Source organism: Oxyura jamaicensis, chromosome 8, assembly GCF_011077185.1.
Source record: "Oxyura jamaicensis isolate SHBP4307 breed ruddy duck chromosome 8, BPBGC_Ojam_1.0, whole genome shotgun sequence".
In the NCBI taxonomy this organism is placed as follows: domain Eukaryota; kingdom Metazoa; phylum Chordata; class Aves; order Anseriformes; family Anatidae; genus Oxyura; species Oxyura jamaicensis.
In genome coordinates this window covers 10,359,089-10,636,008 of record NC_048900.1, presented here as the reverse complement: position 1 = coordinate 10,636,008, position 276,920 = coordinate 10,359,089, and the positions used below count along the sequence as shown (strand labels likewise).

Below are 276,920 nucleotides of genomic sequence, written 5' to 3'. Positions count from 1 at the left end.
GCTCCTCATTCAGGGCATCCTACACTGGGAAAGTCATAAAATCATAGAATCGTGCAGGTTGGAAAAGACATTAAAGATCAAACACAACCATCACCCTGGCCTACCAAGTCCCACCACTGATCCATATCCATTAGTACCACAAAATACCCCACAAACCTACAAAATAACCTGCTAGCTTATGCCCTGGTCTGTCCTGACAGCACCAAGAGTGAACTGTGCTCGGTTTGCCCCCATGTGAGCCCCCCCGGCCCAGCATGATCGTGGGGCACAGCCACTGGGAAGAACGCTATGGCAGCTGGGATGCAGGCTTTCGTTTCAGAAAAAAAACGCAATTTATCAAGGCTCCTGTGCTTTGGTCTCTCCGACAGAGAAACTGCTGAACTGGCGGAGCGCGGACCGGTGGCTGCTGGAGAAGTGCATCAGCGGCAGCCAGGGCATGTGGCGCTTCCGAGCCTCCACGCAGGGAACGGCAGGTGGGCACGGGGTGCTGCCCGGACCCTCCGCAGCCCACTGCGGGCGTGCTGCCCTGCAAGGCACCGGCACAGAGCCGGGGGAGTGGGTGAGCACCAGTGGGGCGCGAGATCCTGCTCTGGAAGATGAGGCATCAGCAGACCCCAGCTTGCACAGCCCTAGATCTTCTCCATGATTTCATCTCACTCCATCCAGGGCATCTTCCCTCAGCTTTCTCTTAAATCACGGGGCTGCTTCATTTGTCAGCAGGGCTCTCAGAGTAATACCAAGCCCTTCACGTCAGTCTCTTGTCTGATCCATAGGGGAAGAACTGACCAACTTCTGGCTCAGCATCGAAAGGCTTCTGGGGCTTGACGAGTCGGATGCAGCACAGCAGGAGCTCTACCTGTCCCTGCTCCACAGGCTGAAAGCCACCCACCTGCGCGAAGGCTCCAGAGTCCTCACCCTCTGCGGCACCCTCACTGGTAAGGACAGGAGCTGGTGACAAATGATGCCCTTCTAGGAAGGTGGCCTGATCCTGGCTGCGCCCAGGTGGAGATGGGATGCCAACAGCAGCTGTGCTTGGCTGGGCATCTCCCTGACACCACCAGGTCTGGATGGAGCTGCCCCCTCATCATCATCCTCTTCATCATTTCAGGGTCATCGCGCAAAGTCAGGCACGTCGGGTCCATCGGCACCCGCAGGGAGATGCTAGTCAAGATGCAGCAACGGGCCCTGTTTATAATTCAGAGTTACTGGCTCCCTAAATTCTTCATCCAGTGCAAGATGGGCATGGAAGAAGAGAAGTCGTGTTGGCCTCTGCTGCAGGACTATCGGGAGCGGTTGGCGCGGGGCACCACGCAGGAGCCCCTGGGCGTTTCGGACGATCTCTTCACAATGCACATTACAAAGAGCCAGGACTCGTCAGGGCCCTACTGCAGCAAGAAGGCCAAGGAGGAGATCTGGGCTCTTGTCAAGGAGGGAAGAGACACCCAAGAAGCAAAGACAAGCTTTCAGACACAACCAGAGAGGCAGCCAGGGCCAGCTGGGAGCGTGAAGGGATCGCAGCCGGGTAAGGAGGCTTTGGGACTGGGTCCTGCAAACGCCGCCTTTGGGGGCAAAGGAGGAGCAACCTCTCCCAAAAGACCTAGACCCAAGGCAGAGCTGGCCATCCATCTGGAGGACCTCTGTGAAGATAAAGTCCTCTCTAGCCTGCGTTCCTCTGCACCTCTCTCCAAGCTGCCGACCCCAAAAAGGTCGTCCAAGACCCTTTGCTTCCTCCCCTGGGCCCTCAGTGCAGACAGCTGTGCAGGACGGCCCTTCAGGGACTTCTTGAAGCGCCAGGGCCAGACCATGGAGACTCGTCTCCTGGACCTGTGGCACGACCTGGAAGAATTTCTGCCTGTGGTGCTGGACCCCAGCAGAGAAAACAGTTTCTTCCTGCGCCATTTGATCGTGGACAGGATATGCAAGACCTACCTGGAGGAGAGCGCCGTCCAGCAGCTTCCCCTGGAGGCGAGGACTCTGCAGGGCCTGCGGGACCACCTGGCTTCTGGAGAGTTCACCCCCTGGATATTCAGAGCCCAGAAAGAGATCTGCAAGGTACAGGGCAGCAGCGGTCGGGCGGGGAGGTACCGCTGGCCTTCACAGCCTGGGCTGGTGTGAGGACTGAGGGCATGGTTAGAAAGAGAGGTATTTGGAAAATGAAGGTGAAGAGAGACCAGGGGGGGCAGAACTTAAGGTCACGAGTCAGCTTGTGCTGGAAGCAGTGACCGAGACGTACCAGGCCAGCAGAGAGGAGCCTCCCCAGGGGTTTGCCGTGCCGAGGAGAGAGCAGTCATTTAGCAGCTGGTGACCTCGGCTAGATTCACGTGCCACAGGGATCAAGGGACAGCGGCCAGCCCTTTGCATCTGAGTCACTGCTTCCAGCACAACAGGATTAAAGCACATTTTTAAAGCACATTTACAACCCAAGCACTTCTGGGCAATGTCTGAGCAGCAAAGCTGTCCTGGGCATCTCAGTGGGGTGTAACCTGCCCGTGGGGGTGCCAGCTTCTGGTGGGGATCATGAGCACCAGATGATGCAGCCCACCTCTGCTCCTCCCCAGGTCCTCTGCAACTTCTATAAGAAATTTCTGGCTGATGACGACAAGACCTTCCTCCAGTTTATGGTAAGGGGGATGCACAGGGGCCATGCGCATCCTCAAGGGGTGTGCAAGCTCCAGTGGGGATGGGAAAAGGTGGTGAGAGGGAGGAGAGAAGCCCAGCATTAGCTGCAGTGGTCCAGCAGCAGCCCACAGGTCAGCCTTTGAGCCACAACCCAGCCCAGAAGCAGGAAGAGATTTAAAAGCAATTGTCCAGGGCAGGCACGGGTGAAGCCAGCAGCAAGTTGTGCAAAACACTTCTGGGAATTAATTCTCCCCCTTTTTTCCTGGTTCACAACAAATACTGCTGTTAATCTGACTCATGGGCAGCCACAAATGTGTACGTCCCTGTTCCAGCATGAGCGGTGCCTGACCAGCGTGCTGGGGAAGAGGGCGTGCAGCCTTTTGGCCTCTGATTCAACCGCACTCAAGTTTTCCATGTGTTTCTTTCCACTGTGTAAAGCTGTGCTTTAAGAAAGCAGAGGCACACAAGCACTCATATTCCCAGCAGCAGAAATCCCATGTTTCTCAATGCCTTCCACCAGGAAGCCTTGCAGAGAGAAACCTCAGCGCACCCTGCCTGTTTGGGTCCCTTGCACAACATACACAGGCAATTTTGCTTACCACAACTAATTTATTCAGTCTGACCACTTGGATTTTCCCCAGATTGCAACGTAAATTCATCAGCTGGTCCCAGAAATGATTAGGACAGGCTGCCAGGGGCAGTGCCCCAAAGACCTGGCTCACAGAGATGTCACCACCGCAGTCAGCAAGAGCCGAGCTCTTACGGAGCAGTAGGTTGGCAGCTGTCAGCTCCTGACCCTGCTCATTAAATGCTCTTGGTTGTAAGTTAATTAGATGCCCAGGTTTCTAAGCATCCCTTATCGAGGAAATTACCTCTCAGAGCACATGCCTGGTCCAGGAGAGCAATTAGCACTTCAGCAGGTGCCGTGGCCATGCTCTCCGCAGGCACCATCCCCTAAGCCAAACTCATCCCAGCCCTCACAGCACCAGCGTCAGAGGAGCTGCTCAGGGGCTTGATGGGGTTATTTTTGGTGCTTGCTCTCAGCAGCATGCAACTCGGTCAGCAGACAGCCTGTCTGGCCCTGCTGCTCGGCCAGTCGTGCAAGCTGGTGGGGAGCCAAAACCTGCAGGAGGGTCTCAGTGGGATAGTGGGAGGCACTCCTGGGACACCGGCCAGAGCCAGTCCCAGGACAGCAGCCAGCAGAAAACACACATGAGCTTACCTGTCTGCCCGTGACACCTCCAGAGCTGTTTTTGGCCCTCCTAGCTGGATGTTGACCCCTTTAGGAAAGCTGCTGCCTTTGGCTGGCAAGCCATTGCCTGGGTGAGCTGAGGGACCTGCTGCACTGCCCCAGCTCCGGCCGCAGAGCCAGCTTTAGGAACAGCATGGACAGGTCCCAAGCTGATGCTGAGCTTTGTGCTCACACAGATTTCTTCCCGAGACCTAACTTGGATAGGCTTGTACCCCCAGAAATGTGCAGCTGGCCTGCTGGGTGCAGCTCCTCCGATGGGGTGTAAGGGATGGTTTGTCTTCTTCTTGCTGCAGCCTCCGCAGAGCAGTGTCCCAGCACCCAAGGTGCAAGGACACGCTGTCAGTAAAGAGCAATGTTTCCTCCTGTCTGAGCGGATAAACGAATCCTTGAAGCTGAGCCAGGCCTTGCATGGCACGAGGAACTTGGAAGGCCTCTCCTCCGAGCACTGGCGAGCCTGGGCCACTCGGCACCTCCAGCAAGGGGGCTCCATCCAGGCAGAGACGGATCTCGTGAGCACGGCCGGTAAGAAATGCAGCATCCCGGGGAGAGCATGGGAATGGGACAGAGAAGGGGAAAGGCAAGGCAAGGAGCAGTCAAACACAGCACTTGGTACGTGCTGAGGGGCTGACGCAGCCTGAAGGAACGAACCCCGGATCTGTTCCCTCTTCTCTACCAGATGCAGACTCCCAGAAGATGACATCAAATGAGCCGGCCGCTCAGAAAGCCCCTCTGGCTGTGGATAGCCCAAGCAAGGATGATGAGATTTTGTCTCCCAAAAGCCCACCGCTTGGTGAGTCCAGTCCGAGCAGACCAGAAGCAGGGCAGGCTCCCAGGCAGCACTTCCTTAGGGTACCAGCCAAGCAGGGACCTGTTTGCATCCCAGCATCAGGAAAACATCTCCAGAAGGAGAGAGAGGTGTCACCCCATGTGAAAGGCATGCCTTTTGGGGTGTGAATCCAGGCTGGGAGCACTTCTCTGAAGCAGATGCTGAGGAGATCAAACCATGCGAGGGCAAAGGGCTTCTACAGCATCCGGTGTCCCCAAGCTGGGCTCACCATGCAGGGTGGATCTGGAGGCAGCCTGGGCTTCTCCAGGGTCCCCTGCCCAAAGGACAGCTGTGAGCAGGCTCTAGTGGTCAGCCGAGGATGGAGCCAACACTGTTCTGTCCCCACAGCTGCTGAGCCTGAGAACAAAAAAAAGAGGACTACTCCCAGGAGAAAAACCAAACCAAGTGCCACAAAGGTCACCTCTGTCGTGGTAGAGAAGCCAACTAAAAGACCCAGGTCTGGCACCTTGCATCACAAGGCTTTTATTTATTTTATTATTAGTTTTGCTATTTACAGTCTTTAAGGAAACAGGGCTTTTCCCACTGCTTTCCCATAGTGTCACTTCTCCTGGATTTGTCATTGGGCTCACTCAGATATAAACATGGGTGGCCCATGGGTCTGACGTGTAGAGTGACCTAGACAGAAGGAAAGAAATATCTTTTTTTCTCTCCCAACCCCATAATCTGAATTTATTCCTCACGTCTTGTGCACTTTGACCTCGGTCACTCCCTAGCACACCACCTGCACTACAGCTAGGCAGCTCTCAGACCCCAAACCAGTGCTTAACATCATCGTGACCAAGCTTAAATCTGTCCTCACTGACCATGAGGATGTCCATGTGCAGTCCCACCCTCCTGGGAGTACTCCAGACAAGAGCCCTGAGAGCTCCACATCAGGACATAAACGTTAACCAGGACGTGACTAGGAGCAGCTCTTATTATTTATTCTGAAAGTCGGTCTCAGGAACCACATTTAGACAACAAACATATTTGACCCAGTCCACCAACCTTCAAATAAGGGCTTGCTAACCCTGTAAAGGATCCAAATCCCAGTCTGCTCCCAGCTGTGTTTTTTCCAAAATTCTGCTGAATCTCTTCAATGATAGCTAGGGGAGCACAACCTCCTCCTCCTCCCACCAGTCCTTCCGGGTGTCCCATCCTTACCTGCCTCCCTCCCCTGGCATCTGCAGAGCTGTCCCGCTCCATTTGCAGGTTCTGAGGTCTCCAGCAGAGACCTTAAATCCTGCCTCCTCCTCATCTCCTTAGAAAAAGCCTCCTCTTCAGGCTGAGACCTAGTCCTATCCTGGCCTATCTGCTTCATAACCCCCTGGCACCACTGGCCCATGTGTTTCCAGCTCTTTAGGTGCCTCTGGTTGGAGAAGCAGGCTATTTTACAGGTAGGAGGCAGCACAGAGGTCACATCTCTTGGTGTTTCTCCTCCACTGCAGGCACTTTGTGAAGGTGCTGCACAACCCTGCCCACCTGCACTACTTCAGGCAGTTCCTCGAGGAGCGCAAGGCTGATGAACCTTTGCATTTCTGGATGGCCATGGAGAAGCTAGTCACAGAGCCCAATGCCAAGACGAAGAGCGCCCTCATTAGCAGCATCGTCAGAAATTATTTCCATGGTGACATCCCAGCTGGTAGGCACCCTCCCACCCTGCACTTTACTCCAGCCATGATAAAGGCTTCTTTTCCCTGACCTGGCTGCAGATCTTAGATCCTCTTGCAGGGACTTGCCAATCCTCCTTTCCCTGCCCAGCGTTTGTTGAGGTCTTCCACTGCCACGTATTTCTAGGAAGGTGCTCTACTTCTGTGGCAGGATCTCCTGGCCAAGACCTGCAACCTGCAGTTCCTGCAGTGGCAGAAATAGCCCTTCCCTACCTCATCTCCTTCAGATGCTCTTGTAGGCCCAGCTTCACTCCCAAAATACACAATTAGCACAGCATAGAAAGGAGAAGACATGAGTACCAGATTCTGGGGCAGGCAGAGGTGGGACAGGGTGCCACTTGCAGATGCGAGGGTAGGAAGGGCTGTCATGGTGGCTCAGGGATGGCTTCTAGCAGCAGACAGTGACCACTTGTCTCTTCCAGAGGAACAGCTGGACTGCCACTCTTCTATCATCAAAGAAATCAGGGAGGCTGAAGTAGTCACACCCTTCATGTTGATGACAGCACAGGTCTTTGTCCAGAAAGCAATGGAAAAACGATGGTGAGAAGTGGGCTCAGGCTGGCTTCTAGCTCCAGTAGTTATGCAGCCATCCTTGGGAGCGCCAGGTGACAGAGAGCAACTGCTACAAACCTGCTGCCCTATGAGCTGACAACACGTACATCCAAATCCCTGCCAGACCCTCACCCCAGCAAAACTGCCACTGTGGCTACTGAGGCGCCTCCAGCCCCCATCCCTTTTTCTCCAGCCTCCTCCAGGACCAGGAGTCCTGGGGGACCCCAGCCACAGGGCCATCCCCTCTCAGTTGCTCCCCATCCCAGCCACCAAACCACTGCCCTGCTCATGCATCTGATGCTCTCTGATCTCCCACCTGGCAGGTTTAAGGAGTACCAGGACCTGTTTCCCCCGAGTGACACACCCAAGTCTAACCTTCGTTTGCGGCACGGGATGGGGAACTTCACAACAGACAGCCTGGTAAGGAAAGAGCCTCCCTGCTGGCAGGCTGGGGTGTTGTCTAGGAAAGAAAGAGGGGAGATGCTGTGGGTCAAGAGGTGCTTAAATAAATGGGACGAAGGGGGTCAGAATCGGGACACTCCTGGAGGGTTGCAAAAAGCAAACAAGATAAAGCCTTGCTCTTACAAGGTCTGGAGTGCTGCTCCATGCACAATTCACCAGATTTAGTCAGGAGCAGCTAAGCAATTCACACTACCACCCCAGGAAAACACAGAAATGCAAAAAAAAAGAAAAAAAAAAAGAAAAAAGAAAAAAGGAAAGATGATGAGTCTCATGGCCAGGTCTGGGCTCTGGTGCTCCAGCAGATATCTGTCTGGGAGCAAACCCCACAGCCAGGGGCTGGCTCCCCAGGGCTGTGCCACCAGCTGAGCTGGGCTGTGCCACATCTCTGCAGAGGTGGGCCTGGTTCGCCATCCACGACATCGTCAAGAGCATCTGCAAGTTCCATCGGGAGATGAACAACGACAAGTGCCGCATGGAGTTCGAGGGCTTTCTGCGAAAGGAAAGAGAAAATGAGGAGGAAAGTAAGGCTGGAGTCCTGCCACTCGCTCCTCTCTCCCCAAGACTGTCCCAGGTTTAGGGGAGGTACATGGAGGAAGCCTGTGGCTCCTCAACAAGCCCCATGTGCTGAACACCAGGTGGTCTCTGCTGGAGGTATTTAGCTGGTGATGCAGGTGTTTCAGGATGCCAAATACTGTGTGCAGAAATCTTGGGTGATGAGGCACAGAACTCTGCACAAGCAACACAGACATATACATACCCCTGCCATAGCTGGTTTTCTGGTGCCAAGTCCCCACCTGCTGCCCCTTGGTTCTCTGCTAAGCCCATGTAATAATTATGGCGAATCACTCTCAAAGCAGCAATGTAAAGACAACAGTTTGCAGGCCTTCTTCAACAACAGGAGGCACTAAAAGGAGCTAAGGTGAGATAGGCCAAAAATACACAAAAGGGAGTGATTTTCCATGCATCAGGGAGCTGACCTACAAATGGCAGAGCTGGATCAGGTTCAGGAGGGGACTGGAAAAGCAAGTAGAAATCATTGAAATTGATGGGTATACAGGCAGCCCACCTAGATCAGGAAATCCCTGGGAATGAAAGCGTCTGGAAGTTGGGGAATATTTTATATTTGGGAAATAACAGATATTTTACCTTTCTTTCTCCCTTGTAATCCACTTGTGGCCTCTGTCAGAGACAGGATAATGGCTAGGCAGACTTTGATATAACCTACTGTGTCCATCCCCTATGAAAACAATGAACAAAAGCACTCCATGAGTGCAAGGAGGAGGACAGATGAATGGAGGAGGTCACTGAGCTAAGGGAAAAGCACACTGAGCGGGTCTGAACTCCCTGGGGAGCCCTACAGGCTGCAGGAAGGCTGTAGTCCACATAGGCTGAAAGGCCCTCAGGCAAATTCCTGGTACACAAGAAAAGCACAGGTGAGGGGAGGTAGCCAGGTATAGCTCAGCATCAGATGCCCAGCCGGTCTAAAACCAGCACTGGGGGAAGCAGGACCCAAACATCTCGTCCCCTCTCCCAGACCTGCCCGCCACTTCGATGCACAGCAGCAGCACTGCGAGCATGTTACGCTCCCACGCCATCTCCCGCAGCTCCCTGCAGGACAAGGACATGGCTCTGGTGAAACGCCAGCTCTTTAACAACCAGCTCATTACCGTCAACTTCCTCGTCGATGACCTCCGCTTTTATCTGGAGATCGACAAGTAAGCGCCCTTTCCATGAGCACTCGGGTGCCACCAGTCTGCCTTGGCTCAGGCCCAGGCTCTCCCTGAGGGTGGCGCCCATCCCTTGGTAAGGGACAAAGCCTTCCCTGGTAAGGGGCAAAGCCACCCACAGCTTCTTCATACACCGGGGGCTCTTCTGCCACCCCAAAACACCCTCAGCACCTCTGTGCCAGGCTGGGATCTGGACACCACGCTGCAGCATGAGATGACCAAAGCTTGTTCACTGTCTACAGCGAGCCTGCTGGTGGTTACCCACCCTGTTTGGCTGTCCCACATCTCCTAGATGTCTTTGTTGTTGGCCCAGTAAATATGTAGCCAAGCAGGAACATGCCTGCCTAGTATCAAGGCACTTGTCTCAGAGCAAGACCTGCAGGCGTGCTTTTGCAGGTTTTCCAGGCTGGCTGATTCGGCCGAAGCTTTGGCAGCCCGTGACATGCGCTCAGAAAAGGAAGTCGCCTTTCTCAAAAGGAAAGCTGCCATCATCAGCAAGCTCTTCCTGAACTCCGACATCCCCCCCAAACTGCGGGTAAGGTGCTGGCACCCACCCAGGACGCCTGGAGGGGCTGCCGGCTGTTCATTCCTCAAGACCATCACATTGCAGTCGTGAGGAAAGAAACCAGACAGGGGTTGGGTCTGCTCCAGCCAAGCATGCTCTGAACCTTCAGGACATGGTCTGGAGCTTGCAGGAGCTCTGTGTGTGCTCCATGGGAGCTGATTTGTCAACAGACCCATGCTAGACCAATCCCCTTCTTGCTGGAGAGGCAATGGGACTGAAGCATGAGGATGGGTGTTACACTCCAAATCAGTCCTTTCAGTCTCCACAGGTCAAAGTCACCATTATCCCTCCACAATGCACCCACCTCTTCCTCTAGAGTAGCTGTGACTCTGCCCATCTTCCCTTTGGAAAGCACAGTGTTTTTTCCAAAAAATCCAGGGGGGATCCTGCCCCTATGTTCAGGGCAGTCAGCCTGGACTTCAGTAGCATCTCTTCTTAGAGACGTTTGGAATGCCATGGGGGTTAGTGAGAGGGATGTGCCACCAGGAGTGCTACAAACCTACAAACTGCTGTGGCTAAGCGTGGTCTCTCCTGTGGCCAGGTGAACATCTCTGAAGATGACAGAGACCTAATCTGGAGTCTGTCTTCCAAGGGGTTGCTGAACCGCCTCCTCTACCACAGGGCCAAGGTCACCCTCCTCCCCATCCTGATACACTTCTGGAAGAGGTACCCGTCCCCTCCCTCTGAGGCAACGGAGGCTGTGCGGGTGCCAGCCTCTTTCTCCAGCCACCTGGCTCCTCTGGAATGAAGTCAATGCAGACGAGACCCTCCCCAGGATCTCAGCTGTAGACATCTGCTTGGGGGTTTGCCGTCCCTGACTCCAGCCTTTCTCATACAGGTTCTGCAACTGGAAGGTGATGAAGAGCTTTCGGGTCTCCACGGTGGAGCAGGAGTCAGCCTCCTTGCCCAGTATAAAAGCCTGTTCCGAAGTATCTGACATCTACAATCCAAGTAAGACGAGTGCTTGTCCCCCCAGCTCCATGTTTGCCCTGTCTCATTGTCCCAACAGCCAGCTGACCAAGGCTGTGGCTACACCAGCACCCCACCGCATGCTCTGCTATTCCACTTAGCTTCGAGGACTATGTGGGGCAGACCTCGTTAAAACCATTCCTTCTCCTCAAAATCAGTCAAAATCACCCAGTGGGTTTTTAGAAATTTCTTTGGGGATTAGAGAAGTGGGGGCAGACAGTTCATAAGCAAAGAGCTGTTGCATAAGCCTTGGTTTTTGAAGGAAACAAGTTAAAAATACCCCATACACATGCTTAAACAGAAATTAAAGCAACTAATCTTTGGGTTACAAGTCAGATGTGAGCAGGAAAAAGAAAAGAGACTGGCCAGAACTGTGCAGGCAAACAGCAGGCTTAGTGGCATTATAAGGAGGATGCCTTGAACACTGGGATTGGAGAAGAGGTTTCATGAGGATGCAAGGTGACACTCACTAGTATATCTCTAGGGAAAAGAATTCTTTTCCCCTCATCCACTTATTTAGTTTCAATATACTAAACACTAAACTGTGAAAAACACAAAGAAAGCGCTGTTAAGTGCTGTCACTCTGCCTGACAGCCTGGCTCCTTGTCTGAATATTCATTTGGAAATTGTCTAATTGATTTTTGATTAGAGGGGAAACCAAAATAGGCACGTACTAATCTTGCTTTGACGGCCGAGTGGGTGTCAGCAACGCAGCGTTCTGCTCCCGGTAATTTATCACTGTCAAGTTCTGGTTAAAATCAGCACGGCTGGAGGTTTTTTGCTGTGAACAGGCAGGTGCTTGAGCTACGGCTCAGCAGCCACGCTGGAGTTGCAGACCCTGTGCTGGTGCTTTCCTCTCTCGCTGCACCTTCCCAGCCACATCTGCTAGCTCAGACCTCAGGTTTTGTACCTCATTGCAGAGCCTTGCTGTGGTCTCCCTGCCCAGGCACACAGCGAGCTGTGTTGACCCAGGAGGGAGGCTAAGGCAAGTCAGAATTCATATTATTCCTGAGACAACTTCCCCACTGACCATCCAGGCTAGTGAACAGTTACCCCTGCCTTCCACACCGTGCTCCCAGGGCCTTCTCAAACACAGCTGCAAAACCTTGTTGCTGCTGACCTCCCAAAGACAGGGACTAAACCTAACCCATCACAGGCACATTCTCAGCTAGCAGCAAGCCAGAAGCAGCATGTTGCACAGGAGCTGCCTGCTGTGTCAGCTGGGGCAAGTGTTTGCCAAGGTCTCCATGAAAATGAAGGGGACACACTGACATTGACCCTACAGAGAATGCCCCCAGGACAACTCTTGTCCAAAGCCAAAGCTCCCTGTAGCACCTGCCTCTGCAGGGATGAATATCACAGGGAGAGATGTGCCATCTCAGCTCTGTGTCATTTCTCCTGCCCTACCCTCCATTCGGCCCGGTGGGGTAGGGATGGACACTGGCACACCCTGGTGCAGGGCAGAAGCTGTCCCAGCTCCAGCTGCTGACGAGGAGTAAAGCAAACCAACACACAACCCCCAGAGAGCTGCTGCTTCTGACTACGCTCATGCCTCTGCCACCTGCTCGGGACATTTTCTGCACCTTATCGCACTTCCATCAACAAACTTTATCTAATGATTTGCTTTGCTGACCTTCAGAGCTTGCTTTTCTGCTGGGAAAAATTGGGTGTGCTGCCTTAAAATTGCTAGGCAAGATACCTGCAATCCCCAGGAGAGCCCTCCTGTCATCCACCTCTCGCTTTTGCCATATTTTGGGGATTACTTTGCCGTGCAGACAGAGGGTGCCGGGCTGGCCGCCTGTCGCCAGGCGTCACTGTGGCACTGCCCTCAGGCTCTGCACAAGCCCAGTGGGACTCCAAGGGGACATTTCTCCCTTACCAGGCAATCACGTTGTCATCGTGTTCACGCTCTTGGGAGGGATCCGCATCCTGCTGCCACAGTCCCAGAAGAAAAACGAGCTGCAAAATGAGCTGCTGGAGGAGCAGAGGGGTGAGCTGGTGCCACGAGTCTTCCTGCCCCCAAGGGCAGCTCCAGCCGCAGGGGTGAGAGCCCAGCCTTAGGGCTCCCCACTCCAGCCACAATGGGGAGTTTGTGCCTGTTGCTTTTCTCAGGTTCAAAGAAGAACCATGAGAAATATCTCCCACCCAGCAAGCCTGTAGGGCTACCTGCAGGGCAAGTAGGTGGCCGCAGGGGCAGCCCAGCCCCCAGTCCCCAGTTGCACCAAGGATGGGGTCCCAGAGCAAGGAGGCATTTCCCTCCGTCACTGCCCTCCCCGAGCTTGTGCCCCAGGTGCCAGCAGCTCCACCTCAAAGCAGCAGCTGCTGCCCCTGGGTGGGCTGTTTCCAGCCCCAGCTCTCTGCAGTCTCTCCCAGTAACACACACACAGTCTCCAATTGCTGGATGTCCCCGTGCCCTAAGCACAGCCCCGTTCACACCATTCACCCACACATCCAGCAGCAGCAGCCACTGATGCAGAGCTTCTCCCCTCTGCACAGGCTCAGAGGGAAGGACAGATGTCACAGCACCCTGTCCACACTGAGCAGCACAGGGAGGTGCTCCAAGGAAGCTGAGCAGCCAGGATACACCACGTAGGCTGCACTTAATCTGCAGTAAGACCAACATAAATAATAATAATAATAATAATAATAAAAATCAACTGACAGTATCCTCCAGCGTGCCTGATAACACAGCACCAGTGGTGGCTTTCAGGGACATGCCACAAGGTGCATTGCCTCCTTCCCCTCATTTATCTTTAAAAAAGGCATTGCCCATGGCTGAGACCCAGTAGCTAAATAAATCACATCGGGTGTCCAGCAGGACAACACTCTGGTGCCTTCCCCAAGAAATGTGGGAGGTACATTTTGCTGGAGGGGCTCAGCTGTCCCCAAGGTGGTGAGGTGGTGCCTGTCTTGCCAGAGTCTGTCCCTCCCCTCCCCCCCAAAGTCAGCTCATGCCTGATTTGGGATTTTGTCTTTTTTTTCATTATTATTTTAATCAATATCCTGTGCACCTATCTTTCCCAAGCACTAACCAAACGTTACTGAACACCTTTACTTTCCTGCCTGACGGGAAGGAAGAGTAGCTTTGCTGAGCCACCAGGAAGCTGCAAAATTCCCCAGCGTACTTTGGACATGATTTCATTGAAAGGACCTTCAGCACGCCTTGCGTCTCGCAGCTCCCACCCCTGCAAGCTCTGCCATGTAACTTGAAAGCTATTTTTAGCTATGCTTTAACCCTCAGATCCTAGAAGGCTGCATCCTGGCAACAGCACAGGTGTATTTAAGGCAGGAGATAACATTTCCTATTTGTCCATTATGATTATCAACGCTTGGCTTCTGCAGAATCAAACAAGCCAACCCAAAGTCCAACATTTCTGTAAGAGAGGAACTTCTTGTAACCAGCTGCAAAACCAGCCAGCTCCTCAAAACTTGATTCTGCACCTTGGTTTTGCCCCAAGCCTCCAGCCCCAAAGCTAGCTGTGTTTCCACATGCCTCGCACTAGCACTTCAGCCCTAAAGGCACTGTCCCTGCAGTGTGAGCCCAGCTGAACCCCGTCCCCAGAAGGATTCATGGATGTGGGCCCTCTGGTTTAGGCATCCTGGAGTGCTCTCTGCTTCCAGGGAGGGCTCTTCACAGCCTTTCAGAGCCACCAAGCCACAGCCCTTTGGTACCATGGCAGGGTGATGCAAGAGGGCACAAAGGCTGCAGCACGCTGGAGATGTGGAATTTTTATAAGGCACTGTAGGAGCCCAGCCCATGGCCTCACCTCACCGAGGGCTGAGCCCCAGGCACGCATCTCTAGGCATCCTCCTGCTTCCTGGCCACGAGAAAGATGGGGAGATGAAAGAAACAGAGCAAGGAAGATGGGGAAAAAGTCAAAGCAGTGGCAAGAGGAACCAGCATGGGCCAGGGCACATTTCCAGGACACACACACACACACAAAGTGCACAGCAGCCTGCAGTCAGGTTCATACACAGCCCTGCTTGATGGTTTGCAACTGCATAAAAATATAAGCACACACAGCTAAAGGGATGCAGAGCTCCACAATGCATTCTGACAGCCACTTGCTTGTCAACGAGACAGATCAAACACATCCACTCTGAGTTCTGCACACACGTAGGCACTGATGCTCAGCTCTGCACATCTGCTCATCCATGAGATCCTCACCCTCACTCTGCAGGAGTAAAACAGCAAAAAAAATCCACTCTTCATCCCATTTCACACCGGACTGTACACTTCCAAGGAGAGGAAGCCCTCAGCACCCAGCAGAGCTCTGGACTGCCTTCCTCTCTCAGGTAGAGGTGGGGACCTCATTCATAAATGTGTAGGAAACATTTTTCCAAATTTATTCCCAGTTTGGTTCTTCATAGGTTAATAGAAACAACAATAATCAGTTTTCAAAAAACACTAAAAATCCTTTCAACAGCTAGAAAACATTTCCAGCAACGTATAATCATCGTGCAGCCCCGTGAGAACTGCTGGCAGAGAAACAAACGAGCCCTTGGGCCATCAGGATGCCACAAGGCTCCAGAAATGGGTTTGTGCTGCTCAGCCCCAGTAGCAGAGCTCTGGGCTGCTGTGTATGAACAGCAGGGCCGGGCACCAACAGCATCCCTGCTTCTGGCTGCTGTGTTCAAGAAGTGGAAGAAGGGAATTCATGTCTTGATAGGGGTACCCGGGTGGCTCATAAGTGCTATCTGTAGAGCTTCCTGCTAGGGAAACTCCTTCATCAGAGTCCCTGGTTGGCAATACCTGGCCTCTTCTCCTGCCTCTTGCATGGATTGGAAATATGGGGCCTGTCCCACATCTCCTTGCTCTCTGTACAAATCAGGGAGATGGGGACAGGGAGTCACAGGGGACCTGGGCTGGCACTCAGCCTGGCTCCTCGCCCAAGTCCATGGTCCTTACACCAACCACTTCTTCTGAAGCACCTTTCATTTCTCCATGCTCTGTACCTGCATGTGCTCTTTCCCATCTCTTTACCCACTTTCTTCAACTCTTTTTTTAGCTGAAGAAACAGGAAATAAAAGTAGGCAGAGCAAGTGGGGATCAGACATGGGACGTGAGGCAACAGCCTCCTACAGAGGAGGGTCCTGAATGTCTACGAAGTGGCTGTAGTTGGGATGCCGGCGTAAACAGTTGTAGACGTAAATGGTCAGTGCTGGAAAATGCTTCAGGAAATACTCAGCATAGTCCCCTGTTATTTCATCGATCCTGAAACAGAACAAAAACAAAGTTTGTAGAGCACGCCCAGGGGGTCCAGGATGCCCTGGTTTCTCCCTTGCACAGAAAAAGCCATTCCAGAGGCTGATAAAGCAGGAAGATTTCCTACAAATCCTTGAGCTGTAGCTTTTCCCTTCCCCACGTTCCGGGCTCCATCTTTTTGCCACTTCTCCAGCACCTCTAGTGCCTAGTCCCACCTGCACCTTCACAGAAAAGCTGTGCTGGCCACCCGCCTCAGTGAAACCACAGCTCGGGGTTAACACCACCATGTCCCAGGGACCACCAACCACAGAGGTAAGATGCCCGTGATCGCAGAGGGTTGGAGAGTCAGGACCTCCTTAGCAGGACCTCCTGACCCATTCAGAGCACCTCAGCACAGTAACCAACAGCAGCGAGGTAGACAAGGAGGCTTCTCAAAGGTGAGATATAAAGATACCGTCCCTCATCACAGAACGGGTGACACAAGTCTGGGAGTCAGATTTTGTTTCAAAACCTGAAGTCTAGTCCCGTGAGCGAACTTCACTCTTACCCTCAGGAGGGGCGTTCTGAGGACTGATCAGACTGCTAGCTGCCAGGACGTAAGCTCCCACACCACTGCTGGAGGAGACAGCCCATCTAACAAATTGTGTTTTGATGGACTTCTCCCACATCCTGGCTACATCCTCCCTTCTGAAGAGCATTTTGCTCTCCAAGTGACCAACTCTCACAGATTGCTAGGTGTCCCCAACAACACAGCTGTGGCAGGCAAAAAGATGCAAACATCTACCTTTTATTGGGGTGTTCATCCAGGTTTCTCATGAACCTCAGAAGGTCTGTGACACTGTTTTTATAATGGATTTTATTTCCATAACTGGATTTTTCCATGTTATGCAGAACCTCTGGATGAATCTGAAAAAAGCTGACAGGTTATTCCCTACCTTTCCCCACCATGGAAGCAGCACACACACCTCCACCTATCACAACTGCTGCCTTCCTGCAGAGGCATCATCTTGCGTGGATAAATCTTGTGACACTTCAAAGTAGGTTTGCCAGCATGAGCAGAAGACTTCACTCCGCAGGACACGCACCGTGCAGACCCCTGACTCTGCAAAGGGCTTCCTCTCCTGCCTTGCCAATGCAGGACGTTATATTAGGACTGCCAGCATGGCATGGCAGATTTCCGTGCACGTCTAGAGGACGGGACCATTGAGGGACACTCGGGCTGCCCTGCTGAACCATGCCTGCCAGATCTCACACTATGCACAAGGCCTTTCCAGGATGCTACCTGCAAAACCAGGCCCGATTTCACTGCTTTTGAGCCAAAGCAAGCGCTTTTGCCAGAAACTTGCGGAAACAAGGGCCAGAGGTTCCTGTCTTAGGGGTCACCAATAAGTACCCTCGAAGGTTTGCCCTTAAACCACCATCCCCAGCTACGAGGATGGATGCCTTACGTTTGTATAGGAGTGCATTGCATGAACACCACCACTTATTTTGATCTGGGAAGTCAAAGGATCTGTGCAGACACTGCACCTCTATATTCTGTGGTTGTATCTGCATGGGGCTAGTTTCTCCTTCTTGTGGATGTTAGGCAGAGCCTGTGAAATGCTCAGGGAAAGCTTCTGCTGGATAGCTAGCACAAGCTTCACATCGATCCAAAGAGAAAAGGCTTACCTTCTCAGTCCAGCATGGGTAAGGACTCCTAGCATTAAGAGCTTTAAAAGGATCTTTATTCCTTTGGAGGTCCTTGATTTTATTCCAGATACTCTTCAGGAATTTGAACCTGCTGTGGAATAAGAAGCTTCATTAGCTGCATCAGAACATCTCTGTCTCCAGCACCACAGGCAAATCCCATACCAAGAATGTTCCTTTACTCCCAGGACTTACGTCTGTTTGCTCCAGAAATAGGGGTGTTTGCTCAGACCATCCCATCCCTGCTCATCATGATAGTCCAGGCGCTCTATAAGGTCCAGAGCTTCCTCGTAATCTGGGGAATCTGCATCCAAATCCTCAATACTGACTTCACAAAGGGGTTTCCTACCCCCTGCTAAAACATACAGCACGAGCCTGCTGAGATCCTGCAAGGAAACACATCACTGCTAACCCCCAAGACACATGAAGCTTCTTACCAAAGGGAAGAAGTGGGAGCAATGTTTCTAAATGACAGAACGCACATGTAGACACGCACCTACAGGCGTGCACGAGTACACAAACACAGACGGGAACCCTGAAGCTGCGTGCACAAGGACTGAGGGGTCAGGCACTGCAATCCTGCTCCCGAGGTATCTGGGGAGGTCCCAGCACCAGCCACAGCCTTGCATCCTAATTATGTGGGGTTTGCTCTTCTATGGGCTTGCCCAAAAAACAGTGAGTCTTCTAGCTGAGGATGCACAAAGGCTTCCCCTAGGATTCACAGTGAAAGAAGATATCAGAAGTAGCCAAAATTTGAAAGCATATATCGATTTGGAGTTATCATTACCTCTAAGTCTGAGCTTATAAGTTTCTTTTTGTCTTCAATCAACTCTCTGTTGTTATCAAAATCCGCCAAGTAAATTTTGCCAGCTAAATCTGAGGAAATAAGAGAAGATATCAACAAGTGATGGCAGAGAACCTTAATGCAAGTTTGTCACCGCGTTCTGGATGGGGCCCTTCTTTAGAAAACATCTCTGGAAAGACTTGCTGTGAGTTGAGCTACCCGCAAAGCCCTGGCAAGCCAGGCATATCTAATGAGGCATGTCAAGCTGATCTATTCACTCCCCCAGGACTGTCTGGCAGCACACCTGTACCTACCCAAAGAGAACAAATGCCACAGACATCCCGTTCTGCATAAAGATACCTGCACTGGTGTTTCATACCTGACCTGGGGCAGGGGGTGTTAGAGAGCTATGAGGAACCTTCTCTAAACCATAGGCAACAGGAAAGCAAAACAAAAGACAAAATAACCTATCAAGAAGTTCCTGGGATGCAGAGCTTGGTGAGCAAATCCAAGGGAGTGCAGCTCTTTCACTGCCTGAAAGATCATCTTCAGGATGCCCTTGTAATCCTTTTCATCTTCTGGATCCTGCAGATGTTCTTCAAGGTTTTTCTCCCAGAGAGGGAAGCACAAGTACATGTAGCCTCTTTCCTTCTCAAACTGGAAGAGCTTCAGTAGATGTTCGCAGTCACCACACTGGTCAAGGAATTCCTTCTCTTTGCTCCCCTCTGCACTGAGGAGTATTCTTACTGCCACTTCTGTCCCACCGTGGAGCCCCAGGTAGATGCCACCCCGGGACGTGCTCTGAATTCTCTGACGGATATACTGAAATACCTTTAGTTTGCCAATCATGGGCCGATATGTTTCATGAAGGCTTTGCAGCTGGCTACTCCAGCGTTTGCTCTTTGGCTCCCAGTTTTCGTAGCTTGCTGGGACATACTTGGCATTGTACTTGCGAAGAAGACGTTGCATTTTATTAGCATAGTTCCTATTTGCAATAGGAATTAATTCCCCAACGTCAGTCCTTGCTCCTTTTTCACACAACATCTCTGCAATGTCGTAATCATTTTTTTCCACAGCCACCATCAGCGCTGTTTTGCCACCCTCATCTGCATCATCGATATTTATTTCATCCTTGTCCAAGAAGGCTTTCACCAAACACGGGTTCTGCATTTCAACAGCGAGGATGAGGGCAGTTTTCCCACTTTCATCTTTGCATCTGACATTAACACCACAGTCCAACAGGAAATGGACTATAGATACTTTCACATATATAGATACTTTTACAGCCTTAGATACTTTCTTATCATCGACCTTGAGGGCATGGATCAAGGCATTTCTGTCTTCATTGTCACAAATGTTCAGATCAGCCCCCATCTCTTGGACGAGAGTTCTTACAATGGAGAAGCAGCCATTCCTACAGGCATCCATCAGCGCGGTCCTACCCCCTTTGTTCAGTTTCTTCTTCTCGTCGCTGGTTACCCTCCTCATATTCACGTCTGCCCCTTTGCTATGCAGGTAGCTCAGGGCTTCCTCGTTCCCGTACCAAGCAGCCTCCATGAAAGCTGTGAAGCCATTGTTGTCACAATCATTGACATCAACCCCATAACCAAAAAGGAGCTCCAGGATTTCCACGCTGCCCACAATCGCTGCCACAATAAAGGCGGTGGCACCGTTGTCCTTCCTGGCGTGTGGACACGCGCCCCTGTCCAGCAGGAGCTGGACCATGTCCTTGTCCCCAGCCTGCACGGCGCTCTGCAGCGGTGTCCATCCGCTGCCCACTTTGGAGTTCACGTCTGCCCCTTCCTCCAGCAGCTCCAGCACCTTTTCTCTTTCAGAGTTTCTCACGGCAGCGTTTAGCTCGGAGGCGAGGCCATCTGCAGCCTCCACGCTGGGCGAGGTGGCTGTGCCTTGCGCCCTGGGGCAGGCTCGCTGTGGGTCACCTGGTATGTCGGTGGTGTTTTCAGGAGGAGAACACAGCAGGCAGGCAGAAACCGGCATTTGCATACGCGACATGCAGAACCGTGCTTAACGTATCTAAACAAATCAGAAAAGGGGCAGAGCAGCTTTAACCAAGAAGCATAAATTCACAGTCCTGTAACCCTTGGGAAAGGCAGACATCTTATTTTCGCATAGTTTCGTCTCCCCTCCTCCCCCAAACCACAAAGCAGCAAACGAATACCGTATTTCGCTGATTTAGTTACTCCTGAGAAACGCAGTGCATCTAACCCTCGTGCCTTTTGCTGCATGCAGACAAACAAACCATTGCTTTCAGAGGACACAAAGCACCCCGCTCTCTCCTTGAAGCTGGGGGGCCCACGAGGCAGAGCTGGGTGTAGGCAGGAGCAAAGGAGAAGGCACGGCCACTCTTCGGAGCACAGCAGAGGGCACCAGGCTGGAAAAGCAGCACAATATCCCCCCAGCACGGCCAGGGGCTGCAGACAGCAGGGGGGACACGGATGCTCTCACCTACCACGGAGCAACGCCGGCACAGAGAACCTGCAAGAACTGGAGAGGGAAAGGGGTGGAGGCGAAGGTGTCCGAGGCGGAGGTTTACATTTGTTCTGCCCCTTTCTCTGCTTCTACTTCCTCCACCGAGAGGCAGAGCTGCAGGCACCCTGCCCAAGGAAGCAGGGAGGGCTGGCCCGTCGCACTGGCCTGCAGCCAGACGCAGCTGCGCACTGGCTGACAAGCAAAGTCACACAGCCCTGCCGGCTGTCAGCCAGGGCCACCAGCCCCAGGCAGGAGGGGACAGGGACTCCTTCTCAGCTGCAAGCCCAGCAGCAGCTTAAAGCAACTCCAAAGCCAGGGAGCAGCTTTTCCCAGCAGCATCACAAGCATAATTTCTCCTCCCACCGAACAGAGTGGTGCCTGGGAGCATTTGATCCGCTTGTGGGGAGGGCTGGGGTGTCTGGGGACATTTCAGCACAGGAGAGAGGTTGCAAACCCCCTCTCATTTCAGGAGCAGAAAGCACAGAGATGTTAAATGCACCAGTACTGGTCTTTGATTGAAGCTTTTTCACACCTTTTGGTAAATCCGTCCTTGTGGCCAAACCAGCCCAGCCCCTGGATCTCACCCATGCAGTCACCGAGCCCCAGCTCTGTACCCGAGCTGTGCTGGAAGCAGGCAGCTGCCCCCTCTCACCCCGGCATCACCTTTTGTGTTTTCCTCCTCTCCTATAACAGCCCCCAAGATAGCCTGCCAGAGACCGAGCTTCTTCACCCCAGGGAACACTGAATTTTAGGTGACTATGGACAACTGTCGTGGTCCTGTTGTTCGCAGGCTGTAGGCCAGCAGATGGGCGCATTGCAAGGATTGTGAGGTCCAGCGATGACACCGCCCTCTCCAACCAGAGCAGAGTTTGGGCTCTTGTCCAGAAACTTTGTTGTGTTCCCAGTGGGCCAGTGTTTTTTGTTGCCAAAGATCATCATTTTGGATGTCCTTCATGTAGCTGCAGTGGTAATTTAAGGCTCAGAAGCATCTTCTGAAGCCACCTTCAGCTCGTAGCAGGGCTGTGTTGCAGTCCTCTGACCCGTGCAACCTGTGATTAAAAACCCAGGTGACAATACATAACACCAACGCCACCTAATTAGAAAAAAAAAGCTCCCTTCAGGAAGCTGATTTAAAGTTGCTCCCCATCTTATGGTGGAAGGATAGAAGGCAGCCAGTTCTGACAGACACACCATCAGAAATGGCTCCCAAAAAATAAATCTGTAAATACGACTGCAGGGAAGGCAGAACAGACTCGGGATGCCTTCCAGACAAACAAACAGCTTTGTGGTGACCACACTGCAAACGCTGTGCAGCACGACAGTACTTAGGGTAGCATCAGGATAATGAAAATAAGAAGCCAAATTGAGGACAGGAAAGCTTCTCGCTTGAAGGACGACCATGATCAGCCAAGGAACAGGAGAAGTGATGGCCATCAAGTTCAGATGAGCTGCTGCTCATGCCTGTTGTGGTTTACCTTCTCCTTCTGGTCTCAGGGAAGAAGGACATTACAAAAGTCACACCACCACAGCAGGCTGCGTCCCTGTACCCTGCAGCCCAGCACTACAGGGCTTTTCCCACCCTTTGCTGCAGCTGGGCCAGCACAAAGCCAAAAGTGAAGTGCTTGCAACCAGCAGGCAGAATTGTTCTGCATCTGTACACCAGCAAAGCAGGGCTTCCCCAGAGCAAAGCATGGTTTTCCCCCCCCAGGTTCCCCCCCCCCCCCCCCCCCCTTTTTTTTCCTCATTTTTCCCCAGCAAAGCTGGGTTTCCCCATCTCTCCTCCCAGATCCAAACTGCTTTTGCACAGTAATAAGTTTAAGCGCATTTGGGCAATTTTTGGAGGATAGAAAGCTCTCTGGAGCTTTTTAAAGCATAGGATCTTTTGCAGAGTGCTTGCTTGCCCCCTGCAAGACAGGGGCTCAGGAGATGATCCTCCTCATCCTCTGTGCTGATGAATGTTCACCCATGTCACTACCCTCCCTTGAGGCAGCATCCACGCACTGGCTACCGCCCACAAAACCATGAGCTGAAACATGACAATAAAAACCGCCTGCCAAAGTTGAAATAATTTTTAAATGGAACTATGAATAGCAGCATGGGGTTTTTTTGTTCATGTTCCTTGTGCTTGTTTCGTTATTATATTTCTAAATGGGAACATCCCGGGGTTTATATGCTTGGCCATGCTGCTGGGGCTTGCTGGAACACAGCCCTGGAAAATAGCCTGCAGAAGGATGCGACCCAAGCCCTGGTGGGGGCAGCTAGGAACACAGGAGCATTGGCCAAGATTCATTTTGCAGTGGAGCATTATTACACTTCCCACCTGCAGTTGCTGGACTTTTGGGCTGCTGCTCAACCCTCACCAGCACATCCACCAGCAAGAGCGGACTTGAGAAGATGTAAGGGCAACATCCAGGCATGCAGAGACCCCACCAGGCAGGGCATCATCCCCAGTACCTGGCAAGAAGAGCAGAGCAGCTCCTCAAAAGGCATCCAAGCTCACCCAAAACTGGTCACAGCAGCAGCTATGCAACTACCTGAGCTTAAATGCATTTTCCCAGCTGGAGGTGGTTCCCAGCGGTGCTTCTCCCAGCTGTTTCTCATCCCGTGCCCTTCCCCGCAGGCTGTGCCCAGGTTACAGCACATCAGAGCTGGCGTGGAGCACAGGGCTGCAGAGCCCAGCTGTGTGCTCAGCACCCCTGCAATGCCAGGAAGCAGCAACATTGCCTTTCACTTTGTATCATGAGGCACTGTGGGGGCAGGAATCCTTGCACGCAGCAGGGCAGGGTTGGAAACCTTGGCATTTAGTTGTGCATGTATGGGGAAGGGAGGTGAGCCGTAAGGAAACCCATCACATGGGATTTCTGGAGCTTTAGGAGGAAGCAGCAGGCTGAGAAGTCTGAGTGCGGTGCAGCTGCTCCCTCCCCATCAGCTGGCGCAGAGGCTGGCAAAGCGCTGCGACGCAGCCTGCAGTATGTGCGGTACCTCAGTGCATCCCCTCTGCCGGTGAGCTTCCTTAAAAAAAAAATAAAAATCAAGCAGCATTTTATAGCATTTATTTGCAGACTGTCTTTTAAAAAAATACATCCTGGATGAACACATGCAATGACACATCAGTTGGCCCCCATGTGTGCACACAGAGAGCATCTGCACACCAACACGTGCCACCTGCCCAAATACAAGCCTTCACAGGGTCCCCCACATATGGAGCTGCACAGGGAGAACACAAGGGTGCAAACAAGCATGGGGCATGGTGCTGCTCAGGGAAATACCTCTTGAAACCCTCAGAGCAAGCCATGCCTCAGGCACACTTGTGATTGCTTTCCATGCAATAAATCCCCACGCAGCCCAGCTCATGGAAACTCGGCCCCGCAGCCAGTATGGGCCGTGCCTGGGGGGCAGCGCCAGCACTGCTTTGGGTCCCCACATCTGAACTCTTCCCTTCTGCTTCCAAACTCACTGCCTCCACCCTGGGAAACTTCGGCTGTGGTTTATGGGAGACTTCAGCTACTGGTTCTCAAGGCGGGTCTGTGGTTTGTTTGTTCGTTTCCCAAGGCTTTAAAGGTTTTGTTATATTAGCACGGGGGGTTGACAGCAATCGCAGAGGACATGCTGGACGCAAGCAGGGCTTCTCTGGTTTTGTCAATGGAGTTTTCTCTCTGTGAAAAGAAAAGAGCTGCAAATGAGATGCTCCAGTGCCAGCTGTAAAGGTCTCAGTGCTACCACCAAGACCAGAATGCAGGGTGGGCCATTTGGGCACACAGGGCACCAGGAGTGGACACAGCCCCAGCTTTCCTCCTAAAGAAATCTCAAAAATATTTTAATTCTTGGCTAAGTATTTTCATCACCTTTTTGTTTGGGCAATTTGAATATTTTTGAATGTTAAATCATGTTTAAATTAATATCAAGGTGTGCAAGATTTATTTATTTATTATTTAATTTTTTAGTCAGACCCTGCAGTTAAAAAGAATGGAATTTTGTTTCTGCCTGATTCAGTGCTGCTTCGGTGCTCTCACTGAGTCATTCTCACTGGATAATTTAAATACATCCTGGCTACCTTTCACCTCATTTCTTCCTTCTCAAATTAAAAAATGGGCAGTTTAATCTGTCTTTCCTCCATTTAGGTGGGTGGCAACTGTAGGACACAGGTCTGGGAAGAGCTGGCGTATTTTTGCACAGCTGGGCTGGTTTTCACCTGGGGCAGCAGCACCTCCGAGCTACACCGCCCAAAAGCATCCCAGATCTGGGAGGCAGCAAGCAGTGCACTGGGGGTAGGATGGTTTCTGACACTCCCTCTAATGCCAGGTGCTTCCCCCTGGAATATAATTCACTCATCAGTGGAATTAATGCTAAATCTAATGTTATTTATGACAGCGAGCCAAAACATCCTTCACATGAACCCTCCTGTGCTTAAAAGTCAACTGTGTCCTACTGATATTAAGTGGGTATTGTGAACTGCAGTCCTGAAATGGACCCCTCAGGAAAGGGTGAGCAATATAAACAGCACTAAATACGTTGGCAATTAATATATTCATAACTTAACTATTGCTTTCAATCTTTTGGTGAACTGCTTATTTCTCTCCAATGAGCCAAATGCTAAGAGGTGTTACTCAGGTTTCCCCCTTGCCTTTCTGTGTTTCTCATACTGCAAGTTCTAAAGTGACCGTAAATGTGCCTCAAGCCATGCACCGCCAGCAGCTTTCCTTACGTTGTGTGCTTTGTAACCCCCCGCAATCAGAATGCAGAAATAAATTAAAAGCCCACAATCAAACGTGGTGTCACAGCATTGTCCTCTGTACAATTTATTTTGTCATGACAATGTTATATTAGTAACAAAATGGACCTTTGTGCATCATTTACCTCAGTAACACAGCGAAGGTGGTTCCAGTTGTAAAAATAAATAATAAATAGCAAAACATCTTAAATGGCCCTGTAAATGCAGTCGGGACCCACCAAGACTCAGAGGTAGAATTGGGAAGAGGAGTCAGAAAAACATCCCCAAACTGGTCCGTGGGAGTCCTTGGCTGCAGACCAGTTTGCCAGCCAAAGAAACACGAGACCCAACTGCAAATCAGGGGAAAACCCCATTTTTTTTTTATCTTCCACGTGTTTAAAAACTAAGTTTTCAACACTCAAAGTGCCTGTTCTACATCGCTATTCTCTGCCTAGGACAAGCTGCTAGCCCACGTGCCGAGATGCCGGTCACAAAGCTCTATTTAAGGGGAAAAAATAAAAATAAAAGGAAACAGCATGAACTGCAAAGCATCCTTTTATGGCCATCAATGGTCCTCCGTGCTCTCAGGAAACCTCAGAACCTGCTAGCAGCCCGCCAGTCGCAGCTCTCCCCGCTGCTATTTGCTGGTCATGCTACAAAATCCATTTTTCTTTCTTGAAATTATTATACAGAAGCCGTGGGAGGCATGCTAAGTGCGGCAATATCTAAAATAAATTAATTTACAAGCTCCTCGGAGCAAGGGATGTGTGCATGCTTCGAGTGGTGCTCTTCTCATAAATACGTATCGTAATAACAATGCTAAAATAAATAATAACGATAATAAAAAGTTATGCGTGTGACCTAAGATCGGGTGCAACCTGCAGGTCAAACAGCTTAAGCGAGGGATAACAACGTCACCGCGAGGCCTGTGCTGTCCCCTGGCCTCGCAACTCAAGGCCCGCCGCTCGCAGTCCCCATGGGCGGCCGCGGTGGCGGCGGTGGGGTGGAAGGCCTCTCTTCATGGCAGCTTCAGCAGAAGCGCTTGAGGTGCCGGGCACCCTGCCGAAATGGCAGGGCTTCCCCTCCCGGCCTCCCTCCCGAAGGCGGATTTGGGTGCGGGCACGGGTCAGGTGTGCAAGCGCTTGCTGGTGCCGCGGCTGGCGGCCTGCTTGGTCATGTCCTGGTAGGAGGCGGACTTGAGGAAGCGGGGGTAGGAGTCCTTCTCCATCAGCGTGCGGGTCTTCGCCTGGGCTTCGTTGAAGCAAGCGGAGGTGGCCCCCGAGAGGTTCTTCCTGGTGATCTCCCTGGTTTCGTGGTCAATGTTCACCTGCAGGGAAGGAGAGCCCACAAACGTTAGCTTGGCGTTAACCTTCCTCCCACACAATCTTCTCCAAGCGAGGGTGAAGACACTCCCAGACCTTTATATCCTTTCATTTTGGGGTGCCACATGAGGTTAGAAAGCTCCCGTGAATCAGGGCAAATCTTCCCATCAAGCTGAGAGGGCGCTTAACAAACCCCCCAGGGATATTTTACCCCTTCCCCTTTCTGTTCAGCGCCACATTGCAGAGGCAGAAATGGCTCTCACCTCCCTGGGCGCCTCGCTTTGGACAAACTCCTCAAAGATCCTGTTGGCCTTGGAGGCCAGCTTGGTTTTTGACCGGGTCTTTTTGAAGTCCTCACAGGCCAGCCAGAAGTCCAGGTTCTCCTCGCTGAACTCTGTCTTGAGGAAGGTGTGGAAGGCGGTCACCCCATCTGGACAGAGGAGACAGAAGTGGTGAGTGGGGACAAAGGAGATGAAAGGGATGAAGGAGATGAAGGGGACGAAGGCACTCAGGAGGTAATGGGGCTCCTGGATGCGACACTGCCTAACCAGCCTCTCCCTGGGAGACCAGGCTGTGGCATCTGTGGGTTTCCTTTCCCTCCGGACAAATTCCACCCTGTGAGCCTCTGCTAATTGGCCTCGAGACTCCAATAAAATCCTTTCCCATAGACAAGTTTTATTTATCTGACCTTTCTGTAATGAGTCTTCAGAGTGTTTTCTCTACAGCTTCGGAAAAGAGCTAATTCTACGGATGGAGAAATCCATGGAGGTATGAGTACGCCTTCAGGAACTGAGCAGCAAAGGCTTTGTTTTTATTTCTCAGCTGAGATTTAGGGGGAATGAGTTGCTGTGGAGCATGGAAGAGTGCCTGCAGCAGGAGAGCCATGTCTCTATTGCGTTACAAAGCTGCAGATGCTTGCTAACCTTCACAGCGAGTGATAAAAGCTGGAAAAAATATGCCTAGCCCCGGACTAGCACTGTGGAAGGACTATCTGTTGCTGTGAAATAGTTTTAAGGTAGACAACTGCTTTTGTATTCAGATTTGGTTCCCTTCCTTGGCACCAACAACACCGTACAGGAACCCTGTGCATCACCAGGTGTACAGTGAATTTTGGAGGGGAAAATGGACGCGTGCAGTTCAGTAAAGAAGCCAGATGCTTTCTCCCAGTGTAAGAGCCATCCCCAGAGGAACAGGACAGGCAGACAGAGGGCAGCAATGTTTTCCGAGCAAATAAAGCCTGCGTGAAGGTGGCTGCACCAGCAGCAGGCGTGCTGGGGATGGCGTGGTGACCCCACCAGAAGGTATGCACCACCAACTCACCATGCCCACCGTGCTGCTCTTGGCCCAAGAAGCTGTGAGACAGCGCTCGTGCCCCCCAGAAAGCACCCAGCCAGGAGGAAAGGGTGAAGTCCAGCTGAGTGTCAGCTCTGCCAGGGCAGAGGGCACCTCCTGAATTTCTAACATATCTAATTTGAGGAGGAGACCAGGTTTCCTCTCACACTGACTCCAGGCATATGTCCTACGTGCTCTCATCAAGGGGAGAAAAGAAAAAATCCTACTCACTTTTACTCTTCAGGAGCTGATCGAAGGATTCCCTCCACTCGAGCACCTCTCGTGAGGAGTCTCTGGAAAAGACAAAGGACGTGAGGCTTGCCGTCTTGCCGGCGAAGGACGGGAGCGCTTCGTTAAAGCAGTTCATGATGAGACAGTGCAAGAAGGGAGGCAGCGGCACCCGGCAGGACACCACAGCATCCATTACCTGTGGGCCCTCTTTCCTTTTTCTTTTTCCCTTTCTTTTTCCTTCCCCGACGTCTCCCCAGACCTCAGCTCCATAGAGCAGCTTTGGCCAGGCAGTCTTTAGAGGATGCTCAGATGAGCCTTTTTCCTGGTGCCAGCCCAGCAGAGCCTCTCAGCACGAAGACGCCTTGCCTCCAGCAGCAAGATTTAGTGTTTTGTTTCCAGTGCTGTCCGCATTCCCCAGGAGACCCAGACACTGGTTTGAGAAACCAGTGCCTGCAGGAGCCTCTGGCTTTTGCTGCTTGATGCTGAGTCCCTGCTCCACCTAATGCCAGAGCATCAGCCCCTGGTCTGGCTTTATAACTGGTGGAGCTGGGACACGATCCGCCCCGCTGCCTGCCGGGGTGGGACCGTGGGGACGAGCAGCGCTGCATCCTCCCTGCTGCGCAGATGGGCAGAGCATCCCCCGGGAGAGCCCCCAGCTTGCCTTACCTCTGCCTGGAGCCCAGCTGCAGCTTGCCAGCTGCCCCGATCCGGTGTGCCAGCTCTGGTTTGTGGAGCAGGATGCCCAGGCGGCTCTTGAGTTCCTTGGCTCTGGCAGGGAGGAAGGGGAAAGGTGAGAATGTGGGGACGTGGGACCGCCACCACCGTCCCCTCTTGCTCCTTCACCTCCTTTCTCGCCTTCTGCCCTGTGCAATAAAACAATCCCCAAATAGCTTTTTCCTCTCCCTGGCAACCAGGCTCAGCAGTGCATTAAGCCAGGGGAAGGCATCGTCCTGCTCGCCTCCCAGGTAGCTCCAGGTACGTGCATGGGGCAGAGCTGCAGCCCTGGTGCCCCCCTCCCTGAGGCTCCTCAGCCCCCTCAGGAGCATAAACCAACAAACCCGGCTCCTTCTCCGCCCTCCCAGCCACGCAACGCTGCTCTCAGCACACCGGGAAAATGACAGCAGTCGCTTTCAGCTCAGCAGAGGGGGAGCATCTCCCTGCTGTGCTGCTGCTGCAGCTGCTCCCCTGTTTTGGGGGTGCTACTGGCCCTGCTGCCGTGCCATGGAGGTGGTGGTGGCACCGTCCACCTACCCCATGCCTCTGAGAGCCAGAGAAAGTGGTGGCAGCACAGCTCCTGTGCCACCTCGGAGCCAGACACATACCCACCGGGCATCTCTGTGGCAACAAGGCGGGAGCTGCTGCTTCCCCAGCTCCTCTCCCCTGGGTGCCCCTGAGGCAGCACGCGGCCCCGCTGCTATTTGTGTGCCATAGCTCCTGCAGGCATCCCAAGGCACCCGGACAAAAATAAGCCTTTAAATGTCAAGGCAGTGGCGTGGGGCTTCGTAGCCATGTTTGGCAGGATGTCACTTAGCGCTGACAAAAATAGTGCCGCTGCCAACCTGGAGCGAGCTCTGCGAAGGCAGCAAAACAAACCACGTGCGTCTGCACACAGCGACACGGGGCAGCCCTGCCCAGCCTCCGTCCCCTCTGCACGTTTTAGCTTCTGCGTCCCCTCCAGGGGAGCCTCACGTCACGCTGCCTTCCCTGGCTGCGTGTTTCTCTGCAGGCTGCACCCAGATCTCTATCAAAACACCACCACAGGTGAAGGCTGGCCCGGCTGCTCCGACGTTAGGATTATCATTTCCAGCTCATCGTCTGCTTCCCAGCCCTGCGGCATGGCAAAGCCCCTTACCTTTCCAGGCAAGTGATGGGAAGCGCAGCTACCCCTCGGCACATGCTGAGAGCTGGGCACCGAGGCATCCAGCAGCTCATCGGCTCCCTGGGGCAGCACCTGCGCCGCCGCCGCTGCTGCCGTGTGCTGGAGAAGCGGCGAGGAGCTGCGTTTATATGGGGTGGGAGGGCTGGGAGGGTACCCAGCACCACGCCGGCCTCCAGCCAACCAAAAGCTGCTCCGGCAGCCAGCGCAGAAGATAACGGCTTGGGTAGGTGCTCAGGGAGGGGGGCGGGAGGCTCGTCCTTGAGCATCGCAGTCAGAACTGCTTCCTCGATAAGAGGAAAAAACAGGCTCGCTTCCACCGACGTGCAGAGCCTGCTGAGTAACCGCGGGCACGCAGCCGGGGACGGCGAAGGGGGGACAAGGCGATTAGTCAGCGCAATCCCGACGGCTGGTGACTTCAAACCCTCCGCACCGCGTGGCCAAGGCTGGCATCACCGCAGCAGGAGGGTCCCCCAGGGCTGGCAGCGGGGATGAGGGCCCCGGCACGCTCTGCAGACCCCGCTGCAGCTCCCCAGGCACCCCGCTGCAGCCGAGCAGAGGGGAGCGATGTTCCTGCCACGTCTGCGGCTGGGTAAACGCGGGCTGACGTTTGCTGGTGTGTCTTCGTCATAAATATTCTGCTGGGGCTGCGGTGGGAGGAGGGGAGGGGGAGCACATCAGTGAAAGACTGAGTAAAGTGTGGGGAAACACCTGATGAAGGGGCATCCTACCGGGAACCAGAGGTGGAAAGAGTAGAAAGAGACTAAAAGCAGGAGAGAGGATGGAAACAATGGAAAATCCTCATCCCTTTCCTTCCTCCCCGCTCATCCCTGGCTATCACCAGCCCAGGTGATAAAACCTTTTTAAACCTAAAGGAAAAGATTCCACCAAAGGCTGCATCTTGGCACCAAGGTTGCTCAGCCAGAGGATGCACAAAGCTCTAGGAAATTGCGCCCAGGCAATGCGGTCGTGGGATCGCGCTGTTCCAGCAGAGCCCTCCCGGTCAAGGCCAGGTTTTTTCAGTCTCACAGTTTTTTCGCTCTCCTCTTTAAGGGGTGAGGGAGGTTTGAGGATGGGCAACTCTCCAGCACAGGATATGGTCGGTGCAATATTTTCTAATGCAGAGCTCTTTGTTCAGATTATGCAATAGCCTCTGAGCCTAGCTACGTATGTGTACTCAGATGTCTTTATTCTGCTCTGTATCTAATTTAATTACGTGCTTCCTGTCTCATTTAGCTTAGTGGCCTCCCGCGGCTCCAGCCCGGTGTCTGCGTTATCAGCCCTTGTTTTGGAACACCAAAACCCGGCCGTGTCGCAACGCCAGGGCCATGCTCCTTTCCTGTACGCATGCCACGGCACCGCCGGCACGAAGCCCACCGCCCACCCATGGACCAGCCCGGCCCCTCGCATCGCCAGCACCGTCCTCGTGGGGTTTGGTCTCTCCGGGGAGGTCCTGGCAGCCCCAGATGGGTGCACCGGGGCCCAGGGTGCTCGGGAGAAGGTGGGACGTGCAGGTGCTGGAGGCTCCGGCAATGGGAGAGCCGCATCCGCAGCCCTGGAGCTTGCAGGGATGGAGCTGCTGGCTTCACAGGTGGAAGCAAAGCACAAAAGCTCGTCACCTCTGATATTTCTGGGTTAGGGATGCAAAAAAAATAAAGTCTTTATCCCCAGCACCATGTAAAAAGGGCCCCCAGAGCCCTGTGAAGCTCCACGAGCTGCTGCGGGGATTTCTGGTGCCCTCCTTTCAGCGCGGCAGGAGTTAGTTTGGGGAGGAAACACTCACGGGAGGAGCAGGAGCCCAGCTGCCTTTTGGTGCAGGCTGCATCGAGCTCAGCTCTGCTTTAAGAGCCTCTCCCCACCCCCATTTACCTGCAGAGGTATTTTTCCAGAACAGACACGAAAGAAGGAAGAGGAGCCACGGTAAACTGGGAGCAGGTCTTGGGCGTGGGAGACCGGGAGCAGAGGGGAAGGAGAGAGGCAGAAAAGGAACTGCAGATTTATACAGCGTGATGGGATAAAGGGGAGGATGCAGCAAGAGATGGGAAGGGAGGCAGGGGGGCAGGAGAGGAAGAGCGTGCATCCCTCGCCCCCCGACAGGGAGCCCCTGCCCCGATCCCGGGGCGCTGGATGGATTCCCGGCAAAACAGCACGCTACCCTCGCATGGAGCACCAGAGGAAATAGCTGCTCTGGAAATCTGTAGCAGTGCGGAAAGAGATGATTGAAATTAAAAGTAATAATAATAATACATTAGAATTACAAATGAGGTTTTCAAGGGGCAGCTGTTACCCACTCTGCTCACATGCTTGCTTTTTGAAGCGCCAGAGCACATCTGCGCAGGGAGAGGTATCTGACAGCAGGTATTTTTAATTTTCTCTTTCCGTTCCCAGCACCTGCTCTTTAAAGCCACTGAAGAGCAAGGAAAAAAAATAAAAAAGGCAATAGCTAAATATATCCCGAGAGGAGAGACAGAGCAGCACTAATGGCAGATTCTCCCCTTGGATGCATGCAAATTGTTTTGGCTCAGAGACAGGCTTAGAGGGAAAGAAGCTGCAGATAAAAAGGAAAAACAATAAAAGAAGAGAATTAGGGCAAAAAAAAAAAGGGGGGGGGGAGGGGGGGAATAGGAATAAGACAGAGGTACTGATAAATTTCACTGCAGCAGTTCCCAGAAGCTCATTTAGGTTTCTTTTTTTAAAAGCAGAAGCAATCCTGCGGGGCCTGGGTACCAAATGCTCACCTTTGGCAAGGAGGAGGACACTGGGGCCAGGTCCCTGCCTGCTCCCACTTGCCAGACCTCTGGGATGCTCTGTGTGCCCCCAGCCCTTCCCATGTAAGCCTTTCATCAGGGGGAAAGGCTTCCCTTGGCTCCAGACCTGCTGAACCTCTTCTCACTCATCCCTCCCCAGTTTATCCCCCAGGACCGCTCAAGCTGGGAGCTCCCTTTTTGGGGAGCACCTGCTCTGCATCCTTTCCCTGGGGCTGGAGTTTTTTTTTCATGCTTGGCAATGAGGCAGAGCAACCTGGAGGATAGCAGGATGCGTCCCCTGTCCCCTCTCTGCGGGCAGGGAGAGCAGCATTTGGTTTTCCTTCCTCCCTCGAGTGAGGCTGAACAGTGACCGACCGCTGCGGTGCGAGCCCTTTCTGGCCGGGAAGGGCCTGCAGGTGGATGGGTGCTTTTGGCAGGGATCCGGTTCAGGGCAGCAGGCAATTTGTCTGCTGCTTACGCCACCCATCCGTGCTGCCTTCCTCCCGGAGCCGAGGGATCCGTCACCGCTCTCCAGGCTGCCTTCCCCCTGGAGCTCCTGCATCCTTTCATCCTCAGCAGTTGTTTTAGGAGGCAGCCCTCCGTCCCCGGGTACAACCCATGCCCAATCCCCTCCCCACGAAGGAACACGAGCTCGACCCGCAGCTCTCCCGGACACGCAGGCACAAGGCAGGTGCTTCTCAGGCTGTTTATTTGTGTCCTCGTGGTCTCTATACAGTGAAGGTGAGCGACATTTTACAACGCGGTGACGTGACTCAGGGGGGTGTCATCGCCGGTTCGGCAGCTGGTGTGGCTGAGGAGCTTCTCCAGCCTCGTTAGGGGAAGGCGAGCCTAGCGAATGAGCAGCTAATGAGGAAGGGAAGGCAAAGTGAAGCCGAGCCCATGCCCTCCCCGAGGGAAGGAATCAGACTGAACCACCTGCGCGTCCTGCCCAAACTGCTCCTGTTATCTTGTGGCACCAGCAGCACCCAGACACCGCGGAGGCAGCTACAGCATCAGGACTTTAAATATTTTTTAAATAAATAAAATAAAAACATGGCATTGGGCACTTCTTCCAAGAGCTGGTCTTTTACCCAGGTACCTGGTGGCTCAGTTCTGACTTCACCCCGTGCGCTAACTCCCTCCTACCTCTCTTCTGAGCCACCCACGACCACGTTTCTCAGGGAACAAAGACATCTTGAGCTGCACCTTACTCAGGACCAATTATCAGATCGGGTCCTCGAGGCCCCTTCCTGCCATCCCACAGGAAATGGAGGTGCCAGAGAGCTTGAAGAAACTCAGTGCGTCTCATTCATTTTGCTTGTAGAGGAAGGGGATGAGAGGTTATGCGAGGATGAGATACATCGGTCGTGGAGTTTAAAGAAGGGGGATCCACCCCAGGGCGTGCTTGTACCCTGCTCTTTCATCACCAGTATCCCATAGAGGGCTGCATACACCCCAAAAAGCCTCCTTCCCCCCAGTCCTTTTCAGCTGGTGGCTGTGGGCATCCGTGGAGCAACGTGAAGACATTTCTTAGGGCAACACCATTATCTACGCTGCAAACGCAGAGCCGAGTGGCTCCTGTCATGCTGTAGATCCAGGCAGGGCCAGGCACTGCAGGGCGGTGCTGTACCTCCAGACACAGGAGCTGCTCCTCCCATCAGAACAGGCTAAGAACAGCCCGGAGCAGAGCAGCGAGGAGATCCTGCCCGCCAGCACCAGCCTGGGTACTGCTGGCCAGCTGGAGCTGCAAACTGGGAGCTGTGGGGCCACTGGGAACAAGTGACTGACACTGTGCCTGGTTCCCTGCCTCCCTGGTATGCCAGGTCCCTCCAGAAGCAGGCACTGCCTTTGCTTCTGTGCCTTTTTTGCCCAAAATGTTCTGTTTTTTTCAGTACTAAGCTCACCCCCTTCTGCCACCTCCCGTGCACTCAGCTCCCTGAACTCCACTTGAGTTTACCGGAGCATCAAATCCCAGATGCAGCCTTCCAGTAAAACCAAGAGGAGGCACAGAGCAAAACGACTGACTTCACTAAGCAAATACAAGGCGCACACCTTTATTTACTCTATTTTTTTTTAATCAGGAAGCTAAGAGGAAGCACAGCTGCGACCCTGCCGAGGCAGCTCCGATTCCATGCCCCAGCGTGCAGCGCGGAGCACAGCTGCCGTCTCACCTAGCCAGCCCCTGCCGCAAACACAGCACATGGAGCACGAACAGAGGACAAAGACACAACACTGGGGACAAGCCGAGCCTCTGAAAAGCCCAGGGGGTGCACGGTAGAGAAAAGCACTCTCTGGTCTGGCAACGACATGTACATTAATCCCGGCTCTGTGATAAAACGCTTCCGTGCCAGAGAAAACACAGTACCAAGGAACAAGACAACTGCAGCAGCCCCAGGAAGGAAAGGTGGTGCATAAATTAGGTGAAGCGTTTTCTCCTTATATAATGGGCAAGGAATAGCTACTAGGAGCAACAGTAGGAGGTATGTAGGAGGGAGATGGCAAGACAGGAGTCTGGGGAAGGAAAAGGAAAAGAAGGGCGGACAGACACCTGGGGACAGAGGGCATGCAGCCAGGAGGGCAGGGGAGGCTGTGAGAGCCCAGGGCTCAAGCAGTGCTGGTGGAGGGGAAGGCTGGCATGGACAGGAGTGCTTCAGGGAGGTGAAGATGAGGAAGAGGAGGGACATCCACAGGGACAGGACTGAGAAGAAGAAGGGGGTTTGGAGGGAGAAGGAGGAGGCCCACGGTGGGGGGGAGTTTGCAGGGACAAGTGAGAGGCACTCCAGGACTGGCATGAGGTATGCTTTGCTATTGCTCTGAATGCTGTAAACATTTTGGTTTTGTGTCTATCAGTGAACATTCAGTTCAGTTTGATACATGTGCTCTTATGGGTAATTGGAAGCCTAGCAGAGTTGTACATCTCCTATTACTAGTCAAACTTACACAAGAGGCAAACACAACACCGCTAAAATCTCATTTTATGTCATTTATGCCTAATTCTCCTATTTTAACATGCACATCTATGTCTCAGAATAGCTTCTCTAGTAGGAGACACTAAGTAACGTATACGTGAATTCACATGCACTCTCACCACCCACACCCACGCGCACACACACCTCCTTCCCTCCTGTGCTTAGGCCAGCAGGACTTTGCCCCTCACGCTTTCCCAGCGTGGACCCATCAGTACATTAACAAGTACCGCAAAACACGGAAATAAACCCAAACCTGGCCAAAGCACCTGCTTTGGGTTCCACATCTGCTTCTGGACTGAACGACGCCTGAAGTTTATGGAGTAGGGAAAAGCAATTTGCAAAATTCTTCTTCCCTTTTGCTGTCAAAGGACTTAAGAGCTGGCTGGGCACACGCCAGCAAAGACACAGAATAAAAAGAGCTGAGTGAAACATTTTTTATTTCCTCTCTAATACGATGGCACTCTCTGACATTACTTGAAGTGGGAGCACGTTTTTGGAGGTGTGTGCTTGTGGAGAGGGAAAATGGGGTTTGTAAGTTCTGAATATCCCTTTCACATCAGTAAGGGATGAATCAAAGATAGGGTATTTGTCCTCGATGGGGATTAGTCATCACTCAGTGCTCTCCAAAGCTTTGGCTTTGTCATTATTTCCTTCATCAGCCCCTGGTTTAAGAGGAAGAGGTATAAGTTGCCTATTTTAATTCACTTCAGCCTGACATTTGACATAAAAGAAGCAATTGGTGCCAATCTCTTATTAAAATAATAATGATAAATTACTTTAAATAACTAGACCGCTTTCCTGCGAGAGAGACAAACTGTAAGAGCAGGAACAAAAATAACTGTGATAGATTCATGTGCTTCAGACAATACCTTTGCTCCACGGTATGCTCTAGGACATTTCCTGTCGAGGATTTTATCTGGCATCAATTTAAGGGGCAACGCACTCATCCTACACCAGCCGGCAGGAATACAGTTCCTGTCAGCAGTGCCACCTCTGGATGTGCCTGCTCAAAGCCATTCCCCAGACAGAAGGAGGAAAGAGAGGAGCTTGGTCTTTAGAGTTTTTGGCCGCTTTGGAGTTTTTTGATGAATTCTGGCACAAAAGAAAAGGATGCCAACACCGACTCTGGAGGAGCCTGTCGGGAGATGTTACCTACTGGGCTTTCTGGAGTCACACTCTGAACAGGACCAGCCTTTGTAGCCATCAGGGAAGCCTGGGAATTGTCCTCACTTCTGATTTTCCTGTCCTTGTCCTCATTCCTAGACAAAAACCTCTCATTCTGCTGTTTCCTCATCTCCTGGTCGTCCCTATGACCCTCTCAGCAATGGGTGCCTGCAGGGCGTGTGCTGAAAAGCCTTCGCTGGGATGTGTCAGCTGGCACTAGAGGTCAGCATCATCCAAGCCCACTCAGAAGATGTACCAGTGGCTTTAAGAGAAACACCCTAGGGCAGTTAAGATGTCCATCTTCCTCCTCTTTAAAAGCAGTAAGTACATTAAAAGTGGAATTACAGCAAAATCTGGAGCCCACCTTTCTTTCCCTGCAGACATTGCTCGTTGCTCCCCCTTTCAAACAGGCAGCAAGTAAGTTTGCACGAAGCTGCCACGGTGAAATTTGCACAGTGATGTTCAGGCTTTGGGGCTCTGTCCCCCAGCATTATGAACCTCATGCATCTCATCAACAGTTTCAAAAGTCGAGGGGCTGTGCTGCCAAGCCCGAGCGTGGCCGCAGGATGCCACATCTCCCACCACGCTCACGTTACCTGGCGGGGCAGAGGACTCCCAGAAACACTGGTCTGGGACCCCAGAGCACGCTGTTCCTTCTGTCCTTAGTGAAAGTTAACTTGAGATGATCTTAGCCTACAAAACTACAGGAGAATTCTAGAGTTGACCAGCCAGGTACTGAAAACCAGGTTTTCCTGTTGAACAGAAATTTTGCTTTTGTACTGTATTTAGAATGTGTCTTAGAGACCACAGGAACACACCTCCAGAACAAAACAAACACACTCATCATCCCTATCATAATCCCACGCCTATCCATCCTAACATCCTGCACAGCAGCCTTACAAAAAGCCTCAAAACCTGCTAATGTAGGGACAGTAACTTCTAATACCCAAGCAGACTTTTCGTATCTTGTTCCAAACATTATGCATAGCTTCAGAATTCAGACTACCCAGCTTACACCAGATTACATTTACACCTTTATCACCAGCTATCTGATTTATCAAACCTACCCACCACAATAAACCAGAACGTAGGTTTACCAACCTCTGATCTGTGGATGACTCCATGGAGAGAAGGAAAAGATCCATGAGGCCCCTTTCCAGACCTTCCTAAAACTAAGAAAACAGACCTCTGGTCTGTAGACTTAAACCCACAGACAACCCACTTCCCCTCTAGAAAACATCGCAAGAATCTGACAGCTGATAAACTGGGAAAGCGATGCTGCAGAAATTCAGATGGAAGGAATTACTGCACAGCACAGAGGTGGTGTTACACAACTGACATCTGCGCAGAGCCCTCTCCTGCAGCTGGTATCCAGGCTGTGGGAATAGGGCCAAAGCACACTTTGCACGCCACTTCACGCCCGGACACTCGTCCTGCTCACTGCATGCTTCCCTGCACCCTGTTTTTAAGCAAGCACCATGCAGCAGGGTCTGTGTCTTCAGTATTTCTTTACATTGCACTGAACCCACAGTGGACAATCGGTAGGTAACAACAACAGTCAATAATCAGTAAATAACAAAAATAAGGTTGTGTTTTCACATTACCTCTCCCTGCCATGCGCTGGTGAAGTACTACGATGAGAAACGATACCTGACACGGCAGATGGATCTTGTGCTTTTCTTACACCTCAGCATGGGGCAGATGGGACATTCATTCTCCCAACTCTTTCCCGACGGCTGGCAGTTCGTTCCCGAGACGCCACTGAGGTCGTTAAAGTCTGTGGTGGCCAAAAGCCTCTCTGTGTGAAGTTTTGGTATGGTGCCTAGCACAATGAAGCCTAACAGTGACTGGGGTCCTGAGGCTGAACTATAGTACACATAAATAATATCACTGAAAAACAAACATTTGCACTAGAAGACCAGGTCTAGCAAGAGCTTTTGGGGTTACCTCCCTCATGAGAAAAACTCAGCTCCTTGACAGTCACGCAAAAATAGCATCTAGTCTCCACCCCTGGAAGAAAAGCAGTCAAGGGCACGGAGGGGCTGTGACAGGTCAGCTGCTGTGGTATCACAAGGTCTGCAACCAAAATGGGAAGGTGAGCTGAGTTTGCTGATGGTTTCCACTCTGGGAAGCAGCAAGAATCGTGTGCCTTTGTCTTCTCACTCCCACCCTATCTGCCTCCTCATGGCCTCAGGATCCAGACCCCAGCAGCCAGCGTAGGGGACGGTGCTTTGGATCGTACTTGGCTACACAAGTTTCAGAGCTGCCCTTAGGGCCCTTCCAAACACAGGGACAGGTGAGAGCCAGTGAGGTGTCTGGAAGGATGGGAAGGTGCAGAGACATTATTTACAGACAAACCAATGCAGTAATTTTAAAGGAAACCTGCCTTCCCAACAGATGACCCCATGACTAGAGAGGATAGGGTTTTGTGCTAGAGAGAGGCAACAACTGCAAGATGCTACTGCTAACCAAAAAAGCACAGAAATTCAAAAAGTCCTAATTCCACATTCAGATCACGCTCTGGAAGCCTCCTCTTCCTCTCCTCCCTCGTTTCTTATCCCCACTGCTTTTAACACCAAGAAAGTTTCACATTTAGACATGGGTTGCTGCTGTTGTAGGAAGCACATGGTTTCTGAGGGCCCCATCGCTGTTCTAGCTGAGCCTCCTCTGGGTTTGAGATAGCAGGTCTGTGTAAATTTTGGATCTCAGGAACCTGGGATAAGAGTCTTTTTCCATCAGGCTGTGCACCTTCCCCTGAGCTTGGTCAAAGCAAGAGAGGGAGGGCTCCTGCATGTTTCTTCTTGTCAGCTCCCGAGTCTGGAAGTCTATGTTCACCTAGGAAAAGCAGCAGAAGAGAGGTTGGTACTGAGTGACTGCTTGCTTGCTTAAAATGGCACGTTTCATCTCAGTGACAGGACCAAGCACCTACTCTTAGCCATGCCTAAACAGTCCCCCTAACTCTGTGGGGTTTCGTAATCCAGAGTTATAAATCCTGTCCCAAACTTGGAGAAGTTGAACTAGATTTATAATGATCTGAGCACTTCTGAAATCAAGTCACTTTTATTCAGGCTCTCAAGCATGGTTTTTCACAGCAAATCTTCTAAAAATGCTGACTTGGCTTAACATACCTCTTCTCCCGTTGATCAAGTTTCCTCTATCCCCTTTTTCTTCACTACACGCCCAATAGAAGGGTAAGTGAACTTTTAGCTGGGTTTAAACTATCAGTATATTCTTATTAAATGTTTTTAAACTATGCTGTTATAGAATAAATTGTTTGATTTTTCCCATAACAGCTTGATGTTACCGTATCTTCAGCAGGGACTTGAAAAAACAAACAGCCCTCATGTTATGACTGCAGCATGTTTGCAAAGCCAACAATACGCGTTTTCCTGTTCTCTCTCCCTAGCAGTTAGTGTTTGTTAGGGTTATTGTTTGAAACCTGTCTGTTAAGATGTTATTTGTCATTATTACCCCGGCGTCCAAACTTAAAGCTGTCTAGAAAGTAAAGCTGTCTGCCCTAACCCAGACGACAGCAATATAGATTAGCGCTCCATGTCACTTAAAGGTCATTTCACATTCTAGCATGACAACAGGAACAAATTTTAGGGAAGACTCCATCCAACCTGCACTTGTATTTCTAATGTAACTTCAGTCCTGCAGTCCTGAAAATCTCACCCAGCTTTTATGAATATCAGCACAAGGCGTTCACTGAGGGCGCTGGGGATTGAAGTGCACCCTGAGATGCCCACACCACTTGGTGCTTGACAGTAGCTTACCATAATAGCCTTGCTAGCCCGAAGATGAAGTGGAGGCAGCCCTCTTAGAGGGATCCCCTTGCAGGCACCTTTATCATGACAAGCACCCGAGCTATCGAGCAAGAGAAGTGCTGTGGGAGAGCAGGTGCAGCAAGCACTCTCCTGGTTGCACTATTAATACAGTAGCGCAGCACAACATCACGACACAGGATCTGACAGTCACATCTGCCTGTCAGTACTTTAAAGAGGACTTAACAATTCCAGGCTTCAGGTTGCGACTGCGTTTTTTGTTCACCTCTGAGTTATTGCTCGCATCTTTCAGGAGCTCTAATTGAGTTTGGAGTTAGTCAGCAGATAAACACTCTTCCCTGGAGAGTCAACAAGTTAGTCATTCGTGGGATGCTCTTAGACAAAATGTCCTGGGAGAAATGAGCCCAGTAGCCTGTTTGGGGACTGATAGTAAATGAGCTTCAATGTGAAAAACTCCTAGGAAGCTGGTGGAGGTTAGGAAATGTGGGTTGCAGTTGCCAGTGAACTCACTGGCTATGACTAATTTGGTATCATCAGAGTAGTTACCCTCAGCAGGGGATGAGTCACTGCAAGCAGAGGCAGCAGCAGCGGGCAGGATGGTGTTCCCGTAACAGGAAGCATTCTCCTCGCCATCACCTCCGGGAGGGAAGGAAGGAAGAGCTCCCTGACCCCCCGTGCAGGGGAGCTGGGCCTGTTCCCCGCACCAGAGGGATGCTCTGCCTGCCCGAGGTGCTGGCCTACCAACCTCTCGAGGAGCCTGCACATCGATGAACTCCTCAAAGATCCGCTGGGCCTTGGAGGCCAGCTTGGCCGCCGAGCGGGTCTTCTTGAAGTCCTCGCAGGCGAGCCAGAACTCGAGGTTCTCCTCGCTGAACTCTGTCTTCAGGAAAGCACGGAAAGCGGCCAGCCCATCTGCAAGGGAATGAGGGGAGTTACAATGGAAGAAGAAAGAGGGCAGGGAGCACTATAACAGGCATCCCCCCATCTGTCTACTAGAGGCCATTCAATTTTTCTCCCAGGCTATGTGACAGCACAGTCCGTGATCCCAGGACTTATTCATAACTTACACTGTTGCATCAGCTGCAGTCTCATGAGCTGCCATGAGACCAAACATTCTTTGCTGCTATTTTGAAAAATATTTTTTGCCAGCTAACAGGAAAAGGTTTTCTTTGGGACTGGGATAGCTAACCTTTGAAAAATTCCTCTTGAAATCATCAGGCTCCAATGATACCGTCTCTTTGCTGCACCGTCTTGTGCGTATTAATGTCCCACTTTGTAACGTCCTACCCGTCATTAAGAAAAGCCTTTAATAAAACATAGCGCCTGTGGACTTGTCTCCTATGCTCTCTGTCACTTTGCTTTACTGCCTTGTGACATATTTTTAGTTATTACTTATACAGAGGAAGGATCTTGGAGAGCCTAACTGTTATAGCTACAATAAAGGGGAAAAGGAGAGGACACAGCATAATTACTACTTGTCTAGTCAGTGGTAAAAGTGTTCTTATCACTTGCTAATGCTTAGCAATTGTGACATTTCAGCAATGTAATCTGAGTCAGCCGGGACAGATTAGAAATATGGAAAGATTTATTAGGCAATGTGTGCTCTTAAACCCCTGCCTGGGTGTATTTATGGACACAGCTATTGTTTTTTATTTCCTTTCCCTGAACGGCACAAGCAGAGTTGAAATAGCTGAAGGTCTTACACATGCCCTTTCTCCTTTCTTGAGCCTAGGGATAAATTTGGCTCCTAATTTTACTTCTTCCAGTAACATGTTTCTAACTTTTCCCACTCTCTTTCTATAGGGTCTCGGTGTTTGTAGCTCATAACTGGAAACCTCCCCAGTCGGCTTTAGCTACTTACTTCCAAGTAAGCACCTAAAAATACTGACAGAACTGGGAATGCGCTCAGCAAGGTCAGACTCGATGAAAGAATGAGCAAGTGCACAGCAAAGATGGACAAAAGGTTTGTAGGACTTGAACTCCTCCTGCAGTGCTGTGAAGTGTGGGCTCCACCTGCCCCTTTCTGCTATGGGAGATGTTGGCAGCGCTGCCTTCCCTCCTCCCTGCCATGGCCAGGAGCACAGGAGAAGGAAGGAGCCTGAGGGGTGATATCTGCTGCTTGGGGCACGTCATCTTCAAGGCAGGCAGTGGCTGGCCAGGTCAAAGGACCCATCACAAACTCCCCAACAGCTTTGTCTTTGTTTTCTTGCCTACACCAGAGGCAAGAAACAGCAATGTAACTCCCCTTTTTCTCCCGATCTTATATCTGCTCCTCACTTGTATCAGATGATGGCTGAGGATAGGGAAGTATTTTTCAGTTCTAGGTCCTGAGCCTCAGCCCTAAGAATTTGCCCCATATGTTGAACAGCAGCTAACAATCCTGCTTCTGGCTGCACATAAGCCAATGGAGATGTCTGGCTGCCCTGACTCTCAAAGGGAGTGGCCAAGTAGGACCAAACTCCAGGCTAATACTCTCCACTTTAGGCTTCTCAAAGCTCCTTCACTGACGGGCTTGGCAATGCTAACTGCTCCATCAGCACTCTGCGTTGCAAAGAGCTGTCGTGGCACAGCAATCTGCAGCTAAAAGAGGAATGTTTCCATCTCAGCTACCCTAGTTTCTTTCTGTCAGCCCCAAGAGGGCAAGGAATGAAAGAATGGCAGCATCACACCAACTTGTCCTGGTGCCCCTAGGTTAATGCACTTGTAGATAGAGATGATTGGGGTTTGGGGCTGTTACTGTGGGCAAAGCCAGGGCTCTTGCCCAAGAGCACCACAGAGCAGCTAACAGTGCAAATTGTGGGTTCAGGCCTGGGGGAATAAGGCAACATTAGCCCTCGAGAAGTCTGCAGAACAGAGCTCCAGAGGCATCTCCAGGAGCCGAGTGCCTGTCAGGATCATGCTGCCCCGGCTGCTGGGAGCATCTGCATGGGTAGATAAACATGGCACAAGAGAGGAATGTTTTAGGGCTCGTTTCCTTCAGGAAACAGGAATCCAGGAGACACAAGGATGTTTCAAAGCCTACATCCCCTCCCTATTCAATGTCAACAAAATTCATACGGATTTTGTGGATGACTTGAGAAGAGAGCAAGGAGCCCTTACGAGAAGAAACGGAGAGGACATCACAGCAGATTGACAATTTCAGAAAGAAGAAAGTATGGAAGGGAAAATGCAGCAGTTCCCTGAGATGTATGCCATTTGGTATATCACTGGCTCGTAGGATGTTTGGTGTTTATTGTTCAGGCACCCAAATACACTGTTATGACAACACAAGCTCAGCTGCGTGTCCCTGCGGAGATCTTGCTTCCCTGTCCTCATCTTCCCCCATCGCCTTTCCTCTCCAACAGCCCCAGAGCCCCAGCACTGACAGAGGATCACTTGCCAAAAATAGCAGCTGTGCATGGCAAATATAATATCTGCAGAATGTAATATCTGCTAAAACAAGTGGACTTTGTGATTGATGAGATGAGAAAGGCCTTTGCTTTAGCCCTGCCCCGGAGAGCAGGCACGGCAGCTGGGACCAGGAGGTTTCCACATGCTCTGCCTCCCACTCTCATGTCCATCAGCTCCTTTTTATCTCGAAGTAAGTTTAGACAGATGATATATAAATAATAGTATTTGGCTGTTCTCCACTTTTTTTATATATATGTTTCTGTCATCTCCTCCTCACAGCCTCAGGGGAGCTGGAAAGGATCAAGCCAGACCAGCGAGGACCTTGCAGAGGAGGCCCAGGACGCAGGAGAGGTCATCCTCAACCTGAGGCTGCCTCGCTCTCCACAGATTTGCCCTTAGCCTTTGACTCTCTGCCAGCATTTACAGCTGGGGCTGGCAGTCAGAGTTCAGCCTCAGAGATGGAAGCCCAGATGACCGCACAGCAGTAAATCGCTGCCAGGCTGCACACAAGTTTATTGTGGAACAAGAACAGATCTAATGGAAAGGGCAGGAGGGCAATGAGGTGGGGAACTTGCACCACCTGAGCTGGAATGTGACCTGGACATTGACATTAATGTCCTGTACATGAAGACTACCAAGGAAGCATCCCTTGTGAACGACAGGCATTTCAAAGCTCATCCCACCCAACTGTACAGATTTTTTTTTTTTAATTTTCTTTCCCCCGAGCAGGGATCAACCAGCCCCAGATTGCAGTACAACATGAATAGGAGTGCATCACCAGCAGGGTCAGCCTCTTGAAATAGCCTAGAAGATGCATGGAGCACCTGAGACGTGCAAGTCCCATGGGATGTTTTGCAGAAAAAGCACAGAGATGAAAAGGTGGATTAGAATTCGTCGTGATGGTAGTGAAGCACTGGAACAGGCTGCCCAGAGAAGCTGTGGATGTCCCATCCCTGGAAGTTAGATACTACTGTGGGCAACCTGGTCTAGTGAAAGACGTCCCTGTCCATGGAAGGAGGCCAGGAGTAGATGGCCTTTAAAGATCTCTCACAACCCAAGCCATTCTCTGATTCTATGGCATCTTCAGAGATCTCATGGGATATCCCCAAAACACACAGCTGAAAGGCATGGCTGCTCAAGAAACAGACACAGTGGTGTAAGTGTACGTCCCTTCAATACAGCTGTTGGATACTTACTCAGGAATTTGACTCAAAAGAGTGGTGAGTCTTGCTTGAAGCCAACCCATTATATTACTTTCAACAGGGCAGATAGGATGACGGCAAAGAAATAGAGCTCTTCTACCTGGGTGCCAGGAGTCAGAAAGAGGAGCAGAAGAACATTTGCTTTACAGTTTTGCAGTGTAAATACAAGCCTTAAAAGGACCAGGCTCTGCTCTCTAGAGCAGCTAAAATTAAATTTGTGATTTAGATGGGAACTACCAGGCAGATCAACAACTACATGAGGCCTCAGATGTTCCTGAAACCCCACTCAGATGTTATCCTTTGGGCTGTGGAGAATGGTTTCTTTGCAGAAAGAAAAGGCGTGGAGGAAGGGACTTAACTGGCTTGCACAAAATACAGTACAAGTCTTAACTAAATCAGGTGTCAGCAACATGAGGAAGAGCTGAGATTAATAGCTTAAATCATTCAGGCAGACAGTTTAATAACCAAGGATCTAGCCACTGTCAGAGTAAGAAAGCTATCAACAATCATTTATTTAATGCATGCATTTCACACCATCAGGGCCATCAGCACGTCATGTAGGAAATAAAGAGAGAGTCCTTATGGCTGGTAGATGGATGGATTAGCTCTGTGCAATATTTTGGGTCCAGGGCTGAAGAGACAAGGCCACAATGTTCTGCATAGCATATGTACATGCTCTCACTGCTGCTTAGCATTGCTTTGGTGAATGTTAGCTGCCTGTCACTAGCACAATGCTAATGCTAATGCTGTTCTGGCTTAGAAAGAACTGGGAGTAGGAAGGGATATTCCTATGCTGTGTGGGAAGAGCAGCAATGTATAGACAACAGGAGGAGGAGGAAGACAATAAAATTTGGGCAGAAGAGCATAGAGATGACCAAAAAAAAATGTAGATGGCAAAAAAAGTCATCCTTGAGATAAAAATGGAAATTCGGCGCAAAGGTTTTCCATGTCAGATGCTTTGCTGAAAACTGACTAAGGGCTGAGGACAGACTGTCCTGCCGGATTCTGGACAAATGACAAGCCATGTGTCCAGCCCCGCAAGGGATGCAGAATGAGACATGCCATTGCTTGTATTTCCCTCCAGCAGCCTGTCAAAAGGAATCTCCATCTGGCTGACCAGACTGTACCTCCTGGGCACGGGTACAGCAGGGGGATTACTCCTCCGTTACTCACACACATACACACACTCTGCGGACCACATAAAGCTCCGGTTCCCTGGGAGCCATCACTAACCCAACACTGGCACAAAATGGAAAAAGATGCCAAAATCTAGCATGTTAAAACCTCTGCTTTTGGCCCCTTAGCACCCAGGGAAGCATGCTACATACAGCCCTGACTCTCACTTTCTCAAAACCCAGCTGCAAAGCAAGATCAAGCTCCTCTCCTGCTGCCTGCCATGCTCACAAGCCCTGACCCAAGGGAACACTGCTGTGCTTGGAGATACGTTTCTTGCAATGAGCTCAGACAAGGCTCCCACTCTAAAAAGAAAGGGGATTGACTGGCTGACCCTACGGTTTCAAGTTGACTTGCTTCACCCATTAGCAAGAACAAGTCAGATATCATTGCACTGACCTACTTGTCTGGGGCTGCCAAGGAAGCTGAGCTGTGCTGTATCCTACAGTTTGGCTCTGCTGCTCTAACAGGGCAAGGCTGAGGGATGCTGAAGTCCCAATGGAAAAGGAAGGCGAGGGTGTGACTGGGAGAGCCTGAGTTGCATTGCCTTCCCTACCTGCAATCTCTTGCCAATGTCAATACAATTATTTTTTTTAAAGTGCTGGGGACTAAACAATCTGAATCGGACCACTCTCTTTACAGAAAAGAGCACTGCCCAGCCTGGGAATCTCTGGAAACATGGAGTTGCTTCAAGACCCAGGGCTTTTCAATACTCCATTCAAGCTGCTGCCATAATGTAGCATGCCAGGATCAAACAATGTCTACAGAGTTCATTCAGTAAAACAATGGGGGAATAGTGGAAGGGGCACCCACAGGCCATCACACTTAAGGAATATTTGACAAAAATAAGCATAACATTCTCCATAGAGTTTATGTAATGTGTAATACCTGTTCAAACCACTTCCACTTGAAGACCTTTTGGAGATTCAGGAAAATAGGAAGTGAAAGAGTAAAAGTTGTCTGTCTCTCACACAGCTGTTTTACCCAGCTCCCAAGTCCTATTGGCGCACTGATTTTCCTGAAAGAACGGGATGATTGGAAAGAACCCCAAACCGCTGTAACGTCTGACTGTGAAGGAAAGCACCACTCAAGTCCCTAAAATCAGCACCACAATCTCCCTTCCAAAATAGACAAACTGTCCATCTAGTGAAGAAAGAATTTATGACAGATGTGTCAAGCAGAAGCGGTCTACCTGCTAATGCTAGAAACCACAGGGGAAATTCTCCATGAGCCCAGCTGGTGCTTAGCCCATGCCCTGAAGCATGAATTGGAATTTTCCCTGCCTAGTATTTTTCACCTGGGCAGTCATAGTGAAATTAGACTGATACAGTTCTGTCCTTCTCCTGGCACTAGAAATAGGATATTAGCTGGCAGCTGTACTATAGATAGATGTGGGCAGGACAGGCACTGCTTTTCTTACTCTGAAATTTTGGTCAGATACAGCACAAGAATCCCCTACCCCCCTCCAACATCAGCTCATGCTTACTAGCATGTTTCTAATATCATAAATGCAGCTGGCTTATTTTCATAACAGATCTTTAACAATTCTGTGTTTTGGATGCAAGTATACATAAACAAAAACAACGATTTTACAATTCCTTCCAAGCACATATGATGCATATCTTCTCTCCTTTAAACCAACGTAACTAAAATAACACTTCTGTTTAAACAGAGCTTTCTGTATGTGCATCATTATAACCAAATGCAGGCTTTGTCTGCAGACTAGCGATTCCAGAAGCTTCAGGTCGGAGCTGATGTGATATATTCTTTTAGAAAGTGGTTTATTAAACAACAATTTTTTGCCACTGATCACCAGGCAATGTCAACATGACTGCTGAGAAGAAAAAAGAAGCTCAATTTAAATTTTAAAAATCACCTTCTGTTGCTATTAGGAACTAAATATTTTTCACTAGGTGTCAAAAAGTTCCCAGAATTACTTCCCATTCTAGAGACAGAAAAGATTCTGGTATTTCATTTATCACTTTATAAGGCTAATTTTCTAATATTATATTCTTATGGATGCTGTTGGATGAAGTAGTCGAACTAAGGTTTGATTTAGCATTCCCAGCACTCAGCTGAAGAGGGAACACTCTGTATATAACTTCAGTACAGAGACTCTGACTTCGCTGGCTTTTGTAACCAAAGCACTTTTGTTATAGTCTGTATCTAAGTAAGAAAATTCTGACCTTAATACTGTTGAGGCAGGAACAAGGGCTTGATTTTAAAGACAGAACTGTACCACTGATGTGAATATCCTGTCCTCTCCCACTTCCCATCCTCCAGGCACGCATGTCTCTTTTGTGCATTTTTCCCTTCTTGTTTTGAATTTTGACAAAAGAAAATGTTCCCTCTTAGCCATACCCAGCTACATCATTTTTTTTTTTTTTCTACCGGCTGCAAGAGCAATGATCTCAACAAGATACTGCTGCTAAAAATAATATATTACTTTTTTCTGCCTTGGACAGCCAGCTTGTTTAAAGTTGTCACGTAATTCTCTGCCAAAACTGTTGTCATCTTAGCAGAAATCCAGAAGAATTGCACTTTTTTGAAAACAATATGATTCTACACTGATATTTTAAAACGCAAGTCCCACAAAACCTGAACCACTAAGTCAGACATTTCCATGTTGCAATAAAATAGTTCACCACCCACACTGACGTCTGCCCAACCTCGATTTGCTCGTTTTATTCTCGAATACAAACACCTTAATGAGCCTATGCTGTGAACTTCGCAGCCTTGTTTACAATTTGTCAGCGTGAATGTGCTGGTGAAGCAGAATAATGGAGTAATATATTCTGAACAGAACTGATATGATTGATCTATTGAATGGAGTGAGGTGTGCTGATTATATGTTTGCATAACGTTTCTTGATGTGAAACTTTCAGGTTTAGTTCGGTAACTATAAATTAGATCCAGCTAAGTGCTACCATGCATGATTTCTCCAGGAAGGACTGCTACAGAGCGAGGTGTTTAAGGTTACTGAGCTACATACTCGATTATCCCCTAAAATCAATGAGAGTAATCAGTCAAAAAATCAGGAGATGGCTCTGAGAATTTCAGCTATGTTGACTTGAATTCGAATATTCCGCAAGGCGACCGCATCAATAGGGATGGGACGTGATGGTCTTCTCACCACTTAGGTGAAGATAAAATATTAATACCCCTGCAGTGGAGTGCTAACGAGCAGTGGCAGTGAGTGGGGTCTCAGGGAAAGCCCTCCACTGCTTCCTACGGTACCCTGCTGTGCCTAGCAGTCCTGGCACAGGCTGCACCTCGATGCTGTGCAGCTGCAAAGCAGCTGGAGGCAGAGGGAAACGAGATGGTTTCCCTGGACCTGGCTCCCCAGATCCTGGGGAGCTTTAGTGAGCTGAGAACCCAGCACTGCAGAAAGGCTGAACCCGGGTGTACCTGCCAAGGAAGGTACGCACATCACAGCCTTGGAGTCCTGCCGCCAGAGGAACTGGAGAAAGCTAGAGCTGGGGCTGCTGGCTTTATCAGCTGTGACTGCACAGCCAGTCAGGAGCAAATTCAGGAAGGGAACCCACGGAAACGCACTCCCTCACCTTCTCACCAGAGGAGAAGTCCTGCCCATGAGTTACTGTGACTGCTTATTAGGGGGAAGTAAGCAAGTACCCAAGGGACCACCCCTGTGCCATCAGTGCATACTTTGTTTGCCTCAGCTATGAACAGTATTTGGGGTACGGGGGGGGGGGCATGGGGAGGGGGAAGAGTTTGGTAGAAGGATTGATAGAATTTGATCTCTACTCACATTTATGGGATAAAAGGACATCGAAGGAGTCTGCCCATCTTGTTGCTTCTTCTGTTGACAGTCTTCTGAAAGAAAGGAAGAGGCAAATTACAGACAACCCATGGCTGCTAGTCCCCTCCAGAGCTGCTTGACAAGGACACCAAAGAAGGCTGGAATTCTCACCAAACTTTGGCTATCTACAGTGTAGAGGTCTCCAAGTGAGCAAGTCACCCTGGGTTCCCTTCAGAGTCAGCAGGGAGATGCCATGGGACTTGCAGGGTTCTCTTCATCTCCTCTTCAGGTAGGTGGCTAAAATAAGCCAGATGAATCACGCCCAAAAAGGGACCGATTTTTCCTCATTGACTCTAAGCAGAGGCCCAGGGAACAAGTTCAGATGTAGACATTTACATTGTAAATGTCAAAAGTTAAGTGAAATGAAACCCACACCTGCAGCAGCATTTGTTTCTCTCTCCTGACTTCAAGGGGAAGGTTAGACTCTTAGCTCAGATGTAAGCAGTAACCTATGATCAGATGAATTCCATCCCACTTGTCTTAAATCAGGGCTCTGGATTGTCTGAAGTACCTACTTTAAGTGCTGTGCAAACTGATTCAGGACATTTTGGTAGTGTTTAATAACAAGACTTCGCTGAGGAGGACTGTGACCTGAAATAGCTGCTCACCTCGTGTACAAAGTCAGCTGCTCAGACTTTGGTTTGCGATGACAGAGGGATATGTTATGTTCTCAAACATGTGCAGGCACATCCCATGTACAGCAGCTGGGACAGTGTGCATGTCCTGTCTTAGAAAAGAGCTTGTATCAATGATGCAGGCATTTTCCAATATCGTTCCTGCTCTGTCAGGCTTTGTATTTTCCTCCCTTCCTTGTGGCTGAAAAGAACTATGCAAAGCTCATACAGCGAAAGGTGGGTAGTACTAGAGGGGGTGGTGGGCAGGGAGGGGAAGGACAGAAGTGGGGATGGGGTGGGATGCTGCAGCTATACTCACTTCAAAGCCCGGTTGGGCTTGTCCGGAAGAATAGCTGTGAAATCATTATATGAGTCTGATTTGTGAGACAGGCAGCCCAGGCGAGTCCTCATCCCTCTGTTCCTGTGGTCGATATGGGGGAGCAGGGGTGTGAGCAGGGGAAAACCAAAGAAGACGATTAAAAGTCTAGCCAGTGTGGCAAAACAGAAACAAGAAGAAAAAAAGAAAAAAAAACTCCTCGGCAGCTCTGCACCTAATCAGACCTGTGTCCCTGGCTCCCTCATCTGCAGAAGGGACTCTGAAGCATCTCCAGTAAGATGCTAAGCAGATGCTAAGGATGGACACAGCACCAGAGCAGCTGAAAGCTCGCCCACACCAGTCGCTCAGCTGGTCTGACTGGCATAAAGGTTCAAAAGGCTGCACTTTGGGACAGTTTCTTGTAAAGACCTGCAATCGGCAGGAGTGGGAATCCAGCAAAGGGGAGAAATACCAGTTGCCACAACCCAGCCGCACCAGAACAGCACAAATACCAGTGCTTGAGGGCAGGAGGGGCTGGAGAAGAGAGGGAGCAAGGCACCTGCAAGGTGAGTCTGCGCTGCAGAGCCACGAGACCCCAGCCAGGATCCTGGGCAGTTCCTTTAGACTCAGCGTTACATAAGCTGGCTAAAGCTGCCTCTACTGTGACAGGTTTACCCATGCAGAAAATGGCCTTATTGCTTTTCCCTCTGAATTTCAAAGCGGTCCCAGAGCCTTCGGTGCTCCGCAGGCCCCTGGCCTCCTCACCAGCCCCTTCCCAGGACGGCCACCGCAGCATCGCTCGTTAGGTAACGCCGGGATGGGGAGGACGGGGAAGGAGAGGGAACACAAAGGGAGAGGGAGATGTCACACACACGTTGCACTGGGCTGGCATTGCCTCCTCTCAAAAACATATAGATGCCGATTAGCGGTTTGACACGGTGTCCAGCAGGGCACAGCCTGTTACTTGCGTCTCCAGCCTAAGGGCATCGCTTCTGCTACATTTCCCCCATGTCGAATGAGGCCACTCTCTCCTCCTGACCACGGGAGGACAATTCAGCGACTCAGTCTGCACTTCTCAGCTGCTGCACCCAGTTCTGAGCCAGAGGAAGCCCTTTGCTGAGCCCTGCTGCCAAACAGAAGCCACACACTTTCTGTGGCTGCAGAGGGAAGCACAGGATTTTTCCCTTTCCATATGCAGCACACTTCAGCACCGGCAACCGAGCCAATCTGTAGCATGCCTGTTTCCCCCCTTTCTCCTCCCGCCCTTCAGAGAGTTTCTATTATTGCACATTTTAATGTAATCTTAAAGCAAATTAAATGTTAATTAAATGCAAGGAGTGTCTCCCTGGCACAGCGCAGGCAACTCACGGAATTTATCGAGCACAAAAACCTGGAGATTTTTAGTGGCAGGAGTTGTTGCACAGCCTCAAAATACAGACCCATGACTGGTGGGCTCAGGATGCTGCACTGCCTAAACTTCCAACATCAGTGCAGATACCCTGTGTGCAAAGTGCCGCATCCCTAGCTGAGCTTGCTGGACCTGCTGACTCAAACTGACACCGAGCCTGCTATCGGATCTTTCTGGTACCTTTCTGATACCTCCTGCCCCCAACCTTTATCCTCCCTCAGCTGTTTGTTCGAGCAAGCTCACGAATTTCTCAGCAAGAGGTGTGACACGCATTACCGCAATGCTGCTCAGATTTCTCTCTGATGCCTGAGATCAAGGGACTGCAGCAGGGAATCACAGCGTACGGGAGACAGAGATGCTGCGCCACAAGCAGGGAACTTGTCTCTCACGGAACACCAATCTCTGGGTCATGGCTTCCAAGACAGGACACAGGAGAAAGAGAGGGAAAATCTGGGTCTGCGGGAGGTGGAGAGGCAAGGGAAGGAGGGAAGAGGGGATGGTACAGCGAGCCGAAAGGCTCACTGGACGAGGTAGACAGCGACAGGATGGGCAGGGGTGAGGAATGCAGCGTGTCTTTTCAGTTACCTCCGTGGGATCAGTAAGGCAGCCATTCAGGCATCCAGTTATAGTTAACCCTTTAACTGGCTGGCTTGGAGAGCAGTCAGGGCTGTTTGCAGGAGATAGGAGTGCGGGAAGGAGGGATTTACTGTTTCATGTCCTGGCACTTAAAAATATACCAAAGAATCCTCTGCAAAAAAAAAGGCCAGTTGTTCTCAACCCATTTGATCCTTGCTTCCTAGCGTGGAAGGTCGATTTTTCAATGGAAGACGTTCAGAGTTGAGAGATGATCACAGAGAAGAGACAGCATTTCCGTCTAAAACCAGGACAGCAGGTTAAGTCCAGCTTCAGGTCTAAAGTGACTTGAGTTTGGCGTCACAGCTCACCACGGAGCAGCAGGACTTGGCATTATCACGCTCATCATTCAACACCTCTGAAGGTCTCTCCTCAACAGGCAGAGCTTCCGGACTGACCTCGCTAAGAAGACCAAACTACCTCTTGTCCCTGTCCCTCCGGGTCATGGCTGATGTTACCGGCCATCACGGAAAAGCTGGCACTGCAAATAAAATAAGAGGAGCACTTCACGCGTCTGCTGGTCCTTGCACCATCACAGGCTCAAGCACTCACACAAAAACAACTCAAAACATATCTTCCATGCGGTGGCAGCCTGTGGGAAGCCACAAAGGGGACGCACGGTCTGCAGCGGGGAGGGATGAACGGACAGAGGGGTGGCAGGGTCCCTGGGAGCCTTGGCACACAGCCCACTGGTTAAACAAATCTCGCATCGGAGAGCGAAGGCGAGGTCCACAACAGCCAGGAAACCGATGGGACAGAGAGCAGGACCGAACTGCCTGGATAGTGAGCAAAGTGCAAAGGTTTCCTGTTTGCCAGGACAAGGCCGAGCTCCAGATAACCTCCATGTCCTCTTGCCCAGAGGGAACTGAGGAAGTGGCAAAGGAGCTGATGAGAGCAGAGACTGTGTGCAGAGGAGCCAGGACCCCGTTCTGCTTGGGCCTGAGGAGATCCCAAAGCTCGGGCTGCCCAACACAACATCCCTCTTAAAACCTGATTACATTAAAAACGCACAAAGCCTCTCCCCAACTAAATTAATGGAACCGGGATTGCACCACATGCCAGTGAGTGCGTTTTCTTAATCCCTGCCCTGACCGGCTGCTTTGATGCGCTTTAGCTGAAATCAATCCTTAGTAATTCCTTAAGCCCCTTTAAATTTCCTCGTTAACAGTCTCACCCACATGCGGGGCCGCAGCACAGGATCTCCCGGAGCCCCTCAGCCCCCCTTTTCCCACCATCACTCCGAAGTGACAGCTGGAAGCGGAGCTGGGTGCCCGCTGGGTGCCCTCTCTCTCCCTCGCCGTCCCCTCGAGCAGCATGCTTTTTGGGGTCCTGTTATGAAACAGCTTTCTGCTCGCCCCCGCTCCCACCCGCTCGCCAGCCCACACAACACAACCTGCAGAGCTGAGCGGCACCGAACTTCCCTGTGCTCCCAAAGTCTGCCTGACTTCAGGGATGCCGAGACCTACATTTCCCACAGAGACAACCGCACGGCTAGGCTGGCATACCCACGGATATTTCCTGTGATTGCAAATAAAGGCGGTCAATTACTGCTTTATAAATATAGCCTGTAGCATGTGGTAAAGGCATCCCAGTGGGGGTCCGTGGTGCCAGGTTTTTCTGCCCCACGCTCCATCACTTGCCCTACCTCCCCCTCCTATGAAAGGACCCTGGGTCAAGGAGAATTGCTGGTCTCATCATGGATGTGCTTTGGGGTTTCTCCTTAGGAGACAAAGGAAGGGGGTGCAATTATGGCAATCAAATTATCAACCCCCCCAGGAGATCACCTGAGCAAAGATAAAGCAGCCATCCCAATGGAAAAAATTAGCAGCAAAAAAAAAATAAAAAAATAAAAATAAAAAAAATAAAATAAAAAATAAAAAAAAAAAAAAAAAAAACAAGCCCCAAGGGGCTTCACGAGATTAAGTCCCTCCATTCACATGCAGAGGAAGCCAGATAAACCCGAACACGGAGGCACTGCAGACAGACAGACACTGAGAAAAGATACTCACTGCCGTTGACCTGTCCTCTCTGCCGGTGGGTCTCTGCCAACGCTGTGGTCACAGAGGCTCTGGGGAGAGAACAGAGCAGTCTCTTCAGAGACAACCCCCAGCACGGGGTGAAAGTCACACTCCGACACACCTCCCCTCCCCAGCTCTCCCCGGGCAGCAGCAGCAGCAGGGCTGGGGCACAGCTCCGTGCCACATCCAGCCAGGGCTAAAAAAGCAGCCTCACCCAGCAGGCTGGGGCTCGGCTCTGCTGCGGAGCCGGCTCGCTGGCGGCACTGCCGAGGAGCCCACCTGATCGGCACGTTTCGCTGCATCCCTCCTCGCCCGCCGCCCCGCTAACCTGGCCGAGGACCTCCCCAGCCCGTCGAGATGGGCGACAGCTCGGCACGGGTGGCGGGTGCCAAGCGCCGGCTGGGAGCATCTGGGGGCGGGCGGGGGGATGCCTGCGAACGCTCTCGCCGTTGTCACCCTCGGTATGTTGGAAGAAAGCAGCCGCCTGCGTCGGTTTAATCAGCTCCTCTGAGGTTTAGGGGAGGTGACTGCCCTCGGATCGCAGATCATCAGGAGTTACTACGGACAGAAGGGACTGGGGAGTTTAATTAAAGAGCCCCGGTGTCAGCAGGGTCAAATTAAATTGTTAACGGGCAAGGGAGAGCCGTGTTGCAGGGCATGGGAAAAACAGAAACCCACCTGGCTCGTCAGGGATGCTACTGACCCCTCATTTCTTCTGATGTGCGCAGCCCCGCTGGTTCCCTGCCTTCATCTGGACCTCCTGTGGTTTGCTCACCCCACAGCACAAGCTCCCATTCCCTCTCCTCTCCTGCACCCACACCTCCATCCTCAACCAGCAGAGGATGTATACGGGGTCCTCAGTGCACCCCAGTGGGGCTTCCACGGGAACCTAGCCCCCAGCACACGTGGTGGGGCAGCAGCACGACCCCAAATCTGTGCTTGGCTCAGCCACCAGAACCCCAACACAGGTGCCCTGCAGGCTGTGCAAGCATTCAGGTGCACCCCTAGCTCACCAGGGGCACAAGCCTCTGCTCTTTTTGATCCTGCTGGAGTTGGCCACTGCCTGGGACAGGGGCATCAAGGGAAAAAAAAAAAAGTGTCTGCAGTTACACCAGTCATTATTTTTTTTCGTCACTCTCCTGTCTTTTTCCTAGAAACCTGTAGTCACCCACCCCTCCTCTGCTAAAGCGGTGCTGGGCCTGACATCCTTGTGCTACTAACAGGAAACATGTCTTGAGATAACACATTATCACCAGCAACATCCCTGGGGAAAGAGTCCTGCAGAACTTACCATGAAAACACGGGGATAGTAGTGCTGCAGGAATGATCCCAGCTCTCCGACTCAGATCCCCTCCTTCACAACTCAACCTGGCAAGGAAACAGTCGCCTTGCTCTCACCTCCCATCTCAAAGCCCAGGTCATCCTGACTTGGGTTAATCACATCTCTGGTTACGAAGAGACAAGCGTTCAAAAATAAAAAAAATAAAAATGCAGCGGCTGATACAATCTCCTCTCAGCCAAGGTCAAAGGTTGAGGTCCATCCTATGCCTCTGGTACAACAGGCTGGTTTGTTCAAGTTAAATAACAATCAGCTTCAGCCCTTGCCCCAAACCCAAGCCAAATTTAATACAACATCACCAAGGGTTCAACTCCGAGCACGTCATTTCTCTTTTAATGCCCTTCCACACTCCCAGGTTCTCTCTGGGCAACTGCAGGATGTCACAAGTGACACTGGCTGCAGCACCTCCAGGACATTAGTGGGGTGGAAGAGGCCAAGGAACGAGGGCTCCTGCTTGTTGTCCTCCTACACCAGTTTTACATGTTGCTGTCTCACAGCCACCACCAGTACGGGCAGAGACCCCAGCTCCTATTTCTCCAGGCTGTCAGCACCCCCTTTTCCTGAGCTCAGTGAGGTCCTGGAGCATCCCACAAACAGCTCTGCAAAACACCATTTTTATTTTACTTTCCTGGGCTGGGATGGAGTTAATAGAGAACAAAGTGAGTGAGTTGTGTTGACACAGGCACGATGGGAAATGTAATTAAATTGCAGATAAAGAGAAATGTATTTTACAGGGTAATATTTTAGAAAGCTTCTGTGAGATAGAAGAGGTTTATAGCAAATTCCTCCTAAAATGGCCCTCATGTTTCTGACTACTCTGTACCTTCTATTTAAAACCTTTTAATAAAATAACTCATTTTGATATTAGGTTTGAATCCCATCCAAAATTTTAAATCTCTAAAAAATATCTTAAAGCAATTTCCTCGTGACCTGCTAACAGCAAACACAAACACATGCAGCACTGGAACCATTGCCTGTCACTGGACAGGGTGGAAGGGAATTTGCCAGCCTGTTCCCTGGACAATAACATCACCTCCAGGGTCCTTTTCACCCTACTATTTTAAATGCCTCCCTGTCTATTACATGTATTTTGTTCATGCCCCTACTGATCATTTGAGCAGTTTTTACCCCAAAACTTCTTCCTGACCAAACACCTTCACTGGTTTCACTTGGTCACAGCTTCTGCCACCCAACTGCTAGAGCTGCATGGCCTGAAGACATCCGTTCCTTCCAGCACAGCTGCCCAAACATCTGAGATACCCAGCCAGCCCAGCTGGTAGTTGCATGGTTTCTGCCCCTCCAGGGAGGAGAACACTCCCCAGGGCTGGTAGCTGACCTCCCTTTCTCACTTTGGGGCTACAACACCAGAGAGCAGCTACGCTGACTACCTTATTTGCTTGGCTGACATCTCCGATGGGCTTGCCTTGAATAAACTCCTTCACCTTGACATTTAAGCAGACTACTCTCTATCTTCTCACTCTTGTTCTGTTTCCTCGGGGGGCTGTGTGCCTCTCTGGGATTCCATTATTTTATGCTTAACTAGCTGTCATGCTGGGCCTGTCGCTTCCACTCCTCGTTTCTGACTTCAAGGCCTTGTCATCTTTACAGCGATCCACGCCACAAGGCATTGAACTTCTTTGGGACTGTGTTTGCTCTTACTTTGTGACCTTCCCTGGTCCTGTGCCAGCATCTCTCTTTCCTGGCACTGTGAGGCAAGGAGCTTGTTTTAGGGTGTGCTTCATGGCTTGCGAGTCCAAGTGGTTTTAGCCTGGCATCGAGAATGTGTTTCTTCAGACTGCTGTGACATTTAATAGCTACATCCCCACAGCTGAGTTCATTTTTTGGTTGGTTTACACAAGATTCTGTTGCTTCTGTGACCTCTCTGGAAATAGCTCTGTGATGAAGGATCTGTGACTGACCAAGTATGTGGGGTAGCCGCTTCCCTGCGGCAGTCACTGCCTCAGGTGATCTGCATGCTGCAGAGCCTGCCCTCGGCTCAACCATAAGCCTCAGCCTTGGTCGACTTCTGCTGCATCCCAAGGGAGCTTTGGTTTTGTTTGGCTTTTTTTTGTGTATGTCTTTTTTTTTTTTTTTTTTGGTTTGTTTTGCTGGAGGACTGGAAGGAACAACTGCTCTTGCCATGGAGTGAAAATCCTACAAAGCTACTTGTGAGATGAAGCATTGCTTGGTCTCCTCTGACACCCAGGAATTCCAAATTTGTCCAAAAGCCAGGCTGGCACCTACGTGGGCCCAAGCCCAAGGTAATTCAAATCAGTAATTAATTTGCCTCCAGAGCGTGCTGCTTCCACCACTGTTTACAATGAAAGCTGTTAATGTTAAAAGTAGTTCGTAACTGAGAGCTAACACACAATGCTCTGCTCACTGTGTTAGGCTGCCTGCCTGTTTTAGGATCCAGGGTAAAACACGCTTGGTCCAATACAAGGTGATTGGCTGGGCAAAAGAGAACTACAGCTCATCTCAACAGCTTCCTAAACAGCAAAACTAATCACAGACTATCTTACTTATTAAAAGAACCACAAGAGCAGCTTCCCCTTCCAAAAAGAAGCTCCCGTAGGAAGCTTTCCCATCAGGAAACACACAAAGAGGAAAATTTTAAGGGGTTATATTTTCTGTTCACCTTAAGCCTCAAATCATTCTCCACATCAGCCCTGGCAGGCAGGAACTCCTGAAAGGTCAAACAAGGAGAGCTTGAGTTTCAGGGGCAGGTGAGGAATCCATGCAGCTGATATCCTGGATAGAAGGGGGTATTGACAAAAGAAGCCACTTCTCATGCAGTAACGAGGCAGGGCAAGAGATAGGAGACACCCACTGAGTTGAATTCCCCTTGAAAATAAAAGGCTGTTTAAAAATAAAAACGAGTTACATAAAGTGTGCTCCGTTGTTCTGTCTCCGGCTTAGCTCGAGAGAATGGCAGCTCTCTCAATTCTCCCCCGTGCCAATGATAAAAGTGTCTCCTGGACATGTGTGCAGCGCTCGGGCGTTGCGATGGCTGCAGCAGAGCAGATGCCTCCAGTGTGAGATGGCTCCGGGCCCCAGCCGGCGTGCTCCAACTCCCTCCTCGATTCCTTCAGGCAGGTGGGATGCAAAACCAACAGCTTAGCAGTGTGGGAGGCCCCAGACTGAGAGGGGCACTGTGCAAGACAGAAATCAAAGAATTTCCCCTTTAACGCACTTTATTGCAATTCCATAATTGTTCTCAGAGGAAACACTCCCGTGCCCAGGAGCAGTTACACGTTAAGAAACGCGTTGGTGCCTCGGCGTGTGCTTTGGAGAGGATCCTGTTAAGTGTGGAGCAGGGAGGCAGAAAGGATTGGACCTGACAGAGCTGCTCTGTGCAGCCTTGGAGTCCTCCCAGCTTTCAGCATCGCTGCTGCTGTCAATATGGCAGCGTCTGTAACGCAGTCGGTGTGTACGGCTAGGGATCTGAGACAGATCCACCCCGACAGACAGAACTCTGCAACGATCCCCTCCTGCAGATACTCCATCCCTGGAAGGTTTTGACTGAGGGCTGACACTTGAACACAGGCCAGGGAGAGAGCCCTACTGACAGACGGGGTTCATTTTCTGCTGAGAGATCACTCAAGGTGCTTGCAAGCAGCCTGCATTTTGTGAGCTGAATGCTCTGCCAAACCAGTCGTTTACTGAATGGTAGAAATCATCCCTGAGATCTGCGGGCTGCAGTCACAAATCCATTTATGATGGACAAGGTCTGTGATTCTTTGCTCTTATCGCTGCTATTTCAAAGACTCAGGCTTACAGGGCATCCAGGTCCCAGAGCAAGGATTTACTGGGGTTATCAGCCACTACACGGAGAGGCAACGTGGCACTGGGAGGTCACTGCAGCAAAACACCTGAGCACGTGCTCGACTTGAACCATGTGAGCAGCTGAATGAACACTTGCATGATGAAACACAAACAGAGTAAACTGCCTGGGTGAGCTGGGATTCCTCTCTCATCTCTGGAGGCTGCTGCTCCAGCCTTAATTAAAACATAAATGAAGCGAGTTAGACGGGCTCATCCTCTTCTCCAGCAGATGGTGGTTCTTTCATAAGAATGTCTGCTGCATCCAGCACAAATCTCTCCCCGGGAGGCTGGCTGGCAATCATCGCTTGTGTCCTGACAGCCCGGATAGAGATGCACAGCGGAGTGCTGCCAGTGCCTGTGCTGGTCAGGCCCTAAGGGCTGGGCAACGTCTCCAGAGCTGCATGGAAGGACTGCAGGGCAGGAGGCCAGACTTGTGCTGCCAGAGCAGACAGTGCCAGATTTCTGCTTCCGAGGAGCTTTGGGCTGCAGAAACAAGTAAGCCTCGGAGCAGGGCGGCACCACAGGACAGCACGGACAAGCAGAGCACAGCCCCTTACGGTCAGAGCTGAGGTACCACCCCGACAATGAGCAGGGTCCCCAGATGGAGGAAAACAACTAGTGATGCCCAGGACTGGGTGCAGCGATAATCAGGCACAGAGACAAGATGCTAGCACGATGGGGCCTGTGTGTTTCTTAGCTGCACTGAGTGACCAGCTCATTACCGGAGAAGAGAGGGCCCTTGCTGCTACAGTGACCTCCACGAGTTACAGCAGACCCACAGTCAGGGCTGCAGGAAAATGAGCCCACTTACATTAACCCCAGCTCTTCCCCCACCTGCAAACACTCCTGCCATCTGCAAGCTTTTGCTCCAGCCTTTGCTCAGCGCAGTTCTCTCTCCTCCAACACATTTTCCTTTCGCTCCAATTAGTCTTATTTTTAACTAGCTCAGCCCCAGTGTTCAGCCCTGGTGTCAGTCACAATGTCACGGATACCCTGTGTGCAAACATTCGGAGGAAAAACAATCCACCATTTTAAAACGCCAACAATCGCAAAGGAGAAAAAAAAAAAAAAAAAATCAAGCCATCTTGCAGCTACAGGCACCGGCACAGACTAACATTTTCCCCCAGCATCAAAGGCCCACCGCTAATCCAATTGATCACCCCCAGAACCAGCCCTGCTCCTCGTATCAGCCCAGCCAGGGGTGGGCTGGGGGTTAACGTAAGAAGTGCACCGCTCTTTTTCCCCGCCTGCGTCCCTTTGACCATTCACAAGACGCCACAGGAAGATTAGCACACCAGCAGAAGGGATGAAGTGACATTAACAGGGGTGACATCTGAGCAGCACCCTTCCCTTCCCGCTTTGCCTGTGGAGCCATCCATCCCCACAGAAAACTGGGGCAGGAACAAGTACAATCCCCCCTCCCAGACACTTGTGAGAGCCGCCAGGCCTTGCATCACCTCCCGAGGGAGCTGTGCTAAGGTACTCCTAGCTCTTACCTGTCCTGCAGCTGGCAGCAGGGTGGTGGCTACGTGGCTTTTGGTGCTTGAGGGACACGGCTGGAGGGGGCCCTGCGGAACAGCAGTGCAGACTTTGCCTGCAGACTGCCTCTGCATCGGGGAGGCTGAAGGAGCCAGCCTGGCCATGGTTATCTGTGGAGGAGCAGCAGCACTTTGCCACTTTCCTGGCTCCCCAGCCCTGTATCTCGTGAAAAGAATGAGAGCTGGGGGGGTGGGTTATGAAAGAGAGGGAAGGGGGAGAAGGGAGAGCGCTCTCACAGATGCACACAGCCAAGCAGACAGAGGCTCGCATAGGATGGCACTGCCTGACTTGCTCTCATTATTGCCGCAGGCTGGCTGCTGCCCGTGGAGAGCTCGCCAGCATCCGCTGCTGGCTGGGGCATGGTAGAGAGAAGGGACAGGGAAGAGATTAGGTCCTCATGGACCAGCAGAGCAAGAAAAACTACCAGTTTGCTACTGGGGCCTTTGTTGTCTTTGTTTGCTTTTACCTGGGAGGGAAAGGGTCCTACTTGAGAGAAGGAAATGATTGTGCTGATAGAGAGTTCAGTTTTATCTTAACTACTCCTTTCCTCCCTTGGAAGTCAAAAACCTTCAACCCCAGTCCTCCTCAACTGTGTTGAGGAATGCAGAATGAGGACTAATCTGACCCAAAGCTGATACAGACAGCATTGCATCTAGACAGCCAGAAAGCGGGCTGCACGTACCCAAAGCACCTACATTTAAATCTTAGCCTCTGCCTATCATTCCCATTACCCAGATCATGCTAATACAGGTCCAAAGGCATGGCAGGGGTGCTGGAGGCTGTGCAGAGCTTCCTGCAGTCCCTGACACTGCTGATCTGCTCCAATGACAATCCCAAAAAGCCAGGAATTCACAGATCTAGCCCTAATCATCCCTGAAGGGGATTCCACATATATTATAGCACGCTTTTCAAAAGCATCATGTGCTCAGAAGTGCAGGCCAGCTTGCAAGGAAGAAAAAGCTTTGTGCCTAATGCCTCTGTCAGCTTTTGAAAAATCCCATGTCTCCTCCCTTCTTCTGTCCTAGTGCCTTACCACTCTGAGGTTTTACTTGGGGTGCTCAATTTGGCCAGAATTAAACTAAAAGAGAGGCCAGATGGTTAAGGTATTATGGCCTCCCCTGAAAACTCCCAGTCACCTGTTTATCATAGCTCCTTACTGTAAGGTTTTCAGAAAAGACACAGAGATCTAGCCACACGGCTGACTGCTAACAAAATCAATAGGCGTGATGCACTGAATTATGAGCACAGAAAGTCTCCAACACCCTCCGCAGCAGTTAACCTGAGAGCACACCGTGCAGCCCGCTCCGTCTCTAAGCGACTATATATATGTATTCAGCAGAACACCTTTAGGACTCACCTGGGATCACACATGTCTACAGCAGAGTGGGACAGGACCAGGCCCTACTAGGTGAAATCCAGCACCCAAGCAATGTGTGTTGGGCTGGCCTCAGGACTCTGGTGTCCAGCTCCAGGAAACGGCTCCCTCGTGGCGTTGTGCTGCCAGGTGTCAGAACGTATTTCAAGTCACAGCATGCCACCTACCCTGAAATAGAAAAGGTCTCGCTGAGGATCCATACCTATGGAGGGCCTCTCCTGCCTGTAGCAGCAGGTGCACTGGCCTGGGGGTGATTGTTTTAGGACCCACAACTATGTCTCCCTACTTCCCCTGCAATGGAAGTAAGAAGCTGAGATCTGATACTATGCCAAAACCCTGACCACTGCCCCACCACAGACAGACCCCAGCAGCAGCGGGGGCTGGATCCCTTTAGGCTGGCTGAAGAAGGAAGTCATATCACTGGAGAACAGATTCCTGCGCACCCCCTGCAGTCCTGCACATCTATATTACTTCAGTAATAAATCCAACCAGAGTCTCAGCAGATGTAAATCACTTTTCTTACACCCCAGGGCTGGGAGATTTCTTAGTGACATCCGTTCTCTACAGGGCTGTTTTTTTTTTTTTCTACAGACAACTGCAGCACCATCTCCCAGTGCATTTTTAGTGGGGGGAAAAAGCTATCTTTGTGTAGGGAAAAAAAAAAAAAAAAAAGACAACCACACAACCACATCTGTATTTTCTGGGTAGTGAGCAACCATCTGCCGTATGCTCCAAAGCATGTAGCCAACCTTCCAGTCTCCAGGACACGCAGGAAGCCTCACAGCCTGCCAGGAAGGCAGACCCTCTGGCACCCTCACAGCCATACAGCTGGGGTCTGACTTTCCCCGGGGGAAAGGACAAAGGACCTCGGATGGTGTTTGCAGTGAGGTGTCCAGGACTTTGCAGGGTTGTGCCACTCGCAGGGGGACACTCGGCACCGTCGGTCATCACCACCGTGAAGGCGTCGTACGGGCAGGGACCGCTTCTCCCGGTTGAGCCAGGACTCCAGCTGCATGTGAAAAATCAGATGGCTTGTTTTGTATGCATGTGAAAGCCTAAACTTAGCAGGCAAGATGTTAATTCGTAGGGAAAATAGGCCATATTTATGTAACTGTGAAAAGCTGCAGTGAAGGTTACAGATCCAATGAGAGAGGAGCATACGTACAGCGCTAACGACAAACACCGCTACTCACGCTGCTTTGTCAAGAGCTCCAGCAACTGCATATTCATCACCCTACACCCCAGAGAACCAGCTCTGAGGCCTTGCAGGCTAAGAATAGAAGTCTCGTTGTGTTTTCTCCTCCGTGGCCCAGGTTTTGTCCAGGATTAGAGGCACCGGGGTGTGGAAGGCCAGCTGAACAAGCACTGCAAATGGCAGCGTCGGTGTATGCCTGCGCGCAGTGCAGAGCTCGCGGCTCAGCAGGGGTGGGTAAGGCTGAATAAAGGGCGAATTCATTCACAGCCATGCAGGATGGCATTAGTGCCGGGCCTCTGCTCACAGAGACATCCCCTGTGGTGGATGGGGCATTCACAAAACACGAGTCCCTTGTGCATAAACAAAACCCAAGCATCTTTCAAAGAAGGCGGCTGGAGAAATGCCATTACTGACATTAGCAGCTCCTGGATGTAAAGTCTGATGGCTTGGATCCACCACAGAAACCCCGGTTCCTGCAGGGGCCAGACAGCTTCACTGATCGTCCACCCACCTACAACAGTTCTCTCCCCTTATACACACACACTGCCCTACTTGAATCGTGTCATGGAGTGACATGGAAATATTAACAGAGCTAGTCATTCAGGTGTTTTTCAGATGCCCCACACCCTGAAAGGTCTTTTAGCTCCAGATACTGCTACAGGGCAGCACTGGCATCGGTGGGAAACTGCATAATAGTGCTATTTCTATGGCTTTGAGTTTGTGACGCTGGGTCTCCGGTAAAGCTAGAGTGAATAACAGACCTTGAAAATGTAAGGAAATGTAAATTTGCTCACATCGGGAAACCAAGACAAAAAACATTGAATTTTAACTGCTTGTGTAGCCACTTGGCCGTGATCTTGGGGCCATGTTCCTGGACACCTACCTGAAAGTAGCAGGGAATGATTTTCAGAGAGGTTGGTGAGCCAGGGTTTTCACTGTCTTTAAGCAGAGTCCAAGCCAGGGGCAGTACTGAACAAAGGCATCAACACCAAAGGCATCAGACCCTCTGGAGAAGGTCTTTCTAGCTAGAACATCACATAACAGAGAGCTCTTTTGGGAAAGGACTCTCAAAATAACCTCTGTCTCTTCTAGTGTAAATGCCCCTGGGAGCAATACTCTTTGTAAAGAGTTTCTGGAGAAAGTCTTAAAAAAAAAAAAAAAAAAAAAAACCCTCCCATTAATTCTGCATTTACTCTTGCTGCACTGTTAACACACAGAGCCCAGAGGAGAGCCATCATCTTCCAATACTCTTTCCTAATCACAGCTGAGAAGGATATAACAATGTTCCTGCTGCTCTCTCATTTCCTCTGGCTGTAGTTCATTGCTCCTTCAAACTAACCCACTGCGAGCAGCAACTCTGCAAAATGCATTTTGGAGTCATCATCTGGCTTTGTGGTGCACGACAACAGGAGACTCGCCATCTGTTGCTGTTTGTTTAGCCCTTTTGTTAGTGAGCTAACATCTGGGCAAACTGCTGAGCCCCTCTTTAAGAAGCGGTGTGCCTGGAGAGGAGACATGCATGCCTTTGCCCTCTGTGAAAGATGGTGTGATCTGGGTACCATTTGTTTCTTGGGCCTCTTGTTCTTTGCCAAGCCAGCCCCCTCCAGTGCCCAGAGTGTTGCATTTAGATGTTCTCATGACGCTGGCTAAGATCAATCAGCACAGTCCAGCCATTTGACCCTGAGAACTGGCTTGCGTGCCTGGAAAGCCACATGTTAGCTCCAACTAAGCACATACAAATTAATTCCTCTGTCAGATGTCTAGCACGGCAGCCCAGCAAAACCCAGAACCACGCTGTGAGGCAACAGAAAGTCCCTTTTAAGTAGCCATGAGTTCGGAAGATCTGTCTCCTATGGGACTAGGAAGGCAGGCGATGCAGCCTCAGACCCAACACCAGCAGTGAGATGTGGCTGGATCTGGTGCTTGAGGTTGGCTCTTACCTATTCCCTCCCCTGCCACCTAACCCATCACTCACATCACCACTGCTAGCTGTATAGTCTTCAGAAACACTGCCTCAGAGATCAGGGATGGTGTAATCCTCGGTAGCCTTCTGCTTCCCCTTAAAGAGGTTCAACAGTGTCCAATGACCTAGCTTCAAGGCAGCCCAGCTCCCTAAAACTGGGGGAGGAAATTGTGAAGCTGTTGGAAAAGCCATAAAACAGAGCTATGCAAGATAAAACAGTTACAGGATTCTTACAGCAGCGAAAGCCAGGGGCTCAAAGAGTCAAGAGGAAACACAAACCTTGAAAATTCTATAGGAAATAATCACACAGGTGAAAAACAGCAATGGGATCAGCCTGTTCCACTAGGGATCTGCTACAAGGAGTACCCAGACCCTTCCACCCCTGGCAATGCCTACTTGGCCAGCAAAGACTCTGTGGCTGGCTTACGGAGAAGAGGGTGGACGCATACTAATGCTGAGTGTAGCAGATTACGTGTTAAGGCCATAAAGCTGTATTTATTAGCCAGGTTGCGCACATCCTGCCTGCAGTCTCTCTATGCATGACTAAAGATGCCCGAACAAGGTGACCCGGAGAGACTGGGTTGTATTTCAGGAATTTACACCTAGCACGTCTGCCTTTGCAAAGACACTGCCTGACACTATTTGAAGCCACGCATGCAATAGCCCTCTTGGAAAACATCGACATCTGCTAAACAAGACAACAGAGTGGCCAAAACTAACTGCCAAAGCACAAGAGCATAACAGGTCATGAACTCTGAACTCTGCAGAGGCCAGGCATCAAGCTTTGGGAGAGCAGCACGTGACACCAGAGAGGGAACCCAATTTCCCCAGTCAGCACTCTCGCATCAGCCTGCCTTCCCCGCTCTCAAGCAGGAGAAAACAGCTCTGTTTCAGTGGGAATCATTCAACACCCAAGTCATGAGGCAGCAGGCAAGCAGTTTTGCTCTTGCCAGCCCAGAAGCACAGATCGAGGAATTACAGCAGCACGCACGTTCTCTTCAAGGGCACAGCTCCAGCCCCCGATTCAGGTACTGCAGCCGAAACCACATCACGCTGAGCGGAACGGAGAGATTGCAACACGTGTTTTGCTGTCTGCATTTCTGTTTACACCCCAGCACGATATTTGCTTTTTCACAACAGGACAAGTTTGTTGACTCATGTTTAGCTTCTGACCCAGTATAAACACCAGCAGTTTCTACTGTCAGAACAGCCGCTCTTCTGGTGCTGCCTATAGAGCTGATTTTCTCCCCTCTAAGTGAAGCAACCTGCTTTTATCTTTGCTGTATGGCATCCTAGTTTCTCCATTTGTCAAGGTTTGAACCCCAGCTGTATTCCTCTCCCAATAACCTACAGATTCTGCAGCTACCAAATCTGCATTAGCTTCACATAATCAGTACATGAAGCTCCATTCTCTATTTACCACCCAAGACTGAAATAAATGTTTCTGGGACAATCACCTGAAATACATGATTTTAGCATCATCCAACCATTTTGTACCCGCTTTCATTTAGACTCAGCATTAGGTATGACTATGCCAAAAAGACCTAGCATATTGTCACGAACTGCCTCTCCCATAGCAAGAAGACCTTTTACTTTACTTTACTTGTCCAACACCTTCCAGACTGCTTTTGTTTCTTTTTTTTTTTTCCCTTCTGCAAAGGATAATTAAACTGATCTGTAATTACCTTGGCCCTCTATTATTTCTAGAGACTGCACGACCTTTTTGGCACGCGGGTGCTCCTCGCCTATCCAGCATAATTTGTCAGAAAGACCATAAATGATTCTGAAATCACTCCAGCTAGCTCTTTAATGAAATTCCTGACACCCAGACAGCCTGAGACCACCCAGTTTCCCAAGAACACCCTTGAATGTATTTTTTCTCTATGCTAGGATCTCACTATTAGTTGTTACTACCAACAGTGCTAGTCTCTCGCTTCCTTCTCTTGAGCTTTTTTTTTTTTTAAAAAATAAGATTAAAAAAAAAAAAAAAAAAAAAAAAAAAAAAGGCATTAACCATTTTGGCCTTCTGAACATGTTTTTTTTTTTTCAACAGGCCTTTCTGTTCCTGTGATTATCCCCCATGTACATTAGTAATATGAGGAGGACCAAGGAAAGTGCTGATCTGCTCATTTGCAGTGCTCACCGGCACTACTGAAAGGACGGGTTGTCAGCCATAACAAGTATTTTTTATATTAAGGGATCATGACAAAGCAAAAAGCATTTGTCCTGCAGGCTTAGAGATATAAACTAATCCCACTGCTACAAAGGGAGAATTGTGGTTATTCATTTATTAGAGGTTCCTGCCACCGAAGGCACACTTCCTTGGCTCGAGAGGCAAGCTCTGAGCTAGGCAGCCTTAAAGAAGCCAAGCTGTAAGGCTGAAATAGAAACCCAGGAAAAAAAAAAAAAAAAGTAAGCCTCATTTGGCCATGCAAGCCATGTAGCACAGTCCAACACACTATCTACCAAAGGAGCTGAGAAATTACAGGGAAAAAAAGAAATCGCTAACAACTATTAAGATGAATCAATAGAGAGAAATAGGATTCAAAAGCAGCTGCAACATCAAAGCTTTGCAACAGAAACTCTCCCTTCAGCCAGTGGCAAATAAAAGGAACCGCCTGTCGTCTGTTCTCAGTGAACACCAGAAAATGAGCAGCAGCGTGCTATACTGGTACTGCCAAGGAAAAAACTTAAGCACACAAAACAGCTAATACAATATGCATATGGATGTAAAGGGGAAGTGAACATATATATATATAGTCTAGGCAGGGAAACCTTAAGGCTTCCTGAAAGCAAGAATATTTGAATAAGAAAATAAAGAACAGGAAATATTCTTAGAGATGCACTTCAGTAAGATCTCAGCCTTAACAATTCAATGACGGTGCTGATACAGCCCTCAGCAGACTTTGGTGAGACTTCTCATCCCTGATTTGTCTTATGCTCCAGGTCTACTTAATAAATAAATGAACACTATACACAGATTTTCATGTAAATCCCATTTTCTGTCTTTGAATTTGTTAAAACGCAAACAAATTTCTGTAACTGCGTGTTAACTGATGTCAGTTCTCCATAACAAGATATAAAATAACACTGAAGATTACATAAACACATATGGTACACCTCCAACTTTTAGTTCCCATTACCGTGAAAAGCTAAGAAAAATGGCAACTCACTTTATGATTTCAAAGGGATCGCTGTCTAGGAAAACACACAAAAATCTGTGTCACTTGACTCTAGAGAACTGCTCCATTACTTCCTAATGCCGCATGACAGGTTGTGATTATTTGGACACTTTGCAGGATTTTAAAAGCTTTCCAAGCAGGAGCCACAAGATGGCAGCATGAATTAGCTGCATGTGACTTTATTTCAGAGCTGCAGAGTCAGTTTAAGCAGTCCTCATTCCTGTATTCCCCAACCTCAGTCACTTACCCTGCTCCTCAGCTGTGCTGCAGCAGCTGCTTAGGGCCATGCAGTGTGCTGGATCCAAAAACTGGTCCGCGTTGAAATAATTAAGTACTGCCAACCATGCAGCCCTCAAACGCTTTTATGAGCGCTGTCAAAGAAGCAGTGAGGAGCAGAAAGAGGGACGGGAATGACCTTGATGTAAAGAAAAAGGTCTGCAGAATCACAACGTAGATTTATAGAGAAGGCTGTTCAGGGAGCATTAGTTAAAAAAAATAAATAAATCACAGAAAATACCTTTCATAAAGCATCATTTCAGCTGAACGTCATCCTGACTGAGAAGTACCTCTTCGTATACTAATTATTTCGTCAACATACTTATTTAACTGGTGAGTCTATGTTTAATGGGTGCTTATATTCATTATTTATCTCATTTTCCACAAATGAAATTAGTAACAGCATGCCAGAGACTTTCTTCACATGGCTTCCTACAACTGCATTAATACCAGCAAGCTATCGCACAATGCACCTGGGGGCTGAATTTGGCCCTGTGTATTTCTGCAGGAACTGTGCTAAAAATCACACCCTCCCATTAGAAGAATCTTCCCCCCCATGCCCCCCCAAGCCTCCAAACATAGTATGAAAGATTTGCTGGATCTGTCTTTAGCAAAAACATGAAGAGAGAAGTCATGGCTTTATATCCTTTCACTTTAAATTCTTGGTTTCTTGGGATTTTTATAAGATATCCTAAACATCTGACTCAAGCTCTTATGTTCTATAATTCCTTTTTTTAAGCTTTTACATGAATATGGCATAATACTTTTTATTTAAACTCTAGCCTTTTTCCCCTGCAAAACATGTATCAGAGGTTAGAGATGAGTTAGATTTCTACATTAGAAAGATGTTGGAATTACTGGGCTGCTATCTCTGGGACAATACACTGTGTGACCTTGAGCTAGTCAGCCTGTCATCCACCCACCTCTCCCATTTGTTCTTGGATACGTTTGCACAGAGCTGTGAAAAATAGCATTCCACAATTACCAAGGGCTGTATTAACAATGAGAAATATTACACCCATTTTGCTCCCAACACGGTTGTTTTGCCACTCACAGGGAAGCGATGCTGTTTAAAAGGATTAGAGTTGCATGGTACCACCCTACTCAGAGCCCTGGAACTGTAATTGCTGTCAAATTAGTTCTGTTCATGCCACCAAAAAAAACACACATCACATTTAAGGCTTTTCTTCCACAAAACCGTACTGGATGTCTTTTTCTTTATACAGAGATAAACATCGAACGACAGGAATAACAGAACAGATGTCAACTGAGGATTCTGCATTTTAAGGGACACCTTCAGAGAGCTGAAGCCTTCATCAACAATTCTCTTCAAATTGCTAAGCAAACAAGTAAAATTTGCCAGAATGACAGCATTTTAAAATCTATCACTCTCTAAGAAGAGTAGAATATAACAAAAATCCAATAGTACACTATGCTTGTTGTTCTACAGACAACCACACATGCCCCTCGTACTAACTGTTCCCAGAAATGTTTTTATATCGTTCAGTTCAGCATACACCTGCTACTTGGGGAAGTGTCAAGTGTTGCCCAAAGCTAGCTGATTTCTTCTTCAGGTACTTTGTGGTAGTTTTTATTTAATTTTTAGTGACTGAAGTACATGGCTAATACTAGTTTTTGCAACAACAAAGAATTTCCTAGTAGACTTACACAGTAAAGGGCAGAAAGTGAAGGTCGATAAATACAACGAGAAATGCGTATGGGGAAAAGTAATTCCAAACAACCTAGAACAGGATGCACTTTTGGCCATTCCAGCTGTAGATGGGTGTATGGGAAGTCACTGCTGGTAGAACAGGTGGTACGCAGTGATTTCCACAGGAAGAGATAAAACGGCCTAAAAACCTGCAGCTTGAAGTTGACGTGATCAGAAACAGAGGATATGAGTTTGTGAAACGATGAACAAGGTGGAGAATATAAAAGGAACTTGAATATTCATTTCTTCTAATAACCTAACCGGGAAGGTACCCGATGAAATGATCAGGTGACAGATTAACATTAAGCAAGAGGAAACACTTTTTAGAATATCACAGTTTAATACAAGAACTCCACTGCAGAAATAAAAATACATTTAAAATATAACCAACTTCACGGGAGAACAGTACAGAACACCTTTCTTCAACTCTAATTTAGTATTACAGTAAAACCAACGGCCACCAAAACATAACAAGAAAGCTGGAACTGTCTTGGTGTTATTAGGGGCAAAAGTGATCCAGGCTGAATGTATCTGCCATGGAGTTCCTTGCTGTAAAACTGTGGCTGGCACAGCTGGTGACTGCATGTAAGCAACATTTTTTAATTACATAAAACAATGCTTTGAAAAAAGAACAAACTAAAACACAAGCCTAAAATAAGAGCCTAAATATTTAGAGGTGCAGTCATGTGAAGCTTACACCAGGGATTTCCATCTGGTAGCATTTATATGCCTGTCAGTTGTCCGTGCCTTTTCAGCTGCTGTTAACACATGGGCCAGGGAGCATACCAAGCATCATCACGAGATTGCTGTCTATGTACACTGACACCAGGAGACAAATGTGGTCAAAATTTGTCATTGTGTAAGCAGCTAATATAAAAAAGTGGGGGAAAATAGAAAGCCTTATATTTGGTAGAATAAGCTCTCCTTATCCTTTCATTCTTACTTGCTCTGAGACTTGCTCTGAGGCTGCCTGTATTCACCAGATGCTGGACATCAGTGTTTATTTCACTGTCACCCCATGTCATTCCTGGCACATCCCTCCTGGTGAGGGACATACCTGTGAAATAGAGCCATGAGTGGAGTTACGCCTCCCTATGGTTGTTGAAGATTTGCCATGCAGCACATGTACAAAGGACCAACATATGGGTCTAGCATGTGATCGGCCTCCAGGAATAGTTTTGAACACCCCAAAAATGGCCTCTTGCTTGCATGAGGCTGTCTCCTTACATCAGGTCTTAGCTAAGGTCCCCAGGCTCTCAAAGACAAGAAGACAAAGCATATATATACGGACTTCTGCCAGACTCAGAGTACAGGAGAGTGGTGGTACAGAGCAGTAGCTCCCCCCTTCTCCCACGGGCTAAAATTGTGGGTTAAAATCCAGCTGCAGACAGCTGAAACAACTCAAGAATTTCTGCTGACCTGTTATAAAGACAGATAATATTTTCTTAAAGTAGCAGTCTGTTTTCCACAGAATGGAAATTAATCAGCATTCTTAACCTCTGTGTGTCTGCAAAACTGCTGTGAAGTTATTTTCTCTGTAATTTAGCTAACTCTAGACCAACAGATACCAGCACAATATAGGATTAAGCTCCAGCTTCAGTTCTCAAAATGGTTCTTGTCTTTATGACAGTTTGTGCAAAGCCCTTGCAGCCAAACTCACCCAAGCTATCTGGGATTGTTGAAATCAAACAGATCTTTCCCCAACTCTGAAATCTTCTGGGTAGGCTTGGAGGCTTTTCAACAAAAGGCACGCTTTGCCTGCTGAGAATGCCATCAGCATGCAACATTTCAGTTCTGGAAAAAAAACTGAAAATAAGTTCCCAAAGTGTTTTTAAATGTTAAGAAGAAGGGCAGTATAAACTTACTAGGTTTTTCTAGTCAAAACTATTGACACATGCCAAAGGTTGAAAATGCAGAACCAGTTCCTTCACATGTGGGAAACAAACTGCCTCTCAGCTTTACCAGTGTTTTCTTCTGATCTAACAGAAGGAAGCTGGGAGGGCAGGTCATGTTAAAGGAGTAGAGAGATCTTGTATACAACTCCTGGTTCTACAAGAATGCTCCTTGTACAATCCGATCACCAAACCTAACATTCAGATCTCATGTGTACTGGTCATTAAGTTCTCTGGGATACAGAATACCCTGTCAGGAAACACACCCGACCACCACACACACACGAGGTTGAAGAAAGAGCAGAAGAGTCATCATAACACATGGAAATTACTATCCCAATTCCTACAGTAATGATTTTTTGTTAATTATTTTATGCATATGCATACCGTAGCGTGGGAAGCTGCTGTGTATGGTAGGGGCATTTCTGGTGACAGCCAGCAGTCTCATTAGTATCCCCAGTACAGGGAGAAGTTTGCATACACTAATTGTGTTACTTCTCGCTCTGTGGAAAAAAAAAATTAGTACAGAGACAGCCTCAAGCACTTTGGACTCTCAGTAAATAGCTGAACAGATTTACACCTCTGCTACACTGGGAAGGAAAAAAATAAAAATTTAAAAAATTTAAAAAAATGAAGCCAAGCAGCAATATAGATTCACCAACCTCTTCTTACACATCTCACCCCTAACAGAGAGTTTACATTAATATTAACTCTTAGTGGATGAGTCCAGAACTTTTTACCTTCTGACAGCAACATTTCTCCATAGCTTCATCTCAGTCATACAGAAGAAAGGAGGGCAGAAGCAACAAAGGCTCTGTGAAAGCCTGCAGCTCGTGGTTATGCCACAGCTTATTTTCACCAGGTGTCTCTGATGAAAACACAATTCACGATTTACATTGTGCTGAAATGAAGGTATGTCTTTAACAACTTCTTCCAGGCCAGCAGCTTTTCCGGCAAACTTATCGGCCTGCAATATGATCAGCCCTTATTTCCATGTATTTCTTTGTAATGTCTGTCTACTCTTGCTTCTACCAAAATATGCAGCTAAGTATGCCAACTAGATTGTGGTTTAGAAGTGATTATCTGTAGATCAGGCTTCCACAAACCCCAGCGAAGCCTTAAACGGCACTCTATAAAAACAAAACAAGTAACGTCTTCTCTGTGGTAACATTCACATGACCACTCGTGAATTCATACAGTTGTGTTGCAAGCAACCTTCATTCACCACTCCAAGCACAGATGGTTTGCATCCATTTGGGATCCATCTTTTCAGTGACCTCATCGCGGCAGGACTGCAGCAGCTCAGATGACAGGTTTTGCAGCATTTTTTCATTGTGGCTAATCATAACTGTATAACACACAACTGCAATGAGGCCTTAATATAGCAGTGGGTAAATAAACATCACACAAAACAGTTTGCACTTAAGAAGGATGCTTTGGAGACAGCTTGCTCACACATTTTAAAAAGTGCTCTCAACAACAACATTCCAAGCAGTGTTACAGTTCTGCCTAAGCCTCTCAAAGCATGTTACACTTTGAACACTTGATAATAATCCTAATTTAAAGAACTGGGACTCTTCAGATGTAAACAACATTTGCCTTTGCAGTTACTTACAAAATGATACAGTACCCCCTATTTCACAATTAGAAAAAAACCTTTAACATGCTATGTTTACAGTTACTATAAATAATAGCCTGGGGGAGTGAAGAACTTCTCAGAAAAACTGGTTTTCTGTGCTTTCGTGTCCTCAGAGAAGCCTCTGATAATCCCTGCTTTAGAAACACTGACGACTCTCAAGCAACTTCAATTTAAGTCTTATTCTCACTACCAGTAAAGCTAAATAGCAAAATCCGTCATCCTCTAGAGATGCAATCCACATACAACACAGCCTTGTTCTGGCTGTATTCCTTACCATCACTTACAAGTTAAGGGAATGGTATCTCGGGTAAAACTCTTGCAAGGCAGTGCTTGAACACTTTGTTTTAACTTAGGTATTTCCATTTTATTCCGATCAAAGATTTGCAGATTTGCTCTTCAGCCAAAAACTATGTATTCTGGAACCACATATGCAGATAATAGACACATGCTTTTGGCCTGATACCAGGTAAATTCTCGTGCAAGTCACTTACTATGTTTAACCCCTAACCCTCTTGCATTAAAATCAGTCTCATAAATCCTATACAACAAGGTAGCTTCTCTGAACTGCAGGTCCACCTGAACTGAACTTTACCTGCAGGCCCACCAGCACTGCACCATCTAAAATCTCTCCAAACCAGTTATTCCCTGCTATCATTTAATTCACCCATTGCATGGGATTTACTAGTTTTTCATAATCAAAAGCTTCCTGATTCCATTTTAACACCATTCTGGAGCACTCATCAACCTAGCATTTTCCAAAGTCTCTCTGCTAAAAGTCACACTTTGAAATCTCTCTAGTTTCTCTGAACACAGGTTAGAGAAATAAATCTAAATTATCCCAGTCTTCATGAAAACCATCCTAAATCTCTCTCTTCTAGAAGACCATAGCTTCTCCAAGTTCTTACTCTATATTTATTTTAACACTTGGTCACTTGCATCCCACCCAATTAAAAAATGCTTTTAACATGGATCTGCTTTTCAAGCCATCAAGTCACCAAACTTCTTGAGCCAGCATTAGTACACAAATTGGTGTTTCACATGTAATTCCACCCAAAATCCTGCATTCACCTCTGAGTGCCTGTGGACAGTACTTTCAGCCTGTACAGAGAAAACTAAAAAAAAATAATGAAAAAAAGGCAACCTTAAGGAAAAGAGCCACCTCCCCTACTGTTTCTTATCAACAGGACAGTCCAGTTATTAGAGAACACCAGAAGTCCACCCCACGAAATGTTGTCCCACAGCGTGCAGACTGTATTAGCTTTCGCCCCGCCAATTCTGTTTTATCCAACCTACACACAGAGATAAAAACACCTGCTGGCAGTGTCACCTGCAAGGGGCTTGCAGCTGCATCACTCACGGCTGTAGCAGCAGGTTTGCAGGAGGCTGCAGAACTCACAAGGCACTGGCAGTCCTGCTGTCACGGATTTCTTGTCACCTCCTGGATGGGTCAGAGGTCTTAGAGAAGAACTGGTGGTTCTTTATTCTTGTTAGCAAAAGCCCAAAGCCAAGCTCAGTCAAAATCATATTGCCAGATAAACTTTATTTAGAAAGGATACAAACTTCAGAACTAGAGTTCTGAAAGTGACAGGACCACAGGCCCCAAAGACAGATCAACTCCTGTTCGATGAGCGTTATAAGGACAACTGTTGCAATTGCTATGCATGCTCTTCTCCCCATCTTTGAATAGGGAACACTGCCAAATATGAACTCCCTATGGCGAGTTCTGGATGATCTTGTACCCTCCAGCGTAAGACAAATTGCTGGCTGCATTGAAGTCTCGTTATTAAGTACCCAGAGCTTCTCCCAGCACAGCACTACGCTGTTGTAACAGTTCTCAGCTAACAGGGATTCAGTGATTATCGGGAATACAGGAACATCTTCTGGTACACTATCTCTTCCAGATGTGAGGAAAAATAGTTTACAAAGGACACGTAAAAAGCGGGGAGTGGAAAAAGAAATCCCACCTTCAGTGTAACACCTCAAAGGCAAGAGTCTCAATATCGTATACTGAAATTATGTTTTTTTGATTTCGCTTTCGTACTTCTCCTTCCCATTACCAACCCAAAGGGGAATTCCTATCAGAACTCTCATGTCTGTTCCCCATTCAATTCTGAAACTGCCATGGCACAGCGGGGTTGTATTCCCCTGACCCTCCCATAACAGCTGATGTTTTTTGAGCTGCCCTCTAGTATTAGAAGTTGGAACCATCTCTACTTAAACAGCTCAGCTCACATCACAGGCTATAAATCAGTTTTTCTTTGCCTCTGTTTCTGCAACAGGCCAGGAAACCTGGATGTGATATGGCTCTAATTCTTCTGGAGTGACATAGTCTGGAGCGTTGGCCATCAGGTCCCGTCCCCTGAATGATTTAGGAAAAGCGATGACATCCCGGATACTTGGAGCACCAACAATGAGAGAGATCAGCCTGTCAAGTCCTAGAAGCAGAAAACAAACTGATGAACCACTTGAATTACAGTGCTGTATTACTTCCTCCAATTCAGAAAATCAGAAAAACAGAGCATTGGGACATTAAGAATAAAACTGAAGCAAATAAAAATAATCTCAACCAGTAATAGTTAACCTAGATAGCAGAAGTGCCAAGCAAAACAAAGCTTCTCAATGTTACAAAAATATTCTGTGACACACCATGGATTGCAAGACAGGGGCAGTACCTTTGCAGAGAGAGAATAACAATGCCAGGGCCACTAAGTGACAGGAACACCATCAGTGCTCTGTTTAATTGCTCAGACAAAGCTCTTGCTCAATCAGTTCTGAAGAACTAAACTAGGAGGATTTGAGAAAAAAAAAACAAGAGCCTCTGGGTGCTACTCTTTCATTGCTCATTTTTAAAACAAAATCCTGAAAGATTCTAAGAAAACAATCTGACATTCCTGTAATGCCATATACAGCACTGTAATGACTTCTGAAGAAGCCATTCCTCAACACCTAGGTCAGTGCTGCCATCTCCTCATACCCCTCTGACTCCAGAGTTTTATCTGCTTCCTATCATGGCACGGGTATCCATCAGATCCATGCTGAGCCAGATCAGGGAGCTACCTTGACAGCATTTGCTTAGAGCCAGTTTAGCTCTCTGAATTAGTGAATGAAACAGAGACAGATGGCAAGTGAGACTGAAGCAAAGGCCGAGGTTGTGGCAGTGACCCAGGGCATGAAACAGTACCGTGCTGTCCCAGCCCTCTGGGCATGCAGTCAGAGAACATGCTCTGGCTGCACAGGAAGGAGAATAAAGATGACCTAATGCTAGTGAGCATGCTGTTTGTAGTACAGCAGATAAAAACTGTCCTTAGAGATACCAACACGATTTTGTCCTTGCATAATAACTAAAACACGTATGATACTGGAGAGGAACACTGAAACATTCTGCATTGGAGTTGAGTGCTCTGTTTCTTCCATAAAGCAGCTACATAAAAACAGAAACACTATAGAAGCCCACAAAGTGTTACCATGTTGATGTTGGTACTTGGCACCACCAAAACAGCCATCCCTGCCAGGAGGAGGCAAAGCTTGTGCTAACAAACTTGTTCTTGGGCTTGTTTGTGAGATCTAATACGGCAGAAGAAACGCCCAAGACACCTACATTGTGGATGACTACAGAGCACTCACCTAAAGCAATTCCTCCATGGGGAGGAGCTCCAAACTCCAGAGCCTCAAGCAGATGAGAAAGCACCTCTGAGTCCTCCTGCAAAGTTACATAAGAAATGTCACTGAACAGACAACACTTCCTGCTAGCAACATAAGATAAAAGTACAATGGAATCATCCGTCTCTCAGGACTAGGAGTTATGTTTCTACAGAATCTGAAATATATTTAAATGAAGTACTCATTTAAAACTTCAAGAGGATGTTGGAGACATCTATAGGCATTACCTTTAGCACTTTCTCCAGCACAAAACGTTGTTGTTCTGCATTATGAATTCTGATGGAGCCACCTCCAATTTCATTGCCATTCAGCACAAGGTCATAGTGCTGGCTACGGACCTGGGAAAAGAAATGAACGAGCACCTTAGCAAAGCTGGGCCAGAACTGCATTTAGTACCAACCAGCACAGACACAACAATGATGCTGTGAATGCAGACATGACATACTACAACACTGCTTTCTCAGTGGAGCCTCATACATTCACAGACACATAATAAGAGGTTCAAAACACTAAAGAGGATAAAGCTTTCTACTGAATTCCTCCGGGGGTGACAGATTTCTAGCTTTGGAATAACAGGTACAGAGATTGCAACAAAAGCCCAAGAGAAAACTCCCATTCATTTCCTTTGGCTTTGGACGAAGTCCTACTAGCACACACGGAGCAAGGCAGACTGCACGTCTCCCCAGTGCTCCTCTCCTAGTTCCAGCCCCAGCAGGACTCCTGCTCTGCAATACTCAACAAGGCACAAATAGGAAAGATATCACATGGACACATCTACAGCTTTTGTGGCTTTCTCACTGCCTTTTGAAGAGCAGATTGGAATTCGGGCTCCATGCTGTAACGTGACAGCAAGCCCACACACGAGAAGGTCCCAGTTCAAGTAGCAGTCCTACCAGAAGTACAGACTGCAGCTGACAGAGGTGCATGCTACCTCAGTGTGGTGTATAGCTTAACAGAAACTGGTCCAGTACAAGTCCTTCTGTAAAGTTAGTCAAAACCTGAAGCAATGTTGGATGGGTCAGAATTCAAGATTCCTCACCTCAAGCAACTGTTTCCAACGCACCCTTTCTGACAGAGGGCATACCTGGTATTTGCTATTCAGAATAATCTGGAAGCAATCTTTTCCAAACAGACAAGTATAATATGCAGTCGATTCCACAAAATATCCCTTTTTATAGTAAAAGGACTGCTGCTTGCCTAGTTTTCCACAAAACACAGCTGTAAAAGTGCCGACATGGCAGTTACCTTTGTGGGGTCAGAATAGAGGAGGCTGGTGTCTGCAGGATGAGGGGCAGTGAAGGGGTGATGAGCAGATTCCAGTTCAGCAGGGTTCTCTTCCTTGGGGAGGAAAAGTGGGAAATCTACCACCCACAGAAAGTGAAAAGCTGTAGGATCACGGAGTGTCATTCCAGCCGCCTCCAGGAGGTCAGCACTCTCCAACCGCAGGCTTCCTAATGCAGAGCACTGCAAAAAAGAAAGGAGCTAATGAGAAAGGGCAATTTACTGCCAAGGAAGTTGCTCATACATCAGCCATACATCGTACATGAGCTTTTCATAGCTGCAGCATCACAGACAGCATTAGTTGTACTGTGGTGCTGCCTTAAAAACATTTTTGCCTTGTCTCCTAAAAGACATCACCTTCCTGCTGAGGCAGGCTTTGACAAAAAAAAAAAAAAGGCCAAATAAGGAGTTAGAAAGTACATTTTCTTCCACATGTTCCATCCTCACAGAGCTCTCCTAGACTGACACCTCAGGCTCTACACACGTGGATTAACTGGGGAAGCAGATCTCACTTAACAGGCAGAGAAATGAAGGCACAGAAAGTAGTTACACAGCTTTGGCAATCATGCAAAGTATGACACATGCAGTGCTTGGAAGGCAACACCTACTGGCAGGAATATAGAGAAGGCTTGCGACAGAATCTCCTCTCCCTGCTGCTAATAAACAGCCATGCTTCGCTCCTGTCACCTCATTATGGGAGACAGTTACCTAGCTGACCTGGTTTTTGCAACCAATTTGTTCCTGTTTTATATTCCAGCCTTCATTTCAGTTGCAAGTTCTTCCCAGAAGTTGACTGGTGGAAATGAAAGTAATAGGTACATTTCACGTATTATTTGTTGTTGCTACATCTTCAAATCCAGAGAAACAAAGAATTAGACGATGACCCTATTGTAATGGTCAGAGGAATTAGGCTAAGGACAGGTAACCTCAAAGCTGTCAGTGACATTCAACTCGCACAGACACCCAGAAATGCTTCCTACCACTCGCTTGTGTTCTCCAGCTGCCAGCAGTACCACATCATCCACCTGCACGTTCAGCGCTTGTATGAGCTCTGATTGCTGCTCCTTGCCAAGAAGCTTTGTAAGCAGAGACTTCAAGCTTCCATCAGGCCTGCAGATAACGTCCATGACCTCCTAATGCAAGATCAATAAAAGAATATGTTCAGTTCAGTGCTGCTGTCTCTTCTCTGGAACCATGACACGTTCCAGCACTGCCTCTCAGCAAATAGCCTTATTAAAAACAGCTCTTCTGCCTTCCTCTACCTGCATGTGGTTTTATACACAGCTCACCATTTGCTGCTGCCAATGCTTCAGCAGTGTTTCTGTCTCACCTGGTTGAATTGGGATTTTGCAGACTCCTTTAATGACTCCAGATCTTTATTTTTAAGGTACCTCTGGGGAAAGAGCAAGAAAAGATGCATCAAACAGCAGCAAAATCTATGGAAAGCCAAGCCAGGATTCAAATCTATTGACCGAGCTGTTTCCAAAGCTCTCAAGTTCTTTTGTTTCTAGCGCAATATTTGTATGATGGCTGTGGAATAAGAGGGCCTGCAGCACTAGACTGCAGCTGAGTGTCTTCTCCAAATTGCCCCTCTAGGCAGCAGTTGTTCTCCCTGCTTACAGACCAGATGTAGCTAGTCAGTAGTGTCAGATCATGCCAACTAACTGCCTCCAGCATGTGGGTTACAGAGCAGGAACAAGGTTACAACACCACACTGCTGATGGTGAAGGCAAAACTCAGAGTAGGCTGATCCTCATATGCAGAGAAATGCAGTAGATATGAAAATCTCCATCAAGTTCTTGATTTTTTTTAAGCTACTTTAAGGTAGAGAGGCTCCAGATTCCACTTGTTTTGCAAATGCACACCTTTAGTGCCCTCTCGTGGGAAGCCAGGAACTAGTGCTTTCTGCCAAAATTAAAAGAATCCCCAAAGGAAGTCCTATTCCCCAAATAAAACTAGGTGTCTAGTGCACGCTTTTTCCCCTTACTGCTTATGCTGCAAAGATGCTCACAGCCAGAATTAAATCTGCTTCCCTGCCCAGATATGTCAAATATGGTTCTCAATCTACTGTTAGCCTTGGATTTGGTTGGTGACAATCTCATTACGAGGCATGAGCAGTGCCCACAAACACAACAGAAGCAAACAAGATGGAATTTTCTCTCATTAGCCCAGAAGAGAGCAGTGCCACACCTGGCTCTATTTCAATCTCTTCTCTCAGGGCACAATTTATTATTATGATGTTACCCTTGACATAAGCAAGCCAAATCCCCAGGAGGCTTCCCTGTCCTCAAGGATCCTCGCAGCCTTGCAGCTCTGTTCTCCTCCCAGCCGTCATGAGGACAATATATTACAAAATCCATTTTTCCCATCGCCTGATCACCTCCATTCCCCTGCTTCTAACAACCCTCAGCCCAACCTGACGTCACACACAACAAATCCCAAGTTCCCTGAAGGACACCACTCCCCCAGTCATAGCAGGGAACATTTCCATACCAACAAAGGAATTCAAATTGGTATTTTATTTCATAAACATACGCATTATGTAAAAGCATCACTTACCACTCCCTGAGGGATACAAATAGCTTTGACAGTGCCATGCGGGTAACTGAGTGCGTTCTGCACAAATTGAATGTCCGATCTTCGTAAAATATCACTGATATCCACTATCTGAGCAAGGAGAAAACACAGGAAAAAGCGGTGGTGGGAAGAATATGAAAAGAACATGAAGCAAAAATCCTACTCCTGGGTCTTACTGCCTTCAGAAACCATTCCCTGAGACACAGCTTCCTTACGCAAAGAAATTGAAAGGTTTACAGAAAGAAATGAATGGGGCCCAACATGAATAACCATTAGAAGACAGAGGACTACAGAGACAAATATGCAAGGAAGCCAGAAAAAAAAACAGGAGACGTTATCTTCAAAATAAAGTGTTCTAAAAATATGCATTTTCCCACAAACAAGCCAACCCTTTTCTTCTCTAAGAGATCATGACCTATGCAAAGCAGTGATGATGGGAAAGACACCTTGGGTATGTTACATAATTAAGAATTCCAGTTAACCATGTATATGTGATTTGATCAAAGATTATTCTTAAAACACTAACGGAGAAATAGAAAAGCTGCAAGTTTCCAACAGGCAAGGCTCACCTTCATCCCAAAACGGGTGTCTGGTTTATCACTCCCATAGTCAGCCAGTGCCTCCTCATAGGTCATGGAAGGGAAAGGAGTTGTAATGGCACCCCTTTGCTGAGGCCAGGAATATTGCAGGAGGCCCTCTATCAGCCTCTGGATCCCAGCCTGATCCACAAATGACATCTCTATATCTATCTTAAAATAGGAAATAAGAGAGATTCCACATTAGATACAGTTTTTGTCTTTGCACTGCTACTTGAAGAAGCTTTTAAGCCAGAATAAAAGGAAACAAAATATTAAATCATAGCATGACTACATTAGACTGGGGGTATGTTTATGATCTGCCTACAGCCTGCTGACTCAGGCAACGACCTCCTCAGAGTACTAAATGAGGTAATGATGCCAAGGACGGAGAGAGAAGCCTTGAATGGACCGAGCTAACTCTGCCTGGGCTCTCAAGGCTGATGAACAGGATGCCCAGCTCTGCAGGACAGCAGCAGACATGCATCATCAAGTACAATCACTGCTGCAACTCAATCCCAGATCTACTGACTGGTACCTCAGTCAGCCAAGGACCATAACTACCCTGTGCAAGTCCCAAACCAACTGCACGGGGCTGTGGCTGTGAAACACGCAACAAACAACATTCTAACCCCCAAGCAGTGCAAGGACCAGCAGACATCAGGCCTTTGGAAGGTAAAACAGCTACAAGGTTGGTTTGTGTGGGGCAGAGGGTGAAAGGTAGTGCAAGGTGGTTACCTGAGTGAATTCAGGCTGCCTGTCAGGCCGTGAGCCTTCATCTCGGTAGCAGCGAGCAACCTGAAAGTACCTGCAATAGTACTTACATTTAGACTCCAACTTAAAGTACCCTAAATTAAATTGTGGCTTTAGAACTGATCAGTAAAGAGTGCTCGGCTTCCTACGTAGTGGATTATCATAGCCCTGGTTGTTGCCATCACTTCAAGAGCATGAAACTTTGAGTGGAAGCAGCTGTATCAGCAGCTGTATCCTTGTCCAGCCATACCCTCCAGAGGCACAAGGAGGCTATCAGGTGAGCTGTGCCCTGACAGGGCATGTGCAACACATTTTCCCACCTTCCACTCCAAACATGGACCTTACTGAGGGCCATACAAAATTCATTCACAGTCAAGACCTGGTCTGAAGCCCACTGCAGGAATATCTCCCTCTCCTTTAGTTCTATTTGGAGGAACAAGCCCAATTAAAAGCTTTGTACCAATGCATCTGGAGGATGTACTTACCTTGTCTCAGTCACCTTCAGTTGACCAGCCTCATCTCAGTTAATTCTATAGGATACATTGGATGAGGCTTTTTATCACACACTCTATCTTCTGCCCTTCAGGCAGACTGTCTCTGCAAAGCTTATTCCTACGTCTGTGCTTAAGATCAGGTTTCCATTTTAAAACAGTGAAGATTTCAACTATCAAACAGGATAAACTTCTGCTTACTAGGCAGCATTACTGCTAATGAGCCTGGCCTAGGATAATTCTAAGTAATTAAGGATCCATCTTTGAAACAAAGCCAATGGCAGTAAGTTCTTGGGGAAGTCTCTAAAACCTCACACAGCAAAAGAAACAAACTGGACAAGACACGCAGAGAACAGGAGTTCAAGTAACTCTTACCTGTCCACGCCTCCAACCATGAGGAGCTGCTTGAATTGCTGAGGACTCTGAGGCAGAGAGTAGAACTTGCCTGCTTCCCGTGAAGGCACAAGGAATTCTTTTGCCCCCTGGCATGAGAAAGAAGAGATAGGTTCACACAGTTCAGCTAGTGATCTCAATTCCCAACTGAAAGAAAGGTGACCCGAATATAACTAGCACACAGATCTACTGCCTTCCAAGAGTCATTATTGGGATTTATTACATTTTTCCCCCCTTCTCTTTCAGATTCATCTCTCTCTCATCCTGGCTTTACTTGCTCATAATGTTACAAGTGGACGTGGAATGGCAAAAGCATAAAGTTCATCAGGGATAACAAATTGATCTGAAAGAAAAAGTCACCTGAACTTTTTCACCTGAGTACCTGAATAGAGATTTCCATTTCCTACAATCAGCCCATCCAATAAAATGCCTCAAATGGAGCATTCTACAACACCCTTCCTCTCACAGATTCTTTTTTGTTTGACAGCACAAGGTCACACTGTAGCCTTTCCCTCTACAATGGGGGTACTTCACTCCAAGAACTTCTTGTTTTCAAAACCTTTGCCCCTGAGGAAAATTACAAAGGGATTTCAAAGTTTTGTAGAAGAACAATAGAATTGCCGCCTTGTTTCCATGGGCAGCCAAGCTAAACACTAAGATTCAGAGGCTGGTGTTTTAGTTCTGGACCTCTACCTTCAAAATTGTAGGCAAGCTAGCCACGAGCCTGGGCTAGGATCCTTTTGTTGAAACCAGCAGTTATGTGCCTATGGTTGGGCTGGCATGGCGGAGTCCTTTCTCAAGATCCTGAGAAGGAGCAGTTATATTTCTGTCATCTGGTCTACTGCTTCTGCCTTATAAATCCATCTTGGCTGCTCGGACACTTGTACCAAGGTTGTGCCAGAGAACTGGGGCATCGCTGAGGAAAGTAAAGGGTAAAATACAGCGTTTACTACACTGCCACTTCATATAGACCTGCACACCCACATAGGCTTTACAACCATCTACCATTTATCATGTTTACTGGCCAAAAATCTTTTTTTCCAGCAGGACAGACTCCACGTCCAGTCCAGCTGTGTGACAATGTTCCGAAGAACTAAGAAGCAACTCCAGAGATGATGCACACGGTGACACAAACTTCAGTGTAAAATAACACAGACTACACTCTTACAGAGGTAGCTGGAGGATGGCTGTGGAATGACTAGCAGCTAGTAGGAGAAAATATAGAACAGCTTGCCACTTTATCAGGCTATTGCCTGTGCAAGCCTCCAGACTGCTCATCTACTGCAACATGGGCTGGCTGCAGCCTCGGCAGCCTCGGCATACCATTATTTCATCTTCAAATGTGTGTTTGAACTGGGGATATTCCTTTCTCTGAGCATTAGGGAGCTAGTAAGGTCAGAGGTATCAACCTTTTTGCTCCCACCAGCCTGTCTCTGGCAGCAGAGCTAAGTGGAAGACAGGTCAGTGCAGTGCTTCCTCGAGTGACCCAAACAGTTGTATCACCAGGCTATAAATAGCGTTTGGAAGTGAGCAGACAGAGACCTCTTGCAACATCTAGTAAAACTTTAATAATCCCTTGAAATCTGGGTCTGCTTCTGCTTCCCTGACACTTCCTGCTCTCCGCTGCCTCATATGAGATATGGGCTTTAATCTTGGTTAGCGTCACAGTCCAGGCTGAGAAACAAATGCTGCAGCAATTTGCTCAGCTCTGAGAGAAAGAAATACCTGATACGTGAAGGAAGGCTGCTGCACAGCAGAGAAATGGCACCAAGACTCAGAAAAAGATTACTGTCCTCTGTCAGAAGGAGGGTATAAAGCTTTCAACCAGAGAAACTTAAAATTAAAAACTGAGGAGAGTGTCTGAGCACCCCTCTTAAAGTACAAAGAAGTCACCATACAAACAATAATTAAAAAAATCAGAGCATGTGTATCCTAATCTGTCACATTTTCCACACTCTACAGACTTCCTCCCACTCACCTAGGCAAGACAGAAATACTGAAGAAACACCAAACTTTCCAGCAATTAAAGAGCAATATATCGAATAAACTGATAATGAAATACATGTTTTCTTCAGAATTCCCTAAGAACTGCAGCAAACTGAGGCCTTTACAGGGCCTGATTATAAATCTTCTGAAGGTACCTGAAGTCTCCAATACTCTCTAAAACATCTTCCTTTGCCATCTTTCGCTCCCACCACAGGGAAACCTCTATCACTGAGCTCTGCTCAACTGTCAGTTCAAATCTGGTATCAACATCTCGGACTTTTTTGCAGCCATTAGGTTGGACACATACAGGACTTAACTCTTGCATAAATATCTAATGGAGAAACTGGGTGTATGGTATCATCACTGATAGTCTGGATTCCCTGCCTGGCAATTACACAGCCTCAGCTCTTTTGCAGAAGTAAATCTAGAAATTCTAGGCTACCATCACAGCCTAGAAATGCAAGAGGAAAGGACCTATTTTCCCCTATTATAAAATCCTACTACTTGTGGGGAAATCGCTGTTTCTATAGTAAATAATCAGTTAACCAACTTGATCTGAAATATCCAGAAGGAGGTTTCTACATCTCTTGCTTGGCAAGACTAATGTATAACAATCCATAATCCATGACAGGGGTTTACATGCAAGAATTCCATTATGCTGGCTGCATCAACAGTTCCTGGTCTATAGCTCCCTTGCCTGGGATTATTTTGGAAATGAAAGAAAGGAACTCAGAAGTTAAAATGGCTTGAGTACTACCACTGCAGTAACTTACCAGTTAAGAGAGAAATGCTAGGGAAACTGTGCTTAGAGGAAGATTTTGATAATCTGTCCCAGGACAGGACTTGCATTCAACATGCTCTACAAAAGTTTTTTTCTTTTATAGTAATCGAAGGCTCAAGGTTAAGACACGAGGTGCCACATCTTCCCTTTCACTCTCTCTACTTTTGGAAGGATCAACGCTTTGTATCAGAAATCGGCACACAAGCTTTTACTTAGGGAACAGCATGAAGGTTAGTGGCAAGTGACAATAATCCAACCATGAACTGCCAAGGCAATAGCAGTAAGCTAAAATGCATTGGTAACAGCATACATACCCCTGGGGTTCTCTTAAAGAGTGTTGGAGTTTCTACATCCACAAACCCTAAGGAAGAAAAAACATGCTTCAGATACAGAATATGGTGACAGCAGGGAAAAGAACGGGTATGACAGAAAGTAGGCTAGAATAGCTAAGTTAGTCAGCTCAATAGGTAATCTAGCACACAATGTAGCCTCTCCAAATCTGCAGGCTTTGCTGTTTCTAACTTGTGCATCGCGAAGTTTAAAGACTCTGAGCTCCCCCAAGGCCTGCCAGAACTGCTGATGACAGAGGACTCCATACAGGCTGAGAAATTGTTAATTCACAGTCCATTTTGAACTAGGCTTTGGGTTTCTAAACAGACCTTCAATCCCACTTATATGCCTTAAGTGACCAAAAGGGGGAAACTACTTGCAAAAAGCCTTTGTTCACTTAAATATCTGGATATGGCTTATTTGAAACAATTGTTTTATAGCTAAGATATTTCAACATGCTTTGTTCTTTAGACCTGCCAACATCTCCCTAAATTCCCCACTGCAAGCAGACACATTCTTATCAAGCGGAAACTGTTTGGAGCTTTAAGTAGGTTGGTAACCTCTCCAGCAACAGGAAAGGGTATAAAGGAACTCTAAAATGCCATTTGCTACACACTGTTGGGCAAGCACTTTTCTTACCATGGAGGTTACACAGATACTCCCGCATCCTCATCACTATCTGGGATCTCAGCCGCAAGTTGTACTGTAACTGGAAACTGCGCAGATCCAAGTAGCGATACTGCATGCGTAAAGCCTCTGATTTCTGGAGATAAAGGACAAAAATCAAACTGCATGTCCAATGAAGCTCCTCCCAAAGCCACAGGAAAAAAAAGGGGGGAAGCTAAGAAAGGATACTGCTCAGCTGCTGCAACCCACCCATTACCTACAACCTGCATGGAGAAACATCGGCCACTGAGAGCATCTCCATGCATGACATATTATTTTTTTTAAGAAAAGATGACAGATTTATTCTATCGTAAAAGTAGCCTCAAAAAAGCTCAGGATTTCAGCCCTCCTTATTATGAGTCCACTGCAACAGACTCTAGCAATCCTCCTCAGGATTTCTACGTGGAGAAGCAGTGTCATACACAGATCTGAAGGAACTACCAAATGGTGAGATGCTCGTATTACAGACAGGAAAACTGAAGTACTGCAGATGGTGAGAACTGTCCAGAACCTGTAACATGGAACAGGACCCAGCTCTCCCAATTCCTACTCTTACTTATCAGTCATATTCAATGGCATAGAGAAGATCTTAACAGCGATGCCTCTCAGACACCACAGAGACTACACTAAAAATAACCTTTTATAAGACTCTGTACTTACAGAGGAAGAAAATCCTCTGGCAAGCTAGCTACTTGTCCGGATAAGACTAAGCAGCCTTGACTTAAAATGTAGCAGTGCATTGGCAGGTTCTGTTTCACACTCAAAAGAGCTAGCATAGCCTGAATTTATTCCACTCTTCCCTTTACCATCTGTTCTTACAATGATATTTCAAAACCCTCTGCACTGGAATCATTCAAGCCTTGTTTTCTGCTTAAGTCCAATTAGAATTATAACCTCACAGCTAACAATAAGCACATCCTATTTTAAATGCCACCCTTCCTCCAAAGCAGAGCTGGAAAGAATCAGATGAAGCTCTCGCAGGTGTTTTGCAATCACCCTGGGCAAATTTTCGATTTACTGAAAAAACACTACTTGCGTGCCAGAGAAAAATGCAGACACCTTGATGAAATCCTTGATTTCAAAAGGCAGCTTCTTGCAGGAGTTTAGGATCTCTGCAGTCTCCACCTTCACTTCAATATCCCCAGTTGGCATTTTCTGGAGCAAAAAGCAAGAAAAAATTAGATTTAAAACTTAGGGGAAAAAAAACTGCGCAAAGGTATTTCACAGATGATCAGGAGGAAAAAAAAAAAAAAAACCATATGATTATCCTCCCTGCCTTCTAACACAGTATAATTCAGAGATCTTCTGTCATGGACAGATTTCTCCTAGATTTCCCTTCTGTTCAGGAAAAAAAAAAAAAAAAAAAAAAAAGCCAGCTCACCAAAAATGACATGTTCTTTTCCACAAGAAATAAAATTGCTTTTCCTTTGCCTTCTGCTTCAATGACATGCTGAGCACAGACGAACGGTCAGGCCCAGATCCTGGTAGGGCACATGCATTTGGACAAAGTACTGGTGCCATTAGCTCCAGCAAAATAACACGGTATGAATTTTAGAGTGCATTAGCAGCAACACCATTACCCTTCAATAAAAGTCAAAAAAGGCAGCTTGTTCAGAACTGGAAGTTCTGAGAAGTTCCTCACACCAGTTCTCAGAAGTAGTCTTCTTTTTCTTGAATCCCGAGGGAAAGCAGATGGCTTTCCCAAATTAACACTGTGCCATGCTGAAGTTCACTTGATCCTACAGAACTCTTTCTATTTACTAGGGGAAAGTATACACAAACTTCCAGCAAAATGATAACTGATTAAAATAAATAAAAACATGGCTTGAAGCTAGCATCCTTTATGGACATCTGTAAATGGTCACTGCAAAATAAATAAATATAAAAATTATAGTCATAAAACCAGGGTTCTCTCCCCAGGCCTGCCAAAGATGCAGGATGGCAGGACGCACACAATCCTAACAGATTACCTACAGCTGATTACAATGAAAACTGAGAAATGCACATTGATAAAAGTATTGAACCTGTTTCCTATACAATGAGGACAGGAAACTTTATTAAATGAGAAACAGGTCATCACGTACTGCAGAACATACGGTGACAGCACTTATTTTCAGGAAAATGAAATTATCCCAACCAAAATTTGAAAGACTGAAAAAGTCAGTTTTTCAGTGGTTTTCATTATCCTTTCAAAGGGCTGGAGTAGGACTTAATTCGTGGGCACCTGTAACATGCAGTGATGTTCCCCTAAGTTATGTGTCATAGCAGTTATTCCTGCCTCACATTATCTGAGGACAGGCTGTCACACATCTCAGAACAAAACTGCCTGTGGCAAAGCTATGATGCACATAAACCACCACAAACCCACTACCCAGTGCTCTGTTCCACAAGAATAAAAAGCTTGAGAGACCCCAGAATCCTCACCGGGTTCTCCTGCCCTGTGGGCCGAGAAGAGACAATCCCAGTCACTCGCACAACAGACTCCACTGGCGCGTTGGACAACAGCTTCCTCACGTGGGAATGTGCCTGCAAGAAGATGCCAACATTTCTCAGAAATTCAAAGAACAGGACAAAAGCACCAAGCTCCAAGCTCATTTGTTAATGGCCTGTTTGAATCAGGGACCACTGCTTATAATACAGAAGAAACATCATTAACGCTTCTGATGCAGCATCACAGGAGGGCTCTCATAACGCTGAAGTCTGCTTGTGTGTCAGAGCCCTCCATCTGACCAAAGACCTCATTCTGCCCTCAACACCTGCTGGACACAAGCTATCAGAGGAGAAAAAGCTCATACTTAGGTAGCACTTACCTCATCCTGTGGAAGGATGATCTGGGTGAGTCCCTGGAAATCCCTCAAAACCAGAAACAGGCCTTGTCTGATCCGTGAAAAACACAAAAAGAAAATAATTTCATCAAGAATCCAGTTGTCTTTGCTTTTTAAGCTAAAGCAGGTGGCAACTAGCTACTATCTATATTTTGTGACTAATACCTCAAGGCACTTCCAAAGTAACATACATACACATACTTTTCCCACACCCAAACCTAATTTGAACAATTTGTTTCAGATTTCATAGTCATAGACAATGTGCAAATAACTAGGAGAGGCAGTATTTTGATTGGAACCTTAATCCACATAGAGCATGGACTCTGAACACATGCAATTCTTAGAGATTTCCTGCTGAGAAACATTATCCACATTTAGATGAGCAATAAAACTGAAGTTCACATGGATACCCCCCACTTTAAAAATCCAACAAAAAGAAAACCCACAACCATAATAACAAGAACACTAATCTCAAAGAAGTTTCACATGAGCAATCCATGCTCCTAGACCCAGCATCACAAATCTTGATCTCTTCAACTGCAGTAGTGACAGCTACCGTTGTACATCATGAATTGATGTACATGCTCTGACTGCCTTTAAAGGCAAAAGCACAACAACGTCACTGCTACAAACATAACTCTGTTCCTGGAACTGCACCTATGATTGCTCAAAGATGAGACGTTCAAGTCCTTTTCATGAAATCCATGCAGACCATCCCTGCAGAATGATGCTGGATGAAACTCAGCCTCACTGCACCGTAAAATGCAAAAGGCTACTTTTGATGCTAATTAATTTCATTAAAACCATAGGACCTATCTCCTTTTTACAAGCACATACCCAGGATCGTAACATTTAAGAATTATACTGCAGGTATGCTTTCCACCCTATATTTGCAAAATGTACACCTGCATTCGTAATGATTATATCGCATCACTTACAGCCAACTGTTGGAATTAACGTTTCATCCTCTGTTTACTAGCTTCTCATAATATTTATTTTTTTGAGAAAAGCATGCATACTTTAAATATGCATCATCACATGCTGTAGCTGAAAAAAACAAAAACATCTGCTTAAAATTTAAAGAATCTATATAAAATAAATTATTTGCTCACAGCCATCAGAACTGTGATAAACATGCTATTATTTATTTCCTCCTACGTACAATGAAGGTAGTAACACTTAACTGCTTCACAGGGGTGGAATGAAGATCAATTAATATTTGTACCAAGCTCAAAATTTTTCAATACTGCTCTGTCGTGGTTCTCAACTGTTTTAGTCGGAAATATCCACTGCAGGATATGAAAACGTAACCTCTAGTATAAAAAAACACCTGCCTAGAACATACACTGGATCTGGCAATTAAGCATCTCAGTTTTCAGCTTGGCTTGCATTTACCTTTGATACTGAATCCACCCATACAGAGTGACCTCTTGTCCCACGTGAGCAGAACGCAACTCTCCACAGGTGTTGGTCCGAGCAACAAAGCTATTGAAGTCTCAAATAAATAAATACAAATGTTATTTTATAATTTTTGCAGACAACCAATATATGAAGCAGTGCTGTGATTTTTTTCAGCAGTTCAAATACAATTTGGACATACACATGAAGAAATTACTTAACATAATCCCATCATGACCACTATGAGACCTTGGTACATAAATATGAGATGAAATTGCACAAAACAGATTTTAAAGAATGAATTAGTGCTATGTCCCAGTCATACTTCCACACAGAAATCTGAGCACAGCCTAGCTGTAAACTTGCTCAGCTAATTTCAGGGATAGGAGAAGCAAAAGCCTCAGAACAGCCCTGAAACATGCTGACAATTCTGCACTTAAAACCAGAAGACACAGCTGAAAGGGGACTTGGGAAGCCAAAACTAAACCATACTGACACCCACTGTGTCAGTTTAAATAAGTTTCCTGTCTACAACAAGTGAAAGGCCTGAATTCATGACAATTACAGAAGGCTTTCTGTAGACCCCAGCATGCCCAGCAACATGGCTTAGTTATAGAACCAAGCACATCATGTAGAGAATGTTTTAGACTATCACTTTGCAAGAAAAAATACAGGATGCTATTGACTATATATATATATATATATATATATATATTTGAACTGGTCTCCCTGGCTACATTCATCAGAGCCTCTACAATTAAGGAAGCAATGCATACAGCAAGAAGCTTTGTTTTGTAATTGCTCTTATGTTAGGTATTCAGTTCCCCCTGTTGTTTATAGATCTTGCATGCCAGGGGAAGAAAGAATATGCAAATGTAAAGTAAAAGCTAGGGGAAAAAAACTACAAAATGGGTTTCGATGTACTTTTGAACCCCAATTCACTGTGAGATACCAAGAGTCGAGTAAAAATGAGTTCTGCGTGAAGACGCTCTAAAAGCGGCTCAGGTGTAACTCCTGCCGACAGCTGAGGCCCTGCCCTCCAGCGTGGGCTCCCCTGACCCGGGAGCGGCGGGGGAGAAGGGGCAGAGGCAGAAGGGGCAGGGGGCAGCCGGCCAGGGCCGCTCCTCACCTGCAGCCCCGGGCGCCGAGGCAGAGCCGCGAGCCGGCCGCGCCAGCTCCCACCCGAGGCGGGGCAGCCCGCCGCGCAGCAGCCGCAGGACGCGGGGACAGGGCATGCTGCGGAGCCACCCACGGACGGAGGGAACCGAAAGAGACCCGCAAGCTGCTAAGAACGAGCAACAAGCACCGGTTCTCCTCAGCGAGAAGCCGCCGGAACGCGAAACCCCTCCCGGCCCAGCCCCGCCGCCCGCCCCTAAGATGGCGGCCGGGGCGGTGCTCGGCGCCGCGGGGGCAGACGGGACGCGCGTTCAAACGGCGCCCGGCGGGGAGCGGCCCGGGGCTGGGGCCATGGAGCCGGCCGAGGCGGCCGCGCGGACACTGCCCAGCAGCGGGCGGCTCTCCGTGGCCGGGAGGATCTCCGGAGCCGGGCGGCTGTCGCGGGGGCCGCTCCTCAGGAAGCTCAGCGGGCGGCTCGGGCTCAGCCCCAGCGGCCGGGCGCTGCCGCCGGGTTCGCAGGTAGGGCCGGGGCCCGGCCGCCCCCTCAGCGCTGCCAAGGGACCGAGGGGAGCGTTGCTATCGCTCGTTGTTTCTCGTTTGTTCCTAGGAGAACGCGGATCTGCAGAAAGTAGCGTTTCTTCTGCGCAAGCAATGGACCCTGTACAGCGTGACCCCTCTGTACAAGTTCTCCAGCGCTCACCTGAAGGACTACGGCCGGCAGCTCGGCGCTTTCATCGCCGCCGAGAAGCAGAAAGGGCTGGCGGTGGAGGTAGGGGTCGAGCTGGGCATCAAAGTGGCTGTCTCCAGCCTGCCAGACCTGAGGGGCAGCGACCAGGACCACGCCGCAGTTCTCGTGCAGGTAAGGGGCCTCGCCAGCAGCCTTGAGGACTACTACTACTACTTGCATCTTGCAGCCTGCTTTTGCTGTCATAAATCACCCCATCCACTTCAAAAGTCCCAGCTATATGGAATAATTACTATGGTATCTCTTGAGACTTAATAGAAGTGTCTTCTGGCCATCTGGAGCATCTCATAACACCAATGTGTGTGTTTAAATTTGAAGTTCTGAGTTCAACTCCCTTGTCAGATCACAGTAGGAACACAAGGAGCACTCCTCATGTTTTAACTCAGCTCAATTTACTGCAAGAACTTTGACGGGTTATCCAACTTCATGGATAAACTTGGTATGATCCTACCTCCTGGCCATAGCTCCCATCCAATTAGTACTTCTGCAGTGCTTTGCCTTGAGTGAAGTGCCAAGCTCCCTCAGTATGGCTATGGTTACAGGATGTACCATGCACCTGCTTTTCCAAATGAAGCGTCATAAACTCAGCTTTGAGGAGTGTTCCTAGTGAAGTAAAAAGCGTTCTTCCCAAAGATCACACCTTTTAGGGATGTAATGGATAGACTGAGTAACACCAAGTTCTTCCACCAAGTTCTTGAAATAATAAAACCCATCTTCAACTTTAAAAAAAAAAAAAAGTTAAAATTGCTCTGTAACATTCAAATGCTTCTTTTCCCCAATCCAGCTTTCCTTGAAATCATCTGCTTCCCAGAAAAAAACAGAAGAGAAACTGATATGGTCAGGATGGTTCTGCTGTGTGGCTGGAGATGATCTTTCAATGAATGTGCTGGAGGACTTCACGTGTTTACCTTTGTTTCTTGCTAATGGGGCAGAGACTTACACATCCCTTGTTGGAAGTTGGTTTCAGAAGACTTTTGACTGCTGCTTCCGTCGCTTAGTCATCAGCCCTCTCATTCTCACTTGGATGGCAGCATTGTGGACTGGATACAAAGTGGACAAAACTTCATCTGCCATGGAACTCGTTTTCTCTGTTCCCTCTCTGCCCCAGCCTCTGGATATTTCATATGCCATTCACACAGAGGATGCAAAAGCTCTGTGGGACACTGTCCAAAAAACTCCAGGAGAGATCACTCAAGAAGAGGTGGATGTCTTTATGGACTGCCTTTACTCTCACTTCCACAGACACTTTAAGATTCACTTGTCAGCTACAAAACTGGTCAAAGTTTCTACAGGAATTGCCTCAGCACACTGTGATGGGATTATAAAGGTGAGGTTTCAGATAGCATGTTATCCTAACTAATACTGGGCAACTCAAATAGTTGTACCTGACTAAAAATGCCTTCCTTTTAAAGATTAAAGCTGCCTCCTTTTTATGCATAATTTCCTACTAGAAGTTGATTGAATTCTCAAGTCTTCCAGATCTTGGTCCCTCCCTTCCTCCTTCATTATGGAGGTATTGCTTCCTCTCAGTGCAGGAAATCTGTAACTTATCACTGCACCTTTTTTCCATCATAAGTAACAAGACTTCTGTACCAAGATGAAATTCTGAAAAACTAAGCTTTGCTGGAAAGCATCTCTTAACAATTTTGGCCATTGGTAGGACAATTACAAAGCACTGAGCATTAGTGTTGCATTGCCTATTTTTTTTTACCTGCAGCAGTTTAAGAGTGGCTAAAACAACTTTTTGTGTTTCAGGCAGGTAAACATGAGATTCTCAGACTTCCTGAGAAAGCATTTTCTAGAAAGTGGGGTTTATGAACTCCATAGCCCCATTATGGAAGAGTTGTAACTGAGTTTAACTCAGACATCTGTATAGCAAATATGGGTACTTGAGGAAAGTGGCAGCCTAACTTATCTTCCTAAAGAAGGGAAGTAACCAAGAAGTGCTAGGACTCCTTCCTCCAACCAGCCAGAGCAGGAGCAGGCCATCTCTTCTAGTACCATGGGACTGGAGCAGAAGGTGGGGGGCTCCAACTGGTGCACAGGATTTAGGCAGGAGTGTTTTCTCCATAGCCAGAGTCAAAATGGCAATAAAGGTACCTTACAGTTCGCTTCTCTGTCAGCTGCAATCCCAAGGAGCTCCTAGTGTTTGGTCTCCAACCAGTTAAGGGTGTGGAAATCTGACCACTGTTTTACTTTGTTTGTTGTTTTTTTTTTTTCTTTAAACAGTTTCTACAAAGCCAGTACATGATTAGAGTGCTGATGCTACTGACAGAACTGGCAATCTCTCAGATACAGTGAGACTCAGTTCAGCAAATCTTCATGCTATGAAGGCTTACAGGTGGAAGATGGAAGCTGAGAAACCTATTGGAAACTCATTCTTGCAGCATTTTTTTTTTTTACCTTTCCTGCTTGCTGTTCAAATTGGAACTGTAACTTCTGCACTGAGATCCGTAACTAGCTCAAGTTCAACATCATGCACGAAGAAAAGCAACATTTTGCCCTGAAGGACAACAGTAGCTTCTTAAGCACCTTTCTGTTATAGTTGCTGTATTCAGTTGTAAATAGTGTTATTTGCTGGGGGCTATCAGGCAAAGCTTTGCAAATTCTTGGATGCAACCTACTGACGGGTGTTTGTTTGCTGCTGTTAGCAGTTTGGTTTTCACTGTGACAAGCCCAGCTATACAGATGTTAGCTATACTGTAGTACTGTGGCTGAAGTCTAAATACAAAGTCAAGCACACCTGAGAAGGGGATGCATGTTCTGCAGCCTATAGCAGAAAAATCCAGGTTTCTAACTTTCTAGAAAACTAAGGCCAGTTGGTAACAGTCAGCGTTCATCTGTTCCCCAGGTAGGCTAAGGTGAAAAGCATGACTGACAACAGCCTTCTGTTTCCAGCGCTGGGGTTCCTCAAAGATGAGTTAATATAGGGGAATGTGAGATCTGTCTGTAAACTAGAGCTTTATGATGCTTTGCCCGATGTAATCTTCTAGACCACAGAACTTTATGTTGGATCTCTTCCCTACAGTAGGTGGCAGTTGAGAAAGCTAGTGCATAGAGGCTGGTTATAGCTTAAGTGAGCAGAAAGGAAGTAGAAATAGTACATTCTAAATGCTGTGATTAATAGTACAGTACTACATGAACATTGCCATTTTTTAACCAATGGAAGATATCTGACTAAACATCTACTTGTCTTTTGCTTATCTCTAAATTATTTTTTACCTGACTGAACTACTCATTGTTACCTCTTAAATAAATCTGTGAGCAAAGCAGAACGTCTAGTTTCTTACAGCATTCACTCATAACTTCACTTATGTAACATCTCTAAGGTCTAAACAGCTGAGCATGTGTTGCAACCTTCCCCATAAACAGGGATGTAAGTTTTCCTTTCTTTACCAAATCACAAGTTTTGGAATCATTCATCAACTCTCAGTGAAAGGGGCTAGTGCATTCTTCACTCTCCCTAGCAAGGCTAAGAAGAACTATCCATGCAAGCATGACTAGCTGTCTAACACAACATAATTGCATGCCTAGTTTCTAATCTACTTCTAATAAAGGAGCCTTTATTCTCCTATTACAGTTAGGAAAGGGATCGTGTGCTTGCTTGTAGTTATTATGTTTACTTGTTGAAGATGGATTATTTGTGCTTGTAAAGCAATGATACTTACCCTGTTAGAAGTAATTGAGCCATCCTCTGAAGCTCCTAACAGCTATTAAAAACTATCAGTTCTGATTTCCTTTTTGGAAATCTCTTAGACAAAAATTTTCTGTACTGATGCAGAGCAACACTAGGTTAACAGAAATAGGTGGCCTGACACAAACTGGCAGCTCTATTTGATGTGAAAATAAAGCTGTTATTCCCAGGGGTCAATTTTAGATCTAATGCTTATCTCTTTCCAGCAGCTTTGCATAATCAGTTTCTAAAATTCTAAATTAGCTGCTTTAACCTAGTCCTTGTTTTAAGATCACAAACAAAGAGCATATAAAACCTGTGAGAATTCCCTGTGAGTACTCTGCTCTCAAGACGGGTACTTCCCTAAAGCTGCTGCTTTGCTGAGCCTGTTCAGTATCTGCTACAGACTTCCTGTAGGACACTGCTGGAATGAAGGGCTACTTCCTTCTTTTTACACGCTTATCCACAAATTGGAAGAGGTAACTGCAGGTAAGTCAGCAGAGCTAGATTTAGGAAGATATTGCAGATGTTTTCTTCCAGAAAAAAGGCTGGTTCTGAATCATATGCTGTGAAGGAATTGAGGTTAACACCCAACAGCAGAGTTTTTAAGCCAGTTTTACTTTGACTGGTACCTGAAAAAAAAATAGCATCTCTACCCACCGTATGTACACAAACTATACAAGACCACTGCTTTCAACCAAAGGAACAAACGAAAAACAGCATAGAAGAAATTTATTAAGATAGCACTATTTATACAAGTTACTCATGCTAGAAAAAAGCATAAATGATAAATGTAAACATTTGTTTACAGAATACTTGTTTTCCTTGTAAAGGTGCAAATGATTTTCATATGTAAACACAATATCAACCTCGAGGGGAAAGGGGGCTTTTAAAAACTTTTAATGACCCATTTATTACTGTAGTGTAATTTTTACTATATTCAAGCACATTAAAATGCTGAGTTACATGAATCAAACTATGAAGTTAAAGAACTTAAGATATCAGCACTGCCTTTTTCTTCTCAATTTACAGTCCTGTCCTCTTACTCTTCTAAATCCTCTAAATCTAAAAATCAGATTTAGTAAGGTCCAAAGTTACATCAGGTGCAACAGGTCTTTCTTTCATACTAGATAGAAATTACAGTACAAACGTACCAGAACCTTTGAGTCTAGAGTTCCTCTTTCCTCTCTCCCCACCCCTGGGTACCTCTGCACTCACCAAAACATGACAAGTTACAGTGCCAGCAGACAGTCCTTCCCCTCCAAACTCTTTAATGAGTCTCAGACCTTTCCTTGCTCAAAACCAGCCCAGAGAAAGTACATAAAAATCACTAAAGGGAGGTTACCATCTCATCACAGTCAGTGTTTTACAACAGGAATTCTGAAGACACAAGAGGCAGGAGGGCAGCTAAGGTGATGCTAGTCTAAGCATTTTTCACAGCAGGCACTGACTGCGGGTCTGCCACTCTAGCAAGAATCTGAGGAGTCGTGATCTACGCTAGTAAGAATTAACAGATGACACCTGCATACCAGCTTCAGACAAAAAGTGATATCTAGCAGGCAATGTGTGAAAGATTTTTCTAAGTAAGCAACAACTAGTTGTTTCGAGGTTCATATACAGGGGTGTTGAGAGACAAAAGCTGAACTTCTGTACCACACACTGTACACTAAAAAGGCATTGTCTGAAATCCTTTTCACTCTCTTTTGGGGCATTTCACTGATTCAGTCAATAGATGAGAGTTCCAGTTCTACTTCTTGCCTCTAGCAAGACTGAAAAGATACTCAGGGCACCCATCTTCATACCTCTCCTGTACTCTAAGAGACCCTAACGCATACCACAAGGGTTGGAACCACAATAGCTTGCAGGACATAGCCCTGCCCTAACCAACTCATCAAAACTCAAACCGCACACGCACATATACATATATATAAAATACATATATATATGCACACATATATATGTATATAAAAAGCTGGAATCATCGCTGTGAGCGATACAAAGAAAATACATGGTACAAATTAAATGAAAAAATAAATATACTCTGAGCACAGGAAAGCTTCTGTGCAAAGGTGGCACCTTGCAGGTCAAGTACTTTTTTTTTTTTTTGAAGCTCTCTGTAAATAAGGCAAAAGCAATGTTTTCCGTATTACTTTCCTCTTTCGCCCACCACACAGCTGCCACATCCACTGCTCACAGCAGGAGGGAAGGCAGGAAACCCTCTTCCTTGCCAGACTCCCATTATAGCTTGTAGTCTTTACATCAGTATTACTTACACTATAGTGACATTTACAGTTTGGTTTATTCAAAATTGTAGACTATTTAGAAAAAATACGGACATAAGCAACACTTCTTCTTTTGTCCAGTGGTTCCCTGGAGTCTGACAACGTGGTCTCCCATTGGGCACACTCTGACAGAAGTCGTTTTTATAGTTCCATAAGAAAGAGTTACATTGGGTCTAGACCGTTCATACTAGAGCTGCAAAGAGGTCCAGTGTCAACAAGTCTCTTCAGTTTTTCTAGAAACGAGAAGCCAGGGGTCTCCTTCCCTCTCGATGCTTACCATATATGAGATTCACAGTGTGTCATTTTGATAACACCTACTCCTCCTCCCAGCCGCCGATAGTTCATCCCGCCATACAACCTGCAAAGACAAGGCTTCTGTGAGCACGCTGCTTCAGCTCCTTCATGGAGCTGCCATGGGAAAGACTGAACCAGCCTTTGAAACCACAGTTACCCCACTGATAACCCCTGGTTACAGTAGATCGTGACAAGTAGCAGGGCAGCAGGCTTTTTATATAGTTCCAAGGTAAACACTTCCATTTGCTTATGCCTGTCTTTGTCAAAATAAAAATTGCTTCTTGTTTTGACACGATAATTTTCTGTTACTTGAGTAATCACTTGCTTTCTCCCTGTCTTGCGTGTGAGATTAAAAAAACAAAGGCTGTGGCTGACCTTGGGCTAACGTTTTGGATAGTACTGGATCAAGGATAGGGTTGTCACTTATAATTCAACTCATTTCTCTTACATTTCTAATACCCTAAATTCAGCTGATCTGACCAAGATATAACACATCCCAAGCACCATCTGCTTCTCCAAGACATGCTACTGAAATGGTGCCTGCATTTCATATGGAAATCTGATCCCTATAGACTCCAGTATCCTACTCACTTCAGCTGCATACTTCTGTGACGCTGAAGTCTTCTGGCAGAAATAGGAGTTCTTCAAACAACTCTTACTGATACCATTTGGGATTAACAAATTGTATCAGAAGAATTTCTCATCAGGCTACACACATACACTAAAAGCCTTCTCAGAGCAAGAAGTTCAACAAAGAAAAGAGACGACCAGATGTTGATCATCTACATCAAATTAAGTGGGGGAAAAGCCCACAAGCTACCACCTTGAACAACCTCCTAAGCTTCTGTGGAAGCCAGCCCAGACAGTAACTCTTAATTCAATATATGTTGTGGTTACAGTTACTGGAAGTAGCTGAAACAACGCAGCTAAGGAATATGAAGTACGTATTACTTTTTACTGTTTTTTCCTCAGCAGTTCATAAAGCATTGACCATAGCTCAGCAAACAAAGAGAAGGGTCTCCACTGCTTCTCATGACAGCTTCTCTCAGAAGAAAAGGATTCATTTACTAGTATTATACCAGAAGGAATAAGGACATTAATTTCTATTCCTCTCCCCCCAGTCCTTCCAGATTACTAAAGCAACAAGAATACAGATAGGAGATTTAAACTTTATACTAATTAGATTTGGGAATAAACATACAGGTAATTGCTTTCAAGTGTAGTTATGAATAGAAAAGAAATGGGAAATACAAACCAGCAATTTCATGATTTTCTCTCATCTTGTAAATCAGATGAAATCTGAATTGTTGCCTTCCACATTTAAAGGGGAAGAACATCATATGCTCAAAGTATTCCATTTCAGCTCCTCCAGACAGATTTGGAACTCAGAGCTTCAGCTTGATAGCCAAAAATGAGTAGGCTGAATTCTACACCATGACTGTGAGCTCGTTCTGCTAAGGGCAAGCTTGTTTTTGGAAGCAGAAGAGACTCAGCCCAAAATAAACAGAAGGGGCAGATCTCTTTCAGCGTGGTTCATTTTTGTAAGTTCAAAAGCAGCATTTAAAAACAAATTAGGTTTTGGTATGACATTTTACCTAGCAAGACTGATAAATAGCTTTCATCTGGGTCGCAATAACCTGCCTAGATATGGCTTTCCAACCTGAAAAATGAGACTTTATTCATTAAGTGTTAATTACCCTTTGCAATACTATGGTGGGAAAAAAACTCACTCCTACTTCACCTAAAATGGAGTTAATGGCTGGAGTTCAAGCAGAAATTTGCATGAAAATGTTTCTCAACTGCCCGTTACTTCTATAGTTATGGACATGGGGATTGCAGTAGGTAAATGACATCAGGATATTAAAACTGTTCAACTTCCATCCATATTTAAATGGAGAATTCATATTGTCATGGAAAGATTTCAGTCAGGCACCAGTGACAGAGATGCAAGCCTGCCACAAGGTTAGTGTGAGCAGCAAGTGCCCCTTGTATATAAGGATTTCTCAGCCTTAAACTGCATTTCTGGAATAATGTGGTAGCAAAAGCTGAAAGAAGTTCCTGTGCTTTCAGTTTTTTTTCCCAATACAACCCTCTTTCTAACAGCTTCATGCAAACCAACAAGCTACAGTATGAAACTTACACTGGTTACTGCACCAACTTCCTCATGATGGCGTATGTCATTTTTTTCTAATTTGCCTAGGACAGTTCCAGCTGGGTGGCAGCAGCCATGGCTGGAGATTGCTATTTGACTGTTTCACAGACTTAGTTACCTCCACGTGTTTGCATCCGGATCAAACACCTCTATGGTCTTCAAGTACGTTGTGCCATCAAAACCCCCCACTGCCATTAGCTGTCCATTCACCACTGCAAGGCCAACCTGCAAAACAACCACCACAGATAGTCGCTGTTTAGCTGGGATGTACTGAAAAGACATGGTCCTCAATGCATATCCTGAAATGAATGGTTAAAAAAAGTATTAATAAAAGGGTTTATTAACCGTGTTTAGGGAAAGTCAATCTACGGTAGAGAATTTTGGGGAAAAGAGGACAAACAAAAGTATGTTCTAGCTAAACGCATTGTAGTCTGATGCAGGATGCTACGCAGTCCAAGTACTGGATTTAAAATAACAAGACATGAAGAGGTAAATATACGTCTGAAAACAGAGAATATCTCAGAGAAAAAGCAGAACGTTCCCTGTATTACCAGCTACAAGAACTGGAACTGCTTGAATGGTTACAGACACATCAGGCCCTAAGCCTTTACCAGCCAAAACACATAATGTCTTGGATGGAACTTCTTAACAAAAGAGCACACACACCATAGTATCTACCAGCCTACCGCCTGGAGTGCTTGCTTAAAGTGTGACAGAACCATATGTAAGCCCTGGCCTTCTCCATTTGGGCTATGGTTTGAACCATCTGTTAGCACCTTGGTCTCCAGCCTACCTTTCTACAGAAGCACAAAATCACGAAAATCTCAAACAGTTCTATGGTTTAGGAAGATCACCGCTATTGAAAACATTGTGGTACAGAGATGACGACAAGAACACAATGTAAATAGTCATTGTTTTGCCTCTGAGGAAGTTAGAGCAAACTCAGGGGGGCTGCAGATACAAACGCATCTGTTGAGTCATTTCTACATAAAGCAAATACAGAATAAACTCATAACAAAATAACACTTAATGAGTGACTAAGGGGGACAGTGCTGAACAGCATACTGTAAGCTTTGAGGAAAGAAATATACATTCTGTCCCCAAAGCCAGTACTTGAGCAAGTTATGATTCACGCTTGCCTCACCAGACACTGAAATACTAACATACAGAATTAATCCATGCTTTACGATATAATCCAGTATCCAGAGATACATAACAGAGATTCATAACATTTGCATCTGCCCAAGCAAGATGACTACTTAAAACACTGTGTTAATCTTTTGTTCAGATGCCTACTAAAAGCAGGAAGATTAGCAGTTGATGAAAACATGCTGTCACTTCCTATACCCACATGATTTGTGGAAGAGAAGCAACATTTTAAGTGAAAGCCCAAAAATCCTGTTCCCCCACGCGTAAAGGCAATGAAAAGGCTTAGCAAGAAGTTTGTACCTAAATACAATTGCCCAGTTTTCCAGCTCTTTCTTCTGGGCAGGTAGGTTTGCTCATCTCCAAACTCATCCAAAGCACATTGCAGGATGAGACCCAGGTACTAACTTGGATAGTGTTCTCTAATACTGAATGTCCCCATCTTTGGACACATTAAACAGCCGTCTATGCCATGACACAACTACCACTTCATTCTCAAGTCTTAAGTTGCTTTGCTTCTTAGCAAACATTTCCCTCACAGAAGAATAGAGGTGAAAGTACAGAGGAAGCAAGAGGAAAATCTCAGGTGATGCTCTATCCCATGCTCTCACATGACGTACATTATAAGCAAGCAAACCAAGCCAAACTCACTCCACTCCGGCGGGATGTCATGGCCACAACAGGAGACCACTGGTTTGTTCGAGGGTTGTATCTCTCGGCACTACTGAGCTCTGTCGTATCATCTCTGCCTCCCACAGCATATATCATGTCTTGGTACACCGCACAGCCCAGGTGCTTCCTTCTAGTCCCCATGGGTGCAATCGTATGCCAGCGGTTCTCCTGGGGATTGTATCGTTCCACTGCAGAGGAAATGACATATCTTTGGACAACAGGGTTGGCAAGCAGTGGTACTGCTCTGTCTGTAAAGACACTGCAGTTTCCACACATCAAAAATATAATGTACCAGCTTGTTCTGTCACCGTAATGCTTCCCTTCCCTAAAAAGGTTGCTATTCTCTCTCCTGTCTCCAATCCTACACAGTCAATCACACAAAGCATCTTCACTCAAGAACGAGCTGGCAGTGCTAGAAAACGATCTGCATTGCCACCTTGCAGTAGTTTGACCTTTGGTACTTTCCCTGCTGGGGAAGGGCTACTGCAGGGAGAAAAAAAAAGGATGTGCTTGCAACTGTTATGCAAATGAATGAAGTATTGTATTCAGGACACACTGCCAAATGCAGCATCAAGAAACAAAAACACCATATGCACAATATCAAGTAAGAGGGGTTCACAAGTCTAGAGAGTGAATAATAATACAGCAAAACCACACCTGAAGGAGAACACACCCAGCAAATGACCACCATGATATTCAGCTGCTACCTGAAGACATTAAGGACAACAAACAGGACCATGACAAGCTCTGACTGCAGTGAGGGACAGCAAAAGGCATACCAGTATTGAGAGGAGAAGTTCCATCAGAGCCTCCCACTGCATAGAGGAAGCCCCCTAGGACGGCCACTGCAACTCCCAGGCGCCTGGTGCTCATGGAAGCCACTCGAGTCCATTTGTTTTCTTTGGGATCATACCTGACAGAAAAATAAACACCAGAGCTCAGCAAAGCATCAACATCTTTGCAAAAGGGGCAGAAAGACTCATCTTATTCTCTCCAAAGAAAAATCCCCATAAGATTTGAACATTTACCTTCTCTGAAGCTGATCTGCACCTGCTAAGAGACCCACTTTTTTTTGCGCCCCACTTTTAAAATTAAGTACCTTTCCACAATGTTGAGACAAGAGACACCATCCTGGCCACCCACAGCATAGAGGTAGCCCCCAAGAACTGCTACTCCAACACTGGTCCTGCAGGTGCTGGTGGGGGCCACGTCACTGCTCCACTGATTGGTCTTCGGATCATATCTAGAAAAACACCAAACAGGACAAGTTGTTTGTCTAGGATGCTTCAGACTCCCCCCATGCTTGGGAACTACAGAGGCAGTAAAGTTTGCCTATCTTGAGCTTGAACTGCACCACAACTATTTATAAGTTGAATAAGTGTCCCAAAATGACATAATACATCCAACACGTTATCCCAGGGATGTTCAAACTGCAGCTTGGATGATTCAAACTGAAGATCAAAGGTTGAGACCTGTAAGAGAGTAGGTTACCAGGGACTGGCTGACACGTGGTAACTTACACTTGTGCAGAGAGTAGCAGGCAGAGTTGCTCTACTGGATGTTCTCTGTGGGTCACACAAGAACTCAGCTAGCACTGAGTGAGACCTGCGCTTCTAGATAAAGATGAAGGAACCAGATGGACTTGGGAACCGAGAGACAAGAAAACATAGTGCAGAACACTGGAGACATAAGGCTAGGGTCATGATTTGGGAACCCAGGATTATGCAAAGAGATGTGGAAAGAAGAGGAGGAATGAGATATTTGTATAGCTCATTGGATTTGTTAAAGGGAAGATACAGAGCGCTAGGAGTGCTTGAGTCATGGGGCTTTTAGCCATGCAGACTGCCATATGCTGCTCCCAGAAACAGGAAGCTTGACACAGCTTGTTTGACTTGTCTTCCACAGGTCTAAAACTGACCTGTTTTCCTCCTCCTGTGTTTGCAAGGTTCTTTGATTCTGTAGTTACCAACCCACAATCAAACTCCAGGACGCTTTCTCTCAGCATTGAAGCTATGCATACCGTAACCTCACCTTCCTTAACAAGGCTAAAAACAAACCAGCAAATGCAAAGAAGGTTAACCGGGATTATCACTGCTCCCAATTACAGCCAGACCCACCTCCTGCCTATTTCTTCCTTATACCAAAGGCTACGTCTTCTCTCATTAAATTGGGAATAACATGACAAGGTGCTACACATGAAGACCTACTTCAGCAGTAAACCAACATGATATTGAAGAGGTATCAATGTAGGTAACATAAATTTCAGGTTCTCAGCAGAAAAAGACAGCTCGCAAAACCAAGCCATTTTTAAAAGGCTGCATCCAGGTTTAAATATCCAGAGCTAGCATTTTGCATACAGGCCTTCTGAAGACCTACCTTTCCACACTGTTAAGATAAGAGGAACCATCATGGCCTCCCACCGCATAGAGGAGGTCATCCAGAACACTGACTCCAACGCCACAGCGTCTTTTGCTCATGGAAGCCACCATCCGCCACTCGTTGGTCTGAGGGTCATACCGCTCCACACTGGAAATCGCATCCCCGCTGCACCAGCCCCCCACTGTAGGAACCAAACACAAGAAACAGTGTCACAACAAGGCACCGAGCTCACATATTGTGCACGTGACTCATACAAATGATCCCTCTGGACTTTGTCAGCCTTAACCCAGTAGCCACATCTCCCAGAGTTCCTCATTCTGAGGATTATAATTGGAAGACAATGTCATTTTCAAGATGATTTTATGTAAGTCTGGCAGTACTGTGGCACTAATACCACCAAAAAGATGACATGAGCAAGAAAGTGTAAGTTAACTCAAATCTCTAGATATTAACATACAGGTCACTTCAGACAAATGTGGAAAAGATGAGCCTTCCAGGAACACTATCACCAGAAAAAAAAAAATAAACACAGACTTGAATCTCCTGACTTAAGCCAGCAGGAGCTGTACACACCTGCAAAGAGTACTTCTCCACAGCGGATGGGTTTGCGTGGTCTGGTTCGTGGTCCTTGCATCAGCGGCCGCTCTTGAGGCAGCAGGAGATAGTTTTTGGCTTCATCCACTAAATCCCTGCGCAACACAGGAAAATATTAATTCCCAAAGTTGACAAGATACAGGTCCAAGGAAAAAGCACAAACCAGAACTGATGGCAAGAGCCACCAACAACAGTTGTACACTTCAGGTATTCACAAATCATATAAGTGCATGAATAGCTCTAGTTAAAACACGCACTGTCACCTAAATACTCATCAACTGCTTACAAGTCATTTACACAGCAACAGAACTAGATCAGTATCAATATTTGGCTGGAGTTTAATATTAGATATTACAAGCTATAAAGACTGACTAAAAAACTGATGAGAATTGTCAGGCTTACTGTACAGAAAAGAAAAACCCAGTCTGCCTCAGGCTAAATCTTAACAAATCAGTGGTTTTGCCTGGGAACAAAACAGGACTTGAAAAGCACACAAATACATAATACACACACGACCAATAGATGGAGATAGTACCCTTCTGATGAATATTTTCTCCATGAGCTCTGGCCAGCTCACACTGTCCATCCATGACTTGTCACCTGGTCTAATCCTAATATTCCAAACCCTTGAATAAAACAAAAAAGAAAAAAAGTCCTCCTTCCCTCTAAAAGCGTGGAATTCCCCCAGTATGAATGCTTAATTCAGGAAGAGAACAGTTTAGCCTATCCCTTTAACTTTTCCACATCAAGCACAAAAAGAAAAATTGCGTGCTTTATAGAAAATACAGAACTCAGCAAAACTAGAAAGGTGAGACTTACACCACAAGAGAAGGAAACAGTTTCTTTGCACTAGCATTGCACAAAACAGCAGACTCTAATCCCCGAGTCCTATTGAGTTATCAAAGTCAAGATGTTTTGCATACAGAAACTACTTTAAGTCATGAAGAGATTATGAATAAATACCATGGAAGTGGTAAGCTGCAATGAAAAGCCATGACTACAGAAATAAAAATGTGAAATGGAAAACAATACACTGAAGCATATCTTACCAAAAGTCAACCAGTTTACTCAAAGTCTGCTATTTCACTGAAAATCTTAAAAGAAAAAAAAACCTCTATGACACACTACCAACTATTATGCAAATAGGAAATGCTGTCTTGCATTTCTTCTCCTCCCAGTTGCAAAAGAGGAAACTGAGATATTACCCATTTACTACTGACAAATAAACAGTTTCAGAGAACAGATGTAAATAAAGCACTCAAAGACAACACAATCCTATTCTGTAAATTAGCAAGGAGATTTACCGGCATTCCTCATCGCTCTTAATAAGAGGATCAGAGCCCACTGTACCCACAAGAAACTTGGGACTCAGCAGTGGCAGACGGACATGCTGTAGGACCTGCAACACAAATCAGAATATCACTGTAGATAAATCACGTATTCCCACACACGTAAAGAAAAGTAAAATTAAAAAAAAAAAAAAGATTGGCTAACAAGTTTCTGATAAAGAGTTAATAATTTGTCTAGCAAACATCCAGAGTCATTTACAATCCAAACTCTAGCATTTGAGTTTGAGTGCCTTCGCCTCTTCCAAATATCAATTTAGACAGGCAGAAGGCAGGCAGGCAGTTTTTGAAAAGGGACAATCCCTTTATTAACTGATGAAAATCTGATTTATTAACAGATGAACCTAAGCTCACAATTGAAAACCTTCACAAAAATACAGATGTCAATATACCTGCCTGAAACACTAGTTAAGCATTTTATCAACCATTTAGCTCTCTTAAACGTGAGTGGTATTGCATATAACAAATAACATCCCTTTCATAACAGCTTAGAATTCAGAAGCACAAACAGGTACAGACAGAGGGGCCTAAAAAGGCATACAGCTTAACACCATTAAGAAGAGCTAGCTTGAGGATAGCAGGGTTTTTTGTCTGCTTTTAAATAATTTTCAAAAGCTTTCCACTAAATAAAGCTGCATTTAGTATCTGCATTTCCAAAGTAAAAACACCGAGGTAGACAGACTCTCGCTTCTTTTGATCAGAAAGCCTGGGACTTCAGAGGCTTTCCAGTTGACAGCTTTGTCAGAATGGGTGCTTTCTGCGAAATGGCTTGGCCTAGATGAAGCGCTGCATTTCAACAAAACCATTCTGACAAGCTCCACTATAAGATCGTGAGGACTGTGGCATAAATCAAATAGCACAGCTTAAAGACGCACCTAAAATGAAGGCAAGCTTTTTCTTACCCACTTTTTTTTTTGTACAACACTCAAAGCAATCCAGGCAGGTTTGTCTGGACAGACCACTGGAATGATCTAGTTTGGCAAGTCCTACCTGGAAACAATTCAATAAAGCCCCTATTAAAAGGTCTAGCCACTGCATCTTTCAGCCTAGATGAAAGGAAATGCAAGCCTTCTAACACAGATGGAAGTCAGAGAGAACTACTGTGTCACTGCATGCGTTCAGAACTGTCACGCTGCTGTTACACCGCTGTATCAGTCCTCATTACTCTTCCCCTAGATAAAGCAGTCTCAAATGTTACTGTGCTCAGTATTACCTGTGGCAGCTGGGGTCTTCTTTCTTGAATGCTGTATTTCACCCAGGCCATCACCGCGTTGAACACCTGCTCTTCGCTGCGAACATTTAACTCGTCACTGGATATAATGTCTATGAGCTGATTGGCAGGAAGCAGCATGAACTCCTCGCTCTCCATTACCTGGTTTGATGGAAAAGGAAACAAAAAAATGAGGACGGCACCCAAAGCACCAGAACCTTTCACCACTCTGGCACTTCAGTGCAACTCTAAAGGACAGACAGCCTGCTTGAATTAGAGCCCAATGGACTGATCCAATGAAGTACCAAATATCCATCGCTGCCTTGACATCAGCACACGAAGGGCTTGCTGTATGGTACAAAACGCAGACCCCAGCAACACAGATGAAAGTGAAAAAGTATCACAATTTTTTGGTAGGACACTTATAAAGGGTTAAGCCACAGAACATACTGACCAGGTTTCAAAATTTAAGAAAAGTAAAGCCCTTCTTTAAAATCAGCCTTCTCATTCACCACATGTAAAAATAAGGTTACACAGCTGACAAATACTTAACTGAAAAGCAGTATCAGAAATAGAGATCTATTTGCAAGGAATCCAAAGCAGAACACAGAAGCAAGTCTCAAAAACAAATTACCAGAGGAATATGGAAAATCTTCCTGAATGCCAATTTGCAGCAGCAGAAGAAAATATTTCTGGACAGGGAGACTGATTCATTTGATCCTGTCTCCTTCATTGGTTTTAAATATAGAGAGAGCACGTGTGAGTCCCAAGGCACTTAAGAGGGAATCAGAGCCTCCTAAGGACTCATCCCTTGTGAAATTCAAGCCACTGACAATCTGCAAACACGTTAATTCCTTCGGTACCCAAGACAGCGACCGATTTCTCAGGAGGCCTTGGCTGCCGCTGGGGGACGGCTCGCACAGCACAGCCCGGAGCACACGTGCACCAGTCTGCAGAATACCTCGGGAGGCTGCAGAGCTAGCACACCACTGCGTCTTCCGCACAGGTACCAGGTAGGTGGGAAAGCTGCAAGAATCTAAGGGAAGAACTGCAGAAAAGGTTTGATTGATAAATCATTAGTTCGACTTCCCCATGAGCATCTCCAGTCTGTGGCCTGTAATCCAAGAGATTCAGTAAGAGAAGATAAATATTGGCTTGTCTTTATAATTTGCAACCACATTAGAATTGCAAGACTTATGCTATGATTTGCAGCATAAATGGAAGAAAAATCCATTCTCATAATGATACCATTATCTCAACAGCAATTACATGTACAGTTCTTTTAATTACCTAAAGAAATGTCTTAAAAGCACTGAATAAATGTGCAGAATTCGCCCAGTTACTGGCAACAACAAATACTGTTAAAAAGGAACACAAAACAATGAAATCAGTCACCAGACTTCATTCTGGGATCCTGTGGGCTTTCAGGGGCAGTGCGAGTCACAAGGTGGGCCCACGCACTTCTTCAGCCTCAGCCTACCAACAGGGTGGCTCACAAAGGTCTGTATCAGCATTTTTCCAGTCTCCCTGTCTCCTATTTTTACCCTGACAGTTTAAGTGCTGCCTCAGACTCTGGAAATAACATTTTTGAGTTAGGGTCGGTCATCCAGGTTACCCCTTCCACCCTCTGAAAATCCAGCTGCATCGATAGCCCTACAGAACTCGAAGTACTGCAAGCACCTCTGCACACCAGGCTATTACTGCCATGCAACTTCCTAGTTTACATAGTAAAACTAATTATTTAAAATGCTTAGGCTTATTTTGGCTTAATTATCAGGACACTAATAATTAACTGACTAGTATTAGTGGTCTATTTGAGTGACTTGCTTACAAAATGTGAACAAAATCAGGAAAGCGTACAGTACTCATGTGCACTGCTGCACTTACAGATAAAGTGTCAGAATAGATAACATGGAGTGCAATTTTTGTCTATTGATACAAAGTACGAGTTGTTCAGCCTTACGTGGATTTTCTCCCTTCACGCAGATGTCAGAGACCAAACAAAAAAATATGAAGGCTGTTCTCACACAGCGGAGCTGTTAATAGAGCCATTTCGCATTACATGCACAAGATTCACTAGGGGTTTTAGGCAACATATTAAATTGAGGGAAATAGAAAACTTGGAAAAACATTTCACCAAGAAGTTAATGATGTAATGCAGTAATACACATAAAAATTAATAGATCTAGGGGTTAGCACAGCAGAGGACATAAAGCAATTCAGACTGCATTCAAAGTAACTGCATGGGCTGGCTGGATGCCTAGTGCTTAATATTTTACATTGCCATTCAGGAAATTCCCATCTCGTGTTTCTTTTTGCCAGCTTGAAAGAATGATGACCACACAGCCTCCGCAGAGGACGACATTTTCTAACGTTCTCTACCTCCACAGCAGAGGATGCTTAAGTAGCCAAGTCAGTGGCTTACATAAGGGGCCAGCAATCCACTCTCCAGATGGAAAACAACCAGGCCAAAACATGAGCCTAACAAGGACCGCCATTAACACGGGCTGCAGAGAAACAATTGAAAGGAAGGAGGGGAGCATTAGCGATGATGAACAGCAAAACTCTTGGAGTACTGAAAGGGACACCAAAGCCTGCCCAGGCCAAACCGTGAGCTAATCTATGCCGTTGTTTTCCAGAGGCCATGATTTAGTTGAGTCACTTATAATTTGCATCATCTTTGAGGAGGAAAGTGTTTTCTAAAGTGCAAAACTTGCCTGTGTGTGCTTTCACAGGGAAAACAAACACAGGAAGCTATCTTTGAGAAACTGCAGAAGAAAAGAACCCCATAGCGTGCAGCTCTTAACAGCCAGCTGCAAGTATTAATGCTAAAACATTCAAATACAAAATTGTTATGCTGTTAAGAAGTTATTTAGAGGCTTGTAAGCATGCCCTACTCATGTAATAATAAGAAGAGCACTGCTCAAACCATTAAAACCACCAAGTACTGAAAATAAACAACCATCTGGTTACCATCCTGCTCCCGAAAAAAAAACACAGAAGAAAAGAAATGCAGAGCAAGCATAGAGCACATAAAATGGTCAGATAAAACGTAGGGCTTTTTGGGAAATCACCAAGTTCCAGAAAAAACAGCCTCTCACGTTAAATAGCAAACTCTGTTTTCCAGTCTTTATGGTTAGGAAAGCCGTATTTAATTGCAACTTTTAGAGTAAGCTGATGTCATGTGTCTACAGTTAGATATCAAGTATTGTCTTCAGTGTGCCCAACAGTCAAGTTCAATTGTGTTTGCTTCTGCTCATAATTTTCTTAAGTATTATCTGACTGAAATTAATACAATTCCAATCTGTTCCCTCGAGGAGGAAAAAAAAGTCTGCAAGTTGCAATCAATCACGTACTGCCACTTCTCTGGGGAAACTAAGTTAGCATCAGTACTCAGTTCCAGAGTTCCTACTGCCTTTGGAAAGGATCTACCTGTGAAGCAGATGTAAAGAAGAGGTTTCTCCACAACAAGCTATCTGTGCCAAGGGACGGAAGAGCACAGTTCCTAGAGAAGTCAAGAGATGAATCTTTCTACCAGGGGGGCAAACCTTCATGCTGAGAGCACCCACTTCCAAAACATACACAAATTCTTGAGCCTCCAATTAGGGCTCTGGTAAGACAAATCGTGCTCTTTTCTGCATCTGGGTGTGATAGTTAAGTAAAGACCCTCTCTTTTCCTAGTACTGCTCAGGGAATCCTTCATTATGCTGATCCTTCCCTAAGCTGGGAGATCGCGATTTTTTTTCCTAAAATAATCTTCTGCAAAGAATTAACAAAGCAAAAATACTTTGGTTTATAAAGGTCAGCCACAAAATAATACAGTTGAATTACTTTAAAACAAATTCTGCTGAATAATAGATGCAAAACTCGGGTTCTGCTACAGCAAGAGAGCTGAAGACTCCTCTGAGGCAGCTGTATGCTCCCCACACACACCCACATCCTATCTCTACACTCAATACTATTTTTTTTGATGTATTTTTCTTATTTTAAGACCCCCTCCAATCACAAACACTTCTGAAAGGGGAGTGCAATGCCACACAGTTGTGCAGCCGCCTCAGATGCGACACCAAACACCAGCGATGCCTGCGGCCCTGCCTTCCACATCACATTCACCACTGAACCCCAGGGGACAAAATGCCACAGATCACACACAGAATAACAGCACAACATAGTCCTGCAGGTACCTCTTCTCTCCCTGTTCACCAACTAACAGCTGGCACCCATCACTATTAGCAGACCGAATGGCAAAATTTGGAAAGAAGCATAAAACAGGGGTTGCCCAAAGCTCTCAGGTTTTAAACCACAGTTCCAGTACAGGAGCTCCTTACCTCCTGGAAGTTGTGCTGGGTGAACTTGTCAGCAATCCTCAGTAGTTCACGGCACGAGTGAGTATCGGCAAAAGCTCGGATGCCCAGGCAATTGGAAGGGTCCAACTGTCTCTTAAGGAACTCGCAGCAGGCCTCCTGGATCTCGGCCAGCTGGAGAAGGCAAGCAGCTGGCAACAAGGTCTGGACATTTCCCTCTTCCACAGTGATCTGAGAGGTGTAGGCAAAGTCAATGAGCAGTTCCATGGCCCTTTCGTCGATGTCTCTGATCACGACTTCTGTCTGCCGACTCTCCGCCAGCTCCCCGGTGAACATGGCTCGGAAGTAAGGGCTGCAGGCTGACAGGATCACCCTGTGGGCGTAGATCTTCTTAGCACCAACTACCAGCACCACATCGCACAACTCCCGGTGCTTCCGGAGAAGATTGATGACCTCCAAAGTTTGTCGAGGGTGCTTGTCGGAGATGTAGGGCATGCGCGCAGGCTGTGGCACCCCTTCCGGCAGTTTGTTGGGATCTCCGAGTGTGCAGCGGCTGGTCACGTCCATTCCGGTCTCTCCTGGTCGAGTACTGGTACACCTGCAGCAGGAAAGCCACGAGACAGGACCATCAGCAGCTCGTCGATCACTGCCAGCCAAAGCTTTAACGCTGACACCAATTAGGGGTGCAAAAACAGCACTGCCCGTAGCTCCGTGTGAGAATGTGAAAATAAACACATGCTCACGCGCTAAAAGAAGTGGTCTCAAGCCAAAGCGTACCTAGAAATAAATAAATGTCCACCTTCAGGCTTATATTTGTATCTATTTTTATATGCTTTTTATGACACACTGCTGCAACACCCAACTACACATACATATTTATTAACTGAACCTCAAAAGAGCCTTGTGTGGTAGAGAAATATTATCCCCATTTCAGAGAAAGTGACTCAAAGCAATTAAGATTATCTGACTGTCCCATTCTCACTTGAGTTTTGTCAGTGCTGGAGATGGATTTCCACTGCAAAGAATTCCAGTCACATAATTTAACCAAACTTCTCTGCTCTTCTACCTATGTTTTTTATAGGGTCGCTCAACACTGATACCTAACCACGCTCAACTGTCACGCAGGTTTTGGTAACTTAAAATGCCCTGAAGCCTACTACGAGGATCTTTCAGGTTCACGAACTACCCATTTAATCATTACCTCTTCTGTTATTTTTGAATTATGGGAGCTTCTGACACAATCTACCTTCCCTGGTACGTTTCAACAGAAGGTCAATCCTTCCCAAGAATGGCAGATAGGAGCTGCAGAAGGCAATTGGGATTATCAAACCAATCAGAATAAAAAAGTCAAAACAATTAAAAGTATTCAACTATTAGCCTACCAAAAATAAAACTTTAAAAATCTAGGCGGTAATTTTAGAGATGAGAAATCATTTGGGAAGGTGCAAGCTAAGCTTCTGGCACAGAGTAGGTAAGAAATACTATCCTGTTAGCTCCATGTGTAATGTTCTAGCCAGCTGATGTTCTCCTTTACGTAACTTCAGGTCTCTCTCCTCCATCCCTCGCATCCCCAAGCGAATGTCAGCTCTGCCGTGGTTGAAGTGCAATATCCCTGTGTGCAGCAGTGCTGAGATGATGCTTGGTGCCCAGTCTGTAATGGTGAAACCCCACACGGCTCCTGGATGTTAACTGGAGAGAACAGGAATGCAGTATTGCCCCGAGCCCTCCTGCACATCTGGAGGGATGAACCAAGCTGACATCTCATACCTCGCTTTGCAAGCTGCCTGCCAACATCCCAGGCTTCTCTATCACATTAGCACTGAATTCAGTCATAAGCAAAAAAGGAATTAAACCCATCTCTTTTTTCAGCAACCTCAGTTTGCAGATCAGTGCACACTAAGTGCACCACACACTTAACTGAGACATCTTTTTACATGCTCAGAGCATTATTACTGCCCCATACCATACATGCAATTACTAAAAAGGATGCAACAGCACCTATCAACTGCTATGAAAATAAAGAAAATATGGGAAATTATCGCCTCTTCCACTTCAAAAGAAAACATCATTTGGAGCAAGTGAAACATACAGAGCAAAGCATCAGAACGATGGTAGTTCTGAGGGAGTGCACAGGCTGCTGGAGGCGCGCTGAAGGAGCCAAGGCACATCTTATCCATTCCCAGCTTCTCTGCTGCACTGGTATTTGGGAGCTACACTACCTCACTTTGTTCATACTAAGAGTTAAACCGAGATCGCTCTGCCATTGCTCGATGCATTTTGCAGCATGCTTGAAGGAAAGGATTAAATAACTCACATCCTTTCCTCTCATTATTATGTCAAATGCGTTTTTTAACCACAGGGAAACCAGTCTCTTTGCAGCAGTTCAAATTATTCACTTGCATCTTAGACTGTTTTCCCATTCCCCCCACACCTTCTCCTTGATCATTGCATTCAGATGTTTCAGACCATTACCTCTTCCTCATATCTTACTTACACAGATCCAGCTGGGTCTCCCCTCTGGGTTTTGCTGCTTGCTCCTGCTCAGCCTCTGCACCTTAAATGCCTTGGCTTTTTTTTTTATTATTTCTTATTTTGTTTTTAATCCCTACTCTTTCTTCTATCCATCAGTGTTCTCCTTTCTTGACACCTCTGACAAATGCTTCTGCTGTTACCCTGCCTCTCACTCTCCTCCATCCCCTGTCCCCGACAACCCGAACTCACCTTGTGGGGTGACAACCATTTTCAAAGTTCCTCACAAACAATGCAGCTTAACACTCCTCACAGTAGCAAAAGAGGACTAAGTTCAATGGTACCCCTACAAAAACCTCAAGAAACCTTGGCTAAAGATTAAATTTACCTAATTGGCTTTCTTTCGTAGACCTCAGCAGCAAAGGCCAGAGGATAAGTAATTTAATCCCTCAACCCAGGGACTGAGAAAGGTGGGGACAAAATCCTCCTCTACCGAGTCTATCTCTTGCTAGGCAAGCAAAATGGACTTTGTTGTGCTTTGGGGATTTAAAGCTGTGTCAAACCCCTGGGGGAAGTAAAAAAAGAAAAGAAGAAGGCCTGATTGAGACGCTAGCTGCCATAATAATTTTGGGCAGTTTGTCATAACCAGGCTATCCATCACAGCATCTCACCATACAACAAGCACCCCTTAGACTGACACCCATTTCACACAGCTACACATTACAAGACACGGCCTAGGTCCATGACAGGAGCTCCTTTAGGAAAGCAGGACCCCTTCGCCATGCCCCAAAACATACCAGGCTTTCCTCAAACATAGGCAACCCCCTAAAATCAGCCCTAAACCATCTCAGAGAACTTTTTGGGTTGGCACTGATTCTAACTACAAAAGGGACTGGATTAAGGCTATGACCCCACAAGGTGCCCTGTCAACACCACCACCCAAAACTCTTCGCTGACAGCACAATACGGTGGAGCAACTTATGTCAGGTGCTTAGCCGGCCAGATTTGGGCCTAGCCCTGCTGTGCCAGGCCAAAACAGGCTTTCCTCTCCAAATCTGACTGCTGACCATATCTCAGTTAACTAACTGAAAAGGAAACTGCTTAGTAAGAACTGCAGAAATTTCTGCATTGTTTATCCGAGTGTGCCCATTGTATCCAGCCTCCTTCCTTCGGGAAGGAAAGTGCTGGTTAATGATTAAAGAAAACTGAATGGATGGAAAAAGAATAATAAGCAAATTAGCACTTCTGATTCATCCATAACTTATCTGTGGGCAATGAAGAAGCTAGTGATCAATGGGCTCGGGAATTTCCATACTGGATCAAGCCAGATGCTTGATGTTAAGCACTGTGGGTTGCTGCTATACGCAGGCACCGAAGTGAGAATTAAAAGGACACCGTCCAACCGCATGCATCTCCACAAGGATAATAATTTCACTGCATTATGTGTGCATTATGCATATATATGCATAGGGAATGAAACGATGACTCAGTAGCTTAGAGGTGTGAAAGACATAAGGCAGCACTTGATTCTCACATGCTAGGCTAGCTGCTGCCCCCCCCTAACACATGCAGAGCTAAGAGCTGCTCCTGAATACTTGGGGTGATTAAGAAGAGTTGAGGACCGACGAGGAAATGTGTATGCAAGGATAAAAGATTCCTGCTCAGCTATGCAGATATTCTGGGATTAGCTTCCATCAAAATGCAGGGCTGGGGAAATCAGCAAACACAATGGGATTAAGAAAGGGCTGACAAAGGATCAGTTTTTGTAGCACACTGCTGAAAAGTACAAATGGGAACGCAGACAGTCTGCCACGCTGTCAGATAAATAGGCTGCTCTACCTCCATTTTATTCATCTATGCCAGTTCCCAAAACTTCAATCATTAACACAGGCATCTATGAGACATCCATCCTTACAGCACACAGCTGCTTCTTCAAAAGTTCCAAAAATATACAAGAAAAATACCGTCACTGAGCTCCTTAACTTTAAAGTCAGAATGGCCTGCATTTTTTTTGTTTAAGATTACGTCCACTTTAGCATGAGATTACAAAAAAGCTTTAATGTAATTCTGAAAGAAACAATAGGCTGATACGAAACAGAGACCCACAAAACAGAACAAGTAACAGGCTGAAAAAGTCAACTGAAATCATACATTGCTCTCATGGAGTTCAGTAGCAATGGATTTTATCAACAAATGAAGATAATGAACCAAGCACTAGGAATTTCTGCCAAAGCCTAGCTTTGAATTTTATGCATACACAATGAAAAGGCTTCCTGGACTTACTACAGAATTGCCAGGACAAAGACCTTCGGTCTACTACAACACTGCCTACTAAGTAAATGGAAATGCCTAATTGTGGCTAACAAACCTCTGAATTAATTTGAGATCTAATTATTAGTAAAAAATACTGCTGACTTATTTTCTTACCTAGACAGCAAGGCTTAGGCACATGTCAACAAGGCACATGCAAACAAGCACATATAAAATAATATTGCAGTCAGGTTTATTACTCAAAATGATGGCAGCAGTGATACAGCATACACGTCCCTATTTACATTGCTTAGTTTGATTTTCACTGAAAAAAAAAAGCAGAAAACTCTCAGTTTCACCAAAAATGAGGGTGCTGATGTGCAGAAATATGAGGTTGTTCCTTGAGTCTTCCAAAAACCCTCCTAAACCTCTTGCAGTTTGTCTTGGAAAAGCAACTGGTTAATTTCCCTGAGTGCAAGAGGGCCCCAGGCACAACACCACGCTCTGCAACCTCTCCTCCTTGGCAGGGTTTGGCTGCCTGCACTGAAGCCAGCTCCAACACAATGTCACTGTCACCTGGGAGCAAGCAGGCTGCTGGAAAAGAGCTTGGTGAAAGAGCCAGGAGGTCTCCCACTTGGTCTGGGAGCTGCTCCAGCCCTTCTGCCTTGCCTGAGCTATGTTACAGGCACATTAGTGCCTGACCATGTACCCCGCTGACACTGACCTCCTGGGCTGGCTTTCTGCTTTACCCCAGCCCTTCCTCATCACTACAGACTTGCCTGATGATTGCAGGACTCTTGGTCAGCAGATCTGCTCTGCCTTCCTTGCCCAGGTACCGTGGGACTATGCCCTACTTGGTGAGGTCCCCTCTGCCTTGCTATTGCCTTCAGCAGAACTTCTCTTGCCGCTCCCTGACAGCGAGAAAGAGCAGCCTGCCCCAACTACCGCTTCATTTCTAATGCAAGATAAATCCTGCTCGAACATCAGTGCATTCTCCCCACCACAGTCCTGATAGGAGTGGCTGCAATTCATTTTCTTTTCAAACTGTGCTTCCCATCCCCTGGACACTGTCCGCATTTGATACCAAGTCACCATGCCTGTTAACACAAATACTGACCAAGCCCGGCTCCCCTCCTCTTGCAGCATCTGCCACGACTCTCACTTGTGGTTTGAAATGGCTGCAGAGCCCTGAGTACAAGGATGAAAGCAAGTGCTCCCCCAGCTGCTTAGCTGCACTTCTTAGGAAGATCTGGGAGCCTGAAACCCAGTCAGGAAGCTTTCATCCTTTTCTGCTAACATAAGCAGCAGAACAACAAACAGAAATTTTAACAATCCACACAGAGGCCCTTACAACACAAGGATATTCAGGAACTGAAGTCCACAGCCCGCTGTAGAGCCATGCTTGTCAGGCTAGACTGCAGCAATACAATGCATCCAGGCACAGTGATCCATCCACTGAAGGGTTAGCTCAAAAATAATGCCCACGTAAGTCTGTCAAACACATCATCCGTGCTCTGCACTGGCTTGCAGAGGGAGGGAAAACAAAAGGTAGTGAAAGGTCTGCACCAGAAGAGAAAACCTCTCCTTCTTCAGCCCAGCACTGTTACCCAACACCAGAACTACCCTGGCCTGAGTGGCAGACAGAACTTCTGTGATAGCAAACCTAAGGCCATAACCCCCCAGAATACCTCTGAACTTCAGCACTTTTGTTCTCCGCCTCAATGCCAGAAGTAGGAATCAGCAGACAACTTTACAACCTTGACTTTCCCCCATTAGGAGCCCGAAAATAAAGAAGAGAAAACAACAATGCAAGCCCAGCTATTCACAAATTCCATGCTATTTTGCAAGAGCATTTTGATAAATGAAGTACAACATGAAAATCTGAAGAAATATGGTTTTACATTAGTTAAGATTTAAATAGTCTCAGCTGCAGAAGACGAAGATGGAAGGGAGCTGGTCTGCTATTTAATCTGTCTCGAAGTAAAAAGGAACTCACAATAGAGTCACATGTACATCCTCACTGTCTAAAAACCACATTTCTTATCTTGGCAAAAATACCAAACAATACATAGCCCCAATGATGCCCGTATCATGTCCCAAGGTTTACTCATTAGCTTAACTGAAGCAGCAGCACAGTCTTTTTTGTTGCGCTTGAGGGGTTTATTTAATTAAACAACAGTGTCACTCCTCAAGGGTTTAAATGATTATTTCTTACCTCCTCCTACAATATAGAAGTCAGAATAATATTTTCTGCAAATGCTGCAGCTAAAAACACTCTATATATTCATGCATGGTTAACATTCCCTGTCTTCTCTCACACTAACATTTACAGAATTATCCATAGTAAAGTTTCCCTACTTTTAACGCCCTAGAGTACAGACAGCCTAGGCAATTTGCATTAGTTCCCTTTACTTCATTTGGAGGTGTAAAACTTCAGGAAACTTAGCTTCCACACAGCTTGTATGCAGAAATAGATCTGCTGTTAAGACTTGTCATGGCACATTTGATAGTGAACAGCAACTAGAACCAGCAATCCTGTTTGCCAACCTGCCACCATGCTAATTTACTGGAACATTTTTTTTCCTTCTACATAACAGATAATGTTTCTGACATAACCACAGCAAGGCACCCTCCAGACTTAAACTTCAGCTGCATCTTCAGCTCATTAGAACTGAGGCAGCTGGCATCCATAATTAGAAGAGGAAATCTCCTTTTCACCCAAGAGCTCACCCCATCAAAGGAGCTAAACTCCTTTAGTTAAAGGGAAAATAATACCCCTTAGAAATCAAGTTCATTTTTATTCCCAGGCAGTTTATTTCACACAATCATAACACAGAAGTAATTAAATACTGGATTTTAAATGATAGTAAGTGAGGAGGGGGAGAGGAGAACAGAGAATTTTAACTTGTTTCCATACCCTTTTCCTAAGAGCATATTGGAAACTAAATACATAGAAGCAAGGACTAAAGATAAATGCTTTATATTCTAATTCTCCAATCCAGGTCTTAAAAAAATATATATAGTTTTATGGTGTAGGCACTTCTGAAACCAACTCACATGACTAACTGTACTGGAGTAAGAGAAGGACAATTGATTTTCATCTTACCTGCGCATTGGCTTTCCGTCCATGCACCGTGAAGAGAAACCTTCACCCTACACTTCAAGACCTGATCCAAGACAAGAAAAATAATAATAAAAAAAAAAAAGTGAAGCAAGAGTCTTCTTTCCTCTTCGGTCTGACTCTAGGACAGCAGAACTGACCACATCCACATCCTCATATGCCTTCAAGCTCTTACCCAGCTATAAATTCACAGCCCAGATTAACGATGTCTAGATTGCAGAGAATAAAGCAGAAGAAAACATAATCATCATTAAAGGTAATTTCACCGCAGCTGCATAATGATTCTTTAAGCAAATGGAACACACAGATCAAAGTCAGCCAACTGTCTGCCTCCCCGAATCCTTCAAACTGTTCCACCAAAGGACAAGGTGTCTTGAGGAACCGGGTGCGCTCCCTCTCACACCTCGATCAGAAGCAGGAGGTCTCTCCTTGGTGCATTCAGCAGAGATCTAAGGCAGCCTGGCACCTACCAAAAAACACAGCACCGCTCGGCAGCTGCACCAATGGGCCGGAATTCGATACAGGATAAAACCTGGGCCTGGAAACTGAAGATAATTGCGTGCCCCAGAGGTAAGAGTGATGCTAATATCAGGACTACACCTGCAAAGATAAATGATGCTGCCTGGTGCTGGCCACTTCCAGGCTATGTGCTTATTTTCTGAGAGGAATAACAGTTGCAAACTGCACAGCCCTTCCACATTGAACCACTAAATTCTGATTTTAGTGTAGATTATCCCCATTTTAAAAGGGCACCCATAATGTCAATTTCAGTTTTAATGACTGAGTTAGGAGTAAATTTAATTAAAGCATTATTTAAAGCAGGAAGCCTCTCTTCTTGGTCACAGAAGGATGCTGTGTGCCCATGCTGACATGCACAGGCTTCCTCCCATCCAGAAACAAAGTGAGGAACGGGAAACTGGTGAAACTCTGGGAAAAGCATGAGACTGGAAAACTTAAAAACAAAAACCGAGCAAACAAAAAGAAAACAAATAACATGCTGAACAGACAAGCTTAACTTCAAGAAGGTAAAAACAAAACCTTAAAATTGACACCGTCAGACGGGAGCCCGGCATGCAACCCCACCGAAACCCCTCCGGCCCGCTGCAAGGGGGGCTCCAAAGGCGGCCGTGCCGCTGCGGGCACCCGGCAGCCCGGGGAGCCCCGCAGGCGCTGCGAGACGCGGCGGAGGCTGCCCGCAGGCCGGCGGCTGCAGCTTGTTCGTAATCCCCCGGCCGCCCAACGCCGCGAGCCGGGCACCAGCGGGGCCGGCCGAGGGCAGCAGCGCGGCTCGGGGCGCCGCGGCTCCCCCGCTGCCTTCCCCCCGCACTCTGAGGGCACCCCCAAGCCGGGGAGACCCGCCCGGAGACACCCCCCGCCCTCCCCCCAACGGGGCTGCCCCGCCGGCTCCGTGCCCCTCCGGCTCCCTCCGCAACTCACGCCGGGCGCGGGGAGCGCCGCCGACCGCGGTCCCTGCCCGCCGCCGTGGGTGCCGAGCGGCAGGAAGCGCAGGGCCCGCACCGCCCCGCGAACCACCACCGCCGCCGCCCGCCCGCCCCTTCCGGCCCGGCCCCGGCCGCCCAGCGCCGCCCGCCGCCCGCTCCGCCTCCACGCCGGGGAAGCCCCAGGGGTCTGAGGGGCAGGAGATGGCACCGGCTCGGGCTGGTTGCAGCGGGAGCGTTCCCAGCCCGGGCACGCCGGGGAGCCACTCGGTTGCGGTGGTCGCTGCTGGAGCTCTGCTCAGGGTGACAGCCAGCGCAGATACCAGTCTTCTTCGTCAACACAGAACACCATAAAACTCAGGCTGATTCTTGCCCTTGTATGACTTTCTCCATGGTTTCATGCCTACCAGCTGCGCTTTGCAGCCACTGCTGCTGGGACACGGAGGGCTGCTCTCTGGGGGGGTTTGGGAGAACATGCCTGGAGGGGAATGAGGGATCTGGGCTGGGAGAGAAGAGCTGTGAGGTGCCTCCCAGGCACCCATGCCCCAGGAGGACAGACAACATCCTGGCAGGGTGCCTGTGTCCCACTGAGGTTTCCTGGGGGTGCCCTTGGCCCTGGGAGGTTGCAGCGGCTGGTGAGTGCCCAGGACTCGGTGAGTCATGTCCCTGGGGGACTAATTCCAGATTAACTCCACCCTACTTCACAACACTTTACGTTTGAAGGCCCTGCATAGGGACCTGGAAATGTTGGATCAATGGCAGAGGCCAATGGGATGAGGTTCAACATGGCTAAGTGCCGGGTCCGGCTCTTTGGCCACAACAACCCCGTGCAGCGCTACAGGCTTGGGGCAAAGTGACTCGAAAGGTGTGCAGAGGAAACGGATCTGCGGGTGTTGGTCAATGCTCGCCTGAACATAAGCCAGCAGTGTGCCCAGGTGGCCAGGACGGCCACCGCAGTTCTGGCTTGTATCAGGAGTAGTGTAGCCAGCAGGGCCAGGGAGGTGGTCGTTCCCTTCTATTCGGCTCTGGGGAGGCCGCACCTCGAGTGCTGTGTTCAGCTTTGGGCCCCTCACTACAAGAAGCACATCAAGGCCCTGGAGTGTGTCCAGAGAAGGCCTACGAAGCTGGTGAAGGGCCTGGAACACAAGTCCCGTGAGGGGCGGCTGAGGGAGCTGGGGGTGTTTGGTCTGGGAAAGAGGAGGCTCAGGGGAGACCTCATTGCTCTCTGCAGCTCCCTGAAAGGAAGGGGTGGGGAGCTGGGGGTCGGCCTCTTCTCACAGGTAACCAGTGGGAGGACCAGAGGGAACAGCCTCAAGTTGTGCCGGGGGGGCTCAGGTTGGAAATTAGAGAAATTTCTTCTCAGAAGAGCACTCAGGCATTGGGACGGGTTGCCCAGGGAGGTGGTGGAGTCACCGTCCCTGGGGGTGTTTAAGGAGAGGTTGGCCGTGGTGCCTAGGGACATGGTTTAGTGGGTGACGGGGGTGGTAGGGGGGTGATTGGAGCAGATGATCTTTTCCAACCTCAGTGATTCTATGGTTCTATGATTCTGTTCACACCTGAATGGTTCCATGGTTGTATCCAACCAACAGCCAATTTGGGGCTTTCCTCTCGATGGGGGCTTCCACTCTGCCCCCAAGAGGGTTTTGAGGAGAACCCTGCCACGGCTGCCCAGCTTGGACGTGGCTCTGGCCACGGCTCCTTCTCACTGAGAAACGGCCCAAACCACGGGGGGCTCGGGCCCAGCGCCCTGCTGGGCAGACAGACCCCCGTGCGGGCTGCAGCGGCAGCAGCAGGCTTCGAAGGCCGCCTGCCCGCGTCCTCCCCAGCCTCGCCGCGGCCTTCGTCGCCTGCCGATCTCCCGGCGACAGGCCCTGTGACCTCACAGGGCCCAGCATAACATCAGGCTGCGGCTGGGCACAGCTGCTAGTGCTGCTGGTCACTGCCGGAGCTCTGCTCAGCGTGACAGCCGTCTCCAGCGTTCTTGTGTTCCTCAGGAGAGAGCAGGATGAAGCTCAGCCTGGCTCTCCTCCTGGCCGTGGCTCTGGCCACGGCTTTGTTCCGCTCATGCGGCCAGGGCCTCTGCAGCCAGCGCTGCTGGGAGAGGGTCAGGGTCAGCAGGAGCCTTGGCACCAAGCGCCAGGTCCCCAACTGGCCCTGCATCCTCGGCCTTTCCAGCTGCCCCAGCAGGCTCCGCCTCAGGCTGAACACCGTGCTCCCTTCAGAGGGCCCAAAGCAACAGCCCGTCGGCACCGAGCGCCAGCCCTCCGAGCTGCCCGACCCCCTGGGCCGCTTCTGGGAATACCTTGCCCAGGGCGGGAGAGCCTGGCTGCTCGGCGATAACTGGGACGCCATCTGCCTCCTCGGCGTGGGGCTGCTTGCCCTCGGCCTCTGGAGAACAGTCCAGAGACACCGCAGACAGGTGAGTGGCGGAGACGCAGCGTGCAGGAAAGGGCCGGCCTGCGGGGACCCACAGGGACCTTGGCCGGGAAGGCTTCCCCGGAAAGAACAAAACCCAGCAGGCATAAGGAAGCCTCAGCAGGCCCCGAGAGGCCCTCTGCCTCTTCCCCGGGGACTCGCCCAGCCGCAGGGCTGACAGCCGCGGTTGTGAGCCCCCATGGCTGCCTGGAGCAGTCCTGCGAGGCTGGACGCTGCAGAGGAGGCCGAGCAGGACAATTCTCCACCCCGCAAGCCCTCAGCCATGCTCTTCACTGTGCCTCTTCTCTTGTCGCCTCCAGGGAAAGGGCCGGTGGGCCTCAGCTTCCGTGGGGAGAGACTGCCGGGGGAACGACGCTCTGGATGATTACGCCTTGCTCTGCCGGATGGAAGCCAGCGCTGCCATCGTGGTGAGGTGCCTCAAGTGCCTCTACCAGCTCTGCCTGCAAGAGCTTGGGCTCCCACAGCCGAGGAAGAAGGCACTAAACAAGCACATGAAAAGAAGAGCCCCCTTGCGTACTCCCGGCCAATTCATCTAGAGCGTGCATCCCGTGTACCGGCGACAGGAAAGGCAGCGCAGAGAGTGAGTGCTGCTGCCCATGGCTCTGGGCAGGCTGATGCTCCAGGAGAAGGGGGGAGAGGAGCTAGGAGAGGACAGGCACCCATGGCTGTGGGTTGCCCATGACCCAGGAGAAGGGGCCCACGTCCCAGTGGCTGCCCACGTCCCTGTTAGATGGCAGTGGCCAGGGAATGCCCATGACCTCTTGGGGTAGCCCTTGGACTTAGGACCCGCAAGGCCCATGCGAGGCTAGGCATCGCACTGGGAAAAGACGCAGGTGGAAGCAAATGCCTGGCTAATAATTCTGGCACAGCCTTTTCACCCATCTGACGGTCAGTTCTCTTCAGATTGACAGCGAGCCGGTGAGGCAGGACACACTCAGCCCTCCGAAGGCTCCTGCGCTGAAGGCACCTCCCCTGACAACTGGATGCCAACATCGGCCTGATCACCTCCTCCCTGCCTGGGTGCCACCAACAATGCCAGCTGTCCCCTGGTGGGCTGCCCGTGCCCAGCCAGCAAAACAGCCAGTGGGGACTCATCAATCATCTCACGAGGGCCTCCGAGGAGAGTCCGTTCCCTTGTGCACCCTCCCAGAGGCGCTGCTATGGCTGCTGGCATCCCACAGGACGTGGCTCTGCTTCCTTGCTCCACAGAGGACAGCAGGAGCATGCGTGTGGAGCAGAGCTGGCTGGGGGACGCTTGGAAGTTCCTGCTGGTAGCAGACCACTTCTCCCAGCTGAATAAAGATCATCCCTACAGGAACTTGTGTCCTTTTGGTACCAAAGGGCTTGGGGTAGGGCCACACGGAAGGCAGTGGGGCAAGCGAGGGCTAATGCGTGGAGGTTTTAGAGAACACGCCTGGAGGGGAATGAGGGATCTGGGCTGGGAGAGAAGAGCTGTGAGGTGCCCCCCAGGCACCCATGCCCCAGGAGGACAGACAACATCCTGGCAGGGTGCCCGTGTCCCACTGAGGTTTCCTGGGGGTGCCCTTGGCCCTGGGAGGTGGCAGTGGCTGGTGAGCGCCCAGGACCCTGTGGGTTATGTCACTCTATCAATCTCTTTCGTAGAGACCTCCAGCTGGCACAGGAGACTAGTATGCTCCTAGACTTCTGTGGCAGCTGCTCAGGGGAACCACAGGCGGCCCTCAGCAGCAGTCAGACCTAGCCCCAAATATTGACCTGCCTATGAGCCGCTTCCTATGCATGCGCCCTTTGCTGCAGTCTCTCCGGTAGCTCCATGTCTCTGTTGTACTGGTGAGCACAGAACTGGACACAGCACTGCAGTTTGGCCTCAGCAGCGCTGGGAAGGGTCACCCCCCTTACCTACTGACAGTATTTGCCTGATGCAGCCCAGGATCCCATCAGCCTTTTGAGACAACAGCCAGCAATATGCAGCACCAAAAACTGAAGATGAGAAACACCAACATACAGGGGTTGTCTTTATTTACAGGAAGGGGAGATCAGTAATTTACTTTGAGATCTGTCTTGGCCACTGAAGCCCTGAGGAGCCTCTCCAGACCTGTAGGGCTCTGGTCCATCTTACCCGTGGCTGATGTGCTGTAGCTGGAATAATTCAGCTGGTGACAGCTCTTTATTATGACAAAGCTGTCACGCCTCGGGGGGTGTCTGCAGACAGTGAGGGGGGTGAAGGGCTGATGCAAGCCCCCATCACACACCAAGAGGGAATAAGTCTGCCCCAGCAGACTTGGGGAGGAATTTCTTTTCTTGTTCTCTTGGTTAAAAATCAAAGCTCGTCTTGGCTTGCATTGGGCTGGAGAGTGATGGAGCACCGGGTTTCTAAAGTCTTAAGCTTTTAACCATGCAGAGCAAGAACAATGCTCTGGAAGGAGTGAAAACCATCAGAGAGAGCACGGCTAAGAGTGACCCTGCTCCAGGCTTTGTGGGATGCCTCTGAGACTTGTTTTTTCATGGGGCAAGTCAGACCCAGCAGCATGGGCCAATTGATCTGTCCTGGCTACCATCACATCCCTCTCCTTCCCTGGCTCCCACCAAGCCCCTGCCCCAGCCCATCTGCCCCAATTAGCTGTCCAGGTTCTGCAGAATAGCCTCACCAGGCTCTCCTGGCTACTGCAGCAGTACCAGGTTAGGGGAGACTAATTCTCACCCTGAGTGAGTGAGTGCAGCCCCAGGCATGACACTGTGGGGACACCACGTCCTTCCCCAGCACACGATGAAGGGACACAGGCCAGGCAAGAGCGTGCTCTGAAAAGGGGGGAACAGGGGACCCCTGAGCATCCAGCTGGGACCTGTGGATGTGACACGTGGAGACACGTTAGGGGGACTGCTATACACTGCTGCCCCCACCTCAGGAAGCTTTGCAGCTGCTTTTCAGCATCCATTGCCCCTTTCTTTTGGTAGAGGCTGCTTCTCTCTTAATTGTATCTTACAGACCCGGGGGGCTGAGCCTGCAGCTTGGCTAGGAGTCCCACCACAAGCACGGCCGAGCTCCATTGGGGCTGTGTGACCCCTGTCCTTTACCCACACCAGCCAGACAGCAAGACTGCTAAAGACATCAGCTGCCATGCTCACAACCAGATTCCCAGCCTCACCTGCCAGGTTTTTGCTGGAGAGTGCGACAACAGCCCCCACAGCAGCGGGGGAAGGTGTGTCAGCAACCCACAAGCACGCTGTTGAGGAACTGACACCTGGAGCCACAGAGACAGTCAGGGGAGGGATTGCACGTTGTTCTCCCATCTCCCCGTGGCATTGTGCAGTGCCTGCCAGCCCAAACCGGGCTGCTTTGGACTGAACAACAATGGCAGGAGGGGGCAACCGGAGCCTAGTCGCAAAGGCTGTGTGATGCTGAAGCTGCCCGCTCCACCGCAGCTCATCCCTTCCCTGGGAAGGAGACCACAGTGATACTATAGCAGCTGTTGGATGGTCTTCCTCTTGTCTACAAGGTGACCCCAGCGTCTCTTCCCATCCTGACCTTCTTTCCCAGCCCCCTCCCAGCAACACCAAGCCTGGCAAATACCTTACGGCAAGTAATTTTACGTTGTTCTGCATTTACACAAAAATAGAGCAATTCTATATTTATAGAGATTTATAGCCGGTTCCATGCTGGAGGAGTTACTGAGCAAGGCCAGGAGCTGTGGGCGGTCCAGGCTCCCGAGCAGCCGGCTGCTTCTCGTTCGGCATTTCCAACATACAAAATTAAAGGCATTCGTCTCCGTCTGGTTTCTTAAATAGATAAGGGGGGAATGAACAGACAGTATGTACAGGGGGCAGTGGCAGGGCCCCAGCGCCCTCCACCCCCAGCCTCACGCCTGCCGCCCAGGGTCAGTGAGGCCGGCTGCTGGACTCTGAGGGCTGCCGCTGGCGGGGAGGAGTGTAGCCGTTCAGGTAGCCGTTGCTCTGGCGTTTGCTGAGTCCTCCGTTAAGAATGTCCTGGATGTGCTGCACGATCAGGTTGATGGCCACTGCGAGCAGAAGGGAGGGAAAGACACAGGGGAGAGGTTGCGTTAGGATTCTAGAAAACTACAGCCAAGCTGGAGACGATTACCCTGCTCCCATCGCCTCCCATCCCACGGTGGGGAGCTGTAACCCTGCGGGGAGGAGCTGCCTCACTGCCACTTCGTCCCCTCTCTCGTGGCCAGCGTGGTCAGGCAGGCTCCAGCCAGGGGGAGACCCGACTGTCCCTGCACGCCTGGCCCCGGAGAAGCACCTTTCCCTGTGCGGGGGATGAGCTGGGAGCTGTTTGCCTGGAGGCACGGCACACAGATGGGCTCCCAGGCTTGATAAGAGGAGCACAAACTCCCAGGCAGGAGCACAGGGCAGGGGTTCAGCTCAGTGCATGCGAGGTACCAGCAGGCTCTCGGGTGGCCATGGGCTGAATCACCTCCGTGGCAGCCCCTGCTACCTCCTACGTAACACCAGGACATAACGGCAAGATCTGGGTCTGCTCACCTTCATTATCTGCTCCTCTGGGAATGATCACGTCAGCATACTTCTTGGTCTGGGAAGAAAGAGAGCATTATGTTACAGGGAAAATGGAGAGCCGCCAGGCTGGGGCATTACACTGCTTCCTGCGGCAGGTCCCGTCCCTCCCCTCCCCAAGCCCAAACCCTCTGGGAGGTGCGTTGTTGCCGATGATACATTTTGGGACCTCTTCTTTGCCTTTTGCTCTGCATTTTGAGGGCCACACTTTGCACCTTGACTTCAATTTCCAGAAAGAAGCACCCCAACAAAGCCTCGTGATCACAGCACTCCAGCAGCTGATGCTCTAGGGAACAACCTCACGCCAAATCCAGGCAGACTTGGTACAAGAGCAAGAGCTGGCATGCCTGGCCTGCGTGGACATGCAGGGCTGATCTGCTTGGGATGTGGGAGAAGTTTTCTACCAGAAACACTTGCAAAAAAAGGCTGACTCAGGATGCCAGTCCCGGCCTATTTTTGCTTGAAGGTGCCAGTCTCAGTTTCCTCTCTGATTTGTGCCAGCTTTTACAGCTGATCAGCTTCCTGACAGCCACGCTCCACAACCAGCAAGCAAGCCAGCCTGCAGGGCCAAGGGTGTGATCTGACACCTCCAGGCACTTCCAGCCCTATCAAACATCTCCAGGACACACTAGGAGCTGAGTAACAGCGGCACTGGGTGCCGAGCCTGCTCCACATCCACATGGCTCTGCAGCCAAGCCCACCACTGGGTTGGAGGTGGGAGCAGACCACTCCAGAGCTGGTGGGTGGGCACAAGGCAGTTGTTTTCTATCCTCGTTTCACATTTCACCCTTCTGCACTCTTCAGCAGACTTCATGCAGCGTCTGCTGCTTTGCAAAGCTGCGGATTTAACCAGCTGGGGACCTGCCAGGCACCCAGTGGGATGTGCCTCCCTGGAAAAGCCTTTCTGGAACTGACACCAACACTGGACCTTGGTCCACAGAGCCACCTCTGGACGAGACAGGGAGAAGGGAGCCCAGGAGCCCAGGGCCCTTCTGGTGTTCACCAGGGGTATAGGAAGGGGCAGTTCTCATGGGAAGGGGCAGAGCTTGCCACATGGACAGGCACAGTGATGTTTCTGTGGGCAAGAAACATCAGGCACAGGTTCAGCTTGTGTTAGTGCTTCTGGCCCCCAGCTTGCAGGCTGTAGGACTCCTGGTTCAGTTCCTCCAGAAGGAGCAGCCAGGAGACGTGTGCAATGGCTAGCCCTGCAGACACGCTCCACCACCTGCAAGTTCTCTGGGACTGCAGTGCTCTCCTGCATTCAAAGTCCCCGTCTGCTAGGGAGCCTGGCTTCCTACCTCAGTTATCAGCTCCCAAAGTCACTTCCTTGCCCCAGGCAGCCCTGCAACGCTGGCCCCCAGCAAGGTCCATCTGCTCTACACCTTCATCTCACCAGGTGGGAAATGTGACCTGCAAGGCCACATCCTGCAGCACAGAGCCAAGGAAGAAGCTCCCCTGCTCCCCCAAGCACCCAGCCAGCAGCACATGGTGAAAAGGGCAGGCAGAAGAGCCCGGAGCAGGAGGCAGGCACGGTGGTCACTGCATGGGGACAGGGACCTGTTCCCCAGCCAGATGCAGCCGAGGATCATCCGTCCTCGGCTGGCATCTGCTGAGCTGCCTGGCGTTGGCTTGGCTGACCCCGTGCAGGGAGGGGTTTCTGTTGCCGTGCCTGTCCTCCATGGGGACGGTGATCTCACCGGGAAGGCAGTGGCTGTACAAACAGTCCCCATCTCGCCCTGCCCCGGCCAGCACTGACACCCCCTTTTTGTGCCAGCGCCTGCAGGGAGAGCTCCGGCACATGAAATGCTCCTGTCCGATGAGCTGGCCAGAGAAGAGGCCCTTCTGGCAGGCTCCTGTGTGTGCTGCTCCCCATACTTACTGGCAAACAGAACTCCTCGAAGGCAGGCTTCACAAAGGTGATGTACTGCGACAAGATCTGCTCGAGGTCCCTGCCTCGCTCACTGATGTCTCGTAGCACTGGGGGGAAGGCGTAAAGCACAGTCAAGAGCCTAGACACGAATTTTTCCGCCTCCCTTCCCTTCAGCAAGGTTTTGGCCCGCCACCCTGCTGTTTTCCCCACGGTCCATGTTCCTGGAAGCTGCTGCCCACATGTCCCAGCACACCCAGCCCACTTCCAAGCCTTCCCAGGAGCCGAGGGCTGCCTGACCTGGCCAAGGGCTTGTCTCAGCCTCCCTCCCTCATCAGCTCTGCAAGCACGTTGTCCTCTGTAAGTGCCACCCCAGCCCTGGCTGTCCCCAGCCTCAGCCCTTGTGTCCCTTTTCTCCCTCTGGGGTCAGGGCATTCTCCCAGCCATGCCAGGGGAGAGGTGCACAAAGAGAGAAGCTCTGGGATTCAGTATGTGCTCACACAAAGGCACACTTCAGCTCAGGTCTGCAGAGCCAAGGGGAGCAAAACCCACGCACTCAGCCCTGCCAGGCCTCCTCGTGCTGTCCCCAGCTGAGTGGGACGGGGAGGCAAAGCAGGCTTTCAAAAACAGGGGCTGATGCCGTGCTGGGAGGAGATCAGCCTGGGAGGAAGCCAGGAGGCGGGAGAGCAAGCTGCCTACTGCTTGCTGTGCCGTTCGGGCCTTGCACCCTGTTTGCACAAGGCGCTTGGGCTGCTGCCAGCTCCGGTCCGAAACCCCTTCAGCACAGGCACGTGCCCCCATCCAGCAGGAATTCGATCCCTTGGTGAGGGCCAGCACAGCCCCGGGGCCGAGCAGACGGGTCTTGGCTCTCCCCTAGGGGCTGCCTGGCTTCTCCCCAGCGCTGGGTTTGGAGCCAGCCTCCTCCACGTGCCAAGCCGAGCCGAGCCGCCGTGCCGCCAGCCCGCCCGAGCTGCTCGGCAGCCAGCCCCCGCGTGCTTGCAGGGCCAGGCCGGTGCTACTCCCCGGATGGTGGCTTGGCACCGTCCCCACAGCTCCATTTGCCCGTGGCCGGCAGCCTCACCGCCTGCTTTTTCGCAGCCCCACGTGGGGAGGCGAGGGGCTGGCCATGTGGCCAGCTCCTGGAAGGGCTTGGCCAGCTCAGGCTGCTCCGGCCAGCTCCTTGCCCTCGCTGGAGAGCAGGGGCAAGCCCCAGCACAAACAATACAAAAAAAAAAAAAAAAAAAAAAGGCAAGGAAGATTTCTTTTTAAAAATAGGCGAGACAAAGAGACTTTTGTTTCCCAGGTCCCACACCCTGTTTGTTGGCTGCTCTGGGGCAGGGAGCATGGTGAGGGTGTACACACTGCACACCCCACTGGGGCAGTGCAGGAGGTCCGCGAGCATCAAGGGTGAGTGCCCGGGCTGCAGGGTGCTCCTGGCAGGGCAGAGCTCTCCTGCCTGCTCCCAGGGCACACCACCGCAGGGCAATGACCCCCCAAACGCGAATCAAGCGCCTGCTGTGTTGTACTTGACCCCAGAGCAACACGTCCCAGCGAGAGGAGCACGCAGCCCTATCTGCAGGGATCACCCTCTACCCGCAGGGCAGGCCAGTGTCCCAAGGACACGGCAGCACCCATCCAGAGCCAGCAGGCATCACACAAATCAGACCTGAAAAACCCATGTGACACCTGGCTGGGTCTTTTTTTTTTTAAAATGGAAGTTGGCACAGGACAGGGCAGCGAGGGACCTTGGCCAGCAGCAGCTCTGCACCGACCAGGCTGCCGGAGGCACCTGGCAGATCTCAGCCCTTGCACTCTGCTGGCAGCATTTTTCTCATGAGAGATGCTGAGACGGGGGCAGTGCAAGTCACACGTAGTGAACCCCAGCGCTACGGATTAACTGAGCTGCCAGCTACGTTTCCAGGAACTTCATCTGCTGCTGCCACCCAGCCCAGAAGCCCATTGCTGCAACTCTTCAGGACTTCCGGGAGAGCAAGATGGCCCAGGGCCATGTCACAACGCAGGATTCCGACTCGCTCTTGCTACAAGCCGCCTCCAGCTACATTCCAGGGACATGATTACACCTTCAGCATCTCACACGCTGCCTTTCCTTTCCCTACAATGCCAGGGAGACGTGCAGGGAGATGACTGCAGGCCAGGAGACTTGCCACATGGCTGGGCAGTTCCCTACCAGGAGGCAGACAAGCTGCCCCAGTGAGGAGACAGCAGCACCTCAACCAGCCAGCAGCAGCCCGGCTGCCCCTTTGCGAGGCTTTAGTTATTGATGGTGGGTGGAGAAATCCCTGAGAATGGCACAAAGTGACTGAAGCAGGCGCTCCGGAGTACGATCAGGATGCACATGTGGTCACAGGGCGCTGCAAGAGCACAAATGCCTTCGGACAGCTGATACAGGGCACTGCCAAAAACACGGGCTGCCCCCTGGCTGGGCCGTGCACCCAAGGGCCTGCACTGCACGGTCTGTTTACAGGATAAGGCTCACATCGCAGGATCTTGCAAACGTGCATCTGTGACCCGCTAATACGTCTCCCTGCGATGAGTGTGCTGTCACCTCCCCGGATGAGTCACGCAGGAACAGTGGGCAGGGTCAAGGAGGATGCGTAAAGAGCAGCTTTTAATCAGCACTGATGACATCCCAGCACGGAGGAGGCTGTGCATCTGGCAGCGGGACGGCTGCAGGACTTGGAGCAGGCAAGACCAGTTCCGGCTCAGAGTGGGACAGTCCTGTGCACACCGGCTGAAGCACTGGGACACACTTCTCTTGGCACAGCCTGCTGGGACCCCTCCTCTAAGTCATCTGCATCCCAGACACACCGGGGCGGCTGTCAGTGCCCAAGCACGGGGAGGAACAGTTCAGACAGAAGTGAGTTCTGCCCCAAGAATCCCCTAATTTTTGGTCATCCAGGAGGCTTCACCAGCAACCCCAATCTTAAAGGCATCTCTAGCTGCACAGACCTGGCAGAGCTGGAGCCCCTCCAGCATCACCCAGCGATGTGCAGCCAAGCCAGCAGGACGGGGGGAGTCCTACAGAGGGATATTGTGGTTCCTAGGGCTCCTCGCCCCCGCAGCCTTCATCCCAATGCCAAGAGACTCTACGCTGCTGTGCTTGCACCAACCAAATGCACGAGCACACTCTCTGCATGCATCACCCAGGACAGACACCCTCACACCCATTTGCCAACCTCAGAGCACACCCACACCCCGGGTCCTGAGCGGATCCATCGGGCACTGCCTTTGGACTGAGATGTCGAGCTGCCCTGCTCTGCTCACTGCACCCTCCTCTGCTGCTACCCGCTGACTGTGGTGGCTGCTGTGGCACGGGGCCACGCAAGGACAGAGCACACTCAGGAGTCACACTGCTGCACGCATCGAAGGAGGGATCCCAGGCAAAACCCCTGCTGAATCCCTGCTAGGAGCCACGTTTCTCTCACATTTCTAGGAGCCACAGTCAGGCCGCATTTCTCTCCCTGCTGCACTGGGCAAGTTTGGGCCTCACCTCTGCGGGACAGCCGCGTGTCTGCATCCGTGTCCACAAAGAGCTTCATGCGGAAGAGATCCCGCACCTCCTGGCTGTAGAAGGCCAGGATGCCTTCGAAGAGCACCACGTCGGCGGGGTAGACGGTCACCGTCTCCTCTTTCCTAGCAGAGGGAAGAGAGGAGAGTCAAAAATGTGCTGGCAGAGGGGGAAAACAAGCCAAGAGGGATGGGAGAAAACAGCGGCGCTCCTGGGCGCTGCTCCAACCCTGGGACATCGCTGCTGCACCAGGGGGGCGACCGAGGGGAGAGCAGACCTACCCCACCGCGGTGAAGGGAATCCAAGGCATACGTACGCTTCCTAGAAGGACGAACGGCAGAGCAGGAAGCAGACCAGCCCCTCTCCCCCAGCCTTGGCTAGCTGCTGCTCGCAAGTGCTCCATGCCAAGGTGCAAAGCCCAGGAAGCCTGCGCACAGGGAACCCGCAGGGGCCAGCTCTGCTCCCCTGATGCCACGGCACTTTTGCAGGACAAGGAGCAGGGTCACGCCATGCCCGACCAACGCAGGCATGCAAAAACAAGCTGAACACATGCAAGGGAGGAGTTACGCGAGCAAGAGCTGCGAGCACTCTTTTCCTGGCAGTGCGGGAGTGTTTGAGCCTGGAATATTTGTTACAGCCACAAACACAGAGTTTATGGGGAGAGGAAGCATGGGGCGGGGGGGGGGCTGTAGCCCTCTTCCACTGCTGCCTGTATGTTGCTGGAGGGCATCACACAGCTGTGCAGCTTTCCAGACCCCCAGACTGTGCCTGTGCCAGCCTCGGATCCTCTAACCGAGAGGCCTGGAGCCGTTAGCATGGGAGCTTTGGGGTGGCACAAGCGGAGGGGCGGGTGGTTGGGGCGGCAGGGCTGCGTGCCGCGCCACAGCAGAGGTGCAGCGAGGCAGGAGCGGCTGTTAGACCTGGAGTGGGAGACAAAGTCATAGACGGGGATCTGGACCGTCTTCCCTTCCGTGATCTCTTTGAGTGTTTTCACAATCAGCTCGTTGTCAAAGGCATCTGAGGAGAGAGCAAATGTTACCCAAGGCAGCTTCGCATGCAACGCCGCGCTTAGCCTAGACAGAGCCACTGGCACCCTGCTCGTGGCTCTGTGTCTGGAGGAAAGCCCTGCTTGTCCCACGGGTGCTGCAAAGCCCAGGGCTCTGCTGCTTTGCACCGGCCTGGGATCTGGTCTGCAGGAATCAATACCATCCTTGTACGGCAGCGCTGAGAGCCTGGGTTTGGGAAGGCATCTCCTCCAGGGCTCCAGCCCTCGCAGAGACTGGAGCAGTGTTTCAGCCTTGAGCCACCAGACAGACAGGGCTCTGTTTGCTCAGTGCTCGCTGCCTGCAGCCATTGTCCTCGTGGAGACGAGGGGACAGTGGCTCTGGAATTTCCCCACCAAGGCTGGGGACAGTTCAAAGAGCCCCTGTTGTAGCAGCAGGGCACGGCCGCCTCAGCAGAGGGGTTTGCAGGGCAGCTGCACAAGACGGTTCCCTCCTTGAAGGAGGGACATGGAGCTGGTGGCTCCAGGGGGCTGTGCCAGGCTGGATTTCCCTGGTCCTGACCCAGAAGGGTTTTCAAACCAGGGCATGTTTTTGCAGAGAGGAGAAGAGGAGCATCTTAAGGAGCTTGAGACCTCACAACCTGCCCGTTCTCATCCCAAGCACTCCACCCCACTGGCAGTTGCTTTCCCAGGAAGACAGAGGTTGTGCTGCAGGGGACACAGGCGGCCCCACCTGTGGCACAAGGCTCCTAGCTCCACAAGGCCTTAACTAAGCCACCCATAGATCCCCAGCCTGCCCCATGCTGGGTCAGAGTCCTGGTGTCCCTGCAAGGCTTTTTGCCCATGGGATGGGGGCTCCCGCTCCAGACCCCATCCCCGCCGCGCAGCACAGCCCCGGTGCCATTCTCCATTCACCTGGGTGGTCAAAATTGAACTGGCCTTTGAGCGCTTTGGACTTCTGCTCTGAGGTGAGGACCCGGTAGAAGCTGTCTTGGCTCACGATCACCACCTGCTTCTGGCGGTAGTCCACCTCGTTCTGGCCCAGCAGCTGGACGATCTTGGAGCAGACCGAGGACTGGGAAAAGAACAGCAAAGGGGACAAGTCAGTGGCAGTGGTGTCTGAGACACGTGGGGAGAATGTCCCCAGGTAATGCCATGCATGGGACACCGCTTGCTGGACCTTCAGCCAAGAGTCTGTGATCCCCTCGAAGGCACAGCCCAAAGGCACAAAGGGAGAAGTGCTTCAAGGGCATCACCGTGGGACCCTTTGGTGTGAAAGCAGCACCAAGCAGCATCCCCTCAGCCCAGAAACCCCACGGCTGCATGGCTAGGGAGGAAGAAAAAATCTGCAGAGATGCAGGGCCAGGTTGTCTTCATACCCTAAATACAGCCCAAGATGAAAAGATACCAGGAGAGCCCTGGGACTTCATCAGAGCTCTGCCACAGCTGCCAGGGCTGGGAGGAGCAGCTGTGAGCATATCCTGGTGCCTCTTGGCACAGCAAAGCTAAGGGCACTGCGGAGACAGCAACCGTGCAGCCACGTGGCTCTGGCTGCTGGCACAAGATCCCCACGAGTGCCACTGGCACGGGGACCGACACCTTGCACCAGACACGAATCAGAGCATGATGTGCAGGACAAACTGCAAAGCGTGCTTCTGTCCCTTCTCCTTAGTCACAGGAGGCCTCGGCTGCTGCCTGCCCTGGCCAGTGAGAGCCCAGGTCAGGCTGGGCGGGCAGTGCCCTGCCGCCAGCAGGACCCCTGCCCATCCAGACCCAGCCCCCCTCGACTTGGGACCGGGGGGAAAGGGGTGCTCCTGGCACCAAACTGAGCAGCTTCACCTCCCGCATGAATCATGCTCACTGCAAGCACCCAGCTGAGCTGCTGCTGGCCTCAGTCACCAAAAACACCCTCTGCCGAGCTCTCTGCTTTGCAACAAGAGTCTCGCTTGCCCCAGCCTGCCCGTGGCTCTATCCATGCTCCCATCTCACTGCTGGCTCGGCCGTCTGCCCCGTACCCGGCTGGCAGCCCCAGGACGCAGCACTGAAGGTAGCGGTGGCGAGGGGAAGGAGGAAAGGAAGGCACACTTGGCAGAGGAGGTCGCCCAGGCAGGCAGAGGGCAGGGCAGTTTGCCTGCAAAGCTGGAAGATCTGACGGCATTGCTGTCCCCAGAGAGCGTCTCTTCCCCTCGGGCCAGGCTGACCTGACTTGGCTGTGACCGCGCCGCGCTGTGAGTCAGCCCCAGCCGTGCTGCAGAGCCAAGAGCAGCCAGCGAACCGGCTCGGGCTGCCCAACAGCGGTCCCGCAGCCCCAGGCAGACGTTTGGGTTGCAGGTCAGGGTCGGGGTCTCCCTGAGAATCCCACCCACCTTCTCAGGCAGGCGAGCTGAGCTTCCGAGCCACGTCAGCAGCCCTGCCCTGCGCCTAGAACAAAGCACCGCGGCGAGCCGCTGCCAGGCGCTGCCTCTTCGGCACGCACAACCTGCGTGCGTGACAGAGCGGGAGCCCCCGTTCTCCGTCTCCTCTGTTTTCCCACTCCCCACATCCTTCTCCAGCCCTATTGCTTATCCAGCTGTATCCCATAGGTTGTGCAAAAACAGGGCGTGCACAGTGCCTCTCCTCCGCTTTTCCTCCCTGTGCTCTCGCCTGGACACCGCTGCCGTTCCTTGCTGCCCACCGCTGCTGTTCCTTGCTGCCCATGCAGACGGCGCAGCAGGGCTCGGCCTTGGCCACAGCTGCCGAGGACACCACATTTCCCAGGCCCTTTGCAAGTTTTAATCAACTGCCTTCCAGCGCGGCCTCCAGGACAGATCCCCAGCCTGCAGACCAGCGGGATCCGTATGGATCTGCACCAGACACTGCTTTCCCCAGCCCAGGGAAGAGAGCAGAGCTCCTTCAGATCAGTGAAACCAACAAACAAGTTGCACTCTCCCCTTGGACCTCAGCACACAGATGGACAATAAAATTGTTTCACAGCATCAGACAGTTCCTCCCAGTCCTCGCTCTGCCTGATGCATACTCATGCCTAGTCTACTGACCCTGGAAAGCAAGAAGCCCCATCAGCTCTGAGAATCACCCTCATGTTCCATGATCCCCAACTTAAGACACCTGATGGTGAGAAAAACCTAAAGAGAAAGTCACCCTCAGCAGCTGGAGAGAGGAGCATAAAGCCTGGCTCACATACACGCCCTCCCGCTGGGGCCCAAGAGGACTGGAGCATATCCCGGCTGTATTCACCTTCTAACGCTCCGGGGTGGCAAGTGCCCCTTGCTTTGGACCCCTTCCCTTTTCTCTGGTGGGTTTCAGAGAGCTGTGAAGCGGCAGACGAGGAAGATCGCAAGGACACCCTGCAGGAACGTCCCCCTGCAGGAACGTCCCAGCTGGGCTCTGGGAAGGGGCACACGTGTCACCCTGGTTCCACAGGCGCTGCCATGTAGGCCCAGCGGACCCCGGGAGGCCTCCCCCAGCCTCTTTGGGGCTGGTAAGAACAGTGTCCGCCCCAGGTCGTGCTGCAGGGGGGGTTTCCCCTCCTTGTGATCACTTGTGGCAGGAATAAGGGCGGTTTGTGACAGGCATTCCCTGATGCCAGCCTGAAAGCTCCTACAGCTGGGCAGGCAGATTTTCCCCATGGTCGACAAACACCATACGCTAAGGAGGAAGAAAAACCAGAAATGCAGAGGTTACAAATTCCCCTACAAGTGGGAACAGAAACTCCCAGCCTCAGGAAACATCTTCCAAGTAAGTGACGCAAGTGCCCTGCTCAAACCCCTTCTCACAGACCAGCACCAAGTACGTACACGTGGCCAAAGTTAATCAGGAGTGTGAAAAACCCACTCGTAACTGCAAATGATGGTGGCTGGGCTCTGGGGAGGCCTGCAGGAGCCCAGGAGGACATCTTGGCCAAGACACGACTAAGAAGGATCACACTGGGGTGAGGCCGGCCTGGGTGCATTGGTGGGACGGTGACCCAGGGGATGTGCGGTGCTGACAGCCAGCACCCACCTGAAGGGACAACCTGGGCCCCGATTCCTAACTCCTACCAGCAACCACTTCACCCAGGGGTGAAGAATATCATTTCTACCCTGAGAAGGATACGCTTCAGAACCCGGTTAAAACCTAGACATAGACAGGACACGGCAGCCTCTGAGCCTCCAAGGATGCCGAGCAGACCCTTGCCATGCCAGCCACGCCATGCCGAGGCAGGGCTTCCTAGGCATGCAGTCAGGGAGCCCTCATCGCTCCGCTATCATTCTTTGAGCTCGAGCTGGGCCCTGGGAAAGCTGTGCAAACCAACCCGCAGCACGTGCAGACAGCTGAGAGGGAGGTATCTGCACAGCCCAGCTCGAGAAGAGAGCTCAGAGATGTCGTTCCTGAGCAGAAGCAGCTGCAGCTCCCCTTGTAGGATTCCTCCTCTGCACCGAGCACACAACTAGCTGGTGTTTAAGGAAGAAGCGCAGGTTTATTCTCTTGGGAAGGGAAGACACAGGGGGTACCTGGGGAAGAACACAGGTATATTTTCCTGAAAGGACAGAGGTGGTGCACTGGGGAAGGAACCCAGAAGAAGGGTGTTCGAAGCCTGACATTTAGTTGAAATATATTAATTACATTACATATTTAATTCATATTCACTCATGGCCTATAGCCAGCCACTCAAATACACTTCAGTTGACTAATTCCCCAATATTATTATGCAGATTAGCCCGCAGTCCCTCTTGGGTAGCTCTGAATTACGACTTCAGATGGGTACTGGGGAGAACGCAGATGGATAGTGCTGCAGGCGGGACCCTGTGATCTGCAGGAGCCTGTCCGGGTGTCCTCATCATGCTTGTGGTTTAAAGTCTCCATTTTTGGGATCTGGCAGGATTTCCCCTAAGGTCACATCAAGGGACCTCTGGGATGATGCCCCCTGTAGCACAGGGCATGGCTTCCTTTCCAGACATCACCTGGGACTTCTACTCAACTGAGTCCCAGAAATCAGGACCCCTGCAACGCTGCCCTTTTCTACAGCTCACCTCCTGCAGCACACTGACTGTTGATTTTTTCTAAGGTTGTATTAATTATAGAGTATTAGGAAGCGCTCAGTGGACTGGGGTGGCACACAGAACAGATGCCAAATTGGGCAGGGTCCCAGAACATCTGGGAAACATCTGCCTGCAACTGCAGAGAGCCAGTTCGTGACCCACTCGGTGCTTTCCAGTCCTAATGGAGCACATCCGTACGGCAGCACTGGGACTGGAAACTTGCTATTCTCATACCAGAAGGCCGGGCCTCCACCCAGAGCTTTCCCAGGCAGGTTCACCACTCCTGCCTTTCCCTCTGCGAGCCACGGGCTGAGCAGTCCCGGACTGGGACAGCCAGGTTCCTATTCATTCACATGGCATCAGCAGTCCTGGGTTCCAGCACCCACAGGTGCACGCAAACGCAGAGGATCTGAACACAGATGATGTGTGGGCAGAAAGACAACCCCCCTAACACAATCCCTCTGAATCCACCTGTTTTTGCTGCAAGATATTCTTCTGGAGCCTGAGGGACAACAACAGAGAGGCTCCCTAGTGAGCTTGCACATACTCAGTCGGCCCCAGGAAAGGGCTGACCCATCAAAACGTCCCGTGTATCAGGCTGAGCAGTGGCTGGCACAGAGCAGTGTTCTACCAGGAGGTTTGACGAGTCTCTAGCACACTCTGACACCAGCATTTATGAAGTCAGACCTTGTGATCCGGGGCCCCTGCCAGCCATGAAACGTCACCAGGAAATGGTGTTGAACTGCCACAAGGCTGCTGCAGTCCCTGCAAGTCCTCCAGAGGCTCCTGTGGCTAGTGCAAACCTCTGGATCTCTCCTGACTCTCCCCGGGCTTCTCTGCCTGGCATCCAGGGGATGACACAGCGGTCACGACCCACAGGTTGCTGTGGGGGACCTCAACCCTTGCTAGTGCAGGGGTCTGAGCTCTGTCATACAAGAGGCCCCGTATGGAGAAGGAACTGCTCCATGGAGAGACTGGGGGGCCACTCATTGCCTGGGGACCGAGACACTGGCTGTCCCACCTGCCCATCCTTCTTCAGCCCCCTGGCTGGCTCCAACCTGGCCACATCAGCCCCAAACAGCGGTTTTGGTGTTCAAGGCAGAAGTGCCTTGAGGATTACAGCAAAGACGACACCTGGCTGAACAAACACTGCAGTTTTGGTGTTTTGCAGTCTGGAAACTCTTAGGCCTGCACGTTCAGACATTTACTACTTGATGTGCTAATTTAAGACCCCAAAAGCGCAGCCACCAGACCCCCGTGGCACCCATACTCGGCCCTCACATCATCAAGCAGCCAACAAGAGCACTCAGCCCATTGTAAATCTCTCTTTTCTTACAACCTCCCGCTGGAAGGTAGCGATCAGCACTTCATTTCGCATCACGTGGGGCCAAGCAATCAATGCTTCAGCCTGGGTTTGAAGAGCTCTCCCCACCCCTGCAGCCACCCCAGCACCAGATGCTGCTGGCAGCAAGCCGGCAGAGCCACAGGGTCCCAGCAGCTCAGCTGACATGGGGACACCTGAAGACCTCCAGGAGATATCCTGACATTTTCCAGCTCATCCCAGTAATCACCTTGCTGAGCTCCCCTCCAGCCTGGCAGCCTGCCTCGCGTGCTGCGGTGCTTTGTAGTCAGGAGTCTCTTGTGGGAGGGAGGGAAGAAGCTGTTAGCACAAAGACCACAAGTAGAAGAAGAGAACTAGAGCTTCAGTAGAGCACTTTGAAGGCTTTTAGCAAGAACGAAAATGCTACCACCAGCCCTGGGAATCCCTCTGAGGGAATGAGGCGGTTGCAGTCCTCCCTGGTTTTGGCACAGGAGGGGGTCTCAATGCCAAGTCATCTCCTCTACATCAGACGGCAGCACGCTTTGCCCATGCTGGACACGGCTTGGATTTAGGGGGACAGTGGGAAAAGCTCTGTCCCCCATCAAGCTTTTGTTGAGAGACACCACAGTGCTGGCACTGCCCTCCCAGAGGCTGCAGCACGACAGCCTGCCCAGCACCTCCGCCGCTCCCTGCTTGTCGCCCAGTGCAGTCCAGGTTTCTTTCAAGGCCCAAATGCAGGAGGATGCCCAGGTTTCTGCCTCCTACCAGACTCCTAAAAGTTCCTCAAGCCTTTCATGCTCACTAGGGAACAACAGTCAGCATTTGGATTCAACTTCTCAAAAATCTGCCTTTAAGAAATGCCAGCCAAACGCTGCCCTGAGCCCACGGGGAAAGGCTCCGGGAGCCAGCTCGCCCAGGGCACCACACGACACAACAAGCTGCAGCAAGCTCCAAACGGGCTCCCTGTCCTCCACAGCCCCAGAGAGGGACGTGGGGGGACCACAGAGCATTTTTTCCCCATCTTAGACTCAACAAAAGCAGCAGTGGGAGGAGCTGGGGGGGAGCCCTCAGCCGGCAAACGCCCTCCGTTATCTTGGGGCTGGTGCGCTGCCAAAGGGGTGTGTTGGGACAACAACCCCCAATTGGTGCGAAGGCGGGTCGCACGGATTTGCCGCCTTCCCGGTGGGAAAGGTGCCTGCTTCGCTTTCCCTCCAGGAGCCTTGTGCTCCAGGAGCCTTGTGCTCCTGGGGGACAGCTGGGAGCCGCTCTCCCGCAGCATGCCAGGGACGGGGCAGCCCCTCCACGATGGCTGCATCCCAACACCAGTTGGAGGGTCTACACGTGCAAGCTCCTGTTCCTTTCTTCCTATTGCTTCTACTTGAGAAAGCCTGCTTTTTTAAAAATATATTTTTTTTTTAGCAGCATATTTCTTGCGGCCTTTTCCCACAAACTTTGTACTGATCTGCTGGACTCCCTTCAGCAGGCAGCACCGCACTGAGGTTTTTAGCAGCCAGCAAGCACTGGAGGGGGGGGAATCAAAGCTGAGAGACAGGAAAAGCCAGCTAGTACATCTCTCTAGTTAGAAAGAACCATTTCCCTATTTTTTTTTTTCTAAGGCAGCCTGCTGCTGCTAAAGCATTTTCACTTTGAAGTTGGGAACAACCGCGGCGTATTGTACTGTAATCACTGCTTTTACCTTGTGGGCCAGAGACACAGTGTTCAGAGACATAACAGTTCAGCAGCGCCAGACACAATGTTATTGGGACAGCTACAGAGGCAGCCCCACGCATCAGAGAGCAGACAAACCCAGCGCATTTGAGTCACCAGAGCCGTGCCGCAGGAACAACCCAGCCCTGGTTCCCAGTGGAAGAGATTGCATCCTCTCTCGCCATCCCTTCCCTGTCATATCTGGATTTTTTTCCTCCTCGCAGGAGGAACTGCGGTCCAAGAATCAATAGGATAAATGGCGACATGTTCTTAGAACGCTGTTATTATGGGCTGGGGTGCACCAGCTGGGTTATGCCACCCTTCAAGACAGAAAGAGGCCCCCTCCAAACACGAATGAACCCAGAGACACCAGGCTCTGTCTCCATGTGGCGGCCCACGCTCAGTCCCTTTAGCAAGAAATACCTCAGAGGTGTTTCTACTTCCATTGGTGCTCTCCCTTTTTTTTTTTTTAAAAAAAAAAAAAAAAAAAAAAAAAGCAGGTAGAATTTCTGCGCTGGGTGGATGGGTCAGCTGTGGGTTTGTTCTTAAACGAGGAAAAAAAAAAAAAAAAAAGTATATTCGTTCCAGTATTGGGACAGAAAGCAACCTACCTCGGGTTGAGCACAGGACCGAGCAGGGACCCCCTGCAGCGGGCCAGGCTGCGGAGGAAAGCCCTGGCGCTGCGGCTGGGGTGCAGCAGCCCCCCGGGAACACCCGCAGCTCGCCCCCCAGAGCTGGGCAAAGCGGGGCCGTGAGTCAGCAGCTCCCCGCACCGCGCCGGCTCCTGCATGAGCCCCCCCCCCCCCCAAAAAAAAAATATATAAAACCCAAATAGAAAAAAAAGACCGGGGGGGGGAGGGGAGGGAGGGGAGACCGGGGGGGTAAAACACCAAGGGCAGCCGCATCGCTGCCGGCCGGGGGGCAGCACGAGGGGCTGCAGGAGGGCGGCAGACCGGGGGTGCCCGCACAGAGCCCCCCTCCCCGCCGCGGTGTCCCCGCCGGGTCCCCACCGTGGGCCCGGCCCCGCACAGCGCACGTGGCGCGGCGGCCGCCCGGCCCCGCTGCCGGTGCCGTTCCCGGAGCTCTCCCGGAGCCGGTGCCGCTGCCGGTGGGCGCACCTTGCCGCTGGCCGTGCCGCCGCTGACCCCGATGAGGAAAGGCTCTCCGCCGCTGGGCTGCCCCTGCTCCTCCAGCCGCTGCTCGCTGTCCCCCGCCATCCTCCCCTGCGTGCTCAGCGCCGCGCCTCCTCCGCCTTCGCTCTCCTGGCGGGGCTGGATTTATCTGATGAGTCAAGGGCCTTCCTCCCCGCCTGCCTCACATCCCCGGCGCTGCGGCTCCCTGCCAGGTGCCTGCCGCAGCTGCACATGCTCCGGCTCCCGGCCGCGCCGGCCCCGCGCCTCCCCCCGGCGGCCCCGGGGACAAAGGCGAGGCGGCCCCCGGGTCCCTTCCCCTCGGCCCCGGGGTCTGTCCCCCGGGGGTTGTCCCCAGGGGAATGTCCCTTAGTGTCTGCCCCTGTCCCTTAGTGCCTGTCCTCGGGGTCTCCCCCCCGGCATGTCTCGGGCTGGTGTACCCCGCAAGGTTTGTCCCCCAACCCTGCCCCGGCTTCTTGCACCCACAGTATGCTCCTTAGCAGCCCAAGGCCGGGAATAAAGGTTGTTCTCACAGCTCTGGAAAATGGGAGCAGGCCCAGAGAAGCCACAAGCACCCCAGAAGCCGGGAGACAAAGGCGAAAAGGCCCAGCGAGGTGTAGAGTGGGGGCCATGCGGGCGGGTGCGAAGCACTGCACTGAGATGGGAGCAATCTGGTGTGAAAAGGCAAGAGGGGAACCCGATGGCTGGCCAGCCTTTCGCTGATAAAGATCCGGGTGCAGCGGATCAAAGAGTCAATGCCGTGCTGCTGTGAAAAAGGCAAACATCCCGCTGGGACACAGAAAACACAGGCGGAACGCAGTCGCTGGCCCTCGGCTTGGCACAAACGCCGCTGGGTACCGTGTATTGGGAGAGATGAGGCCTGACGGAGACGCGGAGCCTCCGGCAACAGGCAGAGGTCTGGTTTTGCAGAAGGACCACAGGAACTCTGCGTTTAGTCTAGGGACGAGATGGCTGAGGGAACACATGACGCTCACTTCAAAAATACATAAAGGGACATCACAGACAGCAGGGAAAACATTTCTGCTACCCATAGGGACCAGAACAAAATGTTGCCAGCTCAAATTCAACAAGGGCAATTCAGGATAGATATTAAGGGACATTTGCTAAATGTGAGAGTGTTTATGTCCCAGACTAGGTTGTTTAGGCATAGTAAGGATTCTTCACCACAAAGGATTTAAAACAAACAAACACATAAAATAAAATAAAATAGAAATAAAATAAAATAAAATAAAATAAAATAAAAATAAAAAACACTAGGCAAGTTCCTGTATTGAAATTTTGATTAGAGTTGATCCTGCTTTGGGGCAGGGGGTGGCCTAAGCAACACACTGAAATTCCTCTCAGCCCCATCCATAAAATTACAAGGTTTGGTGATGTTTTAGCTTCTCCCAATCCAATACAGTGGTGTGGAAACATCTGCCAGACAGGGGCCTACATCCCATCCTTCACCATGCTGGGGATGGATGAGGAGAGGATCTCCTGAGAAGGTGCAGCCTCTCTGTCCACCGCTCCTGAGTGCCCTCGAGCAGTGTCGGCTTGTTGCTTGGGAGCATGGCACCGCGGGCAGGAAGTGCTAAATGCGGCCGAGAGCTTCCTGCCAGGACGAATTCCAGTGGATTCCCACGGCTCCATGCCAGTTTCCAAGCGCCGATCGCGGGCAAGGTTTCTGCACATCACCAGGAGCTGTCCCAAGTTCATCCCTCTTACCCCATATCCGAATGGCAAAGCCCCTTCGGTGCGCGGTGACCTCCAGGTTATCTGGTTCTCCTCCCTTGCTGCTGCCGGCCTCTCTTGCCCTTTTTGGAGGCAGATCAAAACCTCTGCCAAGCTGCAGCCATTTCAGACTGTGCTGTCCCTGACCCCAGAGCCAAGTGCCTCTGCGGGATGCCCATCACAGCATTTCATCACCCATTCACCTTTAAAAACAGATTCTTGGCACGTGGCAGGAGCAGACACACTTCTAGAGGGGCAGATAAGTAAACGCTTCTTGATGGTGGTACAAGTGAGAGATATTCAAGGTTTATTTGTACAGAGCACAAAAAGAACTTGCAGAGAGCAGATTAACAGCTCTTTCAAAACCAGGCCACAGCAGTACACTGGAAGTGAATCAAATCCAAGTCCCAGTTAGTTTTAGATGGCAGCTTTCATCAGAAGGCACCTGAGAATTTTACGCTCTGTTCCTCCTAAGTGCCTGTCGCTAACACACTGTGCAAAGCAACCTAACCTTTTGTTCAGTTTAAGTCTGGAGACTTCAGTATATAAAATCTGTTTGGAAATGTCTTCCTCCAGTCTGGACTTGAAGGTTACCTCCAGAAATATTACCTCTGCTGCATCTAGAGTATTTGTAGATGGGGCTTGTGCATCCAGAACCATGTATTATGCTAACGTTTTCCTTCTGCTCACATCCCAGGCTCGTTCAAATCAAACTGCACCCAACTCCTCGTCTGTCCTTCACACGTTGATCAAAGCACAGAATACTGTTTTAAAAAGGAAATGCCATTGAGAGTAATATGCCTTCTGTTGTCTGGAAAAACCTGCTGATAAGGATCCTGGTGTGATTCAAAACGACAGGATGAAATTACAAAGAGCCCGTGTCACCTCTGCGTCCAGTTCAAAGCATGGGCCCTGGAGAGTGGTTCGTCAATGTCTGTCTGCTGCTGACCCGCTCCTGCTGCACAGTTGTTCCATGACAGACCGCCGTCGGTATTGGCAACTGATATTGTGTGAATCATTTTGCCGTAGCAGTTATAAAACTATTTCTAAATATTGTGGTAGTGAAAAATCGCACAGACAGGAAAGCCAAGGAGCTCCAAAGAAAGGGAGAGGGGGCAGAGGCACATAAGCAAGGCACAAACTATTATCAAGGGTCCTGCCACATCAGCAGCTGCAGTATTTTCCTGTTCCTCACCCTAAAGTGAAGCATCCGTATTCATTTCATCCCTGTCTCTCTGATGGCTCTCGCTCACTTCCCTCCGAGGTTCTCCAGGCAGCGCAGCGGGCACTGAGCTGGAAGTTTTAGTGACGCCAGAGCCATCGTGTAGCCACCTGCCCGCGCAGTGCTTTTGTTTCCTTGTACGCGAAACATCACCAGGCTGCGGAGGATTTGTTTGCCCTCTAATCCCACTCCCTCATTTATCACTCGTGCTGCCTCCCCTCAACTGCAATTATGCCACCATCCTTCTGCGCACAGTGTTTAGTTTGTGGGCGACGGCGGGGCTTTTCACCTTATTTCTCGCCTGTCCCTGTGGGTGCCCTTTCCCAGGGCCAACTCCTGAGTTACGTGAGGAGGCGCCGTGCTGCCACGTCCCATTGCCCCGTTTCCCCTTCTGCTTCCCAGGTGCAGGGGTCTAGTTCTGCTGCTCCCGGTGACAGAGCCTCAACAGAAGTTGTCACTACTGATTAATTGTGACATTAATTCCCTGCCTCATTAGGCCTCTCAGCCCCCCACACCTGCAGACGGCACACACAGACCAGGCATTTGGGGGGTTTGTGGGGTTTGCTCCCCTGCTCCTAGCCCTTTGGCTCCCAGGGAGCACAGTGACCAGCCACCAGTCGCAATAACAAGCCGACAGTCGCGTTTCAACAGCTTTTATTTTATTCCTTTTATTGCTGATGCGCCAGCGGGACGCGAACCCCCGGCCAAGCCCCAGCCAGGCCCCGCCGCCATGACAGGCCCCACACCGCCCCCAGGCCGCCCTCCCCTACCCGCAGCGGGGGGCGGGGCCCATCGCGCTGACAGCCGTCTCGTCCAATCGCAGCGCCGTCTTCTCTCCCTTTCCCCTCCCCTCGCCCTTCCCGCCTCGTTCCTCCCAGCGCTGAGCCGATTGGCTGACGGCTTCACCCGGAAGCGCCGACTGCGCCTCGCTTCCGGCCGTTGCTAGGCAACGCACTCCCTGCTGGACTTCCGGGTTGTGAGGCGGCCCGCTTCCGGCGGCGCCATGAGCACCATGTTCGCCGACACCCTGCTCATCGTCTTCATCTCCGTCTGCACCGCGCTGCTGGCCGAGGGTGGGCGCCCGGAGCGGGCCCGGCACCGGGGGCGTGCAGGGGGACGGAGCTGCCCACTGGTGGCGGCGGTGGGAGGCTGCTGCTTTGGGGGGGGGGGGGGGGGGGCGGGGGGGGAGGGGGTGGGGGGGTCGGGGGGGGGGGGGGGGGGGGGGGCGGGGGGGGGGGCTGTGAGGGTTCGGGGTGTAAGGAGCGGGGCTCGGCTCGCGAGAGAGGTGAGTTAAATGGGCTGCTCCTCAAGGTGAGTTGAAGTGGGTGCTTCTCAAGAGGTGGTGGGGGGTGGAGTTGGTGCAGGTTAAGGCCAGAGGTTGCTTTCTCTTCCTGGCACTGAGCTGTGCCCCAAAATCTCCTCACGTCCCAGAGCTGAGGCCGCAAGACAGCGTCTTTTCCTGGAGGAATTCAAAGGCAAGGAGTGCCCCTAGATGACTATGGTGTGCTTGCTTTCTAGGAGCCCCCCTGCGTTGCACTGGGGTCAACGTACACCTTGTGGCTTTTCAGAGCACAAAGCTGCATTACCCTTAGAAGTTCCTATGTGGTTCTGTTCCTTGCAGCTGGGGGTCCCGGCAGCTCAGTAGCACAGCACTGTTGTCAAATCAAAGCCAAAAAGGGCCCAAGAGCCTCAGGTTAAGCAATTCACAAACCACTGGGGCAGGGCATGTGATGCAACTAGTTTTGGTCATGTTTTAATGCACGGAGTTAAAGTGGAGAATCTTGTGAGGTCCCTTCTAGCTGAATATCTCTGCTTTTTTGAGCTGTGCTGTAACTAATAGTCAGGCCCTTGTAGGTGCAGAAACTATTCCTTGGACCTTAATTAAATGCTATGAAAATGCAGAACAAAAAGGTGTTTATTGCCTTAATCAGCTCATAGGTTTAAGGTGAGCAGCAGCTGAGGAATAGGAGCAGGAAGGGGCTAAACGGGTCCCACAGAACAGAAGAGCTCCATGAGATAGTTGGTGACTTGCAAACGCTTTTATTTATTTATGACCTGGACAAGCTTGAGAAGTGGGCCCACGTGAACCTGATGAGGTTCAAGTCCAAGTGCAAGGTGCTGCACCTCGGCCAGGGCATTCCCAGTCATGAGCACAGGCTGGAAGAAGAACTCACTGAGAGCAGCCCTGCAGAGGAGGACCTGGGGGTTCTGGTGGATGAAAAGTTTGCCATGAGCCAGCAGCGTGTGCCTGCAGCCCAGAAGTGCAACTGAGTCTTGGGCTGCATCACCAGGGGAGGGAGAGGATTGTGCCCCTCTTTTCTGCCCTGGTGAGGCCCCACCTGGAGTGCTGCCTCCAGGTCTGGGGCCCCAGCACAAGAAGGACATGGGGCTGTTAGAATGGGTCCAGAGGAGACCACAAGGATGATTAAGGGGCTGGAGCACCTCTCCTACAAAGAAAGGCTGAGAGAGCTGGGGCTGTTCAGCCCGGACGAAAGAAGGCTCCAGGGAGACCTCATTGCAGTCTTTCAGTACTTGAAGGGGGCTTTTAAAAAAAGATGGGGAACAACTCTGTGCTCGATAAGAATGACAGGATGAGGGGGAATGGCTTTAAACTAAAAGAGGGGAGATTTAGATTAGAGGTTACGAGAAATTCTTCACTCAGAGGGTGGTGAGGCACTGGCACAGGCTGCCCAGAGAAGCTGTGGATGCCCTGTCCCTGGAGGTGTTCAAGGCCAGGTTAGATGAGGCCATGGGCAGCCTGATCTAGTGGGGGACATCCCTTCCTGTAGTAAGGGGGTTGGAATCGGATGATCTTGGAGGTCCCTTCCAACCTGAGCCATTCTATGATTATCTTATAGGCACCACTGGAATGTGAAAAGCGGATTAGAAGTGCTGCAGCTTGGTGGTTATTATAGCATGGTTTTGCAGACATGATGTGTGGTTTTGCGTATATATTTGCTGATTTATTTCTTTATTGCAAGAGGCTGTCACTTACCTAGGTACCTGTTGGCTGTTTGTTTCAGGCATAACTTGGGTGCTGGTATACCGAACAGACAAATACAAGAGATTAAAGGCTGAAGTGGAAAAACAGAGCAAAAAATGTAAGTACTCTTCAAACACTAGAGAGAATGTTTGTTCTTGTTTTGTCCTGCTTTAGCAAACATCAAACTGAATGGGGTCTGTGCTACAAGAAATTCCTTCTGTCTTTTCTGCTAAGAGGGAGGTGAACGTTCTTCAGTTTAGGTTTTGTAGGAGGTGAATTTTACAGGTTACCCGAGTTGGTGTGGAGCAGACTTAGTTCTGTCCTTAATTTCCTTCTTGTTGGAGGCAAGGCTGGTACTGAGATAAGTTGTGTTGTCTGAATTGCCCTCTCGTCCCCCTTCCTGGAGGGCAGGACGGAGATCAGTGCTGGCATCAGTTTCTGAGCACGGGTAGCCAGTGTGTGTGTATGTTTCAGGATTCCTTTAGATTCCTGAAATAAGTTCAAGGGTGTGGTTTCTGCTTTTCAAGGAGAATGGAGAGTGAGATGTGTACTAAGAAAGACCTAGAGTAAAAGGAATGCCATGAGGGGTAAAGCATAATTAAAAAAAGAAGTGGCTATCAGCGATGGGGAATGAGTAAGGACAAAGTCACGATAGGAAGGTCTGAGCTGTCAGCTGGTACTGGCATAAACTGGAAACAAAAATAGTAATGACTAGAAAAAATGTCCCAGATAACTTCTGTAGAGAGGAGATTTTTTGAGGCCTGCAAAGGACTGAATAAGTGAGGAGGGAGGGTAAGAAAAGGGAGTAGAGGGTCAGCAGCCAGAAGATAATGCATCAGATATTAAAACTTGTTTAAATATCTGCCAAGAAATGGTAAAATGGTGATTGGAGCATGGTGTGTTTCAGTGGATCTGTCTGCATCAGAAACAAAGCAGCGGAGGAGAAACTGCACAAAGCTTTCAAACTTGATTGCATGTTCCCTGTGCAAGTTGCAGCAGTAAGAGACAGCACACAATGGTGCTGGGGCTGAACCAGAGCTGGTTTTACCTTAAAGTCTTTCACCGTGACATCAGTGCTCCAGGTTTGTGAGAGCAGGATTACCAAACCATGTTCTTTCTGGTCTAGCTTATTGCAGCGTTCCCTGGGGCAAGACAGCGAGGAGTAGGACTGTAGTCACGCGTGCATCAGCTCCTGAATTAGGGGCTTTTGTCATCATGGTGGTATCGGATGAAAATTGCTTTTCTGCCTGCCCCGCTTTGGTTGATAAAAATGTGTTGGGGAGAATGAGCCCCAGAGGGCAGGTTAGAGGAGCAGCCGAAACCCAGCTGCAGACTTAGAGGCAGTCCTGCTGCGGAACTCGGAGGCAGTTAGCATGGCTTAATCTCGGGGGGTTAATCGCTGCTCTAGGAGTTGAGTGCTGTTTGTTTTTATAGCTTTCCTGATATCTGGGTTATAATCTGTGAAGGGAAAGATGTGAGGTTCATGCATCTCAATCGGTTCCCAACCTCGTTTGACACTTCCCTCCTACCTTGCCCCCAAATCCCCTTCCTCTCCTGAAAAGTGAAACAGAACCATGAGGAGTCACTAAAAATCCAGGCTTGATGTTTTTTTTTTTTTTTGTTTTCCTCTCATGCTGAGGACAGCTGGCATACAGACAGTTTGTAAAGTAGACCACTTGAACCACACCTTTCAACTGTTATCCAACACATCTGAAACAGGAAAAAACACATTTGAGATCCCAAGTTCTCCCTTGGGAGCACTAGCAATCCTAGCAGTTTGCCAAAACAAGTGGGCCGAGTAGCATGCTTGACCAGGCACCGTTACTCATAAGCCTCAGCTTCGTCTCTTGCTGTTCTCTTGTTTCTATTGAGAGCCACTGTTGTTGGAGACTGGTGAAGAAATGGTAGCAAGTGTCCTGATGTAAATGTGGTGGTAAACTTGCAAGGCTCGAGTATGCCTGTTCAGAAAGGTGTGTTTGGAAGAGTGACTGTGTGAGTTACGGTCCTGCAGACAGGCTGTGAGACTGCCTGACAGTTTGTCCTGTGCAAACTGTAAGGGCAGTAGGGCTGAAGGGATACTCAGGGCCGGCGTAAGTTGGCAACAGTGCCCTTCTAGAGTGAAGGTGGGATGTGGAGGAGCCCTCTTGTTGGGCCTGGGAGCAGTAGTTAGGCCAGAGTGTCAGTGTTCTCCAGCTGGAGTTCGAGTTGGGATTCTGTGGACTGGTCAGGATCTCCCAGCTGGATTTGGCACCAGCTGCTCCATCAGCTTTCCTCATGAGCAGTGTGTGTTGTATGGCATGCTCCAGCATTCCCTTTGAGCAGGCTTGCCTGGTTTGTGCCCTTCTTGTAGCCTGCGTGTGTTCTTAAAAAATGTTCTTATTCTTCGGAAAAGCATGTGCCTTGCAGCACTACCGTGGAAAAGATGTTTGGATACCTTCTATAGACTTTCTTGGCAGTTGCATGTGGCTGACTTGTAGGTAACAAGCAGTTCAGAAGCCAGCATGACTTGTGTGATTTGGAAGGCTGTCTTTATTTCACCTGTGCTTTAAAACAAGGGCTAGAAAGTCGCTGAGCTAGTACTAGTGTGGGAGAAGTCCTCGTGCTCAGCTCTCTAAAGGTGATTGTGTGAGCTAACGGGAGCCAGCTCTATTTTTTGGTAGAGTAGATACACTAAAGGTGCTTAGAGTAGAAAATAACTTCTCTTGGTGGACCAGAGCCATGTTTTATCACGCTGGCTTCTTGTAGTACTCTTACAGGACTTAAGACCTGTCTCTCCTTGGAAAAGCTGTTCTTGCTGTTAGCAGATGAGCTAACACTTCCTAGGTTGTTTACCCGGGTGCTTTTATGGTATTTTTTTTTTTTTTTTGCTGCAGTGTTAGTTGCTTGCAGCTGTTTGGTGAGTATCTGACTTGGGGGTTTTAGTAACTGAGCTTAGGCTCTTACTTTAACATATTGGAAATGCTTCAGTGCTAATTAATTGAAAGAGAATGGAGAGGCTGTGGCTGACTGCTTGGACAGCATTTCCCCTGAGAATTACATCCCTTCTTCACAGGCAGGCAGAGAACACAGGCTTTCCTGTGTTCTGCTTCCCACTGCAGATAATCTGAGCAGAGCTTGCCACAAAGCTCTTTTCATTAGACTTGCTGAATCAAAAGGGCTGTCTAGTGCTAATGATAAATCAGCAAGGGTCATTTCAGCCAAAACTGTCCTCAGGCTGCTTGGTTAACAGCATAATGGGTTCTTGACAGAGTTTAAAATTAACCCTTTGAAATATTCCTATATCTCATCCAAGCTTTGGGAAGTATTTTGGGTTTAAAACATTTGGTTTGGTCAGCCTCGGTGGTTTATAGCTTGTAGAGTCCGAACATGCTCTACCTTGCTTCCTTTCATGCCTGTCCTATAAAGGTAATAAAATGGTTTTCATGTGCGGAACAGGAGGCTGGCATCTATGTAGAACTGATCGAATATTTTTCTTTGCATTTTGCAGTGGAAAAGAAGAAGGAAACAATAACTGAATCAGCAGGCCGACAGCAGAAAAAGAAAATAGGTAAGATTAGGAGAAGCGTGCAGTGCCCCGAGAACAGGGGAGCAGTAAGGAAGTGATTTTCCTTTCCTTCTGAAGTGGTGCTAGAGCTGGCTCTTGGCCTATTGAATGGCAGTGAACCCTTTGGCCTTATTCCTCCAAGACAGGAGGCCTGTGGCTTCCTGATGCTTTTCATCAAATTCAGAGAGTGGCAGCATTGCTGAGAGCTAACTAGTAGTTATATCCGTGACTATTATTAGGTTGCCAAAGTTCCTCGCTGTTTTATACAGAGATTGCATTAGCTCTGACTGCATGCGTGATTTTGCAGCCTTTGACTTTTCTTCATTTGAACACTTCACAGCTTTAGGTGTTTGCCTGAGTTGACTCTAACTGCACTTAGATTTACTTAAAATTTGATAAATCAGTACCGAGAACTGAGCTAAATGATTTTTTCCATTCTATTTCATTGTCAATATATTTAATTCTTTACGTGTTAAGGTAACTCTTTAAATACTGGACTGTGCAAGAACAACATGGTAGATGTTAGGGGAACTTTCTAAAGCTCAGGTTCATTAATCTGCAGGATTCTAAAGCAAAACATGCAGTAAAGCCTGGTTAAAATATTACAGAAATCAGAGCAGGAACACTTCTGAGAGCTCCTGGGAGTTGGTTTCCTCATTCCTCTGTAACACCAGGTAGCTGGATTAGTCATTTGATCTGCACAAAGCTTGGGAATAATCACAAACATGTCTTCAAACGGTTCTTCCTAGGTATAAAAACCTGTTATTGCTAGATTTCTGAAGGGGTGGGAACCAAAATTCTTCCCCTAGTGTATTTTCATTTTTTTTTAGACCTGAGTAATGCATGCATACTATGGCTATTAATGAGATAAGGCGATCTTTATGAAGTTGTTACAAGCTGTTATCTATGGTCACTTTTATTGTGTCAATGGCTTTTTTTTTTGCAGGGCGCTATCCAAGCTATGTTTCTATCAGAGAATATTTAACTTGTGCTTGAATTAAACTAATAAACAGTAGAATCTGAGGAATTCAAAACTGATTTTTTTAAAAAATACGCTGAAATAATCTTGTTTTCCAAATGAAAAACAAAGCACAAAGGAGCTGAGAACAAAACTTAGGAAGTGACCACTGATTTTGTTTGCTGTGATGCTTGCTGGCCAAGCTTAAGATAGTCGGACTGTTGGGTTGTTTTCTGTTTTGTTTTGCAAGTGCTGCATAACTTTGGTGTCTCATTTGGTTTCAGGCAAGGCTGAATTCTTAGTGCTTCTGCAAAATCAGGCCTAAACGTCAAGCTGGACGTGCAGAAAATGACTCATAGCTGCTAGCTACTTCAAAATCTCTGATCTCAGTGACTTACTGAATGTTAAATCATTCTGCAGACTGTAGCGTTGGTAGAATAGCCAGATCACTTGAGCTGGAGTCACTTAAAAGAACTAGAATTGTAGAATTTAAAAAAGAAAACAGCTCAGGCTTCACAGATAAGCTGTAGCTGTGGTCTCAGGACCTGCATCAGCTGTCATCCATCTTTTGCCCAGAACAAGGCAGGAGGTGTGTGTGTGTGACCTGACCTGGTCATGTTTGGGGGTGAATCATGCATATACACAGGGAGGTAGGATGAAAGTTGTGTGGGCAAGCTTAATGTGGTGTTTCCTACTTAGCAATTTCTATTAATCGTAAAGCGAGCCCATTTCAATCATATTCTATCCAAATAGCCTTTTGTACTGCTGGAGCAGTGCACCTCTAACACCACGATGCAGCTTTGTCACCTCAGCTGGAAGAGTGGGTTCGTTAACTTGTGGCTCTGCTGTGCTTTCTGCCTCCACGTGCCCCTAGAAGAAAAGACAGCGATGTTCTGAGCACCCACAGAAGTGCTTGGTAGACAGCAGAAGAAACAGCGCTGGCAAATAAGGTGCTTGCTGTATCCCTGTGGTTTGTGTTCTGATGGGCAGAATTAGAAGAGCTGGAACTCTGGGCTCTTCTTCCCTGTTGACCCAGTCTTAACTAGCTTAAACTACTTAAATGCTGCTTATGTGTACCTTGGAATAAGTGGTTGGAATAACCATTTATATGGGATGGTAGGACACCTGAGGGGGGTTTGCTTTGAGTTTATAGGAACGGGTGAGAAACAGGTCAGGTATATTGGGCATCTGGCTGTGTTCTTGATCCCTGTGCAACCTTTAGCCCATCTCATAGACAGTTATGTAGCAGAGGGGGGAAAAAACAAGTATTTGTGCCAAATCCGATTCCTAAAGAGCTGGCCTAGTTGCTGAAATGTCCGAAAACAAAATTCTCCACCTAGGTCAGGAAGCAGGTGTCTGGGAAGTTCCTGCCTGAGGGGATGGTTTGCAGCTAGGAGCAACTGAAAACAGCAAGGAGGATTCTAAGAGGTCGGGTAGGGGTGTTGCTGTTGCTTTGTGGTAACACTGTGAGTCCCTGTATTCACCAGGTTTTAATTGGGGCTTGAAAGATGACTGTTGAGCTTCTGTAATTGTGGGCCTCTGGTATTGAAACATCACGGGTCCATGAGACAACTCACCTTGAATAGCCCTTCCTCCCTCTCTCTTCTCACACTATTCCTTGGATAATTCATCTGCCACGTCCTTACTCCAGCTTAAATATTGCTTCAAGGCCCTGGTGCCCTTCTGGATCCTCAGTCTGAGAGGAGTACAGGGGATTGGGTGGGTGACATGGGAAAAAGGGACAAAGGAAGTGACAGGTGGCGGGTGGTCCGTGAGAGCCGAGCAATTCTCCAGTGAGGGGCACAGGAAATGCAACAGGGGGAAAAATGAGTGCTTTTGAAGTTTGTGGTGACTTAAGAACAGTGAATTTCAAAAGAAGTGTTCTCTGCAAAGCACAGTAGTGCATGCTTTGCTGGAATTCATGTATAAAACATTGTTCTTCTTTGGAGAGTCTTTTAGGAGTGACAGAAGTACAGAAGTCAGTACTGAGACTGGCAGGCTGTTAACCTTTCTGGCTCTGTGTACAGTTTGGGAGTCCCCAAAACCTCCAAAATGAAATCCTTGCTTATATAATGTGCTTACAGTGGTGAGCCTGTGGCAAATTGAGCCTGCTCTCTTTCGGAAGCATGCTTTGTAGGCACTGTCTTTGTTTTCTGGCAACATTGCTCGTGCTACTGTGTTAGGTGGTTGAGTTGGCAAATCTGACGTTCTGTGCATTTCTTCCTGAAGTGCTGAATGTGTGATTCCAGCCTCCTCTTCTTTTGTGCCTGTGTTGCTGCGTGCTGCTGGGATGGAGGAGCAGTTGGCTTTGTATAGCTTTTCACTTGATACGTCTGGCACAGAGAGCTGGAGTTGGTTTTGGGAATGTTACTTGTTTGGAGAGCCAGGAAGGTTAAAGCTTCCTGGAAATGAAAACACTTTGGTTTCTAGGTTGGTATAACTGATGATAACTGTTGTTGTTTTTCTCCTTCCAGAGAGACAAGAGGAGAAACTGAAGAATAACAACAGGGACTTGTCAATGGTAAGGAATCTAAAGCCAGTTCCTAACTGCTGAAGATCTCAGTCAGCAGCTTTCTGACAGAAAGACTCTGTTCAGTTGTCAGCTGTAGCAAGTCCTCCTTATAGTTCTTTCTGGATTCTCCAATAGGTACAGAACACTCAGTATGAGCCTCAGAGCTCTCCAGCACTTAATTTATCCCCAGCCTAAGCTATTTTCATCTTTATAAGCCTCCGTGATGTTTTCAAAGTAGAATTAATTTGTCTGACTTCCTCCTGTATGTTCTGGCTTGATAATGGGTTCCTGCTGGTTGTGTAAGCTACCTGTGGAAGGTAACAGCACAGTTTCTGAGCACTCCGTTTTTTTTTTTTTCCCTCTCTGAATTGGCTCTTGACATCAGTTGTTTGTGCTGTGGCTGCCTTTGTGCCCAGTTGTTGATCAAACGTTACTTTGGGTGTTCTCTGGTCACTTCTTTTACAATCCTTCCTTCCAGATTTCTGCATCATCCTTTTTATTTTTTTTCTAGATTGCAGTGGTGCTATACAAAGCCTGTTCCTGAGGGCTGCAGCCCCTAATCCCTCAGTGCAGGCCTGTTGTTCATCTCTGACCTTTCTACTTACAGGTTCGGATGAAGTCCATGTTTGCCATTGGCTTCTGCTTCACTGCCTTGATGGGAATGTTTAACTCCATGTAAGTATCAACTTTCTGGATTTTTCTTAAACTTTCACGGACTTCTCAGTTTTCACTCCACCACCTGAAGTATTCTAGTGACAGGGTCTTCTCCAAGGCCCATAACTAATCTGTGTGAAATGGATCGGTCATAACATGCATTTTGAGAGTGGACACTGCATGCTGAATGCAATCTCATTGAACAAATGGAAAGCCAGCTAGATGCAGCTCTAACATCCTTCTGTTTGGGAACGTCTTGGCTAGGGCAGGTCTGGCTGATGTCAGGCAAGCAACCATGGTCTTCAGCTGCTTTGGCTCTGCTATAATGTGACTCAAGAACACTTGCAAGCAAAACTGGGTCAGCTCTTCTCCCCTCAGAAATGAGCTGTAATTGCAGAGTTTGCTGTCCTACTTAAGGTGATCAGAGTGGAGATACTAACAGGTCCAGGCATGTGCTCTAATCTTCTTTTGCTTTAAAAATGACCTGGGGTTGGTCAAGTTGAAATCAAAACCAAAAAAAATCTGTTTTGCATGATTATAGAAGGCTTTCTTTCAGACACATAAAAGTGAGAGACTGTTCTTGGCTTTTAAAACTTGGTTCAGTCTTAAAATGAGGACTTTGTATTGGCTGTTAAATCTGAAGATAATACAGATATGGAGGCTGCGTAGTATCTGGGCAATATACTGATGCTGCAAATGAGAATTTACTTTCTTGGACACGAAAACCTCTGGCTTCTCTGTTGGCAGTCCTCAGGATACAGTTAATTGTTATTTTACTGCAGATCTGTGGGTGGATAAATTGCAAACAGGGTAACATAATATCAGAACTGCCACTGTGTGGACTCTGAATTCAGCTTGGTCAGACTTCAGCATCTCGCATTCTCCACAATGCTCTGAAACTGAGCAAAGGAGCACAACACTGAAGGACTTTAAAATCTGGGTACAGTCTTGAGTCATTGTTGTCTCATCTGCAGCCCTGAATGTGGATGGAGGTGTATCTTGAGTCATGTGCCCAGCAGCACAGTGTCTGTAGTGCTGCACCTGAGGCATTCAAGTGTTTGACCAGCTATTTTTGGTGCAATACAATTAAAAAACAAAAACCCACCCTATTCTGTATTGGTTTCTTAGAGTGGAAAGAGGCAGCTTGGAGTATGCTGAGTGCCAAGTGTTAGGGGAGTTTTTTAGGAAGGAATTGATTTTTTGGTTGAATTTTGAGTGGCTCTTCCTTCCTTATGTATTATCCTAAAAAATGAGTTCATTGGTTTCTTCTCCTTTAGGACCACCAAGATGCCTTGTCTTGTTCCTCTTCTGAGGTTTCTTAGATCAGGGTACCAGCCATGGGGCTGATGTGTAGCTTATTGGCATATCCTGCCTTTAACTGCTTCAGAGCCCATCCTGGAAACCTGAACATGAGCATCCGAAGAGCAGTGTTTGAGCTGAAACAGCTTTCTTGCTAAGTCCGGCAGGTCTGAGGCAACTGAGTCAAAATCTGGAGATTTGTCTGTCTTGCCTTTGGGAGTAGATAGCTAGATCTTTGCTTCTGGTCTCGGTGAATTTGTATCTGAATGGCAACTTTGCTGGCTTGTACCTGCACTGTCTGAAGCTTGTAGAATGGTTTGGAGTTGTTTCTCTCTCATGTACTGCTGCTCTCCTGACATAGTGTGAGGAGCAGCTGCTTGGCTCAAGAGAATGCTTCAGTTATGAATGCAGGAGGCTTTTAGGCACTGTGTGGGAAGCTGCTGCTGCCAGGTCATTCACTGAAGTGCTGTGGGTGTGGTAAGACAAGGAGGAAAAGGCTGGCTGACACCTGCAGTGACTATAGCCCCGTTTCCTTGCCTTTCCTTTTCTTGAATGAGTTCATTGCGCTGGGGTGACAAAAGGAGCAGGAGTTGCGTAGAAGTAACATGGCGTGCCACCCCTTGGACGAGGGCTATGCAGGCACTGCTGCTCTGTGCCTGGGCACCTCACCTTTGCCAAGTCCTCAGCAGATAGCTAAGCCAAAACAGAAATCACAGTGATGATTACTTCACTTCCTTAAAGTGGTAGTGGTAAAGGAGCAGCAGGGTGGACCATGCTGGAAGGATAAGTAGAAAGCTGGTTTAAACCCAGAGAGCAGAATGTCCTGTGAAGATGAGCATGACTGCTGCGGCTTAAAAGGTTCTCTAGGGCTGGGAGCTCTGTAGCAGTCCTGTAGCAGCGTTGGCCTCCAAGCAGATAGGCTTCCTCTTGGGAGAGAAATTAGCTTCTGTGTGTCTCAATTTTCTCCTGTCAGAAGCTTCTTAATGTAATCAAGTCCCTGTTTTGCTCTGAGCTGCGCATTTCGGTACCCCTTCATGATAACTGTGAAAAACCTGCTGGAGATAAAAAAGCAGGTACCTCAGGGTGCTACTGCTGAAGTACTTGTCATCCTCACAGCAGGAATAACGCAGAGTTTTAAGCCACTGGGGGATGTTACCGGGAGATAAACATCCGTTCCTAGCTCCTCTGCCAAACTGCTTGTGAGATGTAAACAAAGTTGGCGTGTGTTTGAGCTGTAGCTGTGTGAATGCATCTCCACAGGAAAGAACGCTCATTTAGGATCTCTTGAAACAAGAAACACCTGTTAGAAAATCAGCACATGCAGAGAAAATAACATCCAGATATGCACATGCTGATGAGGCATCGTACACGCTTTACTTCAAAAGATTGGGTTGACTGTCTGGGTTGGGAGAAATCTTTGCGGACTGGCCAGAATTCACACTCTGCCTGATGCCCTGGAATGTGGAGCTGGAGGAGCTCCAGGAGCAGGACAGGCTGCTTGGGATAGGCAGTATCGTCCTGCCTCTGCACTGCCCTTGCCTGCAGAGCTAATGCAGAGAAGGCTGTTTGGGTTAACAAGCGCTGTTTGTGGCTCTTCTCTGCATCTTGTGCTGAGAAACACAGCTGCCCTAGGAAAGGAGCAGATGTCTTTGACTTATGTTCTGCTTAAAATGCTGTTTTGCGTAAAGCAAAGAGTCTGTCTTCTTGCAGTGGCTGCAGTACGTCGGGGTGGTAGTAATCCGTCTTTTTGTTCCAGTGCTGACTGTGTTCTGGGGAGTGATCTGTTAAATCTGGTTTTTGAATAAAATGCCCCAGTAAATGCAAAATTCTGACAAAAATCTCCTGAATCAACAACTTGTCCGGTGATCCCTTGTATATCTCTATTAAATGCTCTCACCATGGCAAAATGGTTATTGAGGGAAGCCTACCAACCTTCTGGGTGATTGGGTGCGGAGAGCTTTTTGAGAGGTGTTTTCACCTCCTGTAGTGTATCTGAAGGTGAGCTGGGGAAAAGCAGCATGGCTTTTTCAGTCTTCCAGGTGGTCTTGTCTGCTCTGGTGGCCTGCTAGAAGTGTTCACTTGTTCTTTATATAGCCAAAGGCATTTTTACTCTCCCTATTTATGCTCTGGTGCTCTCTTTTTCAGATTTGATGGCCGAGTGGTGGCAAAGCTTCCCTTTATCCCCCTGTCATACATCCAGGGTCTGTCCCACCGCAACCTTCTGGGTGAGGACTACACTGACTGCTCCTTCATCTTCCTCTACATTCTCTGCACGATGTCCATCAGACAGGTGAGTACACTGTTGTCTCTTGCATGCTTGGAGTAAGGAAAGCTCATGAAGCTATCAAAGAAGAGTGTGTGTCACTGCTGTCCAGTTTGCATGTGTATTCTGTGATCTGTTTCTGTGTTATTCCTGTGCTTCATATTCATAGTAATTGTGGGTTTGGATCTTAAAAGCAGCTACGATTCTGGCTGGTGTGGAAGGCTTGATTGGAAACATCAGAATTGCACCAGGATGCTAAGACAGGGTTGGCAGAAAGGGTTTTTTCTCCTGTGTGCCTCTGATTAACGTTGTGTTTTACTGTGTCAAGAGACCATCTGCATCAGAAGCCAGTAGAAGTACTGCTTCTAACCCGTTATGATCTTCACGGTAATATGGGGAAAGAAGTATAGCATCTTCGGGAGAAAATCCCTTGTTGGCTTGAGGTCTGTCAAGGTTAAATCAGTTCCCAAACTTGTTAAAAAGTAGGGAAAGAGTTAAACTTGTTCTTTTGCTGTTGTTCTTACTGTTTTTGCTGACCTCCTTTTTTTTTTTTTTTAAAAGAACATTGCCTTCAGAATTGAGTCTCTCCCAGTGCTAGGGACATGACTTGGGAAAGGGGTCTGGTGTGATAAGCCAGGAGCGGGCTATGCATAGTTCCCCAGCTAAGCTGGTTAGTTTTGTCTCTTGAAAAGAAAAGCATCAATGGGGATAAAAGGAAGTGCCTGTTCAGGATCAGGCTGTGTTACCCAGCTGGCTAACACCCTTGTGTTGAGCAGCAGTGATGTGTTGCGAGGAGGATGAAGGTTCATTAACTGTTTAATTGGCAGAAAGGCTGGTGAGGACAAGCGGACCTCTTCAGTGCTACCAGAAGCCTACTTTTGTTTGCCAAATTTTCTCAGAGTGCTGGGAATACGATAGTAGATTGTGGGATTTGGATGAATGCTGGTGCAACTAGCTGCAAATGATCTGCTCTTCCGTATTTGTTTCCCTTTTCTTTGATTTGCTTCCTGAATTCTCGCTGCTTTTCTCCTTGACCGAATTGTTGCTTTTCCTTGGGGGTGCCAGGGGACTCAAAGCGAATCGGCGAAGGGAAGTGACATGTTATGTCAGCTGTCAGAGGTTTGGGTGAGCTCGATGGAGCCACTTAATAATAAAGTTCCTTTAGTCAAAAAGTACCTGCTAATGAGTCGACTTCAACATAGTTCACTGTTTTGGGTGCTTATGTTGAAATGAATCTGTGCCTGGCTGTATGCAAAAGCAAGTAATGAATCGTAAGATACCTTGTGACCTCCAGATGATCCTCTCAACCTTTGGTCCACCCCCTGACTCGAAGCAGGGGCAGCTTCCAAGTGCGAAAGGCCAGGGACTTCCCCATTGTGTTCTCTGCAAGACAAATCTTGTTTCACTTCCCAAGAGCTGGAGCAGTATATGCTGCTTTGAAAGAAAGGAGACCTCCAAACGAGGTCTTTGGATCATGTTCCTGCCATGCTGTGGTCTGACGTTGTTCTTTGAGGCAATCTTCTGTGGTGCTGCTCTGTGACTTTACCTGTTGCATGGAAAGTCCCTTTTTTCTAGTGGTGCAGACTATTACATGAAACTAAATAACACTGTCTGCGAGATTTTTTTTGTACCCGTTGAGTTGATAGGGGAACTCCTTTGCTCAAAAATCCCCCGTGGATTTTTCTGTCCAGAAATAAAATTCCTGTGGTTAGTTCTAGCCCTGGGCATTTCCTGCTGTGCCTGTTGTGAAATGATTAGACATCACGAACCAAGTGGTTGTCCACTCTGGTTCTGGGGATAAATGTTGAGCTGGTCACAGTGGATTGGGTTTTCAAGAGGAAATTCTGGCAAAAAAAGTATCCTTTGGCAGGAGAGTTCATGCTGATAGCCCTGTGAGGATGGAAGTTAACGTTGCTTTGAAGAAAAGGGTGGTTTTGCACTGAAGCACTTGACAGGGGCCTTGGTAGTACTGCCTTATTTACGTGATTGTGCTTAACTGTACCTGAGATTCTCCATCTGCCAGGCAGCTCCAAGTTTCTTCCTCCTTGCTATGGGCAGAGACCAGCTGCATTGCTGTGTGCAAAAGCTAGGAACTGAAGCTGTGATTCCTGGCAGCCTGCTCTTGGTTTTATGGCTGTTTGAAGGTACTTCGATGATAACAGCACAGGGAGGGGGACTTTGAAGGGCTGAGAGCCTGAGGGAGAAGGGCGATTAACGGCTTACAGTGGTGCAAAGACTTGCTTTTGGTGCTGTGACCACAGAGGTGAAAGTTTTGTGACCCTGTGTGCAGAAGGGGAAATTTCACTAGGCTGGCTTCAAAGCAGCTGCTGGCCTGAGGGAAGAGAACTGATGTGGGAGTGTCTGGTATACACGAGGAGAAGGAACAGAGCTGTGCTGGAAGTCAGGGACCGGGCTGTAAACAAGTTAAGGGAACTACACAGCCCTCAGCCATCCCTTAAATCCTGGAGCTGCCTGGGAAGGGATCAAAGGGAAGGACCCATGGCAGGAGGGTTGGAATCAGATGATCTTTAAGGTCTCATCCAACCCAACCCATTCTATGATCAAAGGCAGGGAGAAGAGACATCTCTGTGGAACTCCAAGAGGAACTCTTGTTTACGTGAAAACAGGTGATCCTGAGGGAAATGCAGGGGAGTACGTGAGGGTGGGGAGACAAACTGGCTGTTGATTGAGCTCCTGTTAATGAGATGGGCGGCAGCAGCATCAGGCAGTCTCTTCATGCAGTCGTCAGGCATGTGGGGGTGCTAAACTCTTCAGACACTGGGAAGCTCGCTGCCTGTGACCTGGCCAGCATCTCCCAAAATAGTCTACTCGCAGTGAGTAACTTCCTTTGCGCTGTTCCTAGCTCTCCCTGGCACGTAAATCCTGTCCCCCAGTTCCTCCTGCCTTCCTGTTTGGAGAGAGGAGGGTTGCTGGGAGAGGCCTTCCAAGGGTCCTTGAGCTGCTGGGTTTCAGCTGGGAAAGTCCGCTGCGGGCTGGGCGTGAGGCATGCTGTCAGGGTTACATCCTCTGTCCCTGCTCCTGTTGCTGAACTCCCAGCCTTCACCTGTGAAGAGGAATAGGCTGCTGGTCCTCGGGCGTCTGCTGCTCTTCACTTCCTTTTCACACATGCCTGAGCTGTAGATGAGGCCTCTCCTCTCAAATGTGTTCCCAGGGGGAGAGGGAGCCGGCAGTTATCACTGCTGCCAGGAGTGCACTTTCCCACATGGCCTCATCATGGGGGAGGGAACCATTTGGATCTAAGTTTTTATCATCCTCCTTCCATGCTCCTGAAGGTAGTGGTCTTTGTGGTGGATGTAGGCTCTGCAGGCTTCCTTGTGCAGCCTGGTGCACAGCAGATGGAGTAACTTCAGCCCCACAGTGCTCTGTCCTGATACTTAAGAGGAGCAGGGAGGTGGTTGCTGCTTTGGATGCTCTGCTAGGACCTCGTTCTGCTCCATGTGTGAGCCAGTACAAAGCTGGTAGGATGCTGGTCCTGCCTGCTGCCGGCTCTGCAGCACCCTCTGGTGTTGCCTAATCTGTCTGATACCTGCTCTAGTTTTCCCCCCGTCCATCGTGACTGGAAGCTCTGACGAGGAACCACACAAAGGAGTCTCCTGCAGTGAACTGCTCTCCTTCATATATTCAGCTGCTGAATATCAGTGAGTAGTGAACTTATGTAGGCCATGGACTTGACTATGCTATGGATAAAGCTAGTCAGTGGTTGTGCAGGGCTCAATTTTGGTCTGTCTGGCCTTACTGAAGTACAGAACCACACAACTGTGGCTAGGCTGCTTCCACAGCCACCTTGGGGCTGGAGCCCTGAGTTGATCTGTGTTTCTGTGCTGCAGAGCCCGAGCTGGTTGCTGACTTCTTCGCGGCAAGTCTTAGGTGCGTCTTCCCTGCAGGCCTGGGATACCGAGGCACAGCGCTGCTGCTCGCGCTTGCTGGAGCCTTTGAGGTGGTGAAAGGCTCAGGTGCACCGATCTCTGGGGAGCAGGGTCAGTGACACTGTGAGCCCAGCCAGCCACAGAGCAGTGAGGCAGTGCTACTGAAGTTATTTATGGGGAAGTGATGCAGACGTCTGCACTATGTCTCCTGGTGCTGTTCTCTAGGTGTTCCTCAAGAACAACGTGCCCAAATCTCTGAATGATGGAGAGCTGGTTGCATGCTCCATATGTTGCTTGTGAGTTGGTCCTGAGTCCAGATACTCTTCCTGTTCTGCAGACATTCCACAACTCCCTGCGGCATGGATGTTATCCTGTGTAGCAAGCATCAGCTGTAGGGAAATACTGTCTGGTAAACTGTACTGTATTCTGCTACTTGTCACTGGGGTTTGTTCTGAGCAGGTACTGTAAAACTGGGGCCACTCCTGCACAGTGTTCCCCTTCTTTACTTCCATGCTTGTGTGTGCAGGCTGAAGCCTTCCTTTCCTTAGTCTCTACCCAGAATGATCCTTCTTAATTACCATAGAATTAAAAAGCTTTGCTGCCTTTTTTTTTTTTGTTCTGCTTCCATTATCAAAAAAAAGTTCAAGAACTCAATGACCTTGTTATCTGACCTGTCCTGACAGTTATTTTGGGGAAGACACTCAGGTTTGAAGAGAATCCTCCTTCCTCCTTTTGTTGTCTGCATAGCCAGCCCTCAGCAGATGACAGGAGGGGGCACGGTTGTTTTCTTCTTTCCCTTGCATCAGATGTCCTTGTTTTGCCAGCACTGCATAAGCAGCTTTTTGAGCTGTAGTTATTTGCAGCAAAGGAAGAAACTAAAAGAGAAGGTAACTTCTGTAGTTGCACTGGTGCGGATTTTAAAGGGAGCGTCACGAAACCCAGGAAAGCTTTGAACTTTTAAATACTCTGTAGTGAGGTGTTTGGCTAGTGCCTGACTCTTACTACTGAATTCCTCCCTTGTTTCCTACCTAAACACCTCGCTCAGATACAGATGTAAATGCAGAGGAGGGCATTTCAGCAGTCAGTTTCTTGGTACACGTGGCCTGTTACACGGTGTGTCTCCTCCAATCCACTGCTCTTGTCTGCATCACCAGCATGCAAATTAATTCTGTGCCTGTCTGGCTCGGACTTGGCATGTGCTTTGGTTGCCATGTTGCTGACCCAAATTCAGACTGCATTTGTTCCTCGCTAGTTTTCAGGCTCTGCTGGATGGCACTGCCATTGACAGTGGTTTCTAGAACTCGTGAAAACTGAGGGCTGCTTTGGTTCTGCCTGTGAGCCCATGTTAGGAACCTGCTTCTGAGTATATGCTGCAGCTAAACTGCCAGTCTATTGCAGGTTGAAGACACCAACCCCTGAACAAAGGTATTAATTAATGCTGTGCCTGCCAGCCGTGTAGCTGGAGGTGGGAAAGAGCCCTCAGCCAAAATGAGGATTTAGTTATGAGGCTTCAGCTGGGGTAGGAGAGAGGGGCCCAGCTATAACTGTAGCCATTGGTGATGGTTGGCTGGCTCTGTACTAAAGCATTTTTAGAACTTGTGGTGCCAGATGTCCACCGTGTATTAGGCAGTTTGGTAAGACTGTGTGGGTGAGGACCTGAATCTGCTCAAGCTAGCAGGAAGGCTGTACTTGCAGGCAGAGCTGGGATTTCTTCCTCTTTGGTGTCTCCCTTGTCACAGCCTTACTGACGTGCTCTTCTGTTCTTGTTTCTGCAGAACATTCAGAAGATGCTCGGTCTTGCTCCGTCCCGGGCTGCCACCAAGCAAGCAGGGGGCTTCCTTGGCCCACCACCTCAGGCAGGGAAGTTTTCCTAAAGCACAGTTATCGCCTTCACTGCAGGTCTGACAGCCGCACAAGTCTGCCCTTGGGAGGTAGAAGGATGGGATTCTGTACCAGGCTTCATGTGTCGAAAACCAGCCTATGCAGTATCTGCCACAGCCTTGGAAACTTCTCGCATTTGGAGTATTCTACCAGCAGCTGTTTGCTCATCAAACCAAGAAAGTTCTCAGAAGATGACTTGACTTTTTGTTTCTGGTGTTTCTGAGAAATAAACGGCATGGGCATGTTGATTTAGATGTCTGTTAATTGTGCTATAGGACGAGTAGAACTACCTTCATGTAGCACAGTTGGCTTTAGTTTATGGCATGGAAATCAATTAAGATATCACAAACGAGATCTTCAAAACAGCTTAGAAAACTTGGGACAGTTGTGCTGAGAGGTGTCCCTTGTCTTAGACTTACTGACTGTATTCCTGCGTAGTGGAGAGCTGGGCAAGGAGGTGTGCTTAGTTCTCCTGTGTAACACTGCCAGTGTTCAGGGTGAGGTGTGTGTTTTTTTTTCTTTTATTGGCTCAGGTGGCTGGGGGCCCAGGAATCTGCCCCTGTGCCAAGCTGCCCTTTGAGGCTGCAAGTACCGCTGGATGTCTGCCCGTGTCTTCCTGGCAGAATACGCTGCCACAGAGATTTGTAGCATTGTACAGCTTCTGTTAAAGCTGCTTACTTCAGCAGGATCTGCTCAACTGCAGAAACAAACCTGGCCTTCAATTTAATGAGCAAACTGTTAAATTACATCAGTGCTGTCCACTGCTGCTAGACCCTTTCTATTGTCTGAGGGGTTAGGACAGCTGCATTTTTGTTCATGCCCTTAGTTTACTGATCATCAGTCCATTTAGCAGTATGAATCTTAGAAATGCTTCCTTCCTTCATCGGCCAGTAAGTTCCCTATGCTGTCTTCTACTTTGCCAAATAATTACCTGGTTCAGTCCCCTTGGCCAGGCCTTGTTTAAAAGGGCTGAATAAATGTTGCTGCTGCTCTCAAGTTAGACTGTCGGCTTTCTTGGAATGTTGTGGTACCTCTAGGGGCTGATGATTCCTCACTTCTGTGCCCAGAAGTGTGTAATGTGGAGCATTTTACCACGAGGTTTTGACAAGGTGCAGGACAAGGGGATAAATCTGAAATGCCTGGAGCATGTGTAACACCACATTAAATGCTACGTCTTGGAGCAGTTCTCACTAAGCGCGGAGCATGGGGATGCTGCATTTTTGACACAGTTATAAATGGTGTAGGTGCAGCCTTCTCCAAGGAGCAGCCGTGGTCATGCAAGTCCTCCATTTTCCATGTGTGGCCTTTGTGTGATGGCCTGATCCCCCTGCAAAGCCAGAAACACCCAAACCTGCTGTACCCCATTTGCTGAGTTAGTTTATTCTGCAGCATACTGTCATCAGATCCAGCAGGGTGAGTGGGGAGAGCTCTGAGAGCCAAATCTGACAGAGTGTAACCACAAACTGCACCTTGCTGGGCGAGGAGGTGCTATGTGCAGCACAGGGAGCTTCCCCGTGCTGTCGCAAACCCTGCCTCAGCACCGTGCTGCCTTTGGCCGAGCACACATCGCATCACGCCGCGTTTTATCGCTTTGTGAGGGCGACACTCGCACATCCCAAGGTTATCTGAAGATTAGGGCTTTGTCGCTGTGATCTGGCTTGCTTGCTGCTGTCTGTGGGGTTGTTAATCCTAACAAAGGGAGAACAACTCCCTGGGTCTGAATTCTAAGAACCCACAAAATACAATGGGGGGGGGGGGGAACCTCCCTTTTGGGGCAAGGCAAAATGCTTTGGTTCTATCATTTTTTTACACCCGTGGGCCCTCCGAGCCGCGGGGGGGCGCCCGGGGCCGGGGCAGGGCCTGCCGGGGGGGCGTTCCGGGGCTCGGGGGGGGCTCCCCCCATCTCTCCGCCACCTCCGAGCGGAGATTTCCCCCCCCTCGAGCCCCGCTGCCGGCCCATGGTGCCGCGGCCCCTGCTGCAGCCGCTCGTGCCCCGGCTCCGCCGCCTGCTGCCCGGCCTCGCCATGAGCAGCGCCACCGGCTCCTTCTCCCTGCAGCAGCCCCTCAACTACCGGGGGGGAGCCCGGCTGCAGCCCGCCGACGGTGGGCAGGTCGAGGAGGTGTACGAGCCGGCCACAGGTGGGGACACGCGTGGGGACGCGGCTCTGCTGGGGGCTGGCTGTCCTGGGGGGCTGCCCCGACCCCCGTGTCCCCAGCCCCTGCAGCCTGGGACTGGCTGTGGCCGTCCGCCAAGGTGCTGGGGTCTGGCTCAGATGATTTCCAAATTAATTGGTTTTTCCTCGCCTGGGTTTCGGCAGACCCCCTGCAAGGTGGCGAGGGGCTAACGGAGCCGAAGAACGCGTGGCAGGGTGCTGGTGGTGGAAGCTCAAGGGGGGGGACACAGAAGTTTGTAATGCTGGGAGCTAATTAGTAACTGGAACAGGACTGCAGAGAAGGGTTTTAATATGCCTTAAGACCCCTCCAAACTACGACATCTCTCTGAGAAACTGATCACAAATAAGTGGGTTTTGTTTGGAACCATTACGTTCGTAGCCTGGTGCAGGTGGTGGGGCTGAAATCCTTGCTGCAAGATAAATCATACTTTTTGTGCCCTTTCTCTAACGTGAACATCTGGTTTGTTTCCTGCTTAAAATGTGCCCAGGCCGAGTGATAGCCAAGCTGCTGTGCTCCGGGGAGAAGGAGGTGGACCTGGCTGTGCAGAGCGCGAAGGCTGCCTTTAAAGTATGGAGCCAGATGTCCGGCATGGAGCGGTGCCGGGTGCTGCTGGAGGCCGCCAGAATTATTCGGGTATGTCGGGGGGCTCGCTTCATGTTTTGTCTGCCAGCATTTTTGTGTGTTAAGGCGGCTGCTGGGGGCTGCGGTTCCAGCAGCGCTTCCTGAGCCCCAGGAGGTAAAAACCCACCTTTGACCAGCAGAGACAGTTGGTTGCCTTGGGCAGGGCACCCAGTCTTATCAGGCTTAGTTCAAGGCCGGTGTGTGCTATGGCACCTTTTCTGCTTAATTCTGGTAGAAGACGTAAAGCTGAAGCAATCCAGTCAGGACCCTGCAAGGCGTGTGGTTTCCAAGCTGAAGTTGCGTAGCTGTCACATTCTTGATCTTTAGGATTTCGGACCCTGTTGTCACGTGGCAGGAGCATATTTTGTTTTAGCAATAAGAAAAAGAAGGAATGCTCTTTTCTTTCCCTTAGACAGCAGATAATACACGTGGGGAGAGCATACAAATATGCTAGCTTTATCACAAACTTGTTTGTGAGATAGCACGTTCCTGGACATCAAAGTTAATGCCCATTGAGGCACAGGTCTGTAAAAAAACGGACTTTGCCCCAGCGTGTACATGCGGTAAGAATACCGTTTTCTCTTCCTGCCAGATTTCTGCTTCTGCCAGACTTCTGCAGCAGCGTCATATTTCTGTCTGTGAAAGGACACCTCCCAGCTCTGCTGCTTTGTCTTTTACTAAGTCCTCTGGATCGGTTTTGGTCTTGCTGTTTGCTGTCCCTCCCAGCTTAGTTCTGTGAATTCCAGCCATTGTTTACCAGCTGGCTTTTCAGCTCAGGTTTGCTCATCTTTCAGATAAACACGGCTGTTAAGCAAGAACAGACGAGCAGTGAACCCCAGCAGCTCTCTGTTTGGCATTCTCCTGTGGTCGGTTGCCTCTGGCAAATTGATAACTAACAGTTGGGAATGTATCTTCTAGACAAAATGATTACTCAAGGCAGAGCCTGGCTTGGAGGTTACGTGCTTGGGATGCAGCTAGCTCCTTGTGGCTTCTCTGATGTGCTGTCGTTGTGCTGCGCTCCTCACAGGAACAGAGAGACGAAATTGCCACCTTGGAAACCATCAACAATGGGAAATCCATCTTTGAAGCCAGAGTGGACATTGACATATCCTGGCAGTGCCTGGAGTATTACGCAGGGCTGGCAGGATCTCTGGCTGGTGAGAACTTTATGGGAGTTGGCTCTTTATTCTCTGTCCTGCCTTTTGTGTTCTCTGGTACCTTCCACGATACAAGACCATCTTTGGTGTCGATTCCTCTAAGAGAAGGACTGCTCCTTTTTCTGAAGATCTCGGGAGAATTTTCAGAGCTCTCTACCTAATGCTGCCATACTCTGTGAGCTTGTTGGGGTAAAAGTCGTGTGTGTCTGTTCCCAGTCTGAGTGAGATCTGGCCCCTGAGGCTCTGATTAAACAGGAGGGGGCTTTGTTCCTCTCTTACTTCTGTCTGTCTGTCTTGGCAGGTGAACACGTCCAGCTTCCTGGGGGATCCTTTGGGTACACTCGCAGAGAGCCCCTGGGTGTGTGTGCTGGGATCGGAGCCTGGAATTACCCTTTCCAGATCGCCTGCTGGAAGTCTGCCCCGGCCCTGGCTTGCGGTAATGGAGACCCTGCCCATGGAAGCTTCCCTCTGAAGCCAAGTGATCCTGTGGGGGAGTGAGATTTGGGGGAGAGACATACTGACAGGGATCGCCTCAAAGGAGGCATTGAAGGACTAGTAGAGCCTTCAGGCAGGAAGGGAAAGGGAAGGGGGAACACGGCAGGTGCTAACAGGGTGGGGGACGCATCAGGAGAAAGGCTGATTGCGTGGCTTTGTACCAGAGGAGGAAGGAGTGGGAAACTGGGAATGTTTGCAGAGCGGGACTGACATCCTCATCTCCCCAGCCCTTCCCAGCAGGAACGTGCAGTTTTCCCCATTGGTTGCAGAGGGTTCAGACAAAACTATTTCCTTCTCTCTTGGGGGTCTTTAGGTTCAGCCGAGACAAATTCCTTGTGTAGGGTGTTCTTTTGTTGGTGTTTGTTATTTCCCCTGATGCAGTGTGGGTGTTAACCCCACCTCGCCTCTGTCTGGGTTCCCTTAGGCAACGCGATGGTCTTCAAGCCCTCTCCCTTCACTCCCATTTCGGTGGTGAGGCTGGCAGAGATCTTCACCCAGGCCGGTGTGCCCAAGGGGCTCTTCAACGTGGTGCAGGGCGGGGTGGCCACAGGCCAGTTCCTCTGTCAGCACCCAGATGTGGCCAAAATCTCTTTCACTGGCAGCGTGCCGACTGGCGTCAAGGTAAAGGCACCGCCACACCGGGGGACACAAGGGGGTTGTAGTGCCAGCCTTCCTGGCGTAACGGGGAGGTCGAAGCCTCCTTCAGCCTTTGTGCACGAGGCTTGTAAGGATGGGGTGTGAGGTGGCATTTCTGGGTCTAAGCAAGGAGCTTGCACCTACAGCATTATGCTGGGGTCCCAGTTAGGGTACTGGGCACGAGCTCGAGTGCTTGGTCCTTTTGGAGGAGCCCTTTGGGCTGAACACGTGCAGATGACCGTGGTGGCAGTGAGGGCTCTGAGCTGCTGAAGTGGGCATCTCTGTGGGGAGGGGGGGTCTGTAAAACAGCTGGGGAGGCGTGTGAATGCTTCTGGCAGTAAGAGCTCAGTGTAACTGCATGCAGCCTGCTGTTCTAAGAAGTAGGCTAGTTTCTGTGAATTTCCCGCACTTGATTTAGTCAAAACAAATTAAACATCCCTAAAAAGATTTAAAAAATAAGTTTTGATTTGAAAGGTGGGAAATACTGCCTCTTGAGCACTCCTACATGGAGGGACCTGTGGGGTGCAGCGACAAAGGTGCAGTTGTGGTTGTCCTGTGGGCTTGCTCTGAGCTTGAGACTTCCTGCAGATGCCTCCTCAGTTTTTGTCTTTAACAAAAAAGAACCTAACCCTTTGAGAATGTCTGCAGTCTGAACTAAACAAGTTCAAGGAACCCAGCTTGCCTGTGGTGTGAGCTGGCTGCTTCTGCTGTTGGTGAAGACCCCTGGCAGCTCTCCCCTTGGGTGTCTCTTACCTCCTCCAGCCTCTGTATTGCCCGTGTGTCACTTGTCTCATGTGTCCTTGCTTCTGCCAGATCATGGAGATGGCAGCTAAAGGCATCAAACCCGTCACCTTGGAGCTGGGAGGCAAATCCCCCCTTATCATCTTTTCGGACTGCGCCCTGGAGAACGCTGTGAACGGAGCCCTCATGGCCAACTTCCTCACGCAGGGCGAGGTGCGTGGCCGAGGGGCACCGGTTTGGGAACGGGGCGGCACAGACAGCCCGAGGGCCACTTAGAGAGCCAGCCTGGGGCCTTGTGTTGGAAGGGATGCCCTGAAGCTCCCATCTCACCACCCATCTCCTCCTTTCCCAGGAGCGGGGCCTCTCTAGCACCCAGTACCCAGCTCCAAGCAGCCCCCCTTGTGCCTTGGACTCTGGTTTGGAGCACAGGTGTCAGAAGAGACCATGCTGGATGCCTCTGGTTCCAGCCCAGCATGCTGAGCCACAGCTCCCTGGGGCTCAGTCGGTCCCAAATTTGCAATTTCCACGTGTGCTGCAGGTTTTGAGTAGTCCTGTCAGCAAACTGCCTTGCATGGGTCATCTCTGGGAACTGAACGGCCGGCTCCTCGTCTCCTGCTGGTGACTCGGTGCGGTTTGGCCACTTGGTGGCATCGGTTCTGCTGTGTCCCGAGGAGATTGTTCAGTGCGGGCAAGAACAGCAGGACTGCCTGCCTGCTCTCCGCTGTCCTCGGGGTCAAGCTGGCTGCTTTAGCTCCCGTGGAGGGGCTTTTCAGAGAAGCCCTGTAGCAGGGCCCTTGCAGGGAAGGCTTGCAAAGTGCGGTGTGCCTTGTTGTGAGCTGTGTCTGTATCCCAGGTGTGCTGCAACGGCACGCGGGTGTTTGTGGAGAGGAAGATACTGGATACCTTCACAAAGGAGGTGGTGAAACGCACCCAGAAGATCAAAATTGGAGACCCGCTTCTGGAAGACACCCGGATGGGAGCCCTCATCAACCGGCCCCACCTGGATCGTGTCCAGAACTTTATCAAGCAGGCTAAGGAGCAGGTGAGATCGTGATGCTGCCTTGAGACTGCCCTGAAATGTCTTTTTTTGTTTGTTAGACAAGCAGACCAACAGCAGCTTCCTTACTCCCTGCCTTTGCAGTTAAGCTCTTTGCTTGCAGTGGCTGAATTACACAGTAGGTGTCTTGGGCCAACAGAATAAAAGTGATTCACGTGCACTTCTCTGAATCAGCACGCAAGGTGACATTGCTTTTCCCATCCTGATGGTGCCACGTTTTAGAGGTTATGAGATACCCAGCGCTGTAGTGAGTAAAATGGGAGAATCCAAAGGAGGAGGATCAAAGACCAAATTTACAGGCTGCTGGAATCAAGCTCTGTAAGAGCAGCGAGACCTACACAGCCTCTTCTGCTGCTTTATTGTAAAGTCTGCAGGTGTTCTAAATGTCAGCGCTAGGTGTGTGACTGGTCATTTTGGGGATGGGCTGGAAAAGGGGAGGTGCGAGTGAAAGGTAGGTGAGGATTTGGAAACAGGAAGAGGGAAGTGGAAGGTGATACAGGGGAGGAGAGGAGAGATCTCCCATCTCCAAAGCAGGGTGTCTGAGGGGGGAGGTGGTTCTCGCTAGGTGCAGTGCGGATTGACTCACTAATGAGGGAGTCAACACCATGTGGAGGTGTGGAAGTTAAGTGATGCCAGGTGAGGATCTGCTCCTGGTTTTGATCGCTCCTGGTTTTGATTTTTTTCTGAGGGCCCAGGCGTGGTTTGTCTGACCGGGAAGCACAGCAGCAGGGATTGTCCCAGAGCTGCTGCAGCTGGGCGGGATGTCCCCGTACGTGCCTGCCCACCTTCTGCTCGGCTCTTTTTCAGGGTGCCCAGGTGCTGTGTGGTGGGGACCTTTACGTACCAGATGACCCGAAGCTGAAGAATGGCTTCTACATGCGCCCCTGTGTGCTAGGTATGTCCTTCCTATTTGTGGCACTGCCACCTTTGTGCGGGTGTCGCTGAGTTTCTGCTAGAGAAAGCAGTGTTCGGCGTGACCCATCTCTGTGTGTGCCCCCAGAGGGCACGGGCACTCGGGTGGGTGTACCAGAGGTAGCTGAGGTGCCCGAATGAATGGTGTCCAGAGAAATCTCCGTGCTTCCAGGGAACTGCACCGATGACATGACGTGCGTGAAGGAAGAGATCTTTGGGCCCGTCATGTCCATCCTGCCGTTTGACACCGAGGAGGAGGTTGTGGAGAGAGCCAACAACACCAAGTTTGGCCTGGCTGGTGGCGTCTTCACCAGGTACAGCTGGGCAGCACGGTGCTGTGGGGAGGGGAAGGGAGGGGAGGGGAAGGGAAACACTGCAGCAACTTTTGATGCTCCTCTTGCGGAGTCTGGCATGGGCATGGATATCCTCTCCTGGGAAAGCTGCAGCAAGGGAATGCCAGAAGGGAACGTTGTAAATGACTCCGCATCTCCCAGCTCTCCTGAAGAGTTAGGTGGGCCCAGCCATCCTTCAGACTCCTTCCAGCCTGTGCTTGGCCTGCTGCCTGCCTTCTGCATCTCCAGGAGATGTTCGCCAGGAGCCTGCCATGCTGCTGAAAGCGTGCAAAGATGGCTTTTGGCTGCTTGCCACAGTCTGCTCTGCTGGTGTCCTTGTCCTGCCCTCTCAAATCAAGTGCTGCTCTGAGTGTCCTTGGGGATAGGTGCTGTATCCTCTGAGCGGGCAAGGACTGAGAAGGGCAGGACGGGCCCCAAAAAGCACCGCAACCTGCCAGGAGTAGCAGGATGTCAGCTGGCACGGGAGGAGAGGATGGAAGGGAGGCTCCGGCTGAGTTGCCCTTTTCCTGCAGGGACATCCAGAAGGCTCACAGGGTCGTGGCTGCTCTTAATGCCGGGATGTGCTTCATTAACAACTACAACATCAGCCCCGTGGAGCTGCCGTTCGGAGGATACAAGGCGTCAGGTGAGCAGTGTTATTGGCCTTCCCTGGGCTTGGCTCTGCTGCGCCCAGGGGTGAGGATGCGCCTGTGTCTGGTGGCAGGCGTGAGCGGCCTCTCTGCTGTGTCCCTGAGTGGATACCTCACCGGGAGATGAAAGGGAGCTGGAGAAGGGATTGTGGGTTTGTGCTGAGAAAGGAGGGAGATAAACTTTAATATACACGGCCTTCCTTCAGCTGAGCTCATCCAGTTACTGCTCGGGGCTTGCTCAGCTGTGAGGTAGCGCTGCAGCTGCACTCAGTGTGTGGCTCGTGTTTGCCCTGGTCCAGCCCTGTGCTGGTCACGGGCATGAACGATGCACGATGGATGCCCGGTGCTGCCTGGAGCTGTGCTCTCACTGCTGGCTTGTCCTTGCAGGATTTGGCAGAGAGAACGGACGGGCGGCCATCGAGTACTACTCGCAGCTGAAGACTGTCTGCGTGGAGATGGGTGATGTCGAGTCCGTTTTTTAGTGGCTCTGGGGCCATCTGAAGGGCGCGTCAGCTCAGAAACGTGAATCATTTACCCAGCAATAAAGTGCTCTGAAACTGTAAGTGCCTGGGGGTGGGGCAGAGTGAGAGCAGCATTTAGCACCTGCTCCGGCAAGGGGAAACATGCACATGGGGCTTGGTCTCTGGGCCTGAGCTGCCCTGGCTGGTGGGAGAAGGGAACCTCTGACCAGGAGGGAGCAGCCTGGCTTTCAGCAGCTGGCACCTGCAGCTACTTCATGTTAGCAGGGGCTTGGCAGTGGCAGAGGCTCAGCCCAGGCTGCTTCCCCCCACCATATCTTCAACCCTGCTCTCCTTCACCTTCAATCAAGTTCAGTCTCAGCTTAACAAGTATGACTCTCCTCAATGCACATAAAAGCTATGGGACACATTGCTATGCGGTAGCTCTGTAGACTGGCTTTTCTCTGGCTATATAAAAGCCTTGAGTAGCTTTTAGCTTTTTCCTCTAGTCCACTTGTGAACCCAAGTTCTGTTTTTTTTATTGGTGCCTCACCTCCAGGGTGGGACAGGATACTGTGGGGCTGGAGAGCTGATGCTGCCTGTGACAGGGATGGTGCTGCAGATCCTCTCCACGCACAGTACAGAGGATAACCAGAGTGGTAGCAAGCTCTGACATAGAACAGCTTTTGCCTAAGACAGGCAGACATCTATTTGATTTCTTTCCTATAGGCCTACTTCTCTTTATAAACATGATGAAACAGACAATTTAAATGTTTACCTAATCTTCTTCTTTAAGTAATCAAATAAATATTAACTCTGGAACATCTTATTGGAGAGTGACATGAATCAGAGTCCAGAAATACAGTCTGATAGAGCCGGGCTGTTGCTGTATGGGTTAAGCAAATGGGTTGCAAGATTGCTTTTCATTCACCAAAGCCATAAAAGCTAGAACATCCCTGCCCGACAGGCAGATTTCTGTAGTCCTATAACATCAGTCGTTCTGGCTTTCTGCAAAACTTAAGACAGCCCTCTGTAACTTCAAAATAAAAATACAGAACTGACAACTTCATTTTATTGAATGAGGAGAAAAACAGCCAACAGGCAATGAAATGTACGAGAAAACAGAACAAGAATCCCTTGGGGTTCCCAGGCCACCGCGATGGTCAGTTAGTCCTGGCAGATCCAACCCAGGTGCTGGAAAGCTGAATACACGCCTGTGCCCACCAGTCCAATGAGTGCAGCGGAACCGATGGCCCCTCTCCTTCGATTTTTTGGCTCTGGAAAAAGACAGATTTTATCAGTTCAGCAGCAGTACCCGGCTTTCTCATCCAGGCCACTCCCAGCTCTGCCGCACGTAACCTTGATTTGCTGCAAGTATGTTTAGCTTTGGCTGACCTCGTCCTCACCTTCAGAAAGGAAAGTTGGGAAACTGCTGTGAGTGTGACAGACCCGAACCAATAAAAGAGCGCAGTCAGGTGCCCAGGATGAGCCCCCCCAGCGTGGTTTACAAGTAGTGTGGGAAACAGCAGATGAAACTAAAGAGGGAGCAGGAACTAGAGATGAAGCTGAAGGCGTACCCTGAGTTTGCGCTATTATTAGAGTAGAGCTCTTTCTATTGTCAGGAAAAGCACAATGCAGCATGCAGTTTGTGCGCCTGCACTCTGCTCCGCACCCTGACTGGAGGAAAGCTTTATGCTGCCTCCTTGACAGGAGCTGGAAAGGAGTTTGGAGCCCTGGCAGGAGTCTTCAGTTTCCAAGCACCTGCTGAGCTGCAGGATGAAGACCTACCTCCTGTGTAGTAGCCGTAGGCATAGAGGATTCGCCCAATGATCCAGGCAACGCCGAGCCCTGTGGCAATCCGCTAGGAGGAAAGGAGAAACATTACAGGTTTTGGAGGCTTGTTGCTTGCACCTGCTCAGCATTACAGCAGCCCTGCTTCAAGAAGTGACCACAAACTACAGCGGGGGTCCTGACCCAGCTGGGAGAGCTGGGCATCGGCCTGGGAGAAGGTTGTGAGTGGTGTGGGGAGCTAGGGTGAGTTTCGGATCGGGTCCCTTTCGTGGCACCTCTGGGGTGCCTGTGATGTGCCTGTGCAGGGCCTTGCAAGCCCCCCTCCTCTGGCACAATTAGGTATTCAGGTTTCCCTGCTGTGGATTTCTGCCTTGCCACTTCATTTAGAGCTTGCTGCAATATGGATTCAGTTTGTCAGATCTGCCTAGGCCACTTTCTTCCCTCTCCGAAAAGGAATGTTCAAGATGGACCCGATTTGTCTGGTGGTTGAAAAGAAAAAGCTCCTGGTTTAGTCTCTCCCAGATGAACTGCCTCCTCAAGAGTTGTCTACCTCTTTGATTTAAAAATAATCCAGGCTTTTTTGCATCCTTCACACACCTCCTTTGGTGGTGAAGGTGGGTGGGAAGATCACAGTGTTCCCCATCTATTTTTGTCAGACAAACTCTTCCTGAAAGTGTGTTTAAAAAGGAAGTGACGGGGTCCCCATCCAGTACAAAGCCAGCGGCTGAGTGGCCCTATTGCAAGACTTGCAGGACCCTGCAGGCTCGAGAGAATCAGGCAGGGTCGGAGGGACCCTCCCCAGCTGTGGGCTGGAGGCTGTGGATGCTGCAGTTTGTCTAACCTGCCACACTGGGGAAGGAAATGGGCCTAGTGGCTGCAGTATCGGCAATGATGTATGAAATACTTGTGGTTCCCCTGCACGAGAGCTTGTACCGCTGCGTTTTCAGAAGGGGCACGGCTGTGCAGTGGGATGTGGCTAGGGAAGGAGCCTGGCTGCCTCCAGAGGGGCGGGCTTGGCCTCCTGCCTGCCGAGTCACGGATTAAGGGCAGAGTTCAGTCATGCAGCCCTGCGTGCTAGTCACTTACCGGATGGTAGATGCCACCAATGGCTAAGAAGAACAGGAAGGAGGGATAAACTTCCAGTCTGAAAATGAGAGAGGAGGTTATGTTTGCGTTCAATTGCTCGCAGAGAGAACATCTAGACATGCAGAGAGTTGCAAGCATCCCTTGTCAAGGTCCCTGATGGGCCTGGCTGCTGTGAGTCTCCATGCTCAGGAGAGCTGCTCAGTGCTGTGGCCAGAGGTGGAGGCACAAGTGAACTGCAGCACGCACAGGCTTTCAGGGACTTCTTCCCTGCCTGTGCCTCTGTCAGGCTGCCTACCTGTTCTTTGCACTTTGTGCTAAATGCTAAATGCTGTCTACCACCAGCTGACCCAGGAGGAGCTGTTCCCCCCAGCCTCCCTCGGACGTGCTCTGCCCCGCGTTGGCCGGGTGGACCCTGACCACGAGGAGACCAGGGCAGTACGACACTGACACGCGGTACTCACGTGTTCTGGTGCGCACGCTGGATGCAGTTGAATATACGGCCGTGCTCAGGATCTGTGCTGTACATGGTGGGGTACTGTCAAAGAAACCCAAGAGCAGAACGTGAGCAATGCAGCCCAGCCTCCTCCAGCAGTGAGGTGCAGGACCTGCGGCACCTCTTCCCGGGGAGCCCTGTGCTGTGCTGCTGCCTCTAAGACTGACTTGCTTCAAGTTAGAGCCTCAGTCCCTGCCCCGCGGCCCACAGCTACTTTGATGAAACTGCTGCTTGCTCCCAAAAGCTTTTGTTCCACTGAGATCCCTTTGCTCCCAACACTGTGTCTGCCTTCTTTGTGGGGAAAAAAGGCTGTGTGGTTTCTTGCCTGTCAGTGTTTCCAGGCTCGAAGCCTTCTGCTTTCAGCCGTCTCGGCTCAGCGCCAAGCGCCTGTTCTGCCAAACCCTGATTTCTGCTGTGCGTCTGCTCCAGTTTGGAGAGCCGAAATGTCGGCTCCATCCCTTCTGCATCCACATGGCGGGGTAGGAAGTGCCAGCGGGGCACCCAGAAATAAACAAGGTGTTACCGAGCTTATCTGTGCACTACAGCCCGGGAAGGCAAGGCCTGCGTGCCCTTCTGGGCCGGGGAGAGGTCGAAGGAGGGGTGCTGGAGTGGGCAGGCTGCAGCTCCCCGCAGACAGGATGTGGTGTCCCTGCTGCCAGGTCCCGTGTGCTGCCTGGTGCAGGAGGAGCAGCCAGGGGACCCAGCAGCACCAGGGGCCTGACGGTGACCGAACCACCTCTCAGACACACTCCTTACACTCCCGAGGCTGCTGTTTGATGTTTGCTGTATGAGGGACTGAACCACGAGGCAGTGTCAGGCTCTGGCTGTGAGCACACTGCATCTGCTACAACTCAGGCACAGGCAGCACGCGTGCCAGCAAGCCACTGTCCCCGAGGGAGCAGCCCAGGGGACCGGGATCCCACTGCCTCAGACGGGGATGGCTCCGCAAAGCCTGGGGCTCTCCCTCCTCACCAGCATGGGAGCTGCAGCCCCTTCCTGACCCGTCCGCCTGAGGAGAGAAGGACTCACCTCCACGTTGTACTTCTTGCGAGCCTTTGCCACTTTGACGGCGAGGTGTGTGACCAGGACGAAGCTGGCGGCCCCCGTCAGGATGACGTAGCCATACTCTTTGGAGAGAACAGCCATCTTGGTGCTGGGAGGGAAAGAGAGCCCGTTACTACTGCAGGGCTGGAGCAGTGGCAGCTCAGAAACACGTGTGTGCAGAAGAACTGCTGAGCGTGGACCCAAGTCCCCCCCAGCACAAGGACTGGCTGAAGGAGAGGAAAAACTCTCGGGGAGTTTTTACCTTTTGGTGCCTGCTGGCATTAAGTAGGACAAACCAAGGGCACCCTGCTCAATTCCAGTCAATCAAGCCGTAAAACGTGTTGGTATCTGGAGGACTCTACTCTGGCCTCTGGCTCGGAGCACCCCTACAGCCAGGAGCAGACCCCATCAGCTCCGGCTGGCCACATCCCCTGATGCTGCTCTCCTCAGGGACACTGCTGTGGCTGCGGGGGTGCTTGGGTCTGCTGGGGCAGACAGAGCGCTCTGTCTGAGGACTTGTCCCCTTCCTGCACCCCGGTCCTCCTCCTGCACGAAACCAAGGAATGGTGGGCACTGCCTGTACCTGCTCCCATCCCAGCCGGGGGGCAGGATGCAGGCAGGACCTGCGCCTGCAGGAATTTCAGGCTGGAGAGCAGGTCAGCGAACGTAATTGTCACTGTGCAAAGCCCTGGTTCACCTCCAGCCTGAGCAGCGCAGCCAGTTCTTGTCCCACCACCTTAAAAAGCTTGTAGCAAAACCAGGAACGGGCCAGAGTGGTGCTGCAAGGATGTTTGAAGATCTGCAACAGCTTTAATGTGAGGAACAGCCAAGTAAGTCAAGACTCTTCATCTTGGAGAGCAAACAGGAATGGTATTCAATAAAGTCTGTAAAAGCTAAAGAGGGTGGACAGAAACTGGTTGTTTGCTTCCAGCACCAGAACTCGGGGGCCACCAAATGCAGTCAGGACAGAGATTCAGAACAAACAAAGGTGTTTTTTCCCATGATAAAATGGCCAGACAAGCAACGCTCGCTCCCAGCAGCCTCAAGGAACGGGCTCAGAGTCACAGAGTGCGGCCCCACCACCATCTGGCACCAGTCCCCTTGCACCATCCCCACCTCTGATTGCATCTACGTGAACGGAGCCCGTGCTGTGTCATGCACTGCAGCAGAAGGCAGCGGACACCTCTCTCCTGCACTAAGCCAATTCCCTCTCCAAACCAAACCTAACCGAAGCCCATTTCCGTGATGCAGCAAGGTTTTGGTGTCTCTGACACTGTCCCACCAGCACAATCTGGTGGCACAGGGGAAAAACGTCCCTCCTTGAGGAAGCAGTGCAGCCAGCCTTCCTACTGCACCAGCACCGCGCACAAGGGCTCAGCAGGGAGCAGGGCGGTTATTTCTCATTTGCAAAGGGATTTTGATCAAGACAACAGCTGGTTTTGTCCAGGTGAAGTTTGCTAAAAAAATCTTAGTAAGAATGCTGAGAACTTTAACTAAGACAGGTCAGCTGCACCCACGTGCGACAGCAGTTAGCAGTTAGAGGTCACGCTGAAAATACAGACCCTTCCCACCGCGTGCAGCAGCTCCACGGTCACGTTTCCCCCTTCAGCTCAGGCTCGGTGGAGAAGCCCCACGCAGCAGCATGGACCTGGCCTTTCGCGGTGCTACGCTGTGATTTGGAGTTTTACCTCTTATCTCAGTAGCAAAGGGCGCAGCTCGGTCACATAAAGCATTAAGCCAGGTGTTATAAAGCTGCTGCTGCACCTCCGCTACCAGTGCGGAACTACACGGCGCGCCTTTGCTCTAGTAACCAGGAGCCAAAGCGATTCAAAGCCAACGCTTTCGGCTGCTCTGTCTGCACGCCTCGTGGCTGCTCCCTGGTGCTGGTGCATTTCACCAACCTTTGTCCTCGGCGCAAGGACTCTGCCGACGAGCACCGGCGCCCCGCACAAGACTCAATCCGTATCTTCCCTGCGGCAACGCTTGGGCCTGGGCCCGCACCGCCGGGGGCCAGCGGAGCATGATGCAGCACGGCCGGAGAGCTCCCAGGGAGCGCTTTCCCCCCCCAACAACGATTCCCAGCAGGCTTGCCACAACCACCGCCGCGATGAGGACTCAGCAGGGCCGCCCAGCCTCCCCTGCAGCCCCACGCCGGGCTCCCGATTCCCCCCGCAGCCCCCCGGCCCCCTGCCCGCACTCACCCGCACCCCGGGGCCCGGCTCAGGCGCGGTGCGGAGCAACCCGGGGCGGGACCGGAGCCGGGGCCGGGCTTGGCCGCGCCCCGAGGCGGGGCGAGGGCTGCGGGCTCCGTGCTGCCGGCCGGGAGCGCCCCCCGGGGGCTGCGCCCTCTCCCCGCCTACCCCAGGCCGGAGGAGGTTTTGCAGGCTGCTTTTGGGGTCCTCTCGTGGTGGTCGTGCCCTGTTCCCTCGCAGCCGGTGCCGGGTGGGGAAGGCAGCCCCACACTGCTGTGCTTGGTCGTGTAAGCGGATACGGCACCCGGCAGCCGCCCGTGTCAGCGATCCGCGGGATCTCGCTTACACTCTGCTTTGTTCTGGCCCGCGACGCTTTGGCAGGGAGACACAAGCCCCTTTGAGCACTGGGGCTGGGTGTAAGCGGTGTTTTACTTTAAAAAGAAATGCAGTTTTAGGGAAATGTGGTACAGAACAAATTAGAAGGTGGACTTTTTGGTTCTGGAGGTGTGCATAAACCAACCCGTAGAGGGACAGGGGAACCACCACAGTGGGACAGAGCACATCTTTTGCTGTTTCAGGTATAATGGAGAAGAAAGGAGGACCCAGGTCCCTAAAAGTCCTGGGTTAAGCTCTTTGCTCACATACCTGCCTTCCCACAGCAGGGTGCTCTCAGGGCTGGTCCCAGTCTGGCCAAAAAGGCCTCGGTGAACTCCCTGGTTATGGCACAACTTTGGGGCATCTCCTGCATCTCCTAACTCCTCATTCCTGTCCCTGCGACAGGGCAGGCCACGCGCTGACCCTTGCTGTCCTGCAGTCTCACAATAAAGCAGGAGTGTAAATGCTGCTGGTTGGTGCATGGCTCTGTCCGCACCTCTCATGCCCTCACTGAACATTCTGCCAAGGTCCCGGGTCCCAGCAGAAGAAGAAATGCGGAGGCAGCACAGCGAGTGAAATTGGAGCACAGAGACTTTCTTCTCTGGCAGTTTTATTTCACTTCAAAAAAAAATAGCATCTAAAGTGGGGCATAATGTGGGAAATCGTTCAGGAAGGGCCTGCCTTCAGTTCCCAAGACGGCATTCGGAACACTTTGTAGGGCTGGTCCTAAGTGATTGCATCTTCCTCCTCCTCCTCGTCCTCCTCCCCCTTCGAAGCGTGGACTTGGTAGATGACGGCACAGACACCAGCCAGCCAGGCTGCCACGGTGCCAGCAAAGAATATGCAGAAGCCAATGAAACACAGGAAGATGTAGTCCTGCTTGTGCAGATGGGTCAGGCAGCTGAAGTGCAGCTGTACCTCCGCTGCAGGCAACTTCAAGGCACGAAAGGCTTCTGGTGTGTAGCAGGTGATGTTGTCAGCATCTGCAGAGAGAAGAGCAATGGCACGATTCTTTTGCCTGTTTCTAAGGCATTAGCGAGTAGGAGTGCTGCTAGAAAAATGACGGAGCAGTTTGCTAAATCAGAAAATTTCTCCACACTTCATATCCTCCTCCCTCCACAGCCCAGGAAAAATCAAAAGAGTCACACCTCTGCCAAACCACTGCTGCCAGAATGATTTCTGAGGGGGTGTCTCCATAGGAAAATGTCGATGGTTGGATCATGGGACCGCGACAAACTGCTATAGCTCACTCTTATTTTAACAGAAGAGCACTTCTAGGTTGCCTTTTTTTTTTTTAAAAAAAATCTTAAACAGCTTCTGAGGTGACAAGACTAAATTGAAAGAGGCCCTTGTAGGCTAGAATAATGAGGCTTGCATGCAGGGAGTCAAGTTTGAAAACTAGAGTGGTTTGCAATTAGGCAGAGTCTCACCTGCTTTGTGAGAGAGAAAGAGGAAACTCATCAGTGATTCAGTTCCACTGAAATAATGACTGTGTCCTGTCGTATTCTAATACAGGCTGTGATACAACAGATGCTGCCTTTTCCCTCTGAAGTTAGCAAAGGCTGGTTGTGGTGGAAAGCACTGTCTCCTTTTGGTGTCTGTAGAAGCACAGCGTGCCTTTGGCCACAGCCCTCTCCTTCGCCTGCAGTTTAACACCCTGCGTGCCAGCCACAGTTACGGTGACAGACACATGTGGGTCATGCATGGGAATGTGTCAGCAGGGAGCAGTGTGATCGCAGCCCCACTGAATTCAGCAGCAAAACTCCTGCTGGCTTCCACAGCAGCACCCTGACGCTTCCTGCAGACCCTGTCCAGTGAGAGCCGAGAGCAGAAGAGGGGCTGACTGGGTTTCAACCCAGTTTTTCAGCACTGAGCTGAACTGCTGTAGCAGTACTGCAAATAACACCTGCCTCCCAGGAATGCTGCGCAGGAACAAGGGCACTGTTCAAGGTGAATGAGACCCCGGAGGAACCGGAGAACCCGGGACTGGGGAGGCTGCACCAAGAAGGTGGGAACAGAGGCAGGAACAGACAGCAAACATTTCCACAGAGCATGGAGGGGGGTTAGCTGGCCCTTAGGGACACATTGATGCTGCAGCAGCAAGAGAAGATCAGATGGAGAAACGGCAGGACACGCAGAGCAGTAGCTTTCCCACCGCAGATTTCCCCAGAGCCACATCAGGCTCCTCATTCTTGGCACTGTGGCCACTGACTCGCAGGCAGTGACACCTCCTGAGGCTGGAGTCAGGTGCTTATGGCAGCAGCAGTGGCCTAGCTACTGGCTACACTTCCCCTACTATCCTAAGGATGTGAGCAAGTGAGACTGTGAGGGCGGAGTGCATGTAAGCCGGCTGCTCTGACCCATACTTTGTGAACACCGTAAGATGGGACCCACAGCTGGCAGGCAGTGGCACAGCCCCGTGAGATGCGGTTTTGGGAAAGAGATCAGGGAGGCCTCTCTATTCTGCATAGGTCTGCAGGAGTAGGGAGGAGAGGGTCCTGCTCACACAGCCCTCACCTGGGAAATACACGTTGCTGTCTGTCATCCAGGTGATGAAGTCCAAAAAGGAACAGTTGCAGTGCCACGGGTTGTCACTGAGCCCTAGAAACCTCAGGTTGGGCAGGTCCCGGACGGTGCTGGTGTCCAGGAATGTTAAGCCAGTCCGGCTCACATCCAGGTGCCTCAGCCAGGTGTTGTTGGCAAAAGCATCCTTCTCGATCGCCACAAGGTTGGGGTTGTCCGAGATCTTCAGCACCACCAGGCTGAGGAGCTGCGAGAAGGTGCCGAAGGTGACCTGCGTGAGGTTGTTGAAGCTGAGATCCAGGTAGACAAGCTTGGCCACACCGATAAAAGTGAAATCCAGGTCGTCCCCTAAGAGGTTCTTCTGGCAGTCCAGGTAGACCAGATCAGCCAGGAAGCTCAACTCCACCGCCGGCAGGTAGGAGACGTTGTTGGCTGCCAGGATCAGCTGCCTGGTGTCCAGCGGGATGGCTGCGGGGAACTCCTGCAACTGTTGCCCCGTGCAGTTCACCTCCAGGTACCCACAGCTGCACCCGCTCGGGCAGTGCGCGCTCCCCGCTGCCATCCCCGTCCCCAGGAGCAGCAGCAGGAGGAGGCTGAGGGGCCGCCATCCACCTGAGGGAGACATGGCCTCCCTCCTCGCGCGCCGCTCGGCCCTAGGCGGGCAGCGTTACCATCGCCGCGGAGCCGTCCCTGGGGAAGCGCTGGGACTCACCTGACTCCTTGGCACGACGCCTGGCTGGAAGCTGAGCTCCCGGCGGGTTTTCACCTCAGCGCGGCGATGCCTCTCCAGCCACCTGGGGGGGGGGGAGGGGGAGCGCCATGTTACCTCAGGGCAGCTTCTCCCGGAGCCGCATCCCCAGGGGAAGGGAGCCCACCGCCCACCGCCCACCGCCCGCCACCCTCCTCGCACCTTCCTCTCCTCGCACCTTCCGAGCCTCCTCGCACCTCTCGGGGCCGCTGCCCGCCCGCAGGGGGCGCCTCACCCTCGGAGCCACCCTCGGAGCCGCCCCCGGCCGCCGCCTCCCTCTCTCTTCCCCCCGGCCCCTCAGCGCCTCCCGCGGCCCCGCCGGGCGGTCGGCCGTTAGCGGCGGGGCTCCTTTACCGCCCGCCCCCTCACCGCCCAGCTCCGCCGCTGATAGGCCGACTCGAGCGGTCCGTCACCGCGCCGGCCAATCGGCGGCAGCGGGAGGCATTTTGAAGCGGCGGCGCGGCAAGATGGAGACACTCACCTTCCCCCGCTACAGCCCCGACGACATCGTCACGTACCTGCGCGGGCACCTGCTGGCCGGCGCCGAGGCCCGCGGCCTCACCAAGGCCGACCTCTTCGCCACCCCCAAGGTGCTGGGGGGACGCGGGGGGCCGTAGCTGGGTTAATGGCTAATGGGTTAATGGGGGTTGTGTTGACGCAATGGGCTGTTAGGGCTCGAGCCGCCGGGGGTTCGGTCTCGGGGGTTAATTACCTCAGGGATTAGTGCTGACCCGTGTCCTCTCCTCTCGTAGCCCGAGGTCCTGCACATGATTTTTATGAGGATCCTGCAGAAGGTCTATGGGATCCGCTTGGAGCACTTCTACATGGTACGTATGTAGTTGCAGATAAAACATAAAAGGAAAAAAACACCCTGCACTTTCCAAGCTATACGTTCAGTTATATCCCTTTTATCTTTTCTATAGTGAATGGCAGTGAATATACCGTGTTTTTGCCTAATCAAATCAACAGGAGCTTAGAAATCCCCCCTCCCGCGCAGAAGACCTGGTATAGGGCACCTTGTGCGTGTGAGGGTTTGTATTTGATGTGTTCAGGGAGGCAGCTTGCTCTGTTTGCTCGGGCAGGAATGACCGTGTGTTACTGTATGCAGCCATCAGCGTCGCTGCCACAGGCTTCTTCCAGCCTGGAAGCACCTTCCCAGGAAAAGGCTCTTCACTGAGGCAGCGGCTGGGACTGTTCCCCGGAGGACTAGTCATAGCACCCGGCCTGCTAGAGTTCAAGAAGCGTTTGGACAGCTCTCAAAATAGGGTTTAATTTTTGAGTGGTTCTGTGTGGAGCCAGGAGTTGGGGTCAGTGGCCATTACCAGTCCCAGCTCTGCATATTCTGTGGTCTGTGAGGTGTTGCTGAGGCCTTGCTGATTTGAACAGCCCACCTGGTCTGGAAGCTAGCTTCAGCCCAAGTTACTTGTAGAAATATATAGTGGTTTTGTGGGTGTCCTCCCTCTGGGTATTTTTATTTTTGTTTTTATGGAGAGGAGAATGCCTTTTCCCCAAAGGAACTAGAGGACATAAAGAGCTCACTCATCACTGTAGGCTGTAAGAAATTTCTCTGTAGTTAAGCTGTGGATTCTTCTCTGATATGCTGCAGGTGCCAGAAATGTCTGGAAGGCCTAGGAGGGGCTGCACAAGCCCTGTGAAGGGCTGTTAATCTCAAGGCACCATCTCTGGCCTTGAAATGGTGTTCTGTCTTCTTGGGCACCTGGCTTTGGCCATTGCTGAAGGAGGGTCTCTTAGAGGGATGGGTCTAGAAGGAAAGTAAATGGTGCCTTTTGTGTTTAATCATTTCCACCTCTGAAATTGAGAGGAAGGCAAGGAGAAGTGCAGTTAGTGGCCTGGGCTAACTGATACCTCGTTGATTAACATTTAACTAACCTTGTTTCTGCTAGACAGGAATGGATTCCTGACAGCAAGAGTAAATAGTATTGTCTTGTGCTGGTTTTGGATAAGCTGAAAGGGAAAATCGTATATGCCCATGGCAATTTAGTTCTTCAGACAATAATATTAGCTGGGATACTGTATTATGATATTTAAATTATCAGAAAAGGCAACAGAGTACTACTGTCTTCTCCTTCTAAATTCTTCATTTTAAAAGTTTAATGTTTGATTTTCAGATCTTTAAAGAAAGAGATTGTCTTGCTGTTTGTTAGGTGTGTAATGCAGAGACTATTCTAATTCTATTTTAAAAAAAATCAAAATGGTAGATTTAAATTGAATTCCAGTGTTTGTGGTGGTGTTGCTGTAGTTATTGTTGTCTTTTTCAATTTTGACCAGCCAAAACTGACACTTAAAATAATCTGCTAGCTAACTTGATGACATCCTTCTGCTTCTAACTTGTGTTCCCCAAGGATGGGGAAACAAGTATCTATCTCTGTTTAACCTATTTGAATGATTTTATGTTGTGGAAGTGATCCTTTGTGTTTTCTTGTAAGTATTCTCTACTTTGACTCTTTATTTTTCAGATGCCTGTCAATGTTGAAATTATGTATCCGCAGATATTTGAAGGCTTTCTACCTGTTTGTAATATGTATATTCACATGTAAGTACAAGATGGCATCTGTTCATTTATTTCTCCTTATAAAGGTTAAATTTACTAGAAACTATGCTTTTTTGGTTTTTGGGTAGTGGCTCTGCTACTTGTTAGCTCTGAGTGAAGTCTGCAGATAAATGAGACAGCAATGCTGTAATGCAGGGTAATTCTCAGTGGGCAGCTATCTTGACAAAAAGAATGTATTAGCTTAACTATATCTAGCCTCCTGTGAGGAGGCTTATTTTAGTCTTATTTAAAAACAAACAAACAAAAAAAAACCAAAAAACTATAAAAATCCTAGACATCCCCCCCCAGCCAAGGTGGGGCGTTAATCTATTCTTTTAGTGGCTAGAGGTACATTGCTGCACCTGGCAGAGGGATCTTGGATACCTGTTGTGTGAATTTGGTGTCTGGATTCTGTTTAGATGACTTTGTTGAAATATGTTAGTTTTCCCCTTAAAACCGAGATGAAGCCCCAAATCTGACTCCCTTAGTTAAGTTAAAGAGTTCCTTAATTAAGGTGAAAAGCTGATCTACAGGCAAATATTTTCTATAGAATTCCTTATGAGATACTGTAAAAATACCATTTTTTAACACTGATCTGTGTAGTCCTACTATTTATTCTCCTGAGACATGTTGTTGCTATGTGTTTGCACATGTGCTCTGGAGTGAACGGACAGTATGTCTTCAATAAATGTGTATAGCGCAAAAAGCGAGTGCTGATGACTGGAAATAAGGCTGTATTCTGTTTCCTTACAGGGAGCGCTTCCTTCCAGTGTGCCGGGTTAATGACTTTCAAATTGCTGATGTTATAAATCCAAGTAAGCAAGTGCATTGTCAGCCTTGTGTTTCCTGGGGTGGATATCTTGATATCGAGGTGCTTTTTCTCATGTGGCATAGGTGGGCATCTGCTCCTCTGTTCCTGAAGGTGGTCTTCAGACAAGATGGTTCTAAGGAGTGGTTTGCCACCTTAGTCCCTTTGTAGGCTAGTCCAGTTAAATAGCTGAGGAGAGTCTTGTGTACTGCTCTTGCCTTCTGATCCGGAGGGCGAAGTGTGACAAGCTTTTAATAATGTAGGAATAGGTGGTAATGAAATTTATATGGCATTCCAGAGTTGATAGGAAGAATGTCTTATGTCAATGCCTGTGTAGGAACTAATTCAATTCTTGCTTCATTCTTTCCAATACCTAACTAAGGTGATTCTGGTGCAAAGAAACTTAGAGTTCTTAGAAACGTAGAATAGCCTTTTCTATCACTTCTGGGTCTGTCCTGTCCAAGACATTTGAGAACGTTGTAATCATCTTTCACACGGTTTACTTGGAATAGAGCCCAAATGTCCCCGCAGTTCTAACAGCGAGCTTCAGTTAGCCTGAGTTACAGTGAGGTTCAGTCTTCAGAGCTGTAGTCAAATATTGACGCTTAATTGTGAAGCTGTATATTACTAGGCTTTCTGCTAGGTGCCATTTTTATTTACGTAGCATAGAATTGCTGAGACCTTGTGAGTTCATAGCTTGGTGCTGCTTTTTGTGTGGTCCATGAAATCTTTGAGAGGTGAGCAGGGAAATAGAGAATTTGCATGCTTTTGTAATTTCTCTTTCTCTGAATTGCGTTTTGCCCAACTTCTTCTAACCAATTGCAACGCAGGTGGAGACCAAAATAGTGATGTCTTGTCATTTCCATTTCAGAGGCAAAGAGGACAGCTCGCTTCTTGAGTGGCATTCTCAACTTTGTGCACTTCAGAGAGTCCCGACGTGAGGCCTACTTGGAGCTGCAGATGAACTATGTAAGATTGGGTGCATGTTACTCCAGATGCTTACCTAAGTATACTTAATGTTAACCTACAACTGGGAGCATAGAGGTAGTAGATTTTTTTAACAGCATGTGTAAAATAACACATGAGAATTTTAAATATATCTGAGTAATATAGGAATGTACCCATTTAATATTAAATAAAACTTCTTGTGCAGCTACACTACGCATTGTAAGCGTACACAACTACTGTAAATGGTTTAAGAAAAAACATCGGTGTGCTCGTAGGGAAACATCTCAGTTTAGAATAGTGAGTCGATGGGCTTGTTGATATTGTAAAGGTTTCTGTATGGTACCATGGCTGAGGTACTACTTAGGCTATCATCTGAGTTTTTCCCAGTAACTTATTTGATAGTTCTGTTCAGCCTTGTAAGTGAAGGTTTGACAACTCAAATCACTTTGAGACAATGCAGATGTAGCTGTAGTTGGGCTGAAGCTAGGGCTGCAGGCAGTTTCTTTTCTGAATATCTCAGTAGTTCAGAGATTGTGAATGCCATGTGAAATAACGATGAGCAGAGCCCTAACAGAACTTGAGGAAAACAATACTCCCTAAGATAATAATATTCATGAATGCTTAACTTGCAGAAATCAGCTATGGAGAAACACCAGCAACTGGAGACTGCAAATCAGGAGGCAGCAGCGAAGCTGGAGAAACTGAAGTGAGTATGAGGAGTAAGTGTTGTGAGATGCAGTATTTCCTGGCTTGCTCAGTGTATGTGCACATGGGACGCCTAGACAGGAACTGAATATTTGAGTTTAGTGATTTGATGGAATTGACTGATAACAACAGACTTCTTTGAACTTGATCGCAGCATTGTATTGTTCAACTAGTGCCCAGAATCCCTTTCCATCTGTTGGAGATAAAGCTCTTTTTAGACCGTAAGAGACACGATTGCATTCAGTAACCTGTTTTTAGTATGTGTGTGAGACGAGATTGCTATAGATAGGGATCTAAGTGTGTGGATGCTGTGAGTTGAGATACTAATTTGTTGATGGGAGTGAAATTCATAGCTCACTTTCATCATTTTTCTTCCAATTGACTACTGTCTCCTCCAGCAAGTGCTGACACCAGGTGCATCCATGTACCTGTGGTGGTTTTACCCTGCTGGGCAGCTGAACACAGCTGCTCTCTTACCCACCCCTCCTCAAAGGAAGAGGGGGAGAAAATATGGTGGAAAAGGGCTCAAGGGTTGAGATAAGGACAGGGTGACAGCCTGCCAATTACTGTCTCATGGGCAAAACAGGCTCAATGTAGGGAGACTAATATAACTTATTGCCTATCCCTAGCAGACTAGAACAGTGAGAAACTAAAAGCAAACTAAAAGCATCTTCCTCCCATCCACCCTCTTCTGCCTCCTCCCCCTGAGCAGTACAGGGGAGTAGGGACTGTGGTCAGCCCATAATGTTCTCTCTTGCTCCTTCATAGCCACTCTGCCCCTGCTCCACGTGGGGTCCCTCCCACAGGATGCTGTGTCTTCCAAACTAATCCTCTGCTGGTTAGCCTCCTTGGGAGATAAGCTAGGAAGTATAGAGATGCTTCTGTTGTGTTGCACGCACAGTTATAGAAATAGTTCTACTGGTATAAGGCTAGAAGAGTTGCTGGCAGGAAATAAAAAGGTGACTTCAGGAGTATGTAATTGCTTTGAGAGGATATTTTGTAAATTGTGGGACTAGGATGAAGCTTTTTTGCTGTTATAGTTGTTTTCAGTGATCTGTCTTTATTGCTTATATAGCTGTAGGAAGTTCATCTTTAACTTAATGGATGGATTAAGTTGGCTTCCTCAGTTATTTGACGTGGCCGCCCCATTCTCTGTTTCAGGCCATTTAGTCCTACTGTCTGTGTCTTTGCGCCATTAAGTTCTGTTTTGCTTGTAGGTAATAGGATGAAAAGATGGCTAGTTTCCAAGATTGCTTTCAAAACAGAAAGCTCCTTCCCTGGTAACTGCTCCCAGTATGTGCAAGGCAGGAGGTTTTCTGGCTAGCAGTAGCTCTATCCCAATATGAGCTGTTTCTATGGCACGTAATATTATGCAAACACAATAAATCCAAATAAATTGGTAGAAGTGTTGTGCTTTTGTACTTGTCTTTATTTAATGTTATCTTTAAATTTACAGTCCTATATTAAGCTGGTATCACTTATTTCTGTAATAGCTCTTCAGAGTACGCTTCACCTCCAAAGCCGTATAAGCAGGGGAAAATAAGTTGTATTAATTTCAGACTGCCTTAACCCGATCCATGATGTTGCTGGCTGTAAGCTCTTTGGAAGAGTGTTTTATCTGCTATACACTATTGACCTGACTATAAGGAGTCTCAAATTGTCCAACACCTTTATTTTTTTTGTTTAGTACTGTTCCAGTTGAACAGCAAGCCGAGTTCAAGCAACTGTCAGATGACATTCAAGAACTGGAGCAATTGCTAAGCCATGACTATCGTCGGAAAACAGTATGATATCTTTATGTAATCCTCTGAACTGCTGCCATGGCTTCTGCTCATGGGTGTTCCTTAATTCTGTTCATTCTTTTTGTTCCCTACTTCTACAAAGAATAAAAAGGACTTTGGTTTAAATCAGAAAAGGTCATTGCAACACCGTGTCCTGTCTAAGCCCTGGCATTACCTGCGAGGAGTGTGAAACATGCATGATATCAGAAGTGTATTCAGCTCTTCCGTTTTGAAATACAGCATTGTGTTGACTTGAAAGATCCCTGTAGTATTCTTAGAAATGTGATGCATATGTTTCTCTCTTAAATTATTTTCTTTTTGAATTCAAAGAAAGAGCTGGGGGTGAGCTGTGGCAGGGAATAGGATGAGGCCTACAAAGGGTCACCCCAGTGCAATGACTAGCAAAAAGAGTAGGGTTGATCATAGGGTGGGGTAACTTTCCAGCAGTGGCACCTTTCACCTAAGATCTCATAGGTAACCTTTTCAGCTGCATTAGGGTGAAAAATACCTTTAAGCCATGTGACCGTTATTAATAATATTACCTATGTATTGAATTCTGTATTACCGGGGCCTTGTGTTAACTTTTCTCAAAAATGGTGCCTTTTAGACTGCAATTCTGTATTCTAGTCATCGTGCTCCAAAGAATCCATCGGTGGATCTCTCATAGACAGATCTGTGATATAAGGGCAAAGGAGCTAGTAGTTATAGAGGTGATTAAATTTGTTACTTTTTTCCCAGGCAGCTTTGCAAGAAGTGATTTCACAGAAGAAGTCAGATATTACAGAGAGGACCCGAAAACTGGTAAGTACACCTCTGTGTAGGCTGTAGCTTCAATCTCTGTTCAGCTAATAGATTGGTTTTCTTTCTAAGATCGGATTATTCTTGGAGCTAGGTAATATTCATGTGGTGATTTACGCGTTTTTTCTTCCAAAAACTACATTTTCAGAAGCGTTGCTGCAGTAGCCTGTTCTGTTGCTACTTTTTAAAATGCCCATCCTTGCAGTGTAAAGCTGTGTGCTCAGGAAGGCCATCATGCACAATAGCTCTGAATGTCTGAGAAGCTACAGACTAGCTTATGTTCATATAAGGGCTAACGAGGCAGCCACTGAGCTGGCTGGAGAGAATTTAGGAGGTTTTTGAGAGGTTGTATGGGAAGAGGTGCCCAAGTGAGGGGCTGTGAAGGAGAGAGCTGCTGGCCATGTGTGTTAGCTGGAAGGACTTTGGTGGAATACTAGTTAAATACTGTCCTTGCAACTTAGTGCTGTACCATTGTAGGCATGTTCAGGGAGCAAAGTGGACTGTTAATTGTTTTGAGTGAGAATGTTATGATTTTTTTTTAAAAAAAAACACCTCTGAATAAACTTCCTGAAAAGGAATGACTTACAACAGAGAAAATAATGTGTCTAACCTTAAGATCCTGACAGTTCCGCTTTACTATTAGCAACCTAAATGAACAAAAGTACGTCTTTGTCTTGAAAACTAGAATGAGCTTAAAGTGACAATGGCTACTTTGAAAGAAGAACAAGAGCAACTAAAATCAAAAATTGTGGAGAGTCCAGAGGAACTGAGGAACTATAAGGAACTGATGAAAGAGACTGTCAAGAAACTCAAGAAGTCCAAGGTGAGGTTTTCCTTCCTTCTTTGATGTGAGGAGGTATAAGTACAAGTTTTACTGAACTTACATTGTCTTGAACTGGTTCTTGAATAAGTTATACTTCTAGTTAGAAAGCAACATAATGGTGTTAGTCTCAAATGAAATCAAAACTTCACAGAAAACTGAAGACTTCTGGTGTTTTTTTTACCTTTATGAGAAACGGAGTTGTAGTCACTGGTGCTTTGTCATAAGAGCAATTATTTACATATGAAACTAGGTGTATAGCTCTCAAATGTATTTATTCCTTGCTAACTGCTTGCTCTGGAGAGATGCCAATATTTCTGGCAGCTTGCAAATGTCCTTGGGTTTAGAACAGGTGCTTTATACCATCTCCATTCTCATTCATGGCTTCTGGAATTGCTGTCTGTCTCTACTAGTATGCCGAACTCTTAGTTCCCTTCCTAGTGTTTTTGTGCTTTCTTTATCATAATGTCCATTAAAAAAATGTTTGTTGTTCATGAGCACTCATGAACCTGTGAAGCTTACCTAACTTTCTCTCCCTAAGGATTTTTGTTCCAAAACATGGCAATTTTATTGCTGTAATTCCAGACATCTGTTTTTGTTTTATGTCACTCTTGTCTTACTAGTATTGAACTTCTTCACTGTACATTTTTCTGTCTTGACAGGTTTTGTAGTAAGCCGGTTGGTTCAGTGCAAAACACTTAGGTCACTTTTCCTATGTTTTTGTTTACAAAGATCTCATTTCAACAGGTACTAAATATTAATTCCAGTGTATGTTAATGAGGGAATGGGCATAAGTCAGGTGTACAAAATAACTGCTGAATTCCTAAATTGTTCTTTTAATACTTTTTTTAAAGCAAGAGGTTATTGAGAAATATGAAGGTTACCGAGACCTAGTTGAAGTTCTGCCATCATGCCAGTTGGAGGTGCAGTTATATCAAAAGAAGATGGAAAGACAGGGAGCAAACGTGGAGAGACTGGCCAGTGTATTATCAGAGGTTTGTATTCCCCCTAACCAGATATAACTTGGGTAAGTTTAATATCAATCCAAGTCAGGCAATCATCAGTAAACATCTGCATTTTGAAAGTGCATCTCTAGTCTGCCCCAAACAGAAAGAATTCAGATAACTTCAAAATCTCATTATGAAGAACATCAGTAAAACAGCTGCTGCTTTGCTGCATGTCACTAACTAATGTACTATTGACCACTTTTAATAGTCAAGCCTTTGTTGCCATAGAAACCTGACCTAAAATAGTTTGAACTGTCTTGGGGTTGTTGGTAGGAAATGATGGAGGAGGAAGGAAAGCAAGACCCAGTTTCTTCTGCCTATAGAGCAGAAACTAGAGCAAGAAATTACCACTTCAGGACTATTTCACATCCGAAGTGCTTTAATTTTACTGATGTTACTGAGCTAGACTTTCACTGGTGAAATGGTTATCTTAATAAAGCACCTTGCTAGGTGCTACTCAACTGTGTGAGAATGCAATTGTTAGGAGCATTTGGGGGGGAAAATGTAATCTTTTGGGGGTATTCGTATAACATGTTCAAATTACTGTTGCCTAAGAGTTACAGCAGTCCTCCTAGTAGCTTCTAAAAATGACACGAGTAATAGGATCTTGTCCATTCACATGTATTTCTAATCAGAAACTGGAATAGTAGAGGGAGTACTGGTTAGTAATCAATCTTTTAAAAAGCAAGAAGACCGTTCTAATCTTCTTGAGATTCTAACAGGATATATGGTTTTATTTCCCCCGTTTAATTTGTTTCAATACTTTTTACATGCTGTAGGTCAGAGATCTGGAGGACCAGCTTGAGTGCGCTCAGATAGAGCTGAAGAAGGGGAAGACGGATGAAATGTCCTTAAAGAGGCTGGTCACTGCAAAACACGAGAAGCTATCTACAGCTGAAATAAAGATAAAAAAGAAGCGTGAAGATGTTGAGCAATATAAGCACACTGTGTTTGAGTATGGATGAGTTGATTTTTCTGCCTGGTGCTACTTTATGTCTTTATGTGCTACCAAAGTTCACGTCTGGTACAAGCATGTAGCGTAGCAGTAAGAGGAAAATGAGTGATGTGGGATAGCTTTGTATGAAGACCAGTAGTGCTGCAGGCAGGGACTTGGTGTCTCAAATCAATAATTGCAATGTGACTTGACAGCAATTCTTTTATTGGATCACTAATTTAATTTATAATGCTTATTCTGGATTCTTTTATCTTCTTAAAGAGAATGTCACATTGGGATAATTTTCCAACATATCAGACTTCAACAAAGCCCCATTTGCCTTTCATGAATTTTTCATAATTTCCCTTGCCACTTTTGCTCATTATCAAAGATGTTCAAGACCCATGGGGAAATGGGGCTCGTATCTCAGAGGAGTATTATCCTGACATGATGCTTCTAAAACAAAAGGAAAAGTGTCATTTGATCAAAGCCTCTTAGCCCATCTTCCTTTCCACTGTGTGCTCAAGGCAAGTTGCACAGCAGTGTTTACAGCGCAGCGGGCACTTCTGCAGTAGCAAACTGCAGCATCGTAAGGTCATGGCTTCACTGCAAGATTTGAAGTGCTCAACTGTGGTAGAGAAAGCTCATTGTATAACTTTTTTTTTTACACTGCTGGGAAATGAAACACGGAGAATTATTGGCTGGAGTAGCTTAGCTATGATGAAGAAAGCTTTTTCCGCATAGCGGAGAGAGGCAACTAAGACTTAATCATGCGGAAAGGCTTGTGTGTTGTGCGGAAAGGCGGCAAGGTTCCCAGGCCTCTTTTGCTCTTCATGTAGGGTATTGTATCAGCTAAAGGATATTGGAAGGAAAAGTAGCTTTTAATTAAAAAAAAAAAAGAATGAAAATAATACAACCTAATGCTCTTCTATACTAAAAGTTGCTGCCAATTTGTTTTTAATGTGTTAGATATTTCCCTTGAGAATTGAAATTAGATGTTTTGATAAGAAAGAGGGAAAGGGAGTAACCTTGGTTTGAAAACAAGTTTTCACTGGTGAATAAGAGAATGTGTCCTGATTGTTCCCTTGAGATAAGAAGCTATAAGTAGGCTTTCACTAAGTTTGAGTGATTTCAACCATTCTTTAGAGAAAGCAGCAGCTACAATTCCAACTGTAATTATTGTGCGAATGTTAAATATAAATTGGTGTTTTACACATGAAATCAGAGCAGATCTCCTGTTCCCACAGTAACTCTGCTGATTACATGGTAGCTCACAATTGAAGCTATCTCAATTTACCTGCAGGCTGGAGTGAATTTGGAAATTACATGCATGGATGTATGGGATAGAGCTCTAGCTTGGTGGGAGGGAGTCTGAGGATGAGGAGAGCATGCACTTGGTGTTTCAGCATAATTGAAATTCAACTGTATCACTTTTGCCCTGGACCAGTGGGTCCCAGGCCAGGGCTGGCTTTTAGTCAGGGCTCTCTGCTCACATCTATACTACATGGTTCAGAGGTTGGAAGATGCAGTGTCCAGCTGTCTGCTGGCTTGAGCTGGGTCAATTCCATTGGAGTCCTTTGAGTTGTCTTGGTTGGCAGCAACTGAGGATGTTCAATGTATTGCTGTAATTCCATTCTGAATTTTTCTTCCTGTACCTATGCTGTTCTAGGTTAAGGATCAGACAAATTGATTGAAAAGCTCCGTACTAACTTTTCTTCTCCCACTTTTAGGTATTGTAACAGAGTTCAGGAAAAGAGAGGTGCTGTGTATGATAAAGTGACAGCAATTCACAATGAAATTCAGCAGACAAGGTTCAAAATTCAGCAGCTGAATGAGAATGCCGAAAAAGAAGAAATGAAAGCCAAAGTGAGTTGTATGGTTTCCCTGGTTGTATGGTTTTCTATGGGAAAAGGCAGAAATCCTGGTGGGTTACAAGTAGAAGATCGCAGTCTGCTTTTAGCATCTCCTTTTATCTGCTCGTTGCTGAAGTACCTTCTGTGCTGGAAGGACAGGTGTAGCAGTCACAGTGGCAGAGGTCTTGGTGATACAGGGTAATACAGAATGGGGCAGTGCCGGTGTGAATACTGTGGTAGTGCTGGTGTTTGACAGCCTTAGAAATGTGAGTGCTAGAGTTAAACAACATGTCATAATACTGGGATTTTGTTTGTGGCTGCTCTTATTCTTAGGATGTTTTGTAACTTTCCAGCATTCTGTGAATACTTCCTATGCCAAGAACAAAACTTTGAAATCAGTTGTGACCACCAGGACACTTTCACTTAAGGTTTATGCTTTGTAAAGATTTAACTTTGAATTACTTCCTTTTCTTCTAGGAGATATACTTAAATCTGAAGGCTGGATTGGAGAAGCGTCATGACTCTCTCATAAAGACAGCAAAGAATTATGCAGCCTCAAGAGAAGATAAAATTGCTGAGCTGAAGAAGGGGCTGCTTAGCATTCAGAGTCCTGGAAGTAGTTCTTGAACCTGCCTCTACTTGTATTCCACTTGCATTATATTTGTCTTCGTATCTGAACTCAGCAGCTTGTGCTTTGTGTGCAATGGGTAATTATTCCAGGCAGAACCCAACTTTCTCTAAAACCATGTCAGGACGTATTTAGCTTTCTCGACAGACCCTGATGTTGTGAGCTTGTTAATGTGGGTAAGAAAATACTCAGTTCCACCTGTTTGTGTTGTTTTGGTGGGTACCCAATTTGAGTAGTAATAATTCAAGTCTTGACATTTTTTTTGTCATTTATACAGAATTCTGCTTTCTGTAGAAACTGTTATACAAATTTTAATCTTGGATGACCTGGCTTTTTGGGCTGGCCTGAATGGACGTACTGTTCAAGTTAAGGCAGTAACAGCTGGTATTTCACTGACACTACTGAATTAAAATTGAATCCTGATGGAGCAGTAGCATCCATGTAAATGTCAAATTATTCTAGTCATGATGTTGGTGACTGTAAATGTTTAAAGGACCTCTGGATGCTGAAACTTGTTTCTACTCTGTGTAGTATTGGACCCTCATCTGTCTTAAAGCCCTTGTTTGGGTGCTTAGCCCTTTTAAAATAAAAAAAAACAATAAGTTATATAGATGAATATTTGTAATGTAACTTGTGATGGCGCTCAGCTTGCCATAGTGTTTTGAGAATGTTTTTGGTTACTTCAAGAAATAAAATGTTTTTTTTTTTTTTTTTTTTTTTTTTAAAAAACAAACAGCTGATATAAAGATATTTAACCCTATTTCTGTTCTGCTTTTTCCCTCCCTACTTTCCCAACTGACTTAACATAACATTCCAATTGGAAAATAAAATTTGGTTTGTACACTTGCAGGAACGTGTACTAAAAGCTTTCATAATGAAAGGGGGAGGATTCAAGCCTGTATAGAGAACATATTTCTGATTTGTGTAATTCTTCAACTTCTCTTAGAGGTGCTAGCAAGTCAGTTAGGAACAGTGGGTGATATTCTAAAGCTCTTACTGAGGCATTAGACTGTTCTAAGGCTTTTCTTGGAGTTTTCTTTTTACATCATAGCACTTAAATTTCAGTGAAAGTCTGTGAATCTGCAAATTAACCTAGTACAAAGTTCCTGGTACGGCTTTCCTATTTCCACCATGTATAGTCTGAGTGTGGTAGGTCACTGTTACAGGTAATTCAAGTTAATGATTTTAAGGAAGTGAATATATTCTTCATCCCAACAGCCCTGCAGTGTTGTGCAGTATTTCCTGGTGTAGAGACCAGGTAAGTGTAACTGCTCATGTAGTTGATCTTTCCAAGAGATAAAGGTGTTAAGTACATGCAAAGCACAGAAAAATTCTGTGGATTTAATGCACTAGGCCATATGTGGAATAATTAGTGATGTTTTGGATATTGTGCTTTGAAAGTGAGCTTTTGTAATGGAACTATTTCCATGCTGTGTGTTGAAGTGTTATGTTTTCCATGCGCAGGTGTGGAGATGCCTTCTATTTTTTTTGTTCAATTCCCTAAGCCATAGCATAGATTCTAGTCTGACACAGCTACTTTCTATGGGAAAATGCAGCTTCTCGTTGTCAGTACTCACTAATGAATTTGATGCCTGTGTAACACAGCATGACTAGTGTTTAGATATTTCTAGACTTAGAGTACTTTGGAATCTCCAAAGACAGCAAGGATAGAATTTTCCTTGAGCTTTCTTGCAGTATCCCTGCTTCTTGTGCCTGTCTAGCCCACGTGGCAGCCAGCAGCAGCTCAGGAAGCTAAGCGTTCCTTCTTTCAAGTACTCTGAGAATTTTGGGGCGTGGGTTGTTTTGTTTTACTTTGGGTGATGTTATTCAAGAACACTCACTTGACTTGAATTCTATAAACATAGCAGCAGTGTTTGCTTTCTCATATCGACTGGTTGGAGGTGTTCAGCTGCTTTAACAGCCTAGATGTTACAGCAGCTCTCATGAAAAAGATTCACAGAAGCTTCAATTAGATACTGCGAGGACTGTTTTAGCTACCAGTTTATTTTGACAGGAGTAGCTGGGAGGAAGCTGTGTATAAAGATAAGGATTCTTAGGTGAGAGATTATGCCTGTATAACCCAGTCGTTGGGTATCTAGGACAAAGTAAATGCTAACTTCTGGTTCCTGCTTTCAGGAGTTTTCTGACACCAGCTATTGGGTAAAATAAAAGGCTGCAGTTCAAGGAGAAACAAAACTTAGGATATCCAGGGAGGGGTTTATGCATTTCCAATAGGCTCTTGTGCCTTCAGTGGAGCTTGTCTACTTGTTCTCAAAATACCTATAAGCAAAGCATAACAAAAGCTGTATTTTATCAAGAGATATGTGATTCCTAGTTGTGGAGCTACCTGCTGCCTTTCAAGAAATTGTACTCGTTTTCAACCATATGGCAAGGCAGTGGGGGGAGTTTAGTGTGCCCTGAATAGCGGTGCAAGGAGAATGGCTTTGCTAAGGCACCATAGCTCAATTTCCCTCAAGAGGGCAGTGGCATTCCAAATGTTCTTTTTTGCTTGTTTGTTTCTTTTAGTATTACTTCTGTCTAAATGTCTATAATCCTCTGCTAAGCCCTAATTCAAAGAAACAGCAAAATTCCTTGTTGAGACACTAGAGTGAAATTAGCAAATTAGAGATGGAAATGAATCATGGAGCTGATAGAGGAGAATAGGAGGCTAGGCCTAGTGGAATGAGAGCTTTGCAGCCTTCCCTGTGGTCTACTTGTGAAAATAATTGAGTGTTAGCAGCTACTATACAGCTTGGCATAACACTGTTCAAATTAGTGGCTTGATTTTTGCCTATACTATGGTGTTTCATGTACTACACAAAGCTTGCAGCGATCTTGCTTTGTGTGGCTTGGGCTGACAGGCTTTCTGGACTTGTTTTCAATGTGTTTAATTACTGACAATGTCCTATAAGCAATGAAGAAACTAATTCTTGAAAAGAGCAGTCTGTTAACAGGGTTTTGGAAAGACACTGTCTCTGCTCTCCGTACTCTTCCTTTAGATGGGCAGAAGTGGTTTGGCATCCTATGGCCAATACCTGGATCTCTTCAGGGTGAAATCTTTAGCATTACAAAAACACCGACTGCATGCACAAGTGTATTTGTAGCTAGATACTGAGTTTAAAGAACAACACGAAAAGTTTTCTTGACTTCTAACCCTGTAAACAAAGCTTACTCGTACTGATTGCTCTCTCGCTATCAGTGTCTGTTCAGTAATATATGTACAGTGCCTCCCCTTCCACTGTCTATGGCATCAAGTAATTTTGGCTGTCCGCCTGGGCAGGAGTAGTTTGTAGCTCAGCAAAGTCCTTAACTTCTGATTTGTTGATGCTGCTAGTTTTACTTTACTGTTACTGTGTGTCTCGCCCTAGTTCTTCATTCCCTCTTACAGGAGAGGGAAGATGCTTTATTCTCCTTTGGCCATACGTCTGCTGCTCCCTGCAAGTTTTATCCTTGGTGTAAAAAAAAAAAAAAAAAAAAAAAAAAAAAGAAAAACTGCTATTATGTTTTCAGCTTCAGACATCATCCCAAGACATCATCTCGCTGTGCACTTGCTTTGTGCTCTGATTTAGCATGGTGTGGTCTTGCCAGAGCCGTTCCCTGGGAACCTGCAGAGATCAGGCAGCAGCTTAGATCACTCGGAAAGTAAGTGTGAATATAGGTTATTGCTCAGAGGGTCACTTTCTAGGAGTGGAAAGTTTAAGATAGTCTGTCTACATGCTCACAGTCTGTCCCAAAGCTGCCTCCTTTACAGCTGAAGAATTTTAGTTTAGAATTAAAAAAAAGTGTATGGTAGGAGGTGGGTTGATGAGAAGGCATGGAGCCTATTAACCAAATTATAATATGCAGCTGCTGTACTGGTGGGAGAGTGCTGTACACTAACACAGATGAAAATATTTCTTAACAGCTCAGATGTATGAACAGCCAGAATGTGCGTGGACAGCACAGCTTGACCTTCCTGTTATTTGTGAGTATCCGTCCTTTGTACAGACTGTGCACACCATAAAAAAGGTGTCTCCTGCCCACTAGGATATGCAGTTTTAGAGGGAGGACAGACAGGCCTTTGCTCCAATTTCTTAAAGAATTGCAACCAGGTTTGGTGTCTGTGCAAGTAGAATACATAATGACATGGGAAATGAGTCAGCAACTTGGATTATGGCTCGGCACTGTATGTGAACACACAGCCTTAATTTTAAGAGGCTGTGTGTGATACCTCTTTTCCTCTTTGTATGTATTGTGATCCTCTTCCTTATGAAGGAAGGAAGCTTCTTTTTCTCTGTCCTGGTCTGTCACTTAAAGATAAATGTCTAAATGTATCGCTGGAAAAAAATGGTCTTTAAAACTGTCCTGGAAGTTCTCTATCTGTTAGGCTTTTGTCAAAGAGAAGGTTTGGGTTAGGTCAGCAAGTTTTTATTTTTCAGCGGTTCTTTTTGCTCTGGGTGTAGGATGGGCTGGAAGAGATGTAGGTGTTTAGCCACTTGGTGGGGCTCTTGGCACAGATAGTGGTGATGAATTCATGTTTTGTTTCTGTCACAGCTTTGCTGAGGAAGCCAGAGGAAAACCGCTGAATCTGCAGCCTCAGAATAACAACTATGCAGCTTGACATTCCTATAGTCTAGGACTAGCCAGGACCAGGTAAACGAAAAGTTAATTTTTAAAGACTTTTTATAAAGATTCCAGAAGATTGATGGTCAGCTTTGTGCAAAGACCATCCAAGCAACGGTGAAAACCACTACGTCCATCTTAGTCTTGTCTTCTGCCTGGAGGACATGAAGGGTATTCTGAGGTCACCTGTACCTGTGAAATTACGTTCTCCTACACAGCATTGGGAATCAGCTTCAAATTGTTAAGGATAAGCCATCTATTGTAGTAGTGTAAAATAAACATTTTAGGTACTTGGGATTAAGAACTAGGAAAACTTGGTTAAAAGACCCACTTCATTCTCCGAAGCTAAAAAGGGAAAGCTACATTACTTGAGACTTTCTAAATAGATAAAGAATTGTACACGAGCTGATGAAACTCCACAGCATTTTGCACTTAGCTGATCTCTCCTCTGCGGCTTTCAGTGGGCCCTCCTCATTTCTGGTGTTTTTAGTGCTCACACTCCTATACAAATGTTGGCAAAGTATTGCTTGTGGTAGACTTTCTGGATGCCAGCGGACCGAAGAAAGTAAGTGGTAGGTATGTATTAGCATTGCTGCAATACGCTTCTGTTTCTTCAGCCCAAAGGGGTGAGGGCTCTTGCTGTTCTTCTGCAGTCCTTTGCTCAGTACCAGTAGGTGACTCCAGAGTGGCAGAACCCGGTAACAGGTTTTTAAGAGCGGTGCTGATCTCTTGCAAGGTAGAGATGGAGTTTTCAGTTGGTGTGCGTGATTTGAAGGGGACTGGGTTTCTTTCAGTGTTTATCACCTTGTGTCATTTCTACTTCTGTAGTGCCAGCGAGCCAGAATCAGGTTTGGCTCTTGCTGTGCTCTGTGTTGTATAATGGTCCTTGATGCTCTTTGCCATGAAGTGCTGATGTCCCAAAATGGACAGAGCAACACGTAAGTTGTCACCTTTTTAAAGTGACACCAATGTCACTGTCTGTACATGATTCTTTGCCCGTCTGTAGTACTGAGGCTGATTTCTCATGTGGCATCTTCAAGTTGGACGTGTGTAGTTAATGATGAAGCCTGGGCTACACGACACAGAATCCACAGGACCTTGTATTCCTTGATTTGATCTAGTTGCCTGACCGTACTGCAAGTACAAAGTCCATCTGTAAGGATTTTAGGTTGCTGTTTAGGTTTGGTCTCATTTTCTACACGGGAAGTTTGTGTGCAGAGCCATTGCAGTCTGGGAGCAAACCCCTGCAGTGCCTAAAGTGGGACAGGTCCTTGCAGAAGCTAAAAAACAGTCACTAGGGGTGCACATCCCTTCTTCTGGGAGAAGGGAGATTGTAGGTGTGGTTTCTCCTTGAACAAAGCCCAGGAAAGCCCAGTTCTGTTACCCCTAGGCTTTTCTACTTTTTCCTCCTTGCTCACAAAGCAGAAATAGAGCTGGGTGTCTAAGAGCTGAGCTTCCTGGTGGGGAGCAAATCATATGGTACTTACTGCAAAAGCCAAGTTCAGAGGATGTGGCAGTGATATAGGGTATATACTGAAAAAATACACTCACAAAGAGAACTGGACGTTAAGAAAAATATTTTTTGCAAACTGCAAGGCCCACTGGCAGAAACTGGGAGAGGCCGGTGTTTGTAGAAAATGAAGTCACTGCAAACAAAAGGAGGGAAAACCCAGGTTATGTTGAGGTTTCCATAGCAACCCAATACTTTTCCTGGAAATCTCAAATGATGAGATCTAATCTATCTGCTGTTTAACTCTTACATGCAAAGCCCTCTCCTCCTCAGCCTTCCCGCAGTCCTTCCTGGTGTGCTCCGTGGGGATGAGTGTGCTGTCACTGTGCAACAGCCTGCGTGGGGAATGATGTTCCTGGGACGAGGCAGAGCCTGTCCTGTTCCCAAGTGTGTAGAAAAGGAAATATTCATGGGGCAGAGGCAGTGTCTGTATCATGGGCTGGGTAGGAATGCCTGCTGATTTGGAGGGGGTTCTCTTTTCTGCAGATCCCAGAGAGAAAGGGGTAAACCAGTACTGAGAGCGGGGTTGCCAGGCAGGTGCGTTGCTGAGATATCCCACTGCTTGTAGGGTTTATAACATTAAGATGTCCCTGGAAGCCATGCAGCTTAGCGTGTCTGAGATCTGTGGGAAACTTTGTGTATGTTTGGAGAGTTCATCAATGTGGCCTGACTTAAATTGGTATCTAGCAATCCCTCCTTTGTCTGAAGGGCAGCAGATGTGGGGAATGCAAATCCCTGATGGTGGGGGAAGTTTCTTGTGGAGGGAGGGGCAGGGTGGCTGGGCATGATACAGGCAGGATGTACGAATGGATGTTACTACAAACCTTTGGGATTTCCATTATCATGACATTGGTTTTAAGTGACTGGCTGGTGTGTCCTGCTTGCAGGCTCAGTGCTAAATTGATCACTGAATTTCAGAGTTGATGTCAAATGACAATGACACTTGTTTTACTCCTTTCTAGCAGGGCATATGAGCTGAGGGCATATGAAGATTCAGATAGATTTTCACCGATTTCTAGAAACTCTTCTCTTTGGTATTTTTGCCTTTCTTTTGATGAAAGGCAAAGTACTGGCAGGGCTCTGCATGTTTGGGCCTTTGTTTTTACTGCAGGCCTTAGGACACCGGGTCAAGTGCTGCGGCCAGAGGTATGTGACATGCATGTAGCTGTTCTCACTTCTGTCTCATAGTTCTCACTTCTGTCTCATAGAAACCTGTTGCATGGGTGATCATAAGTGCAGAAGAGGGAATTCAATAGCTTGTGTGATCTCCCTAGTTCTGTGACTTTTGTGGTTTTGAAAGGGGAAGGCAGATCGTCCAAAGGATGATGTGCTTGCTCACTGTCTGACAGAGGCAGAGCCATAGACAGGACTTGTGTGTTCATTACAGCCTTGTTAAGGGCCTGTCTGACTGTGGCCAATCCCTCTAATGTTCAGCAAAAGCAATATTTTGCTTTAATAGGTGGGCTTTCACTTTTTTTTTCCCCTCTGATTGTTCTGCTATTAACCTGCTGATGCTTATCGAATCCTAAAGACTAGTGGATAGCCAGCAACCATCATTACAATATTTAGAAGAAAACCTGTTCAGAGGGGTTCAAAGAGCAGTAATGCAGGTACATGCAAGCAAATAGGAAGCAGTGCTTTAAACCAGTATCTGTTAACAAACCATCCCCCCTCTTTAAACATTTATTATATTTCCTCATATTTCTCCTGACAGCCACCTGTTTGACTTCTGACCTGTTTGTAAAAATCTGCACACCATCTATCAGAGGGATACACGCACTTACAAACTTCTGTTCTGTGGGCATTAAGTAAATTATTTCTTTAAGATCATATGGCAGATCTATAATTAATTAAACCCTCCATGATATTAGCGCAAAATAATTTAGCCTTTCTAAAAAGGTAAATGTAATTTGCCGATCTGGTATTTGGAAGAATGCTTTCCCCAAAATCAATTCCTTTAGTTTCCAGAGAATAGAAATGAGAAGCAATCTCATTTTAATTATATCTCTTTATTGCTAACAAAGGAATGATTTATGCAATTAAATTAACTGGCTAGAAAATTATTCTCAGCTGGGCTGTCCTAATTCTTTGCCTTCTGAATTGCAGGCTCTTACACTTCTCTATGTAGATTAATTTTTCTGATATGCAAACAATGCTCCTTGTGTTCATTTTTAACATTTTTTATTCACAGCTCCCCTTTTCTTAGTGTCAATGACATGAGTAATATTTGTGCACTGCTGGGCTCTGATTCAGGCCTTTTTTTATGTAGAAAGATGGAAAAAATCTTTTCTTTTGAACCTCATTATTGCCAGTGCAGAGCAAGGTTTTGAAGTTTTCTTATCTATTGCTGAGAAACAGCAGCAGGAACATGGAGGAAATGCAAAGATGTCAAAAGATGAAAACTTCTGAAGGAAAATGTATCAGCATTGAGAAGACAGGTGAATTTGCAGCTACTGTTAAGAAAGCGTTTTTATGCATTTCTCTGAAGCCCGTCTTCCTGTAGTTGGGTAAAAAGCTGAAACACAAGGAGGGGGGGAAATCTGTCTTGTGTTGCACACAGACTTAATAAGGGAAGAATTTTGGATTTTTTTTCTGCCTGGGATTGCCTTGCAGTGGCTGGCCAGAATGTTGGCTGGTAATATTTGGGCTGAGGGGAAAATTACCGTGTAACAACACATTGTGACCATGTGCCAACACAGCCTGACATCTTCTGAATGGGGCATTGGTGTAATCTCCTGTTTTAAAACATCAGTGAACATATTGCGGAGCACGTGTTGGCTCTGTCTGAGCCGTCCTGCCCTCTATCAGTAAAGATGTGTCAGCTGGTCAGTGTTTGCTGTGTTGGCACTCTCATGCTGCTATCAGATGGCTTCAAAATCAAAAAAGCAGAGTTTTGTCTGCTTTGGTACGCAGTGTTCTGGGTGTGGAGATGTCTATGCCCTTGGGATTTGGGGTGGCTCCTGATAGGAGGGATCGAGCTATGTTCGGGGTAGGACGAGAAAGCACCCCGATTGTCCAAGGGGGATCTGCCGTGCTGATAACTGCTGGGAGGCTGGATGGGTGATGGAGTTGTTGTTATCCTTGAGGGCATCTCTGTGAGAGCAGCATGGATTGCGTTTGCTTAGGAAATGGGATCACACCAGTGGGAAGAACTATTCATGAAGAATCTTTGCCCTTGGCTGACTATCAGAGTGATTTCCATAGTCCTGCAAGCTCTCTGTGCTGGATGGTGCAGGTGTCCTACTCTGTGAGTACCTTGGCTTATCCAGGAATGGGTATCTGAAATGTCTGAGGAGGTTGGTGCTGGGGGCCTGTTCACAGGTAGTCTGTCAAGCATGCTATGAGCTCGAAATGATCTAGACACATTGAAGGAATGGTTAGAAATCAATCAGATGAAATTCAGGACAAAAGCTACCTTTAGGGAGAAAACATCTGATTTGAAAAAAAAAAAAACTGCCTAGGGAAGCAGTATTGCAGGAAAGAATATGGGTCCGTAGTGAATCACAGCAAAGTGAGTCAGAGTGATGCTCCTTTAAAAAGTAATCTTGTTCCTGGAAATATTAATAGGAGTGTCATGTGCAGTGCTGAGGGGGAGACACAACTCCTCTGTATTACTTGGTGAAGGCCGGCAGAATGCGTAGTTCTACCTGCTGCAATCCGAAATGCCAAAATGGGAAAGAACTGGGAAGTCACGACCTACAGGATAAGTAATGATGAGTTTAGAGAGCGAGGACAAAAAACTTCACTTACAGTAAGGGAGAGCTCAGCTGATCCTAGGAGAACTTTAGCCACATTGCTTGACACTTGCACACCAGCCTGCCAGATAAACTCCTGGAATCACTGGATGTGTCTTTTGGTCCCCCCAACTCCACCTCCTATTAACAGAGCAAGACCAAGCTCCACATTGCTCCATGTTCCCTGCAATGTATGTAGGTAGATGGTTTTGTACCTGTCAGCCTCCTTTAGCTCCTGTTCCCTGCTACTTGTAGAGTGAAACAACTTCCTACCTTACCTTGTTAACAAATTCCAGATGGGGCTGATACTGAAAGCTGCTTCTAGTGAGGGCTGAGGGAAAGGTTTCATGTCTCAACAGCCAGAAATCCTCCCTGCCTTTTGGAACAAGCAATGGGGGTAAACCTATGAGGAACGGAGCTCAATTATGGAGTAAGCGAGGAGATGTGCTGGTGGTGGAATTGAAAAGACAATGAGCAAAGGAAATTATTTAATAAAAATAAAACCACAAACAAAAAAAATCCACCTTTCCTACAATTAACTGCAAGGTGATGCTTCACTGGTACCTCAGCTCAATTCTGTTATGAAGGGCACTTCCAGACCACTGGAAACCTTCTAATGAGGCACAATGACAATTGCAAAATAATACTAAAAAGCACAAAAACAATAGGCCAGTCCTTTGCTTTATTCTGTTGAAATAAAGGACATGAATGCTGCAGTACCAGGAATTGTTCAGCCACAGTACATCTCCATGGAGCCGGGAGGGGAGGGAGAGCTGGAGAAGCTCCAAGCTTGGAGCACTCCAAGTTGCAAAAATGATTTTTTTTTTTTTTTTTAAAAAGGTTGGTAGTGACACTTTTCACAAGCACAGCATGGTAATAGTAACTCTGACCTCTGGGCTGAACTGAGTACATGGGAACGTTTCCTGCTCCCTATGTCATGCTTCCTCTTCCCATGGTTTCCTCTGGGTCTGCATTGCCCTGGGAACCAGGGAATTGCTAATAATACTGGAAGGAAAAGCACCCTAGGGCTGTGGTCTTCCCCCAGGCACCCTTCTGGGGAATGTTTAGGGTTACCCTGTGCAGCAGCTCCTGAAGCAAAGTTTTAAGGATTAAACCTCAAAAAACCCTCTGCTACAATCTGAATTCCGGACTCCTTAACAATGGAAATGAGTGAGTTCCCTCCAGGTCCCCTAATAGAATTAATCACCTCTCCATGGACCATTTCCCAAATGTGCCAGGATTTAATTTCACACTGACTGATATCCAGATGAAAAGCTGTCTTCGCTGGTAACAGAAACTCTTGCCTTCTGGACAGCTCCTCTCTCCTGAAGGTGGCCGTTCTCCCCGTGAGAAGATCCCTGCTGCTGTGCTTCCCTTGCTGATCCTATAGGGTCCTACAGAGATGGCTGCTTAGGAATGCTTTTCCCATCCCAGAGAAGGTTTACTGCTTTGTGAAGTTGCTGTAGATGTGCTTTCTGCATACACTTTTCTTCCAGACACAGCGTGTGGTATTGGAAGAACGAAGGGGGTTTGCCTGGCAGAAGAAAGGTGCCTGAAGCAGGGAGGTGTGCAGTTAGGGCCGTGCTCTCTGGGAATCCTTGGAAAACTGGGCGGTATTTGAGGATTGTGTCCCATTTCTCCATTGCTCTCAAAATAGGAGAGAGAGAACACCAAAGAGTAAAGAACAGAAGCCAAGTGGGACTTCCCACTTGTTTCTCCCAATTTCACCATTTTTTAAAGCCTAAGATTTCTTCTACTTTTATTTGTGCTCGGGTTCTGACTCTTGTGAAGCAGGATCCAGCTAAACGGAGCTCGGGTTTCCTAGCATCAGAGAGGGCATTTGAATAAAAACAGTATTTTTTGTTTCATCGTATAACATTAAATTTTTAATGAACATTTTAATAAATATTAAATGAATAGTTAATATTTCATTTTAAATAACAACGATACTTTTGTTTATGACAAATTCTACTACCTTAGTGCTAAAAACAAAATCAAGTCAAAGTGATTTGATTCACTACACTGAAAGATGCAAGTACTAGAAAGCTTTATTTTGGCCTCGTATCCTTACTTCATATTTTTTATTTCTATCCTACCTTATAGGAGACGCCTATCTTAGGAGCAGTGGAAGAAATGCAATGTAAAATGCAGATGATGTACATGGAGTAGAACTATGTAATGAGGCTACCTGTGTTGTGCACGTGTGCCTTCTGTGTCTCGCTTCAGAGATGAACACCGTAAGAGTAGGCTCACAGTCTGGTGGTGTCCTCCTGCCTGCTGAGACTGCTCTGCCCCACCATCGAGGTTGTTGGTAAGGCTGTTAAACAATATCAGTCCCAACATCCTTCCCTTAAAGATAGCGCTGATAACTGCCTATCAGTTGGACCTCGTACTGCTGATGACCAGGCCAAGCCCATTTTCTGCCTACCTCATTGTCTGTTTACCCAGTCCCTTTAGAGTTCAGCAGTTTCCATAAGGGTACCGTGGGAGACAGCATCAAAGGCCTTGCTAAAACCAAGGTATTGCCATTATTTCCTCCTCCTCGTCCTTCGCATCATGGCAGGCAGGCCGGTCAGCCGTGACCTGCTCTCGGTAAATCCATGCTTTCTGTTCAGTCACCGCCTTGTTCATCCTGTGCTGTCACGTCAGTGTATGTCGTAAAGCAGTACTGGAGAGGAATCCTCCGCCCAGGTCTGCTGGGATGTGTCAGTCCTGAACCGGGGCCAGCCTGCTGCTGCTTGCCCTCCGTCCTAACCATCTGCAGCCCTTACCCTGAATTTTCGTTCTGATTTTTTTTTTCCTTTGCTCCCAATGAACTCTTCCGACAAGAATGTTAGTGTCTAGATCTGTCTTAGCAAAGAACTGGCCGCTCTATTGATTCTGAAAGGCTTTTGCAAATTTTAAAATATGCAAATAATAATAACTATTCCTGGTAACAATGGGAGTAGCATGGGATTTCTTTATTTTTTTTTCTTAGATTTCTCTGTCCTCTACAGATGCCACTTTAATGCAAATCCAACTTTGCGGGTTGTGTTACCTATTGAAAAATAGTTTCAATTAGAAATTCAATTATACTGTCTTGGGGGGATGGAACTGACAGTTTCTTTGAATTTTGCACGTTATAGAAGGCTCCGAAGTGCCATAAATCTGCTAATTGATTTCTGTACCTGTAATGTTTGATTAGGTGTATTTTATTGTCTTCTTGGTTTTAATTAACCCCAGGCTTGTCAAAACGCTTCCACTGACAAAGAATATATGATGAACTGAGATAAACTCTATTAACAGAGGCTGACTTTTGTCAGTAATTGCTATCATGCATAAGAGTTATTAGAAATTATCGCACACAAAAAGAAACTGTACTTTTGGTAACAACTTTTATGGGCTGCTATAAATCTGTTGATGGCCCCCTACATGCAGGAGATAAGCGGCTGTGAATGACAAGGGGTCCGAAGGAAAATCAATCATTTGCTACATGTCTTATAAATATTAAGAGTGACAAAATGGGAAGAGTTATGAAGTTTAAGTGCTGAAAATTGAATGGATGCTAATGCACCTAAATTTGTTCTCATTAGAGATTGTGAGGGCTGTGGAGACAAGGGCACCGCTACCCCAGGAAGCTCTTGGTTTTAGTGAAGCAGAACGTGTTAACTCAATGGCAGAGCTCTGAAAGACTAATGTGATATTGAGCCTTTTTGCTTCAAGGCCCTTGGTCGGCGTCCAAATCTGGGCTGTTACCACCTGGAGGCTGTCCACTGCTGCAGGGGGCAGGCACCCAACAGGCACGTTGCGAGTGTTTGAGGGCGGAGGTGAGCAGAGGGATTGCAGGACTGATGCTGCTGAGCTTTTATCCGAGAAGCAATTGCAGAAGCTAGCTGAGGCGTTTTGCTGAGCGCAGAGGAACTTGGTGATGCTGTGAGCTATTTGTAAGGTCTGCTTTTGGGGAAGTTTCATTTAGAAACGCTATGGCAAACCTGGCTAACAATCAGTTAAGCAAACTAGGAAAGAAAGGTTTGCATCCTCATATTTGCTAACATATCCACCTGTAAGGACTGACTTATGTAAGATCTAAAGATGGAAACGTATGTGAATGTATGTGGGAGTCTCAGCACAAGCATTTGCAGCCGAACTGCAACTCCTATTGCAAATTTCTGCCACTGTTTGGTCTCTGGGCCCAAAGTTTGTCCCAGGCTCTGTAGGAACGTGATGCTGATTCGGGTGTAGTCTTCACCTATCGGAGAGTAATCAGTAAGCCATGCAAAGGTGTAAAATTATGGGACAAGCTTTCCTGAATGTCGTCGTTACAGTTGATATGACTGCGACCTAGGAACAAAAAACCGCAAAAGACAACCAACAAATGTTGTCTTACCTATACAAACCATACATTTATACAGTAAATGAATGCGGGGAGAGCAAATACAAAACTAGAGAGCTGCAGAGGAGTGTGTGCCTAGGAACTTCTCTGTGCTTTCTGCCAACTTCTGTCCAAGCTTTGGACACTTGGCCGCGGCAATTTTATAGCTGCTTAATAGGTCTAGATCTGTCTTGCTCAAAACAGTTAATTTTAGCTTGACTTTCCTCTGTAGCTGATAGGGTATTTTAAACTGATCTTCATTTTCTCTGCCTTTTTTTTTTTTTTTTTTTTTTTAAGAAGAATTGTCACAGTGACGTGACAATTTTGTTTGACTGCATGAAGAAAGCAGGAGGAGAGTGGAGCCTTCTGGAGGTCACGGGCAGTCCTAAAAGCTGTTTGACCTGACATTGTTAGGGTATATACTGGATGATTAATATCCTGGGGAGCGTGAAAACAGCTCTGGAGCCTTAGTGTAGCCCGAAATAGACTTTTTGGGGGCAGTCCTTTTTCTTTTTGGGTACTGGGCACTGCAGCATTTGAGTGGCAACCGTAGATCTGCTGCAGTGCATGGGTTTGCTGGGGTGAAGAGGCACAGCTGGCACCATGGGCAAATCCATTGCTTCCCACTGATGGGCAAAACCCTTAGCCTCCTGGTCCTCATGGAGGGGGCAAGAAGTCCAAGCATGCTTGAACTCCTTTCCTGTGCTACATTTTCGTGCAGGGGACAGAGGGAGGTGTTCTGCAGCCCGCCAGCCTCCTAAGGACCATGTGGCTTGAAATGAGTTGTTAGGGAGAACCACAGCGCTGGTTTCTGCAGCCTAGCTGGAGATTTCCGTGCATGACCCCTTGTGTTGCGTAAGTAGGACTTGCTGTGGGATTCTCCCCTCTTCTCTGATGTGAGGGGGGAGAAACTCAAGTAGCTGAGAGCTGTGATCTGGCTTGGAGTTTAGCTGATCATCAGAAGAGTCCCAGGCATCCCATAATGCGCAGTGTGGAAACGTGAGTTAAGACCTGCAGAGGAGAGAGCTGTAGAAATAGCTGAGGATGCCCTGCACTGAGGAGGAGAGGCAGATCTCTCCACCTTGGTGTTCTGGGGGCAGTTCTACAGGCTGTGGGCTGACTTGCTGTGTGTGCTATCTGAGCACTGCCTCCCTGTGCTGCAGCTCCCCTCCTGCACTTGTTAACTCCCCTCAACATCGGGGGCGCTTGGTGGGTTTAGTACCTTCATCCTTCTTTTTGTTTGTCTTAGTTATATAGCTCTGTTTAAGAGTTTCCATGCAAGTCTCGTGTGTGTGTGTGAGCGCACATATATCTCTATTCCCTCTTGGGGCGTGTTGAAAACAATCCATTCAGAAACCAGGTGTCCTCGTCTCTCTTGGCATCTGGTTAAATATCAGCGAAGCAGGAGAAGGTAAATCCTAGGATGCTTTAACAACTGCTTGGGTTGTGAGGCCCTCTGCTCCATGTGATGGGATTTGAAGGTCATGGTGGTTGCCTACATGTGAAAGATGTATCCTTATTCCCCATAGGTAAAACAGACCAAAATAATCTGTTTTTAGGGGTCCCCAAATTGAGCTGGTGAGAAGTGCCGTGTGTTTCAGCCTGCTGAGACCAGAGGTCGCTGTTTAACTGGAAATGGAGAACCCTTCACTTCTCTAGAGCCACTTTCTATTGTGTCCCTCTCTTCACCAGCTCTGGTAGTACCTCCGGCTTCTCTTCCTTTACAAAAAGACTGTTCTCTCAAACACACAGACAGTAGGCTCCTGCACATGAGAGGCTGAATAAATGCAGCTAGAGGAGAATTTAGGGCAGCGCAGTTGAGCTCCGTTTCTCAGCAGTTTGTTCTCACTCCCTGCACCTACCAACATGTCCTGCCAATACCCCTCGGTCTTAATTGGCAGCCTCTCAGTTTTATTAATTCCTGGTCCCCAACATAACCTTGTTCAGAGCAGACGTCTCTTCTTTTAGCCCTGGTGGCTGCCTGAGAAAGGAGAAACGTTTGTAGTGAGCAGCAGAGTAACAGCCGTGATGGTGTGAGGATGAGAGGGGCACGTAGGGTCTTGTAGGTGATGTGGTCTCCCCACTGTCTGGAGGGAAGAGATGGGGCAGAGTCAGATGTGCTTTGGGTAACGGCCCTCCTGGGGGTAAGGTGCTACAGGACAGGAGCGCACACAGGAGCAATGCCCGGTGTTTAGGTGGCCTGCACGGTGTTTTCCAGTGGTGGGGTATGTGCAGCTGGATGCTTTTGGCCTTTCCCTCATCACACAGAAGCCTCTCTTTCCTTTTACAAGGAGAATGACGAGGGTCAGAAACCTCCTTGGACATGTGCTCTGCAGGTGAGTCTATCTTCACTGTACTCTGCTGGCACGGCTGCATGTCAGATGTGCCTTTTATATGGACAGGTGGTAGTTCTGTGGTTGGACTTGGTCTGGGGAGCAGCACTGCAGGGAAAGATGTCTTGAAGCTCATTGAGCCCCATTTTGGTTGGACTAGGGGTTAAGCTACTGCTGCTACACACAGGTGCACTCCTGCAGAAGGGTATCACCCTGATCTTCTCCTGGGCAGGCATAGAGCTGCACCACTGAGCTTAGCTGCTCCTGACCTGGCTTTGAACGTGTTTGCACCAAGCTCATTCCTGGAGAAAGAGAGCTGCAGAAAATGTTCAGCTTCCTGGCTGAATCTCTGTTACCCCATAGGCTGTCCTTTGTCTGCAGCAAGTAGCACAGGTGAATTAGCATCTTCTGTCAGCATTCCTCAGTGCTTGAAAATACCTTGGCTTTTAATTTCCTTGCTTCTCTCTAGAGGAAAAGCAAATGAGAGCTTCCAGCAGAGATGATGGACATGTATGCCTTTCTTCAAGAGAGCGGTGGAGCCATCCTGCTGCACAGGCTTGACCAGGTGGGACACTCGTGGCAGCGAGAGCCTGGGAAGCAAACAAAATGTGCTTCACATCACTCCATCGATTCAGTATTCACAGCAGACTGAGGTCCAGCGGTATGTTCTCCATCGATTTATTATAGTCAATACTTATTATTAATAGATATAAAACAGATGAGACCTGAGCCTTCTGATGTTGTAAATCAATACAGAACTACACTCCCCAAACCTGCAGTCGTATTCTCAGCAGAGTTGAAAATCCGAAGTTACAGTTTTAGCCTTATGCCTAGACTTGTGAAATTAATGTTTGTCTTGGCAGAAAGGGGTCTTCCATTAGTCCTGCTAGTCCGCTACGGGTGTGGTTCATTTGGCAAATGCCGTGCTGCTAAGTGACAGTCACAGCAGTGCAGCTGCCCTGTGGACTGGTACCTCTGTTTGGGTGGACTGGGGCTGTGCCTCTTTTTCTTGGGAGCAGAGCTCTGCCTTCAAAGCAGTGGGAGTGCAGGGAACACCGTGGTGTTTAAATAACTTGCAACATCCCACCACCTTGCTACACAAAAGGTCTGAGTTAATGATCCCCTTGATTTACAAGTCAACTGCGTGTCAATAGAAATGAATATTCACTGATGAGCCAAGTTGAGAGGCCTGGATTTTTTGTTTCTCTTTAATGGCTTTGTGTGCCAAAACTGTGGGTGAGTCTATATACTTGTGCATGGATCGGAAGGTATCTGGGGTTAAATAGCATCTGGTTGATTTGGGGCTGTCCTGGAAAATGCAGTGCAAGAAATCTTGTGTGAAGCTGCCCGAGTACTGTGCTCTTCTGAAAATGTCACCTGGTACATGAGCACGTGGAAAAAGGAGATTCCTGATCAAATGTGACTTTGCTTAGGGGTGCACACGGCAAGCAGGTGAGGCCAGGTTCTGCACTTTCTTTGGTTTATACACAGCTGAGCTGCACCATTGTAGAATCACAGTAAGAGAAGCTGTGGTTATCAGGGGAAGAAGGAGAAAGTACCTTTTTTAGTAAAACCAGGCTGACTTGTAGCTAAAAACAGGCTCGCCAAGGGAAAGCTGGTGGCTGTGGCAAGTCCCCTCCCTGCAGCAGGAGGCAGTATGGAGGGGACTTCTGTTTTGGTAGTCAAAAGTGGCTACTTAAGCTGTGTTTAACCCAAAGAACCAGTGTCAGTCACCTGCAGGATACACGGGTGGGTATTGGCTGGCTGAGGGCAACTCCTTGGCCCCTGCAGGAATGGCTTTGGACATCTCTGCTTTTAAGATTTTCTTCCCTGGGCTTGGCTGACTAATTCCCTGCACTGTGCCTGAGGCAAGCGGTTGCATGAACAGTTCCCCATCAGCCCTGGTCCCTGTGAAGACCTCCAGGGATGTGTCATCCTTCCTCCCTCCTCGCAGTGAGTGTGTTTTAGCAGAGGGAACAGGTAGACGAGCATGTCTGATCTCTTCATTCTGCTGCTCAGCATTAGCAGGGACTGGGTGCAGATGACTTGTCAGACACAAGGCCCGGAGCTCCTGGCCCTGCTTTCTGCTCTCTGAGGCCCTGTAAGGTCTGTAACATCCCCAGGCTGTCCCTCTCCTGGAGCTTTTCTCTTGCACAAGCCAGTATTTAGCAAAACTCCTCTAATAGCATTTATGTTCTTAGCCCAATTTCTTTCAAAACTGCCATATGCTGTGAGCTTTGGGAGGGATTAAGAGCATGAGAAGTCTGTACTTTTAAATCCCATGGAAAGGAGATGTGGCAGTTTGAGTGCCTGCAGGCAAGGAACAGAGGAATCTCATCACTGCTTCTGTTTTGGGGCAGAAAGACTTACACCCTAACCAAATTTAAGACTGCCTCCTTCAGCAAGGATTTTTCCTAATTGGGGGAAAGTGAGGGAAATCTTGCTTGCTGTTTTGTTGTCTCGTTAGGTGATGCTCTGAGATGCTTCCAACATTTGAAAAAGAAATAAATGAGGCTGCGTAGAAGATGATGAATTCCAAAGAACCAGATGCTGCAGAAATGGAGCTGAGCCTCCCGCTGAGTAACCAGTTCTTTCCACTTCAGCATGAGATCTGTTCTTGCCGTTAGGGAGACTTCTGCAGGGCGGTGAGCCAGCCAGGTACTTTCTTCTGAATTCTTCTGAATCAGTGTTGTGGCGTGTGATGAGAGGTAAAATCATCTGGTTTGGGAGTTCAGCCCTTGATACTATGGGTGGCTCTTCAGACCACCAAGGTATGACAGATTTCAGAGACAACCTCCTGGCACTGCCCTGGGAATTTGGTGTTCCTGGAGTTAGGCTTGGAGGATCTACACAGGATAGATTCAGCCTATCTAGGGTTTTTAAAGCTGTGCTGAGATCCGCGGGTGCTCATGGAGCAGGGCACCCTCTCCAGATAGCTCAGTGCCGGCGGGTGGTGGGCCTCAGTCCAGATCAGCACGCGAGGCTCTGGTGGCTGCCACCTGGAGTGAAGTCCTGGCTGGGTGAGGAATAGGAGCAGGGCCCCGTGGTCAGAATGCCTCCACCTGGGTGAGAAGGAGTCTGTCTGTGTAGCTCTGGGGAAGCTCTTGCAGTGAAGCTGAAATACCAGAAGACAGGTATTTGTAGAGAGTCTGTGCAGAGTGCGTAATAAAATTGGAAGTATTTTTTCCTGTGAAACGCTCAGCTTTTGGTCCTGTGGTTTTTGAGCAGGGAGTGTTGCATCACAGCATTAAGGTAACGAATGGGATAGACCCTTTTTCCTGCTTTGGAGGGCTATGGTATGAATTTGTTTTGCATTTAGAGAGGACCTGAGCGAGCTGTGGTTGAAGGACAAAGTGCAGTGATGGAAACAGTTCTGAGAAGTAGGATCCTGAGGTCAATTAGTGAATGAGCAAGGATAAGAAAATGGAGGTTGAAAAAGATATTTACAGCCTGCGTGGCCTTCCCTCTCCTGGTGCTTTATTTTTAATGGCTTGCTGCTTTTACCTCTCTTTGTTTAATGAATATGTTGCTGAGTTATTGGAAGCGCAAACTGCATCCTAAAGCAGGACACTCAGGGTTTATTATATTCATATAACTCAAAAACAGCAAAATTGATTTTTTTTTTTTTTTTTTCCTCCCCTCTCTCCTTCTCCCTCTCATCCTTAAATCTCGCAGTGGGCTTAGCAGCAGTGACAGGTGTGAGACTGAGAGACAGGAGATGGAGAAGCTGTGTGTAGGTAATAATGCCAGCCGTGGGCAGCGAGAGCAACCCTCTCCTCCTGCCCTGCGCTTGCTTTGCCTCCAGCAGCCCTTGGCTTCCTGCTTGACGACGTGCTGCTCTCTTCTGCCACTCCTGAGCTGCTGCGTTGGTCTTTCCCATCCAGGTACCAGCATGGCTTTGTGCCAGCGTGTTCTCCTCTCGTGTGACTGGAGAGTGGAGGTATAACTTCAGTCGTCGCAGCACGGAGTGCGAGCTGACAGCTCTGCAGAGGGGGGCAGGAACTGGAGCCCCTAGGGAGGTTTCAGTCCCCGTGCTGCGGGAGGGGAGTAGCCCTGTGTTCACACCAACCTGATGCTTTTTCACCATGCGCTTTTGGGTTGCCTATGAGAGCAAGGCAGTGCCCTGGAGTGTCATCTGGCTCCTGGGTTTTTGTCTGGTGGGAGGCTGGCTGTAGGAGGCCTGTCCTGGTGCTCCTCCTGGCATGAGGAGCTGTTTGAGTACGTGGCTGGTGCGTCCTGCTCCTGTCCCTGGGCTGTTCAGGAGGGATTGGCAGGCAATGCTGTGCCCTCCTTGCAGAGTGGGATTCCTTGGCTCTCTAGGCTGGCTAGTTTCATGTGGTAAGTTTTCTGCTATTGCAGAACTTTCTGCAGCATAAGGGCATAAGAACTTTTTGACCTTTTTATGAAATCTTAGGCTTGATGAATTTTGAGTGGCCTCTGTGGCAGGGGAAGGAAAAAAAACAACTGAACAATTGTTGTAGGTGGTCTTATTATCTAAGCATCTCTGGGAATCTCCACTGCTTGTCAGGCTCAGCCAGGCAGTCCTTTCAGTGAAGTGGCAGGGGCTGTATTTGGCTGCTTTTGCCCTCTTTAAAGCACCCCAACGTCCACCTCTGCCTGCCCTCTCCTGGGCGAACTCCCTCTGCAGTAGTGAGAGGTGGACCAAGAGGTGGACCTGGGGCTGTTCCCAGAGCCTCGCTGCCTGCTGGATCCTAGGAGGCTGCCCCGCAGCTACCCCACCTGTCTGATGGGAGCGTGGCTCCAGAAGCATCCCTGCGTTGTCCTCCCGGGATGGAAAAGGAGCAGAGGAGAAAACCAGGGCATAGGGAGATGCTCGCTCCCAGGGAGAAATAAAGGACCTCACCCTCAGTGTGAAGCAGCGAGAGGTTTTCATCTCAGCCCTGGTTAATGAGGGCATTTTGATCTACAATTGTTGACTGCAGAAAGAGCCTCCCTGATAAAGGGGGAAGGGATGTCCTGGGGGAGAGGGTCGCTGAATATGCATGGCCCCGGGTCTCTTTGTTTAGCTGATATCTGACTATATTTATTCTTCTAGATTACACATTCTGACTGCGGAACAAAGGGCTGGCAGGAGCTGCTCTCTTGTGCTTAATAATTTGAGTGAATTTACATTTCAATGCAGCCCTGTGCCACTTCCCACCCCCCACGGAAAGAGCAGAATTTCCCTGTTGTGGGGAGGGGGAAAAGAAATTCCCACCCCAATGGCCAGGCTGGGAGATTTATTGATATTCCTCTCTGAATTTATTCCTGGCGAATCCTGTACGTGTCTGCGCGTGTGCCCACCCGCCCAATGCAGAGTTGTTTTCTTCCCTGCCACCTTACCCCGTGCCTTGCTCAGATAACTGTTTGCCCCACCTCCCTGCTGAGCAGCGTGATTCATTGTCAAGTAATTAACCATCGGCAGTGCAGCAAGCACCGGGCTAGGCAGAAGTGTGAAAGCACATCTACACCTGATGGGAGCTGGATGTGAGATTTCCACGTTGAGTGGCACGCGGGAGGCTGCAAAGTGACAGCCATTGCCAAAACTCCTCAAGCATGCTCTCTGCACTCAACTTCGGGTGAAAAAAAAGCCGCTTGCTGAGTCAGAGGAGGGTTACAGAGGGGTTCAGAGGCGGCAGAGTTTCTCACCTGCCTGTTGACCAGGTTTGGGTCACTACCTGAGCAAATGGCTTGAGCTCATCTCTTGTTTCTGAGGTGAATTTTCCCTGTTCTACAACCCCAGCTTGTTTACAAGCATGGTTGTGTCATGGCATAGGATCCTGGGCCACGTGTGCCAAGCCTCCTATGTTAGCTACCATTCAACTTTAATATTAGGACACCTGTAGCGCCTTTATTCCACACTTGGTGGTTGGTGTTTGTCCACCTAATGAACCTCCTGGGGACAGGGCCTTATGAGCAGACAGCCCCAGCACTCTGCACAGCGTTTGGGTCTCTTATCTCTACTGCTCTGTGTCAGCTAATTATAACAAATGTTTGATTTAAGCCACAGATCCTCCATTTGGTGTGTGCACATGCAGAGTGTGTACCTCCCGTTGCAGAGGCCATCTCTGCTTGTCTCGAGCCCCTTAGGAGATGGGTGGAGAGCACACGAATACAGAACGTTGGGTGGGATCTGTATGTGGAGGAGTGGATCAAGCCATACTGTTGTCCCTTTTGCTCCTTTTCCCTCTAGTCTGACATCCTCTCACGTGGTGCAGAATAAGATGGGCCTTTGCTGCTCTAGAGACTGAAGAGCAGGATGGGATGACAGGAGCAGCCTCAGACACGTGAGTCCAGCAGCCTCCTCTTCCACGAGCTTGCTGCATTTGCGTTGGCTCAGGGGCAGTCCGGGGACAGGGCACTTTTGTTCTGAATCCTTTTCTTGACATCTTTTTCCTTCTTTCGAGTCTGTATGAGGACCTGTGTGCCGTATGGCGGAAATGTGAGCTCTTGGGCTGAGCTGCAGAATGCATCCACGTGTGAGGGAAGCCACTTCTGGCCAGCTCCAAAGGGGTGCACAGTGGCCTTCTGCGCTTCCAGTTCAGGCATTCATTCCAACCTGAACTGCAGAGAAACTTAGAAACGGGACTTATTGCCAAGTTTTACCATTTCTGTGTAGAATGGCACACATCGAGCTCTCTGTGGATGTGCTGCCCTACGCAGCTCAGAGCAACGGGGCCGATTTCTTGGCTGTGCATAAAGCACTGCAATGATCCTAAGGCTTATAACGTAAGAGCTCACGCATGTGTGGTGCTGCTTTCCTTACCTCTACCCTTTGCAGCTTGCTCAGTGTTACAGAGCGCAGGATACAACGGCCAGAGAACGTGGGCAGCACCTGGACCCTGCGCTGAGTCCCGCTCCAGCACAACGGGGAATTTCCTGCTCCACGGAGCTTCAGTCTAAAGGGTGAAAGAGTGGGTGGCTGGCAGTAATCGTCTGAAACGCTCACTGGAGCAGGTGACTGTTAATTTGAACGGGTAAATGTATACATTTATTTTTCGTTTGTGTTGTAGCGTGCATGTGAATGTAGGAACAGCTATACATAAGTATGTTACATATCAGGCATATACAGTCTGCAATATACACGAACACAATGCAGCACTAGATCAGGGGGGTTTTGCTTCTCTTAATTACCTAATTATATTGATTTTTACATTCTGTACATCTTGGTTTTATCTGAACTTTACAGAAGGTGTAAGCAATACACATCTTGTCACATCCCATTTTCACACTAGCGCTGTTGCTGTATGAACCATTGCTAGAAATAAAACACGACTAGAATAGTCAGCCATCTGTCTGGAAAGCACATGCAGTCCCAGATGGCAGTTTCTCTCCCGCTCGCTGGTAGCAAAGTCCTCTGCCTAAGGAACACGGCAGAAATGTGTAACAATTCAGCGGGGATGTGTACAACGTGCAGCCCTCCCCAGTGCTGGGACCGAGGGCCTCCAGCAAGGGAAGAGGAGGGAAGCTTGGAGCGCCGTGTCCATCCCTAAGGGGGGCAGGTGCTCGGCTCCTGCAGAGCAGAGAGATCAGCATCAGAGCACGAACTCCACAGCAAGCCCCTCTGCCACCGATCTCTGTGTGAATGAGGCTCCTCAGCCTCTGCGCACTGCACCTTTCTGTGAAAGGAGCGCAGGACCCTGGCGGGTGATGTTAAAGCCCATGAGCTGTTCCCTCTGCTGTTGCGGGACTGTTCAGAGGAGAAACGAGGCTGTTTTTGCTATAGAGCTGTGTGCTTGGTCTGGGGATGGCTTGGCCACCAAGAGCCGACACTTGCCAACCTCAGAGGCACCCAAGCTATCTGTGCAATCCGGCAAGGAGTCATGTAGCTGCAGCTGTACAGCAGTGGTGGGGCGTGCAGGGGGTGTATTGAGTGGTGCAGTCCTCTAACGTGGTGCTTCCCTCCTCAGGGCCTTTGCAGGAGCATCAGATACCCACCTGAGCAGCTGCTGAAGCCTGCAGCCCCCAGAGCTGTCAGTTCTGAGCTCTACCCATTGCATTCATGTGGTCAGAAGGGAAGACAAGAAACAGCAAGAAAAAGTTCTGCCGAGACTGTGCAAAGGTTCAGGCTATTTCGGAAGCAGGATGAAAACAACCACTCCTCTCTTCCTCTTGGAAATAATTTTGCCTTTTGGCCCAGCCTTTGCAAAATGAAATTTAGAAAGCCTTGCTGAGCTCGGGAGCTGGCGGGAGCCATCATCCAGCCAATTCATCATCACAGGAGCCTGGTATCTAATAAGCAGGTAATGAATGCGCTAAGTGTCCCCACCTTTAACTTGCTCGTGTGCTTCCCCACAGAGGCAGGCCCGGGCTGCAGCTGGTGGCAAGGAGACGTCACCGTGCCTGCTAAGCAGATGATGTCAGGCCTGCAGGAACGAGAGCTCTCTGGCTTTCCTCTCCTGGCTGCCCTGCAGCACATGGGGAGTGCAAGGTGTGGGGTGGGGGGAAGAAGGTTTGTGGGTAGTGGGGCCTGCCTGATTCATGCATGTTACGTGGCAGGTTGGGGTAGGGGATGGACAGGGTTTTACTTTGTCGTATAAAGCTTTGCATCTTTGGTAGAGGTGCTAAAATTGTTATCTTTCCAGGTTTTGTCCCACATGTGTGAGGTGATGGGCAAAAATGACGCTTAGGAAGTACGGAGTATGTTGAGTGGAGAAGCATAAGGTGATGCTCCCCCTGAGAAGACACCTGTGGGGCACAGTGTGGTGCCAGGAGGACCTTATGACAGCGGGGACCAGCCCACCAGAGCAGTCTCTCCAGTGGGACTGGGACCAGTCACAGCCAGAGGAGGAGGTGGGAAGGGAACTGAGGACCACTCTGCATCCTTAGAGTGAGTAGGACCTGCCTGGACATAAGCTCTGGGACAACTCCTTGTGACTGACAGCTGCTTATGGTTTCAATCATATAGCTTTGCTGGGGCTCTTCCTGAGGCACCTCACCGGTTTGGGGTGAGGGTGCTGCTTTCCCTGGGCTGCTTCGTGTCTGTCCGGGCTCAAGCAGAAGGTCGTTATCGCAGGGCCCCGCTCAGCAAAGCAGGGAAGCCCGTCCCTATTTGTCACCGAGCGTCAGGGCCTTGGAGGTGAATCAGATGCACTGTATTAATAGATCTAATCATCGCAAGCCTTGGTCGTGCCGTATGTAGCAATCTGTTTCCTGGCTGACAGCGTGCTCGCTGCTAGCAGGAGGGAGAGACGGAGGAAGAAGTATCGCCCATTCGCAGCTCCGCGGGGCAGGACCTTGGAGGTGGCTGAACCGAGTTTCTTCTCGCCTGTTGGGTCGGTGAAATCCCAGCCTCGTGGCCATCCGTGGCAAAGCTGCTGACAGGAACAGGGCACAGCCAGGCAGGCTGCTGGGTTTTGGAAAGAAAACTCCCCCTGCTTTTAGGAAGGAGGTTTCTTCTTTTCGGGTATCCTCGAGAAAGAGGTCTGCTTCTTGTTTTAGCCTGCTTGGCAGCCCCTCACTTTGCGTTTCTCTTTCTTGCTAGCACTGGTAGCTGGTGCTGCTGCTGGCTGGTGTTTCAGATCAGCCTCGGATCAATAGGGAGCACTTGCTAGCATCATATTAATTGAGCCTTCTGCTTAGAGCCCTTGTGCTATTGATTGTAACAGTAACTTCAGCTGGAATTTGGGAAGCAGTTACTTGAAGTCTAAAAAATGAGAAGAAAGCAGAACACTGGGTGATTGGATTGACTTCATTTCCAGCAGATTACACTGTAATAATTGCGTGTGTCCAGTCTGCTTTCATTACTTGTCCCTCTAATAAAAGCACCAGGAATGCTTTCAGATTTTGATATGCAGGATTATAGGGCTTGCTTGGAGCAAGCACCAGAGTACACTGGGCAGGAGCTATATGAGAGACTTTATCTTAATAACTGGCAAGAAGATACCCACTCACCCTGCTGTCTGCCCCATTCACATCCTTTTCTTTGCTTTCCTTCCTCTTTAAAGAAAAAAAAAAAGAAACAAAAATGCCAATTACTGACTGAGAACATGAATTTTTCATTGACCTCCTGTAATTCCCCACAACGCTGAGGAGCCTGGAAGGTAATGAAATGAGATTTCTTCAAAGAACAAATGAACGAGAGGAGATGACTGTCTGAGCTGAGAGCACGGTGAGGTGGAGGCGTTTTCGAGGGCCTGCCTTTGGGGTGAGGGAAGGACAGAGATGCTTTGGGGTGAGGAGAGAGAAGCAGGGGGCAGCTGGAGGGTGGCTGGAGGCTCATTGCACATCTTTGCTTTTGCTCCCAGGGTGAAGGTAACACCCTCCCTCAACAACCGATGAGACTATGAGATGGTGTGGGATACCCTGAGGGTTTGGGGCAGCCTTAGTGTGAGTGTGCAGGGCTGTTGTTGTGTTTTTCTGACGTACAGGCTTCCGCTGTCACTCTTGGTGTGGGGTGAAGCATCCCGAGTGCACCCAACCCGAGGGTGCTTTGGCTGTCAAACCCCTTGGCATGGTTTGCAGAGCGCTGCGGACAGGCCCTGCTTTCTCCTGGCTCTAAGTCAGCCGGGGCCTTGCCACCTCCCTGCACACCATGGTGGGGCTTTCTAGGATTTATATTTTCCATATGCTTTTTTTGAAAGCACCCCACAAAATCTGCTTTCAAACTCGTTTATTATTTTTCATAAAAGCCCCCCCATTTTTTAAAAGATGCTGTCAAACAGCACTTCTTAAAATTCGTGGTGGATCTCCTCTGCCTGACTCTATTACCCAATTTACATACACAACAGCAAGAGGGGTTGAATGCTACTATGTTAACATGGTGCCAGAGACCTCCATGAGGTTGTTTGTTAAAAGCAAATTGTACCTGTTAAGGGGCTGGGAAGGGGAGCACAGCTGCTGTTAACTGCTTTACCAAATTGACTCTGACTCATTCGTTTCAAATGAAAATTGAAATGCTTTTGACTTCTTCTTTTTCTTCTTTTTTTTCATCCTTCCAGTGGCAAATTTGCTTTACTTAACGCTAAGTGGGGATCATTTCTTGTGATTACTGAAAAATGCATCATAACTTTTGATTACGCTGCTATTAAGGATGCAGAATGGCAATTGCTGCTGCTCGCAGAGAGGGAGAGAGAGGAAACGCTGCTGGAAAAGCTGGTGTAACCCTTTGCTATGCTGAGTGCTGTGGAGAAGATGTCACCGCTGTAGGTCTGGGGCTGATGGGGCAGAACCTAGGGGTTGTTAAATTCAGGCTGCATGCAAGTCAACATGAGCACTGCTGATCCCAGAGGGCTGATGTGAGAGCTGGAGCCTCGCTGAACTGCCCTGGGTTTCCTGCAGTTAGCCTTTTTCAGGGGCTAACAGACCTCTCTCAAAAAAATGGGAACACCTTGGGGGCATGGCTGGAGAGGGATGTGGGAGAGGGACTTTGGAGTGCTCAAAGACAGCGTTCAGGGCCAGGGAAACTGATGCGGGGAGATGATGGGGTTGAGGGAGGGCACATTGCTTTACATTCCATTGTTTTTTGTTTCTCATGCAGAAGTTTCTTGTGTTTCTTAGGCACCCCCAGCTTTGCCAAAGGGCATATTTGCCTTCCAAGGTATCTGAAGATCTGCAAGATCTGAGTAGTGGGCCAGGAGATGGAGTTTGTGAGATACTGTGTGCACAGTCTGGTCAGCGCTGCTCCTGCAGGCAGCTGGGCTGTGGATCAGCACCAAAGCCCTGACCTCAGGCTAGGTGCCAGCGAAGCCGGTGAGAGCATTGCAGGTAACACCTGCTTGGGTGGGAAAAACACGCAGGGCTACTCCAGAGAGCCTTTCCCCGGCCTAGGAGAAGTGTAATCATGTTTTATTTTGCTACCTAGCATGGCGGGCTATAAACGGAGCCTGTGTGGAGTGGTGTAAACCTGTGCATGTCTGAGATTGCACAGGACTGGGGCAGTTACCTGCTTGGAGTCGAGGAAAGGATGGACAGCAGATGAGAGGAGCCACTTTGCACTGAGGCAGGAAATTCTGGTGACCGATTGCTTAAGTGCTGCTCTTGTATGGCTCTTTTCCAAGGGGTCTTGCTTCACTGTTTTCACTGTCAGTTTTGTAGCTTTCTCTGCCCTCCGAGAGTGCTTCAGTCCTGGTTTTTTTCACTGAGAACTACATTTCCCAGAGTTCCTGTCCTTAAAGGACCGAAGCGCTGTAACAAACAATCCCGAGCAGCCTCGGAAGAGACATAACAAGAGCAAGAAATGTTAGAAGTGAGGCTGCTCTTAAATAGTAAGCACAGAAGAGCAACCATGAGAGATAGAGTTTTAGGAGATGAGGTTGTCTTAACAACCAGGGAAACCCTTTGTGCTGCTGTCCTTGTTGCTCTAGGGGATGGTGTGGCCAGCTGCAGACAGCTGGTTCTTCCTCCTGCCTTCAAATAGGGGAGCTGTTAGTGGGAGTGCAAGCACAGTCCCAGAAGTTAGCTGGTCTGGGCTTGGAAGTGAGCCTTGTTAGGCTCTTGGCAGACTCAGGGAGATGTTTCTGCCCTAACTGTACCTCACACGGAATCACACAAAGGGGTAAGTTGGGAGAGGACCTCTTGATAATTCTGTGGCTGCCTATAAGCCTCCTAAAAACAGGGTCAGCAAGGCTGGGAAAGCTAAAGATCTATCAAGGATGCAGGTAACAAGCTGCAGAGCTAAAAAGGAAGAAGTGTAACTGCTATTAGTGCTGATGAGACGGTTGTTGGCCTGTATGGAGAGCTGATTTCTGCTTTTCCTTCGTCTTCTCTGAGCACCAAACCGAGCTGGATGGCAGACAGCCTTGGCTGGTCTATCCAGTGAAATCTGGCTACACGAAGGAGCCTGCTTATAAAGCACAGGCGGCTGTTTTAATTGGCTTCTTAGCTGTGAAGCTCTCTACATAACTTACCAGCTCACCACTAAGCCCATTTCCAGTTGGAGGAAACCTAAACCACGGCCAAGTTGGGGCTGGCTTTGTCCTGGGAGCACGAGGATCCTCGTGGCCAGAGGCTGTGGCTGGCAATACGCCGGAGGGCCACCCAATCTCGGCGTTCCCAGAACTGCATATTATACACACTTACCCATCCATATATATCTGGATATGTATATATATAAAATACATATATATATTTTTTTCTGGCAGCTGAGATAAAAGGGATATAATGAAAATGTAAACGAAAAACTTTACACCAGGCATGGCCTGACAGAGGGAAGATTGATATCCCGTGATGCTTTGTCTTGATGAGACAATGAAAAATAACCACCACGGCAGCTGTGTCAATATCAGACTTGGTAATGCACCACTAGCTGTGGGTTTTTATTTAATCCGCTTTGCTTTAAGATGATAACGGTTGTTACTTTTCAATGCCTGTCTGTCAGCACCCTGGCATTGCAATATTCCTCCGCAGCTTTGCGAGCGGGTTTCATTTATTTTAAAATACCATTTCACACACTGCTGACTTTTAACAGTGTTCCATGTGAGTTTGGGAGATTGAATAGTGACAGAAACAACACTTTTTATGAGAATACAGAATATTAAAAATGGGGCACAATATACAGATGGCAGTTTTCACTACAGCTTGTTTTTTTCCCCCCAACCTGCTTCTGCTACTCAGCTTCCCACTGAATGCATTTGTAGTAACACCATAAATGTCACTTTCACTGACTGCCTTTTGGCATTTTATTTAAATGGGAATTCGGCTCTTGCTGCTGCCACCACTGCATCGAGCTCGTGTTTTGCAGGAGCGCCGCTGTGCCCGGTCCTCCTGCATCCGCCGCGTTTGTCATCAGCTTGGCTCAGGGGGCTGCCAAAGCAGCCACCCCAGCTGTGCCAGTGTGGTGGTGTGTGCATCTGTACGCACCTGGGTGTCTTTGGGAGGACCCCGGATGGTCACTGAGAAGCCATCCGAGCGTGCTTTCCACTTGGTGAAACACTTTTCTTTCTGCTTGGCTTCCCTAAGGCGCTCATCTTGCCAGCAAAATGCAAAATCGCTTGCTGCCGTGATGGCACCAAGAGGCAGATGATATCGGGAGTTAGTAACTATTGGTTTTTAACTCCTGGGGCTCTTTTGGCTGCTTTCTGCCTAAAATCTGGCTGTTTGCTTTAGCTCGGTTGCTGTGGTGTTGAAGGAGCCCTGTCCCCTCCAGGTTTCCTGGGGCAAATAACGGCGGAGGCTTCCTACAAGGTGTTACAGTCACACGACAAATCCCGCTGTGGGCCTGGCTGGTGCTCCCGTAGCCGTGTAGATCTCAAAGGCTTGGTGTATGAAGACGGGTGACAATCCTTGGCAGTCCCGATCCATCCTTGTGACAGGAGCTGGAGATAACTGCTGTTCTCTGCATGCTTTCCTGGAGGGAGGACCACATGGTCTGAAAAAGGAACAGGGAAGGAGCTTAAGTGAGGACTTACTTTGGTTTGTACCCCAAAACATTTCTCTCAGGGCAGCTGGAAATGACCAGCGACCTCCTGAAGCATCTCTTCTCTTGGGAGCTGACAAGAATTTTGCTGCCTTTCTCCCCATAGAGGCCTCTGAAGGAAGAGACCGTCAGCTGCTGCTTGTGTCCTGGGTGCTGTGGGTTGCCTTGCTGACCTGAAACATCTGTGCTCCCTCCCTTTGCTGCTGCACAGCGGCTTTTTGAGCTGCGATCCTGTAAAATCAGTACTCTGCCCAGCAACCCGTCAGCTAGAGCTGTACACATCCCTTAACAGCACACAATTCCTTCATCATGGGGACAAAAAGCTGGGGCAAGCCTCATCCATGTGTTTCTTCTCCCTCTTCCTGCTGCCACAGCCCTATTGATAGCCTGTCCTCTGTGATAACTCGCTGTCTTCCCTAATCACAGCTGCTGGAGGAACGGGTTGCACTCCTGTCTTCATCTTCTTCTAACACTTCAAGACACCAAAACACTTCTGAAAACCTGTAATTGCCCCATTCCCCTTGTTTTCTGCATGCCTTTGGAAATGTCTGAGCCTCTGAACACAACCGGGCTGGAACAGTTCGGCTGAATTGGAGGGGATGATCGTGGCCGAGCTGGGAATCCTGCAGCCTGATGAGCATAAAGATATTTTTGTTAGAAAAATGGAAATATTTGTTTTGCTTAACATGGGAAAGCGGATTTTAAAAAAAATGTTTTTGCCTTCATTTGTCATTTTGAGATTATCAGCGGTTGCAAGGAAGTGCAGCCTACTTTCAGCACGTGTACATTGTAGAGGACCTTCAAGTCACTAAATGCTTCGTAAGGTTGCTTTTAGATTTGGAAGACGGTGGATGTAGGACTGTTGTTTTGATCTCTATAAAAATGCTTTTTATTTTAACCTTTGAGCTTCAGGCTCATTGTACAGGTATGCAGGGACATTTCTATAAAATATAACGACCGGAAACAATATTGTTTCCTCTCTCCTTTAATATTTTCAGTTACAGATTCTGTTATTGCAGGACTAAGTGCACCTGCGTGTCTTCAGCCCTTCTGGGAGGCTGGAAATTTGTCCTTTCCTATTCCACTGGGGCACAGCTGCTATTTCTGGCTTTGTAGGTTGCAATGGCATCAGACTCGCAAGTGGTGATATTTTAATGTACATAAAGCTGTTTTCCACTGCAGGCTGAATCTTCTCCCCTCTTGGCCCCAAGGGAGCATGTAGCAGGGGGTGGGAGGAGCAGGATGAGCCATTACTGAACAGGTTGACTTTTTGAAGAAAATGTGAGCTGTTTGAAAATGCTCTTACATGTGCAATGTTCCAGGCAATCCTGGGAGATGGATGAGCAGCGAGAATGCAGGTGAGGCAGGCAGAGGCACAGGAGAAAATGTTGCTTTCATGTCTCTGTCCCAACAGGAATAATTTCCACATAAATAGCACCTCTCTGTTATTTAACACTTAAATCATCAAAGTGTCCATCAGCGTGGGGCTCTTTTGTGCGGGTGCTCTACAAATGTAAAAGTGTGTGAACGGGGAAGCGTGGGATGGTTTATGACTCTTGTTTTAGGACAAGGAAATGTAGTGGGTGACCTCTTTGGAGCCCTTACACCCCATCATCTATTCATCATCTATCGTGACTGTTCCTTGCTGCACCAAGTTTATCATATATATTTCATCAGGTAGGAGCCCGGTGCCCACAAATCAGATCTATGGTGTGGTTTGCTAGAGCCAACTTAAGGGAACTAAACTGTCCTCCTGCTGTCTGGGTAAAATCCCTCAAGTGCAATTCTGAATGTGTTGGCGTCGTGTAAGTCAGTAGTAATGCTCTATTTGCATGATCTATCTGAAAAAATGTGTGTGCTTTTAACCTGATTCTTTCTGTTTTTTTTGGACACAACAGGGCAGGATGGATAACGGGGCTAACAGCCTTCATTGTGAGACTGATACCAGCTCCTGAACGCTTTAGCCTTGCTCTAGCATTTCCTAAAAAGGTTGCTTTTCTGTTTTCCAGGGCCACGGTGTTTGCATGGTGCATGCAGATGGTTGTCAGTGCTCGTTCAGGGGTTCCTCAGCCTCGCCTGGCATGGCCCTGCAAGGGGGTGCTGCTGGACTCCAGCCTGCCACGTTGACCGGCTCCTCGCAGCCCAGCAGAGCAGCTCCTCGGTGGGAACTAGCAGAATGCAGTAATTAATCTGAGACAAAGAAAGGAGGCTCCTTAATACCCCCCTACCTCTACGTGTCTCATTTGTTTTCTGTGGGGCTGGGCAGTGACAGCCCATGTGAAACGAATGGGGAGATGCGCCAGGTAGGAGATGTTGTTAGAGCTGGGTGAATTGTGCTGATGTGGGAATTGTGGGTCACGGCTGGGTCTCAGCTGTGCGCCTGAGGAACGTGCCTCAGTGACGGACTGTGTGCCTGTGAACCTGACTCTTAGCTCCCAGCATGGCATTTCTGAAGCATTAGGGAATCAGGGGGAGCACCAGACTGCAGGATTTTCTAGGACAAACTGAAGTGATGCAAAGTAGCATAATTGTTTTGAGCTCTCTCCATCAGGAGGTGCAGCTTACCTGAGCAAGGTGGTTACAGTGGCTCCCCTACATCTTGCAGGTGAACATGACTTTTTTATAACCTGTCTTGGTTAGCTTGCCATGCACAGGCACTGTTTAACTGTTGAGGGTGCAAGTTCTCCTTGATGGAGCTGTGGTAAGCAGCAGGGGATTTGCCCTCTGGCTTATTTGTCCAACAGGAGGCAGGTTTTTGGCACAGAACTACTGGTGGGAGGCTGGGATTTCTGAAGGTGGAGCTCAGCATGCTTTCTGCCTTGACTGCTGGATTTGTGGGTACGGGGTGACCCTGACAAGCTTCATCAGACATTTCTGGCACCTATGTGATGAACACTGTGCCTTGTGCAGCACTCTGGCTGCCCAGTTACTTCTGCTTGTCCATCCCAGCACCATCGATATAGAGCCCTGTGCGTTATTTTCCACAAATAAAGTCCAAGACACCTTAGAGGTCCCGAGCCAGGTAGTGACAGTGTTTTTCTGTGTGGTGGCAGCAGGGATAGCCAGCAAGCTGTCTGTGCAGAAGTCAGGCACCTTCCTGACCTGCAGGCATGCAGCTGCACCACTGGACCCCAGCTTCTGCAGGGGATTGTCAGAGGGCATTTCATCTTCGCCTAGTGGTTTTGTTCTCTCTCCCAGCAGGATCTGTTCAGGTGCACCCACTAAGTCAATTCACCGTTGCTTCCAAGGATTTAGATTTGTATTTTCTCAATATATGGGAGGAAGGATCTGGTTTAAAGCTCAGTGTTCTTAGCCTTAGCATAATGCTCTTGTATTTCCAGGGTATTTCCACACCACCTAAACAAGCTGTCCTCTGTTTTGTTCCCTTTCCACAGGTAGGAATGGATCATGCCTACTGCTCATCTGCTGTGTGCTGCTGGGCACGGTGCAGTTGGCTGGTCTGCAAGCCTGTCCATATGCCTTGCTGGGAGAGATTTCTGCTGTCTCTGTGAGGAGACAAGGAGCAACAGCAACCGCTGGAGTATGGAAAATCACAGAAGGAAGTGAGTAGGTCCCAACTGCTTTTCTGTTGATTCCAGTTGGCTGAGGTGGGGGCAGAGGTGGGCTCTCAGGAGCTGCGGGGACCACAAAATCAATTCAGTACCCACATAGGAGGAGTGGATCTAGGAAGCGATATCATTCTTCCCTGACCCAGGCTAGGACCTGTTGTCAGGGCAAGAGGTGGCAATTTTGTTCCAGACCGGGTGCTAGAGTTGCTGTTTTCTGTCTCCCTTTGCTTAATGCTGCCTGATTTTGCTTGGGCTCTAGAGCTTGTGGCCTATAGGTGCCTTGAGGAAGGGTGAGAAGAGTTGCGAAGCAGAGCCTGAGCAAACCATGGATGGTCAGTGGGCTGGAGGGATTGGAATAGTCCTGCTCCTGGAGTCTGTATGTTGTATTTGTCACGGGAAGGAGCTGTAGGTAACTGCAGCAGCCCCATGGCCCTGAAGGGCTGACAGGTCACCTGCACGAAGTGGTCCCGCCGCTGCACCTTGCTCCCCGGCATCCCAGAGTCAACTTCACACGGGCTGTCACAGCTCTGATGTGTGGACAGACAGCCTGCAAGAAGCCTGAGCTGTGCTGCAGGCAGGGGTTACCAGCTCTCCGTGCAGAGCCTTGTATACCGCTGGGAGTTTCTAGCACTTTCATCCTTTGTTCCAATGCTGTTATTATTATGGATAGCAATATAGGTACCTGGTAACTCTTTCATGGCAGTTACTGTTTCAGAGGCTATTAAGCTTGCAGATGAACAGTTCTTTGTCTAAGTTAGCGCCTAATCTTTCACATGACAATATCTTTAGAGCTATGCCCATCTGGAGGCTGAGTCAAAATCAGATTCGCTTTCTGTTAAAACTGCAGATTTGGAGAATTACACTGTGTCAGCAGGGGAGGGGGGGAGAGATTTTTGGTAAGAAGATGAAGGAGATGTGGATACAAAATGGCAGCATTAAATCTTTGTCAGGGGATTTTAGGAGGGATAATGTCTTGCTACATAAAAAAAAAAAAAAAGAAAAAACCACCACGGAGATAATGGACATTTATGTGAAAGGAAATGATACATGATTTTTGAGCATGCTGGAATCTTCCCTGGGTAATGGACTACTTGTTCAGATGTCGTCTTTTAAGTTCGTTAGCTTTGTTCCACCTTCTACTTGGTATTTTAATATATGTTCTAAAACACTACTTGCATTATATTTCTGTCCCTGTGTTTGAAAATATTGGCTGGGACAGTTTTAGTTACCCTTGTATTATCTCTTGCTTGAGATTTGAGTATTAATATGATTTGGAGGATGAAATACAGGTTCACATATTTACCATGCTGCTCACTGTAGAGCTAGGAAATTACTAACTTGACACCTTCCGTTTGTCTCTGTTTTCAGTTGTGTGTGATGTTCCCTGCCAAATGGGGGTGAGTTATAGATGGGAACTGTTGGGGTTTTAATCTTTGATGCAGCATGTTATATGCAGAGTTTTTCAAAGGTTCCAATTCTGTTTTTCAGATGAGAGTTTTGCTGTAGAAGTGAGCTTATGATGGAGAAATGCACGCCCCTGGCAGTCCTTGGACCTCTCAGTCACTCTGTAAATATTCTCTTGTTTTTTTGTCTTCCTTCCTTGTGTTCCATGATCCTCTGTCTGCACCCGCCTGCCCTATAAACAGCTTGCTGGAAATCGCAGCAGTGCCCCTGGAAGGAAATGTCTGTTTGCTCTGTGCACAGAGCTGTGGGGATGCGTAGACGGGATGATGCTTGGAGGGCATTACACAGTGGAAGATTGCAAACAATTCCTGAGTGTGAATAATTTCCCCTGCCATCCTCCCCTTTGTGGTTTCTTTTTCTAGCTTGATTATGTTCAGATGACTTCAAAAAAAGATCTCTCCCCAAATGCTGTTTTGTATTCCCACTTGATCTCTTCATACTCATGAATCCTATTTTCTCATTGTGTTTTCGTTGTCTACTTTAATTTCTATTAATATGAAAAATTTCTAAATGGTGTAGCAAGATCTTTTTGTTTCTTACAAGCCTTTGTTTTTATTAAAAGACGACTTGTGAAATACTTGTAAAACGTGGTGTGAAAATGCCCTCATAATTCCCAGTTATGCTGTATATGTCTTTCACTGCCGTGACCCTCTGACCAAATAATATCTTCAGCCACTTCGATATCCTCATTATAACCATTAGGTTAAGTACTGAGGACAAAATGTACATACTGTACCTAAAGTTTCTAATTACAATGGAGAGTTCAGAGTGGTACTCTTTTTTTATTGCAATCAATTCAGTTTCTTTGAGGTAGTTAATTGGTTTTTTATTTATTCTCTCAGCCTCTTTTTTTACTTTTTGTTTGTGAAACCTCTTATCCTCTACATTTCAGAATTGTCTTTTTTTTATATAGATGAAAATGTGCAGAAGTTCTACAAAATGCTTGTTTTTCAGAAGATTTTGATCTAAAAGTCATTTTTCCATTGCGATGAAAAAGCCCAACCAACAAGCATGTGTAAATGAATCTGAAACTCCAGCTGAGCTCTGAGTCATGACTCTAAGTCCTAAGGTGAGAAGAGGGGCCGCTGAGGATTATGTGGGGGAGTGAAACTTAAGGAAAATTGCATTAGAGACTTTCCGTTTGTTTGCCTGCTGGTTTCAAGGACTTCACAGCCGCAGAGGTTAGAAACTTGTAATTATCCTTTAGCGCGATCATTGTGACTCTCATGTGATCTCTTGCAACCAGCAGCTGAAGCTTGGAAAAACCTCCTAAAATACTGTAAGAAAGGAAATTAAGAGGGTTTAGGAATGTTGCATTGCACACCCGAACTTCCATCCCTTTGGAAGTGCTGGGGAACTGCTTTTTCATGGGTGTGACCTTGGGCTCCAGGTGAAGAGGGCTCAGACGTTTGTATGCATGGAGTTACTGCAAAGCAAGCTGTTTCCTGCTAAAATGTGAACTAGGGAGTCTCACCGTGTCCTTAAATGTAGGATATGGTGTGTTGGCTGTCTAAGAAAAATCTTGTAAGCAGGGGAATCCGCAGTTGAGTGAACTGAATGTGATACATTCCTGTATAGCTGGGGAGCTGGAGGCAGGCATGGGCACACCAGCCAGGGAACGTGATTCTAGCTTAATGCCTGAACGCCAGCCTTGTAATTGGAGGTTGCCAAAAATCCATCTGAATTTCTTTGGGCGAAGGAGGAGGGTTTCAAGTTTTGAAGTGCCCGTTTGATTGAGAAGGTGACGCTGGGGACACTGGTTTATTATGGACTGCCGAGGGCAGGAAATGCCAGGGCTAAACTTTAACCTTTCGGAGTCGAACAGAGGTTGTTTTTCTTTCCACTCAAATTGAGGCTGTTCAGGTCTATTCTGAGCTGTAGGCTCCAACCTTGAGAAACTTATTCATTGTGGGTCACTAATTACAGGCGGGAGGGAGGGCTGACATACCTCTCCTGGGAGATATGGTAGAAAGGTCACGCGCAAAACAGTTAGGGAGAAATATATTTGTTTCTTCTGCAAGGCAGTCGTCTGGGCCGTGAGCACTCCTGTGCTCATTTAGCAGGGGTGTTTATTGATGGTAAAATTAGCCCTTGGAAGTCTGCTCCTGTCATAACTTTTTGTGAAATGTTGAGTATGGCTTCGTGTTCCTGCTAACGTAGAAGTTGTGCTGAAAATAAGGCAAATGAGTCCTCATAAAAATATTAATCCAAGTCCTGAGGGGATTTGGTTTTCTAAGAATCCAAGTATCAGTGCTGGGGAAATAAGTCCTCGTAACTCAAGGAGTTTGTCTCAGGACTTGTGGCAAGTCAAGAAAAGATGTATTAGAGTAAAATAATGACGGAATTGGTGTAAGACTGGGAAAATCACAGTGTGGCATTATTTTACAGAGGAACAGTGAAAACAGTATTCTGGGCTGCCCACGGGAGCGGAGCTGCCTGGCTGTCCTTGTGCACTGGGCAGGAGAGCCTGATGTCCTGCTGCGCTGCCCAAGTGTCCCCATGGCCCTGGGCAGGTCTGAGCCTCACGAGGGAGCAGCTGGGACTTGCAGGGGACCTGCCCTCTGTCCCTGAGTGCTTCCTACGTGGTCTCTGCAGCCTCTGCGGGAGCTTCCTCTTGCATGTGTAAGCCTGGGGTGGAGAAGCTGGTTTGCAGTCACTCTTAGCCCCACAGGGAGCAATGAACACTTACGTTAGCTGTGCTTACAGCACGTTATTCCTTAGCTCTGCACTTACACAGCACCACTAAGCACCTGCTAATGCTCTGGAGCATTTTTAACCATGCATAGCTTGATTAAATAAAATCTGAGCCAGATATGCAAGGAAAATGTGGCTGCGTTCGTGCAAAATCTGTGTGCCTGTAGCTAGATGTGGGTGACCGTAAGGGGGTGTTCTGTATCCAAGCAAGCTACGGTGATAATGTCACTTTGCTACCTGTGATTGTCATTGTTGGAACTGGGTAGGGCAAATACTCCCTCCAGGCATTAAAAATTTCCTTGCCGCTTTACAGAGATTAAACAAAAGCAAGGGATGTGGCTCCTGATCACAAGCAAGTCTCTTTGATTTACAGCCTTGTGGGCAAGAGCAGAGCGACTTACAAACACTTGGAGAGCAATTTATTGAGAGGAGCACAACAGCAATGAAACAGCTTTGGAGACTGCAAGGTGCTGATGAAATGCCTCTCTTGTACACCATCCCCTTTGGGACCCCTTCTTGTAGCTACTGTGTAAGTTGTTGGAAAATCCACTGGCTTTTTGGAAGCTTAGGGCCGGGTATACACAAAGGGCAGGTGGCCCCAAGCTCATAGGGAATGGGGTTGTTTCGCTGGCAATGCCCTGATGCTTGGTGCAGCCTGTCCCTGGGCTCTGCTGGGATGGGATGTACTGGTGAGGCTGGGCTGGGGCCGTTCCTGGCTGGGAAGAGGCCACCTGAGCTGCATGTGAGGGCCAAGGCAAGAGAAGAGCATCGTTCTAAGTAAATTGTCAGCCGCCTTTCTGTGTGTCCTCCCCTCGCTCCTGCTTTCTCCTCACCGACATATCAGCGATGTTTATTAAGAGATGACAAGTCTATCAGGCCTCATAAGCAGCCTTTCACAAGGAGGAGATCTTATATCCAGAGAGCATCATCAATCTTGTCTCTGCTCTGCTCTTCTGAGCAGCTGATAGCGAACAAGGCTCCATCCTCTTCCCCCCTCCTTCCCACCCCTTCCCCTCTCCTCCCCTCCACCAACCCTCTGCAGCACAGCGGGAGCCAGCAAAAGAGAGATTTGATTTGCATAAAGTGTGTCTGGTAAAGAAAGGGAGGAAGCAGAGAGAAACCCAGCTTCTCTCAGAAAACAGCTCTGCTCTGTGGAGGCACCCCCCGCTGCCCGTGCCGGGGATGGTTTGGGGCTGGGGTGAAACACACCCCGATCTGCTGCCCGCAGCTGAAGGCTGACTTGCTCCAGGGGGGAAATGTGCACTGAGCAGGGTCAGCAGACAGGCAGAGACCAGAAAATCACCATCCCTAGCTCAGGTTGAAGCCGTACCGGTGGGAGCAAGGTGTAGGAGCGAGGCTGCGGTCCAGCTGTGGCCTCGTGAGCGTGCATCATTGCTGCTCAGATCTGTTGTGGCATGACCGTGCAGCTCAGCAGTCTCAGCAAGGGCAGTGGCTGCTGCCTGTGAGTGTGGGCTGGTGGAAGGGGTGTCCTGTGCAGGGCAGGTTGGCAGAGCAGCTATATTGTTATCCTCTAATGTGCAAAAGAAGGGCCAAATCCAGGAAATTCAGTGCAAGGGCTTATAAATCCCACCTGAGAGCAGGAATCATCACATTTGTTTCCATTTCATGAAATTCATTTTTACTTTTTTTTTTTTTGGATATTTCCATGTTTAATATTTGTGGTGAGCTGATGTATTGGAAAGCTGAAGTTACTTTTTCCTTCCTGAACAAACCAGGTTTCCAGTTCCCTCCTTTTCCTCCGTTTCCCCCTTCTTTCCTTCCTTTTTCCCCACTTCCTTTCCTCACCTCTGCTTTTATCAAAAGACCTTGCTTGTCTAGGATGAGATTCTCTGGGTAGATCCCGTCCCGAAAAGCCACCCAGTGCCTCTTTGTAACCCTCCTTCCATGGCTGGTGATGCTTTAGGTCACTGGGGGAAGACCTGGGTTTACTTTTCCAGCTCGTTAGCTAGCATAACAGTGAACTTATTCAACAAAGATCTTTATTTCTCGGTGTTTCCAAGAGTTTGGAGCAGTGTTTATAGCAGTGAGAGAGGGGGCTGGAAGATCTGTGGGGGACGTGGGTTTTGGGTGGTGGCAGCTGCATGCACTGTGTGCGCTCAGCTCCCTGCCTCCCATCGCAGGAGGCAGCCGAAATCCTGGGTTATGTACATTTGATAAATGTGATTTTGCAGCTATCAGGCTTGCCAGCATGGGACAGAAACGTTGACACAATATGGTTAAAAAATCCTGCTAAAACTTGCATATCTGGTTTGTTTTCTTCCTTAAACTAAAAACTGTAGGCAGTGCCCCAAATACAATCTGGATGCACCTCACCACGTTTTGCATAGACAGACAATTTCTGTTTGAAGACTTATCAGGAAAGCTGGCAATTTCAAAGGGTTCCCATTAAAACTTTATGATGGGAAATTGAACACAAAGCTCGCAGAATATTCAAAGCATAAAAACTAACCCTGTGTGAAATTTCCCACCGATCCCTCTAGGAGGATGTGTACTTCCAGAGGAGGAGGCAGGAGTTTATGCTCCATTTTAAGACTCCTTGAGCACAGCCCCAACCGGGAGGGCAGAACAAGCCGCCTGTGTAACAGATCCTCGTGGGACATGTGGTGGAGAGAAATACGAGGCTTTCTTGGAGGCATTTGAAGTCTGATCTTGGTCCCTTGAGCTCGGTGGGAAAGCTGTTAGTGTGCACGGTGCAGCCGTGAGCATGATGAGAGCTGAAGGGGTGCTGGGAGGACTGTGTGGCTTGGCATATGTATCTGTGCATCAGTGCTCAGAGCCCAAATTGCCTTGCCAATGTGAACCGGATTTGAGCTTAGGCAGGTTGAGCAGAGCTTTGCTTAGCCACCCAAAAGCTTGCAGCTGTCCTCCCTGCCACGTTCCCCAGCTATCCCCTGAGATGCGCAGACTGTTTTGGGATGAAGCAGAGGGTGAAGTGACTCTTAAACTTTTTTGTAAGAATGCGATCTATAATTTGGTTTGTATTGAAACATGGCTGAGACAGAGAATTAGAAAAAGAGGCAGAAAACGGCTATGAAATAAAATTAAAGAAAAAAAAAAGCCTGTTAGAAAATTATTTGCATTAACTGGTTAGGCACAGAGGAATGGCAGGAGCTGAACCAAGATCCGTTTGAGTCAGGCTGGTGTTTGTGATGGTTCCAGCCCAGTGTTTTAGTGGAAGGTGGAGGAAATTGTAGGGCAGGTGGCAGTGATGGTGACTCACTTCCCTTCTTCTCGCTGTCTTTCAAAGGTCAGTTGAAGCCCTGGGGTATATGTCTCTTCCAAAACTCTCTAGCATTATGATTGTCACTAAACTTGCTGCTTATAATATGCCAACATTACCCTTTTAATGCATACACGTTCCCCTGCTGTCCTCTGTCTGCGGCTGTCTGACACATCTTCCCTCTGCCTGGCTCTGCCCTGCGCTCCCTGAGTCCAAGGGCAGGCAGTGCCAGCACTGCAAACTGAGCTCTGCTTGCCGTGCTAGAGACACAACAACTGATGCTGCAGGTTTTGGTTTTGGGCGGTCTGTATTTTTCCAAAGGAAGCTGTTAGTTACCTGTTGGAGGCACAGGTTGCTTGTTCCTGGCTCCGTGGGGAGAGCCGGGCTTGCTGCAGCCTGCGGTGTCCCTCTCCTCGGAAAGGTGTGCTGCGTCCCCAGCCACTTGCTCCGTCACGGCTCAGCCTGGGCCACCAGCCAGAAGGACAATTAGCACCGAGGGAGATTTATGCATTGCAAGTCTTCCATCGCCGCTGCATCTCTGTGGTTTGGTATTCAGGTGGCTTCATGTGCTTCAGGTCTCTTCCCTGGAGCGAAGGGGCAAAGGGCTTTCTTACACCCATGCACCATTTGGCCATTTTTTCATCCCTCCCTGCTGCTTTGCTATTCAGTACACTTACTTCCCTGAGCCAGTTCCTTGCCAGGAAGAGGGTGAGGTGGCTGGAACAGATCACCTTTTGCTCTCCGGGTCTCTAGTTCAGGTCCAGCTGGTCATTTCTCCGTCGAATGGGCTGAGTGGCTCAGACCCTCGCAGACAGCCATCCATCATGGGCTTGCACGGCCTCGCAGCATAGGCATGGCTGGGGAGATGGGCAGCAGCAGCTCGAGCAGCGGTGAGAGCTGGAATTACCTTCCTGTCCCCTGGGGATGGCAGGTGGGCAAAGGTCTCCTCCAGGAGAGGCTGCTGGAGAAGCACATGAAGGAGCCTCCAGCTGGGGCCGCTGGGGGGCTACAGGAGGGGGCTCCAGTCACTGTTGCTGCAGGTTTGCCAGCTGCAGGGACACCCTGGCTTCTTTTGGAGCTCTCCTGGGACAAAGTGTCTTTCTCGGGAAGTGCTTCTGGTGCAGAAGTTGGTATGGTTTCTAAAGCTGCTCCCCAGCAGCTTTGTAGAATCTTATTACATTTTCTGTCTTGCTGCCGTTCATGAGGAAGGGGCAGAGTTTTCCCCATCACTTTCTGTTAGCTCTGAAGTTCACACTGGTTCTGGAGAACCCCCTTCCCATACTAGAAATGCCACAGCATCGAGCGAGCCAACTTGGTGGCTGGCTTTTGCTCTTCCTCTGAAGTTTGAGCGCAGAGCTGGGCTCTGGCTTCAAACACCAGCGTGGCTGCGGTTGTGCTGTGGCTGATGGACCCTGCAGCCATTAATGAGCTCACAGGAGCGCTGCTCTCTCCTCCGCATCGCTGTGACTCACGTCTGACCGCGGAGAGGAGCAGCTGCAGCCTCCAGGAGAGCCCATAATGAGGCCAGGATCTCCAGCACGGGGCCTGCTTTCTGTCAGCTCTTGGAGGAGACCGTGGGTAATTACCTCTCCTGTCTGCTCTTCTCCGCTGCCGGCTTCGCTTCAGGTTCAAACGCTGGCTGACAGGGAGAAGGGCTTTTAGATACATAATTTAAAATTCTGATGGCATGTTGTCAGGTCAACATGCTGCAACATGGGAAGAGATTTTACATCATAAGGACTCCGGTGTCACTCTTGGCTACGTTGCTCGTCTGGCACATTTCTGCCTGTTTGAAGAGTACGTGGTGGGTGGATTTCTGGCTTCCTTGGGTTTCCCTGCTGGGGGGTTTTAGCCGTGCGTCGCCTCTTCTCTGCAGGCCTTCGAGGTCAGCGGTGGTCCCCTCAGTCTGGTGTCACACTGGGGATCAAGCAGGCTGCTCGGGTTTATTTAACCCCTTGCACGTGGGGAGCATACCTTAGTTGTAGGGATGGGTTTGCTGGGTAGAAGGAGGGGACAGGCCATGGGTCGGAGCCTCGGTGACAGAGAGGCTCTGGGGACAGCGCTGTGGTGAGGCACAGCGGGGACTGTCTCCTGCAGGCCTGTGAGGAGGCAATCTAGAGTCCTTGCCCTCTGAGGCTGCAGGATCCTCACAGGAACGGTAGCCATGGTCAGCTGAGGTAACCTGCTTGGTTTATATGTGGTACAAGGCCCTGCCCACGATGGCGGTGGGGCAGGGTGGGGAACGGGCCTGGTGGTCGGTCCCTTCAGGTGGTCGGCCACACCAGGCATGTGGCGCTGAGGCCCCAGCGGCCTGCTGGCATGACTTGGTGTTAGGCCTGGATTTTAGCCGTGTTCCCCTTCCTCCTGTCAGCTGCCTTTGCTGTTAAAGGCCGTGATACTGTAGTTACCTCCTGTGTGTGTGTGCACGCACATCTATAAAAGCGTACAGGCATATTTCAGTAACAGAAGGTGTTCCTGGTTTTTCCTTTCTTCTCTCCCCACCGCCTGAGGCCTCAACGCACAGCTCAGCCTCCAGGCTCTCGTCTTGCTCCCGTTTTTCCATGAGCCCAGGGTACGGCTGCCATTCCTTGCTTAGAGATGTGGTGCTTGGCTTCCTGGCTACGTGGCGTCGGGGCTGACGGTACAGTGTCCTGTACCTCCCTGGCACTGGGACGGGAGGTTGCCACCTGCTGTTTTTGGAGGCCAGGCCTGTTCTTATGAACTCAACAGAAAAAGCCTTTCACTATAGCCGACCTAAATACCGTAGATAGACCTTTTGTAATATGATCTTTTATCAGATTGTGTGCACCATCTTGGCTTAAATAGGTTTACATCTTTGCTTTAATTGGCCTCTGTGTCTCCAGCCTGTGCTTTGAGAGCCAGCTGATGTACGCTTTGCTGTGCAAAGGAGCATCCAGTGGGAAGGGCATTACCTGGCCATTAGAGGGAAGGATCTAGGCATAATTTCTTTGCATGCCATTGGTAGGACTGGCAAATTTCTGCTCTGCAAGCACACTTCTCATATACCGCCTTTTGTTCTTCCAAAGCCAGCACAACTGCTTGGATGTTTTGCACAACAGCCTTGCTGGAAAACAGACCTAATCAAATAGCAGGGTCTGGCCCTGATGTGGCCTGAGAAAATGTTATGATGATGCTATGACTGTCATCATATGACTGCTATGATGATGGACCATGGGACCTAACTTCTGGATAACTATCTCCTGTTGTTTTTTCTACTAGACTAGAAGAGAGCAGTTCTAGTGTGATTCCTGCTGAGCAGACCTTGGTAAAGCAGTGACACAGATCTTCTGCAGAAAAGGAAGAGCCCTAGTGGAAATTGATGCTGAAGTGGCAGACACAGGTAAGTGTGTTAAGCTGGGGGAGCAGGGTGGGTCTGTGCTGCCTGTGAGCCAATGCAGGTGGGATGCAAAAGGTGAGGGATGGCGTTTGCATGCCTGAGTGCAAAGGTTCAGCTTCAGTCTTGACGTTTTTCATTGTTTGTTGCCTGCCACCTCCCCTGCATATGCATGGTGTGCTGGACATGCACTGCAGCATCCGCATCCAGCTGCGTGTCCGTGACTGGCTTTCTAGTTGAAAGTCAAGGTTGAACACTCACACCAGGCACACCTGCGCTGGAGCCAGGGTGGCAAGGTGGACAGCACTGCAGGAGAAAAACATTCTCCAGCAGTAAGGTCCCCGCAGGAGCCTCGATCTGGGGCTGTGTTTAGGAATGGGAACAGGGTGGTGTCTCTGCCTGAACTGAAGGGAGGCTGAAACCCGATTTGGAGGGGGCATCCCAGCCATAAAGCAAATGCTTGGGATTTGGGGGTTGGTGTTTGGATTTGTTATTTTTTTTTTCTTTTTTTCTTCTTTTTTTTTTTTTTCTTCTTTTTTTTTCTTTCTCCTTCCTCTCCACGACTGTTACCCTTTCAGCCAGGAGGTGGCTCTGGAGCACGCTGTGGAGCTGGGCACATCTCAGTGTGCAGTAGCCAAAGCGACAGGGAGAATCTGTGACCATCACCAGTTTACAATGGAAGGCAGATGGCCTTTCTTCTAGGTTCCAGACGGGATGCGTGCATGTCCTCTGACACACATATGCAGAGGCAGCTTCGATGCATTTCCAAATGCTCCTGACACTGTGTGCTCTGATGCAATGTTTAGGAAGTGGGGAACATGCTTCTGGTGCTGGTAACATAAGCTTGGCTCAGGCTGTCCTTTGGGAGCTGGGGGCGACTCCAAACACGCATCATACCAGATGTAGGCTGTTCTCAAGAGCTCCAGACCTGCAGAGAAAGTTGTTGTGCAAGGCAGCCCTTCTGAGCGCTCTAAGAGGGAGCTGTCTTTGTGCTTGCCACAGTCCCCTGGGGAAATGTAGGACAAAAGGGGCAAAGCAGGAAAAGCCTTGACAGAAGAAGCATGGAGGAGCATGACTGCTATCTAGGAAGGCAGTAGCAGGCCAGGCTTTGGAATCTGTGCCAAAACTTATGTCTGGGGCATATAGGGCTGCTAAATCTAAAGGACTGGCTTTGTGTCGTCTTTGGGAAATGGTATGCAGAGGAACACTCAATATCTGTAAAACTCTGATCCTTAGTCCTCAGTGATTCTGTGATTTGTGGAGGGCAACATCACAGCAACAGAGCCCAGGGCTCTCCTCACAGTTGAAGCCTTGGGATGCCCTGGAAGCAGGGAGTCCCTGCTCTTCTTTTAACACTGTGGTGTGGCTCCAAGTGGTCTCTAAGAAGAAGACTCTGTCTGGGGAAGTTGGCAAAGCAAATCAACAAAACCTACCAGAGGCACACCCTCACGTATACTCCCAGATGTGCCACCCTTAGATGTGCTTCTGAAGAAACTTAAAGGAATTAGCTCTGGAAATCTAACTTACTGTGCACTTTGCTGTTTCCTTAGAGCTCAGAGAGGGACCTTTGCTTGCAGAAACTGGAATTTGCTTTTTGAGGAGCAAGAAGGATAATGAAAACCCAGCAGGCCTCAGCTCTTCAAAGGACATTTAAGAAATAAGCCTAGAGCTTCCATGGACCTGAACAGAGATGTGCTCATTTTGTTTCATGGAAGCACCATTTGGAAGGTTGGGCAGGGGATGAGCAGAGAGAGGGCTGTTAGGTGAGAAGTTGCCCTGTGACAGAAAGGAGAAGGGTATCGTGGTGGGCATGGGGAGACTTGGAAGGAAGCTTGAGACCAGGATGTCCTGGCAACAGAACTGTGAGCTTTCAAGGATTTTGAAGTTTCCCCTTCCCAAATCTTTTGATTCCAGTGACCTACAAATGTCAAGGCAAACGCTTGCACAGAAAGCAAATTCTGTCCCTGTGCTTGGTTGGGCAGGAGGAGATGGAAGACTTTAGGGATGCATTCCTGGCACTCAGTTGTCCTGGTGGCTGTCCCATCCCCACAGCGTCTCGCCAACCCATGTGGCCCTAAGTGTGGCAGCTCGTGGCTCTCAGCGTGCTGCAGCCTCTGCGTACGTGTGGGATGCTTTTGGTGCTCTGCATGTGTGCCCCCAAGGCCTCGTCTCCTCTGACAATGGTGCTGGGTCAGGACAGTGCCTTGGGGGAGCTGCCTTTGCTGACTGAACAGTTGCTTGCTCAGACGGGGACAAGCTGTGCTCAGCATCGCTGTCAGCTGGTTGCGGGGAGCCCTGTGGTCTGGCATCGGCGTCCTTATTGCCAGCTGCAGCGTTAGGCCGCTGCAGTTAGCAGCTGATTTCTGTGTGCGCCCTGGTCAGGGAACAGCCAGAAGTCGTCGGGTCCGTGTTAGGTGGCTGTCATCAGAAAAACACAACGCAGTCCCTCGGACAAGATGTATGCATTTGCCTGGACTTCTGGAAGTGACAACCTGTAGCAAGCAGAGGAGGGCAGAGCACACTCGCTTAAAGCATGCTCATATGGAAATGTATAAATACAGATCCAGCGCTGTTACTGAAGCAGTTGTGACCCTGTGGGCTGGTTCAGGGCTTGTGGTACTGCACACAGACGGTCCTGCCCAGGAGAACACCTGACAAAGCTTTGTCTCTTTATCTCCGGTGCCCCAGCTGTGCCGTTGGCAGTGCAGCCCCGACATTCGGTGCCCTTTCCAATGACTGGGATTTGATGGGAGCCTTGCGCTGGCTTTGTGGGCTCGGAGATAAGTTCAAAACGATTTGCCTGTTGATCCGCAGGAGTCTGCGGCAGGGCCGAGGACTGCAGCTGAACCTCAGCCTCCTCTGCCGATCGCCCGTCTGCAGCCAGCCTCGCTTGGCTGGGAGCCAGCGGCTGCGAATGGGCCCTGCTGTGAGACACTGATTGTTCTTCATACCCTATTTATGGAGGCGAGAGTTGAAGGAAGAGCAAGAGTAAAGGTTTTAATTCAACTCTGCACTCTCTGCTGTCTACTGGTTTGCAGTATGCCACCGGTGCCCAGAGTAGAGTGGAGAAAGTTTTTTTTTCTCAGCACCACAGCTCACAGCCTTCAGTCTGGAAGAAGACTTTGTTGTTTTGTTTCTCGCTGTGGCCTATAGGGTAAGACCCACCTCTGCGGTCTGAGAACCCTCAGGTATTGAACTTAAATCCAAACTTCTTGCCGTATTTCAAAGTGCGCAGGGGAGCCTGTCAGAGCTAGAGAGAAAGGGAAGAGATTCCCCACGCTCCAGGTGAGGTGCAACTGTAATTCAGCCTGGGTTGCTGGATGCAGAGTCCGCTGTGGGCTGTTGGAGGAACACGCGCCCTGCTAGGGTTAAATGCTTACATGAAATCAATAGAAGTTTTATGGCCACCATGTGACTTCAGCTGGAACTCTGCCACCCGTAATAGAAGCTGTGTTAGGTCTCCCCCCTCCAACTACAGGACAGATATATTAGTCTAGACAACTGAGAAATAGTGGTATATTGGGAGGCTGCGTTTTCATTATGTAAATGGAGCTCTACAGAAGGATTAATTGATTATTCAGTTACTGTGGCTCTGTCTTGGATGTCCTGGCAAGATGAGAGAACCTGATGGAAGCTCTCCAGTGATGCTATGTGGTAGTACAAAGGAGTCCTTGAGCATTGCCTGCTCCCCTCCAGACAAAGCACGGCACGTTCACGTCGCCCTCCCTACGAGGGGACTTGCATCCCAGAGTGGTGTGGGGGTTTTTGTGCTTGGTGCCTGCTCCGTGTGCTGGTACGGCCAGAAGACTTGCAAGGGATAGCCGGAAGACAACCTGCTTCAGCCTACAGCAGCGCTGTTTGAGGGCCGCTTACCTGCTGACGGATGTTGCTGAGAGCCCCTGGGGACCATCCAGAGGGTTCACGAGGAGGTGCATTGCTGTGAGTGCTGGGAGCTGGGTGAGATGAATCTACCCGAGGACACTTGAGTCTAGCTGGAGAGCAAGCACAGGGTATTGTGTTACCTCGGCACTGCAGGGGAGCGATGCAGAAACAAAGAGGGGCAATGATTTGAAGAGATGTTGGGGAAAGGAGGGGACCACCATGGGGACAGGCCTGGAGATGTATTTCCTGGACAACCCAAGAGCCCTTGAGAGAAATTAGAGTGGAGAATTTGATGCTGCAGGTGAATGTAGAACCACTTAGGGATCCAGGTACCGTCCATGGCCAGCTGTGTTCAGCAGGGATCAGATGCTGAGTGACCGATGCTGTTCTCTTGCTCTCCCTTCCATGCTCAGCATTTTGAGGCAAAAAAAGGGGTGGCTCTCCTGTACGCGTGCTGAAGGTCTCCACTGCCTTCTGCACCAGACAGGGTGTTGAGGTGGGGGCAGCTCAGCAGCACCTCTGCTCCCTCGTTGATGCTCTGGAGGGTGTGGAGTGTTTCCGTAGGTAAGCAAGCAGGGCTGCCACATCTTTATAACTAGATATGTCCCTTCTGGCCAGGATAAGATGTTATAACAAAGAGAGTATTAACCGAATCGGAAATACCTGCAGTGCCCTCCACAACGATGAGAAATGGGTCTGCACAGTCTGTTGGACTCGGGTTGCTGGAGGAAGAAAGGCCAGCTGTGGGGAGATGGATGCGCTCACTTTCTGCTGTCCTGTTGCATGGCATATAATTGCTTTATGGTCCTCTGTTGTTCCAGAACCATTTTGATACCACTGCCCAGATCAAATTTTGTGAAGAACATTTTAAAACAGATCGTAGCCTTTGGCCTGAAATTCATCACCTGTGGAAACTTTCACAAACAACCCTGACATCTGGAGAGTGGGTGGGGAAAAGCTGCGATATTGGCCAAATGAAAATTTAGATTCTTTTTCAGGTGGGTAAATGCAGTTGCTGGAACAAAGTATCTCTCGATTTGAGTGAGAAACAACTCAGAGTGGTTCTGGTGTTGAAAGTACAGCGTTTTCTGTTTTTTCTTTGCCTTGGAAGGCCTGATTACGCTGGTGAAAGAGGAAAACTTGCCTCTAATCCCATGCCTGTAAAATGGGAAAAACACCGTTCAGCACAGCTCCTGGAAAGTTTGCAGACTGTTTTGTGGTCCTGCTGGGAACAGGGTAAGGAACTTCCTGGAGAGCAAAACAAAGGCCAGAAGTGATGAGATGCTCAATTTTCTGTGTGAGGAGAATAATCTGTGGTCAACTGCCCCTCTCATTACGGGTGATAGAATTACGCGAGACCACTATCGTAACAGATGTGAGGGTGGCTTTTTAGATGTTGAAGCTAGCTGAAGAGACAGGAGAGATCCTCTAATCACTACACTGGCAGGTGTCTGGGTCAGGGCTTCCACTGCAGGTGGAATTTACATAATTTATTTTATCTGCTGAGGCTTTGTTCAGTGTTGGCTGCGTAAAGGCAGTTCAGCACATGCTCTCTGCTGGCACGCCTTGTGCTTCCCTAGCTCTGGGCTTTTTCTGAAATGGCCCAGCACTGGGGATTTAAGTGCAGGGCAAAACTTTGCAGACGTGAGGTTTGTTTGCAAGACACGAATGCATTTCCACATCCTGTCTCGTGGATTCCCGGACAAAGATGTTTACAGGAGGGAAAAAAAAGCGCTAATGCTGTACTAGGAGGGGGGAAAGTATAATGTATTCTTAAAATGTTTATATGTCAGCAAAATGCCTGCAAACCATTCAATAGATTAATCCTGTAGCTGGCCTAAAAGGAATGGATTTCTAGCCATAACTGAGATTGGGAAAAATTGATTTCCATGTTCTTGTTGACTGAATAAGATAAAAACAACTGCCTTGGTGCTCATTACCTGGCCAAGTATTCAGATCTCTGCTGCAGAGCTGCAGTTGGTTTGAATACTAGACCAGTGCAGCCCAAGGCTGATGAAAAGAGGCTTTTCAGGAACCAAATCTTAAACCTTTCTCCTGTTGGAAATGGGACTGGCAGCAGAGCGCAGCTGCTAAAATACCTCGTGTAGAAGTCTGCCTTTGTATAGATGTCTGGGCAGGTGCTTTGGTCTTTCAGCCAGAACTACCAAGGCACTTCTGATAATCAAAAATGTGAGTGGGGAAAGGACCTGGGCTAATTTTTCTACATCGGAGAGCTGCGGCTAGAGATGATGCATGCCTTGCCACCTGGAGTCTGGCTATTAATTCAAGGTCTTGAACAATGTCTTAAACTCTTTGGGATAACTACTGCTCCTTGGCACTCAAAGCCGTCCGTCACAGTCGGATTTGGAAGAGGGAAATAGTGGTTGGCCAGCGCTGCTGGTGGAAGTCCTTACGCTGTGCTTAGGTGGAATAGAGCTTATACCACGCAGGGGACTTTCCTGAAGTTGTTTCCTCTAGATATTCAGATCTCACTTCAAAAGAAGCAATTTAAGTTTTGTACTCGGGTACCTTTTCAGGAAGAATATTTGCTCATGTCAGTGCTAAGCAGCTCTTAACAGGGGGAATAATGAGCTCATGCTGTGTTTTGGGTTGGAAAGGCTTGTTGCTTTCCCAGCCTCTGACAAAAGTCAGTAAAAAAGATGGGAGAAAATGTGCTGGCCTGGTCTTTCCCAAGTTCTTCCAGGCTGGCTGGGCTGTCCTCTCCCACTGGGCGCTGTGTAGGGGAGCTGACCAGCTCTGGGCGGGACGTGGACATCTGTGACACCAGGGTGGCTCTGGCTCGGCAGCCTGCAGCCGGTGTCATGGTGTGAAGGAACTCCTGTACTCACAGGTGCAGAGCCCTGCAGTGCAAGAGATGCCATCTAGGAAATACTTTGCATCTTGTTTGTTCACAAATGAGCAGTGAACAGGGCTTTTGCACTTAACCCTAGTGTCCAGTGCACCAGTTTGGATTGATCAGACTCCAAGCATGACCAGAGAGTAGAACTGTTCAGCACGGCCTAATCAGTTTCTCATTTCTGTCTTGTTTTAAGTACAGCTGGAACTGTCTGTGAAAATCAACCCAACCATCTCTTCAAACGCTTGAGACCAAGGGCGATCTTCTAAGCTTCATTATTACACCATTTCAGGAGCCTTCCTTTCCCCTGGGGCTGGCTCTGCTCGGAGCGCTCTCATGCAGGAAGCAGGAGAGGTAAGCAATACAAACTCGATTTGAGGTCTGGCAAATCCAGACAAATGCCTCTCAGATCCCCCGTTCCTTGTGCTGTGGATTAGCCCATGTGAAATGGTAAATCCCTGTCCTAAAATTCCTCAGGCAAACTGGGATTCGTGGCAGTTGTTGACTGACTGCAGACAGATCACTTGATAACTCTCCGCATTATTGACATAACTCTAAAAATACGCTGCAAAAGTGTAAATAATAAATGTGTAGTATCTGCACTGGAGCAAGTAAACACCGCCTGATGTTGTCTGATATTTCGCTGGCAAGGTGTCCTCAGCGATGCTCCAGCAGAATAATTTTCCAAACGAGTGGCTTGCGTGACAGGTGGATGTGCTGAGCTAATGCAGCCGCTGGATCCGGGAGAGGAGGTGCGTGGGGCCGGCGTGGTTTTGTGCTGGAGACGGCAGCGAGCAGAGCGCCGCGGGTCCCCTCCCGCCAGCTCGCAGCAGCTCCGCGGGGAGGTGTGAGAAGGCGCCTGGCAAGTGCGCCCCGGGCTCGCCGACACGGGCGCGTTGCTAAAAGCTTTTTTCCTGTGCGGTGGGGATATATCCGCTTCTGAGGCTGAGTGACACGCTGATTAATAATTCACGCTGGCAGTATCGACTGGCGGGACCTAATCCGAGAACACCTCAGCGAAAGCCGTTTGTGCCTTTGCCCTGGGTGAAGAAGCTGCCTTCCTGCCCAGGTGCCGGGGTCAGAAGACTGTCTCCTGCCGGTGAGGTGGCTGCTGGTACGTAGCCAAATCCTTCCAGACCGACAAGCCTACCAGCCGAGATTGTGCTCCTTGTTACCCAGAGCGTGCTCCGTTCTGCTGCTTTCAGGGGTGTCTCCAGGTGGCTGGAGCCCCAGACTGCTGAAGAGCAGCTTCTGCTGTTGTTCATAACAGTTGGACTTGGGTGTCTGCTGTCCCAGAGATGCTGGGACTTGAAATCTACCTGTGACAGGATGCTCTCTGGAGTCAAATGCTGCTTGTCTTACCCTCTGCAGTCACTGCAGCCATATTGCTTTGTGTAGGCACCACCTACAGTCTTCCCGGGGGTTGTGAGGTAGGAGAGCAGAGGTCTTCCTTCCTTGACCATGCGGAGACAACAGAAAGTCTGAAATTTCCTCAGTGTCTGAACACTCTGGGGTTGTACAATAACAGTCTGTGATGCCTGCGTTCATGGGTGGCAGACAGAACAGTGATGTGTCCAGGAGTCCTTGGGAAATAGTAGAGCCCCCCACCCAAATCTGCCTTTCCCTTCTCCTTGTCCTGGCGCAACGTTGCAGTGACTTTTCCAAATAAGATGTAAACGGAGCTGATGGATTTTTGCAAGCATTAGGCTCTGTAGCACTGTTAACAAGAACAGGGATGTTAACCTTGGATCCCTGCCCAAATTGAAATGGATATAATCTCTAAATGGCTAATACCAAAATGAAATCCACTTACAAGGGAATCTTTGTTCCTTTCTCCCCTGCAGCGCTGATGTGTTGAGCACAGAGGGGACCAGCAAGCTGTGGGTGGATGGATTTCATCTTGGCTGGATGAAATGTCTGGGTGCCACTGCCCCTGGAGCAGGGTCATGCTGCCATCCAGCTCCGTGGGACAGGGCACCAGGCTGGAGGAAGACTTCAGAGCACTTGGCTCAGATGTGGTGTTCCTCTGCCTGCCCTGGCCTGGGGAAGTGGCTGCTTTCCTGGGGGCTGTGGTTGAAAGGAGCCTAGGGGACTACCCACCATGAGGAAAGGCTCTGAGCCAGGAGTTTGGGGAAGGCCAGTGCCTCAGTGCAGCTTTACCTCCCTCTTGTGCATGGAAGTTGGCTTGCTCCATCACCCAGGGGCCGTGTGGTGGCATAGTTTGAAGGTGCAGAGCTGCGATTCATTGTGCCTTAATGTCTGGGTAAAGTCTGTGCCTGTGTCAAACACTTGTGTGGGCTGTGGTCCGGTGAAAAGGAGCCTCAGGGGTGCTGTGGCAGATACTAGCCACTGGGCCACTGAAGGAACATGGATTTCCGTGCCACGGTGCTGCCACATGCAGCAGGCACGGGGTGGTAAGTGAACACAGCGCCGTGCAGCTTGTGTGCATGTGTGCGATACGGTGGAACCAGCTGGGTGTCTGCACCAGCACCGCAAACACTCGCTGCTGGGCTCCAGGGGCTGGCAGCGTGCCGGGGCAAGGCAGGATCTCGCCGTCGTGGCCGTCCAGCAGGACCACACCAAAGCCCGGGAAGATGCTTGCAACTTCAGCGTCTGCAAACACTTGCTCTAGCTAATGCAAATGTTGCTTCAGAGATGCTGAGAGTTTTTTTTTCCCCCCTCTTAAAAAGAGCATATGTTCTCACTACTAACAAGCAGGTTTGCGAAGAGTCTATTTTTAAGATGATTACAGGGTATCAGTAGCTGTTCCAGTGTCAACTGTCGGTTTTGTTTCCTTGTCGGCAGTAAACTGTTGGCAGGTTTGTGCACCAGAGGTTTACTCCTTCCCAGCTGTAATTGCACAGCACAGAAATTATCACTTGCTCTGTGCCTGCCTCTGCTGCTTTCTCCCTCCGAGCCTGCTGTTCGCAAGCAGCTCCTCCACATGCTTTCTACCCGGCGAAGAGCTGTGTCGTGGCATCTCCTGCTGGCAAAAGGCAAGGCCTGGGTAGCTGTAACAGCAGAGACGAGAGGAGACGTGGCTTTATAATACATGTGTACTCCATGGAGGTGCCTCCCATGTTGTTCCACAGGGAAGGAGCCTAGAACCCAGTTCCCCTCCCGGTAAGCTGAGCAAAAAGTTTGTTGTTTTTTTTTTTTTTTTTTTTTTTTTTTTTCAGGCAGGCAGTTTTCCCCGTGTGTCCGTGCCCATACCCAGCCCCAACTGGGATCTTTGCGGTGCTGAGCACAGGTTTTGGGGTGGCTGCTCTCCTCGAGCTGGTGCCAGGCTGCGTGTGTACCCGGCAAATAGCTCCGTTATCCCGTGCCCTGGATCCCCGTTTGACTGGCAGGGCAAACAGCACGGTCAGCCTCCACAAGGCTGTTCTCCACATGGCCGCAGAGAATGTGAAGTCCTCTGCTGCTTTTGTGAAGAGGGCTCTGCAGTCCTGCTGTTGCAGCAAAAGCTCCTTGCTGCAGGGCACTGAGCGTTAACTCGCGCCATCCCCTTCGTCCTGCTGCCACTGCTGGACCTGCAGTGACTTATGGGGGAGGAAGCAAATAGGATCCTTGATTGAGAATTAAGGAAATCGCACTGTAAACGTTTGCATCCTTCCTTTTTTTTTTCTGAGTCGAAATAAACCCATGATTTGTGACGGCAGTCCTGCACACAAAGAGGTGACAAGGGAGCGCGGTGGCGGTGTGAAGCGCCAGCTATTGGGAGGATGGCTCAGAAGTGGCTTTCCTTACCCTGCAGGACGTGTCTGGTAGGAAACGGCCACTTGGAGCACACTTGCTCCTTTTCCCTTGACAGGGTGGGCAGCCATCACTGCGACGAGGGAGCGAGGCCTGCTCACTGTCCTTGGCACACCTCTGCCTTCAGACTCAGCCTTCTCCCCCCTTGTCCCCCACGCCGAAAGTTTCCGAGTGCCACGGAAGCGATGGGAGAGAAACAATTGTTGTGTTTCCCAGGCTGACACCTCCCGCTGAGCAGCCTTCCCTGCAGGAACGGCAGTCCTCTCGCGTTACTCTGGGGACACGATGCCTCGGTGCTGATGGGACCAGACAGGATCCGTCACTGTGCTGATGTGTCTCCTCCACAAAATATCCTAAATGACACCAGTGTCTGAGAAACAAGGAACAAAGAACAAACAAACAAAAAAATATCTGCTCCGTTTGCTTCCCTCCGGTCATCTCTGTCAGCCAAATCTGGAGAGGGAGCTGTGTGTGGGCTTCGGCTGAGGAAAAGGGCTTGGGTTTGGGGATTCTGCTGGGGTTGCGAAATGGGTTGGCTTTTTTCACATGGGACCAAGCAGCCCTGCGGGCCAGAACATTGCTTTGGCTGGACTGTGTGCATGCATTGATCTGTGCTTGTTTTTAACTTGTTTTTAGAGTATAGGATCCTCTGTCTGGTGCCATAGTGAGTCCCTTGCGGTGGGACAGAGGAGACTGGGTGTGGGGCTCAGTATTTTTCATGCTACAGCATATGGCCACAGAAGAAAAGTCCTCAGAAGGACCTTGCCAAGGTCGTGTGAGTCTGTCTCCGTGCCCTAAGGCAAGATCAACTCTACCTATGTCGTTTCTGCACTAATCTGTTTTCAAAGACCCTTAGGGATAGAGGTTATTCAACCTCTTCCTGGGCTTCTAACAAGAAAAACGTAACAGGCAAGAAGTGTGCTTCCTCCCCCCTTGATGTCTGACCTAAATCTTCCTTGCCTCATTATTTACCCTGCCGTTCATGTTCTCTGGAAGAAAACCATTCCCTTCCTGTTCCTAGCAGCCTGTTTGAAGGTTGCTGCGGCGTCTCGCCTCGCTGCTGCTCGTGGATCAGTGAGAACCCACTGGGATGGCTGTGCTCCTGTGCAGCACGTCCAACAGATGTGTCACCTCTGGGCTTGCTCTTCCCTAACGTCCATTTTTGTCTCTCAGCAGGGCGTCCAGAACAACAGACTTGTGATGAAAATCAGCCCTGTACAGTAAGGTCCTGAAATGCTCTTGTCTGAACAAGGCTCCTGGAGGACCTTGTCCAGCTGAGGATGCTGACATTACACCTTCAAGGCCTTAGCCTTTGAGAACAGCATGTCTTGTTCAGCTGGGCAAGGAGATTTCTCCCAGGTGTGCCTTTTGTTTTGAAATCTGATAGCAGGATTTCCCCCTCTTTATATGGACAGCTGCTTCTATTCTCTAGCTTCAGCAGTCAAGTTACTTTAAAGATGTGTGGCTTAATACTCGTGAAACAGTCTGGGCTGTTCAGCTTCATAGGATTTAACACCGACTTTCTGGTTTTGTGTCCTGAACGTGGTAGGAAGGCTCCCTTTGCTTGGCCTGGAAGCCATTTCACACAGACCAATCCATACTGAGAAGCTGAGTGGCTGGCTTGGCTCTCCCTTTGTTTATGTGGCACCAGTTGTGAGTTGTGTTCTCTGCCAACCTCTTGTGCATGACAGCATTATTTTGGGACCTGCCCTGATCACCAGGGATTTGAGTGGCAGCACTTCGGAGTGTGATGGAAGTACCTGTTGGTGGAGAGAAGGGACGAAAAGAGGCCAAGGTGAGCTGAGGAGCCCTGCTGCAGGAATTGGCAGCGTGTTTCGCTGAGGGAAGGAGACTACCGGGGACGGGACAGCCAGCCTAGAGGCAAACAACTTATGTCAGGATAGCTAGACTAAAATCCTGCAAGGTACAGTCTTTCTGGCCTTGTAGGCCAGCCCCAGGCAAGCCACTTTTTTGGACTTCAAGGAAAGGTTGTTAAGAACTGGATGAGCAAAACAAAATATATCTTAACCTGGAACATAAAGCATCCAGCTCTTTAAAAATACCCCGGTCTGAGTAGCTGAAGGCCTGGAACACACCTTGACAAATAAATAACCTGTAGCTTTGACTAATTATGCAATAAGGCCACCGTTCCCTTCCACGGGGAGGTACGAAGCAGGTCAGAAACTACGCGCACCGGTACGGTGACAGCAGAGCTTACAGTGAAAGCACCGGCTCTGGTCCCTGGGCAGCCCTGGTTAGGGAAGAAATACATCCACAGGCAGCAGTCCTCCTGCCTGCTGCTGGGACCGCTCGCCAGCGATGACATCTCAAATATGTTTTAATAACCAGCGGCTGTTAATAAGCGCTAGCTCCTCCACCCGCTTAGATGCATCTCTTTAAGTTTAAACAGGATTAGATAAGGTAGGGAGATTATTAAATACCCAAATGAACATTAAGCAGATATATTGGAGGCTTAACAACTCTGCAGCAGATTGTTAAATTGCTCTAAATATTTCCCTGCTAGTCTGGGGGTATTTAATTAAAACAACCCCTCTAGTCCTCCGTAATGTGCCTAGCAGGCCTGCGAGCCCCGCGTAGGGCGGGACCCTAATTGGCAGCGTTACCGCAAAGCTGAGCTGTGCTCGAGGACAATTAAAAAAACAAGAGCCCCCCCTCCCCATCCCACCCCACCAACCACCCCGAGCCCCTCTAATTAGCGTGAGAAATGACGACAAAACAACTCCGAGTGTCTCCAGTGACAGGTGCACAAATAACAAGGCTGATGAAAGATTTTGCAATTAAGATTGCGCTATGAAGATTAATGGGATATTTTCATAAACTGATGTAAGATTGCCTATAACCCAGTCGCCTTCACGTAGCTCCATCTCCTTCTGCCCAACTCTTCCATAGCTTTTATTTTTCCCCCCTGTCTTCCCCCCCCTGCACAAGCTTTTCCTGGTTTGTGTGGGTTTTTGTCCCCAGCACCGCTTTCAGGTTTCTCATGTTTCTGAGCATTTTTCTCCTCTTCCTTAGGCTGGTGTTGTCAAAACCTGCTCCGTTTTAACTTCCTGGGTGGGGGTGTCCCCATGGGACACGTGTGTGACGTTACCCCATTGCAGGGCAGAGGGTGGTGGATGACCTGTAGGTATTTCCAAGCTCTGGTGCTGCTCGTGGTGTTGCTGCATTGGGCAAGAGGGGCTTGTCGTGTTGGCTTTCTACCTTGGTTTTCCAAGGTGGTGACGGTTCTACCACTTTGCTGGGTGATTACCTCCCCATTTGTTTACTTTCTGGGTTTCTCTGGAGCCATTTGACAGTTTTCCAAGGATCGTGGTCTCAGAGGGATCAAGTTCCTGCGAACTGCATGGAAACGCGTGGCTGGGTAGCAAAGGGGGACTTTTAGCACCCTGCAGGGGCAGGATGTACGGCGTGCGATCGACCTTTATTGCTGCCCTGAGGATCCAGCTGTGCACGTCCGCCCCTAGCACCATGTGTGCGCATCATTTTCTGAGGTCACGTTGTTGGGACAGGCACAGGCAGCATTTCCCCTGAGCATACCGGGGTCCTGGTAACCCAGAGCGACTGTGGTGCGAGATGTTTGATAGGAAGCATTAAACTGGCAAAGAATTATACCGAGAGCTGGGCCTGACCCCCCTCCTCATGCACTATTCAAAGAGGGGGAGAGATGCACCTACTGCCCAGCCCTGCTCCGTTCCCAGAGAGGTTTGCCCGTTGCTGCTGTCATTGCTACTTCATTACCCCTAATTGCCTGCTACTCTCGATATCTCCAAGCCAGGCTATTACACAGGGAATTTACATTTTTAATCTAGTGAAAGCAGTGATTGGACACACAGCCTCCGGCCCTGCTTTTCTTCCTCGCTCAATTGCTGCGATGCTCCAGGTTTGATGTCCGGCTTTGCAGACTGTGCTTGCTGGCTGCCCCCCTCTCTCTTGCTTTTCCTTCCTGACCTTGTCCTCGGCCCAGCCAGTGGCTTTGTGCCGCGACTTCCCTGCAAGACCTTGGAGGGCAGGATCTTCTTCATCACTGTTCACTTTTTCCACTACCACAATGTTTGTCTTATGATGTGCTAGAAGAGATGCCTGCCCAAATGTGCAGCCCCTGGTTTACCCAGAGCCCTTTCACCAGCTGGACCCACAGAGCCGGGGATGTATAACCACCCCTACACGCAGGGACTTCTTTGTACCTCTGAAACCAGCAGAACCACTCCCATACCATGCTGGTGGCTAACTCTGCTAGGGAGGCATGTAAACAAGACCTTGGTGAGATTTGCTCTTTGCCTCCTGGTTTAAAGGCTCTCCCTGTCTTTCCCCGTGCCCCTCTTCCTACATAAGGCACTGTAAATTCTCCTTTCCCACAGCTTGTGAGCAGCCTTTCAACGAGAGTTAGTGCAGCACCAGCTGCGTGTTTCAGCCACTTCTCTGTGTGCAGAGGCTGCTGTGTGCTCCATGCTCTGATGCCCTCTTTTATAGGGTCCATGTGAAAAAAACTTGGACCAGCAAAAGGCAGGGGTGTGCCAGGCTGAGGGAAGAGGCAGTAATTGCTGGTGACACAGAAATGTAGCTTTTCCTGAGCATGGTCTCTGTCTGACAATGTTCCACTCACCAAAGCAAACAAGCCAAAATGAGGTCTTTCTGTCTCTTGTCCGTGTCCTTCTTGACTTGATATCTCATTGTCTCTGCTTTTCTTTTAATTGCTCAGCTGTTGTCCTATTAGTGTCATTGCTTGGCACAGCACAGGCCTTGTAGCTGAAATACTCTGGCTGTGTTACGTGGGGTGTCAGCCTGGATAAATACAGCGGTTCTTCCCGTTCTCACACATCTCCTTTCCCTCCTCTTCCCCACCATCACGATGCTGAAACCAGCTGACAAAGTTAATGCTGCCAGAGACTTTATGGGCTCCTTGCTGACTCTTCTGTCCTGCAACGTCCCCTCGTGTGTCAGCTCCTGGCAGAAAGCTCGTTAGCTGGCTCTATAACGAGCCTGCATTGGTGAGTCAAGGCTTTGTAGAGACCAACTCCTTCGGAGCTGAGGGAAATACCCAGCCAGTTGAACGTTGTCTCTTGGGCTGACGCCGTGAGTGTTGACACCAAGGAAATGCAGGTTTAGAAGTCCCTCCGCCAGGGTCCTTTCTCACCGGGTGTGCGGATCTGCAGGGCTTCTGGAGGTACGACCTGGCACCCGTTGCAGCCTTTGCGTGTGCTTTTTTCCCTCTGGATGTCCTGGTTATTGTCCTGCTGTTAGAATTCAGCAAAACAACCCTTTGGGGGAAGTCTCAACCTCGTTAGATTCTTGCCTGGACCACCAGTAACCTCTGAGTGGCCAGTGTGCTGCAGTGACCCAGAGCAGCCAGGTAGCTTGCCTTTTTCTCTCTGCTCTTGGTGCCCTGGTGCTGGTGGGTGTGTAGGGCAAGGAAGGGAAGGCATCGGGGCCCAGATGTCCTGTAGGGACTGAGCGATCCATTGCTGCTGCAGCCTGCTAGGACAAGGGAGCAGGATGTGATGTGTGTGAGGCTTTCCCTGCGAGAAGCTCTTTTTGCTTTAAATAAAAAGCTTGCCTGAAACAAAAGATACGGTTCTGAGGGTGCCCAGATTATTCAGCAAAACCCGAAGCCTGTTCTCTTCGTTGCCTGACCCAGAGCCCTACCAGGCCTCTCCCCTCATTTCCTTTGCTGGGAGTTAAGTGCACAGTCACCAAGTGACGCCAGCAGGGGGGATGCCAGTTTTTGTCTGAGGCAACTGAGCCGTGACCTTCTGCCCGGGAGAAAATAACACTTGTCCTGGAGTTTGGGGGTAAAAGGGAACTGTGTGCTTCTGAAATAAAGATGGCTGAGTATGCTGGGCTGAGCGAAATGCTTCTCCTTGGGGTTTGTTTCTTGGCAGTGCAACTACTGCTCTGGGTTTGTGTTGTGTATCTTGTAGAGGAAGGCATGAGGTTCCTGGGGACTCCCATCACAGCCCTTCACTCCTGTTTCTAAGCCTTGTGTTTGTGATGATCTATGGCATTGCCAATCCATTGCTGCTGACTTCTTCCCATGTCTCCCAGGGGCTCCCCACAGTGGTAGAGGCTTTGTGCTACCACTGAACATCTCCTTAGGCTTTGGTCAGGCTCCCTTGAGCATCCGTGCCTGGCCAGCAGGTCTCTTCCACGTCTGGTCTGTTGTCTGCCCTGCTGCGTGTGCACAGCTCCACGCTCTGCCTCACCAGTGCTCCTTGGCCTCACCAGTGCTCCTTGGTGTCATGGACTACGAAGCCCTCTGCTGCATGTCCCCTCTCCTGTGCCTCGTGTCCCTGCTGAACTGTACCTCTTTCTCCTTCCTTCTCAGGCCGAGGTTGCTCAGGCTGCTCATCTCACACGGAGAGCGCCACAAGGAGGAAGAGGGCTCAGCATGTGACCAGGCTTCGCAGCCAACTCTGCACCACAAGGTAGGAAATGGCTCTTGCCAAAAGCTGCACTAAAATGCTTTCCTGTGTCCTGGAAGAAGCACAGATGGTGCCAAGCTGAAGCTGCCAAGGAGCAAGTCCTGTTGTCCTCGTCACCCGTGGTTCTGCTGTGACCTCTGTCACTGGCTGCCCCTTTGCCTTGGCGAGCTTAGAGGAATGTGTGGTTGTGCCTCCCTGCTCCGTAGAGAGGTGGGGGCTCCAAACAGACCTGTGCTGACCCAAAAGGCTCCCATTCTGTCAGGGGGTGCAGCAGTACAGCCTCAGGGATCCCCTCTGCATGTACAGCCTGGATGAGGCAGGTCCTGAGGAGCAAGCAGGATGTGGTCCTGCCAGGAAAGATGCTTTGAAACAAACACGTGGGGAGGGTGAGGATTTGTGTTGTAGGGCAGATTTAATTCCTGGTATTTTATAAACTGGGAGCCTGGCTTGTACAGATGTGTTTTTACTATCCCCTCCCATCTTAATAGCTATTTTATAAATATTATTATGAAGAAGTCTTGGTGGTAATGCTAAAGTAAAGCTGGGCTTTGTTTTATCTGAATAGTGCTTGCTTCCAGCTTGGGATAAGGGCTGTAACACCATAGAAAGAAGCTGAGCTGGAACAAAAGGAAATCTATTCATTAACTTAAATCGTAGTAATTTTAGCATGACCCAAGAGGAGCCTGGTGAATCTAACCCTCTATTTTCCCACATCCATCCTAGCAAGTGCCTTTCTTTCTAGCTGAGGTTTGAGAGCTGACTCACTTCTAGACTAGAGTGAAATCTGGGGTGGATTTTTCTTCTATAAGATTAAAGTCAACGCTGTTACAACAATTGCTGTGGAAAGAAAAGTGATTGTCACTGTCGATTTTGATGTGTAAAGGCTGAATTTAAGCTGTCCACTTACCAGTTGCCTAGTTATCAGATTTATTTTTGTTATGCTTAGTTACAGATCTCTGTAGTTGCTGCTGCCCGCCCTGGGTGGGAATCAGTGCTTGATCCCTCATAACGTTAGCGACTTCTAGGGACACGGCCTTGGGCTTTTGGGGAAGATGAGAGGTCAAACCAGGTTTCCTGAGACTTGCAGGAAGAGAGGTGCAAGTGACTGTTCAGAGGCAGACTGAGGGCACCTGCTAATGCTAAGTCAGGTAAGAAGTCCTGGCTCCTGGCCTCTCGTGGTGTGAGCAGCCTTGCTAGGAGACCCTGGACCTTTTCACCACCAAGGGTCAAAGGCAGAGCTCAACTTCCCTTGGCAGGTTTTTATTGTAGGGTTGTGTTGTTTTTTTCCTAATTTGCAGAAGCAGCCAGATATTTAAGAGGTGAGTGGATAGAAGGAACAACTCGGAAGGAGAGAAGGGGGATCTCTGGGGGCAGAGGAGTGGGGCAGAGTGGTGCAGGAGGTGACAGGTCTCTCTGTTTTTTGCCTGCTTTCTTTATCTCAGTCTCCCAGTCTGTAAAATGGGGGTAAGGAGGTTGATTACTTATGTAAGAGCTACTGGCATGCAATATTTTGTGAAGGCTCTGAAAAACCTTCTGGATGGCGAAGCACAATGGGAGCACAGACAGCCTCATCACTCAGACAGCAAACTCCTACGTGTGAAAACGTGAGCCGGGAGTTTGACGTATCTGCTACCCAAATGCTAGCAGGTGATGAGCAGATGGGGCCGCCGGGCGCTTGTCTGAGGTCTGTCTGAGCAGAAGGCGGAGGGGGAGTGGGGATCCGAGCGCCGGGGCTTTTTTTTGTGTGTGTTGTCGATAGCTGACACGTGGTTCTCACCAAACATGTAAAAATAGAAGCTGTTGGCTTCCGTGGGGCCGTGGCACGGCGCTGCTTTATCTGGGCGTTTAGATGTCACGCTCTCCTGGCTATTTATAGGCAGCAGGCAAGGCGTGGGAGAAGGACGGGAGATGTAAAACGTGGGAGGCCTTTCTTGTGGTGGTTCTGGGCCACGGCGGTGCCTGCTGGGCTGCATGGAGCAGGGCAGGGCAGCTCTCCCCTCTCACTGCTGACTAAGGAGCGTTGATTTAAGCCGTTCTCCAAACAAGGAGGGGTAGTGGTGGCCTGAGTGGGGTGTGAATTAGCTTGCTTCGTACTGCCAGAGGTTGCTGTGCCTGGTGGGACTGAAGCTCGTAGGTAGCTTGAGCACGGGGATGGCTCCCATCACCCTTCAAGGTGTCCTGAGCCTTTACATGCAGTGAACATGCATTGCAGTAATTTCTTTCTGGTAAGTGTATGTGACCTGCCTTGGAGACCATGTGGGTGTAAACACGGGGAAGGAGATGGGGAGAAGGAGTGCATGAAGAGCTCTGCAAGGTATGCTTTGGGTTCAGGGAGTGGGATTCTGCTTTTCTTTGGGCGAGCTGGTAAAACAGTGCATGTACCAGGTTACGTCTTGCTGCAGTTTGGAGTCCTTTATCTGCTGGCTTCTTTCTGCACCCTACATGATTCCACTCTTCTTTCACTGTGCAACCTCTCAAGCATTTATTCTTGAAGTCCCAGCTACATGTCCCAGTGTGGTCCTTGTGATGGTAGGGAACTGGGTATCGAGAGGAATGGCCTTGAAACATCCAGCCCTGCAAATGAGGTCACCACCACAGTTTGTTCTCTTTTCCTGAGGCCTCAGAGCTGTGCATATGCCCAAGCTTTTGCTCCCCTGCCCCAGAGCATCCTCAGGAGGAGCTGGTGGCATGCAAGGAGCACACGGGCTGCGCTCACAAATCTATCCTTGAGCTTGTTGGGAGGCAAACGGAGAGGTATGGGTGGCTGGGGGGGCTTGCCGCCCTCCAGACTGCCCCGGGGGCATCGACACCCTCCCTTTCCGTCCCCGCAGCGGCAAGCCGTGGCAGTTTGTGAGCTGGGGGGAAATAGATGCCTGCTGGTGACGTGCCAGAGGGGCCAGCACACCTGGCAGCGGCTGGAGTAGGAGGCGAGTGATTACAGCTGAAGAGGTCGTATACTGCTGTAATCCCGAACAGCAACATTATGATTCATCATTCCTGATGTAATGTCATCTGTTTAATAAAGCTGTAATTCACCCTGTGCTCGCTTTTAATGGGGCTATTTAAGTAATGGCATTGGGTTTTCTCCTTCCCAACCTCCCCCCACACCCGTGCTAAGTAGGGCTTGGACGGGGCACTTGAGAAGAGCTATTGGAGTTGAAGACTTTTTTTTATATTTACAATATCTTTCAGGTCGTAGCTGAATGGGGTATTATTTATGTCAAATCACCACTTTCCCTGAAATATGGGGAGAAGGAAAGCCAACAGCTGGATATGGTAATGAGTAAATAAACCATGTGTCTCCTTAATGATAGGGACATGAATTTGTGCCGCATGGGGAAATGGCCGGTGATAAGATGTCTGCCTGGAGCTGACCACAGAGCAAGGGCACCCCAAAATTTATGTTACCAGAGAGCTCCCTTGGCAGCTTGCTGGGAAGAACGATGCTCGGAGGTTTTGGGGTGGAACGGAGCTGGGTTCGGGGTTGGCTTTGCCGTCTGTTCCCTGCGGGGTGTTGGCCACGTGCAGACAGAGCAGCGCTTGCTACCTCTGGCTCGGAGGTACGGGGGGACACTTCCCACGAAAACTGGGGTCCCAAAGCTGTGTTTTCTGTGGATGTCTCAAACTCAAGTCCGGGGAGGGTTGCTTAAAAGCAAAATCCAAAGGGGTCATTTTGGAAAGAAGAGGTGGCAATGGGAGTTCTCGTGGCTGAGGATCCCTCTGGCTGCGTGCTGGGCAGACACAGGGCAGAGGGGCCCTGTGTCAGAGCGGATCCACCACGGGGTGAACGTTGAGACACAGCCACGTGGGCCTGTTTCTCTTGAAGCCCCTTATGCCTGGCTCTCCATGCCTGTGAAAGAAAGAGGCTTTGCCAGTCTGGATGGATAGCTTCTGATGTAGCTGTATCTTCCTGACGGTGGCCAGGAGCAGATGCTTTGGGAGTGGGAAGGATCAATCCCTCCCCGTGTGTCCCCCTGGCTTTTAGCAGCTCTTGATGCAGGGATTCCCAAAATAAAGGAGTCTCTTAATGTCAAAAAGAGGCTTGACTTCCTGCATGAGAATCATTTAACCTTTTGAAATTTGTATGTATTCGCTGTGCATTTGGTTTATTGAAAAAAAAGTCATCCCTGCCCTCTGCTATTGCCCTTCTGAAAGAGAACCAGGTCTGAAACTTGTTACGGCTTCTTCTAATAGGCTTGGAGAGTGAAAGCTGTTAAAAACTGCGCTGTGCCACCCATGGGCTGCGTAGCTGGGAGGCACACGCAAAGGCCAAAAGTGCTTTGTTGAGAACCAGCTGTTTTGTCCAGACCCTTATTTTGCCCATTTCAGCGAGTGAGCTCATTGGTTTTTAAAAAGTCACAAAATAAAAATAACCCAAAGCCCACATGGTTCTCATGGCTAGCTGCGCTTTGTGTTTCTGCCCAGACTTTGGACATAAACAATAGGGAGTTTCCAGCTATCTCTTCTCTTATCGCACCAGGAGCAAGAAAGGAAACTGTTAAGGAAACTTGGAGAGGGGATAAAAAGGAGCCCTAAAATACCCCACGCTTCAAGCAGTTTCTACTTTTGTCCCATCCGGTGGCAATGAATCACGGTGGGATTAGGAGGCAGCCAGGAAAGGCGAGGGGAGGGAAGGGGGGTCCTGTCTCGGGAGCACGGTGGCACGTCACGTGGGGCCACCGGGCTTCCTGCAGGCTCCTCCGTGGGCTGGGCGTCCCGTGTGGCTCCCGCGGGGGCTGCATCCTGTTTGCACTGTGGGATCTGGTGCTGCGGGGGCCTGAAAGGAAGGTCGGGGGCGTGTGAGGACACTTGGCCTCTCAGCCAGGCTGCGGAGGTGAAAGGATGCGCTAGGGGTGCGCTACGGCTGGGGCCGGCGCGGCTGGGGCAGGGCCTGGCTCTGTCCTTCCCTTCCTTCCTCGTGCCGGTCCTCACCTGCAGGATGGGGACCGTGGTCCTCATTCCCTTCTAGAGGACTTTAGGTCTGAAGCACTCAATGGCTGAGCCCTTGGTGGGGGTTGACTGTTGCCACTTTCCCTGTGGACACCCGGGACACCTGCACTCATCTCAGATGCCACCAACTCCACCCATGGTCTTGGTTTGGGCTGGCCTTCCTCCCGGTAAGCCCCTATAAGCAGCTGCTAAGGCTGAATGCCTTTTGTGGGGTGAGAGCAAGTTGTTTCTGCCTGCTTTTTATGTCCGTACCGTCACCTGAGGAGCCCTCGCAGTAGGCTACCAGGGCTGTGCTCCTGTGGCTTCCAGGTGGGAACTGGAACCGGAACGTCTCTCCTAAAACAAACACCAAAACCCACATCTCGTGGATACTGCCAGGAAGGTGAAATCTGTGGGTAAATCATAACGTCGTCCGCAAGGTCAGCGGAGAAGGATAAACCTGCCACTTACAGATGTTCAAGGCAATAAAAAGGGCCCGTAAAGACAAGCCCCTTGTTGCCAGGCAGGCCCAGGAGCGCGGCAGTGCTGTGTGCCGGGGGCCTCCCGCCTTCCCGGGAGGCTGGAAGGGGTTAAGGCTGGAGCCGAGCGCTCGGCTTGCTCTGTATTATGTCCAGGTGGCATGACGTGTGAACAGACGAAAGATAAAAATCGCAGCGGATAAAATCACAGAGGAAATGGCTCTGTCTGAGCCCAGATCACGACGCCTTGCGCTGACCCCGCAACCTGAGCTCCATCAGTCAAGTTGTCCTTCCCTTGACTTCTCACCCCATGCTCTGCTGCTGCCGCTGCTCCATAAAGAAGGAGGCTGGTGGGAGGAGGGGAGACGCGGCTCAGCCTGATGACTAAGAGGGGCTGAGGACACGGGTCAAGTTCTTTCTGCCGGAGTCTGGAAGAGAAAGCTGAGCGCTCTACCAGACCCCGCTCTAAAACCATCTTCCCCAATAAAGGAGCGACGAGGAACTGGGAGGCGAGCAGTCGTCCCCCTGCCTGGGCTGGAGGTGGGGATGGTGGAGCAGAGCCAGGCTGCCCGGCTGGTGGCACAGAGCAGCAAGGTGTTGAAGCCGTAAGGTCCGTGGCTCATCTTTGTGCTGCTCTCTCTTTCAGTCCATCCCAGCCTGCAGCCTGGAGGTGAGGGCCGGGCCACGCGCCCTCGTGCAAGGCATCCCTGTGCCCTCCGTGCACGGTCACCCATGAGAAACCAAAGCCCCCGAAGACGTTCTCAGCTCTTCACCATGGGCACCTCTGGGGGGAATGAAAATCCTCATTCTCCTTGTTTATCCGGCACAGGTGGCATCAGTGACAGAAATAGAGCGTGCCACCGCCCCGGAGCCAGGCACCACAGCTGGGGAAGAGGCGCTCTCGGAGCTGGATCGTGCCGCGCTCTCAGAGCAGCGATGTTTGCTGCAAGGGCTGGAGGACGCTGGAATTTGCTCCTTCTGCCTGATCCAAAAGAGCCTATTGCTGGGGAAGGCCTTCTGGGCTCGCCGCAGAAGACATCTGTTTTTCAGGGTTTGTAGGACTGGGCTCAGCTCAGGCTTCCCAGAACTGGGAAGGGCTGGGAAGAGGTTCCCAGCGGTAGCTGGCTGAGTTCCCCCGCCGTAATTATCTCCTGCAGTCCTGGGATTCGAGAGCATTACCAATGACACTCGGCTAGGGCAGCAAGAAGTGGAAGGGAATTTTTAGGTGGTTGGGCTGTAAGCTGCTCCACGCATTTAAAACATACATGAGAGAGAGGACTTGCCCTCTAGATCCCTGTATATTTTAGTCCAGCTTAACTCAGCCTGGTTTAATCGGAATTTATGCACTAAAAAAGCCAAACTTGTTTAGAGCTGGCACCCCCTGAGCTGCAGGTGGGCTCTGTTTTTCGAGAAGAGTGTGGAGGTGCAGGGTACCGCTGTTTTATCTACTGGGCACAGAGCTATGGCTCGGGCATCAGCCGATAGGGGCACTGAGAAAGCTCAGTCAAATGGGGAGTGTGATTGTGGTTGGGCAAAGCGTCTTCTTGCCTGCTTGGAAGGGTGTGCAGTGACAATGACAGGTGAGCACCTTCAGACTCAGGCATGACCTGGTAAAAGGAGGATCCACTTGTCCTTTAGAAACCGATTGAGAGCTTAATGAATTTCAGGGAGGATGCCTCTCCTCGCTGTAGGGAAGGTCAGGGTGTGGTGAACAGATTCTACTGGCGAGCAAAGGCGTGTGTTGGTTAGAAAGCAAGCTATTGTGCCGCTGGACAGCACAAGTAGCAAGAGCAAGTGGGCTCCAAGAACTCAAGCAGTGGCTGAGAAGACTGACGACCAGCTCCGCGTCCTGACCCCGAGAGAGCTGGCAGGGAGCGGTAACCCAGGAGCACACGCTCTGGCAGGGGCCGGCGGTGGACCTAACTTTTGGAGCGCGATGCTTGGCTGTGCGCTGCTCTACGTGGATCGGGCAGCTGCGTTTTGGGCTCCTGGCAGGCTCTGTAGATCATCTCCCACTCCGTGAGCAGATGGGGAAGCCTGTCTGCACGTGTGTCTGCCCCTGGAGAGGCTGGAGAGCATCACCACTTCTCCTCCCCGGGGAAGGCAGCTCCGTGGCACGACCTCCCACCTGGGGAAATGAGATCAGCAAATGACTCCTAAGTAGCGTGTCCATCACTGTCAAATTGACCATGGATGTCAAGCGTGAATCGGCTGTCCCCGCAGCGCGGCCGGAGCCAGCCCCTTAGCTGGCTGAGTCAAGCTGTGCTGACTCCCCGTGATAGCATTTTAATGTGAGGGATGACAGAGGCCTCCCAGTTAATGTGCGCGGAGAGGTGACAGTTTTGAATGTCAGCCAAAGTGGAAGGCCTGCCTGGAATTTTGCAGGGAGGGAAGAGGACGGGCATGAAATTAGCACAGGCAAACGCCGCTGCCGGCATCCTGGTGGTGCTGATGCCTTGCGCTCCTGAGAGCAGCCACCTGAGTGGGTCCCTCCACCCCGACCTCGAAGGATGACCCACCGTGTAGCACCCAGCTCTTCCCAGGAGTTTCTTCACGGTCTGCAAGGAAGGACTCAAACCTGGAGCTCACTGCTGCCCTCCTTGGAGGACGCCTGGGAGGTGGAAACGCTGATAGCAACCCCGTGCTCCTCCGGGCCACGCGGACAACAGGAGGTGGAGATGAGATCGGAGCTGAGCTGGTGCCTGCCTGCCGTTATTGAGAGTAATCGTTGGGCGTATGGAGAGGAGGCCTGGCTCTCGGGAGCTTGGCTAGCTGCCTAAACAGCCCCATGGAGTCCCCCAAGGAAGGCACTGCTGGTGATTAAAATCTGATGGTGAAGAGTATCCGAGTAATTCCTGAACAGCTTGCTTGTGAGAGGGAGCAAAAGTCCCCCGATGCTCATCGTGCGGATGAGGAAATAGCCGCTCCAGATCAGCTCAGCCCCAGCGAGCATGTAGTCCTGTCCCCCTCCTCAGGCCAGGCAGCTCGCCTTGCTGTGCCTCAGTTTCCCTCTCCTCGATGGAAGAAAAATCAGGTTTCTTGATGGAGAAACGTTGGGAGAATAAACGCCTCCGGGGCTGCAAAGTGCCCGAAGCCTGCAGGTGGGAGGCAGTCTTGGAAGGAGCCGAAAGCGGTGACAAGATACTGAACATGGCCAGGAGCGAGGCTGGATTTATTAAAGAAAAAATGAGGGAGACGTCTGTGGTCAGCTTGATAAATCGTCTCCCCCTCAAAGCTGTATTTCTGTGTTATTGTTCGCCTGCAATGGGATCTTGACAAACTCTCCTCGGGCTCAGGGGCTAATTGCTGAGTTCACGAAGTTGCAGCTCTTCCGTGCTGTCGTCTGAGCTGGGGCTGGGCTGAGCCAGCTGTGGGCCAGGAACCAGCAACGGGACGTTCTGGAACGTAGGGTGAGCAGTGGAACCTCGCTGAGCCCAAATCCCTTGGAAGGGTAGCTGTGCTCGCTGGTAACCTGCAAAAGAAGGAGAGGAGCTGATTTCTGTTTGGGTGCCTTATGAGATAACATCTTTACTGTCCAAAAGATCTTTCAGAAACCTGGTGTTGAGTGGCTGGGAAGGTTAGGGAGCAAGATGCTCTGCCTCCCCTGCCTGTAGGGTGCGTTTGTGTCCCTGCTGCAAAAGCACTGGGCAGGGAAAAAGGCCGGTCGGTTCAGCTTTGGTATCTGTTCAGCAAGGCCACGCTCCGGGGACTCGTGTCCTTTTGTGGCTCTCCGTGTGCACACTTTGACCCATTCCTGGCTGTTGGCAAGTCCTGGAGACTCGAGGAGCACTAACCTGATCCCTGCGTCGCTGGGACGGCACCGCAGGCTGAGACAGCGTTAGCGCAACGGGCAGCACATGGTGGCTGTCCTCCCTTCAAGGGATTCGCCTCCAGCTCCTGCAGGTACGGGGACGCGGAGGTGGGGAAGGCTTTGCCCACCTCTTGCTTGAACACAGTCACACTTGGCTTTTGTCACTGTGTATGGAGAGTTGCAGGATAGCCACAAAGCACTGCAGATTTTATGTAAAACCAGCCCCAAATTCCTCACAGGTGTGTTGAATTTCCATTATGTTTTAAAAAATGCTATTTATAAAATGGCATCAGTGCTGAGTGAGAAAAGCCTGCTTAAAATAAGGGCACCAATATATCTAAAGTGGATTGCAAATCTCCTATTTCAATAATGCTGCCTGCAGATGACTGGGCTTTTAAGCGGAGAAATCCTGGGCTTTGTTCAGCTCTTTTTTTTTACCTCAGCAGCACTTTGACCTCTGGGTCTCTCCTGGGTTTGACCTTAGCTCTTTTCCAGCGAGACAGCCTTGGAGGAATGCTGCAATTTGCAGGCTCTTAATCCTGATACGTCAAATGCCAGGCTTGCATATACCGGATTACTGACCCATGATGTCCAAGCTCCTGTGTGCACTGCCCTTGGCTTCGTGCCTCTGGCTCTGGCAGTGCTGCAGGACACCCGTAAGCTTGGCTCTCCAGGAGGACGTGGGGTTTGGCCATGTCCTCTGGACCCTGCACCCAGGCAGCTTTCTTTGCTGGTCCAATCGCACTGGGTGGTGGCATGGGAAGGCTCTGACCCACGTGAAGCCCATTAAGGTCCACCAAGAAGATGGCTCTCATCGGCTCCTGGCTTTTGTTAGAGGGCGACTTGCCAGCAGTCCCCACCGCCACGCAGAGTCCCGGTTTTCCTTCCCATCAGCTCATTTTGCACCCGATTCGGCGTCAGCGTGAGCTCCCGAAGTACGTGGGAGAAGACCTACATAGACTGAGCTCCTGCTTGCTGCCGTGCCTGCTGCCTCCTCCACCAGAACCGGGGACCCCAGAGCGTTGGTTCCCCTCGAGCTGGGGCTGAGAGCTAACGCAGAGGAGAGATGTGTGCGGTCGTTTATCCTCCTCGTCGACAGATGGGATCCGACAGCTTCTTCCCTTATGCAGTCACAGACTCCACAGCTTGCATCTTTTCCCCTTTTCTGCCAGGAATAACTTTGGGGGAGGGAGGGCTTTAAAAAATGTTTCATTAATGCTTCTGGAAGTGTTTGGTGTGTGAAATACAAGAGCTATTTACAGTAACTTCTTCAGTGAACCTTGCAAACCAGGAATAATTTTGCAACGTGCATATTTCGCAGCCTTTTACTGTTTGGATTTTATTTTATTTTTTGATGGCTTCTGTGTTTTAAAGTTATGGCCTCGGGCTTTAGTAACCCGGTGTCTTTTTGGGCCAGGTGAATTATGAATCAGCCTTGAACTCCCTTCGTAGCCCTGAGTATTAATGTGTCCGTGCTGCAGAGGGTTAGGGACTTAACCGGAGGGTTCAGCAGGGAGCAAAGAGGGGACTCGAGGTCTCCAAGCGTTTAAAGCAGGCCACTATATTCTTGCCCTGCTAGACAGATGGGAGACAGCGAGGCCCGTGGACCTTGGAGAAATTAATGGGGCCCTCTGCAGAAACACCCTGCTTGGGGATGAAGTGCTCGCCGTGCGCTGTGGGGCTGCTCTTACTTGTGTGGGCCCCTCGTCCTTAAAGGTGTCGCCTCCTGCCCTCATCCCAATTTTCTGTGCTGGGGAAGGGGTGGCTGGGGGAGCCCTTCCTGCCCGGGGCTGGCTTGGCCGTGCAGCTGCCCCCTCTTCTCTCTGCTGCTCCTTAACTTACTTGAGTTACCCGCAGATCCTGAGCTTCTGGAAAAACAGATTTGCTAATGTTGCAGCCCTTCTTCTCCCCAGCGTCCTGAGACTTCTTCCTACCTCCCCAGGCGGCCCTGCTGGCTTCGGGGCTGGGTTTGCAGTTTGTTGGTTTATTGCCCTGCTGTTGAGCGTGGCTCCTTGGCGAGCGTGAGTCTTACGGATTTGTCCAGCCTCAGAAGGAAAACATGGTGTTAGGGGATTGAAAGCCAAAAGGAAACACAGCAGTTCGTTTTGGATAATTAACAGATTTTTGATAGGAGACCAGCACTGATATTTTTGCTGATATTTAGTAATTAGCGCTGTCACTGAAATGCCTCCTCTGAAATATAATTTTAATTGAATTAGAAGCAGAAAGAATTTCAAGGTGCAGAAAGCTGAACTGCTAGGCTCCGAGAAATACTGCAGGTGGACATTTTGGTTTTGCAGAATTAAAACATTTCAGTGTGAGGAGCCTTCGACGTGAAGGAGTCAGGAGCCATTTGAGAAGTGTTTTGATGCTACCGACTTTGCGTTTCCCCCTGGTTAGATACGCAGCGTGTGTGTGTGGCGCTGGAATGTTTTTACCTGCTTCCACAGCAGCTGAGTAGGTCACGCAGTCCTTTGATGAAAAGCCTGAGAATTTAAACAGACAAACTGGCAACTCGGTTCATCTCTGGGTACTTTTGCCTGCCAGTGAAAGAATAATTTCTCACTTGCCCAGCTCGGTCTTTGACCAAGCCAAGAACTGAAGCTGGGTCTTCTGAGTCCTTGTCCAGTGTCCCATGACAAGATCCCTGTCCTTTCTCTTTGTTTGTGCTTTGTGATTAATCGCCCAAGTCTGCTGATATTATTTCTGTTCTGCTCCCTGACTGTATGAGTTGAAATTTTATAAACAGGCCATAGCAAATGCATGTGACATACAAAAATATGGGTATTCATCAAAGTAGCACAGCTGCTCCTGAAACAATGGTGCTAAGGAAGCCCATTCATACTAATTACAGTGCCACAAAGAATTGTGTTGCTAAATTTGCTGGCAGGTCCAAAAGATGTTTTGGCTTGACCTGAAACAGTCTCTTTTGGGGAAGAAAATTTTGGCAAGTTGAAACGTTTTCGTTTAACTCTAGGAGAAACGTTTTGTTTTAAATCCGAAGGATCTGCTTTAAATAGAAATTAGAAGGTGGGCACTTTATTTTTTTAAAGTTGAAGTGGAACTTCTCGTTTTTAAGGAGAAAATTTACCACTAACTGTTTGCTAAAATGGAGTAAGTAGGTGACCTGTTTTAATAGGGCTGGGATGGTATTTTTGGCAGCCGCTTCTCCCAGATCTCAGCTCCCCAGCTGCTGAAGGATCGCCTGATCCTTCTGCACGTGCTCAGGACAAACACCCAGCAGGGAGGCTGGAGCTTGGAGTCTGGTCACCCTGTCGCTGCTCTGCTTTGCTTCCAGCCTGAGGTGCTCAGCAGGTAACCCTGGTGCTGCGGGGACAGCAGGGGAAATTCCTCTCCTAAACGAGGCCGAGCCCCAAGGAAACTGGACGTCATTACCCTCCGCTTCGTAGCGTTTCCGTGC

General features: G+C 49.0%; 13 protein-coding genes and 2 long non-coding RNA genes across 31 annotated transcripts in view; 6 read left to right on the top strand and 9 right to left on the bottom strand.

Moving 5' to 3' along the window:
* RGSL1 (regulator of G protein signaling like 1) overlaps positions 1-10,883 on the top strand; it is a 13,380-nt gene extending 2,497 nt beyond the window's left edge. The window contains exons 6-20 of the mRNA XM_035333371.1: positions 369-473; positions 774-935; positions 1,109-2,052; positions 2,559-2,621; positions 4,165-4,393; positions 4,548-4,720; positions 4,826-5,154; positions 6,146-6,339; positions 6,790-6,907; positions 7,243-7,339; positions 7,773-7,902; positions 8,916-9,096; positions 9,505-9,643; positions 10,215-10,339; positions 10,512-10,883. Coding sequence (XP_035189262.1) covers positions 369-473; positions 774-935; positions 1,109-2,052; positions 2,559-2,621; positions 4,165-4,393; positions 4,548-4,720; positions 4,826-5,154; positions 6,146-6,339; positions 6,790-6,907; positions 7,243-7,339; positions 7,773-7,902; positions 8,916-9,096; positions 9,505-9,643; positions 10,215-10,339; positions 10,512-10,743 — 3,221 coding nt within the window. The 3' untranslated portion in view covers positions 10,744-10,883. The remainder of the gene's footprint in view (positions 1-368; positions 474-773; positions 936-1,108; positions 2,053-2,558; positions 2,622-4,164; positions 4,394-4,547; positions 4,721-4,825; positions 5,155-6,145; positions 6,340-6,789; positions 6,908-7,242; positions 7,340-7,772; positions 7,903-8,915; positions 9,097-9,504; positions 9,644-10,214; positions 10,340-10,511) is intronic.
* Positions 10,884-14,966: 4,083 nt separating this feature from the next.
* On the bottom strand, positions 14,967-21,857 carry RNASEL (ribonuclease L). 3 transcript variants are annotated; one of them, XM_035332635.1, is made up of 7 exons: positions 20,785-21,857; positions 18,786-20,352; positions 18,322-18,410; positions 17,730-17,920; positions 17,517-17,628; positions 16,633-16,754; positions 14,967-15,857 (listed from the first exon to the last, which is right to left on the bottom strand). In XM_035332635.1, the coding sequence occupies exons 2-7, from the start codon at positions 20,329-20,331 to the stop codon at positions 15,722-15,724; spliced, it is 2,196 nt and encodes a 731-aa protein (XP_035188526.1). In that variant the 5' UTR covers positions 20,332-20,352; positions 20,785-21,857; the 3' UTR covers positions 14,967-15,721. The 3 variants fall into 3 exon arrangements, with proteins under 3 accessions (XP_035188526.1, XP_035188523.1, XP_035188527.1); XM_035332632.1 differs by having other exon boundaries at positions 20,789-21,857; XM_035332636.1 differs by having other exon boundaries at positions 17,517-17,625; positions 20,789-21,857.
* A 1,992-nt stretch (positions 21,858-23,849) lies between these two features.
* On the bottom strand, positions 23,850-30,564 carry LOC118170432 (regulator of G-protein signaling 16-like). 2 transcript variants are annotated; one of them, XM_035332638.1, is made up of 5 exons: positions 30,257-30,564; positions 29,071-29,172; positions 28,405-28,466; positions 27,105-27,271; positions 24,745-26,846 (listed from the first exon to the last, which is right to left on the bottom strand). In XM_035332638.1, exons 1-5 carry the CDS (start codon positions 30,547-30,549, stop codon positions 26,646-26,648), a joined length of 825 nt encoding a protein of 274 aa, XP_035188529.1. In that variant the 5' UTR covers positions 30,550-30,564; the 3' UTR covers positions 24,745-26,645. The 2 variants fall into 2 exon arrangements, with proteins under 2 accessions (XP_035188530.1, XP_035188529.1); XM_035332639.1 differs by lacking the exons at positions 29,071-29,172; positions 30,257-30,564 and adding an exon at positions 28,601-28,923 and having other exon boundaries at positions 23,850-26,846.
* A 4,345-nt stretch (positions 30,565-34,909) lies between these two features.
* LOC118170433 (regulator of G-protein signaling 8) lies at positions 34,910-56,830 on the bottom strand. 12 transcript variants are annotated; one of them, XR_004752714.1, is made up of 8 exons: positions 56,692-56,802; positions 55,511-55,569; positions 51,464-51,565; positions 50,480-50,544; positions 41,691-41,857; positions 38,765-39,995; positions 38,262-38,332; positions 34,910-36,658 (listed from the first exon to the last, which is right to left on the bottom strand). XR_004752714.1 is itself a non-coding variant. In XM_035332645.1 (7 exons), exons 3-7 carry the CDS (start codon positions 53,477-53,479, stop codon positions 39,813-39,815), a joined length of 543 nt encoding a protein of 180 aa, XP_035188536.1. In that variant the 5' UTR covers positions 53,480-53,982; positions 55,511-55,569; positions 55,848-55,866; the 3' UTR covers positions 38,652-39,812. The 12 variants fall into 12 exon arrangements, 8 of the variants coding, with proteins under 8 accessions (XP_035188536.1, XP_035188535.1, XP_035188531.1 ...); XR_004752712.1 differs by having other exon boundaries at positions 38,262-39,995; XR_004752713.1 differs by lacking the exon at positions 38,262-38,332.
* A 20,145-nt stretch (positions 56,831-76,975) lies between these two features.
* Positions 76,976-94,559, bottom strand: DARS2 (aspartyl-tRNA synthetase 2, mitochondrial). The gene is made up of 17 exons (XM_035333122.1): positions 94,301-94,559; positions 93,169-93,268; positions 91,759-91,825; positions 91,373-91,474; positions 90,008-90,103; positions 88,922-89,045; positions 88,267-88,313; positions 85,168-85,274; positions 84,287-84,356; positions 83,543-83,722; positions 82,956-83,063; positions 81,727-81,789; positions 81,377-81,529; positions 80,361-80,579; positions 79,343-79,453; positions 79,080-79,155; positions 76,976-77,890 (listed from the first exon to the last, which is right to left on the bottom strand). The coding sequence occupies exons 1-17, from the start codon at positions 94,404-94,406 to the stop codon at positions 77,703-77,705; spliced, it is 1,917 nt and encodes a 638-aa protein (XP_035189013.1). The 5' UTR covers positions 94,407-94,559; the 3' UTR covers positions 76,976-77,702.
* Positions 94,530-98,303, top strand: CENPL (centromere protein L). Its single transcript, XM_035333126.1, has 4 exons — positions 94,530-94,806; positions 94,895-95,146; positions 95,817-96,359; positions 97,262-98,303. Exons 1-4 carry the CDS (start codon positions 94,549-94,551, stop codon positions 97,331-97,333), a joined length of 1,125 nt encoding a protein of 374 aa, XP_035189017.1. The 5' UTR covers positions 94,530-94,548; the 3' UTR covers positions 97,334-98,303.
* Positions 98,304-99,420: 1,117 nt separating this feature from the next.
* KLHL20 (kelch like family member 20) lies at positions 99,421-124,499 on the bottom strand. Of its 3 annotated transcripts, none has more exons than XM_035333123.1 (12): positions 124,362-124,499; positions 122,910-122,970; positions 115,109-115,682; positions 110,784-110,942; positions 109,529-109,623; positions 108,204-108,319; positions 107,628-107,811; positions 106,351-106,494; positions 106,031-106,164; positions 105,231-105,439; positions 103,552-103,658; positions 99,421-101,345 (listed from the first exon to the last, which is right to left on the bottom strand). In XM_035333123.1, exons 2-12 carry the CDS (start codon positions 122,930-122,932, stop codon positions 101,261-101,263), a joined length of 1,830 nt encoding a protein of 609 aa, XP_035189014.1. In that variant the 5' UTR covers positions 122,933-122,970; positions 124,362-124,499; the 3' UTR covers positions 99,421-101,260. The 3 variants fall into 3 exon arrangements, with proteins under 3 accessions (XP_035189014.1, XP_035189016.1, XP_035189015.1); XM_035333125.1 differs by lacking the exon at positions 124,362-124,499 and adding an exon at positions 124,306-124,349; XM_035333124.1 differs by lacking the exon at positions 124,362-124,499 and adding an exon at positions 123,100-123,400.
* Positions 124,500-128,780: 4,281 nt separating this feature from the next.
* On the bottom strand, positions 128,781-129,995 carry LOC118170936. Its single transcript, XR_004752951.1, has 2 exons — positions 129,637-129,995; positions 128,781-129,577 (listed from the first exon to the last, which is right to left on the bottom strand). It is a non-coding gene; the product is annotated as an uncharacterized LOC118170936 (long non-coding RNA).
* A 357-nt stretch (positions 129,996-130,352) lies between these two features.
* On the bottom strand, positions 130,353-147,134 carry UCK2 (uridine-cytidine kinase 2). The gene is made up of 7 exons (XM_035333567.1): positions 146,875-147,134; positions 138,626-138,785; positions 137,628-137,724; positions 136,690-136,832; positions 133,191-133,288; positions 131,282-131,330; positions 130,353-130,794 (listed from the first exon to the last, which is right to left on the bottom strand). The coding sequence occupies exons 1-7, from the start codon at positions 146,971-146,973 to the stop codon at positions 130,655-130,657; spliced, it is 786 nt and encodes a 261-aa protein (XP_035189458.1). The 5' UTR covers positions 146,974-147,134; the 3' UTR covers positions 130,353-130,654.
* A 3,629-nt stretch (positions 147,135-150,763) lies between these two features.
* TMCO1 (transmembrane and coiled-coil domains 1) lies at positions 150,764-170,075 on the top strand. Its single transcript, XM_035333178.1, has 7 exons — positions 150,764-150,915; positions 152,866-152,943; positions 156,313-156,372; positions 159,802-159,848; positions 160,447-160,514; positions 163,938-164,082; positions 169,718-170,075. Exons 1-7 carry the CDS (start codon positions 150,846-150,848, stop codon positions 169,814-169,816), a joined length of 567 nt encoding a protein of 188 aa, XP_035189069.1. The 5' UTR covers positions 150,764-150,845; the 3' UTR covers positions 169,817-170,075.
* On the top strand, positions 164,089-165,227 carry LOC118170699. Its single transcript, XR_004752843.1, has 2 exons — positions 164,089-164,365; positions 164,550-165,227. It is a non-coding gene; the product is annotated as an uncharacterized LOC118170699 (long non-coding RNA).
* Positions 170,076-171,748: 1,673 nt separating the features above from the next.
* ALDH9A1 (aldehyde dehydrogenase 9 family member A1) lies at positions 171,749-179,162 on the top strand. The gene is made up of 11 exons (XM_035333177.1): positions 171,749-171,962; positions 172,486-172,631; positions 173,647-173,776; positions 174,078-174,212; positions 174,696-174,892; positions 175,721-175,861; positions 176,502-176,690; positions 177,513-177,600; positions 177,790-177,931; positions 178,483-178,595; positions 178,987-179,162. Exons 1-11 carry the CDS (start codon positions 171,782-171,784, stop codon positions 179,079-179,081), a joined length of 1,557 nt encoding a protein of 518 aa, XP_035189068.1. The 5' UTR covers positions 171,749-171,781; the 3' UTR covers positions 179,082-179,162.
* Positions 179,163-180,107: 945 nt separating this feature from the next.
* Positions 180,108-185,800, bottom strand: MGST3 (microsomal glutathione S-transferase 3). Its single transcript, XM_035333179.1, has 6 exons — positions 185,673-185,800; positions 183,457-183,580; positions 182,396-182,469; positions 181,935-181,992; positions 180,846-180,918; positions 180,108-180,334 (listed from the first exon to the last, which is right to left on the bottom strand). Exons 2-6 carry the CDS (start codon positions 183,571-183,573, stop codon positions 180,225-180,227), a joined length of 432 nt encoding a protein of 143 aa, XP_035189070.1. The 5' UTR covers positions 183,574-183,580; positions 185,673-185,800; the 3' UTR covers positions 180,108-180,224.
* Positions 185,801-186,608: 808 nt separating this feature from the next.
* LRRC52 (leucine rich repeat containing 52) lies at positions 186,609-189,754 on the bottom strand. Its single transcript, XM_035333370.1, has 5 exons — positions 189,723-189,754; positions 189,472-189,657; positions 189,274-189,355; positions 188,556-189,048; positions 186,609-187,021 (listed from the first exon to the last, which is right to left on the bottom strand). Exons 1-5 carry the CDS (start codon positions 189,752-189,754, stop codon positions 186,765-186,767), a joined length of 1,050 nt encoding a protein of 349 aa, XP_035189261.1. The 3' UTR covers positions 186,609-186,764.
* Positions 189,742-202,848, top strand: NUF2 (NUF2 component of NDC80 kinetochore complex). The gene is made up of 13 exons (XM_035333707.1): positions 189,742-189,899; positions 190,062-190,136; positions 191,787-191,863; positions 192,614-192,675; positions 193,540-193,637; positions 194,249-194,322; positions 196,009-196,105; positions 196,841-196,903; positions 197,586-197,723; positions 198,575-198,715; positions 199,507-199,682; positions 201,392-201,527; positions 201,992-202,848. The coding sequence occupies exons 1-13, from the start codon at positions 189,777-189,779 to the stop codon at positions 202,139-202,141; spliced, it is 1,410 nt and encodes a 469-aa protein (XP_035189598.1). The 5' UTR covers positions 189,742-189,776; the 3' UTR covers positions 202,142-202,848.
* The last annotated feature ends 74,072 nt before the right edge of the window (positions 202,849-276,920 follow it).

Bases quoted from the DNA above. Each gene is read 5' to 3' on its own strand.
- RNASEL (XM_035332635.1), bottom strand. From the start codon at position 20,331: ATGTCGCGTATGCAAATGCCGGTTTCTGCCTGCCTGCTGTGTTCTCCT. The intron at 17,629-17,729 runs GTAAGTCCTGGG...CTTATTCCACAG, and splicing joins TATTTCTGGAGCAAACAGAC to CAGGTTCAAATTCCTGAAGA. The intron at 15,858-16,632 runs GTAGATGTTTGC...GTTCTGTTTCAG, and splicing joins GATGAACACCCCAATAAAAG to GATCGATGAAATAACAGGGG.
- LOC118170432 (XM_035332638.1), bottom strand. From the start codon at position 30,549: ATGCTCAAGGACGAGCCTCCCGCCCCCCTCCCTGAGCACCTACCCAAG. The intron at 28,467-29,070 runs GTAAGGCAAGCT...TGTCTTTTCCAG, and splicing joins CAGCTGGGCTCCAGGCAGAG to AGACTCCTCACGAGAGGTGC. The intron at 27,272-28,404 runs GTGAGTAGGATT...TCCTCTGTCCAG, and splicing joins TCAGCTCCTGAAGAGTAAAA to ATGGGGTGACCGCCTTCCAC.
- LOC118170433 (XM_035332640.1), bottom strand. From the start codon at position 56,781: ATGTTGCTGGTGATAATGTGTTATCTCAAGACATGTTTCCTGTTAGTA. The intron at 50,542-51,463 runs GTGAGTATAGCT...TTCTTTCAGAAG, and splicing joins AAGCCCAACCGGGCTTTGAA to ACTGTCAACAGAAGAAGCAA. The intron at 41,858-50,479 runs GTGAGTAGAGAT...ATTCCCTTGCAG, and splicing joins TGTCCTTTTATCCCATAAAT to ATGGGCTGGCCGCTTTCCGT.
- DARS2 (XM_035333122.1), bottom strand. From the start codon at position 94,406: ATGCCCTGTCCCCGCGTCCTGCGGCTGCTGCGCGGCGGGCTGCCCCGC. The intron at 93,269-94,300 runs GTGAGGAGCGGC...TATTTATTTGAG, and splicing joins CTCGGCGCCCGGGGCTGCAG to ACTTCAATAGCTTTGTTGCT. The intron at 89,046-90,007 runs GTGTCTGCATTT...CTTTATCTCCAG, and splicing joins AAATCAAGGATTTCATCAAG to AAATCAGAGGCTTTACGCAT.
- CENPL (XM_035333126.1), top strand. From the start codon at position 94,549: ATGGCGGCCGGGGCGGTGCTCGGCGCCGCGGGGGCAGACGGGACGCGC. The intron at 95,147-95,816 runs GTAAGGGGCCTC...TCCCCAATCCAG, and splicing joins ACGCCGCAGTTCTCGTGCAG to CTTTCCTTGAAATCATCTGC. The intron at 96,360-97,261 runs GTGAGGTTTCAG...TTCTTTAAACAG, and splicing joins ACTGTGATGGGATTATAAAG to TTTCTACAAAGCCAGTACAT.
- KLHL20 (XM_035333123.1), bottom strand. From the start codon at position 122,932: ATGGACGGAAAGCCAATGCGCAG. The intron at 109,624-110,783 runs GTAATACTGAGC...TTTGTGTTGCAG, and splicing joins GAAGACCCCAGCTGCCACAG to GTCCTACAGCATGTCCGTCT. The intron at 106,495-107,627 runs GTAGGTCTTCAG...GTGTTTTTCTAG, and splicing joins TATCTTAACAGTGTGGAAAG to ATATGATCCGAAGACCAATC.
- UCK2 (XM_035333567.1), bottom strand. From the start codon at position 146,973: ATGGCGGGGGACAGCGAGCAGCGGCTGGAGGAGCAGGGGCAGCCCAGC. The intron at 138,786-146,874 runs GTGCGCCCACCG...TTCTTTTCCCAG, and splicing joins GCGGCACGGCCAGCGGCAAG to TCCTCGGTCTGCTCCAAGAT. The intron at 130,795-131,281 runs GTGAGCAGACCC...TTCTGCTCGCAG, and splicing joins CAGAGGAGCAGATAATGAAG to TGGCCATCAACCTGATCGTG.
- TMCO1 (XM_035333178.1), top strand. From the start codon at position 150,846: ATGAGCACCATGTTCGCCGACACCCTGCTCATCGTCTTCATCTCCGTC. The intron at 156,373-159,801 runs GTAAGATTAGGA...TTCTCCTTCCAG, and splicing joins ACAGCAGAAAAAGAAAATAG to AGAGACAAGAGGAGAAACTG. The intron at 164,083-169,717 runs GTGAGTACACTG...TTGTTTCTGCAG, and splicing joins GCACGATGTCCATCAGACAG to AACATTCAGAAGATGCTCGG.
- ALDH9A1 (XM_035333177.1), top strand. From the start codon at position 171,782: ATGGTGCCGCGGCCCCTGCTGCAGCCGCTCGTGCCCCGGCTCCGCCGC. The intron at 174,213-174,695 runs GTAATGGAGACC...GGGTTCCCTTAG, and splicing joins TGCCCCGGCCCTGGCTTGCG to GCAACGCGATGGTCTTCAAG. The intron at 177,932-178,482 runs GTACAGCTGGGC...CTTTTCCTGCAG, and splicing joins GCTGGTGGCGTCTTCACCAG to GGACATCCAGAAGGCTCACA.
- MGST3 (XM_035333179.1), bottom strand. From the start codon at position 183,573: ATGGCTGTTCTCTCCAAAGAGTATGGCTACGTCATCCTGACGGGGGCC. The intron at 182,470-183,456 runs GTGAGTCCTTCT...TTTCTTTGACAG, and splicing joins GCAAGAAGTACAACGTGGAG to TACCCCACCATGTACAGCAC. The intron at 181,993-182,395 runs GTGAGTACCGCG...TCTCATTTTCAG, and splicing joins CAGCGTGCGCACCAGAACAC to ACTGGAAGTTTATCCCTCCT.
- LRRC52 (XM_035333370.1), bottom strand. From the start codon at position 189,754: ATGCCTCCCGCTGCCGCCGATTGGCCGGCGCG. The intron at 189,658-189,722 runs GTGACGGACCGC...CGGGCGGTAAAG, and splicing joins GCCGCCGATTGGCCGGCGCG to GAGCCCCGCCGCTAACGGCC. The intron at 189,049-189,273 runs GTGAGTCCCAGC...ACGGGGCAACAG, and splicing joins GCGTCGTGCCAAGGAGTCAG to TTGCAGGAGTTCCCCGCAGC.
- NUF2 (XM_035333707.1), top strand. From the start codon at position 189,777: ATGGAGACACTCACCTTCCCCCGCTACAGCCCCGACGACATCGTCACG. The intron at 190,137-191,786 runs GTACGTATGTAG...TTTATTTTTCAG, and splicing joins GCTTGGAGCACTTCTACATG to ATGCCTGTCAATGTTGAAAT. The intron at 199,683-201,391 runs GTATGGATGAGT...TCCCACTTTTAG, and splicing joins TATAAGCACACTGTGTTTGA to GTATTGTAACAGAGTTCAGG.